A 227,134-nucleotide genomic window follows, 5' to 3' on the forward strand; every position below is an offset into this window, starting at 1 on the left:
TCACCAGTATGAAGAAGGCAATATCTTTACTGTCTGTAAGAACTATATCTTCTAGTCTTACACCATATAGTTCTTACCAGTTTGCCAAGCAAGCTGACCTAGATTTTGAAACAAACAGGATCTAAAAACAGAGTATTTGCTAAAATAAGTGTTGCACAGAGACCTCTGCAGTCAGCAATACTATAAATCTGATAAGGGGGACATTCTGCTGTGAAAACATGGCATTTCAGTTATGTGCCATACTTTAGCTCAACACATCTAACGTAAGAACAAATATTCTCTTTATTTCAGTGTGGTAAAGTGAATAAGGTCCCCAAATACACCAATAATCTTGTGAAATTTGTATTTAAAACTTACCAGAATATATAAAGTAAAATCTTGGCTCCACTGAAATTCACAGCAATGTTGCCTTCGACATCAAAAAAGCAGTTTTCATCCAAAGAATTTATTTCTACAGACAGATCCTGGAAGCTGTGCCTAAAAGCCAGAACCAGCCTCTGGGTTCTGTCTTTTTAGACATGGGCTCTAATTTCTTCAGTCCCCTTTTTTCCCTAATCTCTATGTTGAAAACTTCTGAACCTGAGTACTTCATTTTTCCTTTGCTTCATCTTCAGGTTTGGCCTTCGGGCATTTCTGTCACAGTAGAAGCCATGACTTACCCCAAAATGCTTAACAGTGGCCAGCAGGAGTAGGGAAGTGATTGTGCCCCTGTGCTCGGCACTGGAGAGGCCACACCTTGAATGCTGTGCTCAGTTTTGGGCCCCTCACTACAAGGAGGACATTGAGGTGCTGGAGTGTGTCTAGAGAAGGGCAATGAAGCTGGTGAAGGGCCTGGAGAGCAGGTCTTATGAGGAGCGGCTGAGGGAGCTGGGGTTGTTTAGCCTGGAGAAGAGGAGGCTGAGGGGAGACCTTACCGCTCTCTACAACTACCTAAAAGGAGGTTGTAGCAAGGTGGGTGTTGGTCTCTTCTCCCAGGTCACTAGCATTAGAATGAGAGGAAATGGCCTCAAGCTGCATCAGGCAAGGTTTAGATTGGATATTAGGAAAAGTTTCTTTACTGGAAGAGTGGTCAGGCATTGGAACAGGCTGCCCAGAGAGGTGGTGGAGTCGCCATCCCTGGAGGTATTTAAAAGATGTGTAGACGTGGCACTTCAGGGCATGGTTTAGGAGACATGGTAGTGTTGGGTTGACGGTTGGACTTGATGATCCTAGAGGTCTTTTCCAACCTTAATGATTCTATGATTAACACTGAAGTCAACAAAAGCTTTATTGATTGGTTCTGTGTGATGAGGTATTCTTGCCTCTAATCAGAGGCAATGGCTGTACACAGAGCCATGGCCTGCATAACTGGTATCCATGGAAGAATCAATGTCTCAACTTAGAGAAACTCACAGGGCAGCTGATTCCTCCTGTCTTCTCAAAAGACTCACTTTCATTTACAAACTATTCCCATTCCTTGATCAGAAAACCCTTCTGACAGTAGGGCTTGACAATAACAAACATTTAAATGTTCACATCTCACATCACCAATTGAAATAGTGGGCAATTGTAACCCAGAGCTGAAATACAGAACTATGCTAGGTCTGTTTCTTTTCCAAACTAAAGGAATGGCGTCCTTTATTGCCATTAGGCAGAAATTTTATTTCTCATTCCATGGCCACTATACTCTTATTTTTCCAGTGGCTTAGAAGCCTACTTAAAAAAAAATAATACTAACTGCACAAGAACTTTAGTTTGCACAAATTAGTGTGGCTCCACTGAATTTATTGGAGGATGAACAACATGACCCAGCAGAAAATTTGTCCTGGCTGTTTCTCGATGTTATTCATTTGCATTTAGCTGAGTATTAACAAGATTATGGCTGATATTTGTTCTTGCTGTCCCTCAGACTCAATTCCTTGCTGTGAGAAATATCTGATGTGCACTGGTGGTTTTAAATGAAAGTGTCCACAGTAACTACAGGTATAATGAAGCCTATATCAGAGGCTCTCTGCTGATACAACTACAGCACGTCTGACCCCTGCTGCCAAATTGGTTGGTTTTGTTTTGTTTTTTTCTTTTAAACTACAGCGTCTGCTATATTCAGAGTAACCAAAAAAAATAATGACATAGCAACAATGTTTACGCCTTACCTGCTGCCTAAGACTTTAATTTTTTCCCTGCATTATGATACAGCTTTCCTCTAGGGAATTCAGCCAAGCTGACTGTACGGCCAGTTATAGCTAGTAACAGGATCAGCAGGATTTAGCCCAGTGTTTGTTTCTAACAGATACAGAGAACAGCAATGCAACAGGCTGAGCTAAAGTATGCAAGAAATTCAATCTATGTCAGTTCTTTGACCACCATCACAATTTTGCTGCAATGCCTACTAGCTGAATGATGTCATATTAATCTAGCAGTAATTTAAAATAAGAACTTCTTTCCATCAACTCATACCACCATTCAGGAAAAAGAATAGCTCAGACCTGTAGTCTGGCCAAACTGCTGCCAAATTCAAATTACTTCATACTAGCTGGGGTCTGACCCAAGAGCTAAACTGCATTTTCAGAAATTTCAGATTAAAATGTCACAGAAAATGTCACACAGCCTCTAAAGGGTGCAGGGAAAGACCTGTGTAAAAGATACATCCTTGCGTTACTCCACTCACATATTCATGCATACACAGAGACACTCTAAGCACAAACAGTGCCTGTAAACAAAGTAACATGCCACTGAGCCGCCCAGACTGTGAACAAGTAATAAAGGATTCAGGTGAGGCCCAGATAAACCTACTCTCACATTTGCCGGTAGATTTTAGGAAGTATTCCTCACAGAAAAGCACAGGGCAAAAAAACGCACTGTCACAACAAGATTCAAACAAACAAACAAGCAAGCAAACAAATCCCCAAACCCAAACTAACCAAACAACCAACCAAAAACAAACCAACCAGAAAAACCAAAAAACAGATTTACTCCTTGTTTCAGAGTCAGTCTTCCTGATGTGAACCTACAGCCCTACCTCCCCCAAGAGGACAGACATCCGGTTCTCCGGTTCTTTGCAACTCTTCCCGATTTTCCCAGGTGGAATTACAGACTGTGCTGTGATCAGACCTGTGTGGAATAGCAATCCTGACAACTATCTTGCTGTCACCAACCCAGCTGCCTGGGAACATTGTAAGCATTGCAGAGAGGATATTCAAGGGCCTAGCACCATTCAAAAGGGAACACGTTCCAGTAAATTGCACCTGGAGAGGAGTGGTGGCATCTTTAACCCTCTGCCAGAATGAAGAAGCTGTGATGATGACAAAGATTAAGCCCTGACTTCTGGGTGCTGCGGTCCTATTCAGCAGTTTTGGGGATTAATTTTTCTTGAATGTTGATCCAGGGCAGTAGTTCATCTTTTTTGAGAGTTTTGAGATTTCCCACATATATTTCAAGTCTTGACATATTATGAACAGACCAGTAGATGGTAGCTAGAGATAACAACTTGCTGAAGCCAACCCAGGAAATGTAGAGGGCCCAGAAGGTTAGGACAAGGGCAACAGTGTTATGGGAGAAAAAGCAGATTCAGAAGATGACCAAAATTCCAACAAGTGTGAGGAATAAAGGCAAAAGAGGGAGCAGAGATTCCTACTTGTGGAGGAGAGGTGCCTCTTGGCTACTTTTTGTTTCCTAGGCAATACAATGACATTTTCTAGGAGAGCAAGGGTCTGAGTCTATTCAATCAGTAGAAAGATTTCAATAAGTATCAGACAGGATGTTACTAGCAGGCAGAAATAAAGATCTTACTGATTTTAAACATAAACCAGTTTTTAAAATTACGTGTTCCCTGGGAGATAGCAATTCCACATTCTGTTTAGGGACATAATTGCTTCAGCTGGTAAAGTTTCAGAAAGCAATATCTTTTATTTTTGCAAGTGTCTTCTTGACAATCTATCATTTTAACGAATGCAATTAGGATGACAGAAGGTTGAATATTTTCTAGGTTTAGTTTCAAAACAAGTTCTAAGTAGGCCATGTGAATCACACTGTCTGCCAAAAGGTCAAGTTAGTATGATTTAATCAAATGTGTCCAGTGGGGACAGTTTGCAGGAGTCACATACAAACACTTCAGACTCAGCACATCAATAGGCTTATTCAAAAATATGCATCCTCTTTTCAGCACATAAAAAAAGTCAAGAAAATAACATTAATTTTAAAAGAATTAAATATGGCTTGTTACATAGTGTTACTGGCCAATTAATTAATAAAACATGTAAGTCTACCCCATGCATCTACATCAGCAAGCTGATCCTGACAAATGGCCAGAACCAACAACAAATGAAGATGCATTACAGTGCGCATTATCAGAGTTAATATATAGTCATTTATTTTAAGATATTTTAAAGAATCTGTTTTCTTTTAGTATAATATACATACTATAGTTTTCTCATTAGGTATTTCAAAAGTGTGGAAGATAAAATAAATGAAGGTTCAATATATACCAAAAAATATCATTTTTTTAATACTTTTCCCTCATGGATAGTAAAATTAATGCTTTGCAAACATGCTAATTTAGAAGAACCAATTATCTGAATGTGTTTCACAAATTATACCTTTAATTTATGGTATGATATACCAGCTGCAGTGCTCATTTAGTTTCTATAAGGAAAATTTTCTAAGCAGCATCAATATGCACTATGCTTTATAGTCACATGTAAGTCTTTCTTACCATAATTATTTTGGCATTACAATTACACAAATCATGTAGCTGCACTTCCCAATTCCTTACCTACTATCAAATTAGCTACTTACCTAAAACAAGCAAAGCTGCTGATCCTGGCATTACAGGTAACCAAAAAAATATTTTTTTACACTTTCCCTGTTGATGGCAAAAGCTGCCACACTGTCTCATTTATCTCCTTCAGTTAAAAAAAAAAAAACAAAAACAACCAAAAAGCAAACAACAACAAAAACACAAAAACCCACACAACAACAACAAACAACAACAAAAAATTCAAAAATCCCCCTACCTTCAAGTAACCAACATAAAGCCATATCCTGAAGTTCACATTCAAGGTCATTTTTTCACATAAGAGTTGAAAGAGACAGAAGGCTGTCACAAAACTGCAATTTTCTAGCAAGGTCAAAGCATTTATTTTCCTTCACCATGTGGATTTGCTGTAGATATTCCAAAAATCAGTAGCTAAAGTAACCTTAAAATGAAGGACCTTTTCATTAAGTGTAATCTAAGCAAAGTACTAATGAATACGCTCTAGATGATAACCGCAACATTTATCAATAAATGGGGAATGTAGTAAATCAATGGATTATCATTCAGGATGTCTCAACACAACAGACTCATTCTGAGGCACCACAAGAATATTCTCACGCAGAAAGACCCTTTCCTACGAAGCAATACCAAGCACTAAATTTCTTCATAGAAGTTAATATAGTTCAGTTCTAGGATTTTGACTTTGAACCAAGTGGCATCTCTGTGTGTTTGCTATGTTCAATCTCTCCTGAAACTCATTGCAGCATGTCCCGTTTTGAGGTCAATACAGTCATACCACCACTGATTTAAAAAGAAATGTGATTAAATCCTTGAGGCTTGTTTCAGAGGCTGGATCCAAGTAATACATTCTTTACATCACTTAAAAGATCGATTTGGGGAACGCTTTAACAACTCTCAGTACAGCTAGTGCTTTTTTAATAATTAAGAAGCTCAGCGTCCAATTCAGTGCTAGTGCGAGGGCAACTATTCTGAAGACTATGTACATAATTCCTGCATTCAGTTCCATATATTTCTTCATTGCACATTTAAAATTAAGTTTCCCTGCAAGGAGCTAAAGGACATGTTACACACACACAAACAAGTGAAATTGTAATTCATATCAGATCTGGGAAAGAAAAATTTATCTGTGAGGATTTTCTGACCTTGACATCAGCATGAGTTGGCAACTGAGAAAACATATTTATGATTTTCTTTTATATATTCACTAAACTGTTTTGATTCAGAAATTCTGCAGAAGATCTGACATCTAATTATCGTATATAAAAAATAAATGTAATGTAAATGTAATGAAGACATCTATTTTATTCAACAGAGTAAAAACAGAACTGAAAATACATTAAAAACAAATAGCAACAAATGTGTCCCACAGATGAGTCTCAGCACAATCTGTAAACCTAAAACTGCCTCTTGTATATATTTGTTTTTCTGGCAGTTCTGTTTCAGATTTATATGGAGAGAATAGCTTACCAAAGCTTAGAGGTCTGTTGGCAGGCACAAAGAAACCTTTCTGTATTCACCCTATCAGGAGAATATCAGTAACTGTGGTTTATAAGGTTCTCATCATTACATAGCATTAAAAAAAAAAAAAGGAGGAGTTCACTGCCTATCACAGAATCACAGAATGGTAGGCGTTGGAAGGGACCTCTGGAGATCATCTCATCCAACCCCTGTGCTTGAGCAGGGACACCTGCTATGCTTGCAATAAGCAAAAATAAATTCTTTGTAGAATTTATATACTGCTATCAGGAGAGGTATTTCAAGGTAGTGCAATAAAATATTCCTGGGATAAAAGCAGGTGCCATCAGCTACACAATCAGATACTAAACACAGCATATTTTGCAACACTGACCTCCCCCAACTGGTAGACGATTAGAACCCAGTGGAGAGACACAAAAGGAACTGGTTGCACTAGTACACGCGCATGTCCTGAACTCTTGGTAGCACTGGCTGTGAAATAACATTGCCCAGCACAAAAAAAAAAGTGACATAACACCTGCCATTCTAAATCCACATCTTTTTTAGCTTTGCTGTTAACTGAGTGGGTAGATTTGCATCTATTTTTACCCCTTCCCTTCCCTACACACACCTATGCCCACACACTTCAGCAGATTCTGGGTTTCTGCCCTGTGAACCACAGACTATGGGGACATTCATTTTACTTCATTTTTGCATGGGTGGGAGGAAGCAGGCCATTTAGTTATGCAATAACCCTGCTTGTGACGAAAAATGAAGTTTTGTCTCATTGATTTCATTGGCTACACACTGCACAGGTTTCTTCATACCTGGGAACTCCCAGGGGCAAATAAAGTAGCCCTAGCTCAGCATGACATTGCTGCTAACAACCATATGGGCTAAGGTCATGGACTTGCATCTCAAGAGGCATGTTTGGTTATTTTTTTCCCCCTAGATATGCAACATGATTTACAAAAGCAGTAAACAGCATCCTCGGCTGTTTGCAAGACTGTTCCCAGAGTATTTGGTTGGTTTTTAAGCAGTTTAAACTACTAGGGAAATCTCTGACTTTATACATATATATATACACACACAGATATATATATATATATATATATATATTAAAAATATATTTGTTTATATAAAGCTTCCTTGATCTTACAGTTGCTCTGGCCTGTACTTCATCTTCAAAACACAATTATTTGCACTGAACCCAATGACATCTGTCATATGTTTATTACTAAATACAGCTGGCAGTGGCTGCAGGATTGGAAGGTAAAATGGAATAGTATTTTCAACAAGCAATCCATACACAACCCACAGATGCTTCACAAAGCTTTCTTCAATGGGAGAACTGCTGACTATCAGAGTTTCTTTGACCAGCTTAAGTAGACAGATTACAGATAATTTTCAAGTGTGTAGACTTGACCTTTGTGCCTCTTTGATTAATTTACAACATGACTTCAGACTGCTTATTTAGCCTTACAAGATCTAGCTTGCTGGTAGACAAGTCCTATGACACTTTTGTGCTCAAGACTAGAGGACCTAAAACTGCTCCTAAACTCAAAGACTAATAAAGAAACACAAAAAAACCCCAAAATTTCACAAACTGAAATTTTCCTGAAACTCTCCTGCATTACTCACCTGACATTATACATCAATTTATTTCATTAGAAGCTTTAAAATGTCATAATGGGTGGGACTACAGAAGAGAACAACTACCAACAGAAGCAACACAGCATTCTGCAGAACCTGGTTAAATCAGGCTGTAACTCATAGTGCTGATAGCAGCAATAATCAAACATGCACAGAGTGTCTGTAAACCTGTGTACAAGTATATTGGATTCAATTTTCAACAGTTCTGCTGTACATTTGTTCTGGACAAATATCTGGACAAATCTGGACAAATAGGAAAGTTTGAAACATGGATTCATTGAAATATTTTTTTCAGAACAACCTTGTCTTAAAATTGTTCTAGCTCCCTAGAATTTTACATTTATTTAGTGCTTTGCACAGACCATAGATAATTAATTCAATTTTATTCAGGAAGAAAATCATTATAGTCTCAGTCACTATTTTCCAGAGCAACCTGATATGAAGAACATTGTAATTATTAGGATCTGAAGGGAGCTCAGGCACATTATTTCTGAAAATAATCAGGGTTTTGCATACCTAAGTAATTATTTCATTTGTTTAGCGACATTTGCATGTCACTCTGCCTTGCAGCATTATTGCATAATTTAGAATATTATGAGCTTTGTAGTTAATTGTTTCCAACTCAATTGACGATGTCTTTTGGAAGATTGACTGTTCCACCGATTCAAAAAATTATCTCCCCTTCATCGCTATCAGCACCTGCCAGGTAAACTGATAGACTAGGTCAAACAGACAGACAACTACCAGTCACCTATCTTGTTTGAATATTAAGAAAAATTAAACTTGGGAGTTTGGGTGGTGCAGGTTTTGATGGTTTGGGGTTGGTTTTTTTAAATGCCAAAGACCGTCAATGAAGTTTACGTGTTATTTCTTTCAACAGCTGCACTTTCTGAAAGTTTTGAAAGATATTTTTGAAAAAGAAGGAATTACAACAGCTTGCTATTTGGAAGAGTTAAATGGCAAATGGTCAGGAACGTCTGTTTAGGCAACACAAGAATTTATCTCCTTTCAAGTATATTTTACTTCTTATTTTTCCACTGCACTAACAGTTTACTATAGGCTTTTGTTCTATGAAGCAGACTGAGAGATATTTGACAGGATTCTCTTTTGTCATCACAGATGTAATTAAAAACACAAATGTAGAAGCAATTTTTGCAGGCAGATTCCAGTTTCATATCAAAACAAAAACAAGCACTGCATTTCCAAGGCTATATCATCCATCACATAGGCAGGATAAAGCAAGGCAGGATAAAATTATATATACCACACTTTTTATACAAAAGAACAGTGCATCCTACCAAGAAAAACCAAAAACAAGAATGCTTTCAAAGTACAGTCTGTCCTTTGTCAGCACATCAATAAACATGAACAGCAACAACTTTATGCTAGATCTGGCAACAGGGCGGAACCATGTGCTGCGTGTGTTAAAAGAGCTGTAACAGTCTCTGTTCAAGGCATATTATTAGGAAATCTTAGCTCTCAATAAGGCTAACAAAGAACAATGCAGTGCAACTACTAAGTGTTATGTTCCAAAAAATACTCCTATCGTCAGAATGCTTGTAAAGTTACTGAAGAGTGACAGCACAATATTTTGATCTATTTTTCCTTATAGTTACTCTGGGAGGCAGGAAACACTATTGTATCTATTTCTAAGCAACTAGAAATAGAATGGGCAACTAGGTGGATGACTAAGGGCCTGACCTGCAAAGATGTAGAGGTGACTAAAGGCTGCTAAACCATCTAAGCAGTTCAGGTATCTTTTTACCATACCTAATGGTTTTGGGTTTATTTCTTTTTGGTAAATGGTTCTGCGTTTTTCTGTTATGTGACTGGAAGGGAAGATTTATAAGTCTCTGTTGCTGAGCTTTTTCTGCCTGGGTGATCCATTGTATCCATTTATTACTGAGGAAATGACATTATGTGACCGTCCTGAACCCTTCTGATGTCTGCCAGGTTGCAGGCAGTGTGGTTCTGCCGTTAAAATAGATGGGATATTCAGAGTGTCTGCCTGACTGACATTCTCCATGAACACAGGAGCTGTGCACATATGGTTACACCTGCAGTTTAGCAGACAGGAGAAAGACGAGGTGAGGAATAAGTCATGCAAATCTTCTTGCTTTCCTAGAAATTTTTAGATGCAGGAAAGCATACAGAAGGAGCTGATACTAGAGCAGTGGTTGCTACAGATCAGCTCCACTGCATTTAGGAAGGATTCCCTGACCCTCAACTCTGAAATCCTTCTCCGTATCAAGCTAAGCTATTTAGGGTTGGCAGCAGAAACAGCATTTAGTCCTCTGCTCTCCCTTAGCTTTTCTTAAAGGCCTTGAGCCAAACTCCTCTCTAATCTAACTACTATGACATAGTGGAGATGAGTGGAATCTTTATATTTAGCATTAGCAGGCAGATTGCAAACCAGATGGACCTACTTTGCTATAGTACTGCATATCCTTAACAATAAACAGACTCCATGGTTTCTCCTGAAGAATACAGCAACCACTAAAGACAGGCAGGAAATTTGGGTCAGATCTGTGAAGGAATATAGGTGCCACCTTGCTGATGATTCCTGTCCAAGTGTTAGAGTGTCTGGCCATTCATGGGACACACTAGGAAAGCTAGGAGTTCCTGCGGGACATCCAGGAGGGCTGTAAAGAGTGTGCCTCTGACTGGTGCAGCTGAACCACAGTATTCAGGATTTGGATTCAGCCAAGCTATGGTATGTAAGATGTCAGGATGCCTACCACCCACAGCTGGCCTTTTGCCTTCAGTGTGTAGCACCGTCTTGGCCATTTCATGGCATGCAAAGCTGCACTAATGGTGAGCAGCAGCTCTTGCAATGTTTGTGATTAAACAAAGAAAAAGATCCACTCCGAACATTTCAATACAAAGATCTTCCACTCAAAATGTTATTTAGGTAAATAATAAAAAGACCTGGAATCTTTATCTGACAATCTGCATGGTTTACCTGCATATCAGAAGATATCTTTCTAGATCAGAGTCCTAGATTTTGCGATGTGTGCAGCACCATGGATTCCACTGGAGCTGCCCCATGAACGTATGGGAATCCATCCTGTCTCTGCACATAGTGCATGGAACAGACCTTCTCTGGGTATCAACATTAATAAAATAAGCCTCCTAATTATCAGAAAGAAAGACCTGTCTGAAGGAAAAGAAAAAGGAAAAAGTCTATTTGACAGAGAAGCGTATCACTGTTCTTCTGGCTAAATCTGCACTACGCAGATAAGGGAGTTACACTTCACTAAGCACATGCATAAACAGAGTTGAGGATTTTCACATTATAAGGCACACCAATTCTAATAACTTGGCACAAGTGAGCATCTGTTATCAGAAAAAACCAGCCCATTTATTTACCCATAAGTTTCTGGTTTCAATAAGCCTCATCCAAATTACATGCAAGACAATATTGGACCAAAATTATACAAAAATGCCAGTGTATACAGAGGAGTATTAATAACATTAATACACATAGTACCACAGAATTTAAGGTAAAAAGTATTCCCGTCCCTTAGGAATCCAAACCATCTCTATACTAATGGGAAGTTTTAATCTACGTTTTTTTCCCCCTCCATATGCACTGAAAAAATTCAGCACTAAAAAGACTGTCTATAAGCTACTCCAAACTATCTTTCTTAATGGATTTTAATCAAAAGGATCAAAAGGATCCCTCAGTTGCAAATTGTTGCCCAGAGATTAACCCCTGAATTACCGGTCAGAATAATGCCACAAACCAATGAAAAGTACCATTCTCCTGTGTTTAAAGTGCTAACCTGAGAGCCAGGACTTTTAAATTCTATTCCTGACACTGTTACTGTCTTAAAGCTCAGTCATTATTAAGCCACTAAATTTCACCACTCTACTGTATTTATATTTGTTCAGCAGTTTCAAAGTCTGCTTTGAAATACCTTCCAGAAACAAAATACATATTTGATTACCAACTGCAACACACATTTCTCTCCTTGCTCTAATTTCAGCCTACAGTTATAAAACAGGGGTACTAATCCCTCCTTACCAGTCTCAGGGTTATGGAGGTTAATTTATTAAAGCCCATGAGATTGTCTGAGATAGCCAGATAGAAAGCCTGGAAAAATACATATGTACTAGATCCGCAGGAATACTTTAACTAAAATACAGTAGAAATACATAACTGAATAAAGCTAATCAAAAAACTACTTATCAGTAAACTGGTACAACAGCCAAAGAACATTTATGTAAGTTTTAGTTTTACAGAAAAAAATTGCATCGGTATTTACTTGTGCATATACAATGATAGTTATTTTCTTAATAATTTATTTTCTTAATAATTTGGCAGTCATTTTGATGAATTTCTTTGTTCAATTTTAAAGTCATTCCCTCCTAACTATGCCAATTTGAAATAACTGAGAACACCGACTTTACTTTTCAGTATTCAGCACAAAGTTTATTGCAATTTACAAAGCAATTAAAGGCTTTTGCCTACAAGAGCCAACACTGATTTTGAAGGTATTGGCAGGGTGTTCATAAATATAGAAAGGTTATTGTAATACCTGTCTGTATAAAAGGATAAGAGAAGGACGGGGAAGATTTAGGTTTCTCACTCTCATTGAAATTTATGATTGCTAGGTAGCTAGTTATATCACAATACCTCAAACACATAGCAGAAGAACAGTCATAAAATAATAAGTGTCCTCTAATCTGATGCTCCTTCGTTAAGCAGACGCACCACAAAAACACAGTAGGAAGAAGGCTGCAGGTACAGAAGTGATACACTGAAATACTCACATTCTTTAAAAAAGAATTGAGGAGTATATGTGATAGATCTTGCTGAAAAAAATTAATCCATTGTTAGTTCATGTGTTGAATACAAAGTCAGCTGTGTTGTGGACAGAATCAATTCCCACCCTTCTTTCAATATGTTTTTAATCTACTGGCATTTGACTGATTTAAATAGCAACAGTAATTCAGCGTCAGCCTACCCTTCCACACACAGCTGAGTTTTGAGTATACTACCTGATACACAGAGATGTACTTTAACTGATCTAGAACACCTCCAGGAAAAATAGGGGACTCTCGTAAGTCCTTTTTACTGGTCTCGGCCCCCTGCTGAAGCCCTCAGCAGATGTGCAGTGACTGCTCAACCCCAGGAAAGCTTTGTGTTGAGCAGGGTGAGGATGAAGCACTGCATGGAGGCAGGAGGATTGGGTTCAGCTCCAGTCCAGACATGGTCCCAGGGCAGCAGTGGGCGCTGCCAGCCAAGGCTTGCTTTCAATTTCCTGTCAGGTCTACAGGGGAGCTCCTCTACACTAGAGCCACTTCTTGCTTCTATTTGTGTTCAGGAAATATCCCTTTGGGCTTCTCTTTAAAAAATGTTTACAGAACTAATTAAGTCGAAATCACTACTGACCTTTCAACACTAATTATTTCTGACAGTGTTCTAGAATAATTAAAATTGGAAAAATGGTGCTATTAAAGGAAAGAGCTGTAGTGTGCTGGAATGCTGTTCCTGCCACAGCTGCCTCTCCTACCCCGCAAGGCCTTTCTCATCCAGGAATCCCTGTACAGTGCAAAGTCACTGCAGTGGTCTCCATTCCTGCTGCCTTCTCAGTGCTCAGTCCAAGAAAAGAATCCAGAACGTCCCTTTGCTCTGCTGACCACCTTACTGACTGCAAGGAAAAGTAAGTTTGTTCCAACTCGCACCAAGGACTAGCTGATCTTGCAACATGGGCATCAGAGAATTAGATTTACTCTTAATGTTGGAAAACAAGTTATTCCAGCAGCATCCCCGCCCCCATCAACAAAAGTATCCAGTCCACAGTACAGCCACATCAAGGAAATTAGTTCTAAAGCAGAGAAACTGAACAAAGCAGTGAAGCCTCATTTTTGTAATTATGTGCAGCAATTACACAGGAACCAAAATTTCTTTATGTCAGTAGATTGAGTAAAAGCCAAAAGGCTCACTTATTCATTACTACTTCCCAGTCATTTCATACTTTGTTGAACAACTTGAAAGCCTTGAGAGAACAAACAACTGGCAATTTTGCTTTGAAAGGTTATGCCCAAAGGGAACTGGTGGCTGAGGTAAGAACTTTACTTTCTGAAAAATATACATTCTGTGAACTGCAATTAGAGCTGTGGGAATAATTGATTTGTCAGCCCACCGGCCGAAAGAAAAGAAGGGAAAAGAATTCATTTTAGGTTGTCAAAATTGCCTCTCTGTTAGAGCACATCAGAGCAGAAATGACCACAGTCAGGGACAGCAGCTCTGTTTATACAGGTGGTCACTCCTAGACCTGCAGTGCTACCCTCACAGAAATGTTCTCCATATGTTAAGCTAGGTGCCAGCAAGTGCGTTGTTTCACTCTGCTGACAGGTATTTGTAACCAAACCGAAGTCAAATTTGTTTTATGCTCAATTACCAGCAGTTCCTCAAACAATGGCAATGCACTGCAAACTGTATGTCCTAAGTCTTCAGTCACTCTTATTCCCTATGCTTCCCCCCTGCATTGTCTGATGGGGGAGAAGATATTACTTGATGCAGACGATCTGAAGAGAGTGATTACATGTACAAATCAAACAACTGCACCTCTCTCAGAAAATAATTTTTTTAAAAAAGCCTATGACATGAAAATTCCAGATTTCATATAAAAAGAAGAGATGCAAATGACAATGACTTCTAAATCTTGAAATATTATCACACTGCTCACAATGTAAGCAGTTTCTTTCAAATATTTAAATGTTAAACACAGCTACAAGTCACAGAATACTTTTCTCAGCACATAATATGAAGGAGGGACCCTCTTAGAATACTAACAAAATAAATACAAAAGTCTTGGCCTTCCCTCATCTCAACACTCCTATTATCACTATTTATGTAAACAGCAGACTATATGATTTTATAGACACTCCATACTGAATAATACTGATAATATAGACTACTAAAGCATAGACTTTCTATACCACTTAAATGTAACAAAGATCACAAAACACACGGTTCTGAAGGGCACTGGAAATAGGAGCTCTGGCTACCCTTCAGCCTTCCATAAAAGTCTCTGTCTCTCTGCATCTTTAGACACTACCAGACACAGGAGATCTTCTGGATTAGACTACTTATAGTTTAAACGGTGCTTTACAGAATTGCAGAGGGAAGGAACCTGTGAACAAGTTTGTTCATCTACTGTGTAAGAAATACTAGGGTCCTGCTTAACTGCAGAGGCGCAATCCCTAATGTGCTGTATCAATAGCAGGTGTATCAGCACTCACAACACACATTTCAAGGCAGAAAATTTGGTTATTTTTCCAGATCAGCTGATAGCTTGGGGTAGAAAAAAGAAAAACCAACCAACCACACCCTGTGGAATAATCGCTGGAGGCGACTTAGAAATTAAACCTATGTTATTAGAAAAGCATTGAAGGAGCTGTCAGGGTGAAGTGCAGCTGATATATGAGGAATCCATTCCACGGAAGTTCCCTAGTAACCACAGATGTCGGCAATGCCAGGAGAACTTGGCGTACTCACTCTAAGAGGAGTTGTCCGGAGGGTGGAGCGGTGTGGAGGCATCACGGCCAGGCTCTGTGATGAATGGGAACTCGAGGTACCATGGAGCTGGTACGCTGCATATTTGCTACCCTGGGCCAACACTCCATCATACTTTTGACAAAACACTGTCCTTTTGGTGAACTTTGCTCATTAGAATATCATTATAACACCAAAACACACCTCCATCCCAAAAGTTACCCGCCTCTAAGGTGCGACCACCCCTCACTGGGCATGCGCTTTGAGTTTCTTCTAGTCTATGCTTTTAAAAGTAAAGCAAGGAAATTCTACACCAATCAAATAAAGGTATATATGACTAGAGTCACTCAAGCTCCACCTGAAAGATAAGATATAGTATAAAATGTGTGAAGAGAAAGAGGGTGCTGGGGAAGATACCATCGCATACCACTCTGACTTCTGCGGCCAGTCGATAGGCTGAGCCTCCTTCCCCCCCACTGGGATGCCCTTGGGTAAAATTGGAAACTTTATAGAGTCATTTTAAATCCCTAATGTATTAGATTTGCATTGCTTCATATTAGAGTTGCTTCATATTTGTTTTGCATACTTGTTGCCTAGCAGTGTACTCATATCTTTGACATTTGTGTGTCTTGTAACCAGCAATCTTATCACCAGTGATCCAAAGAACCTGTGTATCTGTTGCTTTAATAAACTGTACTATTCGTTAATCTAGCCGTGACAGTCCTCATTGAACGCGACCGGCCGGGGCATCTGGCAAATTAGTTACTAACAACAAATATTCTGATGAGTGGTTACTTCTACAACCCTTAGAAAATAAACCATTGCCCAAGTCTGAGACTAAGACTGGACTTAGCCGCACCTACAAAGCAAGAGGGTCCTGTCTGAACCTCGTGACTCAACGGTAGGGTCTCTCCCTAGCCACTCCTCAGACTCCTACCATTAACACAACACCACCTCACAAAAACAAACAATCACCAGCAGGCTTCTCATAAAACCAAACAAAACACTTACACAAAATATCTTAGCATAATGTACCGTTAAGCACTCTTTATGTTCTTTTTATCCTCCAAAAGGATTAAAAGCTGGTAATGGATTTTGTGAGGTTGGGCTGATTGTTACCAGGGTCACTGGCCGAAGTAAAAATGTTCAAACTCGTCTTAAAGAAAGGCAGGTAATTTATCCTCATCCCACAGACACCTGATACTCAAAACAGCCTGAACTTAGACATAGAAAATATAGGTCTATCATCTAAATGCATTTTCCCAATAGCTCTAGACAATAAAGCAGATTGATTATTGAATATCATGGCTGAAGTTGTATGGTCCTATTAAAAGAAAGGATGCCCATGTTGCAGAAATAATTTAAAGATTTTTTTTTCTTTTCTAATAAGGACTTGGGGGCTCACCCAGACTGATAACAGAGGGGCTGGTAATGAGCTATGAAATGACAAAAAATAGAAATAAGACAAAATGGGAACATCCTGAGACAAACGTAAGGGTTTGCCCCAAAAGTATTAATTTAATCATAGACTTTTCTGAATTCATTCTATGTTTCATTTATTTTTCTTTATCTTGTGGAAGCAAAAGACTTTACAAATAGCATCCTATCTAGAAAAGACTCAGTAAAGATTTCTAGTACAGACTTATTGGTAGAAAAGTGACTCATTCTTCTTACAGTAACAGATGTGAAGGTACTTATTAATTGGCTATGAGACAAAAACACAATAAAAAAAACCCTCTTCATTGGGATCTTTATGCAAACATGTACATTTGTAAGTCTAATTTTAGATTCTTAATTACATCAGGCCCATGAATATAAACAAGTTCAACAGTGTTCTGAGTCTCACAGCCATTATATACCCAAAAGCAACTCATCAAATTGCCTGTTTTTATTAATTCTTAGTAAAATATACTAAGTTATGCAACAGCACTGAGATACACAATGTATCTGAACACAGCCAATGTCCACTGAATCCTACTGTTCAAACAAAGATTGGTGCAGTTTGGATTAAAAGAGGGAATGGCATCTAAAATTTTGCATGAACTCTTCTTGCAGCAGCAAGGTAATATGTTCTCTAATCAGGCTGGAAGGACCACATTAACCACACACAGTAGTTTCATATCATCATAGCAGGCTGCAGTGAATTTGATCCAAACAAGGATGAAGAGTTCTGATCTAGAGGGGCTAAGTTCCCTGCCCACAACTCAGTACAACAGATCTAGCTATTATTTTGGCCCTCGGGTTTTAACAGTATTTGTGCTGATGTCCCTCCCTTCATAGGAGAGAACACACCTCCTCATCCAAGGACTCTTTGGTTTTAGCACAAGGACTTTGGAGACTACCCACAGAGCTACAGACTGGGTAATTTTTTTATGTAACAGGAAATCTTCAGCAAGGTGCTGTGACCATCAGGTGAACTAGGTTCCCACCTAATGGTAAACAAAAAAAACCAACAGTGAACCTATCTGAGGAGTCTAGACTAATAGTACTGCTAGGAATCATTAAAGATATGGAAAAGCCCTCCTAAAATATGAATTAAAGGCATTGATTTTTAAGAGACATTAGAGAATGCTGGGGAAATCCAACTGATGTTCACCTGCACCAGTACTATCTGTGAAAGGCAAGAACGAAGCCCATTAGTACAATGTGAAATATGCAGATTTATTCACAGAAATACATGACTGCTGCCACATTGAACCTAACCTATACAGGACTATAACTTCAAATGAGTGGCTGAATATATACCATACCTGCAAATGACATTGATTCATGCAAGTCCATAATCATATGGTAACTATGAGCAAAAACACAGTGTGTTTTGAATTGCGAAGATCTTTTACCTTCTTCTACCTTACAATATTCATCCATTAGCATGGAAGTGTGCAGGGAATTCAAGATATTATTTGTTCATCTCCACTAGTATAAAAATAAATAAATCAATCAGACTTGCCTTAGCCAACTCTTAAATACTAAAGTCACTGAGGTTAGAAATTAAATGCAGCTGGGTTCTGACTAACTTTATTTGGTTTTAGTTCAAGCTCATGGTGACCAAAAGATTGAACACAGCAGGTGGCTTTCCATTTTGTTTCACAGAAAGGCAACAATATTTTAAGATGAGGATGCAGACTGGCTAAAATCATTAAGATATTCCTCAGGGGAAAAGATATCAATTGTTTGGAAAGTTCAGTAAATTTAAAATGGCTAATTAAAATTTAAAAAGCTACATCTTAGAATCTCATAAAGGAGCCTGAGAAGGTCTTATTTTTTGTCATCTGGTCCATCATCCCCTTGCTGTTCAGCAAACACCCAGGTTCCTGAGAAGACCATGACTAAAACATTTTAAAACATGCATATGATTGTTTTGCACTTCACTATTCATTTGCTTTCTTCTGATTTCTCCCACCTTTCCTCTTACAACAGCAGCTGCCCTCTGGTCTACTGTTTGGGTTTCTTGCCTCTCACTCTAGCAAGGAAGGCTGAACGTATGCAAGGAGGCATCAATATAAAAGCACATAGACATAACTCACACAGTGTGTGAAAATATAAAATGAGCATCACTATAACATAATTTTAATTCACTTCAAGTTTCTTCTTTTGCTTCTACTTCTTGCTGTTAATGCAGCAAGTTTATTCCATTTTATTATTTTTTTATTAGAAGCAGATATCTGCCTCAAAACTTTCCTCTGTGTCAACATATGTATCATTGAACAGCATAGTTATTTTTTCTGATTCTTTAGTTCTACTGTTTAAATCCCAGTAAAATCCAAAGCCTGCCACTGGATAGAAGAGCATCCAAGAAAATTTACAGGACCTGTAGCCTTATGTGAGCACTACTGAAAACTGTGGACTCTTTTTGGTCTGTGTCTTCCTTTACCCAAATATCTATTCCTGTAAAAGTCCTTGAAACCCTGCCTTTAAATACTGCATTAGGGCTTCTAAAATATTTGAAGTAGCTTTGGTTTGCCCATGAGATATCTCTTCTCTTTTCCTCCCTCCACTGGTGCATAATACAGGTATAATTCATTCTTTGTACTTGTCTTTCCACTGACAGAGAATGTTATTCTGAAAAGACTTAATCTGATCAGTATTTGAGCAGGATGAGGGGAACAGTGAAGAGTTGCATAACTCACAGTGGGAACACTGTTCCACAATTAAAGACCAAGCTTGTTCATCTATAAAAAAGCATTAAAAGTTTGATCTGTGTTGTACCATACAAACATCTTAAGTTCGAAACTTATAAAATTTTGGCTCCTCAAGTTTTCACCTGTTTTTCTGCTGCTGGTTTGTTTTTTTATTTGTTTTGCCATATTATCTCAGACACCGCAAGTGTTTCAGCCTCTGGCACTCCGAAGAATAGATTATTTCCTTTGTAAAATTACAGCTTCTGTAAGTAGTTACTTACTAGCAGAGTTACCTGGCAGTTAAAGGAGAAGGTTTGCCGAGGAGATGGCTGCTCAAAGTTGGAGCTGTCTGACCGCATTATAGGAGACAATCATCAAATAACACAGGTTTTCAATAGACTTCACAATGTGGTAAGTAATTTGTGGACATTTGATCAAGCTTTTATAGAAAATACTCAGTAAGATACACTTTTACTGTTGTGATATAGACTACTGTACCCCATTCAATCAGTTTTTCATACTGCTAATCTACAGGGTAATTCAATGCGAGCCAAACATGGCAATTTTATACCAAAACCCTGACCTATGTTACCCTAGAAAGCTGAAAAAAAATCAAGAGTACCAAGAAACATTTGCCTCATTGTCGAGTACTCCCTTTATACACTAACAGTCAATTGCTTACTAAGGTAAGAAAACACTGCTGATCTTCAAACAGCATTACATTTGTTCATAGGTTAGAAATTAAACATTAAATGTGTCTGAACTGTCATTCGGTTACATAAACATAGGTACTTATGAGTAGAATGCTCTTGCACCCTTTAATTACTGCAAACTCTTGAGTGTATTTGTAGAACAAAGTCAAGGGAGATACAGCAATCAAACATTCCATTATTACACAGAAATCAGTAGCCTTAAGAGTAAAGAAAAAAATTATATAGCATTGCTACAGGAATTTTAACAGGTCCCGCTTGTGGGATAATTGCTGGAGGTGACTTAGAAATCAAACCTATATGTTTAAAAGGTACAGCATTGAAGAAGCTGTCAGGGTGAAGTGCAGCTGATATATTGTGGGGTTTGAATTTGCAAGTAACTTAGCACTGTTTGACACGTCCTTGAACTGAAGCAATGTGGCAGTAAAAAACAGCGACAGGAGAGTGGGAATGCCAAGGAAGATTTAAGTAAGCAAAAACAAATGAAGTAGCGCAAATAGAACAGCCTATCAGAACGTAGCATAAGGCGCGTGCTTAGAGCTAGCTGACGGATAACAGAAAGTGTTTGTGCGCGTGATCGCGTGGGGAATGTGTCAAAAAGATATATAAGCAGTGAAAAGCTGACAATAAAGGTCTTCTGCAGAACTTCTGTCAGGAGTTGGTGACATTCATCCCTGCAAATGGTGACCCCCGATGTGGTAGAGCACCGCTGAGGAGCAGCGTCCACAGGGACCCCAGCCGGACGCATCAAGCTGACGGCAGGACTGCAGCTTTAATCCCGGGACATCACCTTAATATTACAGGTGAGGGCTGGGGCAGTAAGCATGGGAGCTAATCTGCCTGTTGAAGAAGAGGCGATTGTTAAGTTACTGATTCAGTTATTGAGCAAGCGAGGCATTAAATACGATAAAGTTATTACTGAAATTCCTGCAAAAGCATGGGGCTCCATCAACAGTCTCAGCAGTGTTTGATGTTAAAACATGGGAAGGAGCGGGGACAACAGTATGGGAGGCGCCCCCTGGGGGGATTGATACTGCAAGGAGGTGATGACCACCTGGCAGCTGGTGTTGGAAACATTAAAGTCCTGGCAAGCGCAGAAAAGGGTGCAAACCATAGCTGCGCAGACGGTGACCGGAGGCGAGGACAAGGGCGGTGGGGCTCCCTGTAGGGAGTCCCCGCCAGAAAATGACTTAGATTTAGACGTGGACATGGAGCTGTTGCCGTCATCCCTGTTAAAGCCGATGGCTCCGCCATCCATACCGCCTGTGACAGCTGTTTTACAGCCGCCAACATCCTTTGACCCCCGGGACCGATGGAAACAACTGCAACGAGATGCAATAAACGAGGAAGGGACGGCAGGACTAGTCTTTCCAGTATTGATCAGAGACAGAGGACCCAATGTGTGGGGCCCTTTTCAATGGGGTCTAATAAAAGAATTAAGAGAAACAGTAACTACATACGGGCTTGCAGCTCCATTTTCCCAATCTCTGCTTGAAAAAGTGATGACAGGGCAGTTATTGTGTCCCTATGATTTACGAACAATAGCAGCTACGATATTAACCCCAATGCAGAAGTTGTTGTGGGAGCAAAAGTGAAGGAAACTTTGTGAACAAACTGCCCTTCAAAATTTAGAGTGACGGCAAGGAGACCCTCTCTTAGGGGCAGGCATACTGCAGTTAATGGACACGGATCCCATAGCAGACCCGCGCCTACAGGCACAGTTGGATGAGAATATACTCCGACAGTCTGCCACTCTCGCTCTTCAAGCTATGTTAGAAATCCCAGAAGCCGGAAAGCTGTCTCTGTCATTTACTCCAGTCCAACAGCAGCCAACCGAACCCTATATGCAGTTTGTGGATCGCTTGCGGGATGCATTAGACAAGCAGGTAGACAACAGAGAAGCAAAAGAAGCACTGCTGTTGAAATTAGTGGTAGAAAATGCAAATACCAATTGTAAAAAGATATTACAAACGTTGCCAATCAATACTAACCTGGTACAAATGATCGAGGCTTGCAACCGTGTAGGTTCTATTGCTCATCAAACAGAGTCCTTAGCATCGGCCTTTGCAGCAGCTTTAACAATGACTAGGGACACGAAGAAGTGGTGCTACCGCTGTGGAAGCCCAGACCACTTAGTTATTGAGCGCCCTCAACAAAGACAAGGAGGGGGAGCCCCTAGCGCGCCCGCCGCGCCATCCACGCTTTGCCCAAGGTGTGGTAAAGGACGCCATTGGGTGAGCCAGTGCAGATCCAAATATAACGCTGATCGACAGCCCCTGCCAGCACGGCAGGGAAACAGGAGGCAGAGCACGGGGCGAGGTCACGCAATGACACAAGCTCCCTCGTCGCAAAGACCAAGGCGGGGCCCCCGATGGGAAAAGCGTCACACGTGATGGTTGCACAATCTCCAACTCCACCTGGAATGCAACCACCCCCTTACCACCGTGGGCGCCTTCTCCGCCAGCACCTGAGGGAGTGCCGGACTGGATGTCACCACAGTAGACGACTTGACTCTCCGGGCACAGACGTACATCACGCTCCATTGAACGTGAAGGGGCCATTTGGGGGAGGGTGCAGTGCACTGTTGCTAGGTCATTCCAGTACCACCACGACAGGCCTGTTTGTCCTCCCCGGAGTAATTGATGCTGATTGTAGTGGCCAAATACAAGCTATGGTTTGGTCACCAGCCCCACCGCTGTCAGTTCCGAAAGGAACCTGGATTGCGCAATTAATACTTTTTCCAGCAATAGTACCGACAGACAGTGAAACAAGCCGCGGCTCTGCTGGGTTTGGATCCACAGGGCAACTGGCTGTTTTTTGGACGTCAGATATCACGCGACGTTGTCCAACCATAGATGTAACCCTGTGGAATCCTACCGAGCAGCCACAGACGAGCCAATGCACAATGCTAGTAGATACAGGCGCAGATGTTACAGTTATCACGCCATCGAGTCGCGACCGCCACTCCGCCTCAAATGGACAAGAGAGACCCCCGTACGGGTGGATCAATGGCCGCTTACCCAGGAAAAGGTCGGAGCCCTACAGAAGCTGGTCCAGCACCAGCTTGCACAAGGACACATGGTACCAACAAACAGTCCATGGAATTCCCCAGTATCAAAAAGAAATGAAAAAGAAATCAAAAAGAAAAGAGGAAAATGGAGATTGTTCATGATTTACAGCAAATAAACGCAGTCATAGAGGATATGGGCTCGTTACAACCTGGCCTACCATCACCTACAATGATTCCATCCAACTGGAATATAATCATTGTCGATCTGAAGGACTGCTTTTGTACCATCCTGCTGCACCCAGACGATGCTCCAAAATTTGCTTTTTCAGTGCCAAAACTTAATAAGGGGGAGCCAATGGATCGATATCACTGGGCTGTACTCCCTCAGGGAATGAAAAACTCCCCAACAATGTGTCAGTCATATGTTGCAAAGGCAATTCAGCCAGTTAGACAATGTTATCCAAATATTTACATGTACCATTACATGGACGATCTATTGTTAGCGGGGCCAACTCATACTGTGCTCAAAGAGGCCCTTCAGGCCTTAAAGCAAGCACTGCAGGATGCAGGACTTCAGATAGCCCCTGAAAATATACAGACAGAACCTCCGTGGAGGTATTTAGGATGGAAAATTTTGGAACAAACTATCCAGCCTCAAAACGTGGGAATAACCGCCAATATTCGGACCTTAAATGATGTACAGAAACTATTAGGTAATATTGATTGGATTCGAACTCAATGCAGCGTTGATGACGCCACTCTTACTCCCCTGTTTGACCTCTTGAAGGGAGACACCGATATAAACGCACCACGAAGTTGGACACCAGAGGCACAACAAGCACTACAGATAATCAGCGACAAACTGTCGAATCAACAATGCCATCGTCACAGCGAAGACATCCCGCTCACATTGTTTGTCTGTAACCAAGAGGAGCAGCCTCTTGCTATAATTGGACAGTGGGATCCACGACGTAACGACCCTCTCGTTATTCTAGAATGGGTCCTTTTACCCCACCAACCTACCAAGACCATTGCCACACGAATAGAAATGTTTGCCAACCTTATTAAAAAGGGACGGGAGAGAACAGTAGAGCTTGCAGGGGAAGAACCAACACTTACTGTGTTACCTATCGTAAAACTTATCTGACTTGGAGTATTCAACATAGTCTTGAACTACAGTTAGCCTTAGCGGGCTTTAGTGGAAAGCTAGATACCCATCTTCCCTCACACAAGATGTTTACCTTTTATTATAATGTTAAAATAGAAAATCAACCATTGTATCAAAGACAGCCGGTCGATGGCCGTACGGTATTTACCGATGGATCAGGGAAGTCAGGCAAAGCAGTGGTAATGTGGGAAGAGAAAGGAGTCTGGAAGCATGAAGTCAAGATGCTCCACGGCTCACCACAAATAGTGGAGCTGCACGCAGTCATAATGGCCTTCCGATTCTGGCCTACCGCCCCTCTTAATATCGTTTCTGACTCCCAATACGTGGTGGGCATGGTTCAACGAATAGAAAGAGCTCATCTTAAACATATAACAAAGCAAACCCTATTTTTAAAATTTAAAGAACTTCTTTTTTTAATCGAACAGCGGAAACACCCCTATTGTATAATTCATATTCGAAGTCACACGCAATTACCGCGTTTTCTTACACATGGTAATGCCCGTGCTGACATTTTAACTAATGTAACCCTTGCTGCTCCCATACCGAATGTATTGCCGCAAGCACGACTCTCTCATGATTTTTTCCACCAATCAGCAAAGGCTTTAGCGAAACAATTCTTTATCACCATTGCTGATGCCAAGTTAATTGTGCAAACTTGCCCAGACCGTCAAGCCTGTGTGTCTACCCACCTTAGCGGTGAACCCTCCAGGTTTACATTCCCTCCACCTGTGGCAAACAGATGTCTCTCACATTCCTGAGTTTGGACGACTTAAATATGTTCACGTATCCGTTGATACGTTCTCTCATGCAATATGGGCAACGGCCGCCACTGGCGAAACTAGCAGGCATGTACAGGCCCATTTCCGAGCCGCTTCTGCTGCACTCAGAATCCCAAGTGAAGTTAAGACTGACAATGGCCCAGCCTACAGCAGTAGCTCACTTAAAACCCTTTTTCACAAATGGGGTATTCGCCATGTTACTGGCATTCCCCACTCCCCTACCGGTCAAGCTATAGTAGAACGAGCACACCGCACAAACAACTGCTCCAAAACCAAAAAGGGGGAGATAGCCAAGAAACCCCACACAACCAATTAGCAAACATATTATACGTGATGAACCATTTGTCACTACCATTCCAAAATGATACCCCACCTACAGTAAAACACTATAAATCCTTAAGCAAAGCCCTAACGTCTATTGAACATCCAGAACAGCCCGTAGTAATGACAAAAAATCTAAGCACGGGCCTGTGGGAAGGCCCTCATCCGCTAATAACCTGGGGGAGAGGGCATGCTTGTCTCTCCACAGGTTGCGGTCCCCAGGGGATTCCAGCAAAAGGAGTGAGGCTTGCAGCCTCATCACCTTCCTCGCCATCATCAGCCTCTGCCATTCGTGGGTCTCCGTCCAACCACGAAAAAACATCTGGGTTACCCTCGCAAACTTAACGGGACAGGAGTCGATATGCCTGTCCTCAGCCAGCGCGGATAACCCCTTTACAACATGTCTTGTGGGGACTCATAGTTGACTGGATGGGGAATCACAGGATGGTTCAAGGAAATAGTAAAAACGGCTATAGTATTTCTAATAATATTCCTAATTTTGCTTTTAATTTTGCCATTCTTTTGTCAGTGCTTGCAGCGATTAAGAGAGAGAATAGTAAAAAATGTCTGGCTAATACAAAATAAAAATGGGGGAGATGTGGGGGATGAATTTGCAAGTAACTTAGCACTGTTTGACACGTCCTTGAACTGAAGCAATGTGGCAGTAAAAAACAGCGACAGGAATGTGGGAAATGCCAAGAAGAATTTAAGTAAGCAAAAACAAATGAAGTAGCGCAAATAGAACAGCCTATCACAATGTAGCATAAGGCGAGTGCTTAGAGCTAGCTGACGAATAACAGAAAGTGTTTGTGCGCGTGATCGCGTGGGGAATGTGTCAAAAAGATATATAAGCAGATATGAAAAAGATATGAAAAGCAGACAATAAAGGTCTTCTGCAGAACATCTGTCAGGAGTCTGTGACATTCATCCCCTCAATATATGAGGAATCCATTCCACGGAAGTTCCCTAGTAACCACAGATGTCGGCAATGCCAGGAGAACTTGGCGTACTCACTCTAAGAGGAGTTGTCCGGAGGGTGGAGCGGTGTGGAGGCATCACGGCCAGGCTCTGTGATGAATGGGAACTCGAGGTACCATGGAGCTGGTACGCTGCATATTTGCTACCCTGGGCCAACACTCCATCATACTTTTGACAAAACGCTGCCCTTTTGGTGAACTTTGCTCATTAGAATATCATTATAACACCAAAACACACCTCCATCCCAAAAGTTACCCGCCTCTAAGGTGCGACCACCCCTCACTGGGCATGCACTTTGAGTTTCTTCTAGTCTATGCTTTTAAAAGTAAAGCAAGGAAATTCTACACCAATCAAATAAAGGTATATATGACTAGAGTCACTCAAGCTCCACCTGAAAGATAAGAAATGTGTAAAATGTGTGAAGAGAAAGAGGGTGCTGGGGAAGATACCATCGCATACCACTCTGACTTCTGCGGCCAGTCGATGGGCTGAGCCTCTCTTCCCCCTCCCCCGCACTGGGACACCTTTGGGTAAGATCAAAACATCTGGTTATACCATCTGTTTCCCCAGGAAAACTTAGAAACCTCTCTATAGCTTCACTTTAAATCTCCAATGCTTCATATTTGCTTAATGCATTTGTAGCCTAGCAGTGTTACTCATCTTCTTAGTATTCGTGTGTGTCTGGGAACCAGCAATCTTATCAGCAGTAATCCAAAGAACCTGTGTATCTGTTGCTTTAATAAATTGTACTATTCGTTAATCTAGCCGTGACAGTCCTCATTGAACGCGACCGGCCGGGGCATCTGGCAAATTAGTTACTAACAACAAATACCCTGATGAGTGGTTACTTCTACCTTAGAGAATAAAACCGTTGCACAATTCTGAGACTAAGACTGGACTTAGCCACACCTACACTCCTCTCTGAGAAGGAGTTTAGAAAGCAAAAGGGTCCTGTCTGAACGTCGTGACTCAATGGTAGGGTGTCTCCGTACCCACTCCTCAGACTCTTAGCACTAACACAACACCACTTTCTTTGCAACTGATATATTTCCCTGACATATTTTACTACAATTTTGTTTGTTTGTTTTCTTCATATTTTAAATTCTGATCTGAAGTAGCTCAAATAAGATGAATGTCCCTGGCAGCAAGCTCCTGTAGCTTGGAAAAATAGTAAAATACAGGAGTTCTGGATTCATTTGTTCCAATATTTCTCAGTACAGTGACTTGTATATCCAAGTTAAGCCCTTAATCCTGGCAGGCATTCCAAGGAACACACACACTTGCAACACCTCATTTGATCTGATGAGTCTTATTCCTTCCAGAAAAAATTGCTACAAATCTGTGTCACGTGAAAGAGCGGAAAGAGAGAAAAGCTAGTGCAATGAAACCCTGTGGGGCATCCTCAAAAGTTCTAAAAGTATCTAAACAATACAAGATAACAAAACACATAATATGCCATGCTGGAATGGGACAGTGTCAGCTGTGAGCTGGCAGGGACAAGACCAAAAGTCAAACACAAGAACAAAGGTTTCTACTCAGACAACTTTTTCACCTCTCCAAGAAAGCTGAAAGCCACTATAGCTTTCGCTGTCCTTTTGCATAGCTGAAGCAGAAACAAAATTTTGACTGATATTAAACTTTTTCAAAGTTCAGATCTATGGTTCTGGTTCAGACCTATCTGCTATTATACCACAGAATCCCAGGTTGGAAGGGACCTCAGGGATCATCTAGTCCAACCTTTCTAGGAAGAGCACAGGCTAGACAAGGCGGCCCAGCACCCTGCCCAGCCAAATCTTGAAAGTGTCCAATGTGGCCGAGTCAACCACTTCCCTGGGGAGATTATTCCAATGGTTCACTGTCCTCACTGTGAAAAATTTCACTCTCATGTCCAATCGGAATCTCCCCAAGAACAACTTGTATCTATTGAATATGGATATCTGCTTACAAGTAATTACTGTGATATGAAGAGGAAAACATCAACTATACTGAAGTGATAGGATTTCCTTCTTTAATCTTTGAGAGTACTGAGGCAAGAACAACTCCATCCTGCAGTGCCTCCAGGTATGACAATCTCCTAGCTAAATCTTCTAAACTTGTCACAGTCAGCACTCATCTCACATCCTCCTGATGATAATTTCCTCTGATTTCTATCTATTAAATATTTTAACACTTTTAGTGAAATAAGTGAAAAGTCAAGAGTTAAAAATTAATTAAAAGGTGCTAAAACCAAATTAAAGATTATCAGTTCATAAAAACTTTGCTGATTTATCTTCAGCCTGAATTAGGCTTTTAGTTTTATTTACAATATTATTTTACTTGATCCACTTACTTCACTTTTGACACAGAAGAGCGTATTATCAGAAAATTTCACAAAGATTATTGAACAGAAATTATATAATGCAGCAATAGCCTTATTTATTCATTCCAGAGACCCTTAGAAAGTGAAAAATTATGCTGAGCTGGTCATGTGTCCCACATTGATACTATTCAAATGCTTCTTGCTGCCTGAAAATACATTAGGAGTATGTGGTTGAACACTTGTAAGCATCACCTGTCATCCCAGGCAGCCATTCTGCCAGTGAGAAAAGTACTTCAGCCCTTCAGGAGTATGGAACGAGATTTTTTGAGATGTAAAGTATCTTACAAACTGTTTTAATGCACTTAAACAGGACAATAAGTACGATTGAAACATATGCATATATAAACGTCCTTAGTAACAATGCCTTAGCTCTGTATTTTTACCTCAGGTTCTGCCTGGTAAACTCTGAAAGATGATTTGCACAAGTAGTTCACTATTAGAACAGTTAAAAACCTATTTTCTTCTTCTATTTGTATGTGCTGACATCCCATCTTATTTTGAGGACCAAAAAACTTGACCATTTGCCCAAACCATTACCACCAAAACGTACACATAATTAATTAAGCCCTTGGTTATTTGAGAGTTGGTTTGTAAGGATACGGTTCAACATTAAAGTAGGTCTACAATGTGGCATACAATCTAAACTGTGATGACTTACCTTACTTAGGCCTGAGTTTCACTTCTGATCTCTCTTGACTGGAGCATAGCACATGTATTTTAAGGACACCTGCAATACCCATTTAACAGACTCAGTTACCAGAACAGAGAATTAACATGGTCCTAGAATTTTCTAAAAGTCTTCTGAATTGTGAATTACATTTTACAGAAATTCAAAGTAACATACATAAAATATAGAGTAAAATTCTGCTTTTATCACAATTGCTATACTGAATAGCCCTAGGTGGGAGAGGTTAGCACCTTCCCAGGAAGAATGGCTGAGTTGGTACACATTGCTGTCTCTTCAGCCCTTTGCTGAGCACAGTGAAAAGAGGAGGCAAAATGTCATTTCTCTGTTCAGAGCAACAGCAGCAGGACTGGGCAACAAATAGCTCTCCCTAGGCATGAGCTAGGATGAATTTGGGCAGCAGCATTGGGTTGCTCAACCCCACTCAGCAATTCTTCACCTGGCAGCACAACTGATTTTTTCCTGCCTCAAGGATAGTCTGCAGAACAGGCTCTGATTGGGAGAGGCAGGAGGCCTGGAAAGAACCCTTGTATTCCAGGGAGCAAATAACACTTTTGGAAGATAGGCAAGGGCAGCAGGGGCAGAAAGTGTCTCTCATCTTCTTTCTCTCCCTTTCCTTTCCCAAGTCTAATCTCTCCACTGCTGTCATTTTTGTCCCTCTTTTGAAGAAGCAGCACATCCAAGATCCAGCTCCTGCAAAAAACTTATACCCTTTCCTTCTCTCCTATCCTCTGCCCCTCCTTACACCTGCCATTTCTCCTATGCCTGTGCCTTCCTGACTGTATGAATTAGAGAACAGGTTAGGGTCTTGGAGCACCTGCAGGGAAGTTCCTACCATACACCTTCTTTGCTTTTCTTGCCCTGTTCAGTTAGATTTAAGGTGAAGCCTATTTAATACTATCATCACTTTCTTGTTCATGTATCTGTAGGCTAGCTGTACACTGGTAAACACTATGCAGCTTAAACTCTGTAACTACCTTCCTCTGGTTACTATATTAAATAATACTTCCTGGAGCTCATCTTCAATGTATTTTTAACAGCAGAATTCATCAACAGACAAATATTGCATCCTCTGGGTGTCACAGACAGTGTGTGCCAAGAGATGAACGCAACAATGATTTTCCACCTATAGATAAATTAATAATGTTTGCTTCCAAAGCAGATAAAAATATCAAAACATTTACATGCCAGTCTCTCCCTCAAAGCATACAGGGACAGACAGGTTTCTAAAAGTTGTGAAAGTTGTCTTTGAGATGCCAAATTTTGGCCTTCAGAGAAAACATCAGACCAAATACCTTTTCTGTAGATAATCTTGTATGAAGATGAGCTAATTACTCCCTCCGACACTACCTGGGCTTTTATCTGCCATTCTCCTGTCTTACTGTAACTAGTTGTGGTTTGGTTTTTGTTCAGGAAATGAAAAAGTATACTCAAATTGCAAACCATATCCTTCCCTTCAACTCAGGGACAACTTTGAATGTTGATAATGGGAGGAATTTTTTTTCTGCATGCTCACTATTTCTATACAATGATTACCGCCTTCTACCCAGGCTATCTGCAGCTACAAGTGTCATTCAGCTACTTAAATCTAGGTTGCCCTAATCCTACAAATCCCCTGTAAATTAGAAGTTCAGGCAGCTGAGTTACCCCATTTGACCCTGCAATTAGCATGTGAGAAAGCAGAGGTCTAATTAACACTAGAATAATCACTCAGTCCTAGGCATGTTCATTAACAAACTCAGCCTGTTCAGGATCTAGGGTAGCACTTTGTAAGACCTGCAACATTCTTGTACTCCATCAGGAAAAAAGTTAAAGCAAAACCCAAGGGTTTGTGGGTTTTTTTATTTTCTCCATACAGTGTACATGGCATTAGCTAAAAGCATCAGTGTGTGTGTACAGAAAAGCTGCTAACATTACAGAGAAGTAAAAGGATGTCTGGAAAAACTGGCACCATTTAATGCCATCTCTTACAGCAGATGTGATACTAGATGCCAAGGTAGCATAAACATCAGACCTGCTTGCTGTAGCTTTAGAAGATTAATACCACAAGAGGTTACTGTTTATCTCACACACGCAGGAAAAAAAAAGGGGATCTCTGTGACTTGCCTTAACTTTACAACTTCAGTTTAATTTTTCACTATCATTTTATGTGTAATAAAAGCTAAGAAGAATGTAGGTGTGCTGGTTTCAGACACCTGAAACCACTTTTCCTAGAAGAGATCACTTGACTCAGTGACAGTTGCGGTGCTGCCATCAGTATGCCAAATGTACTGTGTATCTTCTTAAAATAGAAGCAGCTCCTGCAGCCCTGGCCTAGCAGGCAGTATCTCGGTTGTTTGGAACTGATTTATCTGATCGGGTGTCAAAAGCTGAAAAACAGACCTAAGTTTCTTCCCCAGCTAACTGGGATGACAGCATTACCCATTCCCTCCCCTAGCCAAAACAATGAGGTATCAGTGGAGAAACATGATTCAGACCACCAGAACTTACTAGGTCCAAAGCACAGAAACAACATCTTTATAACTGGAAATTACAAAGTCCTAATGAGGAGCAGAACAGTTCCCAGGCAATACACATATTTGCAGTATTAGAAAGCCAAATGCAAATTGTACTATGTAAGGGTAACTGTATCAACCCATTTCTTTCTCCGGTACCCCCTGTGTGATTTCTGAGTCAGAACACAACAAAGTTAATTGTTTAAAAAAAAAAAAAGAAAAGAAAAAAAGCCATGCACAAGGATTCTGCCACAGTCACATGGAAGCACAATCCTTCTGTTCCAAACAGGGGATAGCCTCTGCTGGAGAGAAGAGTATTATTCAATAAAACTGCATTTCAACTTATGTAATTGACCTAGTGGCAGAAGAAAGGCAAGTCAAAAACATGGGGGAAAATAAAAAAAGAAAGATAAATCAATGGCATGTATTCTTTGACTATCTGAAATGCCTATTCTTTTAAGATTGTGCAGAAATAAATAGGAACGCACTGGTGCCCTAACATGCCTCTGTTCTGGAGTTCTATCAGTCCTTTTCTCCTGCAGCTTTTATTAATTGGCTGATTTACAGTTATATAGAGTACTGGTTTAGTTCTACAAGTGAAAAAAAAAAAAAAGGGAGGTAACTGTAATTCCTAGTCATTTATTGCTGTTGCTTTAAATGTTCATTAATGTAACAATCCAGAGAAAACAGCCATAAATGCATGTGTGGATTTTTGTTTTGTTTTGTTTTCAGACATACTTCTCTCTAAAACTAAAGGAATCCTTCAGTGATAGTGGGAGAGAGAAGGTGGTAAATGTCTTCCTAATAACTCTCAATAATCTCAGATAGACAAACAGGGAGGAAAATGAAGCAACATAAAGGCGTCACAAGTGAAGTAAAAGCCGCCAAGCTCTCCACCAGCACAGCTCATTCGGATGACTGCTTTCTCTTCAACTGGTAGCCAGCAATGAGAGTATTAAGTAGCAAGGGAAAATAGTAAGAAGAAATAAAGTATCAGAAAGACTCTGAAGCAAGGAAGGGCCTTTGATAAGATAGGTATATTCATACATTAAATTAACTTTATCACCCAAGGTCAGGCTAAACGTGTAGGTCGCTCATTGCAACTGGTAAGCAGACCGTATTCTAACACGAACCCCAGAACGGCTGGCAGTTTTCCCCACAGCGATAACAGTCTCTACACATCCCTGTTAGCTTTCCTCTTACTCTGAAATTCTCCATTCTCACCTTCCACATCAGCAGGTACAGAGTACTTCAGCTATATTATCCACTGACTTTGGTGGTGTGTGCAATCATGTTTTTTGCACATTTACTAAGATACACTCTGCAACCCTTTAGAAGTGATCTCTCTTCCACTGTTGAAATAGTAGATCACAGCATCTGAAAAGGCTGGCAAAGAAAGGGCTTCTGAGTTCTTACTCCGTTTATGCACACCATTTCCCCTTCCCAGCTAGAGGTGCCAGCAGACAGGCTTAATTCAACTCCCCTAATTGCACTGGCAGCTCAGTTAAATTCACTGACTTAAGCTGGAGCAAAATTAAGAGAATACTGGATAATTCAAAGCTTAGAATTCTTTTTTTCTTCAAACCTGTACAATGAATCTGCTCAACCTAACTCATAAACATACCTTGGAATTTGCTGCTTTGTCTATTATGCATGCAAGAAAGGTGTTCGTGTTGAAGCTAAAGACCTTTTAAGATTATCCTTCTAAAATATTTATCAGTACAACTCTATGGAGATTCAAAGACATGCATATTACCATGTAGGTTTAAGATCAATTTCTGTGAAATTAGTTTGGGAAAATTATAGCTTATTAATATGAATAGTGAATTTGACTCATGTTCAGTCAGCTGCAAAATTCTAATCTTCATTTAACATGAACACACTCTGATGATTTCTCCACTAGGGAGCAAATTCAGGGCATTTCCCAAAGAGCTTTAACTGATGAGGTGAAGGATAAATGTTTGAAATAGGTAAAGAAAAAAAAGAGAAGAAGAAAAAAGGAAAAAAAGAGAAGGAAAGTAAAAGCTTTCTTTTTTGCCAAATGCTGATGTTTTCAGCAAGATATTAAATTCTTCCAAGACATAAATGATAAGCAATTAGGGCAATTCTTGTGTCCTTCTGGTGCCTACATAGCACTTATAAAACGAGAAATAGTTCTGTGACATAAAACAGAGCCCTTCTACTTCACCAGAAGGAATAGGAAAGGAGAAAACAAAACACCCCAAAGTGCTCTTCGGGGGCTGCGCCTCCCTTGCATGAACTCCAGTTACGTACTCAGTGCATTTTAAGGCAAATGACTGCAGGTCACAACCAGACACGTGGAAAACAATTCCAGAACATGGGAAACAGGCAGCAGAAGTTAAAAAGTAGTAAATGGACGTTCACTTAAATACTGTGTTAATAAAAACTTGTTAAGATTAATAAAATTATTAGTAATTAGATTATTGTTAATAACATTGCCTTAGTCAAACCCTACATTTCCTATATTTTCCAGATAAATCTACTGTTGACAGTCATTAAAGTTTGACCATGAGTACAAGGAGAAACCCTATGGACTTCCTTACTTCAGCTATTACATACAGCTTTCAAATTAACGCACATGCCTTTTTTACTCATTTTACCACTTGTATAAAATAACCAAGTATTTTGAGACAGCAAGATCTGCTTTTCCCAAGGAACAAATGCATTTCAGGGCTATAACGCCAGACTCATATTTGAAGTACAACATACCAGCATACAATTATTTTGAATAACAAATAAAGCACACAGTACAGAACAAGAGAGGTACAACTGCAAAAGAATATGCTTAGTCTAACTTGGGTAACCCAGCACAGCAACTTTGCAGCCTAAATTACAGAACAAGCAGCCACACCAGAGTACTGAAGAGCCCTCCCAGCCTCATATAGCACCACCGAACCACACACGTGCTGCCCACTACCAGTCATTGGCAAAGGCATCTGAAACAGCCACCTTTGGGCTAGCCTTTTGGCCATTTTTTCTTTGCACCTCCAGCTGCAGAACAGCACTTTCCCCCACGCTGGAGAGCTGCTGGAGCACAACCTGAATGGGCCCATGTGCGAGCTGGCTGCAGCTTGCAGCTCTACAGGGCTAAGACATGTTGTTTTGCTTAAACCTCACTGCTCAGACATATCCCAGCACTGACAGTGCTGCTGCAGATACTAAGTGTTTTGATAGACTGGCTTTAGAAAATGCTTATTGTCAGCTGTGCTGCCAGAGTGCTGGGGGGAGTGAAGCAGAGGGAGAGTAATTTAACTCAAAATGCTGACTCTAGCTACAGTCCTGCCTTGCCCGCCTTCTTTTCTTCCTTGTTTACATTAGCAAACAAAAATAAGATTTTTTTGTGTGCGTAAGTCTTTGCTCAGCCACACTTTTCAGAGAAAAAGAAATAAATCTGTTCTTCATCTACCAAATCCACTAGCTGATGAGAAATATGCTAATGATATACTATGGCCTGCTGTGAAGATGGACAGCAGGATTCACCTTCACCCACACATGCATTTGGTAACGGATGGATCCTTCTCCCATTTTTTTCCTTTATTTATTACGAACCAGCGACAAGCCCACGTTTCTCCCTCTAGCCCAACTGGGAAGGCTTACGGCCTTTGACTCATAACCAGAAGTAGTAGAGAATCCCATCTGGTTTTTCTCCAGCTTTCAGAAAATATATTAAAAAGACTTTCTGCTTTTCCTCCTCCATAAATTTGTAGAGTCAGTGTTACATCACTTTTCCCCACTCTCATCAAATAAATAGGAATGCAGTTGGCTTTCTTCCAGAAAGCTCTTTCCTTGAAACATTTTGTGGTTTTGACCCTTTGGAGAAAGGAATTATTTAAGATATAGTATTCTAAAATTACTAGAGCTTTCTCATCTTGTGCCTGTTCTAATTCTAATCTCATATTCAAACGTGTAAGGTATTCTTAGATTATATGTACACAAAAACTACAATTTGGATATTTCCATGTCTCAACATGCTGGCCATAGGAAATGGTGAAATTTGTTCATCTTGCACCAGACAAGATTCTCCTACTCTTGTAGGAAGTAAATAGTTTTTCTTTAGCTATGGGAACATGCCTGCATGTTCTTGTCTTGAATCAAAAGGAATGCATGAATAGGAATAACAGGGTTTGCATATTTCAGTTGTTTGTAGCTGTAAAAATAGAAATTAATAAAGGCCATGATTTGCAAAAATCAGCTTAACATTAGTTTAATGAAGCGTATAGGGTCCCAGGCTAATGTCATTCTTCTCTTCAGTTATAACCAAAAGAAATCTGAATGTATACTTCAAAATCCATTAATGTTTGTCTCTCTCACACATACATGCATCCTGCAACCAGAACCTAAGAACTTCTCTGTTGGTCCCAGCCTTGTCATATACTAAGAAATATTACTTTAGTTGTTATTTCTGTAAACTATCACTGCACCTACATAGAACTCTTTTCTATAGACATTACTTGTTATATCTTTGGAAAAATACCACAGATACTTCCTTGTAAGAATTTCTCTTTCAAGCAAATTTATCTTTGATAAAGGAAATCTTGTAAAAAGAATTTTGGCCCTTTTCCTTCATATCACATTTGATTCTGAAATCCTAATCTGTTTTTCATTATGGTAACATTACTGGAGTTTTTTCCCTTGCCCAAATGAGACTCAACTCAAATCACAGAAAAAGAAACCCCAAAACCAAAATCAACCAAAAAAACTAAACTAGAAGAGGCTTCCGGGCAACTAAGGGTTTTGCTTTCCACCTTTACATAGTGCGTTACTTCAAAAAGGGGCGAACTCTGTTCTTAGCTCTATGAGAGCATGGAAGAAGAGACAAGCCCTGAGGTGACTTTCAGTACAACACAGTATAATGTCCATAACCTGGCTTTAGAACAAGGTATATCTAGATTGCAGATCTCAATACATTATCTTTCATATCACTGACTGCAGATGTAAACAATGTAATTTAACAGAACTAACAATTTTTCTTAAGTAAAATACTGCCAAAATTTACTTGCCACAAAAGAATTCTGAAATCACAGCCTCTTAATTAAAAGTCATTAGCAGTATGCCTAAGCACTAAGTTGAGGAACTTTTCCCTTTGTTTCTCCTACTAACTGAATAGGCACCCAGTAATCAAAGAGTGTTTCCGAAAGTTTTCCTAATGAGTAGGGCCTGAAGAGCCTCCATGTGCAAACTGTGATGACCAGAAGAGAGCTAAGGTGGAAGCCTCAACACAGAATAGTTCAGCTGTCATATGGAGGAGCAGTGAAAGCTCTGGACATGGATGCTGTAACAGACAAAAAACTTCAGAACTTTTTTTCCCAGTTACTTTTTCCTCAGATGCAGATTTCAATTTCTTTCAAGAAACACTTTACGGAATTTTATCTGAATATTTTTTCTAAATATTTATTTATTAGCCAAATCCACATATTAGAGTTTTCCAATATTTAATGTAAAATAAACCCTGAAAATTATTTGCTTCTTTTTAATCCCTTTGACATAGTGTTTTTGAAGGGAAGTGCATTACTGAGGACTGTAGTAGAACCTCTTCTTAAGATCTATGTCTGGCTGGTCACCCAGGGACAGCACTTTGCATTATCTGTCTAGATCTATCTACTAAGGTCTATCCAGTGAGAGGGATTTTCTGAGATGAACTAGTCTTCCCAAAACAAAAGACGTATATGAAATAGTTTCTCCATTCTCAAAAGCTAATTAAGAGGGTTAGACCTTCACATTCGTGCATGAAATTGTCCAACAACTTGTAAACCAACTCTCTGTACAAAACCCACTGAGCAATGGAAATTGTTGCAGGGCAGAAATCACCTGTACCTTGTGAGAAATATGAAATTAAAATTTACTGTTCAAGTAAAAAAAATCATTAGATGTTCATGACAGAGGCATAAATTAGCTAAATCTGTCCATATTTCCCTTTGTTTGTAGTAAATGTAGATTACATACATACTCCAGTACACAATGCGATTCTCGAATAATTTCCATAACACTTAAATTGTCAATAAGTCCTATTTCATTTGATCCAGGGAACTGGAAAGTCTGCTTTGAAAAGATTTTAAATGATAAAGACTGCCAAAAATCATCAGCCTTATCAGAGTTATTAAAAAAAAAAAAAGGAATCCCAAGAAAACTAATATATAAAGGCTTTGTTCTCCCTTTCACTACATAACATACACTGTCACTTTGCAATAAATAGTTAAAAAGGATTTAAAACGCATCTGTTTTTTCCACAGACTAAGAAGATAGCTGAAAGGCAGTGTAGAAGCTGGCCTCCCTACATGTCAGCTTTCCTCACAACATATGCAGAACATCCCTGCAGCAACAGGACGACTGTAATGAAAGCTGAATGCCAACCTTCTAGCTAAAAACAAATCTTGCTGGGAAATTAGCTATAAGGGACACCACAATTACTATGGCTGTCTTTGTTTATCACACGACATTCTATTAATTTGTTACAGAATAGCTACATTACTGAAGCAGAATTTAAAAGTATGTGTTTATTTACCTGCAAAGACAAGAAAGACATGTATTAAAATCTTTTCTTTTAATGGAGAGACAATTGATAGCTTGGAATATGTCACCCAACAGCACTTTTTATTTAGAGGAGAGCCTTTCAAATTATAATTACATAGTATCTTGCATGCATTTTTTTACCTTAGTATGTGCAGGGCAAAGGTAGCAGAGAGAGCAATATTTTAGGCTTGCAAATACCAGCCCACGTTCAGGTATAAGGAAATTACCTTAAAATGTTTCTCAGAAACACACATCATCTTAACCCCCCAGCAGAAAAAGACAGGATATCTTCTGAGCTGCAGTCCTTCAGTTATGCAGCATAAAATGTCAAGCTGAACATAGAACATATTTATATCTTATTTGACACCAAGGCTGGGAGCCTTGTGGAGAAGCTGTGGGTCTGTACCATCTCAGCATCAGTCCATGAACTCCCTAAGTGTTATGATGAGTGCTTAGAGATAATGCAAATAGAACAAAATAATAACCCATCATTCTGTTCTTTGGAAACAGAATTGTACATTTTTCACTTTTGCATTCCTGTTTAGAATTGCAAAGAAAATAATAGCAAGCTATTCAGACCTGATACGCTGAGTTCTAGCTTTCCATGTAAGGAACAAACCAGCCTTCTCCTGCATCCCTTATTTCTGTAAGTTTATAAACTGTCCCATTCTAAGCTGTGAGCTTCACAGTAAGTATACAAACAGTTCCATGAGAACTACTTCTTTTTCTTTGGTGGCAGCTAAAAATCTCTCAGGATTATCTGATGTATTACAAACATGGCAAGATGCTTGTTCTGCAAACAGTTTTCCTGATTCTTAACAGAGTTTACTAAGAAACTTCTCCAGCTAACAAAGAAATACTCTTAGGTCTGTAAGCCAGCCAAGAGTGACTGTGAACCATGCTGCTAAGAGAATGATAATGTCATTCAAAGCCAGGCATTCTTGTCTGGTCTAATATTATTCCATTTCATGCTTTTTGAGCTTGGTACACAATGTTTCTTTCTGTAAAATTTATTGCACTATTCATTTGAAAACATTAAAAATATAGTGAAAGCTGCAGCACAGTTTATTAGGAAAATATATTAAAATAAAATGGTCTAATATTTTTATACATAAATGACACATACCTTTGAATTTAACCATGCACTTGTTAAACAAACAAGAAAAATTTCCCTTATGATGTAGGTTTGGGCCTTTAATTTTGCTCTAAAATTACTATTACTAAGTTCAAGAATATACAGGAAATCTGATTTTTTTCTTTGTCAAGGAAAAATCTTCTGTTAGATAAGAAATTTGGGCAGCTTAAATTAAATTGAAGGGCTATTTTCACTTTCCTGTACAAGAGGAAAATCTTCTGGATTCAGTTCTGATCATACACCAATTTCATGTTGGCTAAATTCAAACAAAGCCTACAAACTAAAGTTATCACCGGGTTTCTGGTGAAGAATTATGTTAACAGCTAGGTTTCACCTAAATTACTCATTTGCTTATACTTATGGGTTAGCTTACAAGTAACCATAAAGATTTAACCATGCATGGAACAAATTTAAAATAAGACATATTCCTAAGATACAGCATCAAAGCTAAGAAAACAAATATATGGTCATTTATTACACCTACATTTATTATTGTAGATGAAGATTTTGACTTGTTCTGTTGCTGTGATGTTATCACATTCAGTCACATGCCTGCACCTTACAAATAATCCATTCCTTTTGCAAAGGTTCCTTTTTAATTACTGAGAAATTCAGCCAGTTAGTCTTGACAAGTTGCTTTCTAGTCTGTTCTCAGAATAAGGACACCCAATAAAACAAGGGGAGTTCCTCAGAAAATAAATAATAAACAGCAAGCTGGATTTAGCTGTCAAGTTAGTGACTTTGAAGAAAATAAAATTTTCTAAAAGTGAATCTAATGTCCTTGTAAGAGGCTTAACAAATGCTAAGAGGCAGAGTAGGAAAGAAAAGGTTACCCATCAGCCAATGAACAGTAGAATTAAATGTAACTACAATTTTACTGTTACAGACAGGAAAAGGATTTTCTCTGTGTTATTTCCTCCATTTTGTAAAAGCATTTCAGAAGTAAATATTTTAAGCATTCTACACAGCATTCACAATTCTTGCTTTTCATCCTGGGCTCTGTATTAAAGAAAAATTATGCAGACAGAGAACTGCAATTAACTGCAGGGTTTGTGTAGACTTCATTTCATCAAACACCAACAGTAAAAAATAAAACCCCCTCACCCCCACCAAAAAACCTCAAAGACTTACAGAGCTTTGCAAAATATTTATCTCCTACCGAATGACTTTATACATTTTAAAAGTTACTGTTCACCACAGAGCATTTTCAGAAAAAAAAAATCAAAAATTACGTGCAAATCTTCCTGTAACTAACAACAGCTCAGCAGAGATTTCCACACTTTGTTTGTGGATGTTGGGACAGAAGTTGGGTTGGTTTTGTTTGGTGTTTTTTGCAGAAGCCAAAGTACCAGGTTGAGGAAGGTGGGTGGAAGCTGTGGAATAGTCTTTCCATCTAACACCTCTGTATGACAGAGGAAAAACCACAGGGCTCTTTTCTGCTTTCCACAATGGTTTCCATTCCTGCCTTTTACCTGTACAATGGACAGCACAAATGGCGGAGCCATGCTCCACAGTGGACGTTCCATAACTATCTGGGATGCTTAAGAAGCTTTTCTTTCACTGTACTGTACCATGGTGCTTGAGACCATAACACAGCCACCGAGGAAAGATCAGGGCACTCTGCAGAGCTTCATCCACCAAGGTACTCTTTGGGAAACAGAAAGCTTGCAAAGCCATGCGAGCCCTCTCCCACTGTAACCCACCACACACAATACAAGCTTAAGACAAAAAAGTAAACAACTCTGCCTCTTTTAGAAAATATATACATCAGTTTAGAGGAAGTAGCTTCCATGGATGTTGTCAGGAAGCATCAAAAGGAATAAAGGCACCAGAGCAGATCCAGCTATGTCTTGCTGAGAATTATATATACTTCAGAGAGAGGTATGACTTAATGGGACTGGCCAGAAGAGCAACAGAAGGCAACACAGGGTAAGTCAGGACGCGTTAGATTTTTCAGCATGTGGTCTAAAGGCTTCTCTGAGCATCTGAGCCTGAGTACATCTCTGGCAGCCTCTAGAAAGAATCAGTTCCTATTAACCCTGTCAAATAGGAAAAAGAATAGAACTGAGTAAATACTAAAACCATTAAGAGTGGTTTAATATATTATCTGGGCCTTGTATGAGGTGTAAGTCAGGAGCTACAGCTTCTACCTCACATGCTGCTCTCTCTTCCCTTCCCACACTACTTTTTAAAGCACAGATGCTTTCCCAGCAGTGTGTTGTTCTGCTGCCAGTTCCTTTGTCTTTCTCGCACTGCCACCAACTGTACTCTTCTGGGGGTAGCTTTTCCTGCTTCTAGCAAGATGTATTTCACAAGTCACAAATTAAAGCACTGCAACAAGTTTGCCGACATGTACAGAAAAATTGTGTTTGCTAGAGCACGAACAGAAAGGAGGAAGAGACTTGTGGCCACCAGACATATACAGCTAGAAACTGGACAAGTGCTAAAAATTAATTTTTAAAAAACAGTTATTTGAGAGTTTTAGAAGCAATTTAATATAGATTGTCTTAACATAGAAGTGAAGACACTACCGTGGGTCAGGGCATAAATTCTACTTCACGTCTCTCTGCAAACCAGCGGAATCTCTAAGCTGGGTATGGCAGGCCTTACTATAACAATTTGGAACATGCGAAAGTTACATACAAAACCCCTGTTCAGTGTAGGGAATAGATGGTATTTTCAGATAATTTTATCTTTTAGAAAATGTAATGTCTGCCTCTACTAGGGAAGATGGCCACATTTCACTTGAAGTATTTTGCTGTCTTCCAGAAATGCATGGCAAAATGTTTAAAACACCCCAGATTCCTGTAAAAGGGAACTATTCTTTCAAGTGTCCAAGTTACTTCTAGAATGGGAAGTTTGACATGTTACCACCTAAAATGTTAACAGTAAATGAATCTCTATCTAGAATATTTTAAAACTACTCAGTTTATTGAATTTAAGTCTAAATAAGACACTGTGTTCACATTGATTCACGGAAAATAATAACTTGGTACATATATTTTGGAATCTCTGTTAACTCTCCAAAGCGTATTGCAAAGTTATCCCAGATTCCTTATTAGGAAATTTAAGTGAAGTAGCATTACTTTTTCTGTGAAGATCACTCTCCATCCGCATGTTCTATAATGCTATTTTCCATATGATATAATACATTTGCCATTCATAAATATTCAAACGTCCAGAATAACATTCCAAGGCTAAAGCCAAAAGAAAACAAAACCAAAAACATTCAATTCATTATAATTCCTCTTAGTTCATAATACATTTAAAAACAAGAGAACAAAAGAGAGGATAAACACAGCTAGTTCTACAATAATGTTATTAGGTTAAGCACGTAATAATTAACAATACATTGTGATTTTATGTTCTACAGTGATTTATTGTTGTTAGAGAAGTAACTGAAGGAGCTTTGTTAATATAATTGCAAACAGACATCCAGTGCTATAGATAAGCATTTGTTTTACTGCATGAGATAAGTCAACCTAAGTGAGTACACTCAGGGTTGCTGAGAGCTGTTTGGGGCTCAGCCATGAACCAAAAACAAGTGCATATGCACGTACTAATTTCTTCAGGCCCCCTACTATTCACAGATTCAATAATTGGCTCAGTTAATCTTTATGGCACTGAGAGAATCTCCTTGAATATAATTTTGTGCAGATTATATCTGTTCCTTTTAGATTCAGTAATACAGATTTTTTTGCTCTTGATACTAAGAACTTGAGGTTATAGACACATTCCATGCATTTCCTAATGCTACATCCTGAATATCATCAGTAGTGCTAAAGCATGCAGAAATATTTGGAGAGCTGTTATTTGGTCTAAATCCTGGGACATAGCCATTCTTAAAGCTGGAATTCTTAAATGTCTCCCACATCTCCCTAATCTTTGGAAGTACCATTTTCCTGAGCAAATTCTGACAGCCCCCAATACTGACAGCCCGTTTCAGTTTTGGTAGAAGTAGAGATCTTGCTCCTGGTTTTGACCATGGATTAGATGGTTCTATTACATTGCTGATACTCCTTTGACAGTTGAGACAAGATATGACATTTTCCCCGTAGTTTTAATCCTCAGCATGTTGTATGCAACACACTGGCGCTATTGTTTTGGTACAGGCAGCATGGCCTTTATAGGTGAGGTTTCATAAGTTATATTATGCAGGTAACTTCTTCTTTATGATAAACATTGATGAAGTTGTCTAGTCTTCCGAGTCTGAACAGCACTGTCCCCTCTCTCTTCCAGTTTGCTTTTCTACTTCATTTCTATATGTGCATGTGACACTATTTTTTTTTACAATTTAAGTATCTAGAAGGAAGACATCTGCTACATATCTGAGTTAAATGAGACCCACTTCTTGCTAGACTCTTTCTTCCTTTAATACTATTTCAGACAAATCCAGTGACAGCACATTTAATCAAACACAGAGCTTCCTCATATAGCTTGGATTTCTTTCTGGTTTGTGTTTTGTTTTTTTTTTCCTTTTAGAAAATGTCACTTGCATTATCCATATCTGATGTGTACCTTTTCTCCAACTGCATTTTGAGTTTTCTTGATGACAGTGCAACAGACATCAGTGGTACTACATAGATTTATGTAAAGCTTAGCTGAATGATAGGAGTGAAGAGTATTCCCTAAAATTAGACTGACTGTTTCCATAGAAACAAGGGAGCACAAACAGAATTGTAATAACTTGACTTTATAAAGTCAAAAGAAAGGGCATTTTTATGTTTTGTCAACAAAAGCACAGAAGCTAGCAGTTTACTATTTATGGGATTTCACCTTTAGGCATAATTCTGAACCTTACTTTGTTCAGACAAAATGAGTTGCTGGTTTGGGGTCAGGGAGGCTCACACTGATATGAAAGGTAGAGGGTACCACTGTTAATGCATAGTTTGCTCTCCCAAATAACACAAATAAGAGTTTAAATACAGAAACCTGGTTTGAGGACAGGTAGGCTAATGTTCTAACAGAATTTAATGTTAATCCTCAGAAAAGAAAAAAAAAAAAAGAAGAAAAAGAAAAAAGGAAAAATTCCTGATTTTAAAATTGCCAGCAGTGGAAGATCAACCTCAACCCACACATTGTTACACTGACACATTATCTTCTTTATTAAAGGACAAAAAAAAAAAAAAATAAGGTGTTCAGAGAAAGTTTAGGAGTGGTTTGCTAAACTAAAATACTTGCTTTTATGAAACCACTCTAGTCTTCTGCCCCCATTAGATGAACATCCCTCTGTTGAGATTCTCCTGGAATTATTGCCCCAGGATTTGATATGGTGCTCCAGGAATGAAGACACCACTGCTAATCATAAATTATAACCTCTGTTCCTATTAGAAAGGCCCTCTGTTTCTACAGCTAATGATCACATTAGTCCTGTTCATCACTGCAACCCACCAAGGGCTTCAGTCCTGGACACATGACTTCACATTGTCCAATTGCTCACTTTTGTGTACATGCAAGCTGTAACAATTATTGTCCACTTTGAAAATAAAAACAATGCCAAATGTCACAGCCTGCAAGGACCAACAAGGCAGCTCCCTGACAGTGATTGCCACTTGACAATTATCCAGGGTTTAATCCATTCTCTACGTACCAGGTGAATTTTATATCATTCCAATTTCATAGTCAAAATGCTGAATCTTATCAGGTCATATTTTCTATAAAAACAATTTTATCAACTGCATTGCCTGCATCAGCTAAACTTGTAACCCAGTCAGAAGAGACAGATCCTTTCAAACTAACTGTTTCCTGGTTTTTTAGCAAGAAAATTATTTCTTCTTTTACTATAACCTTCATTTAATACTTTATTATTGAATCCTATATCAACTATTCAAAAACTATACAAGGGACCAATGACTGATTGTTCCTCTCTACCTTCAGACACCGCACAAATACACAGCTTTAGCTTTCTTCACTTCTAGGCAATTCTTCCAGGGTTCTGAAATCAGCTAAACAGTTCAATAGTCAGTAGGCTGCACAGCTCCTCAGGCAGCCCTCTTAAAACTTTTTTATGTGAGTTTGTTAGTGAACTCTAGCTCACTCTGTGATGCGAATTCTGGGACTTTTAGTAGCTATATGGATGAAATATCATCTTTCTATTTTAGCCCCACATAAGGAATAAAAATAATCAACACACCTTCCTTTAGAATAGGCTGAAAGCATAGCTGGAATACTTTTTGTTCTGCATATACTTAGATTCCATATCATCCTTTGCTCTTTGGCCATATATTTATTCTCATGACATTTGGCATTTCTAATCAATTGTCTATATTTCTGAGACTTTAATTAAAGTCTTCATTAACTGCTTTCTCCTTCTTTCCATTTACCATACATTCTTTTATATTTTTATAGCTGCCTTTGCTCTTTCTGTAAGTGAAATTACTCAGCTGCAAGCTAGTGGGTTATGGAGCATCTAATAAAATATTCTGATTTTGCAATTATCTTTCACATCTGGTTAATTTCATTTCCTGCAAATTCACTTCTATCCCTATTAAAATATTATCTTTGTGTGCCCTTCTGTGATGTGTATTCATGCACTATAACTCATGTGAGTTGCTGATTTGGATTCCTGTGGACAAAAAGGAATAAACTCAATAAAAATTATCTGAGTAAAAGCTAATTTTCCTTCACAGCTCATTCTCTGTCAAAAATGAGGTAAAATAATTTTTGCAATGTTTGAGGCACTCCATAGCACATATTTGAAGGATACTACAATTTCAGCAGCATAAGAATACTACCACCCGTCTCTCAATTGACTTTCCCCAGATTACAGCTTTTTATTCTTCAGCACATATTAGAAAGGCACTTGATAAGCTCATTATTCTAACTTCATATGTGATTTGATAACCTTGTAACAATATCAAAGAATACTTCATCAATTTGCATATAAAGTCATAGGTGTTCAAGATTGAATGACTTGGATAAAGTTGATTTAGCATTTATGCAACTGCCACTCCTTCCACCTCTACCCCTTACAATCTCTTCTAATTTTATAACCACATAATATTATAGTCATACTGTCTCCACCAAATACCAGTAATACCAAAAGTAAAGCTTACGCTTATAAATAATGAATGTTAGTAGTTCTTAGCATCAACATATAGGCAAAAGAAAACTTCTCTCTTGGTGCCATTTCTCAACTTCAATTTTGGAAAAACACCTCTTTTGCATACATAGAACTGAGCTAATAGTCAGGTCTTGGAAGAACACAAAATTTGACAGAATGCAGTCCGGAACTTGACCCCAGAAAGAATAACCATTATTACCTTGACTTGTTAAAGAAAGATGTGGTCTGGGGCAACAGGGATTTTATTACTTCAAGTAACGGGCTGTACCTAGGCAAAGGGGCTGCATATCTCCTTTATCTCTAGGACCTGACATCAGCGTGGAAACAGACTGATGGGAAGCACCAACATCAAGAACTCATGACAGATTTGCTTTTAACCCCACTGTATTTGGATTTTACACCAAAGAAGTGAAAAACATTCCTGATTGGGCAGCTATTAAATATTTTTCTTTAAAATTCTAGAGGATCCCCAAATGAAGGACACTAGCTTTATTCTACCGAAGTGGAATGAACTTGGTTATAGTATTGGAAGGATACTAACAAAAAACAAACCATAAAAAGAATAAAGAAAATTCCCCCAAAATTCCCTTGGGTCCTCTTTCCCAGACAGTATGATTGTAAAACTTGTTCATGATTTCTTAACAACTTATAAACTACATAATAAAAAAGTATTTTCTGCACAACATTTTTATTTTATCACAATTCACATCCCCATAGCAGATACACATAACAACAGTGCACAAGACTGGCTGGTCTTTGGGGAGTCCATTTATCTTTTGGTCGTTCTATAAGTCTAACCTATCACACCAGAGTATATGACTCAAAGAAGTATAGAAAGCTGAGCAACAAATTGATTCTTACAGAATCTCAAAAATACTTCAGCTCAAATAATCTAAGAATACTCTTAATTGTGTTTTGAAAATCGGCCACAGTGACAAAAATACTTAACTAACAAAGAATAAGGATTTCGGTTAAAAAAAGGCAAATAGAAAGAGAATAAGGATTTAGATTAAAAAAAGGCAAATAGAAAGAGAGACCAACCAAATGACCAGGGTAACATATCATGTAGTCATAATACTCACTAGCTTATTGTACTTCACATCTTCAGAGTACTTTACCAACTCAAATTTTCACATTACTCCTGCCTGACAGTAATGCATTCATTAAGGTAATTTATGGAATCAGAAAGCAGAGGAATCAAGGGATTTTTGAAGATCATACAAAAAATAGAGCAGTAGAGCCAGTATTAGGACAAACACATTCTCGCAGACTTGCCAAACCAATTTAATAGCAGCGGCTTTCAGTTCTCATACTTGGAAGGGGATGGGTAAAAGCTAGCTGTTAGCTAATATTTGCTAGCTAACTACAGGGCACAGTGAGGGTGCTGGAAACTACCATGTTGAAAACTTCAGTATATAGGATCATTAGAAATAATTTACTCTAAAATTCCCTTGTTTCTTCTTTCCCTTACCAGGATCTAGTCTCATTTCACATTCAGCAAAGTAGAACTGCCCCGTGGCCCACATCTTTCTCTCTTGTTTTCAGCAGTTTGGATATTGTTGATTATGCAAATTCCAGCCTCTCACTATTATGTCTGCTTCTGTGCTGGACCATGCTCTGGATGTGGGATCTTCACGTCAAAGAGGTTTTAGTAGCATCTAGTGGTCTGCTACACACATATAGTCTGGAGCAAGTGACACAAAAGATAGATCCTGTGCTGTGGAATAATCGCTGGAGGTGACTTAGAAATTAAACCTATGTTATTAGAAAAGGTACAGCATTGAAGGAGCTGTCAGGGTGAAGTGCAGCTGATATATGAGGAATCCATTCCACGGAAGTTCCCTAGTAACCACAGATGTCGGCAATGCCAGGAGAACTTGGCGTACTCACTCTAAGAGGAGTTGTCCGGAGGGTGGAGCGGTGTGGAGGCATCACGGCCAGGCTCTGTGATGAATGGGAACTCGAGGTACCATGGAGCTGGTACGCTGCATATTTGCTACCCTGGGCCAACACTCCATCATACTTTTGACAAAACGCTGTCCTTTTGGTGAACTTTGCTCATTAGAATATCATTATAACACCAAAACACACCTCCATCCCAAAAGTTACCCGCCTCTAAGGTGCGACCACCCCTCACTGGGCATGCGCTTTGAGTTTCTTCTAGTCTAAGCTTTTAAAAGTAAAGCAAGGAAATTCTACACCAATCAAATAAAGGTATATATGACTAGAGTCACTCAAGCTCCACCTGAAAGATAAGAAATGTGTAAAATGTGTGAAGAGAAAGAGGGTGCTGGGGAAGATACCATCGCATACCACTCTGACTTCTGCGGCCAGTCGATGGGCTGAGCCTCTCTTCCCCCTCCCCCGCACTGGGACACCTTTGGGTAAGATCAAAACATCTGGTTATACCATCTGTTTCCCCAGGAAAACTTAGAAACCTCTCTATAGCTTCACTTTAAATCTCCAATGCTTCATATTTGCTTAATGCATTTGTAGCCTAGCAGTGTTACTCATCTTCTTAGTATTCGTGTGTGTCTGGGAACCAGCAATCTTATCACCAGTGATCCAAAGAACCTGTGTATCTGTTGCTTTAATAAATTGTACTATTCGTTAATCTAGCCGTGACAGTCCTCATTGAACGCGACCGGCCGGGGCATCTGGCAAATTAGTTACTAACAACAAATACCCTGATGAGTGGTTACTTCTACAGCCCTTAGAAAATAAACCATTGACCAGGTCTGAGACTAAGACTGGACTTAGCCGCACCTACACTCCTCTCTGAGAAGGAGTTTAGAAAGCAAGGGGGTCCTGTCTGAACCTCAACAGTAGGGTGTCTCCGTAGCCACTCCTCAGACTCTTACCATTAACGCAACATGTGCATAAGGGACAATATATATGGAAGAATAAATGAAGTAGCCATAGGTCATATGCCAAGAGGAATAAACTAGAGTGGAGCAACCAAAATAAGACAATAGCCAACAATACGACCAGGGAATCCTAACTAATTCAGCCTTTCTTTTTCAGAACAACTCTGAAAGCTACTATATGATTTTTTGAGAGAGGACACCTGAATACAGAAAGACAGAAATATTCAGGAACAGAATGCATTATTGAAAAGTTTATTTTGGATGAGTTACTAACAAGACATCAAATGCTTCTTTTTTTGGATGTACACACACACTTGCATTCAGACATGTACACACAAGTGCTACTCCCACCATCTTCTCTCTCCTGCAACACAAAAAGTCTTCCTTTGACCTAAGAGGGAAGCACAAGCTTTGCCTTTTCACTGTCTTCCCACTGCATTTCATCGTTCATGTCTTTTCCACCTGGATTAAAAACTTCTTCCATCAACACATTTCCATGTTACATGGAATGTGTTTCCCAGGATGTATTTGGAACAAAGATGGTTTTATAACAAAGAGCATTTATTGTAACATGAGAAGGAGCAAGTTTTGTAAGAGCCGCCACATTACATTAACTAAGTTTTGTATTTTTCAAGGCATAAATATTTGATGTTCCATCACACTAACAATGGCCTGATTGATCCAATGGACTTTCTCACAGAACAATTCTTCAAATATATAATGCTTTAATACTGAGTGCTGACAGTAAGCACAGTATGGAGAAAAGCAACATTAGAGAGACCATCTGAATAAAGGGAGCTGTACTGGTGAATAAATGTAATGATTCAAAATGAAATATTCTTAGTTATACAAAAGCATTCTTAGGGATGCAGGAACACTACTGGACTTTCTACATGCATGAGCCTGTGGTGCTTTATATGCCTTCCATGTTAATCAGATTGTTCCACAAAAGTCAGTATGCTTCATGTAGAAAGGTCAATTGTATTGAATCCTAGGCAGGTAGACTGGCATAAATCCATTGAAGTAATCCAAAATATTGCAGCTAATTCTTAGACTGCTTCATGATTTGTTTATTCTTAACTGGGGAGATAAATTACTCTGTAAATTGATCCAAAAACATATTGACAGCTGGTGGTACTGATACAAGTATTTGTACAGTAGCTACTCTGTGTAAGGTTCCATCTGCTGTGACATCTCCACTTTAAGTTTATGTAACTAAATTTCACAGCTTTATAAACACAACCTGTACATTTAATTCCTTTATGTATTTCCCTGCAGAATACCCCAATATTCCAATAAACTAACATCCTTTGAATGAGCACTTCTAAGGCATACTTTCTGTTAGGACTGTCTTTTCACTTTCCCACTGTAACTGGCTCAGTATTTTATGGTTTTTCAATGCTATTTTCATTGGCAAGGATTATACTCTGACATGGATCAGGAAAGGACCCAAAAAGAAGAAAACCTGCAAAACTTAACCTGTGAAAAGGGAGAATTTAACATAGGTCTGCTAATATAGAGAGAGAATACTGAAATGCAAAGCAGATGCCCATTCTTCTTTCATTGCAACTTGTAACAGCAAGGAATATAGCATTCAAATTGGTTAACTGAGGTGGTCTTCAGAAAAAGCCACAGTTCAAGAGGCAAGTTTAGAGTTATTTTTCCAGATCTTTCACAACTCACAGGATGTGGCCTTGGACATAGTTTACTTGTGTGTATGTTAAGAAAGTATCTAATGTCAGAGCAAAACTGCAATCTGCCTGTAATAGGGCTTTATATGCCTTCCTCTCTATATCTGGTGTTTGTAACTCTCCTGACACACAACATTGCCATGGGAGGTCAAGCATACTTCCACCCTGCAGGCTCCTACAAGACTAGTAATATCACAAAACATTTTCTAGGCTCACACAACACAAACAGGATAAGAAATATGACCTAAGCAAACATACATATCTGTGAACGTCACTATTAAGAAGAAAAGAAAAAGATTTCTAATGAATCCATAAGGTTTTCACTCCTGTTAGTATACATAACTTTTCATAGGTAAAAGTACATTTCAGAGAAAAAAATAAAAGGAAGATGTGAAGCTATATAAATACAACTAAAAGATGAGGATTACTATTATCTGTAACAAACTATTAATAGACTTTGAATTCAGGATTTAGGCTATGAAATCTGAGATTCCCTTACTTTTTTCTCTGTGTCCTTGTGAACCTGCTGGCACAGCCTATTATATCAAGAACTGTGTATTACAGAGCTCCCAACTATCCCTCCCTCTTCAGGGCACCAAGACAATAGATCAGGCAGCAGTGGAATTAGAAATGATGCAGGGATGCTCTTTTACAAATGTAGATGTTAATTTGCCATTCCATTTTGTGGTCTGCAGGGAAACAGGAGAACTGAATGTGACAGAACATTGCAGAAGGGTGGTTCTGCTTTGCATTATTATAAAGGAAGAGAAGTGGATAATACTGATGCTCTACAACTGTAGGCATGTTTTTCCACAAATAAGCTGTAAACAGCAAGTAGTCAAATGTATTTAGGCTTCATTTCAGGGTGGGGGAAAAGCAGAAGGAAACACATAGTTACAGAAGTAGATATACTCTTATGTCCAACATTGACCCTGCCATTAATATACCTACTTACAGATTTCTCCTAACAGATCAGGTTTGCTGCATCTTGCAGAACATCAGCCCTTCCACCTACACATTCTGACAATGTAATAAAATGAACAGATGGGTGAGAGTCTCAAATTAGTAGGAAGGTTTCTCCTGCAGTTGTTCTTATTAAAATTTCCTGCAAAACCAGACTTCTACTTAGCAAAGTTTTGACATTTGTTTTCCATTTGCATCAAAACAAAAGGCTCCTCCACAGCACTCATCTGCAATACAGAAAATGCTCTTGAGTTCCAAGTACCAAGTGAAAACTGCAAATACTAGAGCAATGCAGAGACTATTCAGGGACAGGGAAGATGGAGTAATGCTAGAATTCCACGCTAGAATTTAAAAGATCCTTTTCATAAAAGCTTTGCCAAAACACATCCATTGCCATAGAAAGGTTTCTTTCTATAAACTTGTATTTACTTGGGGGGAAATGTACTGAAAAATTCACAAAGCGATTACCTGCCTTATGACAGTAATCTGGAAAGTCCAGGGCTTACAGATTCTCTTTAACTAGGATTGTATACTATGGGAAAATAGAGACAAATGTCAAAGCATAAACTAGGATGCCAACACATCGTGTTTATTAGAACTTGGCTGTTAAACGCAAGACCTTCTGCCTCTGTGCAGGGACAGTTCCTGTTCTGGGGACAGACCACTGCAAAAAAGAAAAGCATATTTTATGCTCTCCCTGTAGGAGCTTTCTTGGTTTGGGAGTTTGTAATTTTTTGGGTTTGGTCTAGGGGTTTTTTTGGGGGTGGGTAACTGGTTGGGTTTGGTTTTTAACATGGAAGTAATTCCAACTGGAAGCCTAATCATCCTTGTGTACTGAAACCAGAAATTTCAAAACACAGGCTGGTGATATTATCAGTCTAACCTGAAAGAGAAAGTTATTGTGATAAGGGTGAATAAAATAGAAAACAAAAAACTTTCTTTTCCAGATTTTATGCAGGCATAAGCAGCTGTCACCTATATTGCTTTCAGAGGCAAATTTAGCATCATCTCTTTAGCAATAAAGTTTAAGTTTGCAGTCTTATATCCTTGGTTTCCAGGGGGCAAATTAAGGAGTTAAACTAATTTCAGGAGGTTGGAAAGTACGAACTGCTATATTCCATAATCTAAATACTCACAAATAGCAAGGAACGTGCCACCCAGTGTTAAGATAGTTATGCTTCAGTGTTCCTCACGCACAGAAACCCCTTAACACCACCTAATTACAGTGAAGAAGCAACAACTAAGCCAAACCAGAATTATTATCTCCACCTTCCTTACATGCAAGAGAAACTAAATGATTTACCAGTTAGTTGTGCTGTTGTTTACGATTCAGGCAATGCAACATGACACAAAAATTAATTATGCTAGCACCACAGGCTCATTCGCAATGTTCATTTGCTGTGCACATTTCCCTTTATACTTCATGAGATGCATGGCAGCCTTGCACAGGCAAAATGAAAAATGGATTAGCAAGAAAAACCCATCCTACAGCCTTGCTGCAGGTAACAATACAGAGCAATCAGACACTATCAATTTTCTTCCCTCCACCTCTTCCTTTTCTCCCACCCGTAAGCCACAGACATTGTTCCCTGGCAATGCCCAAGCGCCCTCAGAACTGACTAAGCTCAGTCAGGATAAAGCAGTAATGATCTCACACGCAGAAACCCTTGGGTGCTCATTCCTCTACACTGTCCTTCACCCCAAAAGACTTGCCTGAGCCTGCTTGCAGCACTGTTGTGATTTGCTAAGCAACTTGCAGAAAAGCCACTAACTCTCTAACATGGCTTGTAACAAAAAGGGCTTGACCAGAGTCTCTGAAATTGAATTAATCCCATCCCCTGGTATAAGCCCCAATGAGCTTGGAAGGAACACAGGAAAAGTCAAGATGTCAGCACAGTACCTCTGCATGTTTAGGCTTAAAGCCACCCTATGGACCTCAGCAAAACTATTCACCAGTTGGAAGTGAAAAGATTTAAATGTTTTCTTCAGATAGAACAGAGGTCCCCAGTACTTTACAACTAGCATTAAGAAACAGACTGACTAGCATAGTCCAAACCCCACAGGGCTCCAAGCTGCTGAAAATGTTGAGCTTTTTGGGTTTTTTTTTTGTTGTTGTTGTTGTTGTTGTTTTATGATTTTTAATGCAAGGACAGAAGCTTCTAAGTGCCAGTTTGCTCATCCCAGAGCTGGAATTACTTCACTTCCTCTTTTGCTGAATTATTTTGGAACAGTCTGTGATACTGATATTTTTTTCCCCCTCAGTCACATCACAGAGCCTGTGTAACACTGTTAAATAACAGAACTCAAATACTTTAAAGCAATTAAAACAATGCCGGAGGACAAAGCCAGAATTTAATCACTGGCCTCCTTGAGTTTGCCAGGCACCTGGCCCAGAAGGGGCTGAAGCAGTACATACAGACGGGGCAGGGCCCTCTAAGTTTCAAGGATTTGTTTATATGTGATTTTTATAGACAATATTAATTTCAGAGCTTATTGGAGGTAGAAACTAAAATTAAATTCTTAAATTAATATTATAAATTAACAGTAGCGTAGCCATGTATCTCATTTGGACAGCATTAACACACATTTTCATCAATGCATAAATTCAACTCTGTCCACAAGTTGAACAAATTGAGGGAGGTTCTGGGGTGAGGAGCACCAAAAGTTGGCAGAGGATCCCTTCTATCTCCCTTCAATGCCTCTCTTCCCATGGTAGACTTGTCTTTAACATTGGAGGACTCCCTCTGTAGAAGAATTACAAAGGAGAAAAGTCAGATGACAGAAAAGACAACGTATATTCTACAAACTGCAAGAAAGACATTGACGTGCTGCAGGATGTCCAAAGAAGGGCAATGAAGCTGGTGAAGGGTCTAGAGCACAAGTCTTATGAGGAGTCTTATGAGGGAACTGGGGTTGTTGAGCCTGGAGAAGAGGAGGCTGAGGGGAGACCTTATCGCTCTCTACAGCTACCTGAAAGGAGGTTGTAGCGAGGTGGGTGTTGGTCTCTTCTCCCAGGACACATCTGATAGGACAAGAGGAAATGGCCTCAAGTTGCACCAGGGGAGGTTTAGATTGGATATTAGGAAAAATTTATTCACCAAAAGGGCTGCCAAGCACTGGACCAGGCTGCCCAGGAAAGTGGTTTAGTCGCCTTCCCTGGAGGTATTTAAAAGACATGTAGATGCGGTGCTTAGGGACATGGTTTAGTGGTGGGCTTGGCAGTGCTAGGTTAACAGTTGGACTTGATCTTTAAGGTCTTTTCCAACCTAAATGAGCCTATGATTATTTTCCTCATGCATTCCACCCCTCATACATCTGCTAACATAAAACCTCTGTTTTAGCTCTGCCTTTACTCATATACATGTCAGATAGCATCTTGCCTCATGGAGATCTGTGTGGAATTCATTACTGCCCTATAAAAATAAGAAGAGTTTAGTCAGGTCTCTTAATATATGCATTTAGAAATACATTCAAGTGTTATCCAATTCCTATTGTGTAACCTTTAAATTTGCACTGTTACAAGAAATATTTTGGTTTGGGGAGCTTTTATTTCATTACAATTATTTTACGTAAATTTGGCAAGTCACTTGTCAATATTTATTCATAAACCAAGGCTTAAACTGTTAATTCTTTATCACAAACACTTTTAATGACATAATCTGTAGACTAACAGTTTCACATTTACTGCTTTAACTAAAGGGTGAAGAAAACAGCAGTTAAGTGATAAACCATGCACACAAAAGCTCTACGATATTTTATTTCACAATACTTCATGATCAGCCATAGACAAAGCATAAGCCCAGCTTGTTCAACAATATAAAAAACATCCTGCAGCTTCAGGTTCCACTAAAAAGCTAAGGAAGAAAAGAGTCAAAATGTTCCAAAATGGAAAACCATAAAATCACCAGAGGAGCAAAAAGTTGTAATTTCAAGCTTTTGAGAGGATACTACAGAGAAGCAATTTTCTAGAATTTTCAGCTTGCAAAATTTTTAATTACTTGTTCAGTCAGTGGCATTTGTTTTAATTTTCTCCCTTTGAGGACTTGTTGCTAGTCCTACTGCAGTCAGTAACAGCACTGCTAATGACCTGAGTGAGTAAGGTTTCAGAGCTGAACTGCAGTTATAGTCAGAAAATAATGCCTAATGCAGAAGCACATTAAATTACATTATCAAGTTTATGCTTATTGCCTCTTGATGAATTTCATATCACATTTGCTCTGTTTACAACTCAAGTATTCTTCTCACAGCTAGCTACAGGAGAAATAAAAGACAAGAGTTCAAGAATGATGCCACTCTTGAAAAAATAATAATAAAAAATATATATATATTGCAATCAGCCCTTGCAGAGAGTCATGTGTATCAAAGCAGCACATTGTCACACCTTCCCTACCAGGACACCTACCACATAAGCAGCGTGCACTCAGTAGGATGCCTAACCAAGAAAGCAGTGTTGTCTGCACGTCAAACTTGGTGAAACTTTGCCCAGAGACTCAACCTACAGGACCAAGACTACTAGAGAGTCCAACAGCAAACAGAGCACAAAAGGAGGTTACTTAGTCCCTCTATTGGTATAATCAAACTTTTAATGCCTAAAAACTATTTTAAAATAATATATATCTAAATTATAGATATAAATTACATAAGTATATATATGTTAAAAAATAAACTAACTGAAATGTTAGTTTAACACTCAAAGCACAGTTTCCCAGCCACCACATTTAATTTTTTTGCTGCACACGAGCCAGCGGTGTGCTCAGGTGGCCAAGAAGGCCAACAGCATCCTGGCTTGTAGCAGGGATAGCGTGGCCAGCATGAGCAGGGAAGTGATTGTGCCCCTGTACTTGGCTTTGGTGAAGCTGCACCTCAATTACTGTGTTCAGTTTTGGGCCCCTCACTACAAGGAGGATATTGAGGTGCTGGAGCGTGTCCAGAGAAGGGCAACAAAGCTGGTGAAGGGCCTGGAGAGCAGGTCTTATGAGGAGCGGCTGAGGGAGCTGGGGTTGTTTAGTCTGGAGAAGAGGAGGCTGAGGGGAGACCTTATCGCTCTCTACAACTACCTGAAAGGAGGTTGTAGCGAGGCGGGGGTTGGACTCTTCTCCCTAGTAGCAAGCAATAGGACAAGAGGAAATGGCCTCAAGCTGCGCCAGGGGAAGTTTAGGTTGGATATTAGGAAAAACTTCTTCACCCAAAGGGTTGTCAAACATTGGAACAGGCTGCCCAGGGAGGTAGTTGAGTCTCCATCCCTGGAGGTATTTAAAAGAAGGGTAGACGTGGTGCTTGAGGATATGGTTTAGTGGTGGACTTGGCAGTGATAGCGGTTGGACTCAATGATCTTAAGCGTCTTTTCCAACCTTAACAATCCTATGACACTGTGATTCTATGACTGTCTGCAAATAGCACACTGTGCTGCAGAGGCAAATCTTCACCAGAATAAACTCTCAGCAACATCACATAGCTCCTCCCAGGCCAGTTTGTTAGCAAAGTATGTGCTGTGGAAATAGGTTCCTAGGAAAATAAGTAAATATTTAGTACATCACATTATTAATAATATTATTACAATATCATTTAGATTAATAGATAATTGATCTTATAAATTCTTTCCTCCTTCACTGGAAATATAACTGCATATATAAGAACTCCGAAAAACTCTAAGGCTTTCAGCCAATGTAGGAAGTCTTTCTGTCATATCTTCCTCATTTAAGGAGTGGATACCAATAAGCTGTATCCATTAGAAATCAATATAAAGGTTTTCTGCTGCATTCCATGTTATCTATATGGGTAAGCACTCAGCTCTGTGGGAAGCAAAGTGCCTACCCAGAAAGCCACAGGCAAGATGAGTCTTCTGCCTTTTTTAGTGAGAAAAGGTTAATGGGAGCATTCAGTTGTCAGGTAGCAAAATCTATTTAGAAATGTTCATTCTGGCTTATGGCTGAATAATTCAAAATATGCCAGTATTGTATGACCAGCATGCTCTATTGTCTCAGCTTTTGCCACTGGTCTTGAGCCCAAATTCTCCAGAATTTGGTTGTGTTTGGCAACAAAGCTGTTTCAGTGAATGCTTGAGTCTGTGGGACTATACATTTTCACTATATTAGTCACATCGTGCAACTGCTTCTTTAAAAGATTTTGTTTCCCCTTGGCCAAAAAAAAAATTTCTGCAGGATATTAGTATAGTATATTATATTTTATTTAAAATTTATTTAAAATTTTCAAAGGGAGGAAAGGTAAATGGCACTACAAAATATTGACAATGACGGATATCCAAATAGCTGGGCAATATTGGCTACAATCCTGTGGGGTGATGAGCATGTTAAAATTCCTTTAACTGAGAGCTCTGAATGACTTAAAAGTGTATGGATTTACACAGATTACTTAAAAAAAAAAAATCCTTTCCAGCCTTAAATTAACATGAGCACACAATGTATTCAAAAGTATTATACTTGGGCAGCCACTAGAATACAATCTCAGAGTCCAAGCAAAAAAGTTAGGCAACCAAAAGTCACAACTCTTAATTCTATTATCATGGAGGAGGAAAACCAAGTTTGCATATTAAATACAAATACCTTTTGTGTTGTTTGTGTTCTTCAGCACTTTAGACTGTAATGAGAGTGTTTCTAATGTTTCTGCTCTTTTTCTACTTTGCAGGGAAACAATTCCCAGTCTAATGTTTGTGTATGATAGCAATAAGCTGGCCCTGGCCATGACTGTGTGACTACATCCCCAGGAGAGAGGCAACACAGGTGGCTGCAGAACAGAAACTGCATAAAGAAGGGTGAAGTCAGGACACAAACACAGGTTCAGCACATTAGTATTACTTGAACAGCTTCTGCTTCACTTTCTGAGTCCTCTTTGACAGACCTGGGGCTAAAAGTCTGTCTCCATGCACTGAGTTTCTGCCTATTCCACATGGGCTGTGGAGCTCTGAGGGGGAAATGGAAAGAATAAAATATTAATGGTCACAGCTACTCTGGAACAATACAGGGAGCCAAACTGCAGCCACACTTCAATTGAAAAATGGTGAAAATTATACTTTCCTGTCCTCATACTGGGGAAGTCTGAACTGTTCCTTTCAAGTTTGTATTAAACTCAAACCAATGAAAGCAAAAAGTTCTGCTCTTTTAGAAGAGCTGTCTTAAACTACTGTGGGCTGATTAGCCCCATACTTGCTGCAGCAGCCCTCCCACCCCACAGACAGGAGAGGGCATGGAAGCTCTCCCTTGCAGGACACACTTCCCACTTCTCTCCTGTCCACCTTCAACACTGCTCAGGAGCACCAGTGTTTGGCTGCTCCCTGTTGAAGCCGTGCTTAGCAAGTGAAGCCAATCTGCAGACTCGCTGAAGTCAAAACCAAACGTATATGAACCATATGTATAGGAAATCAAAATCTGCATCTGCCAGGTAGAAAAAGGCAGAATTCCTTATAACAATATTTTTTAGGGCACAAACTACAGAGACATTTTTTAATGTCACATTGGGACTATTTTGCAGAAGACAGTATCTCTTTTTTCCCCTTGGACTTCCGATGTGGATTAACCTTTCTCATGTACTCTTCTTCATTAGCAGTTAACAACAGAAAAACTTAACAAAACATGAGAAATTGAAAAAATGGAAGGCTTGGGGTTTTTTAATGTTGGTAAACATATAATGAGTTTTCTGTGGTTTCCGACATTTTAGGTCTAGCCTCTGTGATAAAACAAGTAAAAGTAACGTAGTGTATTTTCTGGTTCCAGCAGGGAGACTCTGAAATGGTCTTTCACTGCAGTTATTTGCAGAAGTGCCCACAAGTGCTTCATCCAATTACAGACATAACCCAAACAACCCAACATGGCTTGTCTGGCAATCAGGTATTTGCAGTCAATCTCTAGATGCGCGTATACACACAGAGGCACTTCACAAGTAATCAGTCTGGTAATCAAATACTGTTGTTATACAATAAATTTGACTAATGGGCACAGGGGACTTGATGGTTTTGTTGCTGCTGCTGCTGCTACTAGACAAATCTTATTAGCAAAGAAAAGCTAAGGCTGCTTTTCCTCTACTTCAGTAACTTGCGATAATGGTGGCATTAGGATCCCTGTTCTGTGCATATTATTTTTAAGCTGTGTGTGCATACACTTCACGAGCACAATCAGGCTCGTCAAATCTACTATTCTAAGCATCTCCATCTTCTTTCTCAGCTGAATTATTTATGCAGCCAATATTAAGTAAAGTACTCTTTACATATAAATGTTTCATATCAACTTAATAAAAAGTTCCCAGTTCTCTCACTCAGTACTGGCCTAGGTAGCCTGCCTAATTTCTGTCTTCAGAGGTTTCTTTTATGAGCAATCTAACCACACTGAACCTGTTACAATGAACAGTTCATTGAAGTGGTATGTGATTTCCTGCCCCCAATTGCATTTTGGTGACCGAATTGTGAATCTTCGTCATAAGCTGGATTAAATGAGGCTCTTGCTGCATGAGATGAACAGTGTTCCTTCCCTCAAGTTGAGTTAATGAAGTGTGGAAATAAAAGACCTGTGCCAAACCCTCCACTTCAAATGGACCTCTTCCATACTATTAGCTGACATAAACTCTCAGCCCACATCAAGCAGCAGGCTATGCTGTCATGGAAAGGATTTTGATTAGTTAAGGTTTGTGAATAAAGTGTGGGTGGGTGGGTGATTTTTCCACTGGATGGTTTTAGATGTTCCAAAACCTGGAAAGATAGCTATTTGTTTTTTTCCTGTGGTGAAGAAACTGAAACTGGCATGTTGAAAACACATTGCATTTACCAGTTTACGATGGCATTTTAGATAAATTTGGTACTATTATGCTGTTCAGTGGATACACCATCTGGGTACTACTGTTAATTCTTTTTTGGAGATAATGATTCAAGGGTAGGATATAGCACCATCCTAAGCTTCCATTTAGAACAACGAAATGTCAGTGGAATTAATTGTCAAATGCTATAATAAATGGGGTTCCAATTTTGTGGCAGTACCTGTCAGGTGTTTGGGAGTAAGCAAAGTTAGCGCTGAACCAAGAAAGAGTCACCTATTCATATATGCAATATTCTGTTACTAAACTTGAAACTTTCACTAACAGAGTAGAGCTATGTTCCACCTCTTGTCCATTTTTTTGCCAGTAAACTCAGTCTGAAATCCATACCAAGTACGACAAGTAACTATATACTAATAAAGTAATAACTAAAACACTATTTTCTTTTTTCTAGAAACTTATTAATTGTGCCCCTAAAACTGTTTAACTTACTTATGCATTTCTTTGACCCAAAAGACATTGCATGTTTCTTTTCAGACTTTACTGCTGGCCTCTTTAAATATTGTGCCTGATACTTAGCAAAATCTGTCCTTCATCTTGAAGTTACTGTCTCCTTTGGGGGAACATTAATGCATACCTTACTTTAAGCACAGACTGCAGAGGGACTATTCTAGTGTTTTAAGTACTTTTAGAGTAGCTTTCTCTCATTTATATTGTCTATATGGCCAAAGCTTCAAGACCCATTATTTACCTCCTACTGTGAATTGGACTGTACCTTGCCTATTACTATATATGAATATATTCTCAGTGGATTTAACCCTGCCTGTGTCTCTCCAGTAGTACTCTGCCTCCACATTACTACTTATGTGGCAGCTTGTCGACTGGCTATAGCTAAGTATATTCTGCATTGCACTGCAAAAGGAGAGAAAAATGAAAAAGGGAACTCACTTGCACAGTTTTGCACATACTTGATTTAAAAAAGTGTTGATTATAGCCAAGAAAGCAATTCAGAAATGTATCTAATTAATTGTACCTCCCTTTTCTTTCTCCTCTCAAATATTTGAAAGTAGATTGCATATTTCATAAACACGTTATTTAAATGTCACCAATGAGGGCAAGATTTCTAAAGACAAAAAGGAGGAAAAGAGACAACTAAGATGAAAGAAGTATTTAATGAAAAATACCCTAGTGAGCATCCACCATTCCCTGCTAAAGCTAGCCCATAGGATACAGAGGAAGAAATGCAATTCTTTGTAAAATGTGCTCCTCAAGTTCTGCAGTGAAGTTAGCCTTGAGAAAGGAAGTGAAGCAAAAGCAACAGAGAGTTGAAAGGAAGGAGCAGTTAGCCTCTGTGCAGCCAGAGGCTACAAAAATCAATGGCATTCACTCATGGGGATGCTTCTTGCCTCAATCTGAGCATCACCCCAACACTTACCTATAACTGATCAGACAAAAGACAATTTACAGGAAGAGATATGAAACTAACAGATCTTGGAAGTGGTGGCAACTTCAGTGAGGAATATGTTAGCAGGGGTACAGGAAACAGTGGGTTGGGAGAAGAACAAAACATACAAGTACTCACTTCAGGTACAAACCAGCATGAGAATCGCCACACAAATAAAATTTTTGCTGGCACTCCTCTGAAAGAACAGCGTGTGTTACTTTCCTGTTGAAATAACTTCTCTTCTTTTCCTCTCAACACTTATTTTGAAAAGAATATTGTTACAATCTCAAATTCTAACTGGAAGTTTAAAAACATTCCAATATTACTGTGATATTTGCTTTGAAAAATCTAACTACAACAACTTTAAAATTAGCAGGGGAAAACTTTGGTAGTTATCAGAAGCAAGGGGAGATTTCTTACTATGTACTAGTGCCTTAAAATTTGTGTTTCCTCTACATGCAATACAAGAAAAAGGCCCAATTTCTTAAAAAAACTCAACAAAAACCCACACCAAAACAAAAAGAAAACGAAACAAAAAACCACACACCAAACAAAACAAAAACCCCCTACCAAAACCAAAACTGATCCTACTCACTAGAAGCAATTTGAATTATTACATAATGTTATTAACAGACAAGTTCTGAATGAAGGATAAGAATGAAATTATGTCAGTTCGCTGGGCATATCCAAAGAAGAAATATGTACAATATACTTACTAAAAGTGTTTTCTTAAACATAGTATAAGATATTTTTTTTAATGGCACATAAGCTGAAAACACTGAAGAAAATTGGATAACACCTGACTTTCCACCACATGGAGAGGATGGAACTATTTGTTCTCTTTTGAATACAAGAAGTAGGGTACAAAGCAAGTTAGTAGCAACAAACTTCAAAACAAACAAAAGAGGTGATTCTTCACTAAAGGGATAGTTGATAACCTTAAGAAAATGGAAAACGTGACATATAGAAGAAAACACCAGAAAAGCAAAAACTCTGAAAATTGAATGAGAAGCTATCAAGGCCAGTCAGAGATTTTAAAGAAATCTAGGAGGGTCCTAGATTTTCTGAAAGAAAGCAATTTAGAAAAGTCCCACAATGACCTTCAAGAAAAATAAGCTACCACTGGGTAAGGAGGAACATCCCCTGGCAGATGAATAATTTGCTAAAGGATAGGAGGAAAATGATAAGAATAAGAAATTCTCTTGCTGATGCTAAATTTTTAAAGGTAATAAAGACCATAACAAACCCAGAAGGATTCCAGAAAGACCTGACAATGCTGAATGAGCGAGTAATTAAACGGCAGATAAATTCATCAACAATAAATGAAAAAACATGCATGGGGAAAACATAAGTACAAAATGACATGCTCCAAATTATCTCTTCCTACTCAAAAAGTAATCTCACATCTCTGATATTGCTCAAAAAATAACAGTTACTTTGATAAAAATATCATTTCAATGCCCAGTGGTCGAAATGCAAATAAGATGCTAGAAATTGTTAGGAAAAGAACAAAGCACAAAACATGAAACACCATTATGCTTTTATACAAATCCTTTGGGTGCCCACATTTTGAATCTTGAGTGGAATTTTAGTAACCTCATCTCATAATACACATGGCAGAAAAGGGCAACAAAGGGGTTGCCCCGATTAGGGGTACAAAATTATCTTCTAAAAATAGAGATTAAATAGAGAAGGACTCTTCAGAGTTGAAACCTGACAATAAAGATGGAGTATGCTCATTTCATGCATCTCTATCAATGTGATGAAGATGAATAGGAAGTGATTATTGACTGTTTCTCAGAACTTCTAAATTAGCCGAGTCATGTTATTTAGTACTACTCTTAAAAGCATAAAAGAATAAATAATTTTACATACTTTATTGATTATTTTGCCAGAGGACACTGGGGTGATCAGAAACATAAGCAAGTTCAAAAATGAATTAAACAATTTTATGGACAAAAGCTCTATTGATGGACATCAACACTATTCATGCAGCCTTCAATTTTGGTTGTGCTTTGAGTGCAGATTTCCATAGGATAAGTGAGTGGGTCACTCTACACCTGTCCTGCTTTTACATCTATTAACTACTTCCATAGTTAAAGGCAAAAGATGACTAAACAGACTTTTGGTCTGAATCAGTAAAATTGCTCCTGTAGTTTTCTTTAACATTCTTGAAGTACTATTACACTCAAAAAATAACCCCTTCCTAGGAAAAGAGGGAAGATTAATATTTTAGTGTATTAATGTTTTCCTTGCTGTGTTTCTTACTTGCAGTGGGGTCTTAGAGGTAGTGGCTTTTAATTAGGCAACATCACAACCTTTTAGTCATATGCTATCCATTTTTAAGATTAGTCTACTGCATGCCCCAACACACTAAGGGGAATTGGCAAATTTGCCAGTGAGGTGGGACTCACAATTTAGACTATACCAGTGGAAGTTGATGCTACCCCTTTATTAAACTAACCCTCCAACTCTGAAGAGTAACAAAGAACTGCAGTCATATCATTATTACTACCAAATATGAGGCTGAAACATAATATTCACATGCTAGGGAGTCTTTCCAGCCAAACCTGTGCCTGCCAAACCCTTACTGACAACTTTTGTCCACTGACTGCTATTTATCACATGGAAAATAAATGTTAATTCCTAACCAGCATTTCCTCTCTAACTGAATGTTTGCTGATCTTCATATGATTTCTATTTTCAGATTACAAAAGCCAGTGCAAAACCTTTCTAGCAGAACACTCCAGAAAACACCAACTGCAGAGGACTCATTCATTTTGTCTAGATATGTACCAGAGTAGAGGCAGGCATGACAGGTAGCCAGGCAGCCTTCCCTCTCCCAGCCGCCTCTATCTCCCCTGTCATCTATCTACATATGGGCTCATCATGTCTGCACAGGGAACTAGGAACAAACGGAACAATTTGCGTTTAGTTCTTCCTCACATAATATCTTTAACTCTCAGCATTAATTCCTCCTTATCCCTCCACTCCCAAGATCCAGAGTGGCAGTTTTACTGAAGAGCAATGGCAAGCTTCTGTTTGGTTCCCATCCCCCACCCCACCCTCCATCAGGTTTAATTAGGATCCTAATTTTTGTATGGATATACTGGATTCTGTGTGAGAGAAATGTAAGTAACCAGAGGTTATTCCACAATTCTGGTCACTTATTTTAGTTGCATTGATGCATTTTAATGAATCTAAGTTAAGGTTTGAAAATTCTGGCTCAAACATTTTCCTTTTAATATACACATCATTTCTCATTTCGAATCCAGTGAGAGCACTCTAAAGAAAGATATAGCCCCACATCAGCCTGCTACTATGTTCATCACCCTTTAGAGTGCAGTAGAAAAATATAGTAGTGTCATATCTAGAAACTGAGTTGCTTGATTTATTCCTCCTTTTTATTTTCTCAGAGTTTTTTGATTTATGTCCTCATCATCTTACATTTGTTCCTGCTAATGATGTGCTCTCAAGCTATTTCCCATTACATACTTACTCCCCTTATTGTTTTCAATATTGAACTAGAGTGACTTAATTCCACCTACACCGCACAATTTCTCCAAGGACCCATCTTTGTTATGATCAAACCTACCAGTATGTACTCGGTTTTAGCTCTAGGAAGTTAGCATTATACAAACTTAAGAACAAACTAAAGAGTAAGGAAGATATTAAGACATTATGCAAGTTCTTTGGAGAAAAGATAAAAAATGCCCTTTGGAGAAAAGAAAAATAGCAGTTACCACTGTGGTTCATACTCTTGAATGGGAAAGTGCTGCAGCTTTCAATTGCTTCTTTACACAGCTGATGAGCACCAGTCCCCTTCATCCCACACCAGAGCCTGTAACGTACAATGTTTGTAAAGATCCTAAAAAGTTGCTGCAAGCCAGCAATGACTGTCTTCTCCTTATTATGGGATACAGGCATATAAGAGATACACAACCCAGCCATGCTGACTCTGCACCATCTTAGGGCCCTCTTATGCCCATGGAATTCACCACCGCCACCACAACAGGGCAGCATAAAAAGGCTAGCACCCAGGAGAGCCTCTGGTAACTCTTTCAAAGTTTCCTTTTAAATACATAGCTTTTAAGAGAAGCATCCACGGTTATTGTGCCAGAGCAGTACCTCTTACGAAAGCAGCTATCATTGGGTCAATGCCAAGAAAACATTTAAAATGGGAAAGAAACAACATGCAACAAGGTAATTCAACATATTCTGCTACTGACCAAGCCATTTCCTCTCCAAACCATTTTCAGAGAATGGTTTGTGGCCTACTTAAACTTCTGAAGTATGCCTCTGAACATCCTGACAGTTCTCGTGAACTCACCCTCTAAATCAAAGCCTCTCAAACACCTGGCAATGTTGGGTCCAGATCACGAAGGTACTTTGTAACAGACCTTGCCAAGGTCACAAACATGTAACCAAACAAAACATTTTCGGGGGCACTACCATATCCTTTGCCCTCCGGTCAGACAGGTATTGATAAAGAGCTTTGCAGTGGCAGAGCTATGCAGGACACACACAGCTCCTCCTGCACCGCTTCTGGCGGAGCAGCAGCAGTTTCACATGGACTCTGACTGCAGTGGCATCTGACCAACAACTCCTGAGAGCACAGAGGGGAAGCAGAAAAAGGCACAGAGAACAAGTGAGTTCTCCTAAGGTTGCTTAGACTACTCAGGATCCAAGTAACAAGGGGTGGATCCTCAGCCCTGTGTTAACAGCCTGTCTCCTGTGCTTTCCTATTTCTGTTTCCTTCCTCAAAACTGTTAACCTGTTTTTTTCATGAGTAATTTCAATAGTTGTCTCCACTGACATATTCTGGATCTATTCAAATGTAAATGAGAACAGAATTTTCACTTTACTCCCAGTTTGGTGGTTGGTGTTTTTGGTTTGGTTTAATTATTGAAAATTTAGGGCATTGTGAAAGTCACCTTGAAGTGACTCAGTCATGTATAGCCCAGACAACAATCTGCTGAGAATAAACATAATGTAAACCCAGTTACACCTGAAACAGAAACACAGTGTTTTAAATGACATATGGCTACTCCACAGAACATAGTGCAGAACTTGAAAAGGTTAGAACCTGGGCAACTGACTCTGTGCATCAAACATACAGATTGCTGTGGTTGTTCCATTTATTTGGGTGTTTTTTAAAAACAAGAATGAAACAAGGTTGATGCCAGTAATACATAGTTTTATAACCAGGACTGGTGAGCCATTTACAAGGTATGAAGAGAGATACTGCATTTTAACTTCAGAGAACGGTATGTTTAAAAAAACCACAAACATCTTTGTTGGATCAAGCTGCTATAGTTTACAGCAAGTGCAGAATCACATAAAGTGAATATCAAAACTCTCAATAGCAGTTTTTCTTCTGAATTCAATCCACACCACTAAATTTACTGTGGCTCTGCTTTCTCTGTTCACGTTGGCTTTTATCTAAATGATAAGCCTTGCCTATGTGCCATGGATAAGTATAGCATAGTGTCAGGGAAATGACAGAAGCATCCTAAGTTCTGCCAGACAAATCACAGTAGATGGGACGTTATTTTTTCTTTGGTTATTTGACAGCGCCATCTGTAACTCCTGCCAATTTTCATCTGTTACTCAGGGCAACTGCTTTCCTTTTATTGACAGGAAAAGAAGGGTGTGAAAGAGCTAGCCATCATAAAGTTAACACTTAGGACACCCATTTTTGTGCAACTCTTAAAACACTCCTACCCGCAACACGGAAGAGAGACAAAATGCCAAACATAAAATATATGAGGGAGTCAACAGACTGACAAACATAACTGCAAATTCAGAAAAAGATTTGTGCTCAATTTTTTGCAGTTCAGGGAAGCGTTACAATTATACACAACCTGCTTTGTTCTTAAGGGCTAGAACGGGCACTTCAGTGCACACCAGTATTGGAACCACCAGGCTCATGTGGCTGGATGCACATGATTAGTACAGAAGCACCCTATTGTGTTACATATGACTGAAGTCATTTCTCCCTTATATTTGGAAAAATAACACCCCAACTTCCTCTATGCCATCTGGCCCACGTTGAGGAACAAGGCTACTGCAGCCCAGTAAACTGGAGAAACTTACAATAGGAAAGAAATAGATGTGTATGCCTTAGTACAGATCATTGCGAGAGAGACTAGCTGGTGAGTTCAAGTTCCTCAAATATTGCATGAGAAGGAAAGAACACAAGGAATCTTCTACAACAGTAGCATTGTCAAGGTATAATAGATAGTCTTCTCTACTAATACTAGAAGTGCCAAAAGGTGGACTTAGTCTCAGAATTATTAAACACGTTAATAAGGTTTATGTTGTGTGTGCAAGATCATTGTAGCAGGGTCTGAAGCATCAAAGTGTTCCAGACATATGTAGTCAAGTGAGGCATTTGTACCTGACATTTCCTGTGATACCAATTAAATCAAAACAGCCTTTTGTTTACAAGGTTATTCTACCATTTGACTTAGATTCCTACATGCCAATGTCTTTTGCAACTTTTCCACCTCCCTCTGCTCAACTAAGATATTAGTCCTCAATATAAAATTATGCAAAGAATTCAGAGCAGCAGTACCCTTTGTCTCAATGGTGGTAATATAGGACACAGGGAACCCATAAGCTTCTCTCTAAGAGTGGCTCTACAACTAGCTTTCTGCATGAATTGGAGTACATTTTTCAAACTGGATGCTTAAAGGTACATGTCTAGGACTAGTATTAGCTGCACATGCTTAACAAGTCTAAGAGGGGACTTTAGTACCTAAAAACTGTTTAGTCCTGCCTTCCAAGGACATCCATAGGAGACTGGATACTTTTTAAAAATAAAACTGAGGAACAACAATCTAAATTTGAGAGTGTGTTTACGTTTAAGCATGCATGTTTGAACCACTCAGCCTTAATTCTTTTTTTTTCTGCAAGCTTTTTTTTTTGGACTAGTCAAAAGAAAAAAGCATAAACCTTTGTCATGCAAGCTATAACGGATGGTATCCCTTTGGATTCTCTCACTCTCCACAGCCGAGAAAAATTTAGAGGAATATCACTCTGCTGCAGAAATTAATCACAAAAACTCAGGTGCCTTCATGGAAAAGGTGGGCTTTAACATTCTTATGAATTAAAATCTGTACTTAAATAAAAGATATTTTTTAAAATCTCACACAAACTGCCAGAATAAGTTCTTAGGTGATCCTACAGAGCCTGACATAGTCCTTCTTGAGCTGGGAATAACAGACAAAATACTGCAGGAAATCTAACTGTTGCTTTCTGTCCTAATGTCAAAGATGTAATCACTCTTGTCAGAAATGTTATTGTACCATACAGTAGAATTTGAGAGTATTAAAATACCAGAGCAGAGATTTGATATTAAAGACATTGCTCATGAAATTACTTGCTGCACATTTACAAAATCTGGAAGCCCTGCGGGCTTGTCCCTTTAAAATGATACATCTGATTCTGACAGAAAGAAATTTAAAGAAATTATGTACAGACTAATTTCCTCATAATAGCAGAAACACGAGTCATGCTCAAAAACAAAAATTGAAGTACTATAACCTTTGAGGATTATATTGAACATGCTGATAAATGAAGTGTAAATAGGTGAAATTCCCTGTACGAAAAAATAAATACAGGTATTACGGAAGTCACAGAAAATTCTGCACAGGCAACTCTCTAGTGTATTAATATTTTCATTTAAATTAACTTGTAGCATCTTGTTTCTTTGAAGCAGTAACAAGAACTGTGTAAATTCTCCTGAAGCCATCAGGCACAGAGAGATACTAGGATGCACTTGTAAGTGTAGTTAAACCAGAAGTCAATATGTAAATTAAATCAACTAAATTAGGAAAAAAATGGAACTTTTAGTATGGAGAAGCAAGTGATTCTTAATGATGACTCAGCAGCAGCTATGGGCTAAACATATCACTTTTTGAAGCAGTTGTTAAAAAAAAAAACAAACCAGGATAGCATAGCAAGCTGGGAGAAGCTTAGTGGCTCACCTCCATCTTCACTGCATTCTTGGAATGAAAGATTGGAATAGAAAGATTGAGAGAAGCATCATAAAACACGGGTCCTCCTCCTCAAGTCACACAAGCCAGCTTCCATACCAGCAGCTTACATCTGCTTCTAGAGAAGAAGCATTAAACATATTCTCTTAGTCTCGTCACACTATCACTCCAAAGAAGAGAAGTAGACATTTGAATTAATCTCTCCAAGCCTGCTTGTCTGATACTTTAAAACACTGCCTCCATTTAGTGTCAGAGTGCTTTTTATGCACTTAGCGTTAGTGGCCTTTCTGACAAAGGACAAAGTTGACCACATCTGGTCAAAGAAGCAAAAACATGGGATGCCTGACTTCCCTGAAGAGTTCTGCACCCAGATTCCTTCCCATCCTGCCAGGATGGCCCAAGACCATTGCTTCAGCCTGTTGGTAAGAGATATTTTTTTCCCCACTCCTTTTCTATTCTTCTAATAGTACTTCCCCTTAAATATATGAAAACCTTTTTAGACCAGTAAAGCATGAAAAGTTGGGCTAATTTTTTGACCTGTTTCTTTTGTGCAGCTGATCCCATTTCTCTAGCACATGCCAAAATCTGATTCTCATATGATAAAGCAACAAGATGTGTCTTAATCTTACCATCATGCATTGCATAAAGCTAGCGAGCTTTGTATTGAAGCTATTCCTTCCATTATGTTAGACATCACACATCCATATCACTGTCGCTATTTCCACAACCCAAAGCTGTCCAACCTCTGGTAAATAATGTTGCAGGTTTTTTGCTGGACAAACCTTGTATTAGTGACATATTCCCACACTTTGATCCATCACTAGGGGCTCTGCCAAACCAGTTCCTTGCTAAAGGACACAAGTTATCTTCAGTCTATCTGACTTCCATTCCACTTGCTTGTTGAAGATCACCCTGCATACCTAGCAAGTGAATGCTCAGAACTGAATACACAAGTGTGACAAACATTGTCTGACATGCTGCCTGAAAATAAGTAACAAACTGGAAGGAATATATTTAGGTAATTGTGGAATATAATTAGCTTGTTCCATGAAAAGTGTGGGCTACATCAAAATAAAGAAATTGTGTTTTTACCTAGACAGAGTTTAAATGGCAGGTATTCTTAGAGCAGCTGTCTGGGAACATTTCAGCTGAGATGTACTCTGAACACTGAGACGGGTCTATCATTTACAGTAATGAAAAGTCATAAATGTCTCTATTAAAGAGTTCTTATTTCCTGCATAAAGAGGAATAAGGCACTGAGGGGTCTCGTAGGTAAATGCAAAAGGAGTAGGTAAGCTATTTTTTCATAAAATAGTTCCAGACCAAACACTGAGCAAGAAGTCAGTTCTGAAATCCCTAACTGACATCGATGCAAATGCTAGCTTGAGGGCATGCCTTGGATAAGTGTAGTATTGCTCTTTGTATGGAACACAACAGATTCAACTATGGCAGAAGCAGCAACAAAATTGCATTAAAAAAAAAATAAAGGCAATCATGTAACTTTGTGCCAAAACCTCCCATTAAGAAAAAATTCACAAAAAACCACAAACCCAAAACAGAACTACTTTGTCCTTAAGATTACTTCCTCTGCTAAGACTCTAACACATTTAAGAACAGTATCCTAAGAGAAGACAATACTTTATAAATTAGAAAAATCCCAACATTCTACAGCAGCACTTGCCACAAACACTGAGGCTGGTGGCTGATGAGCCTGAGGAACTTACTAGAGTATGACCGGTACCAGGTAAGTTCTGCCTCTACAGGTAAGACTTCCAGTAAATGTATTCGTTGATGAGGGGGCCAATATGAGAGATAAAATCCCCCTTAAGCTTAAAGGGAATGAAGTCCACAACATTTTTGGATCACGCTCAGACTTTTCAGATCTAGCTTTAAGTCATCACCTCATTATTGCTACCTGCCAGGTTATTTTTCTGCATCTCTGGTGTAATCTTGAGTAGAAAAGCAGAACTTTTACCTGGTAGTGATATTGGTAATCTACCTTCCCAGCCCTTGCAATTACCTGAGAGAAGTTTTATAGAAGCTGCAATCATCAGTGGGTGTTCTTTACTCTCGGGTGTACTTTATAGCTTTAAGTCCCTTAGCTGTGTGCCATGTTACCCTGTTTGTTGACTCTGCAGTCATATTGACTGCAGACAAGCTTGTCACAGCTGCTTCCTTGCCAGTACATAACTGCCCACTATCTGCAAGTTTTATACAACAGAAGAAAAAAGCAAAGAGTTAATATTTCCTTAATGAAAGGCATTTTAGTGCTCTTTCTGTCATTACGTTCAGCCATGTTCCTTTAGTCACATTAAAAACCCACAGATTTTAAGCCATGTTACACATTTTTGCCCTTCACTGTTTACAAAAGAAACACTCATGGCTCACCACAAGGCCAGGGACAGGGCCAGGCAGGCTGGGGGCCTGGTCACCTCCCTGAGGAGGCTGAGGGCAGGCAGGGGCCAGTGCTGCAGGGGTGCCAGGGCTGTGAAGCCCCTGGGTCCCAGTGGTTGCTGCTGTTACATCTTTAGCCATCATTTGCCCAGTACAGTCTCCACACAACCTGTCTTCTACTGCCACAGGTCAACAGATGCAGAATGGAAACCCTTCCAACACAGAGGTACTTTTGCAACAAATTTTGAATATCAGACAAGTGTCAGCCTCAAGACATACAGTAAAGACTTAACCTGGTAACACGTCCATTTCCCATGCCTTCTCTGCATGTTTTTTTTTTTTAATAGAACAATTTTGTTTATGAACCTACAAACAAACTCTGTCATGACTATGCCATGTTCTGATGAAGGTGCTCTTTCCAGCCTGGACAATCACAGGTGATTTTTCTCCTTCAAAGAAGGGCATAGTCCCTTAGTCTTGCACACTGTACATACCCAAAGGGATCACACACGTGCCTTTTTGTATGCAGGGGTGGACATGGCCCCAAAGTGAAGGGGAAGCCGCTGTCCCAGAGAATTGGGAATACTGGATCCCTTTTGAGATCCCTGAGGCAAAGCCATTGGACAAAGCAGGGAATATGCAGTTTACAGCCCCACCACTAAGAAGGAGGCTCATGGCTTTGCAAATTAACCTGACACTTGCTATGTACATGTACTCACAAACAGTTGCTTGTCATGTGTCTTTACTAACAAGGGTAGGAAATTCTGGGAGGAGGGTGTGGGGCATGGAGGGAAAGGACATGGAAATATTTAAGCTCTGTTTTATGGCCCTGCTCACATAAAAATAAGTAATTTTTTTAAAAAAACTGATGATAATTAGATCAGATATATTTTGAATAGTTATTCCTACTAGAAACTGCTGAGAAAGTAAACTGACACATACATATTTCTGCAAAAATTCTAAATAGGACAGTTTAGTTTTTTCCTGTTAATAAGCACATTGTACCTTATGTCCATTTATTTTAGAACTTATTTAACATAACAGATCTATCACTGACTGCAAACCATGGGTTTCTTCCACTGGATCCAAAAGCTTTTTTAGCACTTAGTCCATCTTTAGCACTGCAGAGCTCCTACCAGCAGGAGGCTCTGAAACAAATAATTTTAATTAAATCCCTTTTTAAAACACCTTTCATAGTTCATCCATGCCAGGAAAATGCTTCCCACTAAGTCAGCCATCAGACTGCTGTGCAAGCAAGGTGAACATCCTAAGCATGTTTCACACACCTTAATGTTGGGGTGGGGGTACTTTTGTTTGCCAAAAGCAGGCCTTGACTTTTGCAGTAATGCCACATCCCAACTCTTAAGACATAACCAGGCAAGCAGTAAGGGGAGTTTAGCACTGGGCTTGAGATGAACAGTGGTATAAATTCTGACTTTAGGTGACATGATCCCAGATAGAGCTTTGCACTGGTGACTCATGTGGCCCCATGCTCTTGATCATCCTGAAAAGCACCACACTACAATGACAGTTAAGAGCTGAACACTGCTGAAGCAATTTTAAAGTGTTTGTTAATTCAGGTGCCACAGTAATATTAAAAAAATTACAACATGTGCTAGCACTGTCAGAGCTGGGCAGCTTCAAGAGTCCTCAGCAAAAAACCTACTGGCAACTTCCATCCTACTCCTCCTACTGCCTCACTGGTTGGGTAGGCCAGCTTGCTATAGCTGAGACTCACTCAGCTCTCAGGCTCTCATCAGTTTAGCTTAAAAAAAATAATCATATTATTCACTGTAATATTTTGTTTTGAAGAGATATGCAGCTGTTTTCAGTCTGCCTGTTTATAAGGAACTTATTGTTGGCTCTAGCAGATGCTTGTTCTGATTCTGTAATTTTACACACCCGAAAAGACTATGAAAACTTCAGCCTGGTCAAGGATTAAGAATGTGGTCCCAGAAAAAAATATCTAAATATCTAAAAATACCAAGTTAATTTCTGACCAAGCACTAATACCAGGTAACAGTAACTGGGCTGCAAGCAACTGAAACATGAAATCTATCCATTTCAACATTTCCCTGGAAATGTTCCATAAAGCTGGAGGACCCTGGAGCTCAGCTTGAGAGGATTGGATCTCTTTAAACACAACATAAATAGCAAAACATATACTGTGTGTGAGGGTGTTCTGAGGAGGCAGCCAGTTATCTAAGGATTAAGCTTTGAATTGTCATTTGATAGATTAGAATTCTGCACTGTGCTTGTTTTGGCTGGGGTAGAGTTAATTCTCTTCACAGTAGCTAGCATGGGGCTATATTTTGGATTTGTACTAAAACCAGTGCTCATAACACTGGGATGTTTTCATTCCGGCTGAGCAGGGCTTACACAGAGTCAAGGCCTTTTCTGCCTCTCACCCCACTCCATCAGCGAGGGGCTGGGGGTGAACAAGGGGTTGGGAGGAGACACAGCTGGGACAGCTGACCCCAACTGACCAAAGGGATGTCCCACACCATATGGCATCATGCTTAGTATATAAAGCTGGGGGAAGAAGGAAGGGAGGAATGTTCAGCGTGATGGCGTTTGTCTTCCCAAGTAACCACTAAGCATGATGGAGCCCTGCTTTCCTGGAGACGGCTGAACACCTGCCTTCCCATGGGCAGTAGTGACTGAATTCCTTGTTTTGCTTTGCTTGCACGCATGGCTTTTTCTTTACCTATTAAACTGTCTTTATCTCACCCACTGGTTTTCTCACTTTTACTCTTCTGATTATCTCCCCCCATCCCACCAGGGGGAAGTGAGTGAGCAGCTCTGTGGGGCTTAGTTGCCAGCTGGGATTAAATCACAACTGCACCAATAGAGGCAAGCCTTTATTGGAGAGAACACAAAAACAAGGGACCTTTGTTTGCTAAAATATCTTTGTTTCCTTCACATCTGATCTTGCAATCCTGAAGCCATACTTCAGTCATTTAATGCAAGCAAGATTGTTCTATTTCTATAAAAGGTGAACAACACATACAGCTGAACTGCTAAAAATCAGAGGTCTTAAAAACTACCAGTAATTCAGAAGTGCAGAGCAAGGCTGGAAGCATGATATTGATGGACTTGTTTAATAAACACTTCTGTGAAATGTCAAGGCCGCATTGCTTATTTTCTATTCTGCTTCAAGTTTTGTGCTATTTGGTTTGTTCCTGAAAGGCTCAGCTTCTGACATGAGGCATCAGTTGAGAACCTTAACTTTCATTAAAAACAAAAAACACTGTCATATTCATGACAGAGAAAAAGTAAACTTCAAAGAAAAAAAAATAGAGGTGAACATAAGAAAAAAAATAACCCACTTTTTAGTCTCCTAGTTGTTTACACAATCTTGTATATTTAGGTGAGGTTTTTTAGTCCTTGAAGTAGCTGAAATTTGTACTTGGCAATTCTATTGCAGATCCTTTCTAAAAGAACTAGTATGAATACAATTCAATTCACTTGTTAGTGTGGATGACCCATATCTCAAAAATTGGAGAGATCCGTTCCACTTCAAGAGTTTTTGTTATTTCGCACTGCTCTTCACATTACAAACACAGCAGAATCCAAGAGTTACGCAAAGGAAGGTTCATAGAGTAGCTTAACTCGCCAAAAACAACAGCTTGCCACTAAAAACAAACAAAACAAGACTCTATATGCAGTCACATACTGGTTATTTTTATCTTGTTGGTCATGAGATTGTTAGCAAACAAACCTTGCTTTCTTTCAACAAACAGTTTGATATACAGTCATATGTACAGAGAAATCTGTGTCCTTAAACACCCCCAAAAAGATGGAACATAACATTATTCACTTTCTAATGCCAAAATTCTTTAATATAAGCAAATCAGTAAGTAAAAGTAAGCAAATAAGACCTCAGAATAAATTAGATGTTTATTAAGAATTATTTGTAGTACTGTACCCCACAACATTCTCAAGCAATGCTCAGACCTATGCAGCAAACTGCAAAGTCACAGACATTCCCATAAGTAGAGACAATTTTAACAGGGGAAAAAAAAACAGGGCAGCTTGGGAATAGTTGAAACAGGCTATTCATGCAGCTGAAAAACTTTGGGAAACCCCATGAGCTAAATCATAACAGGAATGTAAATTAAAATAATCAGAGCAAACACTGTTGCCTGCAGGTAACATTACAGTGTCTAGCGTTATGTGTAACTGTTTTAATGGAAGTATCAGGCAATTTTAGAACTTTGTCACATTTCAAGAAATGGAGCTGAAGATTTCCCACATTATCTGTCCCACACTGGCAATTTTTACTGGGGCTTTTTTGAGGACACTGTATCAGAAGTACTTCAGTCATTTGTAAAAATTAGCATTAGTAGAAGCTTGTTTTTTGCCCCTATTTAAAAAAATTCACTACACAACTATCTTTTTAAGCAGCTTGCTATGCATGAGAGTTACTTGTCATCAGGAAGACATTTTTCACCATTAAGCAGCTCCAGCCTAGGCTGTTGAGGCAGTAGGGACAGAAATGAGGCAAGCAGAAACACTCTCTCGCTCCTGGGTTTCAATGCTTCTGTTCCTCTCGCCCAGGCAATATGGCAAGGAAAGCAGACTGGCAGGTGGGACAAGAGCCAGGATGAGAGAGTGGAAGGAAGCATGGACCGAATCAAGGAAGCTGCGGCTAGAAGACTGAAAGCACAAAGTAATTTTTTTTTGTTGTTTCTACTGTCTTTGACTGTTAAGTTTGTAATCTTACTGTCCTCCTACATAGCTTTTGTGTTATGAAGTCAAATGTTTTACCAGATTTCTTTTCTTGGTCTACATTTATCTGTGCATTGTCCAACTTAAAGGACAAAACAACCATTTAATTTTTGCATTGTGAATGCGCACAAAACTGCACATATGTGGGAATCTGCATCTCCAGCATCCGGGGGCGGGGGGAGATCAGGTTTGTGTCCATACTCAATCCAACTTTTCAATATAGAGTAACAACTTACAACCAATTCTAGTTCAAGAGGAGAACTAAGTATTCCTAATAGTAGTCCTTTTTGTATGTAAACATCTTTTATGGCATAGCTGCGTTGTTAACAAGTGTATAATAGCTTCCTGTGATCTGGGACAAAAGATCATACGGGCATAAGTGCAATGAAGAATTAAATGGTATTTCTGCAATGAAATCCTTTTTAGACCTTGGCATTGCTAACCCATTGGAAATGCACACGCACCCCAGATATCTATTTAACTAACATGAGTGACATTCATGATGCTGAAGCAGATTCTTAACCCCAGCTATAACTAGATTTAGCCTACAATATAAAGCCATTTTCTCTTCTGCTCACAGGACTAGCTTTAAAGTGGTCTGTGCCAACACAAGTAACTATGATACAAATATAATGTAAAATTGGTTTTGGCACAGCTCCTTGACTCATTTATCTCAGGACCAGTGAACTCTGCAGAGCCACTCTTCGCTACTACGCCTAACTCACTGCAACTTTTTGGGTGCCACATCGTATAACTTGACCCTCTCCGTCTTTATGCATTTGGAAGGAAAACTCAGTGCATCAAAAACAGTGAGTCAATGCAATTACATAAATGACTAACAGTACTATATATACACACTTGATACATCATCCCATCCCCTCACCCCCAAAAAAATGAGAAACCAAAAAGCCCACACGCACATACTTTTTTCTTGACTAGGATTTGCTATCTTTTGCCTCATTCATTCTTCCCTTTGGGTATGATATCGGCCTAAATAAAAGGATAATGACCCTGGATATGAAAATCCAGTACCTTCTTGCTGTTTTACAAATAATCCAATAAATCCTCTGTATACTTAAGTTTTCTTTCTGACATTTCTGTTTACACTAGCAGCAGTAGCTGTTGCTTTCTTTCAGCCACATCATCATCCCAGGCACCAGGCCATCTTAAGCACCTGGGAACTGCTGCTAAGTACTGGTATGGTACTATGTATCACCTAATGCTTCTAGGAAGCAGCCTTTTTTCATTAACATTTAGCACTCCCATTTTCAAAAAATCAGAGGGTCAGGGTTCTTCTATAAGTTTATACTTGCATTTCTGCAGCTTGTATAGCCAATATGGTCTGATAAATTACTATTCAAATTCACAGGCAGTAACCTGGGAAGTCAGTGGAGTAAAATTAGAAGAAAAACCTGTAGTTACTTAATCACTTGGATCCCAGCCTTGCACAAACATATGCATTCCAAACAGCCGTTGTTCTGACTTCAATGATGCTGGCTTTGACACAGCTAATTATCACCAAAACGTGCCCAATCAGGGCCTCTGCTACATCACTAGTGAAGGTCTGAACGACAGAGCAATTAAAACGCTTGTAGCCATCTTATGCTAAAACTAGTCATGTGAACACAATAGCTGCTGCATGCTTTGTGTCCCAATTATGTTACAATTAGGACAGTGGCTACACATCTGTCAATTATTAGGTATTTTTCACATAAACTCTCTGCAGGAAGATCACTGGATAAAATCCTTTGGGAGATGCCTGTTCAGTCTAATCACAGGATAAAGCAAGATATGTGAGTGTAACTGAACTGTGAAGTCACTGTGCTCATCCCTCATGCCCATCACTGAGAGATGAAAACAGGCAGTTTGCCTGCCTCAAGCAACGCCATACTCCTGCAAGAACAGTCTGCAGATTTGCTCCTTTCAGTCCTATGGACACGGCAGGCAGCTGACCGTTCTAGGTCATCTCTCCTGAATGAAATGTTAATATATTTAAAAAGCTAATTAGTTGAACTGACCCATCTTGTTTTCTCAGCTCTTTAGTCTGGCTTCAGAAATCCCATAATAGGATTTACTCTTCTGCAGCAGTTTGCATAGGAGCCCTGTAAATTCTGTCCAGAGGGCTTTTACTACAGGAAAATAAGCTGGTATATGATTTCACTGCAGTGCATTTCAAATACAGCAACAGCACAGAGTATCCAGGTTCAGCATTGATTTGCATGAGGTCATACGAACATCATTATTATTCCTATAAAAAGCACATGTGTTGTAACAAATTCAAGCTGCATTGCAGGAACATGACGAAAGAGGGAGAGCATAGAACTGTCTCACCAGCTTCCTCACCAACTGAACAAAAAAAGACAGCAGCCAAGTTAGACAAAGTAAGCAAGAGGCCTATATTTGGCAGCTCATCTCTACATGCAGCTCCGTTTCAGAGCAGCAAACGAAGTGCCTCTGGTAGCACATTTTAATCCACAACCTTCATGCAGTTACAGAGGAATTTGCTAGACTCTGCACATGGCTGAAATTTTCCATTTTCTATTTCAAACACTGAGGTTTTTCCTAAGGTGAAACATGTGTAATAGCTATTAAAAAACAAAACAACAAAAAAGTACACCCACCCCCCCAGCCCCGCAAAGACAATCTTGGTGACCTTTCCTTTGCCAATCTCCAGTGGTACCAGGCTTTAGAACAGGAACCTGAAATTTCAAAGAATAGTATGTTTGTCACATGCTCTATGTTGTTCCAAATTTGCACAAATACTAAACCTTTGAAAAACGTCATGTAAATGAACCCTGACCCTGCTGGAAAGCGGCAAGGGGGACAGTGGGAAGTACTGTGGGCAGTTCTGGTCTCCTCTAAAAAAGCAGGGCTAGACAAAATTCACAGAGAGAAAACAAGGTTGTAAAAAAGATAGGGAATGCCTGTCATAAATGTCCAAGACTTTGAAATCTGGAAAAGCAAGCAACAAACACATGAGGTAGATCTTCAAAATTATGAATGGCATAGCTAGTACGGTGAGGTGGCCCATTTACCATCTCTTTCGGCGCAAGAACCAAGTGGCCTCAAATGAAGCTAGCAAGAAAGAAACTCAAAACAAAAAGCGTTGTTTTTTCACACAAAAGTAGTAGAGCTGTGGATCTCCTTGCCATATGACAGTGAAAGTTTATACAGATTAAAGAGAAACTGGACAAATTCATGGAAGAGATCTGTCAGCAGTTACTGACTACACTGACACCCTGTAACCCCATGATGTTTTTGTATTAAAAATACTGTGAGCTAGGGACAGGACTACAGGATGTGGGTCATAGACGTTTGTCCTGTTCTTATGTTCTATCCTAGACATTTGCTTTTGAATTCTGTTGGAGGCAGAACCTTGGGCTATAGTTTTTATTATTAAAAAAAAATTTATATTTCAGAAAAATCTCTTTATACAGTTATTTCCATGCTGTTATCTCTCAAGTCATTGAGAGCCATAAAGAACAAGCAATGTGTCTATTTCTGAAGTCCCAGAGATTTAAAGAAGGCCCAAAGTGAACAGGTGCCAGAGGGCATCAAATGGAGTCCTGGTTTGTATCATCTTATATTTTTTATTCTTCCCAAAGGCTGGTCTGTCCTGACTTTGCTCCTTGCATACATACCCAGTCCCAAGAACAATAAGTGGGAAAGCAGCGTGGCATGGGGTTTGCCCGCTTACATCCAGAACGGTCACTTATAACAAGGGGGAAAGTCACTCTGCCTAACTTTCAACTGTTATGTAAAGGAGGCAACTTGCTCAACAAAGCAAGGAAAAAGAGGCTTCAGTAGGCTCTCCCAGACAGTGATTCAGAGTTCAACACCTACTCAAAAATCCTCTGAAGGTGTTTCCATCTCTCCTAGGCAGACTAGGAGACCAGCTAGCAAACAGAGAGATCCAAGCAAAAAAGCTAAATTTAAGCAGATAAATACCTCCTCTTGCACAGAGTGGAAATAAAGACTGAGTCTAAGGAGAGAACTATCAAATAAATTGCTAGTGATTGCTTTTAGAATGCCCAGGATTGACGGTATTTTATCATGTCATCACATCTAATAAATAGAAAATGCAATTGAGTCACTCAGTGGGCAATTTGAATTGATTTTTCATTTCTCTTTGATGCTTAAAATTCCATCTTATGTTACCAGCAGAGAGGGTTGGGCTGTGACAGTGGTAATAAATAATCTAGTAGTGTATATTTTTGCCTACAATATCATGAAAGTAGCAAGTCGTGATAACCCCTACCAGCAATAAGGACTAAAGATGAGACGTTCACGCAAAGGCTTTTGCAGCATTACTGACATCATGAGGCTGCCACTCTGTAGAAATCAGATGGCATTTTTCAGCATAATAGAGCAACCCTCCTTCAGCAAAATGCTGGGTTTAGCTGAACTACTCTGCAGCTCTGGAAAGGCTGGAGGGGCTCATTTACACAGGGGTTAATGGACTGAATCCTGCACTTGTATTCACAAAATCTAAGCCTCCATGCAGATATTCTTCCAGTTTTACTATCATTCAGCAACCTTTGCCTTCTGTCCTTCTGACCAAACACGAACTGCGTGGATTAGCTGCTTTCACAGCAGTACAAACTACTTCAGCTAACAGTTACCTAACTTTCAGAAGCGTAACAGCTCTTATATCACAATCCGGGAAGATACTTCACACAACTCCATTCAATTCCTCTTCTAGAAGTCCTTGAATTAATGTAGGTTCATAATTATCCAAGTATACACTTAGTTGTTTTCAGATCAGTGCTTTTACTATGTTTTTTTTCAATCTCTCTCCATTAGGCTCAATTTAATTGTTTCTAGCTGAAATAACCTAAGATAAACACTCTTCTGACTACTATGACAATAGACAGTTCAAATCATAGGATAAATGCAACAGAATCTACCTGTTAGGAACACAAAAGTAAGATAGTAGCTTGAACTTGATAGTTAGATAAGTTAAGTTATGCCTATTTGTCTCCTGCTGTTTTAATTCAGCGAGTACTCTGTGCTTCTGAATTGTCGTACAAAGGCATCTTAAACTGCTATAATGCTGAAGTGCACTGCCTATCCCATGCTCTAAAGCACGGGAATAGAATACCTGCAGTGGTTATGGAAATGTCTGGCAGTGAGGATTTTTAAGAGTACATTGGACAAACTACTGCTGACAGTTGCTTAAGTTAGTTGACGTTGCTTTCAGAAAAGGGGATTATCTTTCGTGGATTTTCCCAGACCTCTTTTGTAGAATTTCATGGAATAGCAGTATTTAAACCACAGTACAAATTTATAAAACAGCAGATACTTTGGGATTTGGTGTGACCTTACGGCCTTCTGAAGTTCCTTCCAGCCTGAACTCTCCCTTGATCCTCTGTATAGCTATGTCGATTGCTCCATATCAGACTGTTCTCTTCTGTACGCCACTGTGATTTTAGAGGTCAAAGCACTAAATACAGAAAACAATTGAGGAGACTGGTAACATACATGCCTACATATAGACATGGTTGTCCTATCATATATTTCATACCCTTAATCTTGGTGTATATATACACATCCCCCATCTGTTTCTCTCTATATTGTGCTCTGCTTATACTCCCCCTCTATTTCTCTCATCTGTTCTCTTTTCCTCTCGAAAGCAACACATTCTAAGAATTTCAGTGGATTCTTCTATGTGTTTAGAATTTGTCCAAAATATTCTATCATTTGGAAAGATCTCCAGATCTAACTGCGCTGTATGTACAGATGAACATTCAGGACAACTAAAAAAAATTGTTTTAATTTTCATTTGCAGTAAAAGTAACAACTTGGCTGCTACAGCAATAACTTCTATGTAACTAACTTTGTGAGGCAGTAAATACTTTTCCCTATATATAATGGATTATGAGTATGTAATACATTGAGTTGGCTCTAAAATTTCAACACAGAAATAAAGAAAAAAAAAAAAAAACAAAGAAATGATCACCTTAGAAAAAATGCAACATTCTTGAGTTCAATATTCAGTGTTACTAGCTTCATAATCTGACTAGTATAAATGAGCTTTTGATAAATGGTGTAATTTACATGTACTTATAGCATGTTATAAACCCACACAGTAGTTTTGTTTCTTCCTCTAGAATCTGCTTCTTAGCAAGTGTTTTCTGACAAGAAAAACAGCTTTAAGACTCCATCAGAACAAGAACATTTGGAGGTTGCTTCTGGCGACAGACAAAATTTAGCTCTGCACAAATCACCATTAAAACTGTAAAGCTAGTCCTTTCCCACCACCCCACCCCCCAGATCTTAAGGGCTACATAGCTAATATCCCCAAAGACTAAAGTTAATTGTATTCTTCCCTCATTAATATTATTTCTGGGTTTTTACTCCTTAGGTTAAGAAGGATTTGGACATACTGAGAACTGAGATGTGAAAACCATGCTAAACACCATACTCCAAACAAAACAGAACTCAGTCAAGTTTTAGAGGTTCGTGTGACACCTGCCCTTGTTCCTACAAGCCAGGGAGGAGTTCCCTCTGAATCACATGGCATCAGTAGCCTTTGCATTCCAATCACAAATCAACCAAGTCTGAACAATACAAACCTTAGTTCAGTCTTATGTTTATTTCCTGCTGTATTCCTTTAAATCAACCAGAAATAAGGAATGAAAGCAGAGCTTGCTTTTATATTCATTAAATAAAAAATAATAAAACCCAAACCAAAATACAACAAAAAAACAAGCCCCCCAAAAAGCCATAACCACCTCGCACCCAGCAAAAACCCACACCACAAACACGCAAGCCAAATTATCAAGCCAAAATTCCAGCATTGCACACACACAGCTGAGCCCTCAGCTGAGCCTGATCCCACTAGCATCCAAGACATGTATGTCAACACTATTTTTTTGTTCAGTGAAGGCAGGATCTAGGCACCTCTGTAGTTGTGTGGTGTTACATGCATGTAAATTATTCAAAACTGAAACCAAAGTTACTGAATAAAGAATTTTTACATGCAAAAGCTCTGCTACTGCCATTTTCCTGTACAATTTTAAAGAAATATGCCAAAACAATTATTTTTGAGAGTCCACTTGTAAGAATGAATAAAAGCCAATTAATAAAGACTTCTAACGTGAGTGTCTTGACAAGCTTTAAATTACTTCATTAAGCAGAACAGCACATTTTTTCAGGGTTATTTCATAAAAGGAAATGAATTCTCAGTTTAAACTCATGGCCACATTTGAAAGGAAAAAGAACTGTATTTTTAGGTGAAAACAGCAAAAAGAATTTTTAAGAACCAACTGAATTAGAAACACAAACCATGAAGCAACTGGTTCCACGGCTTTAGTAAGTGAATTAGACATCTGCATGTATTCCTGGATAATTCCACATGTAGAGATATACTAATCCTTTAGAAAACCTTTCCTGATATCAGGATAACCATACTGACCAGGCTTGCAGACATCCTGCCCAAATACTAGTCACTGGGAAACTCCATCTCACCTGACAGTTCTGAGAATTATGACCATATCACCTGAGTCTTTAAAAGCATTTGTACAATGTGTTGAAAGAATAAAAAATAGGGTTGTTCCTAGAGAAATCATAATTAAGTATAAATGTTCATATTCTACCATGAGGAACATGATTTTAAAACTATATTATGATAGGACCATTCCTGATGAAACACTGTTTAAAAGCCATAAACTTACACCTAGAATATAACAGGGAATTTCCGCCCCCCCCCGGTGGTTGTCCTTTTGGTGAAAAAAAATGAAACATGCTTTAACCAATATCTCATCCTTTAACATCATATCAAAGGCGAAGGTCACACCCTTGTGTGCACAAATATGTAGTGAAAGCCCCTCATCTCAAGGATTTCCAAACTTTTGATACTTAACATCTGACACAGAAGAGTTTAGGCCACACACAAAACATTTTGATGTTCCACTGAGAAACAAGATCAATAAACTACAACCAAACTGAAAATATTTGCTCCAACAAGCATGCTAAAGTCATTGCATAAGTGTTGGATTTGAAGACAATTACACACAATATCAGATAGTATATATACAGGTATACATCCAAATATTAATATTTTATCCAGAAATTTACATATATAGTAATGTGTGACATTCAGATTAGGCCCACATATTAATGTGTATTTTTTAATGGTGTTTGAAGGAACTGGAATGATACCCATTTCCCTACTCCCACCCCACCCACCCCTCCCCTCAAGTGCTTAAATGCAGTCTATGAAGTGTAAATAGTATGGGTATCCCAAGAATTTCATAAAGCAGCCTCATATATCCAATTAGGCAGTATTTACTTATAGGACTCAAACTGTGCTAGGGAAATTCAAGAGAGTTCTGCCATTGGTGCTGGAGAGAGCAAGTCTGGATGTTAAAGTGGATTCAACAACAGAAAAATAATCCTAGTAAGCACAGGGCCTGGTAATGTTACCTTGTGTTCAGCTTTCTATAAAAAGTAGGGGAATAGTTGCATGGATTTCGGCTTGGAAGAGTAACAATAAAGAAATTTGAGCATGTACCATGAAGCAGTGTATAAATGCATGCTCCCAAGGTCTGCTCCAAATATCCTGTAGTATGTATATATAAAGCTCAACCAAAAAGGTATCTATTCAGTGTGGCATAAAATAAGAAAGTAAATAATTCAGAGAAGCAACACACGATTTAATTACCATTAGGGTGGCCTTTCCCTAAGGTTTAAGAACCTGTAATTGAGAGTCACAGGAAAAAGCCATCAAAGTAGGTCTAATTTTATCAAGCTTTAATAGAATTACTGAACTATTAACTCTGTTTAACAAAGCTAGTTTTGTATGGCTCTACTGTTATTCCATTTTGACTTTTTAAATTTTGTAATAGAAGTAAAACGCAAGGCCTACATTCAGGAAATTATTTAAACATACCTTAGTTGTAACAATGGACTACCCTTAATGGTATCTATAGATGCTTTATAGTATCTTCCTGACTGATTAGATGCTTAAAAAAAAATTAAATTTAAAAGAAAAAAAAAAAAAAAGGCACTAAATTTGAAACTTGAAGCCCAGGTACCAATCTGAGCCTACTCCCATTTGGACAATCAAAGGGCTCTACTGCTGCTGGACTAGAGGTTAAAACCTCTAGTTTTAACTGCTGCTTGGTGGATATTCAGGTTGTCTGAATTGCATCCAGAAATATGCTGAGCTATTAACTTGACAGATGTCAGAGAGTTTCATGAGTGAAATTTCTGGTATGTTTGGCAGGAAATTTTAAGTTTAAAGTTGTCTATAAATTTTAGGAATCTGAAACTAGGTGGTACACTCCAATTTGAACAGAAACTTAAGAAACTGCCATTGACTTCAGTGAGAGGAGGAGAGTACCTTCAATGTGAGCGATCAGAGAATCAGAATACACTCAGCCTTTCAGCCTTTCAGCATTCAGATCATTAGTCACACCGCATTTATTACAATCCTATCTAGGCTTCTTGTATTTCCCTCTCTAACCAGTAACCAATATTGAATTGAAATTTGGGTCCCTGGAAAGGTGCAGTGAAATAGTCCACTCATTTCTGAAGCATAAATATTTTGGCAAGCCAAAAAGCTGCAAAAGTCAAATAGAAGCTCTGTCCTATTGTGTATGCCAGCTCTCTGGAAGGAGTTATGAATGGCACTAATAATTAAAAGAAGCAAACTGGCATTGTATTAGTGCTCTGCCCCTATCCAGCCACCCTCAGCAACCGATGCATTTGGAAAGACTGTACAGATGCCTCAGAGCTGGAAGTTGAAATGTTAGTGCAAAATTTTCAGACAACACCATCACAATTTAAAACTCAAAAATTATACATGATAATTAATATTAGGAGCTTTACAAGAAACTTTGGCTTTGGCCAAAATATCCCCAGCAGTGGGCATGGTCACTAAGCACAAAAAGTCCAAAATCAGTATTAGCCCATCTACGTACACACACCCAAACCCAGAACATACCTGCTATGTGGATGGGTTTAAAGTGCAATGAGAAGTCAATGCAAAAAGGAGCATGTCTGCTATCTCTTTTCTGAGGACATCTCAAGAGCACTCAGGGAGAAAGATGTAGACTGGATTAATTACATTGGTAAACTCCTCTTTCCTAGGGCAAATGCAGAGAGCAAAAGGATTTGCTGGCATGCAAGTGTAGCTGAGCACATAAGGAATAAATTAAAAAATTGGATAAAATTACATTTCTCATGCATGGACTGTGTTCTTTTACAGATACAGAGCATGTACACATACAGAGAGCAGTTTTATGGTGCAGGAGATGCAACCAGAAGAGAGAAGGGGTGCAATTTATGAAGAAGGAGAAAAACAGTAATCCTGCAGAGAACCGAAATTAGGCTGCTGTGCCTATGAAATGGCTCACATAGAATAAATTCCAATTCTGAAAGTTATAATTGAAGTCCAGCTTCACTGCAAAAAGTAGTGGAGCTGGCACCGTATTTTCCATGCTTTTAGATGATCAGAAGAGCAAGTATGACAGAATGGCAAAGAACAATCTGTGGAGAGAAAGATGAGACCATTTTTAAGATTACTGAATTATCAGTTACTGACAGCTAAACTCCTAAATATCCCACTGCAGCAGTATGACAGTCACTATGGGGAGTGTGGATAATGCTGACTGCTTTTGAAAAATCTTGCCCACAGAAAATGTAATACAGGAAATGTAGGAAAAGTCATCTGGCATGTCAGTAAAAGCCAAAGCTACATGTGACAAATACTCAGTGCAAAATGTGACTGTGGTAGAATTCTGTGGGATTTTAGCGGATCTTCACACAACTCTTCCAAGCCATTAAAACTGGAATAACCTGGACCTTTGCAGTGGTTCTTAAGTTTTAAGTTGTCATAATTTTCAAATGTATTATGCAGTAACCTGTTGCAAACTTCATCAAGTAGCAACCCTGCAACATTTTAAGTTTAAACTAATTCTTAAGGAATAACAAAACTTCTTTCTGATTTTAATAGACTTAAAATTAGATGTGCATAACAGATAGATGAATTTGTAAAACTATCATAATTTGCAGCCTTTGTTTCTGTTAATTCTGCAAAATACCTTTCCCTAGATACAATATTTTCCTTTCAAAACCAAATGCCTACTTATTAATGTCTTTTTCTTTTTTATTTTAAGCAAGCTGAACTCTAACCCTTCCTATTCCAAAATAAAACAAATAACTAGCCATTGCTTATCTAATTGAAAATAAATACAGCTCAGCTTTCGAAAATGGAAAGGTTAGTGACAGGCAACATGAAATCTAATCCTTATAAGAAATCTTTATCAGTATAATAAAACATTTCCATTTTTGTCAGACCTTTTGCCATATTGTTTTGTATTTAACCCTCAGAATATAAACATGCTAAAATAAATTTCTTAATAATAATCTCCATATTATCTGTAGCTCCTTAAACAGAGCTGGTCTCCATTTTTTCAGACTGAACGCTTATTCTTACCTGAGCATGCATCTTGATTGTCACTGAATTACTGTGGGCTGATTAAAGTTTAATGACATGGCTACTCTGGTGATGAGTCTCTAGAGACTACCACTTACTGACAGACCCTTCTAAGTTTCAAAGACAGCAGGAGTGCTAAAAGTATATAAAAAGCAGTAGGTGTACAGTGCAAATTAGAAGCACTGCCTTCTCTAAAGACTTGTGGTGCAGCAAGCACAGTCTAAGCCTGTTATGTTATTCACACGCTGCTCAGGAGGCTGTTGGCCACAGAGCTCTAAAAAAGAAAAGAAAAAAAAAACAAAACAAACCCACCCCAACCCAGCAACCACAACCACAACAAACTCATAACAAAAAACCCACACAACCACCACCTAATGAAGTTAGATTACACCGATCTTGATTATTAATAGCTAGAATTTCTTGAGAAGACTTCTAAGATCTTTGTCTTTGAGAACTCCATTTCATCAATTTGAAAAGCTTCTTTCTCACATAAGCAATTTCAGTTCTACTACAGAAATCACTAAAGTGCAATAAAAAGGAACATTTACAATGGCTTTCTCCAGTTATTTGCCTTGTTTGCTCATACTAGAGCAAACTAGTGACAAACTAGCTTCTACAAGATTGTGACAGATCCCCTTTTATGGCAACTGAAAACACTAACCAGGATCTGCTAATGCAGACTCACCACATTTTCACATTTGCATCAGAGAGGATATCAACAGTATTGGCTTTACTGTATTCTTAAAACACTAGAAAAGAAAGTGAATTCTTGAATATATATGTAAATTAGAGTAATCTAAATTAATAACTTATAAATATCAGTTAAACCTCAGAAATTAGTTTTCTGTTGGAAGCAATTAAACATTATGCTCGTTTTCAAAGAATTATTCATTCCATACTAAAGATGAAAATTCATTCTGGACAACAACCAAAAAGCCCTAGCTCTTGCACAACAAAATTTCATACAAAGCATATTTTCTTACCGCTAAGCAACAGCCATTTTGCCAGTTCTGTAATAGTTTCTTCATAGTTAGGGTCAAAGATCCTATTACCTGGTCACAGCACTTTAGCATTGCATTGGTGCAACACTGGGCAGAATCTAATCCAGTGCATTAAGATAGTTTTAGAGATGCTTCCAAGATGCAATAATTACTTTGCATGGACAACCAATCCAACAAGCAGCTACTAGGAGTCAGTGAAAAATTGGTAACAATATATTCAGCAAGTAAGAAGACTTCACCCATAAGCCAAAGGATGAATTTTGCTATTTTTAAAATTAGTGCTTCACTTAAAAAAAAAAAAAAAAAAAAGGCTAAATATTAGCCATTAATCCCACAGTTGTCATTCCTAAAGTAGGAGGGCCTGCATGAAGACATTCTCTCTTGGTAACCTGTTGGAAGTGAGGGCTAGATAAGGCGTGTCATGCTTCCAACTGGAATTTCTTAGTGCGGGCAATAGAAATGCAACCCTTCCAGTGAGATCCAGACATACTGCTCATGCACCATGAACGTAGTCTGGGCATACACCATACATCTAATGTTGTCACCCATTAAACATACTCTGCATGTAGTGATCAACTGTGTAGCACATTTTCCATAAACTATATGTTTCCACAGCATGTGCACTGTAAGAAAACCTGGGGTTTCCAGTGGGTAGCAGCCATGGGGAAGCTACCTGACACAGAGAAATACGAGACAAATGATGAATCCACTCAAAAAAAAGTCAGCAACCTGGCTAAAGTCCAGGGCAAAATCAGTGCACATACATCTAGAAGAGAGATCAAAAGCCCTGACAATTCTCTGCGGAAACAAACTGCCTGTTAGACTAGTTTCATGTTCACCTCCTGGCCTGATCTATTTACACACTTTTCACACTTCTCTGACAAAGGACTTGGAAGAAGTTGTTCACTCAGCTACATACCTAGAGGATGAAGCTCGTCAAACAAGTGTAATCCTTAAACATATTATAGTCTGCTAATTAGAACACTAATCCAAAAATTAAATACCTGGGTCTAAATCCCTCTGAAGGTTCATAGCAGTCTGCCAGGGGGATGCTCTAGTCATCCCAGACAGCCTGAGATGGCAAAGTCCATCTTCCCTGCTGAAGCTATGCCACTGTATGGAAGAGATTTTGAGAGTCAGTGGGGTACAAAAATACCAGAAAGGAAGCAAAACTCACCTGGGAAAGTACAGGCTTGGCTCCATTCCATACTCCCAAGCTAATTATGTATTTTATTTTAAAAATTTCTTTATTTATATATTGTCTCTTTAGGCCTACAATCATGAGTCTATGAGGCCAAGTGATGAATTTTCAATTCAATTTCATTTCAATTTTCAAGATATAAATAGTTCAGTGCTACAAAAATATATGTACAGAAACACCCTAAAGCCAAAACAACCCATAAATGCTTAGAGCTTTGCAGAGTAGTTTTCTCTATCAAATCATATACTTTGCAAATGACATTTTACTACACCACAAAAAGGTGAACTCTAGTTTACAGGACAAAATGCTACATTTACTCCCATGTCATAATTTTCACCAGAGTATCATAGTGTTATATTTTAAAATAGTATCAGCATTATATTTGTATAATCTAATAATTTATTTAGTATTATTCTTTAAAATAATAAAATAATATTTGTTTATTATTTAATAATTTATCTTTTATTACTCTTTAACACAGATCCTTTTGCCAGAATGAAAAGTTAATTACATTACTTATATAGACCAATTTTTAATATAATACTTACACGGCATGAGCCTGATCCTTCCTTCAGGTTAGTTTGCCATATATTAACTCAATATCCAAGCCCAAATCATCATTTATAGCAGCATGAGAGGATAATCTCATAGGAAAGGTCATTCAAGTGTGATTCCTTCTTTTATTATGCTAATATAGTTGAGGTTTTGTTTTGTTATTTCCAAACAAACAAAATCCATTACCAATTTTCTCACTTTTAATACAGAAAACAGGACTGGAAAGAAACTAAAAAGTCATCCGGTCCATATTGTAACATCATTGTAATGCCAACCTCATTCCTTATGGCTCCACAGCCACTCCCAAGAACATCCTGTGATAGAAAAGTCACAGATCCCACAATAATTTGTTCCAGCGATTGCCTGCCCTTAAACTTCCAGTCCTTCACCTAAGCCAAATTTCTTAAGGCTCCTAGAATCCCTAAATACTGTCATCTGCCAGGACAGCAGACCTTGATAATACCTTAACACAACCACAAATAAAGCAAATTCAGAGGGAAACAAGAAAACAAAAACAAGCAAACCAAATGCACACACAAAAAAAACCCCACAAACAAACAAAAAAAAACCCCAACAACAACAAACCAAACTATCACCAAACTAGGACTCATTAAATATTTACTGCAGATTTACTCATTCCTGGGAACGCCTAGCCATGCCAGAAATCTTCTGATTTTGTCCTGTTGTGCATCTTATTCCTTTGTCCCCCACAAATTCTCAACATTTAATGTGATCAAGACTCCTGTCAAAGAATTACAACTAGCATTCTAAAAACACTCTGAATTTATTGCAGTCTTTCAGTTTCAAAAGTTTCTGCAGACAAAAATCATTATTTACCCTTTCCCTTTGTATCCTTCTCTTCCTCGTTACCAGGACAGTGGGGAAGGGGGGAAGGCATTTCAAAATTTTTCATGAAAAGAGAAACTTTATTTCACCCATCCCTCTTCCAATTCAATTCAAGTGAAGTAGCATTGAGCATCCACATGAATCATGCACTTATTTCTCAAATGTACCATTCCTTGGTGCACTTTCAATTATATTTTTAAATAAAACAGCTCTTTTGCTCCAGCTAATTCTGCATTTAGCAATTAGAAGTCAGATACATAGCTGAAGTACGTGTGCCATGCTTAATTTTTGTTTCCTATGTCAAAATGTAAGTAATGAAACACTGAAGTGCAAATTCACTGACAGAAGTCAAAAAGCATAAATTCAAAAGCAGAGTTTTGTGAAATGAAACGCCTGCTTCCACATACGGTTATGAGATCCTAATTTTGATTTTTTTTTCCTCATAAAAAAGAAATTTTTTCCAGACCTTATCAAGCTCTAAACACTCCCCACTTCTCCCTGAATCTAGATAAACTCTGTGTTCCTTCAGAGGTATAAATTAAATTGCCTTTGCTGTCTTGAAACCTTCCCAAAATGTACCTTATTGTTAAAGTTACACACCTGTCTTACTCCTAGGTCACCCTACAAGCAAATTTGCATTCAAAAGTGTTTAAGCTCTTGCAAGTTTAGCCTTTGATGCAATCCTGGTTCTCACAGATATCTCAAAAATTTATCCTGTAACTGGCAATGTCACAAGCTTCCTAAGAAAATACAGAGGATTAGAGGTGCAAGGACTGTGTTATTTAAATTTCATCAGAAAACAGAGTAGGTCTGAACTACATTAAAGGGGCTGTGCAGAGAGGCTTTCATACCTGTGGCTCAACTGTACCAGTTACAGTGGAAACATGCATTTCAGTTTAACAACCGGTATTTATGATTCTGGAAATACCATTAGCTACTATGGTGATGCAAATTGATTTCTTAGTAATTTTGAAACAAACTTTTAACTCCATAGGATTTTGTACATGACTGTAGGAATCTATTTACAATCTCCCCTCCTGCAGCTATTTAAACAACTGTACATGGTAATTTAGCAGCAGAAAGTATCAAAACCAAGAAAGGTCAGTGTTTTTGCATTTAAGTCCTTTTGGCTTGCACAAAGGTTGCTAGCTTTTTGTTATTCTCTTTGAGAGTTCAGCCAGAGATGTCCAAAATGAGATTAAAGGACAGTGTACAGTCAAGAAGTTGCTTGGGTTTTTTTTACTGGTAGTACATGTCCTGCTCTTTTCATACACCTGCATTTCATTGTCAGTATATCCTGTCATTTCTTCAAATAGATTGCATAAGCAATTTCTCACATTGCATCTCATGAATATATAATCCACCCAAAAAATTAACACACAGCAGTTGGTGTATGCTTACATGAAAAATCTACCAGAAAAACTAAACCATTTTCCTTCACGTTTTAATTGTATGTTCTCACCACCTATGAGATTTTAATGCCTCAACAGCCATCCTAGGAAGTACAGAACACTATAGCTACAGAGAACCCTATCAAATCAGACTTTATGCATTATCAGTTGCATCAGTCTTTGAATTTCCTTTTTCAGCCTCTTTTTCTGCCCTCTCCCAATTTTTGCTTTCTGCTTGCCTGTCCCATGAGGAAAAAATGATAGTTCATAATCATAGCTGCTCTGAGGCTTTTTCAGTATGTCTTTTGACTTGACTTCTTCTAGGAACATACAAAATATAATTCCTATTTAAAAACTAACTGCTTCCAGCACCTGAAAATTTCACCCAAGAGAACAGGAAAAAATATGAAGCCTGAGAGAAATACTGTGTTAGAGGATTGCAGCTAGAATTAAGATAAAACTTCCAAAAATAGTTTAGTAATGAAAAATTCCAGTGATATTCAGGAAGACTCAGAATTCCAGATACCATTTTCAATAATTATTCAGAAGAATTTAAAAATTCTGTATGTATTCTCAAAACAAAGCTGACCCATATAGTCAGTCTTTTAAGTAAGTACGAGCACTTTGAACGACCTCTGGAGTTGTAGGAAGGGACAATAGTGAGCACACAGCAGTTGTACAAGATATTCTCACAGCTTATGCGACATTATGTTTAGAGGCTGAGAACAGGCCAAAAGCATTTTTTCGTCTTTATCTGAAAACCCAGGACAGCATAGATGAACTCAAATAGTATATTTGTGAATGTGTCTCCTTCTGTCTACTGTATACGCATCATCACCTTTAGACGCCTAAAAGATTTCAGTTAATGCTACAGACAATTGCTCATTGCCTACCAGCTGGTTATTATTACCAGCTTCTAGCCCAATTTTGAATAAAAATGAGTGCATTAGTTTTGAACTAAGAGGACCTAAATGGCTTAGTTTGAGTTTACGGCAAACACCAGCTTCTTTCCCTGTCGAATATTACGGTTGAGATCAGCTGAAACACTCAATTATAAGAGCTCTCTAGTCAACACTGGTTTGTTAACTGAGGGTGCTTTAATCACAGCCCCCAAATACCCACCTCAAAGGGAAACGGACTTCGACCGACAGAACAAGATTTTGTAATTAGATCACCAAAACTGTAACAAGAAAAAAAAAAAAAAGGTATCAAACAAGTAGTTCTTTGTCCAAAACATATTAACATATTCTAGCTAAGTACCTAATATTGAGTGCAAACAGTTTAACCAATGTAACTCCACAAGCAAAACGCACCTGATATTTTGAGTAAAAAAATGTGTGCCTCTATGGTGTCAGAACACAAGCAATACATTGAACAACTACATAAAGCTACATAAAGAGATTTATGCAACCTCATCAGTAACCTGATAGCACATGAAGTAGTAACTTATGTATGATAATCAACTGCACAGTAATACAGTGAGCCGTAATATCCTCTTCAGTAAACAAACATCCAGTAGACAAACATAAACCATGTTAGATGATTTCTATTTTTAAAAACTTTTCAAATTAGTGACACAAAACCCATGCAGTGTCCCCTTTACATTCATTGGGAAAGGAAGTTACCTTAGTTGCAAAGGAATAGCTACACATCCATCAAGACAGTAATCTGTGTGCGCACACCAACTGCACAGCAAACACAGACAAGGAAGATAGAGATGCACCAAAAATACCGTTTGATTAACACCAGTGCCCAAAGACCTCTGTTAGGATTAGGACCTGGTTGTCCTAACTGGATGAAATTTTTATTATGTAAGGGAGATAGTCCCTGTATTAGGGACATTTGACAATATTATATTTATTCTGGAAATATTGTCTCTATCATGAAAATGCTAAGATGTGAGCTTTTTTGATCCTGCTTTTGTAAACATGCATGCATGCTAAGATTTCCACCTCCATATTTCTAATTAGGAGACTTTTGTAAAAAGCAGCTCACAGGACAAGCAAAGGGAAGTGAAAAGCAAAACACTGTTTTCCACAGTTCCCTACAACATTGACTTATTCCTGAAAATACCATCCAGTTACAGAATCAGTATAGACCGGATAGATTTCCTGGGACAAACCAAGTCATTCATAAGCACAGTTTTTGAGGACAGTTTTTTACTGTAAGTGAACAAAATTTCAAAGCCACAGAAGCTCAGAATCACTTAGGATCAAAACGGACCTCTTGAGATCACTTAGACCAACCCCCCTACTCAACAGGGTCACCTACAGCAGGTTGCCCAAGACCACATCCAGAGGGGTTTGGAATATCTCTAAGAATGGCTAGAGCCTCTGCCTTTTCAGGAACGATTGACATATTTTCTCACGTGACAGCAGCTCTGCACGGTACTATTGTTTCAGTTCCTGTCAGCTCAGACTAACAACTCTGCAGCAATTTACTCTATTCTGCCTATCTTCCCAACAGAAGGGCTGATTAATTATTTTTATGTAGCCCCTTGGATTTTTATAAAAGTCTAAACCAGCAAAATCTTAAGGCAAACAACTGGAATAGTCTGGATCCTTAAAATATAAGAATATTGTATTCTCTGGCCGTGACTTTCTGTTATACAGTATGGGAACAGTGTCCTAGGCTGACATGTAAAAGACAGACTGAGCTAACTGAAATGCCACCGTATTCTCTTCCTGTTGCCAATTCATATCTAAAAGCTGAAAGAAAAGTACACTCCCAGTGACAGCTCTGAAATAAGTCAATGTGTGACAGTAATCAGTTCTCTTCTGTCAAGTCAGGTTCCAGGAAAAAAAATACGTTTTTCAGGCTATGTGCCAACATTGTCAAGGAATAAGAAGAATGGCACAATACTTGGCTATTTCACTCAGAAACAGAGGCTATAGGCTTTCAGTGAAGAGGATAGCCGGACACCTGAAACAAGGAAGTTTCTGGTAGATTCTGAAGAAATCAAGTCATGAGTGCTGGCTCTAAGAGAGGCTCAGAAATGGTGAGAAGGAGCAATAGAAGAGCCCATGTCCGTACAAGACAGGTTTTTGCAGGATGATGAAGCCAGACAATCAAGAGTGACTAATGCAAAAAAGAGAGAAGGAATCAAATCACAAGATGAGAATCAGAGAGCTTCACATCAACTATAAGGATGTGATAAAAATCAAAGCAAGATCCAATGCATGTGTAATTTCAATGCTATCTGCTGGAGTAAGGGACAGATGAGTGGCAGCGTCTATGATGGAAAAATGATGGTTCAGAGTCATATCACGTCAGGGAACAAAGACCAAATGTAAAGGCAAGACCAAGCAACAAATATCCCCACCTCTAACGAGAGAAAAACATCTCCTTTTTCTGTCACAGAGCTCTTCCCTCTGACAACTCACAAGAGCAAACAATCTGAAATTAGAGAGTAGAAAACCTGTTATAAACTTCTGGAGTACAAACATCACTGACAGAAAATGGTCATTTCCGTTCTCTGAGCTGTCCCTAGCTGGAGGTCTTTCTGTCCTTTTCCTTCACAACACAAGCAAAGCATCTCAAAAATACTAAGCAGCTGTTCTGAAACCCAGAAACAGGAATATGAAAACCATATCTATGAAGTTAAAGGACGTAGAGCAGAACAGTTAAAAGGGCAAAAGTAAAGGGAGTAAAAGTAAGGGAGAAAACAGAAAAGATTGAGAGAAAAGAATTGCACACTGCTAGGGAAAAGGAGGGTAATAGAAGAGTTAAGGATGGGACACGGTGTCAGACAGTCAGACAAAACATCTGTAGGCAAGTAATTTCTGACTCTCTTCTCCAAAATCTATTACAAAGATAAGTAAAATATAACATCACAGGGATAAGCTAATATTAAGCGCTTTACCCTTGGTGGTGACAAGGTTTAAGTAACTACCACACATAAAACCATGAAACTAAACAGGGGATACACAGAATAAGACAGGCTGAGATGCTCAGGGTGTGTTCAAGGGAAGGCATCACAGAGGTTAGATGAGAAATTTGAGCATATTAATGACTGAAGTAGATGGCCATTTTATGTGCCTGGTAGTGTCTGCATATGCTATGTCTTTGTGTGTCAACAGAGCCAGGCACAGCCCTATGAGCACTTGTACTCTTTAATCATTAGTGTTTTGTGTTCTGGGAAGAAAAAAAAAAACGTCTGGATGAGGTCACACTGCTTTAAAAACTAAGGGAGTTTAGACGTGAGCCTTGTCCTACTCTGTGCCCACAGGGCCAGCGAACAGGCCATGACTAGCTTTAATTACTAGCCTAAATGCAACCTAAGAGATGCCTAATTATAGTCACATGTGGACTCAATCTGAGGTAACAGTAAATATCTGGGGCAGAAGCAGTGCTTAAACATTGACAGAAAAAGGATAAGATAATGACAGCAAAGGAGGAGCAGACAAGCTATTGAATGAGGAAGAATGTGTGGAAGATTAGAAACTTGGTGGCAACAGCACTGAATTTATCAGCGTGTGCCACGACAAGGAAGAAAATATACTTAAAATACAGAACTGGAGATCTGATGCAAACAAAGCCATATACAAACAACTTAGAGAAGATAGGCAAAATTAAAGTAACTGATCAAGTGGAAGCTGATAAGAAAAATATTAAGCACTACTTGGATAGGGCAATGGTGTCTACTACAGAAGAGCTGATGAGAAACATAGTCAACCGGCTTGAGGGACACAACAGACCTGGGAGTCTGAGTGGCCCCAAAACATGGAACATGCGTGGAGAACTGAGGAGGAAAGGGTATTACAGCCTGTTTCCAGGAATGAAGGGGTGCAAGAGCATTGGAAGAGTGTGAGAAAGGTATGGCACAGTGCTGAGGGAGTCATGTCAAAGGGCCTGACATTCAAGTGTTAAACAGAGCGTGTAATGTTTCTTGCAGAAAACCACTTGCAACGTTAACCTGGGCTTGCATTTAAGCAGGTGAAGTCCCTGGTTTGTCTGGCTCTGGATTTCAGGAGTTTCCACTCACTCAGAGCCTGGAAAGACGCCTCAGGTCTCTATGCTGTTAGATGGGCTGGCTTTAGGCCAGCGTATTTCAAGTGCTCCCCTAAGAGGCTACTGTCTCTTTTAGTTTTCTCAGCTTCTCCACTTTCCATTTAAAACCCAACACTTCCTGTTACTCTGACTCCCGTTTACCCTTAACCACCATGATGTAGCTATGAGCCTTGCCATCTCTCATTTGTCACTTCACAAGTTGACAGATGACTGTGACAACATCAGGCATAATCCATATCCTTAGCACCAAGTATTAAGAGGTATTTAAAAATTAACATGAAACTTTCTTCTTTTTGTTATGGAAAAGACACCAAGAACTTCAGGTAGCCTTTCTTAAGAATGAAAACCATTGGTTCAGTAGTTACATGATACTATGCCTCTAGCTGCAAAGTTGGTTTAAGAAATTTCTGCACTGTAAATTGGAACAGAGAACAAAACCTGACTTAATATATAAAATAATTCCCTCCACATGCCCCAGGCCCTTCCAAAACTCACTAAACTTCATTATTTCATAATATTCTGTCAAATAAAGGAATAGAAAGGTGTAGAAAAACCACAGAGATGGCGCATTTAAAGGACAGAAACACTGAATCTTTGTTGCAGAAGAAAAAGATGGTTGTCGAAGGGTGGATTTAGTTGCCCTTGCTACCTGTCCTTCCTCATTGTCTTTGAATTCACTCAGCAAACCTCTGAACACAGCAATGAGTAAAAAGCAGGGCTCAGCATACATCAGTCAAGCTTCTACCAGTATCTGTGGATAAGTTCTTGCCATGGTTTTACTGCTGAATTCCTCAACCAAGCAGTGTTTGCTATGTAACTAACAGAAGAAATATACTTGCACTTAACTGGACAGACCCTTGGCTCTGACCTAGGTCATAACTGTACTGAAAACAAATCTCAGCAAAAGGGGGATCTTGCCAGCAACTACAAGGTGAGACAGTTGTCTCCAGCCCTGCAAATTTCACACCTGAGCCAAAGGACTCCTACTGAACCCAGGAAGCCCTGCACACACTCTAGCTCAGGGTTCACAAATAACTTACGTTTGCACTGTGCATCACCTGTGACTCAGATGCTTTTAATCTCACCTCTCCATGACTAGAGACTGATTCTAATAATTTGTACGGCAGAAATTCAGACGTGGGTGCACAAACATGCCAAAGCCAAGCCACAGGACATTTAGTATGTTCTTGAAAATAAAAAAAAGAGAGAAAAAGAGACTGCTGTAAGTAATCATGTAAATCAGTCTAAAGGAGCTCAAAACAAGACATTAATTGTAGCTAAGTAAGCAGGCTCCTTTTCTAAATTCTCTAGTCTCACATCTAAGAAAGAAAGAAACCCTCGTCATTTAAATCACATGGTTTACGGGGCTGGGGCTCTAAGAACATCATGACATTCATAATGAGGAGTCAGCAACGATCGCCTGTTTGTTGCTGGAGTCACCCAACACCTCGTCGTCGCGTCCCAGTCCCCGCACCGCAAACAGAGCGCAACACCAGCAACTTCTCCAGGCGTCCTGCGCTCGGTGCAGCCCTTACACCTCTTCAGCGAAGCAGCAGCAACGCCGACCAGCCGCCCCCCGTCATGTCCCGGCCGGGCACCCGCTGCCCACCAGCGCTTTGCAGGTGCGAAGAGTCCCAGGGACGGCGCTGCCGTGCCTGAGGTGCCGCTTTCGGACTCGCGGCAGCCCCGGGCGTGGACGGAGGGCAGGGAAGGGGGACACGCCGACCGCTGCCCCGGGGACGCGCAGCCCTCGGCCCGCCGCCGCCGCGGGGCCCGGCCGTGAGGGAGGGACGGGGGAGGCGGGTAGGGGAGGAGTGAGACAGAGGGCAGGGCCGGGAGGCGCCGCAGCGCGCCGGGGCCGCGATCTTGCTGCCCCGACACCCCCGGAGCGGAAGGTCCCGCCGCCGCCATGGCCATGGCCGGCCACCCTCCGCCCGCCGCCGCCGGGCCCGGCCGCCCCCCGCCCGCCGCTCCCAGGTAGGGCCCGCGCCCGCGCCCCTCCCCGCGCGCCGCCGCCTGCGCGTGTGGGGCTGCGCCGCGTCGCGACGGGCTGCCACCGCCTGAGGCGAGTGACGGCTCCTGGTGCCGCCTGCCCGGTGAGGAGCGGCTGCTGCCCGTCCCTGCCCGGTGAGGAGCGGCGCTGGGCGCCCGCGGGTCCCCGCCGCCTGCCCGCTGAGGAGCGGCTGCCGCCCATTCGTGCCCCGTGAGGAGAGGCGCTGGGCGCCCGCGGGTCCCCGCCGCCTGCCCGCTGAGGAGCGGCTGCCGCCCGTCCCTGCCCGGTGAGTAACGGCCCTGGACGCCCGCCGGTCCCTGCCGGCGAGGAGCTGCGCTGGGTGCCCTCCGCCCCACTTCCGAGGAACCCCCCCACCCCCCGCCTCCCCGGGCTTACCACGGCACGGGCAGAGGCGTCCCCCGCCTGAGGGCGGTCACGGAGGAGCGGGGACACCGCGCTTCGCTCCTGCGGTACCCGAGAGGGAGCGCGGGCGGCCCCGCGGAGCCGCTGCCGGCGGGTGCGGCCGGGCCGGGGCTTGCCAGCGGAGGGAGCAGCCGAAATGGGCACCGCGAATTCGTTTTCAGCTGCAGAGGGGCTGGGGAGGTGCTGCTACCTGCCCGGAGGTGGGCAACCACCGTGGCTTTACTCCTACACAAAAAGCAGAAATTAAAGGGCTTTTCTTAAAATGGAAAAAAAAAAAATCGAATCTAATTTTGCTGTAACAGCTGGTTTTCAAGCCATAGCATCTTAAGGGAGCCAGCAAGTTAATTAGTGCTTAATGAAATACCTTTAGGATATTGTGCTTAAATCACTTTAATGCACATACACTACCTAGTAAATCAGATTCTTTCACAATGAAAGAATAACCTAAAAATTACGATACTTTATTGTCCCAGCTCCACCAAACATGTATTTATAGCACTTTCGAACAACGGATTAGAGCAAAGCTTCCTTCTCGATGGAAATTGATGCACAGAGAGGAGCAGTGTACCAGAGATGCAAGATATGGTTAAGAGTAATTTTCAACAATCACAAGTAAATTGCATTTTGATGATAGCAGGCAGACAAAGGTATTATAGAAATTTTACCATTTAAGTTTGATACAGACTAGCAGAGACAAAAAAGCATATGTTGCAAGTTATTACAATTCGTTTTGGTTTAGTTGCTTCCAGTGCAGTGTCCCAATGAGGTGAGTGGTGAAAATGATAGAAATAAAGTTTGGCGAAAACACAGCCTTAAAAGGAAGGTAGTGAAACGATATACAACTACCTGAATACTCAAGAGGAATTGGTTGGGGAGGGAAGGAGGGACGACAGCACTTAAGTGTGTGATAATTACTTGCAGGAGAAATTGCTTTTATTTACTTGAAGGAGACAAAAAGCTTTAAAGCAACCCCTCAGAGAGAACTGACTGAAGTGTTTCATATCAATAAACATTTACCTACCAAAGCTTAATAATGTTTTTGCACTTTGATCTCAATTGTCTGACCTAGAAATAGCCCTGATTTTTTCCTTGGCGTTTCGGGGTGAAATGAGTAGGTTTTACCTTTTTTTGTTAATCACAGCTAGCAACTCTGTGTGCAGCTTTTACACACTGAATACCAAGGTGATTGTACAAGTTTTAGTATTTTATGGGAAACAACAATCTGAAAGTGAAAGTAGGAACTCAGACTTTAAGACCAGAGATGTTTTTAGATTATCTGATCTGACATCCTATGTTTCACACTCTACAGGAAAAATGAGGTAGAATGCAATCTTGACCCCAGTAACCTGCGTCAGGATAAAACAGGTATTCCAAAGAGATATTAAGAATTAGACAAGCTGCTGCTTTGCTTATTTATAGTCTTGCTTTCATTGTTACACATTTACCTCATAGGCATACCACCAACTTCCAACTCCTCACAATTGTTGGTAGGCCTTTCATCCCTATAAAACTGAGGAAACCAGCCCTACTTCACTCCAGAGCTCTGCCATCTGGTCATCTCTTCACCCCAGCTAGGCCTAGTACCCAGAAAACACTGTCTGCTTCTGTAGCAAGGCCAAGGCTTATCTTGCTCCTGGGAGCAACATATCTCTTCTTCCTGAAGAGTACAAGATTCTCTTCCTGTAGCGTAAGTCAGTCAGTCTTCCTTGCACTAAGAACTACAGTTCTATTTTTCATCTCTTTTATCTCCTGCAGCTGGTATGCTGACAGCTGCTTGTTATTTATTAATCAAGGTAACCCTTTCTTTGCTGAACAGCTATGTTAGCATCATACTTTCTGTCTGTGAATAAGGGTCAGAAGACTCCAGGAAAGAAGGTGGCCAGAATAGTAATATATTCAGGCCATTCCTGTCTTTACCAGGAAACCTTGGGAAAAAAGTACACCATGGGTGGATAACTTGTCCTCATACACCTTCAGTTCATCATGCCCACCACACGGTATCTGGGCAACTTTAACTGGGAACTAGTTACAGCAGCTGTTGAGAGATAGAAATGATGAATCTTAACATTTGGGAGTTAGCTTTGCAGGCCTTACCAAATAAAGTTTTCACTCTCCAACTGTTATAAATCAAATAGTATTTTGCATTTTCCCTACAGAATAACTTTCAGGCATTGGCCTGTTTCTGTGGCTATTCACGCCTAATCTTACCTACACCCAACTTCCTAAACCAAGGCCGCAGCTCTGACCACCTTCCTGACTCTTCTATCACACACTACAACCACTACCTGAGTTCAGCATAAACTCAGGGTGGACATAAATTCCTGCTCAATACCTTCCCTTGCTTTGGCTTCTGTATCTGAAGGCAAAAACATAAGCCCTGGGTCTGGATGCCTGCAGCCACGGTGGAGCACAACAGAGCAGGCTAGTGGCCTTTGAGCGTCCACTGATAAATTAACGTTTCTGGTAGTAGCTTCTTGCAGTGACCGCTTATCCTGGGGATCAGATGAGCAGCTGCAGAGAACTGCACAGGACTGGTAGCTGTCAATTCTTCAAGCAGCTAAAAAACATTTTTGGTGCACATCGCAGTTGGAAAGCTGGAACTGTGGTCTATAATGATTTATTGAGTTTTTATGGTGGAGAAACAAAAACACATTAAGACCTTAAACATACCAGCTTGCACTTTGCCTCTCCAGGTGAGACACAGGAAGAAAAATACTTGAATTTTTTATATATGAGCCAGGAACTTCTGTACTTCTGTTCCCTGTGTAAACCAGTGACTATCTGCGATGCTGTTGCACAGCTGCCTAAGGAGATACGACCACCCCTTTCAGTAAAACTGCAGTTTCTCTGCTCAAACTTATGAAACTAAACCTACAGACATATGCAATTTTTGGTAGTCTTAGCTGACAAATAAGAGTCTGTTCAGACACGTCTTCTGGACTAGCATGTGCTTTCAACGCAACTTTTGTGTGAATACTAGGAAGAAAAGGAGGGATAAGTGTTCTTCAATTCAGAATTAGAAGCAGCACTGGGGCTTAGAAGCAATATTAGTCTGAACAGTAATTCAAAACAATTAAAATACATATCCACCCAACAGACATGAGAAGTAGCAGGTTTTATATTTTAAACAGTGAAAAGACAAGCCCAAAGAATGTCCACCTATTTCTGAGAAATTTACTCTCCAGGTAGTACAAAAAGTTTTGTATCACCAACGATGAAATGAAATATCTTTGCTACATCTCAATAATACCTGCCATGGCAGAAATCTTAGGCACATAGAGCACAGAGAATGGCTAAGAAAAGCCTTTCTAGTTTAATAGGATCCTGTTGAAAACCAAGCATTTTTACATTTCATGAATATGCTAGGGCTGACCACAGATGCAATGAGGTAAGTTAAGATATTCAAAGCTAAGAAGAGATCCAAAAGCTGTGGCTGTATCAGACCTTTCTTACAGACAGAGGCATGTGGCATGCACTCTTTGCCATTGGTAACTTACACAGTAATGCTAATGTCACAGGCTTCAGCTGACAGCTGCTCTTGTGGTCCAGCAAGGAAGCCCAGATCTTGTATAACAGAGAAAACAGACTTAGTGGATTTGTATTAAGATGCTTTTAGGAATGAGTGAAATAAATAAAACTTTGATCTTTTAGGGAGACAAAATTGCAGGCAAAAACCCAAATTATGAAGGTCAGCAGTCATGGGACGAACCTAGAGGTAAGAGTTTCTTGGAAAAAATAATTAACAAAAAAAAATAGAACTCCAACAAAAAAAATCCCAAAACCAGACAAGCAGTGTTTAAACCAACAGGAATCAGTACTAAGAATTTATTTTGAACAATTGTCAGTGATGAGTGGAATGAAATAAGTGAAGACAACTACTCAGGGGTAACAGGAGGTATTTGGTGAGACTGACCACATAGCTTACATATCTGTTCTCCATGTTTTTCCACTTCTGAGTAAAAGAGAAACAATTGTACTACAAATCTGATTTAAGTAAAAGAGGGCAAATTAAGAAATCCCCCGAAAAAGAGTGTAATGTCAGAACTTTCATTATCAGGACAACTGTATGCATTAGAACAGTAGCTGGTGTCATATATGAGGATGAAATTTGTTATACTGCACTTGCGTAGAACCAGTACTGCAGCCTAACCAGAGGGACCAGTTTAATACTTGCTGGGTATGTGTTTCATTTGCAAATTAGCAGATGAATTTACCAGATGTTTTGAGTGGAGCAGCCAGAAAATTTATCTAATGCAATGGGATCATTCTGGATATTCACTACCTTCTTACAATATCAGTTTGATTGTCTGTGGGAATTCTTGAAATGACATGCTGCATCCTCCTGTCTTCATGGGGAATTACTTTAAACAGTTCATTAACCTGGCTAACCTATGTTGTCAAACATAAGCAACAATTCTCAGTGATGTTTTCCTTCACTGAGGTCAGGGGAGAAAAAATTTGGCTAAAACCAGAAGGAACTTAAATTATCAAAGGTCATAAGTCTGTGGATGAGGACTCTGATCCCTTGAGTAGTGGGACTGAGGGTGATAGGAGGAGGGAGACTTGCAGAAGTAGTAAATAAATGAACTATATAATTTCTGTGCTTTGTTTCACTAACCCAGTGCACACTATAGTGAATAACCTATTGCTTATTTCCAGACTTGCATCTCCACTTCTTCCTTTATTTTACCAGTCTCATCTGTTTTGACTTCTTTAATCCAGGCTACCCTAGCCTCTCACATGAACTTCACACTTCTTTTCCTGAAAACACCCATTAATCTCCTCTTTCAGTTCCTGCTTTACTCCCATACATCACTTCTCCCCTTTCTGACGGCAGTACCTGTAATAGCGTCAGTCACTCTGTTCACAGATCTGCCTGTATGTACCAACCCTTCTTCATCATTCAGTCCTCTCCTTCAATGTCCTTCCACCAGGATTGACTTGAGAAACCCTAAAAAGTATCAGTTACAGTTTGATTTGTCCATAATTTGTTGCTCTTCTGTTCATTTTGTGTATGATTTAGGCTATGACCTCTTTCCAGTAATCATTGTAAGCACACTTACTAGGTTAGCAGGTTTTGCCATCTTCTTCCTCAGCCCTATGTTAATTATTTTACTCTTTCTTGTAACATGTAGTTTGCTAGGCTACACCCTGAGCAGTAGGGAGGGAGGCATTGTTAGGCTGGTGGGACCCTTTATCTGCACTGTGGGTAAGGAACTGTAGCACCAAAACCTGCTTCAGGTCACTCCCTCATGCAGCTGTCATTCCCGAATGACATGGGTCTGTGAATATTGTAAATTAGTGCACCCTCTGAAGAACTGTATTTAAGCTGTGATTGGCACCTGAACAGCTGGAAGTCAGAAGAGTAAGTCCCATATTCAGACAGCAGAGTGGCTTGTGTGCTAGAGGTGCTGAGGAGCAGGAACAGGCTGAGAGAGCTCAATCTGGTGAGGATTCCAACCTGGGATCACTGGGACCCCAGCAGTGGTCCCTCCAGGTACACTGCTGTATATTGCATTAGTTCAAGCTCAGCTGGAATGCTACAGCTGCCTCTCAGAGGTGGTATTCAGTAATTTAACAATGGGGAAAGAGCTTTAACATGAAGGACTAGGAACCCAAGCACTAATAGCCAAGTAGCTTTGAGCATTCCCCCAGAAGTGGAAAAGGCAGTTTTAGTTTTCTCTCAGAAGAAGAAAAATTAATTAAACTTCTACATCAAAACAATAGGTTTAATTACCAACTCACTGGACAAAATGCAGCAGCATCTTCCCCTCTCCCTGGATGTTGTACATGCTCCTGGCAGGTGCTGGCTGCACTCCCTGGGGAGAAGCAGGAAGGGAAAGCCTGCCTAGCACTGGTAGGGACAATGCACTTCGAAATACTTTACATATATCAGGAGCTCAGTGTCAGAAACTTGGGGGGGGGGGGGGTTGTTTCCCGATTTTTTAACCATCTCTTTGCTTATCAGTGGATTGGATAGCGCTTCAGACTGCATGTACAGTACACCTGCTCTTTCTCCTGCTTCACTGAAAATGGGAAAAAATTATACTGGATATTTCTGTTTTTCTTGTAATAACAAGTACAAATTTAGTATGCACAGATTAATACTATGATTGCTAGGATTTATTTGGTGCCCAGTACGACTTTGAAACCTTTTTTAGTCTTCTCAACCTTGGATTATTTTCATTAATCTCTTTAGTTCCCCTCATTAATTTTCTTCACTTCAAGACTTGCTTGATTATTCTTAAATATCGGGCTGCTGGCAATGCCCATAACACATAATAGGTAGTCAGTGGATTTTTATCAAAGCTATGTTTTCTCTTGGTTGTGGCATCACAATTTATTATATATCTAATTACTCTTGACTGCTATGTAAGAAAGTTTCCTTTCTAAATCGTGATTAAATTTAATTTATAGCTGAAAGAAAAAGGACTTTTATAAAAATTCTAACACAGAACCTGATGCTGCAGTGCACATTTCCCAGCTAGTGAAATTCAGAACTGGTCAACAAGTCCTGTGTAACCCTAAGTGGTCACTTTTAAGACTGGGACCTAACCTCTATGCACCATTCTGAGCTGGCTCAATGCACTTGCAATAACCAGCTTCTGAGTATTACAGGAGGTTTTTGTTTTCTGGAAAAGTTTTGATTCATTATATGAATTGCTGAAAAAAACATAATTCATTGAATTAAGACATCTTTCTGTTACAGTTGAAACTTTTTAAACAGAAAGATGCACAAAGTTTAGGATACCTAAACTTGGATAATAGTTTAACTTTGATGACTGGCTTTCCCAAAGATGCACCAGACACCCATGTGGCAGGATATTGTTTAGAATTAGTTATTTAGTGGCAACTATGTAAATGGTTAGATTTTTAGGGTTTTTTTTCTTGCATGGAGGTTAATTTTCTTGTTGGAGTGACAGCACAGGGTGTATGGGCTAGGTAAGTCCAGAAAGCTTATAGCCATTCAGCCCACAGACGGAACTGTTGTAAAAGTAAGAGTGTTCAGCAGGCCGGGAAGGCTGCAGTGCTTGTCTGTGCAGTAATCTTAAGTTATTTGGGTTCTGTAGTTTCACTTTAGCGAAGGCTCAGTTTACTTAGAACGTGCCATAAGACCAGACTTATATTTTCTTTCAGCAATGAAAAACGTAGATGGTCCTCATGTAGTAGTCCTATGAGATCGCATAGTCATCAGAATTTCATATACCAGGCACAGCCCATCTCCACCAGAAGTGGAGCTGTTCATTACATGCAGTGGCTCTTCACAATATTAAAGGGAGAAAGAAAACGTTGTCTCTTAGTTTTCAGAACTGTGTTTAAATTAGGTCCAAATCCTTTTCCCCCCAAGATTAATTTATTACTGTCTATGCTGTTTCAATTTGGAAAGGGAAGAGGTCAAATCAGCAGGGTAACAGTTCAACAACATGCTTATAGGTTGTTCCTCTTCTATGTTGTCAAGGCAATGTCTTCCTTCTCAGTGAAAAACGTGTATTACCATTGTAGACATCCAATAAAAATTAACAGCTCATTTATTTTTACAAGGAAAGGATTTAAACACTGTAATATTGAAATGAAAAACCCATCATCCTTGAACAAATTCTGGAATAAGACCCTCCCCTCAACTAGAAAAAAATAATTGTTTCTTGAATACATAAAAATACAGAAGTAATACCACAGCTATTAGAGATCTTAGTTAAATGGTCATATTGTACCTGCCAACAAATTCAATCCTAAGCATAATATATGCCATAAATTCAATGACATCTAATAGTCACATTATCCATATTCTTAAGAGTAAGTAGCATATATGAACTGTATCAGTGGTTTGCATGATGTAATTTAATGTTAGTAGAGTTACCAAACACAAAGTTTTCATACTTTTAAAAGTACAGCCATATTTCTAAGATTATGGAAAATCAATACTGTACATTATGGAACAGTGCATCTGAGTATGAGAGAGAGGTGTCTTTGGGTACTACCATCAGTAACAGATTTTTATTTCATACAATTAAAATTAAGTCATAGGTAAGGACATACTTGCTGAGTGCAACAGATGATTTTTCTGATTCAGAAGGCATAGCTTTTAAGGTATTGTGTATTAGAAAAATTATTGAGTAACTACTGAAAAAAACAGAGATGGACCATAAACAAATAAAACAAATGCAAATAATCATACAAATCCAGTAATTAAAAGCAACAAAAAAGACGCCATAGAACCAGGTTTACTTTGGCATGGATTACTTTTCAACACACAGAACTAGACCTCTCTATATTATACTGTATCTTTCTCCAGCTGAAGTTGTTACAGTGATTCCCCCACTAATGAAACGATAATTTTGCAAAAGCTGGATTTAAGTGTGTGCTGGTTTTGGCAGGAGTAGAGTTAATTCTCTTCACAGTAGCTAGTATGGGGCTATATTTTGGATTTTTCCCAAAAATAATGTTGATAACACAGGGATGTTTTCTATCCGGCTGAGCAGGGCTTACACAGAGTCACGGCCTTTTCTACCTCTCACCCCACCCCACCAGCGAGTGGGCTGGGGGTGCACAAGGAGCTGGGAGGGGACGCAGCCAGGACAGCTGACCCCAACTGAACAAAGGGATATTCCACACCATATGATGTCATGCTCAGCAATTAAATCTGGGGGGAGATGGAAAGGAGGGACATTTAGAGATGGCATTTGTCTTCCCAAATAATCACTAAGCATGATGGAGCCCTGCTTTCCTGGAGATGGCTGAACACCTGCCAGCCCATAGGCAGTAGTGATTGAATTCCTTGTTTTGCTTTGCTTGCATACATGGCTTTTTCTTTACCTATTAAACTGTCTTTATCTCCACCCACTGGTTTTCTCACTTTTACTCTTCCAATTCTCTCTCCCATCCCACCAGGGGGGAGTGGGCGAGTGGCTGGGTCAGGCTTAGTTGCTATTTGGAGCTTAGTTGCAGCTGGGCTCAAACCACGACAAAGTGCATACCTCTTTTTTGTTCCTTTGAACCAAAATAACTTAGACTTTGCAGTGCTGATCAGAGTAAAACTTAAACACACACAAAGACATGAAACAAGAGGCAACCTTTGTCTTAATGAAGTTAATAGGAAGAGCATGGCTGCTGCTGGGCTTTGCTGAAGCAGGGTAACCTCCCTGTCCCAGAGATAGTAAGCACCTTCAGCTTCCTTTGTATTGTGAGTTATTATCATTTGGCCGTTTTAGATGCATTACAAAATACAAAAATTTCATGCTGCCATATTATTTTTATTTTTAAAAAAGAAGCCTGGACAAGCTAATGGTTGTAATACAGACGGTCAATTTTTATGTCCATCATATACAATCCAACTACGTGGTCAGCTTCACTGAAGTTATTGTAGGATCATTCCTAGACTGTGTGGAAAGTGAACTTGACTGTATCTCAACTAACTACTAGAAACACTTCTATCTGCAAGAACTGAGCATGAAAAAGAGCAAGTAGCCTCAAAGAGCAATTTAATCTCCCTCAGATTCTCTGCAACCAAATCTCCTCTTGATTTCTGAGTGGGTAACTGAAAACCCATGTCTACACATAGTCTGGTCTATACTTTTGCATTAGGTGTAAATGCAAGAATACTAAATTAGCAAGTACTCACATAAGCACACTACAAGTGATGATAAGGTTATCTGAGAGCTTAACCTGAGCTCAGTCAGTGGTGCAGATAATCCTGCTGGACCTTGTGCATCCCAGTGAGAACAAGTCAAGTATTTCAAGCCCAGTTATCGCAACAGTTTCATAGTTACTCTGAAGTCCATTAGGAAGCAGTGGCTGAAGAAGCTCTGCAGTTTATCTATATCGTACCACCAAGTAAAAAAATCAGATTAATTAATAACTCATTGATCTGATTCACCTTCAGACTCTCAGAGGTAATCTCCTATGTTCTTTATATATAGTTAGAAAGGCAGTAGATTTAGGGAATGGAAAGAAGAAGGGTTCATCTTGCCAAAAAAACCTCAATCATAATTTCTTGGACTGAAATCTCACGTTCTCCTTATGCTGGTATAAGCTAGAAAAAAACAGAGAATGTTGCCTTTATACCTACCACTCAATCCTGTAAATCACATTACTGTCCGTGAAAAAAAAGTTTCACAAATTCAAGCAAGCTAAACCAAAAAGAATGTAGTATCTTGATATAATTATACAAAAACATGTTTTCTCATATTAGGAGCAACTTCATTTTGTTCACATCTCTGACAATGTTATACTTTATTAAAAAACTCATGCTTTTAAACAAACGGATTTTGAGGCCTTGTTTTCTATAAGCTATCATAGATCGCTATTTATTGATGTATTAACTTAGCATCAAAATTTATAAGACTTGTGTTCCTTTGGGATATTAGTAGCAAATCAGAATTGTTCAGGAATATTTCAGGCATGTAAATTGTGTTAAAATAAGATTTGTTGTGAATAAGCAATGACAGAATGTATTCTTTGGCATTAAAATAACTTCAGAATGTACCCTGACATTTTAACTACATAGTTTATGAATATAACTGCAGGCGGTCATAGAAACAATACTGGATTAGAGAGAATAGGAAATTTCTGTAAATATTTTAGATGACACTTATTTTTAGACTACTGTTTTACTTTTCTGGTATCATTACTTAAGGTAAAAACATATTGGTTTCTAAACATTATTATAATCCTAAACAACATTTTGAAAGATTTCGTAGGTATTTAAACCAATTTGGCTTTCTTTCAAATAAAAAGGGCTGGAAACCAGAATGGAGTTGAAGAAATAATATACCTACTAGATAGGTACTTTTGAAAGTACTTTAGATGCTGTTAAAGTAAAATATTTACCATAATCAAATTGAGTTTTGTAGGGACCAACATCACACCTACATAGAGTAGTTTTGACGAAGTGTTTTTTGAATATATAGATGTGTTGGTGAAGCTGCCTATCCAAGGAAATGAATGACAATAGACTATGAATTGCCTTAATTTTTAGAGCTGTAGAAATGGTCTTACAATTGGGTAATGTTATTTCTGAGAACTGAGGCAGAAGGGCACTCTCCATGGAAGAATATCAACCAAAGCTTCCAGCTTTGCTCACAGCAGCAAAGTCTTGTTTCTCTCGGGGGTAGGCAGAAGGGAGGAATTCAAGCAGGTGGGTTCTGTTCTACCAAACTGAAGATCAAAACATCTTTGTTGGCTTACCAAAATATCTGCAAGCCACCATTATTTTGAGGATGAGGGTAATCTGACCTTAAAAGACCTTCATTATTTAGAACAACCACACAGGCTAGCACGGTTATTTGAGGTAGGAAGGATCATTCTGCAGTAGCACTGTACCTGTGTTGTAAGAGGCTTGGCATACCCTCAATTCAGCTAGTTGTATGCCACACAGATTCCTGATAATAGGATCACCTCACCCTATTCTTCATCCCTCTACTCTGACTTGCATCTCAGAAATGCCCCTCAAAAAAAAAAAAAAAAGAAAAAAAAGGAAAAGAAAAAAGAGGTTGTCATGTTTTACTGATTAGTTATATGGCTTACTGGTGGCTGGGGAGTCTTCAGGCATTTGGAATAAATATTTTATTGTAATTTCGTTTAGTATTCAGAAACATTAACTTCTGTGATATGGAAGACTGCATCTTCAACTACACTATGCTGAAGTCAATTCTAGGAGCTCATGATTTGTAATAAAGAACACTCTGCAGCATGATATTATGGCCTCTTGGCTGGTCATACATATACTTCTTTTTTACCAAGACCTCAAGTTGTTCCATAATTCAGATTCTGTGTTTAAAAATTTGGTTATCTAGTATCACCAGTCCCTTTTCACTAACAGCTTTGCCCTTTACCTTTTCTAAAGTAGCTGAAAGTGATTCTGCAACAGCAGGAATTTCCCAAGCTTCTCCCTTAAATATCTGGAGACAAGTCAGCCTTTTGTTAATCTCAGTTTTCCAAAGCCAGATTTGTTATTTCTGAGGAGAGCTGGTGCAAAGAATTTCAGAAAGTCTTCTGAACATTAAAAACAGGCCATTCAAAACATGAAAGCGATGTTCACCTTCCTATCACACACGTAATTCTGAGTACCTACCACATTTCAGTTAAACTTTTACAGTCTATGTGATTTGTAATCAAAAAAGGAAAACACTGGAACAGCCAGCAAGTTTTGATTAGCTATTACCATTTTCTGTTCAAATAAATTCATGACATATGCAATTTACTTTTAAGTTACAAACATCTGTCACATTTCTCTTCCTTTCAGAAATACTTAGTATCTGTCTTTAATTTAATTAATGAAAAGCTTTCATAGAGTAGATTTGAGATCTTTAAAAGGTTCCTTAAGAAAAGTTGTCAGTGAAATATTGATTGTATGTGCTGTGCTTTGATGCCTGTTTTGTCAGTATTTGACTCTTGTTGCTCTAATACTCAGAATCAGAAATGCATTGCATGGGTTGATGGCAAAAGCTGGCTGAGAAGCTTGACTGTGAAGTTTGGCTGTATAATATAAACAAGATGCCAAAAAATACTTAATGAGTTAAGCCAAGATTAACATCCTCCATATGAAATCACCGTTTTCCTCCTATGTTGTGTTCCGCTGTTTGTCCTGAAATGCCCACTTGACAGTTTGTGCATAGCAAAAGGATGAGAGGAGCAGTCAGAGAACATAAGTTGTTAGATACACGAAACGTTTAAAACAGACTTTTAAAAATTACCCGGTGGTTTCTGGCATGAAAGCTTAATTTGCAACATCTTTGACTTCATCTTGAAGAATGCTGAGAATTTCCATTTCTAGGCGAAATCTGTGGGAGCTGCTTGCACATTTGTTATGTATTTCATTTGGAGCAAATTTCACCAGATTCCAGCTGTGTCACAGTGTTTTTTCCCATTATCTTTAAAAGTAAGATCAGACAACATCACACGCTTGGGGTATTACACTGTGCTGTACTAACAACATAATCTATATTAAGAATAGGCATTGCCATCAAATGTGCAGTAATAATATAAGTTGCTTAATAAATACACAGTCATGAACATTCTTGTCTGATAGGAAAAACAAGTCCTCTCTACAGCACAAGGACAAGTGCTGTTTTACAGTATACCTACATATGCTAAGTAAATAGGAATTTTTTGTGGGACATCTTTTTAAGAATATTTCTGATTTTATATTGCTTCTTGCTGACTTAGTAGGCTTAAATAGCAGCAAGCCTATTGCTTTGCTGTAGAGGAAGTGGAACTGCCCTATTATGTTGTTTCTGTAGTCCTGGATGTGCCTGGATATAGTGAATTCAGTCTATATCTCTCTAAAATAATCTTCCTGATCAGCACTGCCCACTTAAGTTACGTACATACAGACTAATTAGTTTGAAGAATCTTTCCTTTAACAAGATCTCTTACCTTTCCTGCAGTCAAACCCTCAACAGTGCCTTAGTTTCCCACCTAGCTGGCACTGCAGAGCTGAGTATAGATTCCTTGCTTTTAGAGCAGAAAAGCAGTTTTGGCTCTCTTTCAGTCCATCTCCATAAGGTGCAATCCTTTAGCCTTCCCTGAATTTAAGGGTCTGTTGCTTAATCTTTCCTAGGTTCAGTCCTTCTTCCTCATCAGACCTTGTCTGGTCCCTAGTTGTTGATCCAGAGCTTCTTTTATACGTTCTAAAAATCCTTCAAATCAGGAACTCTGCAAAAATTATTGTTACCAATATGTTAAAACATATCATTCTAGGCATTTTCTTTCATTGCCTTATGCACCCTACCAGGAAGAGATCTCATGGCGTTCCTTGTGCTTTTTCTGTAGTCTCTTCTGACTAAGGTCCAAGCCTGTCCTTTCCAGGAGGTTTCCTTAGTAAGTTGCCCTTCTACCAGCAGAACACAGGTCTACCGGGAATTGTCCTAAAGTCGTGTCAAATCCAGGGATAGGTGGGGGAAAAAGGCAGGATGCCTATTACCTGTATGCAAAAGCCCAGTTTCTATTGCGTTTTCTCTCTGTGAGTAGACTACTGAAATAAAGTTAACCATCAAAAAAAAAAAACAACTCTAACCCAGTCATTTGTCATTGAGCTCCTGATTGCCAGCTCTTTGATTCAATTGTCACCTTCTTAATCTGAGAAGACCCTGCCATCACTACTGAATGTGAAGTTTGTCAGACTTCTACATAAAACCTTGTTATTTTTCCTTTAAGAATTCGATCAGTAAATAAAGGAAGGCAGACATATTTCTAAGTAGATCATATAAAATTTAGTTTGGTTTACATTTATTCTTCAGTAAAACTTGGCTGTTCTTTTATAATATTTTAAAATCGTGATTTGAAAGAAGGCTGATCATTGCTAATACTTGCAGAGCCTTCCTGATTTGTTTGCCTTTTTTTTAATTTGGAGCAGAATAAAGGACATTCAGGGCTCTGTGAACATGGAAGGAAAAGGATTTTTATTGTGTGGTGTACTGTGGTATGGTTATCTTTTCTCTGCTCCTGTTTTTCATTAGCATGTAGCTAAAGACCTGGCCTTTTTGCATCTATATCACTGATAAAAATGAAATGTAAATCAAGGTTACCCAATAGACATTATAAAATGAGCAATCTGAATATAAACCACTTAAACTTTTGCTCTTTTCATTGTGCTGATCTGTAAAACTAGTAACCCAGTCCTGTACCTGTTAGGCTGCATAGACACTCAGGTCTGATAATGATGGAAGTATTCAGTATTTTCAATTCCCAGTGAAGTCAACAGCAGCCAAGGGAGACTGAAACAAGTCTATGAATACCTTAACAAGATCAGACCCTGATATTGCTAGTGATTATATTCTGCACATGGGTTCCAAATCCATAACAAAATCAGAAAGACATTTGTTTGAGGTATTTATAGTCTGTTTGACTAACCATCTGTGCTCTGATTGAAGTATACACATGGTCCAGACTGAATAAAACCCAATTCTATGGATTAAAATAGTAACTTTGACAGTGTTACATCTAAAGATTTTACTGCTAGTGACTTTGTTGACCTGTTTTTATGTAAAGATAAATTTTAAACTGTAAAAACTGAAAGGTAGCATGAGGAAAGAGTGTGACTAGTCCATCCACTTCAAAAGGGTTTGAAGTTAAGGGATGCTGTTTGAATGCTGCATGCCTTTAAAAACTGCTGCTTGTGTAGGGTCTGGATTATGCTAGCTGCCTTCCTCAGTTATTGAGTAGCTTTTGGGTTTATTTGCAAGTGTAAAGGTACTAAAGCTAAAATATGCTAAAGTATTTTGCCATGCTTTCACTTGTCTTATATTTCTATTTCAAAATTATATTAATTAATTTTTTTGTTGTTCATGGTATTCAGTACAAATATTAGCAAAACATTAGAAATGTAGCCGACTATAGCTTGGAGTTAATTCTACTGGGAAACCTCACTGTGTTCAGTCAGTTCACTTTCTTCATCAAGATTATCTTTTTCATGGATCAGTATGTTCTGTATGTTCAAAATGCTGAGATTAGGAATCATAATGAAAAGATGAAAAGCACTAGGCTATATTAGGATTTGTTAAAAAACATATATATAATGGGCACTATTTATTGAAGTTGCTCCTTAGGAACAATTATTGAACAGCAAGGTTTTGGAAGTTGGTTATGCTTGTTCAGGATGGTAGGAAATTGAAGTTTCTGATATTGTTTCACAAGATTAATTTTCTTTAGTGATAACCTGGGGAATTCTTTAAATTACCTCTTCTTAGTTGATGTAGCACCATCTGCCACATCTGCAAAGAAGATAATTATTTTTAGGAGCAGCTGTGGTTTTTTGATTAAGTCTTGAGTCATCAAGGTCTGTATTTTTTAATTATTCAATGTAGGAAAATAGAAGCAATTGCTTTTCTTTTTGGTCAATAAGAAAAGATGGATCGTTATTACAGTTAGTGCCATAAAACCTCATAGCTATTTAGTACAGTCCTCTAATTTCCAAGAAATTTGTTTGCATTCTTTTTGAGAGCATTTAGCTTTGTAGGAAAGAAGTATCAGTCGTAATTCATGAATCAGTAGCACAGTACCAGGTGGCAAATAAGTGGCTATGGAGACTCTTCTGTTAATGGAAATATTAAAGTGAAAATGGCATACTTCTTAACACTGGGTCATAGGTCCAGGTTCTCAGCTTTAGTTTCAAAAGCTGAATTGTAAATTAGGATCTCTCACACCAAAGGAAAAATCCCCAAATGACCCATCCTTTAACAGAGATTCCTTGTAATGCCTGTGGCCTTCTGTGATAGCTCTAAATCAGATGAGCACATCTAAGTCAGATGAACATTCTCCATCACATAATAAACAAGTGGAGCCAAGCAAAGGTGAGAATTAGGACCTGAAACCTTCAAGAGCTTGCTTTATCTTGTCGCAGAAAGACTCCAATCTGTGCCAGATGTCTTGAAAGACTAGTAGCGTGTGTAAACTCTTAATGTGAAGTAACAAATACAGTACAAGAATGCAGTGCTATCATTTGGTGATGAGATGGCTACATCTCTGCAGCAGTTTCTTTCAGCTTCCTGCTGCTGAGGATCTAATGAGAGCAGGCTGCTTCTCAAAGACAGAATAGTTTTTACCTGGGGAGCTAATGAAAAGTAGCTTTATCTTACTGGCTTCGCTACAGAGTGAAGGTGGCAGAGGTATATGGCCTGAGGAGGATTTCTTAAGAAATCACATACGTATTGAAAATTAAAGCTTAGAAAGGGTGCCCACAGGCTAAAGATAGAGAAAAGGAGACTTTGATCTAACTGAAAGATGAGATAATTGAAAAAGAAATGTTGAAAAGCCAAACCCATGTTCCATGTTGAAAGAAAGACCCGTGAATCTGAAGGTATTTAGACAGAAGAACCTTATACACTGCACCTCCCTGAGTTATGGAAGGCTCAGGTTTGTGACATTGGATGCCCAACCTGAAGAAGCTCGGCCAGGTGCTCATTTTTCCATCGGCTAGTATATACTGCTACGTAACTACTTTGCATGATACCTAGAAGCGTTCATGTAGCTGGCCATGAGTGGTGGCCAAGGAGCGAGGGTGTGTGTTTCTCTGTACTTCTTTTAGAAATTGCATACCCATAAACCCACTGAGGAGAAGTCTGTGGATTCTAAAACTTTTCCCAAATGTAGCTCTTATAATTTAACATTTCTTTGTTAAAATTATTGCATTTTTCGGTGATGTGAACCCTGACTGCATAAACTTTTTTGCAAACAGTGGGAGCCTGGAGTTCATATCGCTAGCACAACATTAGAGTTGAACTGCAATGCAGCATGAGAATAAGGGTTCTGCTCTACAATTACAGCACAGAAACATGAACCCTAAACAAAAAGAAGCTCTGAAAGTGTTAGAGATACTTACAAATGCATTGTCCTTCATCCTATGAAACACAGTTGTTGATTTTACCTGTGCTCTGAATAATCAGCTGGACATGAACTACAGCTCTGAGGATTGGGACAGCTGATGAGAATTCAGGTTTACCAGGTTTCAGTAACACCAAAGGCAGTTGTTGTTGCCTGTCTGAACTTCATTCTGAGATGGAACCTTTCCTCATTCAAAACATTTCATGGCATTCTACATTTATTTCACTCATCACATACTTTTAACAAGCTTTTCTATATTTACAAATGAAAAGTGGGTTTATTTTGGAAAGAACACAGATTTAAAAGGATTAAGAAGATTTTTGCTCTTTTTGCTTTCCACATGACTAGGAAGACAGCTTTACTTCTATATGGAACATGTAGTGTGCTACCCCTTAGTGGAGTATCATCCAGAGATAGCACAAATTTGTTAATACTCCGGAACATGACTCTTCAACTATATTTTCCAGCAATGCTTTAATGTACTATTCCATTTGAACTGTTTAATTAAGGTCCCCAAAGGCCTTCAGTTAGCCCCCACACTATCATCTTTATTGCTTTTAGACTCACTAACACTTTATACACTGGAATTTCAGTTCCCTGCACACAGTGTAAGAGCAAATAGTCATTATCAGCATATCAGTTCCCTGTAGGGCAAAGCAGTGGCAAAGCCACCCAGTCTTCCTCTCAGTGAAGAGCAGGAAAAAACAATGGGCCTTGTACATCAACCTGCATGTCAGAGCTTCTGCTGGGAGTACTGAGTTGCACCTAGTACAGAGGCTGCACCTAAATGTGGACTTATCAAGGAGGGTACTTATACAATATTTGACCCTCTGAATATGAGGTTCTTATTTTTAATGAAGATATAAAACCACAATTACTTCATATATTTAATGTCCCTCACTCTGTTAAAGAACTCAATATAAGGCCTATAAAATGCTATTTTGCTTTGTCAAATGTGAAATTACTGCCCAGAAAAGTTACCGTTTATCTATATAATCTGAGCAATCGAGTGGAATTTTGTAAACAGACAAAAGTCTCCTAGATACAAATGATGGTGGTATCTTAGAGAGTATTAAGCAGAATAACACTTTTCAAGTGAAGTCAGTTAACCTACGGGTCTCACTTGTGCGTCTGTGTTCAATCCTCCCATGCAATTCATGAAGCTCTCCCCCTGTTAGCAATTAATAAGTGCTGAGTTAGTTGTATGTTTTTCATTCACTCTTCTAATTCCAGCACATACAGACACTTTTTTTTTGTAATAATTACAGAATAACACCACACACATCACCAAATTCTTATTGACAAAGTTACTTATCAATGGGAGTGGATATATTCATAACTGGCCCTATGCAGTATCAAGTAAAATGTACACAAATGAACCCTTGAGAGAAAGGTAGTCTCACTGATGTTTGCCTGTGGATTTGGACAAAAAGTGAAAGTAGCCTTCTCTTAACATATTGGCTTAAGCTCCAGTGAAGGTGACTTATGAAAATGCATTTTAGTTTTTAATTGAGCATACCAGGAAATTGCACATGGTCTGTTATCCTGTTAGAACTGGTGAAAGGTTATTAGTTAAGCCATGTTAACCTGATCACTTCTTACGGTTTATCACATGTTCCACATCTTCTCATAGATGAATTGCAATAAATTAAAAGCACTTTAAAGACCCAAATTGGGAAGCAGAACTTGGTTGTGTCAGACACTCTTTCCCTAGTACATTTCTGGAGAAATAGCCCTTTAGCACTTTGAGGTCTTTAACTGTGATCACATCATGTCCAGAGAGAGAAGCTTCACTAAGCTTGTGACAATTTCATTATTATATGGAGGGAGATCTTACAAGACTGGCCTGAACTATTCCAAAAGAAAAGTGTGAGGGGTGGTACCAGCTGTGCATGCAAATAACTTGCCTGGGGGAGCTTGTTTTCATGGCTTTGTATTTCACATCTGCACAGTCACAAAGTAAATTAGTTCTGTTGTGTAAAATTGACTCACAAAACAGAGTATGTGCATGACTTCCCTTTGCTTTAAACCTACAATCTATCAAAGCTGTTCCACCTAGATTACAGAATTCAACCATTCCTCTTGTGTTTTTTACTTTTTAATCACTACCCCTTTACTTCTATCCAGGCAGGTAAAAATGCAGCAAACATTGCTTTTCTCCACCAAGCTGAATTAGTGCATTAAGTATTTAATTTGCTGCTCCAAGATGGCCACTTATGTAAACAACCTAGTACCACTATTTACAGTGTCATTCAAGACAGTGAGATGTCGTTATAGGTAGCTATATGCTATCCTCTAGTCTTTAAAAGACATTGGTCTGCTATTTTATATCCAAAGTATGTAGCTCAGGAGAGTCTTCCAAAAAGGGAAAATTAAGGTAATAAATAGACTAGTAACGCCAGCAAGGAGAGTATAGACAGCTTCTTGTAATCTAAGTTACATCTCTTTAATGAACTGTATTTTGGTATCATTTGAGTTATCTATGTAGTTGAGTCACTGGAAAGGTTTTTGGGGGTCTGTTTCTTTTTTGTTCTTCAGCAGCTTTGAATCTCCACTGATGCATGAAGTCCCAGAGCACCAAGGCAGCAGCACAGACAGTTCGGCAAGCAGTTTGGGAAGCTCTGTCACAGCATGTAAGAAGGTAACTTCTAAGTTTATGTTATATTCAAAGGCTGATATATCCCACATTATAGCTTTGCTTTTTAGCTTTTGTCTTTATTGGGGATACCTAAAAAAGAAAAGGACTGATACAGCAAAATAAATCTGGGTGCTGTTATGGTCTCATGCAATTTTGTCTGCCTGGTCTAATCTTGCCCGGTCCCAAAATATATTAAACATATATGGGAGACAAACTCCCCCTGAACATTTCTATTTTCCCTCATTGTCCAACAATATGAAATAAAAGCAGTGCATAGCATGAATACCTTCAGGACTGCTCTTTAATAGGTGGCAAGTTTCTGGGTCCCAGACTGAGGGGTCCAGAGCTTTGCTTCTCTCAGGTCAATATAATGGAGGGTCCTTCCATGAAACAGGTTTTCTGCCTTCACTAGTATCTGACTTGAAGGGTTTCAGCAACCTGGGAGGTAGTATAGATTTGAGCATTGCTGGTTTTGTTGCCTCAAAATGTGTTTACATGTAGTTATTTACTTTAGAGAATGGGGTGAGGGGAGCAGGGCCTGTGTGTGTATGTATGCCATTAGGAGGAGTCAGATATGACTAACATTATTTTATGCATGTACGTAATTTCAGTACAACTGAGAATACACAAGTGAAGACCATGAATGCTTCCTTTTATTCCTCCTCCCCAGGGCCAGATTATGGCAGTACAATCCGAAGGAAAGGGGAACTACCAAATACCTGTTGAGAGGAGGGCAGACCATCTTTAATCTCTCACTTTGCAATAACCTTCAGAGCTCTGCTATCTCCCACAGGCATAATTCTAGAGCTGATAAGAAAGCATTTGTTCTAATACACAAATGTTATCAAACTTCACAGTTCATTCAGTTTTCCCATAATTCTTTCTTTATTTATTTTCTTTCTTCTTACTTTTTATTTTCTTCTTTCTTTTCCGCTAGTAATAATGCTTTCCGTTGGGGTTTTTTTTTTTCTTTTCAAAACAACAACAATAGATATTTATATATGTAAGCAGAGAGAGAGAAAGATAAAACATGTAGAATATAAATATTTGTTTTTCTCATCCTGAAAACCACACTGTGGGTGTGGAGGGTGAGTATTGTCTGTCTACAGGAATTTTGCTAAATGTAAAATCATTGATATTAAAAAAAACTCAATAGACTGATGTGTATGCTGCAACTGGTCTTCTCCAGCTCACCCCAACATGGCTAAAAGGCAAAGTGCAAATATTTCATTTGATCAAAGGGTTTGCTTATTTACAAAAGAATACCTGCTTTTTAAAAAATGCTGCTGACTATAATTGGGATCTTCATATAAGTGGAAAAAGGCAGAAAATCCATTGTGAGAGAGAACATCTTAAATTTTCATTTAATCTCAGAGTTGTCTATTTTATGGAAGACTGAAGGACAGTGGCAAAGCACTGAGAAGTGCCCCCACTGTGTTTACAGATGTTCCCAACTTAGTAACTTTCAGAAGGACCGCTCTGTTTTAAAGGCTAGCCTTTACCACATGATTTAGAGCTGCTTCACCTGTCTGATCCCTTAACACTTGAACTTTTCTTTTTAACACAAGTTGATTATATGATTGTCGGCACACTAAAAGAAGTGATTCACTTCTACCAACACTTCTGACAAACAGTAGGATATTTTGGGCTTCTGTACAACATAGCCACAGAACGTGTTACCATTCTTTTTTGTCTGTGGAAAAGGATAAAGAATTACCAAAAATAGGCCATTACCTTCTCTTTAGCCTCTGTTCTTACAGTGATTTTTAAGTTAGATGTATAATTGGTGGTGGAGTGAAACACTATGGGTTCCTGCCGCAAGAGAGCAGTTTAAACAGTTGATTTGTAAGGTTGAGTAATTGTATTTGGCATGAATGGCTCCTGTCAGGAACCATATGAGATGTGGCCTCTTACCACACAGACCAATCTGAACAAATGCAGAAGATGTACCCCTTGATATCTCATTCTGTCCCACTTTCATATCTTTTTTGATGAGTAGTAATTAACCAAAGCAATTAAGATGATCAGCCATGAAGACGCAGATGTTTCATTTGTGGAGCAGAGCCTTTTTAATGTTGTCTCGGTTATAGATATTTACTGTATTTTAATGTCTTATGATCTAAATCAGGGAGCAGGAAGCTGTTACACTAAACTCATATGCAATATTTTCCTCTGGGAAAGAGTGACTTTTCTAATCCACACTCTGCTAGAGGCTGATTTAGTTCATTGATTCACAGCACACTGAGTAATGCTGACGGCTGAGTCTCTAGATGAGAGTGGAAAACTTTTTTTTTAGAACCATGAATTACTGCTGATTTCACATTTAGTGCATGATGCAAATTCATCCTGAATTATTTTCCGAGTGTGATGATCCTGCTCTGAACCAGATATACAGCAGTATAGTGTGTGCAGCTGTTACACATAAGTATGGTCAATGAATCAAGTTCTGCTTTCAATTGTTCCGTTGCAAATCAGAAGCAACCTCGCTGAATTCAGCAAAATTGCTAACGATGTATGTCGGTGGGATTGACCCAGAACTTGTCTCAATTAGATAAGAAGGAAGAGAAGTACAAGACAGGTGGAGGAAGTTTTGGCAAGTGATACTGTTTGCCTTAGAAGTGCAGGCTATATAAAAGAAGGATGCTTACTGACAGTTGAAGTAGTACAGGTTTAGGCTTCTTATCCTTTGGTACAGACCAGCTCAGTATATTTTGAAAATACGCTTAAATGCAAAAATGGCAATCGGAATGTACGGGTAGAGTTACATCTCTGAGGAATACCAGTTCTCACTTTGCATTTGATTAATTAGCCCTGTTAATTTAGGCCAGCCCCTTCAAGTTTATACACTTTTGATCATTGCAGTCATACATTATTTTACTATAAGGACTTTAGTATATTCTTTTAGAAGCATGAATATCCCAGCAAATTTTAATACATATGCAAAATCCCACTTGATGTAAACACATACACCTTGCCTAGTTAACAGGGAGAATGCCTTACAATAGCGAGCTGCTGTAAGAAGTATTATATTCACTCTTACTGTGTGTTTGACAGTGATAATATTGCTGTCTGTTACCAAAGAAATATACTCAAAATTTCACATGGCTCCTACATATGCATTTTTGCATAGCAGGTGTGTATTACCCTAGGGTGATCAGCATTGCAGGGTGGCCCAAATTATCCTTCCTCCAAAGAAGTACTAATGGGAATGTTCTGAGCAATAACATGTCTGTAACAGTCCTGATGCAGAAACTTGCATTTCATAAGGTAGAGTTTAAACTCATCCAAAGTTTATCCCTCATTCCTGCCACTGCTTACTCAAATGTCACCTTCCATCTCCTGAACATCATTCAGATATGTGTACAACCAGACCATATACAAGGAGGCCTCTCCCACACGTTCCTGCATGCCTCCCTTTCCCACAGCACTGTCTTTTCTGAGTAATTTCCAGAGGCTTTCCAGATTACTTTGGGCCAACCTGTATTCCTTAGATTGCTGACCTCCGCCAGCTTCTGCTGCGTGGACTCAAGTATATCTGGTTTTGTTTTTCTAACCTGTCTTCTTCAAATCCAAAGTGCTAAAAAGTATTTCCTCCAACACCAGTAGTAAAAATGTTATGTCTGTTGCACCCTTCTTCACATTTCTGGCTGCATTCTCAAGTGCATGTGCAGAACTACTTATGCACACATGAGAGCAGAATCTGGCCCAGCGAAAACATCATCCTACTAATGTCGTTCATCTCCTTGAGGTTACTTAAAAATCACATGCTGTCCAAGACTTCCATGTAACAATTTCTACCCTTGACTTTATTATGAAAGCTGCCTAGAAAAATTAAATGTACTATAAAGCCTTGCAACTCATAAAGCATCCTGCAGTGACCCAAGCTTGGCAACTATGACCTTACCTGACCAAAACATTAATTCAGGAGAGTTATTTCTTCTGTTGGTGTTTTTCGTCTTCTGAAAGAAAGACAGAGCTACCAAGGATCATTTAACATCCCACTAGGTGAACTTTGGACTGCCCATCTCATTTCATGGGTTCATCATCTACAATATACATCTGCTATGATCTAGCTGTTCTGAAATGTTGAGTGTGCACACCAAGTCCTTATGAGACAAAGAGTAGTAGTGCCAAGGATTTCTGAAGCTTGTTTCTGCATGATAATTTCTGCCTATTCAGGTCTCTCAGAAACTGTTTGAGATTTGGGAAAGAAAGATCTAAAGTCATTAAGGCTGAAGACAAATTTACTGTGATTTTTAAGGAAATGAAACAAGACTGCTTGTTACAGCAAAAGCTATTTGAGCTAGAGAGAACTGTTTCCTATGTATGCAAAATTATGTCTTAGCAGGTAATTAGAACTTCAACCCCTGAGGATCTAGAATCAGATGAAATCTGAAATATTTTTGTATGTCGATACATATGTGTGTGTGGGCATGTACGTATACGTTCAATTCTTCATGTCTTCATAAAAGCCTCAGAGGATGGTACTTTTTGGAAAAGAAAAAAATGCTTGATTCTAGATTTTACCAATCAGTTTATAATGGTTCAGTATTTCCATACTTGAACACATTTCTTTAAAAAAAACCAACCAAACAAAACCAAAAAACAGATTATAACATTTACAGGAAATTGTTTCTATGGGATATAAAATATATTATTTTCCCCATCTAGTCTCATAGTTAGTTATGGTGGCAGGAATATTCTTGTGCTGGGACAGGAGGTTATAAAATATTTTGAGTGCAGAGTCATTCGACTGGTAAACAAGATTAGCTAGCAGCCCCCAAGAAGAGACTGATATTGATGTGAAGTGTTCATGAGCCTTTGTCATTCTCAGAACAAAGTCTTTAGGCACGGTGCTTTTTCTGAATATTTTGTGAACCCTAAATTTGTATTCAGAAGCTCTTGGAAGAAATCCCATAGCAGGGCTGGAGTGCTGAGAAACAACCACCACAAAGGGGCAAAGCCTTTGTGGAATGTACCGAAGAAGGGCACTGAAGCAGGCCAAACTTAAGGACTGTGGTGTTCCCCATTAACTCCTCATCCATCTTCTGCTGACTTTTATTCAGAAATCAATATAGAATAATACAGGAAGTGCAGTATTAACTATCCTACTGGCTTTCTGCCAGAAAGAAAAAAATCAGAGAGGGTGTTAGTCTGTGGGTAGTAAAAAGTTTACTTCTGGATTGGCCATGAGTATTAGAAAATTGTGTCAACTGCCCAGATCAGCTTTACACAGTCATTCATCCTCCCTGAGAAATGAAGAAGTCTCACAAGTTCTTCTCACTTCTCTTCCTAAGGAAGGGATCTAGATCAAGTGATCCTGAAGTAGGACAAAGGTGTGTCAATGCAAAACATGCAGTGAGGTAAAGTACTGTGGATAGATTTTTTCCCAGGTAGAGCAAAAAAATTTATATTTTAAAATATCATTATTAAAATAAAAGGTCAAAGAGCTAGAGTACAGCCTATTTCCATGTAGTGCAAGAATTGTGAGAAATACAAATAAAACATACATCCATTTCACAAGCATACTTCTTAACATTGCTGCCTTTGAAAGACGATAAGCCATATAAGATGTTTTATAAGTAGCACCATTTTTGCAGCTACTCTTTTCCTGTTGTTACCTAGTTGTTTTAAAAATACTAGGAGTCCCTCTTTTTCATGAAAGAATGTTAGTACAGAGGCAGCAAGTAAGGAATTCAGTTTAATCTAAGCATCAGTCTTGCAAAACTGGCTTTGCCTCTTCATAGCCTACAGATATCTGTAGACGAGTTTTGTTTTTGTTTGAGCAGAGCTTGTAGCCTAAGTTGTAAGACTGAGTCAACACAGAGAGATTAAACACAAAGTTTTGGTCTCAGGGTACTGTGTGAGCTCAGTACTCATTACAGCGGGTTTTAAGTACTTTAGCTTCTCAGAAAGCAGAAAAAATGTGTTTAAGAAGAAAGAGTTTGTAGCCTAGGTAATCCCAGAAATGAGGCTGCTGGCAGAATGAATAGTACTGATCTAGCATGGAGAGAGATACAGTAAATCATAAAGGCTGCAAGTTTATGTACCCTAGTATAATTAAATAATTAGTTTTCCCAACATCTATGTTTATCACTTAAACACAGAAGAAAACTCCTAGCAATATTTTCCAATTAAAATGTTGGGTTTAGGCCTTTCCTTCAAGTATCTCCCAAAAGCTTTCAGTTCTGAAAGAAAATAGGCTAATACTTTAGGGGATATATAATTCACTTGATTTAAGGTGCATTAACAGGACAGATCCAAAAGGAACAGGGGTCCCAGTCTTGCCCCCGAAAAATTTTGTAGGCAAGATTTCCTTTGAGTTCCAACAGAGTTCAGGCCCCCAAAGCACAGTAGGACTGAGTAAATTTTTTAATTATTTTAACTATTTTTAACTATTTTAACAGATTCTCTGCAGCAACAGTCTGCTAGAATCAACAGACTACTGGCTGCAGAATCAGAGGACACCATGCCAAATTGGCTTTCTGGAAGACAAGTCAGAAAGCAACTGTGCCTCAGTAAGTACTCACTCATCTCTGGGGAAAAGTCCATTGAGGGTTTTCGGGGTAGGGTATGGGGCCAACCACAATATATACTAAATTTTAAAAAGTCAAGGACTAACTGATACTGAAATTATAGCAGTCTATCTATAGTTTCTGTAATTTCCAGCTTTCTGTTAAAAGCAAACATACAAAGCAAAAATGCATACGGATTTCTATACAGAGCACGTTAACAAAAATACCTGCAGAGGTTCCCCCACATTCAGCCTTCAGAGTTTGTAGCCCTCTGTATTTTCTAATGTTTGTAATCCGCAGCTGACAAGAGAGAATAATAAGCCAAAAAGAAAATTATTCCAAACCATAAATTTTTAAGTGGCAGGTTGGAAAGAGCAGATGTTTAAAAGGCTGCTCAGAGTTCTTGAAGGCATAGAGATACAATTAAAGAGAAAACTCTTTCCATATTAGATGAGGAGAAGCTGCTAAAGAACTTAAACAGATTTATTTTACATTTGAAATGAAATTTAAATCTTGCTATTGTGGGTTATAACACAATTAAGAACAGCTTTTGGTTAAAACCATACATGAAAAAATAAGAGTTGTTATGTTTCTCTACACACTATTTATATGAAACTGGATGAGAGTACATTGCTCTGACTGTAATAGTTTTATTTGATGCAAGGACTCAGGAGAGCAGATCCTTACTTGAATCCCATTTGATTGCTACTCCCTGGCCCCAGTAAGCCAACCAAGGGCTTTAGAAAAGAGCAGTTTTATCTCAGGCAAAAGGTTTCCAGCACTGCTTGTGCTGCACACAACCTAAAGATCAGCTGAGGGCTCTCATGGAGTCTGCTGGGATTCCCTCAAGGACATGGACATTTCAGCTCTAGCTGATGAACCCAGATGCCTGCTGTGAAGAAACTGAATCTCCAACCCATGATGGCGATGACTGGAGGCTTTGTGTCTTGCCTGTGGGTAAGGCAGCATTCTTGAGAAAAGCAGGAGTGATACAACAGTGTAATTGCAGCAGTTAAAAGTTAGGAATATGGTCAAAGGTTATAGGGCTCAATTCACTGTCATGCTGTCCACTGGGCTATTTTTTTCCACGAGACACAGTGAGCAAAATACACAACCTAATCAGAGTGTGCTAGGATGCAACCATACAAGGTATAATCGCCTCTTTGTCAAAGACAAACAAGACAAAGGTATTTCCTAAGAAAACAGCTTGTTACTATAGTGTGATGGTGTAGTTCTGCTTGTAGGCAGAGAGTGGGCAAGGGTGCTCTGTGAGGCTTCCAGGATGCAGAACTGCCCCACAGTTCTTAAGCCATTCTAAATTACAAGACACTGAATGACCCCTTTCTTATGTGGGAGCAATATTAGGATATGCTTTGAAACAAGGTCTGTCAAGTCGAGTCATCTTGCTGCATTGCCTACTCCTTGCATAGTGTACATATACAACAGCCAGCTTTCCCTGTATCACTTTCTGAACACAGTGCCAGCTCTACACACGCAAAAAGTTTCACAATTTTCGAAGCAAAATTGTAGTACCTAGTTGATTCTGTAATTTGCATTTGTCACTATAGAAGAAAAGAGGTTACACTGAAGAATTTTCTATTAATGAGACTGAAGTGGAATGTACAATAATATATTGAGTGAAATTAAAATATCATGTATAGAGAGTGTGAATTTAGAAGCTAAGTTAAATATTATTTTGGAACATTACTGCTCACATCAAGAGAAAAGGTATTTGGTGGCCAGGAAGCTTAGTTCTTGATCTGTCCCTGGAAGTTGTGGTTTTGAGTTACTGTTAAATAGTTACTCATAAACTTATGAGTGGAACTGAAGTTTTGTTCATATTCGTGGTTAATATATTCTGAGTGGTAGTACGGTACAGAATTTTAATTTGGGTGCCTAAAAAGTTGCACAACTAGTGTAAATACAAGCAGTAAACTAGAAAAATTTGACATTAATCATCAAACTTGAAATGTGGATCAGAATTGCTCTCCCCACCTTCAATACATGGGGTGTTTCATTTGGCTGCGCACAGTATATGACCAAACCAGGGAACAGGGAATACTTAACCACTGTGCAAAGACTAAGCATTAGTTCAGTATCATGCTCAGGACCTGCAAAGCTTTTCATTCTGATCCCTTTCCAATGACTGATACTAAATGAGCGGAAACTGCAGGAATGAGGGAAGAAGGAGGATATGAACATGGAATAGTTTCTCCAGTTTCTCAATTAGTAAGCAAACCAGACTGCCCTTAGTAGAAAATATGTTCTCTTTCATGTGGAAGATCTTATAAATTGCTGTTGCCAATGGTGCCAGAGATGTTTTAATCAAACTGCCTCTGAAAGTTGTCATTAGGTTTGCAGAAGGAAAAAAGAAATCTCAAATGTACTATATCATTAACAGTTTCTTTTCCCAAAGATAGCTGGTAATACATTTAGCTATAGTGTTCAGTTTTCATTTGGAAGAGTTCATGTTTACTTCTAAGGGGTCTAATCTTACTGTAGCTATAAATGCAACAAGACCATATGAACACAGCTTTCATAAATGTTACATTCATTATGTTCAACTACAGATTAGTGCAGTTAGTACAAGTAAAAAAAGACTCATGGTGTCCTACATATGCTTACCAAGTATACTAACATTGATTTATTAAAACACTAAATATTAACTCGATTAGAACAGACTACTTTTTGAAGGAGATAAATTTTTTTTTAAGCAGACAGGCATTTTGGTATGTGTAATAGTCCATTCATTTCCAATGAATGAAAATGTAGCCATTATGATATGACTATAATAAATTGTGTTCCGGGAACAGTGTTTCATATTTGCTTAAGTTGGAATTCTCCTGAGCTCTGAAAATTGTTATTTCAAATTCTGATGCCCCACCATAATAGAAGAAGTGCTAGTCTGTCCATATTTAATCCAGCGTTTCTGGTTATCTGCAAGGATGAACAATAGAAATCATAGGGAGAAATAACAGTGGAATGTGGTGTCTGATCTCCATTTTTATGCCAATTAGCAGTATGTTGATGAGTTGTCTGTGAAAAGAGGTGTTATATGTACAATGAGCGAGTATGATGCGAACAGAGTTTGAAAGATTGTTGTGTCCTAACTTTCCTTTTCTACTTTTTGTACATACTATTTTTGTCCAATTCTCTGTGTTTACATTTAGGAAATGAGATTAGATACACTGGTGTAGGGGAATAGACAGGGATCGGCGACCGGAAGATTACGGGATGTGACGGAAAGATAGACTCCTCCCCATAGGAGTGGCAGGAACAGGAAGCGCAAGAGCTATATAAGCGTGTGACGCAGCTAAATAGACGGACATTTTGTATCCATCATATTGGTGTCTGTGCATCACTGTCCCCAGGGTGGGTAGAGCCCTGTGTCCCGGAGGTATGCGGCCCAAGATAAGTTCTCCCGTAGAAGCGTACAGCTACACACTGGGATTGAGTCCAGGGGGACAGGGCTAACTGTCTTAGGTTATTAGAGCTTTCTAGGGAGACTTCCCACAGAGGTTAGTCAGGAAGGGGCAGATGAAAGAGATTTCTGTGTGCTTGAAGTGAAGGCACAGTGGGAGAAAGAGAAGGTAAAGCCTAGGTAGTAGCACTGTTTATTTTCATGTCTGTATTGGAATAAAACATCCTACCAGCTCACCTTAAATTGTCCCTGAGCTGAAGCATGCTACCCTCCCTATTTCAGATGAGCTTATCTGATTTTGCCACGCTGCTGCTCAAGAAGATTACACTCCCTCAGTGAACAACAACTACTACACCGATGTTATGAGTGGTTTTTTGCTCTTCAGAGAATATTTGAGTAATTGTTAAATGTTAAATTAAACTTAGTTCAATTAACAATGACACTGTTTAGCAGCAGTTTACTGCAGCAGATTAGAATACATATGTGCTGGTTTTGGCTGGAATAGAGTTAATTTTCTTCATAAGTTCATGCTAATATCATAATTAGATAGTATAAATTTTAAATATAATTTAATTATGGAAGTCTTGTTTTGTTTGTTTCCAGGGAATGAGAACTTAATAAAAAATACACCTAAGAGAATAAAATACATGGATTCATGAGACATAATGATTCATAAGCTGCACATAGTGACTTGTAAATGTAATTAGAATATCTGTAATGTGACATTCTTATTAACCCATTGAGAGATCTCATAAAATAAATGTAGTGTCACATAAATATATATACCTTTATCCACTCCATTATTGCCAACTGTCTTTCTCTGGACCCACATCAGATGTTCTCTGCTTTGGACAAGCTTTTAAGCAAACCGTATTTGAAAAGAAAAAACTGATAGATACATTGTCCCTAGTTTCCCGCCAAAGATCTAGATTATTTACTTAAGAGCACTGAACATTTGTGGTTGGCTTACGTTAGTACAAGTTAAGAAATTTAAATTCTTCCTTAATTAGAAGATTTATAATTTCTTCTAGCACTGGACTCTCTTAAAGTGCAAAGTTTTAATCTTGCACACAGAAAAGTTGTTTATGATTTTTCTCAGTAGTTCCCAAGATTTGAAATATTCTTTTCATGGCGAGGACAAGGGGGAATGGACACAAATTGCTCTTGGGGAGATTCCGATTGGACATGAGAGGGAAATTTTTCACAGTAAGAACAGTGAACCATTGGAATAATCTCCCCAGGGAAGTGGTTGACTTGGCCACGTTGGACACTTTCAAGATTTGGCTGGACAGGGTGCTGGGCCGTCTTGTCTAGACTGCGCTCTTCCCAGAAAGGTTGGACTAGATGATCCCTGAGGTCCCTTCCAACCTGGAATTCTGTAAATCTGTGATTCTGTGATTCAGTGCCAGTGCAGTAAGCATCAACATGATTAAGGTGGTATTGCCTCGCTGCTGAAGATGTATCTTAAATGTCTTTTAGGAATTCTTAACAAAAAGAGTTATTTAGAAAAAAGTAGGATACAAAAGAAAACAAAAAAAATATGGTATTATAGTCCTGGAAGACATTTGGCATTCATTTACCTCAAGATGCATAAATCATACCAGTGAATTTTCCAGAAATTCTCTGGACTTTCACATTCTAGACCAACAACAGACAGAAAAGCCATTAGAAATATTTGCACTGAAAAAAGATTTTATCTCAAAACAGACCCAGACTCCAATAATCTCCCCACAAAATGTGACATCATGCCTTCTCCCTCTTCACGTGATCATCTTGCCCAAACATGGAGGGATGGAAGTAAGGCTTCCTGCTCCACACAGCCTAACAGGGAACCATTGATCTATGAAAATACACCCTTCCCAAGAAGTGTGCCTCCATGTGAGGCGTAATGGGATTTCCAGACTGGCAGAAATGCTGCAAACTTTATGTCAGGTATCCTGGAGAAGTAGAAACACAAACTTTACACCATTAAATGGCAGTGATAGACATGGAAGATGGAAAATGTCTGCTTTTCAATTAAAAGAAAGCAATAAAAAACTGCTCATTTCTACTTTAGCATAACAAGATACCACTTTTTAAAGAATCAGGATGTGTCAAGGGCTCTAGAGCTCATTTTTAAATCATTTTATGTCTCTCTATAGCTGACAAAAAATCTGGCTTTGCAGGCAGATGGGTGAGAGAACAGTTTCAATAAAGAGTTTAGAGATTTAAAACATTCTTGAAATAGTCCAGCAACTTTTCTGCTTGCAAGTACTCCTACTCTGTAACAACATAAATGCTCACACCAGAATACTCCATACAAGTATGCATATAATGTAGGCTATATGCATAGACATGCACAGTTGTATATTGGTTAGATCCAGCCCAAGGGAGCAGCAGGAACACATGGCCAGAGTAGAGGGAAGGGTAAGGACAGCAGCCCAAACTTCGGTCAAATTCAGTCTTCTTAAGGTACCCTCTCATTTAATTGGTGGATGTTTTTGTCTGACCCTGTGCCATTTGCACTTTTTCTCCAAGTGCTCTGATGAGTTCTGGTGGTAGCACAAAGGAGAGTTGAGGACAATGTAACTAGGGAAGTGGGCATGGTGGAGCCAGTAACCAGCAACTGGGTGGGCTTATGCCACGTGGAATAACCCTGATCTGTCTGCAGCGCAGGAGGAGGAGGAGTTGCAGCCTTGTTAGCTGGTTAGCTGAGTACAGGAGAACATACTCTGTTTAGGAGACAGACATTAGCATCTCAAGGAAAGGAAGCAATGCTTATATTAGTGAAGGGTTGCAAGGCTGTTGCTTTGGTGAGAAATAAAACAGATTGTTAAGAAAGCAAACAGGTGATGCAATTATGGGTCACGTGTCTACGATCTCTCTGTTTACTGAGGTATTGAAGAATGTAATTTTGCCATATCAGCAGCTGGATTTTCAGAACTGGCTGCTTACCTTCCTACTGCATAGCTTCGCTGTGCTAAGCAGGTACCTAAGCGTTGTCATTGCAGTTTAGCCATCAAGCTTTTAAACTGATTTAGGAAGAGGTTAAGGATACCATCACCCACTAATCTGAGCTGGTCAAATCAGGGCTTCTGTGGTCTCACCTCCTCCTCATCCAGCCCATACTTTGTCTTTTTTACTGCCCTCACACTCGTACAAACATGCAGGAGGTCAGTTCAGAGAGAAAAGTAACTGTGAAATAAAGAAATTCGTTTTTCTGGCCAATTCTTCCTTGAATCATCTCACCATATTGTCAAGTGCCAGTGCTCACTCAAGTGATGGAACAGAAACATCCAGGAAATGGCTCCCGCAAATTAATTCAAACTATATGATAACATATGCAGAAAGGCAAAGTCTGTGACAAGGTATATTTTGAGGGGAAAAAAAGAGAGCAGCTTTCAGTTCAATTAAAGTAGATTAAGAGTGGTTTTCATTCATTTCTTCACCCAAGTCTTTTTAAAGATTTGATGCTACATATCTTTAGACATTTAGATACAGATATACAGATTTGTATTTCACATCAGTCTTTGATACTTGAATTACTTCCAGGTAACTTACTAACAATAGTGCAGACACTGGGTCAGGGGGTTGAAATCTAAGCACTGGGACATTTGGTATCTCTTCATCAGGGCCCCTATCTGCATTATGTTCTCCAGAGTCTCCAAAGAATGAAGAGACGCCCTTACTGAACAGTGGCAATCTAGTCTTACAGGAGTTCAGAAAGGAGGATGTTTCTTCCCAGGATTGGTAGCAGTCAACAAGGCTCTTTATACAGCCAGCAGTCAACAAGGCTCTTTATACAGCCAAGTCTGGAAGTGCAATCTTGAATCCCAAAGGAGTTCTTTGTTTGTTGGATTTTATTTTTTTTAAAATCAAAACCACTTGTGTGTTCCTGAATAGTGACCATACCTAGCTGAAACAACTGTTTTGTTTTATTGTGTTTGAATGAAGATTTACATTTCCTAGTAAACACAGCAAAGCCCTATTTGTCTGCATAAAATAGATAGACCTACACACTAAGATGTTTGCCCTCCCTCGTGAGGTTGCATGCACACCCTCAGCAGTAAGTCATAGAGACAGAGGATTACAAAAGTGTTTAGTTTATCTTTCACTCAGTAATTTACTCAGCCATCTTCAAGAACAGCATTGCCTCTTTCAGAAATCAAAATCCATCCATTGCTTTCCAGATCTAAGCCATAATTACTAGAGGTATTTTTAGTTTTAAGTCCCATCTTCCTATTCAGCCTGAAGATACCTTAATTATATCCTGACAACAAGCAGGAATCAACAGCTGCAGGCTAAATTGTGGCATTGAGTCTTCGTCCTTTCTCAGGCATGTGTGGGTGTTCATGCTGCTGTGGTAAGGAATTGTACCTTCCAGAGAGCCCCTCTCTTGCTTGCACAGAGAAGTAAGGAACCGTCCTCTTCGCTGATTATTCTCTGCCTTATGGAGCCCAGTGCAGGCAGACTGAGAACTAGCTTAAGAGACCACTGAAATGATTATTTGTATAATCTGTAAAATATGGTTCTCTTTTTGCTCTTGTACATACTTGGCTCTGAAAAATATATCTTCACATATGAGCTAATGTTAAGGCAGAAATTAAATATGCCCTTAAAGGGTTGTATTTCCACATTTTCAGTTCACACGTGTTTTATAGAGCAGACAAAACCTGCCTCATGAATTTTGGGGTGGGGAAGGTTGACAGTAGATTTTCTTCTCTTTCCTTGTGACTTCAGACTTGGATGCTCTTTAATCTTCTGTCTAGATCTGCTGTCTTCTTTCCTGCCCTCTATGATACTCGCATACAGGAGTGTTTTCCTATCTGTAGTTAAAAGAACCAGATGCTTACCCTTACTCTGACAAAGCTATAAATAAACACTGGGAGGATCAAGCATGGTATGGCAGCTGTATCCCCTTCAGCATTTCACACTGGCATATTCTCAGTGCCTTCATGGTCTGCTTTATCAAGAAATAGGATTCTTGTGTTACCTCCAGAGTGGACATCTGTAATGGCTTGCTGCTGTTATAACCACAGGCTCCCTCCAACATGAATTGCAGCGTGAGGCTTACAGAAATTTGTTAAACGTTAAATATACAGGGCTCTGGAGAAAGCAGATGGTGCATGTGGCATAAATATTTATTGGCATATTTTCTTTAAGTCCTAAGCGACAATTAATCACATCAAACCCAAAGGAATAAGCCTTAATGGGAAGAAAATATTCACAGCTGTTTTTGAAGCAACGGATTATGAAGAGATGACTCGGGATGATTCATTAGTGCAGTCCAGCCATTCAAATAGGGATAGTCTCTGAAATATCAAGACCCAGAAATCCACCAAGTCATTTGAGATATGCACCTTCTGAAGAGTAATTGGGGCTAAATTTCAGGTACATTACTGCTTAAAAATGCTGGAGGGAGAGCAGTACAACACTCCTTCTGATGCCATACGTGTACCTAAAAAAGAATTGTAGCTGCGCTGGGGAGACACAAGTGTGTCACGTCAGGACCTTATTTAGGTGAACTCGAGTGACTCACAGAAGACAGTATATATTGGGTTGTCTGTTTTTGGAAACACTCCATTAGGGCTTGCAAGGAGAGTGGTTGGAAACCTCATCTGCGTGTTAGATAGCAGTTGTGCAGCTCATGGGAAAGATTTTTACATAGAATCTGAAAGGAGTAATGTGATTTTTTGTGTCTGTTCTAATGAATATACAGGGCAAGAAGGGGAAAAAGACTTCCACCACTCACAGCTAGAGAATGAAATTGTCACCCTCTAACCCTGTGAAGGACTATACAACAGAAGGAAGGCCCAGACTTGGCTTCAAGTTGATGTTGCCCCTGTTGAAGTTCTGGGCAGAGAAACTATCAGCAGGGTGCCACGGTCCTACTTTGACAGCAATGGATTTTTTGATGGTTTGTGGTACCCTGATCTCACTTTGGTGAGATAAGGACGATACAACTGTATAGCTGAGGGATACCTGTCATGAAGCTTTTTGAGTTATTTAGATTACAGTGCGGAAGTTGTGCCTGAGGTTCTTCATACTCTGGGGTTATAACTTGTAAATTCTCTCACCTGTATAATACAGCTGCCTCATGCTTCTATTCATGCACATCCTTTTGCAAGCAGCTACGTGGCATATCTAGTACTTCCAAACTAATGTTTTTATTTCTACACTTCACAGCTGGTTCCTCTGCCAGAATAATTTTGGCAAGCATGGAAATTAATGCGAGACAAACATTGCATCCAAATGTTAATGGATAATTAGCTCTGTCTTCCAGAAGATGATTTTTTTATTCTGAGTCACTATCAGGCTATTCCAAACACCTCATACAAGACATATTCCAACTCAAGATCCTCTTTAACCATTTAAATATAAAGGATCAGACTCTGCCATGTGTGGAGGAGAGAGCTACTTCTCTTATACCATTCCCAGTCTCCTATCTACCAAAAAGCTGAGTTACACATATTAGTTATAACTGTTAATGACTCCAAAAAGAAGTGGTGAGAGCCAGTGGCAGGGAAAATAAGTCACCAAAATTTAGTCAGTGTGGGAAAGGAAATTGTAATCTAAAAGCAAATAACTGCAACATAAAAGCAACAACTGATAATTTCCAGTTTCCGTATTTCTTATGAAATATCTCAGATCACTACAAAAAGGAGATGTCAATCCTTATAACCCATACTTCTTCAGTAAGTATTTATCTCTGTGCTGAGGGAAGGGAAACACTTAGGAATTAACTGATTACGTTCTTCCATCCCATGACAGCACACCAGTTCAACAGCAAGTCAGGAAACAAAATCCTGCATGCTTCCCAAAGCTACTCAGAGGTGGAGCAATGTGAGGCTAAATAATAGCAATGACAAAAAACCCAAAACAAAACAAAAAAAGAAAGGTGGGAGAACACTCTATAGAATATTATCTGATACTCAACAAATTTCAGGTAGCAGTTTGTGAACAGCTGGGATCTCTCTCTCTCTCCCAGAAACTGTAGGAAAGTGTCTTTTCCTTTACATGCTTTATAATGTAGGTGTCACAAGCCTCACTGCTCTGCATGAAGGCATTTTAAAGAAGCAGAGTATAAAACCAGAAGGAAGCTGAATGAAGATCACACATTAGGCACTATGAACTGTATGCACAAGAAAGCCGCATGCGCGCACTCCCACTTCAGATAATCCTTGTTTCCTCTTCATTGGGGCGTGTGTGACCGCACAGTTATATCTTTAAATAGCTGAGAAATTTGTGAGTGGGCCTGACTGAGTGCAAAGACCATCTGCCCCCGCGCAGCTTGTCTAATTGCCTCAGTTCAGTTCAGTCTGCTGCTGGCTGCAGCAGTAGAGCTTCCGTTAAGAAAATTAGCAGTTGTTTATTACACAGATAAACACACATGCCCAATGACAGTGTAAGCGAGACCCTCAAGAACATAATAGGGTAGGAAGTTCTTCTGCGTAGCTTTGTGCTCTTAGTATTCAGAGCATGAAATCTATCTTTGACTGTATGTTGCACCTAATTGCAGTTGAGTGTTTTGCCATAGGTGTTTTCATGTCCAGAACTCAGGACCTTGTATAGACAAAGTGTATGATCATGTGCCCTTTGAACTGAAAGGTCCACTACAGCTGTTCATACAATATCCATTTTACCATCACAGTGTTAGCATACAGCTTTTTTTTTCTTAGCTACACTAAGAAAAAGTTACCAGGGGTAAGGAAAATGAGGGATGGGGGTTTCTGTTTTGTAAAGGCATTTACCTTCTCAAAGTATCAGCATAAGTTAGAGAATAATCAGGAACTACACCACATAGTGTTACTGAGATTACCTAAACCACCACTGCTGATAGTATTGCAGAAAATTGGCTTAGGCTGAGGTTTCTAGCTCCTTTTCCAGAAAGATCCAGTCCACTCCTCAACTGGATGCCAGGATTTCTCATCTCTTTGCTCTTCTGCAAAGGAACTGGGAGCTACAAAAACCCTGACATTAATCATCACTGTAGGAGCTTCCAGACCCCTTTCTGTAATATGAGCACAAATTAGGGATGATGCCACAGAAAGCATGTCAGGGAGCCTTACAGTCCTGTTTGCGCCACTGCTCTGGACCTACAGGTGTAAGAAAGCCATGAAAAAAGCAGATGATGTCCTGGTAGAAGTTTGCCTAGGGGAAGAAGTTCAGACCAGGAAATCTTTTTAATTTCCAGCTTCATCATTTCAGATATGAGAAATTGAAAGCCAGGAGATTATTGCTTTATTTAAGGCGTTTGTTCTAAACCCCTCAGAATCGTTACTAAGATATTTTTTCTCCAGCCACGTATACAAAGAAGTATGTGGAATGAACAACTCATTTTTTTTAAGATGCAAAGCTTAAAAATGGTAATGATAAAGCTGATAATCCAGCTGACTCATGGACAGAAAGATCTTTATTTCTGTTTGCTGCTATTTAACTTAGTAGAAAAACATCCGTGATTTCAACAGTTGTGTGGTCTGGCTCTGGGAATACAGAGCTTGTGAGAATGGGTGAATGCACAGAAGTAGAGGTACTTCTGCCTGACATGCAGAGATTAGGGATGGTTTTTATAGTTCTGATGCAGTGGCAACCTCCTCCAGATTCCAGCAAAAGATGTTTAACTGAGATATTCCATTCTCTTTTTAACGGATAGTATGCAAATGTAGGTAGTCATATTTTTCTAAGTAATTTTTGTAAGCATTTGGGAAGAATCAGTAGCAAAACCACCAAAATGAGGTCTCCCAGTTAGAATAATTTTACGTATTATGAACAGTTTAAAGAATTCCCTAGAGCTTGCTTCTTAAATGGGGTATTTGGGTAAGATAAGTCCTTTCAGATACGCACCCCCCCATGTCCTTTTTTTTTTCCTTCTTCCCCGTGAAAGGTGCTTGAAGAACTCTGTTTGAAGAGATTATTTATCTTTACTATCTCATACTGGATTCTGGAAATCAATAGACCAGACTTTGACTGGGGCAAGACCTAAATCTGTCAAAAACTACATGTAATTCGGCACAACATTGTCCCAAAGCAGCTGTGGATTTGCGTGTGTAAAAATAGTTTGACAAACTAGTTGAATTAGGTTTAAATTGGTTTGATTAAATACTTTTTTAAGAATCAAGAGAATACCTAGGATTACAGCTTCAGTATAGAAGCATAATTATGGTTTCTGGTTGCCTGTTTACCAACAGAAATAATTTCATTGCTCTCAGTTGAAAGCAATGAAAGAGCAAATTCAAGTTGAGGGGAGAGCAAATAAAGAAGAAGTCGGGAAAAAGGAAATTTCAAAGTTCAGTTAAGGCTTGCTTTCTAATTATGCAGTGGCATTTAGGGTTTTGAGAGTGTATATTTAAGATGTCAAATTAACTGACTTGAAGAATCTTTTTAATGTTACTGAACAACACATACTGCAAGCATGGTAGGCATGGTGATTCATGATTTCATTTGCAAAAAATTTGTGGGATCTGAGATGGTGGTAACGTAGAAGACACTTTTTTCTTTTTTTATGGATGCTAACACAAAGCAGTCCTCTAAAAAGAGGCAGAGAGAAACAGAGGGCAGCACCAAAGTAAATCCCTTCTTATGCTAAAGCAGATGGACCTACAGCCCACTCCGTTCAGGGACACATTTGGCAACAGAGCCTCCCCTGATGGCTCTGAAGAGCTTTTATAGAAGGACAGAGGAGTCCAGTGTCTTGACAGAGCCAAGTCAACCAATCTCCCACAGAAACAGACTCCATCAGCAGAAGTTGAGCATTGGGGTTCAGCTTTTTTCAAGCCAAATTTTAAGCCCTGATTGTCTGTGGGAGGCACGTGAGAAGAACAAAGAAAGCTGGAGGGCAGGTAGCTTTGGTAAGGAGACAGACTGTGTTGCCACCAGTGCTGACAGTGGGAGGAGGAGGAGCTGGTGCTTCTGCCCCACCAGTGGTGTTCTTGTAACTCCTGTGCAGTTTGCAGGATCTGGTATCTGATGTGCTTCACATGCCACACAAAGCTACCATTTTGCGTGCTAGGCATTAGGTCTTCATTTCCATAGCTTATGAGTACATGTGATCAAGGCCTCCATGTCACCATCAGAGGTCACTGTTGAACCTGCTGGATAATATCTATCCTGTCTGACAATAGGCCAGAGGTCCTGGAGGTAAAAGCTCCTGCAGGTTTCATGAATATAGATGAAACTGGGAGATTGTAAGAGCACCAGCTGAGCGTGAACTCAAACCTTGCTTATACAACAGAGAAACAAGACAAAGCCATGCCGTCATAAACACTCTACTGAAGGAAAAGTGGCAGTCAGACCTTACATCTCAGGATGCTGAAAAGTTAACCTTGAAATGTTAATACATAGGTAAGCAGGCTTTTCTAATCCCAGGACTCACATAGCCAATCAGAAAATCAGCTGTTTTCCAGAGCACTTCATAAGCACAAGAACATGTAATATTTCTTCTTTTTCAAGTAATCTTGCTGCTTCAGAGCTCTACCTATTTATAACCTGTCTAACAGCTGGGGCAGAGCTGCCCTAGAATTTGTAAAGCACACAGGAGCAGACAGATGCTATGCCAGTCTCCTTCAGCAGAAAGAGAGGTCAGTCCCTAAAGATTTGGTTTAAAAAGGCAACCATATGTTACCTTTATTATAGAACTTTAGTCAGAAATTATGAAAAGCGAGATTGGTGAGGTACAGCAGGAACAAACCCCACAGTGGAAGACTGAGCTGGTGAAGTTGGGCAATTAGCCTTTTGTTTGAAGCATACTCTTAAGAAGGGACACACAAAGCAGAGGGCATCACTGCTGTTCTGGGCTAATATCAATTCTGACAAGCCTGGCACTGACATTTCTGTTTTTCTGCTTTCATGTTACTGTTTTCCTAGTATTTTGTGTCTTATCTTCATTAGCCTTTATGTAACTCAACTAACGTAGGTTAGTAGATTTAAGGCTGTATTTATAGACTGTGAATTGCTGAATTTAGAGGCTTTGCCATGTGATGTGAACTCAGTGTTTAGAACAGGGTACATTATCTTCTGAATTGCAGTGGAAGCCACTGGCTAGTTGCTAAGGGTTTGTTTTATGTGGAAAAAGTCTCTAAAGAACAAACTGGTTCAGTCACAGAATAAGTGGATTTTTTTATTTGGACTTTAACTTAATCCAGAGATTTCTACAGGGTGACTTTTTAGGCATTGACAATAAATTGAATGGAACTAAGAATACTGTTACCAAACCATATCCATTATAAAGGTGTAATTTCTGTTGCTTGTAACATTGGTCGCTGTAGGTGGATCTTTTGTGTGCTGAATGCAAATACAGTTAAGGGAAGGATGAAGCATTCCTTTTCAGAGGGGACAAAACCTGATGGTCTTGGTTTAAAAATTTAATCTTATGACCCAGGGCTTGGTGGGAAGAAGGAAGTGCATTATCCTGATCAGTTAGATTTTATAAACCTGCTTTTTATCCTTAATGTGTATATTGATGCATATTTATCAAACAACTGAGCTCAGTCAAAACCCATCATCAGACCTCTCTGTTTCCTTCCTTAGTTCCCGCCTCGTTTTCTCAAAAGCAGAGAAAATTTACAGAATGATGTGCTCTTACTACAGAAGGATCTCGCTAACCAGTGAAGCAAAGGGGGCCTGTTTTTAATCTAGAGACAATAGTGTCACATCCACTGGATCCAGTCCTGAAATCCTTTCCGCAGAAGGATTTGAGCAGAGATTTATCAGGAGACATGTTTCAGGAGGTGTGACAACCATGGAGCTGCTGATTTTGTCTGCTGCCCTGCAAAGTACCACCTCCCTATTCCTTCTTCCCCCAGTGTAGCCCAGAATGGAGGCACCTAAGCCCAGGGGACAGCAATACATAGCAGACCTGCCCCACTGTGTGAAAGATAGTATAAAATAACAGTATGAAAATGAGTCTAAAATATTGGGTTCAGACAATGAAATTAGACATGGTCTAAACTATTACACACACTAACATTGTACTACATTAATTATGCACATAACGTTATAACATTATTGACTACAAAAGGGGGAAAAACCATATTGGGTCTCATAATGAAGTGGAAAGTATTACTGAGTAGCAGAGGCAAGCAAGAAAGAGCTAGCTCACTCAATTTAAAAAAAAACAAACCTAGTACACTTTTCCAGATATTGCTGTTTTAGCTTCTGATCTAACAGATTATATCTAGTTGTATAACGCACAACTTGTTCTTTCTATCCAGCTGATGGATATGCCTTGGTAATACCTGCTCATTTGTACACCCTAGAGACCTGGGGCAGGTGGAACTAGAGTCCAATCGTTGTCTCATAGTCACTGCTATGGAACATTTTCACTTGACGTCTTTGTTTAGCAAAATAATTTGCATTTTTAAGTTAGGCTTAGCAGCATTTACTTCCCATCTTTCACAAGTACTGAAAATGCCCATAGAGCACCACAGAACTGTTTGGCATGCACAGATAAGCAGAAGGTATCTAAGTACTTACAACTTCTTAATCTCCTTTTTTTGCTTCTACATGACATACAAGTGTCTTCAGGAAAAATAATTGATTTTCATAGTAGTTTAGAGCAACACTGTACCAAATGAGGCTATCTAGGTGTGTTGGAAAAATAGTAGGCAAATATTCAACTGTCCCAGAAATCTGAACATTCATTTAGTAATGCACCATCAGTGTTTTCTCCATATATCCAACATCATTATAATTCTCTCCTTCAGTTGCTTATAAGAATAAGCAATGCATCTGTTTGGTTTATGTAGACTACAAGCAGTTACATTTCTTGGCTTACCAAGACTGGCCTGGGCAGAGACTGCCAAGACAATCACCATTTAGGTCTGCAGGGAGTCAGTCTTTCACCTCAGTTTCATTGTCAAATAGCTCATTTTTCCAAACAATTAAATATTTTATGTGCTTTGGTGCAGTTACTTAGCGGAGTCTGGCCTGTAGTTAACCACAACAATTAAAACTTCATGGCATTTTTACAACTGAAATTTCCCATAATTTCTGTTAAATCTTTTCCCTAGAAGTGCCTAAAATTTGGAAGTACTGTTTTATCTTTGTCCTTCCGGAGCAGCCAGACTGTGCTGGTATTTGAGTAGCAGGCATTAGCATGCCCTGCTGAGCAGGAGATCAAAGGATGCAGGAAAACGGGAAGGAGCAGAACTGGCTTCTTTGCAACCCACAAACTGGTCTCAGGTTCATACTTCTTATTTTGCTCAGAAACAAATCCTCCTTGAAAATAACATCCCCTCCAATGGTCTGATGGACCCATAATTTTTCCATACCAACAATCTTCAAATACGGGAAATGGAAAAAGACAAGATTAACTTGAACAAAGATAAACGATGGTATCAGTTTTGGTTTATTGATTTATATTTATCATTGTTTTATTCAGACTGGCCTTGAAATCAGATCTTTTGGCTTTGTTAACTGTCACAGTTATATTATCTAGTCCTCTGAGATTCTACTTGACATTTAAATGGATACAAAAAGAAAGAAAATAAATAAGCATAAGGACTAGCAAAATAAAAAAGACTAATGGAGGCACATAAGGTTTTACAGAAATGTACATTAACTTTGTAGTCTTGCACAAGCAGTAATACTTTCTATTCCTTCTGCAGCAAGAACTACTTTTGACCCCAGTCTGTAAATTAAAATGGTGACAGAGAAACATAAAATTCTTAATGGTAACAAAGAGACAAGTAAAGGGTAGAAATATTAAGCTGGATATTGATTTTGGCCTTGATGGATGCAGTCATTTCTGTGAAGTGGTTTACAGCCAACGTGCATATTCATTAGGGCAGTCACTGAGTCATCGATAACAAGATTCCCATCCAACGCAATGAATTTGCCCAAGACCTTAAATTTGTGAAGCTGCAATGTGGGGAGACGTCTACTCTCCAAAGCCTGAATCTCACTGAAAACCTGATAGCAGCTTTTCAGCACGTGAATCAGAATTATATTGTACAAATTGTACTGAGAGGTGCAGACATGTTGGCCTCAGGCGTCAGTTATGAAAGTTTTCTTTTGGTAAATAGTTGTGGTGAAATGACAAAAGCCACAAGTTTCCAAAAAAATTCACACAAGTCCCACCAAACCTAGATGCTAAAAAAAATCCTAGGATCTCCAAAATTATGAGGTAAGTTGTTCTAAAGTGTCACATGAGATTACCCTTTAGCTAATAATTAAACAGTTATTTAGACATCATCATTTTACAGCTATTTTGTTTGTCTTTCTAAAAAGAAAAATAAATGATACTTGAAACTCTATTGGGACTATAAGACTCAAGAAGTTGCAAGTTAAAGAACAGAGAGGTCAATAATTAGGGGTCCTTACAGTCTCTATATATACACCCACACATATATATATCACAAGAAGTCCGAGAGTTTTTATTTAGCCTTCACATTAGCATAAATAATTCAAGTGAAAATAAACGCTAAATTCTTTTGGGGAGCTTTGCAGATCAGCATTTTGATAACCATCAAAGAAATGATCTTGTCATACAGACAGAAAAAAAACCAGATGGCTGCATTGCTAGAATCTGCTGGAAAAGGCATTTTATGCCATCCTAATATAAGTCAAAAGCATGTGAATATTGCCTGTCATTTTCAAAGGGACAAAGCTCACAGAAAATTTTTGGACAAAATATGGCTCATTGCCACTCCTTTGATACTTCCTGTGGGTTACAGTTTGCTTTGTCTCAGATGCACAGAACAAAACAATATTTTTTCCTAGGGCTTTCATTGACTTCAGCCCCTAAGGGAGCATGACATGCAGCTGTACATTCTATGAAATAGACACCATTTCAGTGAGTGATGCTTTGGAGTAGCTATATTTGGTTATTGTGCTGTGGGGAAATTACGGTGATCTAAACTATCTTTCTAAAGCCAGGAGACTCTGACTTTGGTCTAATAAAAGTTTAGAGCAACTGTATTGTTTTTCTACTTTTGCACAGATGAAATTAGGATGAGAATAGGGCTCAGAATTCCAAAGCTGCCATCCTATCACAAAATTATTGCTGAGAGCAGAAAAGAATGAGGTCAGACACTGCATTAAATCCTTAAAAACAACTGTCATAGCAATCACAGTTGCTGTAAAATTTCACAACCCTCATCACGAACTGTACCTTCACAATTCTACATTTTAAAAAGTGATGAAGTGTTCAGTAGTGTAATAGAGTATATGAAACAATACAAATCCTGAGAACAAACAATACCTGCCCAAAATACAGCAGGGAAACAACATGGAAAAAAGCACCAAGCCTTTTATTTCTCAAAGGATAATGCTAAATAATCGGAACATCACTGCATTAGTGTAAGATGCATGTTACTCACATTGGGCACAAGGAGCAAGGGAAAATACAAACAAGCACAGTCAGAATCATATTAATTTAAAAGTCATATTGTGAGTGTTTCATACCTGCATTACCCAAACAGGATGGAGAGGAAACAGCCAACTGCCCTGACACACAGCTGCCTTCCAGCTCCCACCACTTGACTACTGTCAGCAACAGATGCTAACATTTAAAGTGAACAGAATAACTACTCAGTGTCATCGGGGAAAGCTTGAAGTCCAAGGGACAGCACAGTTTGAACTTGCCTTTCCTGCTGTGGAGATACAGTCACTGCTTCAGTTCTTTGCCCTTGAGGACTGCATTCTCATCAGTGCTTTAGCTGGTTTTATATGCAAAACTACTGTCAGTTGTGGGCTCAGCAGTCACTCAGCCTTCCTAGGCCGCATGGTTGCAATCCCGCACATCCTCAGGCTTAAGCATTTAAGCTATGTTTTACTTTGCACCCAGGAACTGCCTTCTCAGAATTATTTTCTCCTGCAATCTCTCCTGGGGCTAATTATCTTTTTCACTTCTGTTTGTAGGAAATTAAACATTAGTGTTATGGACAGATTGCAGTGCAGTCCCAAACCAGTTATTTCCTCTCACTCTGTCTTGGGCTGTCTGAGTTGGCACCTTGCATGTTTAAGTAGACTTAGTGTTGTGACAGAAGACAGGAAAGAGGATCGAGAAAGCAGAGCAGCACAGACCTGGGACGTAAAGACCCTATAAGCTCAGTTTCCAGACAACATTTACATACTGACATACCAACCACAACAGCACAGAACACAGTGAGTTCTGCACAATTCCCCTGCAAATCCAAATGCATACATAGAAGCTTACCCTATGGTGAGGTATATGGCACCAAACCCAGCCTGTTAGTGACACCTAGGCCAAAGCTGATGAGGATCAGCCATATGGATGCAGTGGCAGAGTGACAGGGATGAAGTGTTTGTGCCACCTGAATGTCGTCCTGCCACCATTTTGGCATTTTGATACTGTCTTTAACTGCATGGTCATAATCCACCAGTGGACATAGTTTAGAAACGAAGAAACCATGTTTAAAGGCATGCTTTAGGTTACAGTCATAAACTCAGATGTTACACGGTTCTCTGCTTCTTCATAATTCTGCACCTTTTTGCAGTCTTCCTGTTCACTGAAGCAGGCAGAGATCCTGTGTTGCATAAATGTGGGCATATGAGGCAGAGTTAAGGTTGCACAAGCCACCTGTAGACAGTTCTAATTTTCAAGTCTTGTCTCTTCATTTTAAATTTCTTTCTTTTAAAATAGATATTGAAATTTATTTGGGAGAATGGTGTATAATGTATATGTATTTGGATTTTATGGAGGGAAAAAATAAACCCCTCTTGCAGCACTTTAAACAAATGTTGATCAGAGTCCTTTACAGCGCAGAACACAAGGCTATGGCTCTCACTTCACTTACTAGAGTAACTATATCAGTTAAGTGCAAGGGACAGCTATTATCCCAGTGAGAGGGAGGAATATAGTGGATTTTCAGTTCAACCTCTTCCCTAAGAAGAAGATGGAAGAACTCATGCTTCATGTGAGAAAAGGAACCAAGTATCTCATGTTGTTTCTCTTCTCAAAAGCTGCTAACAGCTCCTAGCCACTACAGCCCTGTGCAAGAAGCTACTACTGTTGTGGCAGGATGAGCCCAGCCTTCAAACATCTCTGCTGAATTAGCATTTTGACACAGAAAAGGATTGGAAAGCACATAGATTTTCTTTTAATTAAAAAATAATAGTTTAATTAAAAAACCCACAAGCTAGGGCTTGTTTTAATCTCACCAAAAGCTATGAGATATTTCATAGGACAAAGAAAAAGCCTTTCCTTGCTGTCAGGCATTGATGCAGATGACAGAAAGAGACATTAGCACTTCCTAAAACACACAGAAAAAAGTAGCTTGGCGATCTCTTATCTGGGGAAAACAGTATAGAATTGAAATAGACTTCACCCTAGAACAGACACTTAGGAAAAATACACGGTTTATTTTTAAATTACTGTTGTTAGTACTACACCTCTGAGACAGTGTTTCTTTCTTACCATCGGTGTGCTTTTTTTATCTAGGGAATATTAAAATGCCGCTAATACCAACCTTGGTTAATACAAGCTGAAATGAAATCAATAAGGAAAATATAGACAATAATGCATTTCTTTGCTTGTCATTCAGCTGTTTGTCAGCATCAGTACTCAGAAAAACAAATGAAATGGCTTTACTCTTCCAAAGTGAGAACAGTGTTACGCTTTTAGCTATTCCCTGAGGCCATCTGTCAATCAGTAAAATATATTGTGTGTGTAGTACATTATACCCTTAAGTGCTTTATGAACAAATTCTTTCTTAACACGTAGTTCTTTTAAGAAGTAATAGTCTTAATCTGCAGACAGTGGACACTGAGGTGTCTGCATAGTTTCTACACTGACTTAAGAGTAGATTTCAGCACTTAAAATTGTTGATCTAGAGAATTTACTCCATACGGCTCTTACCAGTCACAGAAATTATAATGCAAAATAGGGAAGGAAAAAAAATAAAGGAAAAAAAAGTTTCTGCATTTGCTTTTTATATGATCCTGGAAAGTAAAGACAGTGCTTCTTCAGGATCAAAGCTCAGCAAGTTAGTGATTCTAATCTGCCTGGTACTGTTCTAGTAGAAATGCTTGGAAAGTTCTATGAAGAGGAGTCTTAGAGGGTCAGACCCCAAGCATGTTATTCATGTACAAGAATCTGAATAGTAAAAGGGTTGCTATTTACAATGTGACTGTGTATTAAATGGTTTCTGGATATGTAGCATACTGCTTTCTGCCAGTATTGAGACTCTAGGTTTGAATGCAGTGGTACATGTTCCCCAAAAGAAACGTATTGCTCTCACTTGAGCAAATAGGATTTCTACACTAGAAACACTACAGCACAAAAAGTAGGTATTAGCATCTAACTGGGAAGTTGTGGGTGACTATCTCACTACGTAAAGCCAGAACTCAGGTGTTGGGTTTTTTGGTTTTATATTATGTAACACCACTTAATTTTTGTTGTTTTCTTCCCCCAAAATAAATATTTCCTAAGCCAGAAAAAAAGGCAATATCTTGACATTCCCGCATGGTTTCCAGACAGTAGCTCACTATGAGTGGAGAGCAGACACATTTTGGAAGTGAAAAGATGTTTGTGGGTAGACAAGGATGTGAGGTGTAAAGGGGTGTATATGAAAGGACTGACATTTAAAGATACTATGATTAGGACAAGGTTAGGTTCTAGTCAAACTAAACTAAAATATGTTAACCTGCATCTGATCCAAAGGAAAAAAGGCAAAATTGAATTGAGGTTAACAAATGCTGACCTAACTTTGACTTTCTTCATAACCTATGCAATATTTCCCTCCTACAGATTATGAATTATTCTGTAGTGTTGCTTTGCCTTGTTTTGATAGAGGTGTCTCTGATAATTACTAGAAGTTCATCATGCAATGCAAGCTAGTGAGAGCTTAAATTTTTTATTACGTGAGCAGAAAACAGAGATTTTTCAGATGAATCATTTTCTCTCTGAGCACCTCTGGTGAAGTATCTCCAAGGAAAATATTCTCACAGTGAACTTCCAGGAAGGCAGCAGTAGTACGGAGCCTGCCAGGATGGAGCTACCGAGTTAATTTACGATTACAGTAGCCATCCAGTCCCACCTCCTGCTCAAAGCAGGGCTAATGTCAAAGCAAACAGCAAAACGGAAGAAGTAAATTAATTCTTCAGTGTCCTTCACAAATGCAAAACTATTTTTGTGTAAAATGATTATTTTTTTGGCTTCTTGGAAGCCTGTAGGAGGGTAGTCAGTGTCACTGGTAAGAGTGCCAGTGTCTTACACAGCAAAGACATATACCATTGTACCAACATGTAGGTAGCAAATGACAAAACATGGTTTACCAGAGTCTCGAGTGTTCAGCTGGAATGTACGCACAGACACGACTGCTCCTATGCAGCTTTTTCACAAAGCTTTCACACTTTACCTCACCGGCAAGGGGCTTGGAAACAAAGCTTACTGAGGTAACAGCCCTACCCTTCAGTATGGTAGTGAAAGTGCTTGAGAGGACTAGAAACTGGACCCATACCTTCCAGCACTCCCTACCCTGGTTGCCAAAATAATGGTCACCTAAGTGAACACACCTCCCTGCACCTGCAGACTCATAACCACATATCACTGTGGGCACTGGGCAAGTACACATGTGAATCAAGAGCGTCATTTCCTAACGCTTTGTAACAACCACCTATTGCTGATACATAAAATGCCTACATGTAAAAATCCCGGTGGAAAGTAAAACAAATTTTTGTCTGCATAATTAACTGTAACATGTTTGGGACATTACATGACAACCACATTATATTGCTGGAGGGCATTTTTAATACTTTATAGCTTAGAAATTTTTATAACTATTTCTTAAAAGTTTAGTCAGCCATAAAATGCAGATGACAGTGGTATATCCTGATTGTTGACACTGTGAGGCAGAGAAATATTTTTCCTAAAATTGTGAAAATATTGGAAAATACATTTTTAAGTTCATATAAAGATGCCATTAAGCTATTTAAATAAAGGGCAAAAAGCTTTCTTTTTCAATGGTCTTTTTCGGTTTACAATGGGAGGTCTGGCTGGATCTTTCCATCTGCTGTGCTGGCTGTTACTGCAGATGGTCATAATCTGTGCACATGGTACGTGCATGTATAAACTGAAATCAGTGTTGTCTTGGGGTAAAAGCAGGCACACAACAGGAGCTCGGATGCCTAACACAAGAATATTAGTGAAGAGGATAATTTAGGATATTTTATTTTTCTAGGGGAAATTTACATAGAATTAGGGAAAAATGCATTTTCTGTTTGCTGGAAAATAAAAAAAAATAAATCACTCAGCACTTAGAGGATATATTCTGGATCTGCAATTTATTTGGAATCAGGTGTTGGGTTCAGCTCAGCCCTGAATCTGTGCCAGGTTTTGATTTAAATCAAGACAACACCAAATTCTTACAAACTTCTGAAGAGATATCTGCAGTGCTCAGAAGTAGGACAGTCAGCCTAGCTTTGGAGTCCCTGCTTTTAACTTGGAAATAAAACTGGAGGAGGGATTTTCTTATTTCTGAAAATTAGCAAATGGCCTTCAAATAAAAGTCTTCAGAAATTAAATTGTCTTTAGGTCTGAAGTTTCTTTTTAAGTCAATCTCACTACCATTAAATGGTTGCTGAAACTGATAATGATCAAAGAAGGTGCAAAAGACCTTGTTGTTAAAAGTAGTACTTTCCAGAGAATCATATGTAAACTTACTAGATAGTAAACTGTTCTGCCACCTATTGCAGTGCCTGGTTAGCACTGCTGAAAACTACTGCTTCCGTATTGGCTCGTGAACCAAAGTTAAAAAAAAAAAATATTTCCATAAAGTCTCAAGTTTCTACTTAGGAAGTTTGGAAAGTTAAGAAAAATACTACAATATTTACATGATGCAGAGAAAACTGTAAAAGCAACTCACAATTTGTACATATATCAATACTTGCACTTATGAAACATTTAGCTACAAGTGCCCAAAAATAAGAAATCATCAGAAAAACAAATGTGAAGAGTTTACCTGATATACAAATGCATTTTTAACATTTCCTCTACCTTTTCTAATGTCCTCTGTATTACAGTTTATTGGCAACATTTGCCCATTCGTCAGACAAGCTTAGTTGTCAGAGCAGATAAAGTCATGACTCTTACTTTTGTCCCTTTTTTCTCCTTTCTTAATATCTACTCTCCTATTCTCTTTGGTAACTTTCAACCTTTCTTTTACTAGGAAAAGGCTTCACATATTCAGCTAAAATGCTGGAAAAGGAACATATATCGACTTTAAAAGGGTTGCTGCCATTGTAATATGATCTTATAAGCGACTGTTTCTCTCTTATTACAGGTTTGTTTTGTGAATTTAGATGCAAACAGAGATGATTGCAGTGATGAGCAAGTGAAACAGGTAACAGTTTAGATCTTAATAACATGCACAGCGGGTCTAGTCAGGTATATTAGGACTCTCCAATACAAACCCAGATCAAAATTCTATGGACTGATCAAAGCCAGCCCCAGATTTTTAACCCATACAGAGAGCAGTGCATCAGGAATCTCAAATTATCTCAACACCAGGCCATATTTTATAGCTTTTCTTACTCCCATCCCAGAAATACCTGACAGATTATTGCAGCCTGTGAATTCACAGCAGTTATCATGTGAGTAGACTCCTTACTCAGCCTTGATTTGATCAGAGAAGTGAACACGGATATGTTATACATACAATTTTTCAATTTGACATAATACAACATAAAAATAATTTCCAATGTCTCTCTTTCCCACTGCCAAAAAGGCTTTGAGAACCTTCTACTCGTTTAGATTTTGTTCACCTGACCAGTCTTACTTAGTCAAACTCCAGATAGTTTGATTCTGTGGTCTTGAGGAAGGGGTCTAGCTAAAATGGAACTAAAAGTGCATTTTACTTGCTGAACGAAGTTTGGAGGATGGAAAAAAGGGATTTAGAGGAAACAGAAAAAAAGAAAATAATCTTGGTTATTTTACAAACATTAAGACAAACTACATCATGATATGCTATTTGAAACAGATACCATTCCCTCAAAAAACCCTCAAATCTGAGGAAGTCGCGTCTTAAAGATATGGCCTGGTGTGGGTTTTGCATTCACATCTTCCTTTATCAGTTCATTTTCATCATCCTGGCTTGGTGCCTATGATTGACACAGCAATATGGCAGCAATATGTGGTAAGTGAACAAAGGTAGGATCTCCTGACAATATCCAGGGAGTTCCTCAGCAAAGCATTACAGTTACTTTGCTGAAACCACTTTTATCTCATGGGAGAACAAACAATGCTGGGACCTCGTTGCCTCCTGCAAGTCATTCATTATCAGGAACTGTTTTTCTATGCTGTTTTCTGCGTCCTGGATCTGTGAAAATTCAGATGTCAAAAACAAATACAGCTACTTGCAAGAAAATTATTTTTCTGTTGCATCAGCAGGTTGACTGTGCAGAACAGCTTGAGAGGTCTAACTTCACTGAATCAACAGAAGCACTGGTTGTTTTCTAATATTGTTATTTTTTATATATATGTGTTTATTGTTGTTTACAGTGTTTATTAAGGAACAAAAGCTATAGCAAGTCATAAGGAAATTCCAGAAGTTTCTCACTCAATCTTAGAGCTAGATATCTGTATAAGCCAACTTAAACTATCTTTATGCAGCCACCCTTTACAAAGCCTGGAGATTAGAATACTCCATCACAAGCACAAATCACCTTTGAATGCAGCTGCATGATTTTTACCTGCCAGCCCTACAGAAGTGGTGCATTCACCACCCATGCACTTTGCATAGCCCTAAGATCTTGCTTCGCAGCAGAGCCCAGCCAGCTCCTCAGAGTGCTGCACCCCAACATGCCCACAGCTTGCACTCCCTGCCTGGCGTATGATGGGACTGGTAATGGAGAGATGTTTGGCCGCATTTTAGAAAGGTAGTTTCTGGTGCAGAGTCAACACATTTATGAGCCATGAATTGAGAGATGATACTTCTCTTTTAGTTTTCAGTGTAGGTAATAAAAATTAACTGCTAGCACAGTGAATACACACTGTGTATTCTTCTCTAAGAGGAAACTCGCTCATCACAATTTTTTGTGTATAATATGCAGTTTGTGTAAATTAACTTTGAGCGGGGCGGGTTTTTATAGAACACACTGATACTGTGAAAGCCTTTCATAGAGTTGTAAAGATGTTAGCATAGCTGTTATTCATATGAAGTATATAACTAATAGGTACTGTTAGGATTTTGCATTACCCTTTGAACCTTGGAATGGGTTAAATTGGGGATTTTTGGTGTAAAATAATCATCTTTCCAGACTTTTTTATTCTGAACAAAACGTAAGGAACTGAAGTCAAAGATATAGAAATGCCATTATTTCCTAAGAAATCCGACAAAAATGTGGCAATTTAGGCAGTAGAAAAATAGACACATGCAGAGAAATGTGTGTGATAACAGAAAGGTTATAATTTGAAAAAAAGAAAAGGATGAGAACTTTTTTGTGCTATACTGAAATGTCAAACTGAATTGAAGCACTCAATTTAGTTATGTCAAATATAAATACTTAGCCTCATCTGAAGATCAGGCTACAGAAAAGTGAATTGTTCCCCAAAATTGAATTAGATTTGCCAAGACAGAAAGCATTATTATATCTAATTCAGTACTAATAACAGTACTGCCAGCTTATTATTTTGAAGATGAAAAGGAAGAAGTGAAGTAGCATTGAACTGCATAGTAACTAAACCATACGGCTGGGTGCCCGAGATCTGCATTCCCTTAATGGCTTTGCTATTTGGTGGGCTGTGTTAGTGCATAAAATGGAGGTGGTATTTACTACCTCTGTAAGTGGTCATCCTTGATTCCCTGTTCATAAAGCAAGCACACTGAGATCCTTGGCAGAAAAGAGTTGCAAGCACTGTTAGAGTAGGTATTGTCCTTTTGGTCTGACCTTCGTACATGAACGAGCACAGATTTCTCCTGCACATCACTGGGGACTCCTAGTAGTATCGCAATACAAATATCCATGTTACATAGCATCATTGGTGTTATGACTATTACCACTTTCGGCTCTAGCAAATACAGAACAGGTAGAAAATTACTGGATAATTTCAACTGAAAGGTCACGAAGGTGTCCAGTGGAACAGCAAAGAAATGTATATTTTATCTGTGTATTAAATACTTCCGTTACTCCAGGTTTAGTATTGCATCAGTTTGACCAGCAATTTCCAGCTAACTTGCTTGTCATATGCCTGGACGAAAACTGGAAGATTTGCGCTGTTCTCATTACCATACTTACTGAGTCTTTTCTCATTTAGACAATAACAGACACAGTGTTCCCAGTCTCTTAGGAACTCACTCATAATAGGAGGGCCAAACATTTAGATGCCCAAATACAATCAAGCTGTTTAGCACATGACAACGTACAGGATGACAGATTGTCCTGCAGGACAGTTGTGCAGGGGTTTATACTGTCACTGTTGTCTTGCCTGGTGGCTCAAAAGAAAGAATGCATTTTAATACTGCCAGTTTTATTTTAATTAACTCAGAGTAGTAAGTTCAAGTGAGCTTTCTAAAGGGATGCCTATAAGCGATATTTCATTTTGATATTTATTAATATAACTGTGCAACTCAGACTTCATTACCTGAGAGCAAAATCTATCTTTCGTACTGCAGAGGTTGATCAGCGTCTCTCCAAATCTCCCCAAACTCATCAGTTCAATGAACGTACAACCACCAAAGGAAAATGAAATAGTCCTGCTGAGTGGATTAGCATCAGGAAACCTTCAGGCCGATTATGAAGTTCCCCAGGTAGGAATCAAACTCATCTTTAAGATCATGTCACACCTGCGAAGGATGGAATTTGGAAAAAATGGAAAAAGGGAAGCTGAAAGCAAAGACCTTGCACCAGTTTAAGAGATGAATGGGAGTCTGCAATCATAAAAAACAATCTGTCTAACAAAAGTCTGTTAAGTGTGTGTGATAGGGGGAGTGACACAAAGATAGGCGAGAGATCCTGCTATTCCCTCTAGATCCTGTGGATGTCTGGGTTACAGCTGATAATGCTTTAAGCCATATTAGCAGTTGATCCTTCAGGGAAGGCAGGCATTGGTGGCAGAGATGATTCATAAGCCCAGATTCCAAGAGTAGCAGGAGTTAGAAGGGCAGCACAGAGCCAGGAAAGGAAAGATGTAACACTTTTTCTGTGCACATAGCTAGATCAAGGCACAGCTCCTACAGACTCCCTTTCAAATGAAGTCTTGCTACTTCCCTCTTTTGTTCCCAATCCATCTTCTCCCACAAATGCACCTCGGAAAAGAGCTGAGAAGCTACAGTAAGCCTGAACGTGACATGGAAAATACCAAGCTACATTAACAATATCAGAGCTGATTCCTCAATTAGCTTCTGTCAACTTCAGAAGTAATTAATGCATTAATTAGAACTTAACATTTAAAGGAGCTAAAGGCAAAGTTATCATGCTAACTCCTTCACTCCCATTACTGCCAATGAAATGTTCCTGATCTGCGATCTGGAGACCAAGAATTCCTCTTGCTGACACCACACAGAGAAAGGCAGCACATGATAACATTTGCTTAAAGGCATTTTAATACATAAGTTCCAGAAGCTTAACTGCTTATTGTAATAAAAAGCTTTTCCTTCCTTTCCATTTTTATCATACTTTATGCCTGTGATGTGCATGTAAAGAAAGAGAATGAAAAATATTTCCCTATTTTTTGGCCTGATTCTGATCTCAGTTGGCCAAGCATGAATTGGGAACAACTTCATGAAAACTGCTGTTGTCCTGGAGTACAAAACTGTCTCAGCAAAATTAAAACATGAACAGGTATCTCCAGTTTTATCTGCTGTAGAAAAAAAAAAAAAAGCAGAATTTTATTTTCCACAGAAATTAACATGTCTACAAAAGTCTTCATGGAGCAGGCCCTGGAACAGCTGTATTGCAAAGATCATTGAATTTTATGTTATACCAATAAAACTGATCTTTAAAGAGAGAAATTGCCTGGTTATCAAGCTTTCTTGCCACTTGTGACTAATTTAGAACGATTTAAAAAAATAAGAGCACAAGCCTGTGGTGGGAGCAGTGGAGCTCCAAACACCACTTCCCTGGGGGGAGCCACTGCAATACACAGAAGGGTATTTTGGAGCCCAAAGAAAATAACCTGAGTACCCAAGTCATCCCCATCTCTGAAAGACTGCAGCCATTGAGACTGGTAGCCTTCTCAGAGAGAGTGCAGGCAAGAGACAAATGAGAACTAACCTAAATTGCTGTCTTGTAAGATGAATAAAGCTTTGTGTTGAGACTGGGTGAGATGTATTGGCCAGATAAACAAATGCTATCTTCATCTTTACATTTGTTTGGCTTTCCAGAGGAATTCATTTGTAAGGAGACTCACATAGTTTTCATACAAGGATTTTTATTCTGCTCCCTCTCAGCCCTTTTCACAAGTACAACCCTGCAAACTGCGGACTGGAGAAACAGCAGGGGAATATTTTATCTAAGGCTGCATCTGTTTTTAATAACATTTTTCACAGTACAGTGTATGCTCAAGTCTGATTCAGCAACAAATTCTTAGCAGCTACTTCAAAAACAAAATCTATCTTTTCTGTTTTACTTTTAACACATTAATTTACCTGGTTTTCTGTTCAGACACATTTTTAGGTGGAAAGGAAGAACAGGCTAATAAAACATGCTATTCCAACAATATTCCAACAAAATAATCATCCCACTCCCTTTATTACTAGATATTTGCTTTACATTCACACTCAAAACCAAAAGATCTAGGATGGGGTTACATTATGCTAGATACTGTGCAAATGCACAGCGGGTCCAGGACATCTTTTACACAGCTTAAAATATACCACCTCGATCCAGTGTTGGTTCCACTCAAGCTGGCTCCTTCCTCAGGGGGCTGGAGTTAAAGCACAAGATCACAAGCTGCAAAAGCTTGGCTTTGCTTCAGAGTACATCCATAGCACAAACATAGTCCCATGCAGAGATATCGACTTAGCTCTGTGGTTGTATAAATATCCAACAGTTTCAATACCAATAAAATGAGGATAGCAAGAGTTCCTTTCTCTCAGTTTCTGTCTAACTTTCAACTTAATTGTACAGCTTCTCTGGGCAAGATAGTTTTAGATAAAAGCTCAGCACAGTGCGAAGTGGAGTCCCACTTCCAGTGGGAGTTTATACTGGTCTGAAATAATGGGACTTTGGGCAAATAAGGAATGAGAGGAAGAAGAGCAACGAAACAAAATAAAACGCTATTTTAAAACAGTCTGTAGGAGAATCTAAAGGCGACCTGCTCTTAACAATCTCACCAGCCAGTACAGGTCTGCCTTCAAACAAGCGTTGCAACAGAAATTATCCTGAAAGGGAATTAATGCCCACAAACGATTCCCTCAAGGCACAGGTAATACCAGGTGCTGTGAGGCCATTAATAGTAGTATGTCAGATGACTAACTCTGACATGGCTAAAATTGAATAAATCTCTGTCATTAAAACAAGTTGCTTGAAAACAAACAACTTGGTATTTTCAACAAAATAAAGATGCCCCTGTGATACAGCTGGGTTCTCTACTAAAACACTTGTATAACAAAAGTGTCAGTCCAAGTGGTCTTATTTTGGCATATATGTAACTGCACACTGTGTTACAAACATCTAAATGACAAATTGTATTGCATCTTTGCAACAGAACATCCCTGAGATATTTATAGAGAGGGAAGCTTAACATTTTTATTTTTTTAATTAAATAACTATTTGAGATTCTTTTCCCCTCTAGTGTCCTTGGCTGGCAGATGTCTGCTTGGTTCAGTGTGCGAGGGGGGACAGGAAAAACAGCGCAAGCTGCATCATTTTTGAAATAAACAAGTTTCTGATTGGACTTGAGCTCGTTCAGGAGAGACAGCTGCAGATAGAAGCTCATGTCTTAAAGCCCGAGGATGACACAAACTGCTCAGTGTCCTCAATAGAAGAAGATTTCCTCACAGCATCTGAGCACCTCGAGGATGACAACGAGGCTGATGAATATAAAACTGGTAAAAGCGACAGGACTGAGCATAATTCTGCTATCGTTCGTACTGCAAAACAGCTATGGCAATGCTCACAGAAATTGTAGTTGATGTTAATACATGCATATATTTGTTTGTAATTTAGAAAATGGACAGCCATTCATACTTTTAAATTGTTGTTCGAAGACAAGGATACATAGTTGTGCAGTAGCTTTACAGAGCAGTAATGCATAAACAGTTGTGCAGCTGTCTTTAAAGTTACAGGGTACTCTGCAAAAACTAATTTCTTCTTTTTGTTTTAATAGGTCATGAAAAATTAAGTGTTTCAGAAACATCTTCAGATGTCAAAAAAAATAAGGGAAAGGGATTTGAAAATCTCCACTACAAAAAAGCCAGGTTACCATTCATTCTTGAAGGGAACGGCATTAATAAAGATAATGCAGCTACTAGAGTCTCTGAAGCTGTGAATGTTGTGGCTGAAGATGGCATCTTACAACCTGAAGATAAATCAGACCAGGAAATGTTGTTGCAAAAGGAATTAGCTGGAAGAGCTACTTCATCCTTTAGTACTACTAATTTGACTAGTGAGGTTGAAAATTCCTCCTCAGTGCATGTGTTAGAAGATGTATCTTTAACCAAAATGGCTAAAGAGGAGCTGGGGCCTCTGTATGACCCAACAGTGAAACACAACAGTAAGACAGACGGAGAGGATTGTGCAGGTATCAGGAAAACTGGTCCTCCCTCGCAAAATGAGCGGGCAACTACAGGTCAGTATGCCACAAATTTAGCAGAATCTGTTCTGCAAGATGCGTTCATTAGGCTGTCACAGTCTCAACCCACTTTTAGTGAGGAGGCTGCTGTCAGCATCTCTGTAGGAAGCTCCTGCAAGTCAGAAGATGTATCTGTTCCCCGATCGTGGAATGAACTTCCAAAGATCGTCATAGTGCAAAGTCCAGACAGTTCTGAGAATGTTTCTGAGTGGCCAGGGTCTGCCTTCCCCAACCTGTGCCACTGGACTGAATCAGAAAGTTCTGCTGAAGTTTCAGATTACTTAGAGGAAGAACATTCAAATGGACATGGCCAGAGTGCACTGGAAGTGGCTCTGGCTTGTGCAGCCACTGTTGTTGGAACCATTTCCAGTCCCCAGGCTGCAGAAAAGTTCAGATGGGATCAAGAAGCCACAGACTCTAAAAGTGGAGCGGTTGGTAATGAAGAGCTACACACAGCATCTTCACAGCTACTTGATGACAGTGCTGGCACAGAATATTCATTTCCATCTGCACTGTGTGGCATGACTCAAGTAGCAAGTGCTGTAGCCGTCTGTGGTCTGGGTGAAACGAAGGAAGAGAAGTACCCTGCAGCATCGAGTGGACTTATGTCTGCTGCTCAGACTTCTGCAGCCATTACTCTTCATTGCAGCATAGCTATAGGAAGCAGCATGGAGAAACTGAATAATAGCATTGCAGAGGCACTTCTCAAAGAGGCATCAATAATTTTGACAAAACCCAACACATACAAAAATGTAGGGCATTTTATGGAATCCATAAATGGAAAAATTATTGAAACAGCAGCAAGGCCACGGATTCCACACACTGATGAAGTAATCAGGGATGAACTTGCACAAAACTTATCCAATATTATTCTACGACATTCTGTTGAAGAGGTTAGGAAGAAGAGACAGCTACACCCCCATTCAGAAAATGGCTCAAGTACGCAAGACATTTTCATGGAGACTGCAAATGAGTTGCTTTTTAATGTAATATATTTCACTTGCAAGAAGATGAATGACTTAAGACAAGTTGAAGAGTGTTCTCCTCTCTTTTCTGAGGGCACAAAAGCAGAGAAAGTAACAAGAGCAGAAGGATGGTCAACACAGGCAACAGCACGTGAAACTTCACACAGCCCCCTTGATCACTCTGCTGTTAAGCCATTTGGTACATCCTACAGCACTAGTGCTAGCAAAGATCTTGGAAGTGTTGCAAACACTAGGAAAAGTAATATGAAAGATGTAAATAGCAAGGAAAGTGCCACACTGAATTCAGAACCAACAGGTAGAGCTACAGGGCATAACACACTTGTTGCAAAAACATCTCCCAAGAAAAGATACCTGAAAAGAACTGCACGAGACTGTTACAAATCCCCAAATCAGAGTAACAATCATCAGAAGAAGAAAGACTACAGATCATTTTCAGACAGAGAAATTACCGTTGCAAACAATGAATGCAGGCATGGTGTTCAAGAACAGCTGTCTTCCAGTGCCACCATGAATGCAGAAAACCAGGCCAAGCATAAGTGTGATGCTGTGCTAAATAATGGCGTTCAGGTTAGCTTATCTCTGTTAGGAAATCATGTCTTGCTTCCTTCTCAGCCTGTCCTACAGGTGAAACATTCAAGGGACAAATATTGTATAACAGATTTTGCAGAAGAATTGGCAGAAACAGTTGTCTCTATGGCAACAGAAATAGCTGCCATTTGTCTTGAAAATTCGAATGGAAAGCAACCCTGGTTCTGTGCGTGGAAGAGAGGCAATGAATATCTGATGACCCAGAGTTTATCATGCAAAACCATGAAAAGGAAAAAGGAAACCCATGCTAATGGTTCAGTTGTTCGGAAGCATAGGGCACCTAGACTTAGTGAGATCAAAAGAAAAACTGATGAGCATCCTGAGCTAAAGGAAAGATTGATGAATCGGGTAGTAGATGAATCTATAAACCTTGAGGATACACCAGATTCAGTCAATGTCTTTGCAAATGAAGTGGCTGCCAAGATCATGAACCTCACTGAACTCTCCATGGTTGATAGCATCTGGCAAGGTCCAAACCACCCCAGGAACAGGTTGCATTGTGAAAGATGGAGCCGAGCCAAGGCCTCAAGCTGCGAGAGCATACCAGAAGAGGACTCAGATTCCAAAGCCTCTCTCAATACCCTAGGCCTAATAAACACCTTTGGTCAACCTGTGAGCCAGACAAGTTCTGTCTCAAAGCAGTCTAGTTGCGAAAGCATTACAGATGAATTTTCAAGATTTATGGTGAACCAGATGGAAAATGAAGGAAGAGGTTTTGATTTATTACTGGATTATTATGCAGGAAAAAATGCAAACAACATCTTAACTTCTGCTTTGCAACAGGTAGCCAAGAAAACTGGACATCTTAATGTAAGACCAAGTTGCCCATCCAAACAGTCCAGCACAGAAAGCATAACAGAAGAATTTTATAGGTATATGCTAAGAGAAATAGAAAAGGAAAATAAAGATAATTTATCTTCCCCTAGGAATTCGAAGGACTGGTGTGACAGTTTGCTACCACCCTCTCTACGATCACCTTTTTGCTTTAGGCAATCGTCAGTGCCTGACAGCAGATCATCAGGCTCTAGGCTAACAGTTAATGTCCCAATTAAAGCAAATTCATTAGATGGATTTGCCCACCATCACCAAGATTCCTTAAGCATACAGCCAGTCAGTACCGTGGCTTCTTCAGGTCTTTGCAAGTCTGACTCATGCCTTTACCAACGATGCAAGACTGACCAGATAACAGATATGTTGATTCACGAGACGTGGGCAAGTTCTATTGAATCTTTAATGCGCAAGAACAAAATCATAGCAGATGAGGCGGAGGCTGCAGAGGCAGACCAGTTTCACAGTGATTCCCCACCACATGTGGAACAATATGCAAACAGACTGGCTGCAAATATTGTTGAAAGTGGGAAAAATTTAATTGTTGTCCAGCAGGATTCCTTTGATTATACAAGCCAAGAACATGTGCTGGAAAGCAAACATCCCCAAAGCACAACTCAGATTCAATCAAAACCCAAAAGGGATGGAGTAAATTTGGATGAGAAAAAAGAGCATGTGAAGAGCCCTGGATGTCTCCCTGCAGGTCAGCACAGGGAAGTGCCTTTAATTCAGATAGAAACTGATCAACGAGATGAGCCAGATAAAGAATCAGAGTCCTTAACTTCATGTGGCCCTTCTGGAAAGCAGCAGCAAAGCAAGGAAAAGCCCCCAGAAGCTTTTGATGGGAAACACATGGTTTCCAGTTCTCTCCCAAGTAGGTAAGTGACAAACCAGCAAATCAGCACATTGCTTTGGTATTTGTTTTTATTTCCTAGTAAAAATTATTTTGATAAAGGAAGAAGAAGAGAAGCACCTTTGCAGAAATAAACCAGGTTAAGTTCTAACTACAGATTTCTAATGGCATAAAATCACCCAATCATATATCACAGTGCTGATTTCTGGAACAAACTTACATTGAACGTGATACTGTGGTTCTGAGATTCAAAATCTAATACTGCACAGTCAAGTAAGTTTTCCCTCTAGAGATATTTGTGTCGTCCACAGTCAAGACAGGAAATATGGACAAACTTTGAACTTTCATTTAGCGATAGCCAATATCTCAATTAAAAAAAAATAAAAATCAGTGTTAGCATAAAATAGAAGACAGCAGAATTTGACCTGCAGTTCTCTGCTATGCTTGTGCCTATAACTAATGCTTTGTGTACATGGAAACAAGACCAGACTTCCCAGAGCTTGAAGTTCAGCTTTGTCTTTACAGTCTGGAGCTACAATGAATAAGAATTCTTTAGTGGAAGAAATAAAATAGTAATTAAAAGCACCTCTCACCTCACTTGGTTCAAGAGCTCTCTGGTAGAATTTAGATAAAGGAATAAAATTTAATTCTGTTTTAATCTAATTTCATGGAGGTTTTATACCACATCTTGCCACCCTCTCCTTACAACTGTACTCCTTTTGTTGAGAAATGGGCAACTTGCTTTATTTAAGGCAAAGTGTAAGCCTAGTATGAGAGTGCAGTGCAAATGTAGAGGATTGCTGTGGATGCTATGAGGTTAAGAGCAAGGCTCCCTCTCAAGGCATTGCCTATTTTTAACTATACTACTTCATAGTATCTGTTACTTTAATGGTATCTAAACTGCCAATCACTTGGAGCATTGCAGCACCCCATTATCTCAGAGTGGTAGAAAGAGTGCAGGTGCTACTCTTAGAAACCATTTTGTAGCTCATTTTATTCTAGGTAATGCTCTGTTTTGGCTTTTGACAAAGCTCTGCTTGAAGTGAGAAAACATGTACTTTCCTGTGTGTGGTAGCAATTAGGTGGATAATTATCATAGTGTCACTATTCTTTCATACTGACTCTCCCCCACTAACCTTCCTCTTCCTTCAAACACAACCTGTTTTTAATAAGATACATTTAGAAATCTACCTATTTGGAATCTTGACTTTCTGAAAATGAAGTTATTTTCACACAGTGTATGAGCCCTTTAATAACAACTTTTATCTCCCTTTCATGCAGAGCTCCCAAAGTGGCTATGCGAGGTTTAAAGCAATAGGATTGGTAGGGCAGAATTAGTAACCAGAGACTACACCCACATGAGGATTTTGGTGCAGCGATGCAGTGTGTTTCTGAATCAGCCTGCCTCCATTTCCATGCATCATGCAATGCAGATTTCTTTCAAAGGAATCTCAACGAGAAGGTGCACAAGTGTGTACCAGATGTGCTTGTACTCCTACTGGGAAGGCAAAGCTTCCAGTGGTTCTTCACATGGATTCAAACCACTTGTGGCATGGCTGTCTGGACCAAGACTAGGCTGAAGTAAAAACCTAAAAATACCTATAATGTAGATATGAAAGTGACAGCACCAATTGCTTTGATCCACTCCTACTGCATGAAATTACTTGATAGTGTAGATACAGGCACATAGGACTCCAGGCAAAATATCAAGCAGACATACAGTCAATTAGGAGGAAGAAAAAAAAAAAAAAAAAAAGAAATAAAGAAAAAAAAAGCCATGCAGGCCTGGGGAAGAGGTCTTCAGCAAGGGAGGAGTTGTTTCTTGTACGTAGGCAGTGCAACAGACCCAGTCCTGTGACAGATACACAGAAAGTGTTCCAACTGACTGTTCAGAAGTAAGGAACTGTCAGTTCAGAGCATCGCTAGCCTGAGATGTAATTGCATAATGAATCAAAACCCCAAATGCCAAGTAACGATGCCCACAAAAATCTCCTGTGTTTTAGACCAGGTATTAGGTGCTACTTGTCCTGTATTAAAAATCTGAATAACACCACTACCCTGCAACCTGGCTGCTCAGTGCATTCACGTTACCACAGATGATGAGTTTTATACCTGAGGGGTTGGGGATGACAGGCGTAGTTATTAGACAGATGTTGACTGCCTGGCAGAGCAGAGGCCCTCAGGCAAACAAACCCCTTTCTCCCTGTACTCCTGTCTCTCTAGCATCCAGCATTAATGCAGCAACTACTCAGTTGTCCTGGGAGTGAGAGCATGGCAGGAGGAAACATCCACAATGATATTGTCTCAGTATATTTTTAATCAAGTTAATTACTTGGGAGCAATAGAATTTTGGGGGTTATCTCTTGCTCTAAGAGAAGACAGAGCACCTCAGCCATAAATATAGATAAAAGTCTGAAGGCAAGAACTTCTTCAGATGGATGCTGCAGAGGGTTTGCCAGTATACATTACATTGTTTTAATCACAAGGTTGCAGGTCCAGACCATCCAGCATATATAACAAAACTACAGTTTTGCTTTAATTGTTATTCTGGTGCTGCAGTGATATAATTAATTCTTTCTCACATACAAAAAGAGGGGGCTCTGGATTATTATATACTTTTCTGCCTGCATATCAAAAGTCCCATGGTAAGTCTTGCAAAGTCCAGTTTGGGTCTGAAAAGCTGCTATAAATATCATTCCTGTTTTTTGTTTGTGTGTGCATTTGTGGGAGTGTGTGTGTACATATATACATGTGTCATAAATATGCCTCTGTGTATGGCATCTATCAAGTATGCGGAATTATAAAGCATTTTTCCCTTAACCCTGTATTTTCTAAACTCAGTCTGGGCTCCAATTTCAGTCTGATTTCTGACCACCTACTGCACACTTACCTAGAAAAAGAATACTTTGTCCTTCCCAACCTAAGCAACAAACATCCTAAGAAACACAGAAGGCTAAGAGTCATTAATGATTCACAACCCACAATACTTTCCTACCCTGGCAAGAAACTTATTCACCCATTAGTATGACAGGGATTTAGTGCTGATACATATTTCCAGGAAATGCTGTCATTCTGTACTAACATATACAACATATTTCAACCACCGATTGACTGAAGTGCATTAAGCAGAGACCCTATGCAGTGAGCGACTCTTTGTACTAGTTAAACCTTTTCTATGTGTATTTCAGTATAAGGCTTACTTTGTTGTGCGTTTGTTAATATCAGTCATAAGATCCTTTTTTAAGAGCATCTCAGACCATATGTTCAGCTGGATTTTGTGTATAAAATATAAGCTTGTCCATTCTCCTGCATCTGAATAATTTTGCACCTTGGTTGACTTTAAAGAGCAGCATTGCCTGAAGATTGGTGGCACCAGTTTGTTTGCCTGTATTGCAATATCAATGTGCCTTCCTTATCACCCTACCAGCAACAGTCCTCAGAACAGACCAGATGCTGAAATCATAGGAGAGACAAAAACAGCTGAAGAATTTCCAAACCATCTCAGCAGCAGTGAAGAAAGCACTGGCAGCTGGTCCCAGCTAGCTAACGATGAGGACAATCCTGACGACACAAGTAGCTACTTACAACTCAGCGAGCGATCCCTGAGGTACCCATATTGTCTGTTCTCAGAATACAATATAGTCTAATCAACCAAGCCAATGTTTTGACGACCGTGCCTCAGGAATGAGGGTCAACAGCTTGAGATTTATTCAGAATACTGTAAAGAAAGCCTAATGACAGAGTTCATCTCTTCATTAAAAAAAAAAAAAAAAAGGAAAAAAATTAGCCACATTCTGATTCTCAGAGAGATCTTTTTATTATTGGCGAGCAGCTAGATTCAGACAGAGAAAAAACTTCCTGGCACCACTCAAGTGCCTCAGTCCTACAGTGAAAGGGCCATCAGACAAGCTAATTGGTATGGCCTTTCCTTTATTTGCTACTATTTCCATAATGTTTATTTTGGCATCTCCTTAGTCAAGATTGATGAGACTGCTGTTCCCACTGAGTATCTGTGCCTTGAGAACAGAGACAGAGCCCTGATCCGCTTAGGGTGGCACAGGGGAGCAGATCAACAGAGGATGACCGAGTTCCCTGAGTAGGCATAAATTCTAGAGCTCCCATTAAAACGTGCTGCTCTTTGTTCCTATTCAAGTCAGGATGTGTTTAAAGATGTTACCTAGCCCTTAGAGTTCATGTACAGTGATGTTAGTTTGCCCTCAGCCCTTTCACAAATTCAAATTGAGCAAATTTTTTTCTTCACATGCTCTTAGATTAGGTTTTAAAATATTGCCAAGTAATTACATATTTCTCTTGGGTATTAAGACAACAAGGAGGGAAGACAGTATTGTAATGAAGCAGGGAAGAGAATGAGGCTCCGTCAGAGAGCACTGTTGGCTAGTTGAAAAAATTCCAAACAAAACCCCTCAGTGTGAGTGAACATTCATCCCATTATTATAGTATCAACCTTTAACAAAGTCCTTGGTCTGAGAGCGCTAATGTATCATGCCTTTTGGTTCCGCATTGAAACAGAAATTGCTACAGCAAGTCTGAATGCATGGCGTGCTGACACTGACTTAGAAATACCTGATGAGGAAGGGAACTGTCTAGTCAATCCTTCTAATGTAAGGAAAAATACTATTAGTTGCTTTTCCAATAAAAATTAAGTGGTTCAGGTTGACTCACCACACAGAACTTGTTTGGGCTAATTTACTTGCAGCCAGCAAATTCACAACCTGTTCATCAGACTATTACAATATCTGCATAAACATTCACTGTCAAATTTATAATGATGTTATAAAGTGAACTGGTCCTATTTTTTCCAAATATTCTCAGAGGTAATACATCATTCTTGCGAAGAAGCCAAAGAGAATACTTCTGTGTGTTACTGGTCCCAGTGAGCACTGGCTTTAATTAAAATCTCGGTCTTTCAGAGTAGTCAGAGACATAAGGGGCCGTCACTGTACCTGTGGGTTCCATCAGATCCCCAACAGTATTTGGGGTATGATATAATACACTGAAACTGCTGCTGGTTACAGGCATGGAGTCACCCAGCAGGTAAGTAGTTATGATGGGCAACCAAAGACCTTGCTATAATTCACAACATTCAGAGGTATCTGAATCTCTGCAGGCTTTTTCCAGGACATCTCTGTACATGATAATCCTTTTCAAGGACTCATGCAGACTGGTTATTTTTTTTGTTTGAGGCTAAATGTTCATTGCATAAGCCATTCACAAGATGATAGTCCACTTTTTTTCTCCAGTTTACAGCATCACTTGATACATGTTCTATCTAGAACTATTTTAATAAAACCCTCATTATTCTGAGCAGATCAGTGTGCTTCATTCTGGGAACTACTTGCTGAGCACAACTGATTTTGTGGAACTCTGCATAACGGGGCAGCCTTCTCACTTTGTTTGTACATAAATAAATTTTTAAAATATGTATGGAGACGTGTTCAGTGCAGCTTGGCACTAATATTTAAACTTTTGCTTTGTCAGCAATGGCAACAGCAGTACAACTAGCAGTCTTGGCATTATGGACCTGGAAATTTATCAGGAGAACGTGCCATCTTCTCCTATGATTAAGTAAGTAGTCACTGAAGTGAGACTTGATGTTTAGTCTAATTTTAACTACAAATCATTTACACCATCTAAAATGTGCCAAGCCCTGCTTTGCACCTGCTGCTGAGCCTGCCATTAGTTTCAGAAAAAAGCACGTGCCATTGTCTGTGCAGAGTGACAGCCCTACGCAGTGAAAGATTACAGGAAAGTCCACCCACCAACTGCTCTGCCTAAAGACAGTTTTCTGCGGTATCAGTTTCCCATTGTGTGAACTTTCTTCTCTGAATAACTTCAAATATTATCAAATCTTTACTGCGATAGCAAGTAAGGTCAAGCAAATAAGGATCAAGTAAAGTCAAAGGAAAAAAATATGATAGCATTCTTTCCAAGAATAACAATAATTTGGCCCACAGTACATCTTACCTATTGTTTCTGGGCATGTTCCTGCTGAGCATGCAATAAAACTATCAAGAGGCGTGCAAGTACCTGCGCCTAAAGATTCTGGTACCCTGAAACCTGATATAACCTGCCAGCTGGTGAGTGTCACGATGCAGCAGGGCATGGCCACTGCAGAAGCGTAGGACTGTACATCATGCATTGAACATGGGAACGTTGTGAAGTTGCTGACATCAGAAAATCTTCATAGCTCATTACCAGGCTATAACTACAAATGTCCCGCTTTCAAGAGGCTCTTTTTTTGGAAGAAATCTGGGCATTCATATTTCTGTAGTTACATGCATTCTCTCTCAGATGCTGATTCAGAGACTAACCTGGTTAAAACATTCTCATCTTCACAGTAGGCAGTGATACCTCCTACCCTCATTCCTAAAGATGGCTCCCCTCCCTTATTTTTCCAAGAACCAAAGAGATTAATTTCTGACTCCCCTTGTTAGCTTTCAGGGGCTACTCTCAGGTGTTAGCCAACAGGCATGAGAAGTTTGTACTTCTACAAATCCAAGTCAAGGCACAGAATACATCATCTGTTCAAACAGAAAACTGGAAAAGAAATCTGATGGGAAGGAAGTTATTAAGCACCTGTGATTCTAAGTCATGACAAACCATATGTTGCATGCTGCCATTTTATTCTTTCCTCTCATATCTTGCAGTAACCACTGCATAAGTATATATAATCTTGGTTCTTTGAAGCCTTGGGGGAGATTCTGAAATCCTGTGAATGAGGGTGGTAAGAATAGCGTGCTCCCATGCTAGAAACAAAATCTTACAGTTGCAGCTTTCCCCCAACTCAGGACAGAATGAGACAGTTTGGAAATGTGTACTGTAAGTGCAGTCCCTTCAGCAGCGATGAAATTAATGCAATAGCTGTGAGATCAATAGTGAATTTGCAGTCTCCTGCCACATGTACACAAGCACAGAAGCTGAAGCAGCAACCACGTGCCAGGATTTCGTTTCCTGTACTTTAACAAAAAAAAACAAACAAAAAAAAGATGGTACACAAGAAATTAAGATCTTTAGAAATTTTTGCAAGGTGTAAACGAAGTTTGTTTATCCAAACAACTAATATGTTTAAAACCAGCAGTAGTTGAAGTCATTGCTAGCTGATTATATTTAACTATGAAAGATTAAACTAGAAAGTGAGACTGGAAAAGATTCAGCCAAGGAGCATAGCACTGCAAAACACAGGCATTGGGCGTTCAGTATTTCCCCCCAGGTTATGAGACTTGCTGTGTCTTACCATAACGTCATTTGCTTGTCATTATGTAAACCATAAAGATACACATATCCTGGTGAAATGTAATACAGAGCGCAACCAGTACAAGTACTTTACCCGTTACAGGAATAATGCTGCAATTCCCATAGCTTTTCCTGCCTTACAGATAAATAATTGAAATATATTCCACATTTTATTATTTCATCCTATGTAACTTTTTTCTTGCAGTTTTCTAGGTCTAACATTGAGGGAGAAGTTTATCCATCATGAAGCAGTGTTATAGACTGTTCCTAAATATCACTAATAAACTTTGTTGTTGTTTGTTTCTAAGTGAATTAGTAGAAGAAAAGGTTTTCCTTAAAGACCAGACAGAAAATACAGAGGGTAAGTTGAACCATATCAATTAAAGCATACAATTCAAAGGTAACGTAAGTAACTGCACAGTAACTGTTGGGATTATTTTTTCCAGAAAGTACTTCTGGGCTTTCAGTGGGAACAGCCAATTGTCAAAAGGACCTACTGGTGATAAACTTTGATCTGGAACCAGAGTGCCCTGATGTGGAGCTGCGAGCCACCCTGCAGTGGATAGCTGCTTCTGAACTTGGAATTCCAACCATCTATTTTAAGAAATCTCAGGAAAACAGAATTGAAAAGGTAAAATCTACAGAATTTGGCAAACTATTAATTCACTTTAATCACAGCACCTGTTATGATTTATTGAATTTACCAAGCTTAAAAGCTGATGCAGAAACATCTTCATTACAGCAAAATGACAATGCTACTGTATATTACAGAAAGGGAGGACAGAATTAAGTGTGTCAGAATGTAAGGTATGTGAAAGAAGACATTAGTAGTATGTCCGTGGCATAAAAAATAGCGTTGCTGTGAGACCTTCTCCAAAGCCTCTAACATGCTTTGATGGATCTGTTCACTTTTTCATATCAATGATGCATTAAGTGTCAATACCTAAGGCAGAATTAAGAGAAAGAGCCCTTTATGTGGCTGCATTTGAAGAGTCGCAGGTGGTTTACATGGAGTTTAATATGTAGCTTAAAAATAAAAATCACTTGAGTGTAGGCATCACACATACAAAGGTCTGCTGCTTGGTGACAGCAAGAGCTGACTATGACACAAGTACAACTTATAAGTTGTACTTAAGATTTTCAGATTTAAAACACCTTAGTCCTTACGCAGGTTCTGCCTTGCCTGCAACACTGATTAGGGCAGCCTCAGGCAGGTCTGAACTTGTGCATGGCTGTTATAAATTGCTACAGCTGGGGATACAGCAGGGTACCACAGGGGCCTGAGTGCTCCTCCCACATTTATGCAAGACCTACCATGGCCAAACGTGCTGGCTTTATAGTCCCTTTGTGCTGGCAGAAAGAGATTGCTACTCACCAAGGAACAGGCCCACTGCTCAAATGTACGGAAGAGACTAACCACAAAATAAAGATAACCTATATTAGCTCATGTTAAGTGTCTCACGCACCAAGACTGCAAGGCTTCTGCACCAGAGCTGATTGCAAGTTCAGAGGATAGGCATGATGGACCTATCTGTGCAGGCATATCCTTACGTTATTACTACCCTGAGAGACATTTTTAGTGCAGGCAGTGACCAACCAGTGCTTCCAGTGGAGCCATATTTGCAATCACACATCTGTTACTTGGAAAATTAAACTGACTGGAATATTTTGCATCGCTGAAATTATGAAGCACCTCACCTGGCTCAGCAATAAAAAAAGAGCTGTGTGTGCCAGTACTGTTTTGCTCCTGTTCAGGTGTAGCTTAGCCTTTGCCAACTGCCATTTTGAAAGGAGAAATCTATTTCCAGAGAGAGGCAGACACAGACTACCAGAACTGAGAAACCTTCAGCAACACTGAAGTCCAAAGTGGGCACAAGAAGGGCAGGCTGTTTCTATTCCTGAATGATTAGTTAGTGCTCCACTGTAGACAACACCAAATGCTGCGTACAACATTTCAGGAATAACCAAAGCAGCCCCTTTTCCAAGGTCAGCAAGGAAGGCTCAAACCTTAAGGCTTACAAAAAGTGTCACAGTATTCAAACCAATTAATGAAAAAAGTGTTACAAATCAGTATTTTGGTCTTTTAAAATAATGTCTATGGGAAGATCATTTTGAGTAGCAGAGATATTGTTTGATTTTCTTGAGTACATGCATTTAGGAATCATAAACATAATTTAAAATGCATTCAGCAGCAACAGTCCAAATTGCATCTAATTAAAGAAGCAGCTGTCAGCTTTACCCATGTGCTTTGGCAAACAGTTAATTCAATTGCAAAAATACACTAGAGAATAATGAAGCACATCCTGCCTACAACAGAGCTCTTGGAAATCGCGTGCCTATTAAATATCATTAAAATACATATTAAAAGTTTAGGCTTCAGTATGTAAATAGCAAACAGCTACACTAACTAGACACACACAACATTTTCTTCTGTGGTTTAAAACTGGAAACGTGGAAGGAGCAAGCTAATTAGATATTGATTGTGAAATTCAAAGAAATGAAAAGCTTTGATTTTCATTTATTTGCTTCAGAAAAAATGGAACCAGATGTATGACACTGTGAAGCCCATTATTAAGTACAAAGTGGACAAAATTCAGGACTTTTAACAGCTGCTTAAGGACATATATTTAACCTCTGGTTTAGCTGGAAGTTAAAAAAAAAATCAAATATAGATTCTGTGATTCAACCACAATTGTGGCAAATGTCTTCATGTGACATAAGTTTACCCAGAATTCTTTCTCACCAGTACTATGTGCACATTTAAAATACCGTGGGTTGTATATGTGGAAATACAGAAGATTACATAGAGATTAAAATTTAGCTAATGGTAATGAAGAGGGATTTGTTTTCTTTAAAATGGATAGTTACGCTTCCATTACTTTGACAGCAAGTTGTCGATAACAAGGGAAGTTGTGATCCTTTATCAAGCTAACTTTCACTGTTCTTACTTCTATTGCAATAAATAGTTGATGAGAGCAGCTAATTTAGAAAATGTCACGAGATCCAACCAGTCTTTGGGAAGCTTTGGAACTTCAGAAATGAAGTTTTATAAATCAAAACAACCTTTATGTTGCTGCATGGTGAATTGTAGCCACTCCCTCATACAGCAGTGCATTTACAAAGGCTGGTCTTAGAGCAGTTTGGGTGTATTCATTTAACCAAATCCTAAGCGTGTTTCGTTTTGGTTTTTTATTTAGTTTTTAGATGTTGTACAATTAGTTCAACGGAAGTCCTGGAAAGTGGGGGATATCTTTCATGCCGTGGTGCAGTACTGCAAGCTCAGTGAGGAAGGCAGAGAGATGACACCAAGCCTGTTTGACTGGCTTCTTGAATTGGGTTAAGAAAGTTCAGCTGTTCAGCATTTTTGTTTCGTTCCAGTTTAAATAAGTAGTGGTTTGTGTAACACTCCGATTTCCGAACATCACTGAGTAAAACAAGCAAAGATATACAAACTCTACAGAAACAGCACACGTCCATTCCACAGCCGAACAAGGAGCAACGTGAAACCAAGGTGTATTTTATCTTTCTGTATCACGAGGGACGCTTGACAATTGTGCTATAGATGCATTGTACTAGGAGGGGACGGATTTTTAGCCTTCTGAATTAATGGACTACACAGTAAAGACTTAATTATTTAATATGTTCCATTTTCATTTATTAAATCGATCAGCTAAAATGGGATATTACACTAACATGCAGTTTTACAACACCCATGTTTGTACAGCTTAACTATTAGAACCAGAGCGTTCCAGGATTCCAGGATGCCTAGGAGACACCCGTGTCCCTAGATAAAGGTTTGGGATTTTTGTTTTGTTAAATCCCCATAGTCTGCTAAGGGGTAAAGACTTTTGAACACTTAAGAATTTTGCAGTTAGACAACACAAAAAGCTGCTGAAAACACATTTTAGTTTCTTCCCGTGTGATTATTTCTCTTCCATAGCTGTTCCTCATTCCTGTCTTCTTCTCAAGGAAATAAAATGGAGACTCTCAGTTATTACCCTTAAAAACCTCATCCCTCTTCACTCGGAGGCAGTGCAGCTCAGCATAGCTACACCTGGTATATCCCTGAACACAGCTCCGCGAGTCAGGGCATCAGGTTTCTGAGTCCTGTCCCACCACAGACCAGCCGCGTGACCTTGGGAGAGTCATTTCACCTCTGTGCCTCAGTGTCCCTACCTGCTAAGAGGGAGTAATGATAGTACATTTGTTACCTACGGTGCTTCTGTTTAAGGCACTACGTAACATGCTACGTCTCGGTTAAAAGCAGGAGAAAAATACTATTTTAATTTTAGCTTAATCAAACAAATTCTTAATAAGGTGAAGAAAGTATTATCTCATCATTAAAATCTTAATTTTTGTAACTTACAGGAAAGCAAAATGTTTATTAAAATTTCAGCAGACATACCTGTTCATTTTGGGTATAAGAGCTTGGACTATATGTGACAGTTCACACTACTATAACATTTATATAATTGTTTGATAAGATATACTATTCTATCGTCTCGTTGAAATGATCTGTTAGGATCGTGCATTTAATGATGCACTTGACTCTGCCAAAGAGATTGGTTTTGAATTTAAAGGTAAATATAACTTATCACATCGCAGCTCTTCTGCAATTTGTTTCTTTGAAAATATTTATTTCATCTCTCCCTACCAAACACTGTAATAGAAAACCTGCCTGCTTTTCCCCAATAAAATATTTAAGAGATGTTTTATTTTCCATATAACAGTATATGCTTCTGTAATATTTCTTGGGAAAAAAACCAAACCTATCCTTTTGCACTAAATATTTTTGAAAATTTTGAAGTAGTTTTACATTATCTATGAAAAAGAGCCATATTCTCAACGTTATCTTTAAAACCATTCCTACACTTGCATGATTGCATCACTCATTTGTTACAAAATACAAATTCTAAGGTGGAACATTAAACAGCACGAGTAATGCTACACCTACTCTGCAGCATACGCAAAACAGCGAAGGTCACTTTGCTGTTGAGATAAAGGTCAGTTTGTTGCATACGCTGAGCGTAACTGTGCCGTCACTGAGCCTGCTCCGCAGAACTGCTGAACATCCCTGACTCCCGCCAACGTGAGCGGGAACTCTGAACGCTCAGCACTTCTGAGGCTGAAAGTTCATAGAAAGTACCGAGTATTATAGACTTAAAGTGCTTTGAGCTGATAAACGGGAAAGTGTATTTATTTTTAAACCAAATACAGTTAGTTGTCAGTATACAATTTTTTGCTGTGATAGAATAAATGTTTACTTATCCTACAAAGCACAAATATCATGAGAGTTGTAACAGTGTGATGCAGTTTCTCTGTACAGTAGTTCTTAATGTTGCAACTGATTCAGAAATAAATTTGTGTCATAATGTGTGTCCTCTTCGCCTTCCTAAAAAGTGCACAAATGCGCTATGGGTTTTTTTGACCTATTAATATTTGCCTGCTGTCCCTGAGCTTCTCAAAGCTCTGCTTCTGGGTGAAAAGTCTGTCCCGCAGCCCTGACCAAAACAAGTCAGAGCAAGCTCCGGGTCTTACCTTGGGAGCAAAGCTATGGCTTTACTCAGGTTCCACAACCCATTCAGGTGATCCGAGGCTAATCACAACATTCTTGGTTTCACAGTAAAATAAGGAGACACAACACGTTCATTGCTGAGAATTAACCCCAGAATAACTCCCAACGTACCAAATGTCGATTCGTGCTCACTCCAGCTGCTTTCGGTACCTGCAGGGGTGGGCAGGGGGGCAGGGAGGCAGAAGTTCAGGACTTTCTTCCGCTTGTTTAAGTTCGCACAGGTATTTACTACCCTACTGCCTAGGTGTAATGGTATTTCTACTGCTAAACAAAAAAGGAGACCAAAACTTAGCTCGCTAAAAATCAGAACAGGACTTTTCCACCATTAAAAAAGGCTGAAAAACTTTGAAGTCAACTTTAATTGCGCATAAATGACAACTCACAGTACATACAATTTTAGGTAAAAATCTCAGAGTAAATTACATGCAGTTCAGCCTTTCTGTACGCCAGAGCATGATGCAGGTTGTTAGTGTCACGAGGGTGTGGAGAGGGTGGCTGCTCGCTATCCTTCGCAGCGCAAAAGCACAAATGAAACCCGATTCAAAGCAAACAAAAAGAAGTGAGACTTTATCAAATGAGAGCATGCAAAACTTGTACTTAGGTTCAGGTGGGAGCTGGATAAGCACCTGAAGGAGACGCAGCACGGTTTAATAAATAAGCCAAACCCTCTGAGCCTCAGGACGTGCCCTGGCCACCAGAGACCACCCGTGGGGGCAGCAGGCATTTGCTGCAGCACCGGCCCCAGCTAGGGCTGCCCCGCTCACCTCCTCACTCGGCGAGAGGGCTTCAGGGAAAGGTGCCTCCGCCCTGGCGTTGACTCCACCACCCACTGAGGAGGATTTGGCCCGTGGGCACATTAATTCAAACACAGGAGAATTACCAATTGAAAAATAAATACTTTAAACCTTCATTTCTGGTTTTTGTTGAGGGTGCTTTTAATGTTGGGATCATTAGACGTTGAAAAAATAATTATCGTCCTCCATTTTGTGATAATGCTGAAGATTTTCATCGTGTCTTCAAGGAAAATTAACCATTTTATTGTGGTCTGTGATAAAATGGTCACCTGTTTACAGCTATCCTGTTAAATTCAGCAGGTAACTTTTCTGGAGAGACCGATTTTACTGTTTCTCTTACTCAGTTTCATGCAGAGCTGCATGACAGACGAGCATAGGAACACCACCATGAATCCTGTACTCTGGCTTTCCCAGTGTCAGGGGCAAAAACCCAGCACACCACTGAAAAAAAGAGCCCATTGAGCTACTTAATAAATAAAACAGATTCCAGCTGAGAAGAAAAGCACATCCGTACTAGCCAATTTAAGAATTTTAATTCAAGACAGAGCCATTCCTAAGTCTTCGCTAAGTATGTGCAAACTCATAACGCCACTACAATTTTTCAAGCCCACCCCAAAGCCAGTCATCACAAGGAACAGGCCTTCAGAAAGCAGCTTGCAGCTGTGCAGCATTTAGCAGGACAGTTAAATTAAACAGCTGTTAAATTAAACAATTTGCAGTGAAGACAGGTCTGTTGATGGATGCTGTGCCCTCCTCCCAGCTTCAGCTGAAAATTAGACAGTAAAGTGCAGCAAATGGGAAAATATAACCAAGCAGGGTATATTTCATATCCGTTCACTAACTACTCAGGAAATGCAAGTGATCACACAGAAGGAGCCAAAAAAGAAATTCTCACAAAAATGGCACTTTTAAAAAATGAGTTGGTACAACTATTATTATTTGAATCTCAAGAGGTACAAAAAGCATACATCATGAGCATACATCGTACGGAAATCCTCATCCTTCTCTTGTAAAGCATATGTTCTGCCCTGGGGAAGTCACGCGAATCAAGCTAAGGGTTTCTTTCCCAGAAAAATAAACTCCTATCTTCACGGTGGTATATACTGGAAGGATTCAGAGGTCTAAAGGACAGAAACAATACAGCAGACCTGATTTCCACCGTGACAGTCCCTACTGAGTCTCCTGAGGTAATCCTTCTCAATAACGTCACAGTAAATCATGTTTGCCAGCATTTCAGGGTAATGTTGAAAGCCACATCCCACTCCAACCACCCAGTGACTGCACTGGCGGTTTGGAGAGTGCAAGGTATGCAGGAGCCAGACGTTTTGATATGATTAAAAAGGCATCAGACAATAGCATTAGAGTACACACACGTGCGCGCTATTTTGGTTGCAGGGACTGAAGTGGAATTAGAGAAAGGGACCAAGATGCTACCAGAAACACAGAATGGCTTCAAGATAATACATCTATACAATGCACTCCTAACGTATATCTCTATAATTTTTTAAATCTACGTATGGGTAAACCAAGGTGCAGAGCGCCTAACATCAAAGTGTTCATATGATGGCATCAAGAGTACTGCTGAAGTTCTTATGAGGCACCAAGTCAGCACGCTTTTCAGCAGTGCTGTAAGTCACACCAGATGGGGAAGTATTTCACATATGAGCAGGAAAGCTGGATAACTTAGCCTGAAAAGCAGTGGTAGTCACTCAGGGAATCTAGAGAGAGGCAGAAAGGGAGCCCAGATGGCCTCCCAGTCCAACACTTAGCCTATGAAACCTCAGCTCATTCACAATCTTGCATAAAAATAGAACAAGAGCTCAAAGCCAAAAGCTGCTACAGGTGTTTGATTCACTGAATCTCCAGCCTAGTACAAGAGAAAAAACATAGAGGAAAAGGCAACAGAAAATAACCCAACCTCAAAAATTAAGCACAAAAAAGAAATCTACTTCCTAATCGCAGTCCAAAGAATTATTTTACTTTGTGATAGCTACACAGCAAGTCAGTTTTTAACTATGTAACCATATTTGTACACACTTCATTACACTAATTTTCCTCCATTTTTGTCAGCCAGAAAGCCCCCATATCACACCTCTAAGTACAAGTGCAAAGTGATCTAGGGACATGGGGCAATTCTAAAGTAACACAGAACTGCATTGCCCTTCCTGCCCCTTTCAATTCCACATTACCGAGTTACTCTTCTGGAATCATAAGTCTTTGCACAAGACAATGGGAAACACCTCAAGCATTACTGTAACATTAGGATCAGTCACTCTGCCTGCTACTAAAGGTTTCATTTTAAATGATCTGCTGCACACTGCTGAGTTCTCCCACAACATGACACTACTTGAAACCACCGGGATATTTGCCAAGTGATGACAGGCACTTTTGTTTCTTCATTTACACACACGGATGCTGGCAAGCACGCTGAGATAGTCAGAACATATCAGCGTTAGTAACTTCCTATTAAATTTAACAACATTTAGAAGTCCATAACCACCCAGAGATATACAACATAAGCAAAATACCTCCAAGTTCATTCCTGCTGCATACTTCCCTTCTTCCTTTTGTCTCCCAGTCACCACATGTACTTTGTTCAATCCTACCCTCTTTGCCTCTTTATCCTTCTTCCACGGCTGCTGGAAGAGACCCATCAGCTCTGCTCCACCACTACTGCCCTGCAAAGAGCAACTGCAGTTTCAGGTGCTCTGCTAGGAGGTGGGAGAGCTATGCACAGGTGAAGCCTGTTGGCAATTGCTAGCAGGAGGTAAACCTGGGTTAGAGTTCATTGTATGGTCGTAAATAACTTGCAGGACTTCCTCATCCACTTCTCAGTTTATGTCATGATCCTTGGCTCGAAATCTTTAGTGTGTAGGGTTTCTTCATGCTGGCCATAATCTCTAGGCCAGGATTCAGATTTGGAGTCACCACCCACATTATTTTTTTTTTTACCTCAGACGAAAACAGAAGAATGAGGGCTAAGGAGAAAGGAATGGAAGAAATGGAAAGATGGAAAGTATGAAAGGGGGGTGAGTGGGAGTTTACAACATGCATGTGATAGTTAATAGCAATGCAGTCCACAAACGGTTGCTGGATTTCCCCAGAAACAGTGAGTGGGACATTGTATTACAAGCAGTGAAACTGGCATTTTAACTCAATACTTCATTACACAACAAAAAAATTAATACAGAATTACTAAGACCATGTGCATAACAATACCCCTTTCACACTCGAGAGTACCATAATGCTATTTTTTATTAAAAGGGCTACAACGAAAAAATGACACACAAAGAAACGGAGCCATCCTACTGGATTCATTCACACTAATCACAATTTCTCTCAGGTGACTGAGATATCCAAGCCATACTCTTCTCAGCAGTATCCAGTGAAGAGCCAACATGCACAAATTGAAATACATGAAAACATTAAATTTAAAAATAAGAAAAATAAAACCAAACATACGGGTTTTTTACTGTGAGAATGATCAAGCACTGAGCAGGTTGCCCAGAGAAACTGTAGAGTCTCCATCCTTGGAGGTGTTCAAAACCAGATGCACATGGTCTGGGGCAGCCTGCTTTGTTGACGGTGCTTTGATCTGGGGCATTGTACTAGAGGATCTCAGGAGGCCCCTTCCAGCTGCTACTGTTTTGTAATTCTACAATTCAATAACTACCAGACATCAGCAACGTGAAACATCAAAATCTAGGTAACTTCTCTACTTCAGCAAAGCCGAAGCTGAACAAAGAGGGTAAGAGAAAACCGATCTGAAAGATTGAGTTTATTGACTGAAACTCATGAGGGAGGCATATACCAGACTGGATCCTTCCTCATCTTCAGTCAGTGCCATATTCGACAGGTGTTATCCTTGCTCCCTATTAATAAAAACACATTGTGAGGCAATCATTTAGCTGTATTGCAGAACTTAGCCATTGTTGTTAACACGCATATCAACAATCTACCCGGAATGCTGAGGAGCCAGAGGAATATTTTTCTGTGCATGACTAGGAAGAGGCAGCAGGACCAACAGCAATATTTTTAGTAGTTCACGCAAAAGATTGAAGTGATTACAAATACTCTGTTCATGTTTTCCACTCCCATGAGTTTTCATCTGAAGTGAATGAAATCTGAACAGAATGCAGTGCCAAATAGACAAAAGGTGTGCTCCCATCTAAAAAGATTTGCATTTTGCTCATCCAGACCTCCCTCACTGCAACACATTGTGAGAAAATGGATCAGTCACTGCTCTGGGGCTAGTACGTGCCCCTAGGCCAGACGGTAGGGTATGCCCATGCCTTTATACAAATGTGTTCATGGCCACATTCACTTAAGCCTCAGTCCCAAAGTGAGTTTGTAGCTGTTTTGATTACATTTCAAGTCTCTGCTGGTACCTGCATTTGGGATATGGCCCCAGGACACCTTTTCTACCATAACAAAGATTTAAAATGTCTTTCAAAAAAAGAAAAAAAATTTTAATATATTAGTTACCTGTAATTATTTTATCGCCTTTGTAATTGAAAGCGCAGGAGAATATCTCATCGGTGTGACCCTCTAATATCTGAAGGCAGTGTCCAGTAGCAGCATCCCAGAGTCGAGCTGTTTTATCAGAGCTGGCTGTTAGTAAACGATTGCCTCTAGGGTTGAAACATATCTTTAAAAAATATAGAAAATAGTTATATTACTTAGCAAGTTGATATGCCTAGAAAAAGAAGCATACCTAGTGATGAAAAGGTGAAAACAGAAAGCAGCAACTCTTGCATTCAGTTTTTCAGCTAAAATTGAGGATAGAACTCCACTAGAGTCACCCTGGCAAAATTCTGTGGCTGAAAACTTTGTGTCTCTACAAAGGTCCTTACTACAGGACCAAGACTTCAGAACATTGTGATCCAAAAAATCACAATTGCTCTACAACTGTAACAACTTTTAAATGTTATCATCATTCCAATGTAAAATGTATACCTATTTTCTAGAGTTGTACATTAAATAACATAAGCCTGTAGTTTCAAAACTTCCACTGAAGGCAACTCATTTTTTAGTATGTCTTCATATTTGTTAAACGTTCATTGCCACAATTGCAGGCATTTCCAAATAACCAGATATGTTTTTATAGCACTACCCGGTCAATACCAGGTTTATTGTATAATGCAAAATTGCTTAATTACTGGGGGGAAAATGCCTGTTCTCCAGAAATCACATTTCCAAGTAATAAACTTCCCAAATGATCACAGCTACACAGAACAACTGCAGAAATAGACTGACTTTTCAACATGCTCCCGGATGAGCAGATTATCACTTCCAACAAAGAAACCATGCCAGCACTAAGGACCCTGATGGAAGCTGTCCCTAACCCGCCCACATGTCAGCATGTATTCCAAGTGCATTCCTCAGTGCACCTACGCTGAGTGTGAAATACTGCACTGAGTATATTAAGTGAGGAAAGACTAGCTCTTCGGAACTTAATATTCTCTCAGTGGAGTGATTATAATAGCCAAATCAATACAATGGAAGCACATGAGTTTTACTCAGAACCATCCTAGTTTCAAAATACTAATGTTTCAGTTTCAAAATACATCAAACAAAAGCAGCATGGACTTAGTGTACTAAGTCCATGGACTAGCCTGGAAGCTAGTGAAAACCAGCCATTTGAAAGAATAATGAAAAGTTGCAAGCATTAAATAACAAAGTTTGAAAAATATGTACAGTTGTGGAAGTAACTAAATGTATTTGGAACTGAACTTTAGCATTCAAAACTGAGACAGACAAGACTCTCAGCGAAGTAGATGAGCACACTCCTCATGACCGAGTGATTTTTGAAACAAGCTTTATACTTCCAAGTCCTTTATGCACTTTTGAAAATAAGACTCTCCATTTATTTTGCCACAGAAGTATGTTTTTTCAGTTCCATTCCATAAATTAGGTGTGCAGAGAAATGAAAAGAGTGAAGAGGAGCAGATCTGGTAGAAGCAAGGAATAAGGACAATGGTAAAAACCTCAGAGGCAATAGCCTTGAGATGTCATCAAGAGACTAAAAAACTTGTGCTTATTCTGTCAGAGAATCTAGGGACTCCAACAGCGTAATAACACAGGTACAATTTAGGACAGCTCAGACACAAGCTCTGTTAAATATGACCAAAGTGAGAGAACATTCGGACAGCATCACCCTCTCTGCTCTCTGCCGAGTGATTGTGGAGACCCAACCTATATAATGTTTCAGAAAAAGGAAAGAGGTATGGAAAAACAATAATTTCAATATTAAATAAGCCAGGTATCCATCCCTGGGAGGGATGGACTTCTTAAGTAGCTTGCTAACTGCCACAATTCTAAGGAAACAAATATTAAATGACATAACAATATGGAGAGATGGCTCTTGGTGAAACCGATAGGAGTGGCACACCCAGTAACAATCATTGACTGACAGCTTTTAGTTGAAAGGAATCTTATTTTAGTAAAGATAAGTTCTTAGCCAGACCTCTCAATCTTAAATATGAATAATTTCACCACCACATTCTTTAACAGTATTCCTGTGTCACGGAATAACTGGTGGATTGGATGTCACCTGTAATCAAGTAAGAAAAGGTGCAAACCACAGACAACTTACCTTTGAAATTTCACCTCCATGCCCTTCTAGCTTTGCAATGCACTTTTTTGTTTCTGCATGATAGACTCTTGCTGATCCTGTTATAGTAAATTAGGAGCCATTTGTGATTGTTATGTTTAAGCATGCGCTTCAATAAGAACATTTTAATAAGGTTGGGAGGGCCTCATCCATCCTCAGGTTTGATTTCAAGAGAAATAGAAGACAATCTTAACACAGTATCCTCCAAGAATGAAGTATGTCAAAAAGGATCTGTAATCTGTTTGGAAAAGGTTGACTTCTTAATAGTTTCTGCTGGAAAACTTCTAAAATGTGAATACATGTCCACATAGAACATGGACCACTGAAGTCTGTAATTTCGGAATGGATGTACAATATATTCAGAAAGCTTTCACTATATTTCTGGTATTCATTCTATTTAATAAACTATTAATTATATTTAATAAGCTGTTGATTACATTTCAGTAAACTTTTTACATTGTCTTATGTCTTAATTTAGCAGCTACAGCAAATCAGATCCAAAGAGTGCCCCCATCCAGGCTGGTATCCTGTTTCTGAAAGAGCAAATCAAAATGCTTAATTATGTAAAAATAATACTTATTGTCATTATGCGCTATAATATCACACTGTGCAGGTAAATACAAAAAATTGTTTATTGCCATTCCTGAAAAAAATAATAAGCATGCAAAACTGCTGCATACCAATAACAAAACAAAATTGCTTCTTTTGGTACCTCTTTATTGTGTCTCCTCTTGCTGTGCATTTGGAAAGCCCAGTAGCAAATCCACCTCTAAAATTCCAACTACCTTTTGTATTTATACCTAAATTTGAGCCACCCAAATCAAACTTCACTCAAAAGCTACTTACCTAAACATTTAAAATACATTTCCAGCCACAAGTGAATTATTACCCCTACAAGTTTGAAGTTAAAGGGGAAAGACGTTGAGTTTATTAAAGTGTGAAAAATAAGAAAATTTTCACTGGGGAAAACTTTCTAAGTTTAATGCTAAACTTTCTACAATGCAACCAACGTTGCTTGATCTATACTTTTGAGTCATGATACTTTGCTTTCATCAAGCTACGTTCAAAGCAAAAGCAAAGGAAAAAGTTGGTCTATGCCACCACTGCAATTCTTACAGCAGTCGTCCCAGTCACGTCACTTACCATCAGCAGAGGCAGTTGCAACACGCTGGCCAGCATAATCGAAGCAGACATCCAATATTTCATCACTGTGACCTGTTAAAGTTGCTATATGTGTCCCAGTCATAGCATTCCACAGCTGCATTAGACAAATAAGGATAATTTTTTTTTTTTGCTTATTTTGACTAATTAACTTGACAGGTATCTAGTTGATCAATACAGCAACATGTATAGGCCCTTTCTGCTGTCTGACTGAAGGTATTACTATGAAACCTGGATATAAATCAATGAAAAGTCACTGCTTAGTCAGTTTAAAGAAGTCCTATATATTTTTTATTTCAGTGCATTGATTAAACAAGCCTTAAAATATATATATTGTTATTTAACTGGACTTCACCAAAATGAATAATCTTATGGGTTTTACATTTAATTGAAAATTTGTTAATGAATTAGATGTACTAGTTTAAAATAATGCTCCTCCATTTACAAAAGATATATTTTTATATATCAAGTATCTGTATTCAGTACATACTCAACTTTCTTACCATACATGTTTTGTCCATTGATCCAGTGACAATGAGAGAACAGTCCCAGTTGAACTGTGCACTGCTGATCTCTCCTCGGTGGCCTATTAAAATATGTAACATCCTACAAAAAAAGAGCATTTACATTTTTAGTGTCTATTTTGATATATGCGTATAAATTATAAGTAAGTTTATAAAATGGTATACTTAAGGTGTCAAGCCTTCGTTTTATCCATTTAAGCAATTAAATGGAGTGGTACAGCTCATTTAGGATTCTAGTACTAAATCAATTCCAATTTTTATCATCGAGACAAAGAGGCAGTAAGGAATAAAATGCAAAAGTCCTCCGTTCTCTTTCAAAAATATTTTAGTGAATGTATTTCCAGTGAAACGTGATAACTTCCCAGTCCCAGTGACAGATTTCTTGTATTCATCTACATACAAAGCACATACAGCAAGTTTTTCCATATCACTCTCCCATTATCCTAGTTCAATGAACTGTAACAGTACATCTTTAAAGCTCCATATAATCTAAACCTTTTATGAAATCCACTCTAGATCAAATGGAACTTAATCAGGTACTTAATGTTAGCATGTTCCCAAGTAACCGGCAAATGATGGCCAAACCAAAATATGATTTCTAATCCTCATTAATCCTAAACTTCTTACTGTACAAAGACTGACAATATTAATACCATTAAATTCTTCAGCTTCAGCTGAATAGAGAGGGTACAATTAGCCATTATTGCTTCCTATGAATTAATGGCCTATAAAGCAATGAACCCTAAAAAAAGATTAATTTTTATACATATATATTAAAGGATTGGTAAATTAGGTTACTATCACAATGCTAATATCACTGTACCATTAATAGAAAGCTGCTTTAACTAATGGATAAACTAATGACTAGAAAAAACAACTAAATTAGTTTAAGTAACTGAATTTTTTTTATTCATTGCATAAGATATATAAGGGTAGCTAAATTAATTTATATGCTAAATGAACAGCAAAGCAAATCTCCTGAGAAATTGAATTTTCTATTTGTTTATGATAACAAAAACAATTATACCCATGTCATTTTACAGAATTATTCCTTTTACTTTCTAAAAATATGAGGTCTGCACTGTTTTAATTGTGTAGACCTTTTTCAAGTAAAACCAAAATCATCAAGCAGAAAACAACAATGGAAAACTTCTTAACTTTGTGAACATATTATTTGGCCATCAAGGCTGCTGTTATTGTAATACCTGATACCCAAAATCCCTAAAAATGAAAAAAGTTGTAATTTAAAATTTTAAAGCTTTAATTTCCAAATCTCAAAAAGGTAGTCCAGGCTTCAAGCTTCAATGTAAATATCCAACCAATAAGCAGAATAAGTAGCAACATGTGGAACATCTCACAGAAACCACAATCTGTCAGATACACAATTAGAAAGAAAACAGGCTTGTGAAATGTAAAATTTAAATTTTTTTAAATTATTTTTAAAAAACCCAGCTTCAGTCATGATAATACTTCTTCAGCCCTCAGTTTCCAGTGCAATTTAATATATGGATGCTCTAATATTTGCACCATAATTGCAAATACGAAGAAACTGACTGTCTTTCAGCATACTGGTGTCTAGCACTCCTGACCCCAGGAGTTGTTGATTTGTCAAATGAAGCTGTTGATTTGTCAAATGAAGCTCTTTAGACACCTTCAGCTGAACTATAGCTGACTGTATCTGCTATTGAGAAATTATTGATGAAATAGAGACCCGCATTACAAAAGCATGTCATCGTCGTCCCCCCCTTTTATTTTTAATTTTTACATTTTACTAAGAAAATCTTGAAGCTTCTTGAGATTTCTTGTCCCTGCATCAACTTCCTTCAATATAATTCTGGATACCTACCCAGAATAAAACTGAGGAACACAGGTACTCATCAGAGGCAGCCAGTAAAATTAGAAGTTCAATTTCAAACTCAAATTTGGAAGGCAGTTTCTCATTTCCTATGGTGGAAGACAGGCACACACAACCTCACCTACAAGATTTTTGCAAATCTACTGAACCTGTATACAGAAGAGTATGATTTGCTCACAGTCTTTCTGACTGCAACTTTTCATTATTACTAAATGTATACATGCCCAACTGCCATCTGAAAGGCTGAATGCTGGCCCTGGCACAATTATATTGCCCACTAGCTGATTACCAGGGCTGCCAGTGTTTAAATGAGGATTTTCTCCTTCATATTCCAGTTCCTGGTATTGACCCTGTGTCAGGGACTAGAAACTTGTCTCAACATTGTTGGCAGGCAAGTTTCTCTACCAAAGCCTGATCACTGCGGCAGCTGAGCAGAACAGTTTAATCGCCAAGGCCGACCCGGCAGGAATGTGCGCCCCGTTATCTCGGAGTACTCGTCCTCCGCGCATACGCCCGGGCCCAAGGCCGACTGGCAACATATGGGGGGGCTCGGACCCTCTAGAACTTTCAAGCACCTTCTAGCGACAGTACTGGGCATTCGCCCCACCGCAGAGTGGGAGGCAGGGGTGTGCAGAACAGTTACTGACTATGCCAGAGAACAACCTTATAAAAGGGGAAACCAGCAGAGACGATGTGGGGGGGGGTGTTGTGGAACATCTCCCCCTCCACCGGCTTCAAAGATGCATCGGACTGCCACAGATCCGTGGTGACAGCTATTGCAACAGTCCCACTCTCTCCCACACTCCCCCTCATTCCCTTTTCACCTTATTTTTCCCCTCTTTCTTTGCTTTTCTCTCCTGTATCTATTTCTGCCAAATAAAGCAACTAGGCACTTGACTCCATTATGAGCGTTAATTCTGTTTCTGAGAATGTAAAAGGAACCTACTCACGATAACACATTGGAGTTAATCAGAAGTTAAGCCCAGCCACCCCCAACCTCCCAGAATTAACTGAGGTTGGTTGGAAAAGCAAGGGGGTTTAACCTCTGCCACTGTTCAACCCAACAGTGGATCGTGACACCCTGATATGAAGTCCACACTCATTTCTTAGAAAAAAGAGAACGCAACATGAAAATCCCAAGATTTTGACTTCACTGCAGGCTCAGACAAGGAGCTAGACAGAAGCAGCTTTAAAACAAAAAATATTTGCAAGACCACCAGGCTGAATGAAGTTGAATCAGAGATCCAATTTGTTGAATGAGTGCCTCCTAAGTATTTACATGCCAAACATTAAACTGCTGGTGTCGAATAAGCTCAAAGCTTGCAGGATCAAGCCTTAAATGATGTACTACGTGTGCATTATTTTTAAATCACGTGATTACTCTCATTTTGAAGCTATACACATTGTTTATTACCCCGAGATATCACTATACATGCACTTCCCTTTCATATATTACAGAGATACTGCCCTTGCTCTCACAAAAAGAAAAAAGACATAACTTCTGAAAACATAATAGAATCGTTATCTTTGTCAATAATCAGGGCAATCATTTTATTATTCTACTTATACCGAGTTTCCAGTTGAAAAAACAAGTGGATTGGTCAGGATAATACAACAAATTCATTATTATTTTTTGGCATCATTATCACAACATTTTGTTGTCTGCAGTCAGAGGGGCCAAATTTTCTCCTCTTCATAAATTTATACTGATGTAAACGTGAGAAGGAAAAGAGACCTTCCATGGTTTATAATGGCAATGTGACCGGACTAACTTTCAATGACGTAACATATACTTTCTTTCTACTTAAACAGCCTGTTCCACCTAGAAATTCTAGACACCTTCCAAACCATGAGTTTCCATGCTGATAAAATATTTTCCTGTTTGGAGAATTCATCAGCATCAAACACAGGATCTGTCCATTCTTTCTGCTTCCTCAGTACTAATAAGATGGAAATTTAGAATAAAAAATATGTACCAAAGCATTTTTTGAGACATTCCTTTTCAGAAGAACAAAGGGAACAGGAGTAACAAATGATAAGGTGAAGAAACACACATTCTAAATTAAGTAAAAAAGACAAGGTCTGTAATTTGCAGCTCAATATTGTCTCTTTGATTTGCCATTAAAACACGCAATGTAAAATGATATTTATTAGTACTTTAGTACCTGCCAGTGCCAACATCCCACACTGCCACCGTATGATCAAAAGAGCCAGTGATAATCCTATCTCCAGTGGTGTTGAAAGACAATGCAATAATTTCTGCTGAATGCCCCTGAGAGAATTTTTAAAAAGGAGTATGAGAAAGCAAATTATGACTTTTCCATTAACATCATTCAATATGTAGCTTTATTTCAGCAGCACAATCCTTCTATAACCCTTCAATATATTATGTACTGTCTCATCCAGTATATCACAATTTTGACAGAAAGATCTACTGGACTGTGGAATAGCCAATATCCCAACTGCAAAAAATCAGGTGTATGGCTTAAGCAGTGAGAAGTTGTCCAGTGATGTCATCCATGCATATTTTCCGTATTTCATTTAAACAGAATCTCATTTGTTCACCAATACACACTGAAATCAGATGATTCATTTACAGTAAACTACAGCACAGCTTGTCGTTGGTGTTGGTGGAGAGGCTTGGACAAACAAATGTAAGCATTCTTATAAGCTAAAGGTTCACACATTCCACTGCTCTTTGCTCTGCTCAGGGCTCTGAGGAAAAGAAAGTCAAGGAGAAAATGTCTTCCCAACTCTAGAGGCCACATACACCAAAGGAAACTTACGCACCTGTTATCTAGGATTTATGCAAGAGAAATGCATTGAAACAGCACAGGCCAATCTGAACCTGTGGAATCCCAGCAAGGCACGTAGAGCAAAGAGACATCACAATCTAGAGGTAATTGGATGGCTTTCCTCTGCTGATGTTTACAGGAAGGAGATCGACACATATATAGTGTCTGACATTAATGTTCTGAGTTACTTTACGTTAATGAAAAGGAGGCCATAATTTACAGTATAGCACTATTTTAATGAGCAATGGAAGGCATTCTGATCTATAGCAGATTACTGAAAACAGAAAATCTGTCTTTTGATAAACAGGACTTCTTATAAAACACCATACTTTATCATTCCCTTCAAGGCTTTTTAATCTGTTTTGTAACTGCAGTCACTGTGGGACCTATCTGGTAACACAAACTCTGCAAGTTTTGAAACTGTTGTAACAGTTATTTATCTCAGTTAGAAACCTAGGAAAACAAGGAACACCTCTGAAAACATAAGGAAGGCAAACATACTCTTAGAGTGACTATTTCTTCTCCTTTCTCTATATCCCATAATTTGGCGGTGGTGTCCATGCTTCCGGTTGCCACCAATGTGCTCTGAAGATTAAATGATAAACACACCTGTAGCAAGAAATGTTGGATAGAAAAAGTGGGAAAGGAGAGCATTTATACACATTTTCTCAAAAACAATGGGTCAGGATTAATATCTTTAATCAAGACAAAAGTCTGACTTAATATTTTATGGCATATGGAAAAATTGCAGGGTTCCTCCAACAGTTCACTAGAAGAGCAACAAATCCTTATCACACAGCTCTGGATGACTACTCAAATCAAATGGACTAAATGGCTGCTTTGCAACAGCAATGCATTAAAAAGACTTACTGGAAGATTTCCTATATTGTTTTCTGAGCCTGGATTAAAATTCACTATTCAGCTGCTTCATTTTGTGTCACAGGAAGAAATTATTTAGTTCACAAAGTTTTAATCAAAATCAAGACTGAAGCAGTTTGTTAATTTATTAACAGTGCATAACTGGCGGTGAACTATATATTCAGTATCAGTATCTGTAATACAATAAACTTACGCAATCTTAATAAACAGCTACAAATTTCTAAACCTCCTCCTGTAACTCCAAGATGTTTTAATCATACACATGCTTTCACGCTCTTGCATGCACGCTCATCCCCTCTCACAAGACAAGTGGGTTACAAAGCACACCCCGCTTTCCTCAGCATACGCGTTCCCCTACTTGCACACACCTCCCCTAGGAGACATCAGTGTGCTCTAGCTTTAGTTGAACCCATGCCCCTTCCTACAATCTGCTGATCCACACACCAGACAGAAGGCATCCGAATTCACACACGCACATTTTTTTGGGGGGTGGGGAGGGGGAAGAGGGGGCCTTTTTCTGGAACACCGTACTGCAATCCACTAGCCAGTGCCACCATTTTCTCACACTAGTTACAGGCCTTGCAATCTACAAATTAAATTCCAATTGTTTCCAGAAACAATTTCCAGAAATGCTTTATTAAATAATGACTGTATAGCTATTTTTGTTAAAAAATATATTCTGCATTGAAATTTTGAGTTTCAGTGAATTTGCCCATATCTTTTAAATCAGGATGCTGTGCATCAAGACATTTGCTATTGCTAATAGGGCTCCTAGTACATTGGACAAGAAACCAACCATTTTTAAGCTTAAACTGTTTTTGTTTCACATATCTTTGACATTTCAGCATCCTACATATTCCCAGTTAACACTCTTAAAATGTCAGAAATTCATTCTTCTATGGCTCCAATTGGTCCTGTATGCAAAGTACAGACCTCAGCGTGAAAGACAGCAATACAAGCAATGATGTTCTTGTGGATTTAGTTCTACAGATATGAGAGACAATGCAAGATATCTAGAAAAAGATGGGATATATAAACAAAGAAATAAATGGTGCAATAAATCAAAAATTCCAATTGTTATGTTTTTTTTCAAAAATGTTTTAACATTTAGTAAACAAGGGAAATTGGAACAAACTAAAAATCAAAATATCTTTTCAAACTGTATACAATGTTTTATACTATTTGTTGAGAACTGTCAGACTATCTTTTCTTGCAGTGCAGAAATGTTCACAATGTCTGAATGTGTGAATAGATGCAGCAGAATATCTGGCCCTTCCAGTGTTAGCTCACAGGGACCTGGAACGCACAGCCATCAGTGACAGGTCTGTGGAAGCACAAAGGAATAAGAAATGTCCAACAGTACTCACTATTTCTGCACTATGTCCTCTGAAAGTATGATAACATTTTCCTGTTTCCGTACTCCACAGTTTGCAGGTTTTATCAAAAGATCCAGTGGCAATCTTGTCACTAAATGGAAAAAGCCCTGTCATTTTTATGCAGAAAAAAAACTTCTGACTTCAAAGACAGTGGAATGCACAGAAACAATACCCAGTGGTCAAAGCTTGTATGCATTTTTGTGCATTCTGCCGCACTAGAGGATCCTGGAGCAGGATTTTACAAACAGAAGTTACGTTAAGGGAAAAAAATTGGCAGACATAATTAGTTTCTAAAACAGCCACTGTGCCTATATATTAGCACAGAAGTGTTCATAACTGATGACTAACCTACATTAGGGATGAGATTAAGTGCTGTACTTCCAGAGATATTTAAAAGTTATGTCATTTCATCAGACAGCATCTGTTTATCACAGTTCTTTTTTTTATAAGCAGTTTTCTCAAATTTCAGAGGTCAAACTCTACTCCCACTGAAGTCAGTGGAAGGATTGTGACCAACTGCAGTTAAAGCAAGACTGAAGTGAGTTACCTAGAAAATGTAGCAAAGGATACTGTATTGAAACCTAAAGATTAGCAGAAAAAAAAAGAAGTTCTTTTTTTACTGAACTTTTAAATTAAGAGTAGCTCAAGGTTCTCATCAGATTTTTCTCACTATGTATTGCTTTTCCACTTTGATGTTATAGTCTAGTTATTGATCTTTGCACAGATTTTTGTCATGCATTAGCTTCCTCAAAGCATATAAAAGAGTTTCATTAACTGCTTTTTTAAGGTAAAGAATAATATCAGAATATAAGACACTGATATAGCGGGTTCTAGGTTGGATAAAGTCTTTTCATTTAGAGGGAAATGACAATGCTCCGAATTGCATAAGAACAAGTCTTTAACATTTATTTCCTGATGTTAACTCTGTATTGCTTAACTGATAAATAGGACATGTGACAGTGAAAGAAGTAATATGATTAAGTATAAAAATAGGGATTGGTTTCTCTTATTTTGCAGAGAAGCAAAATGTTTTACTGACACATGACAGCTTCCTCAGGAAGCAAATGACAATGAAACTTCAGTAGCTAACATGTAATGCCCTTCACCTAACAGGTGGCAATTCTAACCTAGGACAAACAGTTACTGCAGAAAACCAAATGCACAGATTCATATTTGACATTCATACAGCGGCACCTCGTGGATTTCATAAAAATTACTCAACAGCTCTGATACCTCTAAAGCATGTCCTAAATAATAACTAAAGGGTAATGCCAAATGGAGAAATCCACTTTTGTTATGACATAAACGTTCCTTCTCCTTAACCGAAACAACACAAGCCGTCATAAGTACCTGTATCTCACATCATATACAATTACATGGAGGCAGTAAAGAATTATTAACATTCAGAACACAGTCTCCTCATGTAGATATTATTGAAATAAATCTGTTTCAATATATTAAACTGACTCATATGTATTTTTCTAGACACTGAAGACCTAATGAAATTTCTGCTTTGAATTTCTAAATTTCATTTTTAAAAATTACAGCAGAAAACATGCTTGAATGAACTACTTATACAAATAATATATAGTATCATCCTATGGTGATTAGCTATAGTTGAACTTTACAAATTCAGAATTTTAACTCTTTCAATTTGAGATAGTCTATTTTATGTTAAATTTTGAGTAACAGTTCTGGATTTGCAAAATAACATCAGAAGCAATTAAAATACATCTCAGAGAAAATATATTTACCCATAGGGATTATTGAAAGCTATTGCATAGACAACATTTCCGTGTCCCTCCATCGTGTGTAGCTCTTCTCCTGATGCAGTATCCCATACTTTGCAGGTTCTGTCATAGCTTCCAGTGATAAAGCTAAAGCAAAGAGAAATTAATTTCTGAATATGGTAAATATCTTACTGGTCCTAGTATACAGTGAAATAAGTTATTTCCACAGATACAGTTGCACTTCTCAGACCCAAAAATATCTTCTTTCTTTCAAAAATATAGATTTATGACCACAGAGGTTCTTTTTCTTTTTATTGAAATATTACTCATAAAAGAAACCTTGTTTCTAATCTTTAATGTATTTCAACTAAAAAGCAAGATGCTGCTTTCTAGACATGAAGGAAAAAATGATTAGACATATTCCCAAAGTGAAATCAACTAACATGAAATTCCACTACAGTAAAAGTCCCAAATGAATTTATGTCAAAGACTCATTTAGCTTTTAGCAATATTGACCTTATTGCCATAAAGGTGCTTCTTTCTGGAATATGGTCATTGTCAACAAACTATCACCTTGGAAGAAAAAAATTGCATAAATTGAATTTCACCCGCTACTTTTTTGCATCTCCCATTGGCTCTCCCACAGAGGCCTGAAATCCAGTTCCTAGTCATGCTTGAAGCTGCTTCTAAGGAGCACAGCTGAATTCTTTTTGCAGCAAGATAAGAGCACTGAAATTCCCTTCCAATTTAATTTACAAATACAAAACTTCAATTAGTGATTATGTATTTTGACTTTGAAAACAACTTACCGGGAACCAGCTTTGTTAAACGCTACGTTAGTCAGTGGCAATATATGTGCTCTAAGTACCTGAAAGAGAAGTGGGGGAGGGAGAATAAAACATTTGATGCAGTTAAAAGAAAAACAACCAAAACAAACGATTGTTCAACATTTTCAATAGGTTAATATTTTCTCCTCCTGTCAGACTAGCAGTTACAGCTACAATACATTAATCCCTAACTAAAAAGTCACCCATGCCTCAGCAGTTTATCACTGCAGATACTATATAGACTTGATTTCAAATTTATATTTTACTTGAATGAATCCATGTCTGCTTTTTTTCCACGTTCTCTGAGACCAGCAAAGTAACCCTGGACCAGAGCTGAAAGGGCAAAAACAAATGAGTGGGGAGACCATGTCTGGTGTGATCACTGACAAAATAAATCCCAACTATATATTGAGCCTTATATAGTGCATTAAGAGATCCAGCTGAATTGAGTATTTTGAGTCTTTTAGGCAATGGGACGCTTTCAACTAGTATATGATTTTGTTTTAAAAACCAGGAAGAATAGAAATAAGTTACATGTACGTTCTATGAGGTCATGACAAAAAAAGGCAATAGGAATGGGCAATCAAGATGTGGAAATGACCAAAATATTTTGCTTTTTGTAAAATAGCCACAGTATACAACTATCTGCATATGAGAAGGGATAATTATGGAAATTTATGGAAGTTTGATCCATTACTCTTTTAGGACTCCACGCAGGCAGTTCTGAACAAGAAACATGTTTAACAATTATGGAAAAAAGGGAGGAAAACAAGATCGATTTATGTTCGATTTCAGATCATGGGACTAACTCTGTTCTTCCTATGCCCAGTGCTGCAGTTGCTTCATCCACAGAACTCTTAAGCCAGCAAGATACAATAATCAAACCCTTAGGCAATATTAAAAAATATGTACCTTGTTTCTGCAAAATCTGCTACAGCAGTCCCTACGATAAAAATCTGCAAATCACTACAGCATATCATTGCTATGTAATAGTTTAAAACATGAGAACTTGTTATAAAAGCTTGCTTCTCTGCAGGGTAGCTAACACAACACCATCACCACAAATACTGGAAATAACAAAAAGATGGGTTTATACACTCATTTAAGATTATGCTGCAGTGCAACAGTAAAAAACACATGGACCATTGTTTGGGAAAAAAAATTCTCACTCCCACCCACCTCTTGTATTTCATCAGTATCTCAGAAGCACCTGATACTCATGTTTCATTTACAAGCATTGAATGGAACTAAAATATAAAAAAGTTCTTTTTACACACTTCTAACTACTCTTGAGTGAAGGAAACAAGCCAGCACTGATTGGATTTGCTTTCTTCTAGTATTTCCAAACACAGAAGCTCAAACATGGCACTATACCCAACAAAGAATAAATACATTATTTATACTGAAATTTGGACAAGCCTTTGATGATTTGGCAGTCTCTGTGATGAACAGACAATTTTTAAAGCTTGTCAAAAGCAAGGCATTATCTCAGTTGAGAGCATACCTTAAAACAGAACAGAAACTTTTTAGATTTAAGACACCTTATTACATAGCTCTGTTTTCAAGGTTAAATACATAGATCTTTGCAGAGTTCATGCAGATTTATACTGTTGGTCAAAAGAACCCAAGATACACCTAGCAACATGTAAGGATTTTTTTTAGCCAAACAAACCAACACAAAACTTCTCCCTTTTCTCTCTAAATTTAAGGTTACAACCAGTAGCATAGCACTGACCAGCAATTTTTAACAGCTACACATTGCCATCTGCTGACACAATAAAGATACAACAAACGTTGCACATTGCAACATGCAATCTCTGGAAGAAATTTGATTTTTATTTCCACAGTTACATACAATTAAACCTTTTCTCTTCTGACAGACTGAATCCTGGATTTTAAGTCCTGAAAGGTCTCTCTAATAATTGTACTTAAAAAGCTTACTCATTTAAAATAAATTTACAAGGTGTTGTTCATAAGCTGAAGACCAAACTATCAATTTTCAAACATAACAGTAATGGCAGAAAGTGATGACAACAAGTATTAATGTATGTAGCCGAATACCTAAAATAAATACAATTTTCACAAAATTAAGAACAAGCAGACAAGGGTATGACAACATTTTGAGCCTTTCCTAGCAGCTAATATACTTGGGATCTCTTCAGAGGTTTTGTTTGAACTTAAATATGGGTGTTGCTGGACCTAGCGTCTTATTTGACAAATAAGAGATTTCTCTCTATCAAAAACACACCCTTGTACATAAGCCTGCACAAACAGTGTCTAGGACAGTTATACCTCCCGTCCTTTGGGGGGAATTCCTGGCAGAGATAACCAGGGCAGACTCAGTCACTCTGAACAGTGCAGAGGTGATCAAAAAGACCCAAGAAATGGGTCATAAAGTCCAAATTTTGCTCTCAGGCATAATAAGCAGCAGTAAAAACATACTCGCAACGTTACAACTGAAACCCAAAAAAATCCCCAAAATTATTTTAAAGATGCCTCTGACCTTAAAAAGGTAGAACTTGTGATCCTCTTTTTCCCCTAGCTTCTCTTGCAATCTTCGTACTAAGTGTATGACGTGTTCCTTGCATGAAGCTGTGATGAGAGGTTCTCCTTTTTGAATTTCTTCTACTAAGGCTACAGCATCTGTGCTAATTATGAGAAAAAAACAAAACACAACAAAAACCCCAAAAACCCAAACCCACCAGATTTCATCCTCTGGCAATAATCATGATTATAAAAGCAAAAATATTATTTACTTGTAGAGAAACTGAAGTAATTAAATGATATGTGTTTATCTCATTCTGTAACATCTTAAAGAAATATGGATAAAGCTTTTTTTGTTTCTCTGCTTCCTTCCCTCTCTTACTAAATTTGCTCAGTAAAATTTAACTTTTAAAAATTTTAGCTTGGCAAGAACTTTACCTTCTTAAAGGCTTTCCACAGAGGGTCAGATATGGGAAACGTGTATCCAAAACCATTAGTTTTGGAATAAATATCTAAAGTAAAGTGGAATTTCATAAATTCCTAATGAATTGCCCATGAAGTAGCAACACAATAAATTACATATAAAAATGTTAAAATTATCTCTGTCTGTGGCTTCACAAATCTATGCTTGTTCCTCTAATTCTCAGTTATGATAATAACTTCTAAAACATAGTCCACAATCTATTGGTGTCCATGGAGCCCCCAGGAAGTGGTTCACAGCTAGTCTGTGGAATTGGATCATCTTTTCATATCATCAGATACACTGTCAATTCCTGGCCATACATAAGAAACTGAGGGTTGATAATACCCGGCAGTCAAAGCACCAACATACACTTAAAACTAGTCCTAGCAAGAAAGCCTAGCATTTCTGTTAGTATGTAAATCATTGCAGTCTAAGGGGGATTTTCTATATCAGTTCTCTAAATGGGAACCACTAACATCCCCATAAATTAGTATCCTCTCATTGTTTATACTCCTGTTAAGTAATACCAGACAACTTATTTTGTTCACAAAGTGGCTCATTAGTTTTTATTCAGAGTACTGAGCTGGATATTTCCAGGTAGACAAAAATAAATCATTTATAAATTTGGATTTTTCATCTTGCATGTGCAGCCTACATTGTGTACTAACTTTGGCCCACATGCAAAGACTCTTCCATATCGATGTCAATATTAGGACTATCATATTACTTCATGCCTTTCTGCATAATAAACTTCATGGATTTTGGCAGCTTTATTTAATGGTGACATTTCTTTCCTCTTTCTGAAGTTCTTCCTACCTATCAGAGCTGGCTGAATAGAGCATGTAGGCTAACTACTATGACCTAAACCATATTAAGTCTCTCAGCTTTCTTTTAATTTTTAATTTTGGGTGCCTAAAGAAAGACATTAGCTGGAGGAAAGCAGAAGAAATCGTTTGAGAGCTGTATAAATCCTGATAAACTTTCCATGGTGTTTGATGCCAGACAAAAAGTTCTGTGAAAAAATCTACTAGATATGGTATGCAAATTCATAAAGTGTTCCATATTTTCATGTGTACAAATAACTGATGAGAGGGAACGAAGTACAGAGAACCTGACTTTTCTTAGTACTGCCCACTGAGGGGACAAGCATCATGGAGCACAAATGAAAAAAAAAAGGTGAAATAATTTTTTTTTTTTTTCTGTGATGGTGCAAAGAGAGGTTGTGGAGTCTCCATCTGGGAGATATTCAGAATCCAACTACACACGGTCCTGGTCAACCTGCTCTAGCTGACCCTGCTGCAGGTGGATTCAAGAAGTCACATCCAACCTAAATGATTCTCTGATTCTGTGACATATCATTATATTCTGTCACTGAATGCACAAAAAAGCCAGTCAAATAACCTCTCAAGGACTGGTGCATAAATTACAAGTAGCAGTGTTAAAGCTAATTCAGCATAGTAACTTGTCAACATTCTCCTATTCCTCACAAGGAAGACATAAGGGAGTTTCAGACTGGTGCCTTCCAAATGTCTGAAAACCAGAGCCGGATGTGATTGAAGATTGTCCTCCACATAGCATGTCTCACTTGCTTCCTGATGAAGTGACCTCTGCCTTCTATCTTACCTAAAAATATCCTATCAAACTTAAATCTAAACTTGAAATACATCATATTTTTTATTCTTCAGTTAGGTCTTTCCCTGGTTTTTACATATATCAAGCTCCTGCAATGTCTTTCATCATCTGTAGGAGACTAGGAAATCAGATGACGCACTCTTATTTGTTCTTTCAAAGGACCCAACTGCTATTAGTTTTGCAACAAAAGAAACCAGGAACCCTTCCATTACTTGCAACAGAAGCAGATACTTATTTCCACGACACAAACATATGGGAGGGAATCACTTACTTGCCTATCTTGCACCACCTTACCCATGGTTGTTATGAGGATAATTAATTAACAGGAGAGATTTGAAATGATGTCTAGCTGTTATTGTCAGTGATTTCAACAGAGGTTATTTAAACCACAGTAACTAGGGGCTGAGTTAGACCCATTTTTGAAATCATTCTGAAGACTAGAAATGTTATTACAGGATTTAAGAACTAACTGTCTTTCATCATGACATTAACATTCATAACATCGTTAAGCACTGTACATTTCTGCTGGCTTTGTACAGGCACCTTGACAATCATAACTATAAGTAAAAAGAAGCTTAACCTCTAAACAGAGAAGCGTGACAGTAATAGTCAGCTGGAATGCAATATTCTGTATTTAAAAGTGTAGGAGAACAATTTGACTATGTTATTTTCTTTTCTGTGTATTTTAGTGAACAAAGACATAGCTGACCTCAGTTATGTTTAAAACAATCAGATAGAGTTGTATTTGAGCATTCTATAAAACAGCCAAGTGCTGTTATCTGCAATATCATACTTACTCAGTTGTGAGATTAAGTAGATCTATAGATCTGGTCTTTGGCTCACCACCATGTACATATTCCAGAATAATTCCTTTTTAAAAAAAAAAACAAAACACACACACAACAAAGAGGTCTTAATTAGATGTCAGGGATTTTTTAACATGTACTGCAGACTGCAATGCTTCCACTTTTATTGCTCCACTGACTTCAGCAGACCTATTTCCAGTTCTTGAAACTAGGAGGGTGGCTGTTCTTGCTGAAAGTTAGCAGGGTGATGAACAACTCCGATGTGTTTATATAATAAAAGATATTAAACATTATTATTTATAAGCCACTTTCTATTCTGGAAATGAACAAGCTCTGTTTTCCCCAACAACTTTTTGCATGATTTCATAATCTCTATTTTCAAAGAAGCTGCCCTGAAGATATTTGCTGTAGTTTGGTGTTCCAAGAAGCCTGGAAAACACTTTTTACAAAACCAGTTATATTTATTTCAGTGTTTGCAAAGGCCTGTGTGCAGTAATGTATAGAAAATCATAACACATTCCATTTCTAGGTATGCTCTGGCACCTCTACACCTTCTACTGAGTTTAAGTATTAAAACGTTTAACCACATTGCTTCCTGTTTTGAAACAGTTGTTAAAGGGTTCTGCTGCTCCTTAGTTTTCTGTGGGAAAGGATAATTTACATTAATTTTTATGTCATTTTGCATTTTACCCAGACTGGGAGAAAAATATTTAACTGGAAGAAAGATCTGTTATTACAATCCACCTCCTGAGCTGGCCGTCTCCATCTGGTTTCACCTGTGCAAATTCATTAAGTCTCCTGGCTGAGTTCACAATAAATGATGAAGGCTGCTTAGAATAGCTTTTCAGGGCACGGTTCTGCTCAGAAGTCAAGAAATGGAGAAAGGAAAAATAAGAAATGCAGCAATTTTTTGCTAAATAGGCCTTTTGATAACGCATACAGATTTTTTTTTTTGTGCCAACCACTGCCACTTTTAACTTTTAAACTCCTTACTGCAACGCAAATAAGACTGGCTTGATTTCGCAACAATAAGTCATTAATTACAGATCGGCGGTGAGCTGGAAGTCTCTCAACCGACCGCGGTGCCAAAATACCCGCACCTGAAGCCAGTGCAGCTGCAGGTGCGCGATCCAGCGGCGAGGTGAGGGAAACCTCAGTGACAGGAGACCGCGCACACACACCCCGCCTCCCCGGCACAGGCGGCCGCAGTCCCCACGCGCGGCCCCAGCCCCGCCGTGCCGGCACAGCCCCTCGCAGGGCAGGGCACCGGCCCAGCCCCCCCGCGCCCCGCTCCGCGCCCCGCTCCGCACCCGGCGGGTAGTAGCGCAGCAGCAGCCGCCTCAGCCTCATCCTCCGCCGCCGCCGCCGCCTGCCCTAGGCTGCGGCCCGCTGCCATAGCAACGCCCAAACAGCACCTGCGCGCATGCGCCGCGCCGCGCTGCTGGGCGGGAAGGGCCGCTGGGGAGGGCCGGTGCGGCGGCCGGCGGGCACGGCTGAGGGTCTGGCGAGGCCTCAGGCCGAGGCGGCTGCGTCAGGCGTGGCGGTGCCTCTGCAAGTCCCCCGGCCCGGCTTGTATCATCCGCACAGCTGGAGCGGCACGGAGGCCTGTGTGGAGGGCTGACTGCCGGCCCGGGTGGCTGCACAGCCCGGGCAGGACGAGGACACGGCTGCCCGGGCGAGGCCTACACCTCAGCTGTACAGCCATGTCCGCGTCCTGCTCCCGTGAGGGAGCAGGGCACCGTCAGCTGATACAGCAGCGTGGCATGGTTTTATTTCCTCCTGTCACTTCTTTTCTATGAAATAATAATGTTCAAGGCTAACTGCTGTTGTTTTATTCCAACAGAACTATCCATTATAACAGCAAGATGTTACCAGAGCCAGCTAGGAGCACATCACCATTCGTACAAGCTTAGGTTTGCTTTCTCCCAGATGCATATATTATAATTATCCCTGCTGAATTTTATCTACCCTTTATTGTCCTTTCACTTAGTACTGCAAGGCTTCTCTGAAGTTTTACAGTCAGCTTGTCTTGACTACCCTGAAAGCCATGAGCTAGAACTGCTCATGCTATAATTCATACAGAGCTGCAAGGGCTTCTAATTTTTGCCATAGAAAGGAAAGTACCAGATCTTCAAAGGCTAGAGTGCACTAAAAAAAATGATAAAATATAGAGTGCTAAAGAGCCACAAGTAACAGCATAACAAATATATGAAAGCTATCTGAAAAGCAAATAGTCACTTGATTACTAAGGAAAGCAGGCAAAGATTTTTTTTAAAAAAAAGCTTAATCGGCTTAATTTTTTAAAGAGAAACTCAGGACAGATAATGTGAGTATGAAAATACTGGTTCATCAAAGACAAAATAAAAAATATATTTTAAAAAAGATAACCAACATGGAACCATGAAAAGATAATGTATTAATAGAACAAAAAAATTTTAATCAAGCCTTATGCAGAAATGACTGTAGAGCATCAATAGGGGGAAGCAGCAAACACTTTCATTTAGCAAATCTCCTCATCTCCCACATTGTTGACAACGGGTCAAGAGAAGGCACTCCCAGTCAGTGTCTAACAATACGTGACTTTTCTAAAAACACCCATATGGCTCCCTACAGCTTCACTTTGAAGACAGTCCTTTGGTTTTTTGAAAGCCAGGAAGTAAAATACAATGGCCAAGTCCAGATTTACTTTGGTACATGACTGGGGGACAAAGTGGTCTCTGGGTTTTTCATTCCCATTTGTTTGTTTAAGCCTTTTGTCTTATTTGTATGTGGAAAGTCTTGAGGTAGATAAGAAATATTTTTACTGAAAAACAAATAATCTGAACAGCATTCCAGCTGAATTGACTTACTTGGACCAACCCTATTCAAAAATAACTTTTTGAACAACCCCTAGTCTTGGCAGTCTCCAGTTTCTTAACAGCTTTTTGTATTTGTTTAGCATAATATCTATCCACCTAGATTATCATTTCAGAATATAAATATTTTTCTGTTCTTTTAAATTATGTGAACAACGAACATGACATGGACACTGCTTCCTATGTTAACACCTTCTTTGTTCTTCATAAACACACATTCATGCGGCCTCTCTGGTGCATTCAGTATTACTCAACACCAACTAGAAGTGCTACATTTAATTTGTTTAGTCAAAATTAGAGGTTTGATTCTCTCTACAGCATAAATGAGGAGTATCTGCAGTTCAGCTATAAATTATGTCGTAAGCATCTCTCCAATTCTGTACTTCAAGGTTGTATTTGCATTGTTGAATCAATTATTGCGATATTCTTGAGCAATTTTTTTTTCAAGATTTTGCAGCTTTGTTTTGTTTGCTTTTTATGAGACACAGAAAGGGAAAATGCAGCCCCAGTCTAAACAGGGGAGAGGAAAGTAGAAAGGCTGCAGGGCTCCATGACGTCAGTACCCAGCGGTTCAGCACATTCTCTCCTGACTTTCTTGCTGTAAATCCCCATCTGAATACACATGCCTCACAGCTTGTCATCACCTGGGATTAAGAGACAATAATGACACTGGAAGATGGTAAGTCAAATCAGGCCTCAACTCTCGCATCCTTTCCTTGCTTCTGTAAGCAGAAGATTCAGGAGCAGTGGAGTCATGACAGAAGTCAGTCCCTCTTCGCTCTGTGCCTGCTATCCGGACTGCCCCAAAGAGGCACTGGCATAATGGCCTTGTTTGCTGTGTTCCTATATAGTAACTAGAAAAAAACATTGCTGACCACCTGGCAGGGATAAAGACCTAACATTATGCTGAGATGAAGTTGTTCCCAGAGTGCCACCCAGGACAGGCCTGTCTGCAAAATAAGTATACAGTAACTAACAGTATGTCTTTCTGACAAAACAGAGCCAGAGTTGTAGCACTGGTAGGCTTACCCAAGGAGACATTAGGCAGCAAAGGTAAAAACTGTAGTGAGAGAATGAAGGGAAGGACTTAAACACAGCTAATTACTTGAGGACTAGTTAAGCAGGGGCTCTGATGATACAGCAGACAGCTGAAGTCCATACCACTAAACCTTGACTGTTAAGCAGAAATGCAGTTCTTTTTCCAGTTCAGGAAATGGGCAACCAGTGTATACTTTTGGAAGGAAAATTTTTAGACTGCTGGGGCAAAATTGTTGCCCTGATACTTTTCAGCATCCAAAGAGTACACACAGCCGCTAAGCTGTGAAAGGCCAGCTTCAAAGACTCTGCATGCACACCATAGAGAATTCAAAAATATCTACACTAGAAAGAAAAATTAAATGCTGGGACGTTCATCCAGGTTCTGCATCAATTTTGATCTCTGGATTAGATAATCAGCTTTTATGTTCAGAGATCAAAAGTATTGTTGTTATCAGCCTGAAAAGATAACATACATTAGTTGCTCCCTGTACATTTTTGCTTTTGTCAGCAGTTCGAAGTAGTGGCAGAAAGTTAAGATACTATAAAACTCAGTCAAAAGCGTTTGAAAGGCCGCAGTATACACTTATCTAGAGTGCTGGAGACAACTGCATTGGAAAGTATGAAGTAAAATTAATACAGTTATACTGAAGAGCTTCCTTTTGAGAACCCTGGGTGGTTCTTGCCGTTACAGGTTCTGCAAATCTCTTTGCTTGAGCCAAAGAACCATCTTAAGAAGGATAACAAGAATAAAGTGTTTCTGACTCAAACTCACCATTGCTTGCAGAGAAGAGTGGGTTTTAGGCTTCCTGATTTAAAGTTGTATCATGACCCACTTGTTCTGAAGTAGGTCAGTCTGTGGTATGCTGAACTAAATCAGAAAGGCCAGCCCAAGAGTAGTCTGAGTTAAGGGAAAGATGTAGAAAGCCACTTCCTATTTCTGTTATGTTAGTAATGGGTGCAGTGGATTTTTACTAAGGGGAGTTTTGCATGCTGTCCTTTCTCATAATTGTCAGGTCTGTCAGATGCAGAAGGACTGAGCTTTGATATTTCCTTGTTTCTGCATGGTGAATTAAATTGGTTTAGGTAATTTTTTTCAAGGTTGTTTTATTCTGGCATAGATAACCTGCTTCCTCTTGCCCAAACAGACACCGCTTAATGCGTACACTTTGTTGTGCATTGTTAGAGCTCCTTCTCACTTCTGCTCTGTTATTTCCAATGCTAATCATGACATTACTGCCATGAAAAATGTGAAAACTATATTATTTGTGTAAGGAACATGATCTGGGAGTTTTCTGTTTGCTAGATGTGCTGGTTTGGCTGGGATAGAGTTAATTTTCTTCACAGTAGCAAGTCTGGTGCTCTGTTTGGGATTTGTGCTGGAAACAGTGTTGATAACACAGGGGTGTTTTAGTTCCAGCCGAGCAGGGCTTACACAGAGTCAGGGCCTTTTCCGCCTCTCACCCTACCCCACCAGTGAGGGGCTGGGGGTGCACATGGGGTTGGGAGGGGACACAGCCGGGACAGCTGACCCCAACTGACCCACAGTATGTCCCACACCATATGGCATCACGCTCAGCATATAGAGCTGGGGGAAGAAGAAGGAAGGGGGGGACATTCAGGGTAATGGCATTTGTCTTCCCAAGTAACTGTTACACATGATGGAGCCCTGCTTTCCTGGAGATGGCCGAGCACCTGCCTGCCGGTGGGAGGCAGTGAATTAATTCCATGTTTTGCTTTGCTTGTGTACACAGCTTTTGCTTTACCTCTTAAACTGTCTTTATCTCCACCCACGAGTTTTCTCTTTTACTCTTCTGATTTTCTCCCCCACCCCAGCGAGGGGAGTGAGCGAGCGGTTGTGTGGGGCTTAGTTACTGGCTGGAATTAAACCACAACACTAGGTAAGAGCTATGCTGGGAGAAAGAGCTGACAGCGTTATAGAACAGACAAAGTACTCTCTTTCCCAAAGATTGTTTTTCATCTTTGCATGGCTCTTTTCATCAACTTAAAGTTATCTAAAAAAAAAAACCTAGTTGCTATTTGTGTAGAAAGTGTGTCACCTGTAAGTTTCTGTTCACATGAATAGGTGCATGTGTTGGTTACCTACAGTGAGATAATTAGAAGCACCAGAAAGGACCAGCAGTTCTCTTCTTTGCTCTTTTCTTCCATCTTTCATTTCTGACCAACTCCTTACATATCCCATGCAGTCAGGCAAATTCCATACGCTCTTACTTGTTTCAGTCAAATTTTCACTTAGCTGAAAAAAGTTTTTCCTTGCTGTCCACTTTCTAAGGGACAGCCTTTCCTCTTAACTTTGCCAAGCTGGTGGGCAACCTGACAATAAAAAAAACCTCAATGCAAAAGAACCAAAAAAAAAAATTTACCTTACTCTCTCTGAGAAGAACTCAGAAATGCCTTTAATCTTTCTTTCCATGGTCCAGACTGTAGGGGGCTGAAGACCTTTTGGTTAATGAGAGCTCTGAGTCATCCAGGCAAGACAGGAAAGCTGATGGTATCAGTTAATTGCGTAAGTATTCTGCGATCAGATTGTCTGAGCTGCAAGGTGAAAGCCAGCGAGTTATCCAGCTGTGTCTAGTGAGGGGAGTTGAGGAGCACTTCTACATATACATAACCCACAATTGAGTCAAACCACTTTGAGTCGGGAGGAAGCAAAAAGCTCCTGACGAATAACAGGATTTCTAGTAAGTCTACAACAGAATTGAAAAAGACAAGTAGTGAAAGTCATTTGTTTTAGAAAACAGAGCTTCATTAAAGTGAAACGTGTTCATCTCACCATGGTTTTTAGTAAAAAAGTCAAAATCACTCATTTGGGCATTTCTATTTCATTTTTATAATGCCAAAATTCATTAAGCATTTCACATAAACCATCATGTTTTCTACATAGCTATATGCCTTCGCTAAGTGTGGTAGTCTTATTGCATTGTCTCCAGGTTTCTTGTTTTCTAAGTTTCTTTACTGTCATTTTGATATACTTCACATGGATGTGCAAAACAATATATATGTATATCATCCATTCGTTGTAATTAGCATTAATACAGCACTACCCACTCCAATAATAATATTAACAGTTGGGAAGGAACAAAATTTAAGAGAACCTGAGATCCAGACCTTTTATCCACAGACTAGATACCCATACAAAGGCAACTCCCACTTACATCAGTCACCTCTTCTGTGAGTCGGGTAGCTCGCTCTCCTTGGACTTTTGTATACCTTTGCTGGCACTGTTCGCCTAGGAAAACCAGCCATGTGCAGTCCCTCTTTTCCTCGCTTTTGTATGTGCAGCTGCAAGGCTGTGATGGTAGGTAAGATCCCTCTGGAATAGGATATGCATTTTAAGTGTATCCAGCACAGTTCTGCCTGCGGACACTCTACAGAGCATATCTGGTTTTCCAGGGGATCTCAACCCAGACTATCGATTGTCTCCTTGACACAAAGTGAGTGTCCAAAAAAAAAAACAATTTATAGACTTTTCCATTTAAAGTTAGGGAGTAGCAAAATTTTAGGAACACGGAAATATAGATGTAGATGCAAATGCTTACAAATAAATTTGTTACTTTATTTTGGGAGTATAACTGAATTAATATAGCAAAACTATAGAAATGATGTTGTACATTTAATAAAAACAACAATAGTATTTTAGCCTCTACTTTTCCTTCAATGTATTTGCTTTTTAAGCATATAGTATTTGAAATTTCATCTGATGTTATTTCGTTACATATGTGTTTAGGATTGCATAATCTTTGAATAATGCTATAAATTCAAGATAGCTGAAAGACTATTAAACAAGTGCCTGGTTTTATTTATGGTAGTAGCCACATGAGCAATACACTATGGTTAATATATAATAGCAGCCACAGCACCATTCCTGTTGTATATAGTATTTAAACATTCTAATGCCAGCAACTCTTGGTGAGCCTTGACTGGAACCTATCTGCAATTGATAATGCAGAAGGAATAAACACAGCAGTTTAAAAACCTTTAACAGAGTTAGGACTGCAACGCCGGCCAGTTAAGCCTGACACCTCCCAGAATAGAACCACCACAAAATCACACGAACATAGATAACAATGTTGCATTTATATACAGTCATACAACTATAATCGCATAGTAAAGTTAACGTACACAATGCACTGGTTTTAGTCTGAATAAAAATTTCCTTTATGATTCATATTTTGGCAGAGGATGTTGCCTGTCACCTGGTATTTGGAATAAAACTGCCAGGGCATAACACAGCTGAGAGCTTAGCATACAGAAGGCTTGTTACAATTGAGCATCTGTACTGTTCTGATGTTTATCCAGCTGGGTGTATGCCATTAAAATCAAATGACAGTGTCACAAGCCCGATGCCCTTCTTGGTTCATGAATTCCCCAATTCACTTCCTAACAAAATTACAGCTGAACGATGCATTCCAGTTCATCAGGAGTCAAGTTCAGTTTCATGTGGGTTCACTGGTATTGGTAATTGAAAATAACTGACCAGTTGTCAACACCCCTATGAAAGAGCTAGAAGTGTCATAGTCACTAAGCACAGCCAGTAGTGCTTGGTTTTCGGATATACTCGAAAATATGCGCACCATACCACAGGCTAAGAAGGGCCTTTGCCCATTTGTCTCTTGGATTTGCACGTGCTTTATAACCCCCATTTGTGTGGATGGTGGAAAAAACAATAGATGAGGAACAAAAATAAAACAAAACAGTCTTCAACCAATAGTTAGGAGCTACCATCAACTGACCCGTAATTCAGCAAATAACTTGTTAGTATTTGCCCAGCAGATGAAATGTGGCAGGTTTTGTATTTTAACAGCAAAATTAAGTCAGCAGAAGGTTTTCTATTCCTTACAAAAGTCCATGCAACGCTAAGTTATTTTGTTGCTTTGTGCTGGAGTGGGAGAAAAAAATTAAGAAGTGAGTAAATCACGTTGTGATTCCATGTATGAAGAGAAAGTTTTCTGTCAAAGACCCCAAGCTATTGAAATGCTTCAGTGTCCTGAATGGGAATGGTGTGAGATTGCCTTAGGAAAAAAAAGAAGGAAAAAAAAAAAGAAGGAAAAATAAAAATTTAAAAACAAGCAAACAAACCCACAGAAAGAATATGTATAAATAGGATTCAATAGTAATACTCCAGCAGGCACAGGAATCACTGAGGACTGGTCTCAGTACAGTGAGAACAGAAGTCTTTGGAACTGAAATATGAAGTTGTGCGGAGACTTTGAAGGGAAAGTTCTCACACCCATTATCCAAATTATATCCAAGGTTAACAAAAAGCCTCATTGACATTTTGCAAGAAAAAAGAATTTTTTTAAAAAAAAATTGTATAAATGGAAGGGGAAAAGTCCCCAAATGAGCATCTAATACTGCATCTCAAATTATTCAACAAAATTGCACACGCTGAATTAGGAGCTGTGGGCCAAAGATATAGAGGAAAAAGAAACTTACCTGCACAAATGCAGAACAGCCCCACCAAAGTAATCAGCATTCAGGTTTTCCTAGAGATGGTCTAGATTTTCAGACCTGTCAGAACTTTTAACTGGCCACTCAAAGTTATGTACAAAAATGTGCCTCTGATCTGATGATTTTGGAGATACAAATAGGTATCATAAATGAGCACTGTATCCTCAGGATGCATGGAGGGACATGCTATTTTTATATGGAATTTCCTACCAATAACATAACAACCTTATCATCTATGTTATTAAGCACAGAAACCAATTTTCAAGGGTTTTTTTTCCTCCAGTGAGGTTGGTTATAAAGAAATAGTAAACCAGAGTATGAGGAACTAAAAAAAAAAAAAAATCCCACAAGTCATAGCTCTGTGGGTGAAGCATCTGGGGTTTTGTGGCAATAGAGCCAGAGCTGACAAAAGGAAGGGCAAGTTACAAAAGCAGTACAAAACTTTTAACAGGCTCAACCCGGGAGTACAGCGAGCCACCCGCAGAATTTCACACATCAGTTTTCACTTTCTTACTTTGTTCCTCTGCTTTGAACTCGCTAGCTTGGACTCCAGGATTTTCTGCACCAAGTTGATATGCAGCTCTGGTTCCTAACATCTCCACCAAAGCCTACCAGTTCCCGAAGTAAGCTTGGGGAACCTCACCTTCTGATGCTTTTCACACAAATCCATTCATTGTGTCTGTGCCATTTTGTTGGTGCCCGATTTAGCCTGCAGGCTGTTTGAGCCCAAACTGGAGCCCACACTAATGCTAGCAGGTGTAAGGCAGAGCTCTGCCCAAAAGTTAGGGGAATGCCCAGGGAATATACTGGGTAATTACTCTTCCCTGGAGGTTGACAGTTCCGTACATTGTATCCTTAATATCAGAGACATGGAATCCACCTGCTAGAAATCAAAGCCAATTAATCTTGCTCCTTCAGAGCTACACCCATGGAGGATTGCCAGTTCCCATATTTGCAGAGCCACAAGCAGATTGCTTAAGTTCTAGCAAGTTTTTAAACCAGAAGATGACAGCCTTACAGTCATGAATACCATTTTAAAAACCCAATGCCTCTCAGCTTCTCTCTCAAGGGCACAAAAAATGCTTTACATTTAAGTTTAAATTAAATTAAAATTAATGTTTCTATCTCTAGGACTAAAAGGTACCAAAAGCCAAGGCGTAGATTTATCTGTAAGAGTCTGGTGCTGACAATAAGAGGACTACACCTACACAGCTTGCTTAGTCACATCCCTGAAGACTGTGTGGGCCATCTAGTAGAACCTAAAAAGCTAAGTGGCCTTCTCTAATCAACCTGCACCCATGTCCTACCTATTCCGTGAAGTCCCATTACTTTTCTCAGGCATCATTTGTGCTGCAGGAGTGTCTGCAGACCTCCATCAGACCTCCTTCCTAGATCCTGCATCAGGAAAACCTCATTATGCTAGAAGTCATAGGATGCTATAGGAAACATAAAGGGGAGGAAGGCACTGCAAATTCCTCCCCTAGAGAAAGCCCTTTAGGTTGAGAGAAGACTATGTTATCACAAGCCTTCCCAGTGGATGAGCTGGAAGCTTGCCCTGTAACAATATATGTAAGGTTTCTGCTGAATAAATAGAAATACTGGTAAGAAAAATTCTCTCAAGTCTGATTAAGATGAAATTGAGCTAAGAACAGGTCTTCGTGTTAAGCAAAACTTCACGTATAGCAGCTGTTTGGGGTGAGGAAGGAATTGTATCCGATGGAGGTCATAGCTACCCAGAGGGCAAACAAAGCGAGCAAGGTGGAAAGTGGCTTTAACAGGTGTGAATACCCTTGTATAACTGTTGCAGCTGGAGTCTCATAAGCAAAGGAATTCAATTCAAGGGGAATTCACCTTTTTCAATTACAAAAATAAACGTATTACACAGGTTTTAACATTTATTTTTTTAAACTCCAGTTTCCATTTTTTTCCACAAGCAGACTTTGTTTAACAATAGTTCAAGAAGTATTATAATACTAACTAGAGATAAAAGGAAATATTTTGGCACAGGACAGTGCTAAAGAAATAACAAAATAAACAGAATAAATAACCCACTTTACACATGCTGAACAAAACAAAAATAACATGCAATAAACTTAATAAAATTCATAGTCTGTACAACTGCTTAAGGCAGTCCTTACTAAATAGTAATCTTATGTCATATTAGTAACATACAAATATTAGTAAAATTAGAAACTAACAAAATGCTTAATTCAAGCAACACAGCGATGCAATATGAATCAACTCAAGAAGTTCAATGGTTCCAAAGAAGCCAGAGACAGTGGTGAGTGAGCACACAACAGTGTACAAGACGACGATCTCAACTGAGAGATTGAACCTAATGGTTCTTCAGCCACATCTGTGTTTAGTTCCCTTCTAGAAACCATATCACATTGACATCTTCTTGAGCTTATGACTGTTAAAAGAACGAGAGAACACACATAAACAATGATGTCAGACACCGGTCAATTATAGATTTTTCTCTCCCAAGATATAGCGCCTCTTGAGAGAGTAGCTCACGTAGGGGACATGACTGTCCCCAAGAAGACTCTAAAAAGGAGTAGCCCTGTCTGACAGGAGATGGAAAGACAAATGTGTTCAGCATTGCCATCACAAGTGTCATTCAGGAGGTTTAAGAAATGGGCTTTCATACATGCTCTGTTTTTATCAGCCTAGTAGTATTTAGATTTTTAGATTCCTACCTCAGGAAAAGAAGATGCTTCTTCACCCAGCCTTCCCTAGGATTTACACAGGCATTCAGCCCACTGTAGGTGTGGAAACTGGAAAAGAAATAGTGATAGAGAGATCAGTAAATCATGAGAAATCCCTGCTAGTAAATACTGTGAAGATGCATTTGGTCAAAAACGTGCATCATATAATAGACAATAGCAGCTGCTTTTGTAAATGCCAGCTAGATATGGGGTGCTCCACAACCCCTCCAATACTATACAACAAAAAAAAAAAAAAAGAAACACCGAATGAAGTTTAAATGTAATCGCTGCTTCAGTCTCAGGGATCATTTTTTGCACCATGAAGATGTGTTCAATTTATTGGAACTACTGAGACAAAGAACTTTGTTGAATGCCAGAAATAATTTGTGAGACTAAGGAGAGGGTGACAGAAGAACATTTAGGATGGCTAAAACCTTGCGGGGGGAAAATCTGAGCTCTGTGAATTAAGAAATCTCTTGTTGCTTATGTGTCTGTTAATGGGTTTTGGCAAGGGAACACCCTTTGTTGGCTAGAGTGGCCCTCAGCTGGAGAGGAAGCATGTCTTTGTTTGCACAGCTGATTCCTAAACAGTCAGATTTATTATTTACACTGTATGGCTGTCCTATGAGTTAGTAGTCCTTATTAACTACAGGTTGTGTATTTTGTTTGCAGGTATTATATACAATTTGTTCAGTTAATGTTTTGGAAAAGCAAGAAAAAACTCATGATGTTCAAATCATTGTTTCTGCCCAAACAGATATCCTAAGGTTAATACGTGTGAGAAAAACCAGAGGATCTTCTGAAAAGTAACTTACATGATCGCGTTGATATCGCAGACTTCACTGGAGAGCTGTTCAGTATAACCCTTTAGGGCCCACCGAGGCAGACGCACTTTGGTGTAAGACAGGCAGCAATCCTGGTTGCTTTGTGCTGGTATGAAGGAAAACGACAAAGTAAATAAAACCCATTTGGACCATGCTGCCTAGGGTACTCGCTCTTCAGCCCCCTGACTATCCAGCTCCCTGTCGACAGAAGAGGGTTAGGCAGCATACTTTGCTGGAACAACCCCCTTCCACCTCACCCTCACCCTGCTGCCAGCTGCACACCCCAGCGTGGCTGGCGCGCTGCGGAGCGACACTGAGAACCAGTTCCTGGGGCTAAATGCCTGCGCTCACTCACCTTCGGAGGTGCTGCACAGGAGCAGCGCCAGGAGCCCCAAGAGGGAAACCAGGACCAAGCTCTTGCTGCTAAAGCCAGCCATTTCCACTCCACGCAGCAGCTGTGCTCCAGTGAGTGCTCGGGTGCTGCCTGCTTTTGTCCTGCCAGCCTTGCCGCACCTCCACCTGCTTATAAAGGGGTGGCAGGAGCCGCGGGAATTCACACGCGGGCGGGTTCCACTGTCATCAGCGGGTTTCCCCACGGCAAATTCCATCATGCCCAGTTCAGCCCCAGCACACCTTCCTGGTGCTATAACTGGAGATAACAGCGTGCTGGGGAAATTTTTTTTTTTTAAGTAGGTTAGAAGATTCAGCCAAAAAGAAAAGGAAATAAAAGGCTGTGAGGTAATGGTTCTGTGGGTGAAGCATGTGTATTTTTAGGGGTAGGAGTGTGGGTTGTGAAATGAAGAAAGTCAAATGTAGGTGACTCTCGATGTTACCTAGAGAAACTACGTATCTGGTGTGCTCTAGTTCGATAAGCCAAACTTGGGGTAGAGGCAGGTGGGCATAACCCAGCCAGATTCATTTAAGGATGGCACGCTCACAGGAGCCGGGTAGCTATCTGCAGTGATACCAAAGCACTGCATTAATATTTACTGGTTGGCCAACACAGTAACATGAGGCTTTCCAGATGACTGCTTTCTGAGCTCTAGGTTATAGTATTGGTGGGGACAAGTGAGCAACATTGAGTATTCATGAAAATGGGTTTTTTTAGAGCTTCTTTACCATATATCCACTGCCATCATTTTCTGCCTGTTTCTTACACATCTGAACTATCTCATCTGAAACTGTTAGCTTAAGAGCAACTTGAAATGGGGTCTGTATTTTCTACTGAATCTGTACTGTCCAGAATGCATCAATGCTCATTCATAAGCAATCGCTGTGTCTGGTTACTTTCCCATGCCAAACTGTACCCGAGTATTGTGACTCCTGAACTTTCAACTAAAACACACACCATCTTAAAAGTGTCTTGCACGGCTTGGGGGAAACCCCTGTAGAGAGGCTCTGTCATCGCTGCAAGTACACTGAGCTGCTACTGAAGGCTGTTACTTTCCAATGCCTTATAGTGACCTGTATGAGATGAATGTAATGGCTGCAGGCCATGTCCTGTTCAGCTGGTGTACACAGGAGCTGCTGCCCACTCCAGGTGGTTATAGAGTAACCTGAGCTTTAAGTAGCTTCTCTTAAGGTAGAGCTCAGGGACACAGTTATCGTCAGTTTATAATTTACATACCTTCTGTTCTTCACAGTCTACCAGTACCTCTCACAAAGGGTCCATTCCTATTATTTCTTCCTAGAAATGTAAAAATATTGAACTCTAGAACAGATTATTATTCAGATAAATTAAATTTCTCTATATAATAGCCAGAATTTAGAGAAGCTCATATGGCTGGGGTACATATAAGCAGCCTCGCAGCATGCATGGCATCACATATGTTGGAGGTGTTTCTCCTCAGAGCCACTGCTATTGGCCAAGGGAAGAAGCAATAAAGATCCCATGCCCTGATGTACACTGCTTTTTGTAACTTTATGGATCATAGTGAAATGCCATAAAAATACATAAAGATAACAGCTCTGTGCAGCTATTTCTGAACTGTTTTAAGGACTGTCAGCTTTAGGCAATGCTGTGAAATAGCTAACTAGAATGATAACACCTGAAATGATAGAAGTTTGGCTTGATAGATTTTCCTTTCCATAAAGATAGGAGCAGTTAAACATAAATCACTTATAACTATTTCTAGATTGACAGGTATCAAGAAGCATCAGGCTGGCAATAAGCAATTCTCTATCTTCCCCACCAGCACCAGTTTTTTCGGTTTGTTTTTTTTTTTTTTTTTTAAACTGGCTGTCCAGTAACAACATGGAATTTTTTATTTTCTTATTATTTTTTAAGCAGGAGTTCACACCATCCAGTCTCTGTCAAGCAATTGCCTTTAAGAAGATAGGAAAATTAGGCATTGGGTTATCAACACTCATTCCTTCATTTCCACCCTCCCATCCCTCCATTGCCACTGTACTTGCCCTGGTGAGGCCGCACCTCAAATACTGCGTGGAGTTTTGAGCCCCTCAGTACAAGAGGGACATTGAGGTGCTGGAGCGTGTCCAAAGAAGGGCAACGAAGCTGGTGAAGAGTCTGGAGAACAAGTCTTACAAGATGCAGCTGAGGAAGCTGGGGTTGTTTAGTCTGGAGAAGAGGAGGCTGAGGGGAGACCTTCTCGCTCTCTACAACTACCTGAAAGGAGGTTGTAGCGAGGCAGGGGTCAGTCTCTTCTCCCTAGTAACTAACGATAGGATGAGAGGAAATGGTCTCAAACTACATCAGGGGAGGTTTAGATTGGATATTAGGAAAGATTTCTTTACTGAAAGAGTGGTCAGGCACTGGAACAGGCTGCCCAGAGAGGTGGTGGAGTCACCATCCCTGGGGGTGCTCAAAAAATGTGTAGACATGGTACTTCAGGGCATGGTTTGGAGGCCTGGGGGTGTTGGGTTGTCAGTTGGACTTGATGATCTCAGAGGTCTTTTCCAACCTTAATGATTCTATGATTCCACGATTCTATGATTTCACTCTAGTGTCGATACTAGGAAAGTCTCCAGCTACTTTAGAAAGAGAACTTCTTAAGATTGCCAAGACGCTAACTGTATCTTCTTATCCATCAATCAGTATCAAGACCATGAAAAGCACTAGGCAAACAATTTTAAAAATTGCTAACAAAGCCTTCTAAAGAAAAAGAGATCAGTTTGTCTCCTGTCTTGCTAATGTGCTTGTTACTCCCTAAGTTTAGCTCTCCCCCATTAGTTTGGAGACTTGAGACATGACTGATTAGGACGATTATAATGTTTATTGATTAAGCAGCACATGTTTTTTAAAAAAAGCTAATACCCTAATTGGGTAATAAAAAGACCACTATTATTAGCAATATTACTTCACAATTATATCACTTCAAATAATACTAAGTTACAATTCTGTTGATTACTATTAGTATTGATACCATGGTTACATTAATATATGTTAAATTATTCTAGAGAAAATTGAAAAATCACTAGTAGGTGATATTAAATCGCAGTTCTGCTGCCTTTGTCTCCTGCACTGAGTATTAAGGTAAAAGTCTATCCTCCCTTATGAGTTTATCCCTTCTTACTCCCCCCTCCTGCACTATCTTTTGGATATAGACCTGATGGAGAATCTGGTGGGTTGTCCACAGGGGTTGCCCCCAGCATCCTTGGGAGCTTGGGCCCACAGGCCAGCTTCACCACTGCCTGGGGGCACAGCACTCCCCCTGTCACAAAACCTTCCCATCTCTTGCTCTTCTTCATTTTGTATCCTACTCCCCATTTTTTCCTTTTCTTGAACCTATCTTTCCACCACCCCTGCATCTCCTTTCCTCTGCCCAAATTCCCCCCAAATAAACAACTCACCCCTAATTCCTTTTCCTCAGTGATCCCAAATCTGACACCCATACCCAACTTTAGTGTTCCTTATGCCATTTCCTAGGCAATTACAGCTTAACATGTGATACTGTTACCTAGATGGGGGTGGCCTTGCACCTCAAGTCTCCCATCTGACTCTACAGCTCTGTTTCTTCTCCATTCAGTTTCTGGGACAGAATCTTCTCACCCGAGGAGCTTTGACACCTCTACGTAGTCCTAACTAAGCACAAGTGGTTTGGATACCAGAGCAATGACATCACCCAGTTAGTGCTCACCCCACACTTCTGCCCTCAGGCAGTTTTCATTGCACCTCTGGTTCCCACCGGAGGCCATGGCCGGTGTTGTGCTTCGTTTCACAGTGGGACGGGGCTCTTGCTCCTGGTACTGATTTTATCTCATGGTTTGTTTGATGTAGGAAATTGGGTTAAGAATTAGATTTAGAACAAAAGCCATTTGTACTTAGTGTGTACAAAGTACCTTCAGTTTATTTGCACAAAGTAGTTAAAAAAAAATCAAAAAAGGTTTAATGCAAATGGCTGAAGAAAGTTGCCTGCTGGTTCCTGATATGACTAATAACCATATCATATCAGTCTTTATATTTCAAAGTCCATAATGTAAACAGAAGGCAAAAAATATAAAAACAAGGAGGTTCAAGGGAAGCGATGGCTCCCCGCAGATGAGAGGATGGCAGCTGTTGACCACCCTTACCCAATGAGATGTTCGTCCTGGTTCCCCTTAGCACTTCTGTGGCCAGATGGGGCTGTATGGACTGGACAGGGGACTGCAACACAGGTGAATGACTGGGCTCCAGGGCTCCAGGTGGTGACCAGCACCTCAGTGTCTGTTCGTGGGCCAGTTATGGGTGGTCACTGCTGGGCCAATACCTTGTGTTTAGTGTCCTAATACTGATGCAGTTAGGAGGCTGCGCATGGAGTGGGGTCAGCGAGGGGGCTGCCAGGTTGAGGAATGCCATTATTTCCCTGTGCTGGGGCTCACGAGGCTGTGTGGGGAGGGCTGTGCCCAGAGTCTCCTCAGAGGGGCACGGCTGGAGCATAAGAGGCAGCAGCCACAAGTTGTGGAAAGGGAAATTCAGCCATAGTGGAAAAACCCTCTTCACAGGGAGGAGGGTGGAGCACTGGGAAAGGCTGCCCAACAGGGGATATGAAAGCCCAGTTTAAATACCCTTGAAGACACTCAAGCAGATGTGGCCATGCCCTGAGCATGATCTTAGTGCCAGTGCTATAGAGCCGTTCAGTTAGAGCTGTGAAGGGAGAGGAGATGCATCAGGGAAAACTGAGCCTTTTCCAAGGCAATATTGAGAAACCATTAGTTCTGAGAAGTATGGGTTTGTTAAAGAGGATTGCTGGGGCGTCAGACTGCCCTCAGACACCAACTGCAAAGCTGCAGCCTCTCTGTCGCCTTTCACTGGTCACCTGGCTGCTGTCGCCTGGTAATACGCTTCCTCTCTTTTATCCCAAAGGGCTTTTACTCACAGAAATACCTGCTGAAAATCTCAAGTGCTGAAAGGGCTTAATAGTTCAACCTTGACAAACACCCCTGTACCAGTAGAAAAATGGGCATTATATCTGGGGGATGGGATTGTTCCATCGCTCTCCCCATTGAGGAACAGCACAGAAGCAGACTGTCTGGTTTCCAGGTACATGTGGAGTTGTATCAATAAAGCTATGTCTGTTTTCCTGCAAAATCTTGCATATGAGAAGCCATATGCACGTGGGAAATTCAGAACTGTACACGATTTGGAAAACAGTTTGAAATGCTTTAAAACTGTGGCCCCACAATGTTAATCTGTTTTGACTATGCAGCTCTGCTATCCCAAAACAGTTATACAGGCATATAACTGCAAGGCGTAAAACACTCCGTTAACTTCTGAACACAGACAGAGAAGGAATTTTATAATCATTAACTATTTGAGTGACAGACTAACAGACTACAGCTTACAGTCACTTTATGGGTTTAGGTCTAATATTAAACATGGAAGATTTAAAAAAAACCCAAACCATCTCTTACCTACCCTGCTGTTAGACGCTGTCCAGAATATCGTTACCTATCTCCTACAATAAGACAAGAAACATATTGACAGTTTTTACTTGGCTGGCAGCAATTTACCAAAATTTCCATTTTTATTCATCCTCGCAATTACTGCCCTTGTCCAAACTGCTAAAACAAAGAATTATAGCAATACAGCTGATCAACCAGGAAGGACAGGACCAAATGGGAAATTCCCTCCTGTAATTTCCAATGTTTTAGGACGCCTTTGACAGAGCAAAGGGCAGAAGGCACTAGTTCAGAAGGAACAGGGCCAAATGTGGGGATTTAGTCACTGCCTAATCCCTCATGATGAAATGCATAATAAATCCCAAGCACAAAAGTTCCACAGGGAACTTGCTCAGTATTTCTGGAGCTTTCGAAGCTGTGATGCAATACACTGATTTCACACAGTTCAACATTTGCATGACTGCCAAAAATCCTTATCTGACGGAAGAAACCAATTTTCACTAATTATATGCTGCACTTCATAAGGAACAGATCTAGAAATAGCAATGAATGACATTGGTTTGATGCAATTATGAACAAATTATATGCCTGTTGGGAGAAATTAACCTCTGATCTATCGGAAGTGTAGGTTATGAGAAGACTGGTGCATCTGCCGTGAACATCCCAGCGTCCATCCTAGCACTGCTTGTTGCTTGCTGCCACATACATGCAGGAGCCGAATATCTGGTGTTCTGAGGACAGATTTCTCTCTTTCAAAATTAGCCCTACTCTGTCTATAGACCCTTATGGTAGCCAACAACCTTTTCACAGAAACTAACTTCTCAAAGTTGAAGGCAAAACCTATAGCTGGAAAGAAGGATGAAAATAATAGTTAAAAGGAGAACCGATTAAAAGCTGCCTACCAAGCTGAGCGCTAGGTTACATTAGGTTTGCTTTATTACAGCTCTTTCTCTCTTCCAACCGTAATTCGTATGTGTCTTTAGGCATAATAAACACAAGAAAAGAAACGTTTTGACTAATGTTTCTGACCATTAAAGAAGTTGAGAAGTGCCAGTTTTCTGCATAACTTCTAGAAAGGTGGGGAAGAAGGGAAGGAATCACTTGAGAGGATACAACATATATCTCCTGCAAGGGGCTGAGACCACCAAGTGTCATCTGCAGACAAAAAGGAACCTGCTTACAAAAAGAAGTAGTAATGTGATTTACTGTGGTCTAACATCCTGGAAACTTCACCAAAAAAAGTTGTCAGCAACCTTTTAGCACTAGAGTCATCCTACAACCCCTATGAAACAAAGCCTAAAGCTTCTGGTTTTCTACAGCCCCCACCTCACCACCTCTACACATGTTGGTCAGTGCTTTTCTGCTGCTGTGGTGTGGCTGAGAGTTTCACAGAGATGTACAGATCCCAAAGCAGATCTGGAAAAGGAAAGTGGCTGGGGCCAAAATTCACAGCCTGAACATCAAGGTACCTTCCGCTACTAACAAACAAGGGTTTGCACTTAAAAGATATTTCATTCTGAAAGAGGAGAAAATTATACTATTCCTTGGCAGTTATGAAATATATATGTGACATTTTCCAGATTTTGATAATTAGTAGACAAAAAATAGAGCTGGGAAAAAATCTGGCACTTAAAAATTTAATTAGAAATACAGTTTTAGTTTCAATTGAAACATGGTGAATAGTTTTATCTAAAAATTAGAAGAGAATCATTTAGAAAATGTGAACCTTCTTTTTTTCTCGTGTTCTATTTGCTTCCTGAAGTTGACCTAAAAGAAATAAAACAAACCCTAAAAAGAAAAGAGAAGAAAGAAGAACTACATGACATGAAGTGGTAAAGTTTTAAGTTGACCAAGAGAACTCATTTACTGAAGGTTTTACCAAGTCACACTGGGCATACGGAGCACTTGGTCACTCTGGACTACTTAGTACATGATTAGCACAGGTGGCATTTTGTCATGTGTTACTGGAAGACTAGCTTAAAAGTATGCAGTAACACCTGCTTATTTTGGATTGCAAAGTGAAAAACAAATAAGTTCATTTTTAATAGATAGTAGTTAATACTATTGAGTGACTCTATCACGAACATTGGCAGAGTAGCAATGGACACAGGCCTTCTCAAGGCAAGTGCTGCAATCACTGTACCTTTTCAGCACTATGCAGTTACATTATAGGTACTTTCCTGTGGGGAGATTTAAACCACGATTGCCCAAACCAGCCGACTCAGACTTCCCTCTGCTCAAGAGTCCTGCTCTTTTTCCAAGGAAACCACAGCCTTCCACCCCAACTCTTACAGGTTTTTTTGCATAACACAACTGAGATACTGCTTTTCTTATTCTCCTATACCCTTAAAATACCTTTTCTGGACCTTAGTCCTCACATACGGATTTTTGCAAGAGGCATTTGGGGGCCCTAACAAGGGCAGTCTTGCCCTAGCTCCCATTAAGGAAACACCTGCCAGGGTAATTTTTCCTCTGTTTCTACAAGGTTCCCCTTGGCTGCTTCAAGCATATCTTTCTTGTCCTCATTTTCAAAGTCCTTCTCACCTTACTGCTGGCCAGCCCACTGGACAACTCCAGCCGGTTCCAGCAGTGCCTTGTTGGTTAGGCCATTGGCTGGGGCTTTAAGGAAGGCACTGTCCCCAGCCACGCAGGACTGCTCAAAGGCTTCAGGGGCTCCTGTAGACAAGGGCTTGTTCTGCAAGAACCAGAGCCAGAAAAGCTGACAGGGTGTTTTAACACAAGATGTTTTAAGCCAAGCAATCTGGGCTTGACAGAGTTGGCTATTCCAAAGTGAACTGTGTTTTACAAGAACATTTTTGCCTCGAGATACTAGGCTTAGCCTTCCTCAGATCAGAGGACGGTCCTCATTTTCTTCATGTTTGTGCACAACCTAGTGCACCAAGGGACCAGGGAACCAGGGCCAGAACTTCAGGATGCAACACATACACTATAACTGCTGCCTTTGAAAGGATTAACAAGAAGATGAAGGCACATGGAGAAAATCTAGGATTATGTAAAAAAGATTATTCTTCATGAAAGGGAAAAAACCAACACACTCTTGGCAGGGGGTTGAGGGGAAACCAACAAACAAAAAAACCCCAGTCCCTAGTACACGGCAAAAGTGTTTAGTGACTCTATTATCCAAACTCTTCTAAGCTGCAAGAAATCAAGGTATTGGAAGAATCCAGGATGTTTTGAGAACAAGAATTCTTACTTTCAAGCAAACACTAGCAGCATGATGCATTTATTTTGAGCCTCTCAAATGTCATTAGAGATTTAGCGTTACATGAAGCATCCAGCTAGTTATGTGCACTTGTCAAAATGTGACAAATGTTCTTCCAGCAGGACTTTACGCTACCTGGGCTGTTGCAATGATTCAAAGTCTCTCACGGTGTCTGTAATGCGATGCACACTGAGGGGAAAAAAAAAAAAAAAGGTAGAGCGGAGGTGCTAAGCTGAAACTTCCTACACACACGAGTTGTGCAAATGCAAATTTGCATCTCTGAAATGAAATGTCCGTCCGTGACGACAGGGCAAAATCTGCCACTAGTAGGAGGTTTGTAGGATAAGCGGACAAGGGAACACGCCTTGGAAAGTGATCTTTCAACATGGAAACTTACTTAGAAATCCTTTCAGGCTTTTCCTCTCACCTCTCTTTGGCAATCCACGGTAAGTCACCATTAGTCACTAAAAGTATTAATCCATTTAAATGAGTTCTCTTTGACCTATATATCATTTCCTTTTTGTTACTTAACTGGAGATGAAGAACATATACAATTAAAGAAAGGCTAAAGCACAAGCTAAGAGTGCATATTGAATTAGATTGTATAGCATCATTACAAAAAATACAAAGGCAAAGTCACCACGTCCAATCATCAGGTAGCAAACTTGGAGCTATTGGAGGTTTTTTTGGTGCTGAGATATGCATACTACACTCATCTATCCGTGACTGCAATGCCCTCCAAAGTCTAAAGGTGAAGCTTAACAGATTCTTTTATTCTCTTCCTCATCTCCTAAAAGCATGATTTTTATTCATTTTTTATTATAGTGTTGAACAATAATTGCACTGAATTAAAAAGATGAGTTTTTCATTTCTAAAAAAAAAAATCAACGAGAGTTGTCACAAGCTCTATGTCCAGAGACTACTTGCTTCATGGACTTTGGCTGGCTCATTGGTCATGTGGAGCTCATAGCTGTCATGGGAGTGATCTGTGGTTGGCACTGATGAGAAAACAGGCCACAACTTTTAGAACATTTGGTACTTTATGAAAGCAATTGTTTCATTCTTACATGTAACATGTAGCTCATATCAAGTAAGTATTAAGCAAAATGTTCTTACTAGCCACAGAAAATAGATGTGTTTTTCTCAACCACAGTTTGCAGAAGCAAAGAGCTCAAAGCCAACTTGCGAACAACAGTGACAACAATAAAGTGATGGTGAAAGATAGCTTTTCAGTCACAACAAAAATTCAACCACTTCTTGATCACCAGGATCATTTATCCTCCACTTCATCCAGAAAGAGCAAACTGCTCTTCTTCCTTTAAACACTGGTGGCTTCTATGCCATTAGAAGAGCTCACAGACATACTGTGTGTGAGGCAGAGGGAAACCAGAGCCCAGTACACCCACTCGCAGCTGTGGACCTACAGCAACCACCACAAAATTTTAAAGAAAAGGAAAATCCCCAGAGAATCCCACTGACAAAGTAATAGTTCCTGTCCTCTGCTGATGATCTGGAAGGAAAACGTAAGGAAAACAAAAGGAACTACTTATGGTATAACATATTATTCCATAAGCTTTTCTACCCTGCTGTAACATTCATTGACTGCAACAGGAAGACTTTCTCCAACCTTTACTAAACTTTGGATTGCACTATTTTTGGATTTCAGTTCTTTGAAGACAGTATTTTGCTATTGGTACAATTGCAACAGAAATAAAACTGGCTGTTAGGGCTGAAATACACCCCAATGCCAAGAGAGAGACCATACATAAGATATCGTTTGTCTGCTTAATCCTGGAAATTTTATCATCTATTCAATTTACTTGCTTGATTTTGTTGTTGATGTTGTTCAAAACAAACTTTGAACCGTAAAAAAACAAGGTTGAAAAATGTTAAAATTTTCCAGCATTCTTAGACCTCTAAATCAAAGAGGAAGATACTTGAAAGCTCACAAACAGTTTCAGTTTGAACAATGGATTTTGGAGCAAAAAAGTATCAGCAGATACCTTCACATGCTGGACTGTTCTCTAGCTCGGCTCTGGGGCTCCTCTGGACCACGCTGATTTACACCCCTCAGATGGGAGACCAGAGTGTACTTTGTGCCAGTCAGAGGGAGAAAGTAAAAGGAGGATCTCGCTCAACTAACAAACCCAGTCCTTAGACAATGTGAAACACCTTTATCTGGAAGCCTACTAAAGCTTCTGACAGATTTTCATAAGAGACATGGAGCAAATCAGAGCGCTGCAATGCAGTTCACTGCATGTAACTAGGGATGCCATACATCCCTGTGAAGTCTTGGCAATGCTCCCAAAGGGACAACCAGAGTAAATTGGGTGCTACTTCCCCAGCCACTCACAGCTATGGAGGTGTTGACCCATCACCTATGTTTAATTCAACAATGAAACTGTAACCAAAAAGAGGAGAAAATCCATCCAGTGACTTCTATTGCAGAAAGCTAAAGATACCGACGTTAACTTTCTCTGGCCGATAACAGGAGATTAAGAGGGTAAAGTACTCCTTTCAAACCAGCACTGGCCCAAAGTTAGCAGTGTATAACAGGGGACATTAACCCTGCAAGCAAAGTAGGTTCAGCCAGTCTTCATAAGCTCATCAAAAAACCCCTACCTGCTCCATGCTGTGTTGGTAGCACATTATAGCAAGAACTCCAGGTCTTACTTATGCAAGCATCCAAGTGTGCCACAACTAAAATGTTGCCTGTAAGAAAAAAGAATTAACTCCCCCAAAGTGTGCCAGAGTGGTGATTAATGACACAGCCATTAGTCCCAGATCCTACACTGCTACCAGCAGCCACTACCACCCTGCACTGTGCAAATGGTAATGTGCACTCTAGTGACATGAATAAGAAGAGTGACTGGATAAAAAGGAAGGGCATTAGCCTTACGTAGGTAGCAGTGTAGTGAAAAATAAGGTTATGTCATTACTTTTTAGTAAAGAAGTACTCATAAGCCTACATTTAAACTAAGTACCTGAAACAGTTTTGTTGAATGTATTTTCTTATATACCCTTTGAAGTAATGCACTTAGTACTTTCTAGCTAAATACTCTAAACTAGATTTTGCATAAGCATTGAAGTGTCTCAGATGAAAAGCATTTGAGCCCAGCATGCGAATGGCTCCATACCCTGGGAACCCTGCGTGAGATTCAGCTGGGAGGTGAGTTATAGAAACCCTCACCCCTGCACGGGGGGTTCAGGCTCAGACTGCAAAGAGCAGCTCCTTCCCAAAATGGGTACGTAGTGCATGAGAAAAGATTAAGATCTGCTCATCCATAAATCAAGAAGTGAACTGGCCCTGCAAATACTCCTGGGTCTGAGGAATCCAGCAAAGAGGCAGTTTAATCTTCATAACTGCCATTGCAACCTTTCTGTGTGTCGGCTATATTTGACCACCAATTGAGAAAAATCTCCCGTATTGGCCACAGGAAATCTTCTGCGCTATCACTCTTTCTTTAAGGGAGTACAGTACACATTCTTCAGAAAGTATAAGCCTTCAGTTTGATTTGCAAAGTCTCTTCTCCTAAGTTAGGCAGGTGTCAAGAAACAGATGTGATTTGGGAGCTGAAAGTCAGTGCTCAAGTCAGCACCCAACCAGACAGTTTGAGAGAGAGATGTACCTCACACAGCCAAGGTGAGGCTCTCAGCCTTGGTGCCATCCTGTGAAACACCAGAGATAATACCAGGATCAAGCCCAAGGGGGAGCAGAGGCAGGAGAAGGTACCAGGGTGACAGAGGTTTGCAGTCTTGTTCTCTTACTGCCTTTCCTTCCCCTTCTCTCCTCAGAATTTTCCTGCCTCCTTGACACATTGGAGACCACATTGCATTAACTCTTTAAGATACACTACTACTATAAAAATCATCTTTTCTCCAGGTCTTACAGAGTCTTCCCTTTACCACCTGAACAGATGCCCTCCACGCAGAACAACACTTTTGCTTCCAACCAGACTACATTAAAACTCAGCATAAAGAACACGGTCCCCTTCAAACCCAGCGACTAAGCTCTGCTGCAGTTAACTTATGACATAGAGCTCAAGTTGACAAAAAACTTGCATAAGCCCATCATAGTTTTACTGTCTTCCATTTAGCATTCAGATGGGAATCAGTGAAAAGGATGAAATTTTAGGTACAAAAGAGATGGACTAAGAAATGTAGAAGGAACATCTAATTGAGGATAAAAGAGGATCTGAAAGCAGAAGCAGCAAACATCAATAACTGGAAGTTACTTAAATCATTCTTTCTCATTATTACATTAAAGGAAACATGTAGTTTGGCTTTTTTTTTTTTTTCCAGTCCAAGGAATTTGTGTTGGATTCTTACCTCAGTTAAGTCAATGCAAACCCAGAGTAATGCTATTCACTTCAACAGAAGTTCTCTGCATTTTAGCAAGAGTCCTTGAGAATAGACTCGAATGCAGGTATACACAGTCTCCTCTCATGGGCTGTCATCTCCCATAGCTATAGGTTCAATTAAATTGCAATGAAGTAGAAGAAAAATAGCTCTGGAATCAGTGTCAGACAGTGCCTGACGGCTGGGAAAGTGCCAAAAGGAACTTCTACATCCCTTTCTTGCATTAGTTTGACATACATCACAAAAGCTCACAGGAGTATACAGCAGTGTCCCAGGCAGGATTAGATGGATTCATGGACAACAGGTCAACAAACAAATGATAAAGGCAGTAAGCAGGGGTGCCTGTCTATCATCACTAATCCCATAACTTTGAGTGCTGAGGAATAGGAAGCAAAAAAGCTGTAAAACATGGCCAAGGCAAAACAGTGGCCTAGCTGGGCAACTCATCTGACCCAGCAGGGAATTTTGTATGTTTTGCTTATTCACACATATCGCCCTATTCTAAAGTTACTCTACCATTTTCCTGTATATGAACTAAGAAGCTACCTTCCTCTGAAATTATTGGATAATTCACTGTTATTTACAATTTTATGATTTTCTTAGTGTATTGGTCACATGGCTAAGTAATTACTGTGTCCTTCATTCCAGACCTGTATGTTGTAGGATTGGGGTGGGTGTGAATCTAAATTCTTAGCTACATACTTTTTGTGCAAATCTGTACATTTCAAATAACATCCTTCACTGTTTTGAGTCCTGCAGGATCTTCTGAAGATGACTATAGGGCCATCTCCATCTT

At 39.3% G+C, this 227,134-nt stretch overlaps 3 protein-coding genes across 6 annotated transcripts; 1 reads left to right on the forward strand and 2 right to left on the reverse strand.

The window, feature by feature from the left end:
• Window positions 1–100,226: 100,226 nt before the first annotated feature.
• SPHKAP (SPHK1 interactor, AKAP domain containing) lies at window positions 100,227–175,886 on the forward strand. 4 transcript variants are annotated; one of them, XM_064457733.1, is made up of 12 exons: window positions 100,227–100,642; window positions 121,297–121,396; window positions 127,801–127,911; window positions 152,551–152,610; window positions 155,881–156,015; window positions 159,003–159,258; window positions 159,537–163,281; window positions 166,684–166,863; window positions 168,756–168,842; window positions 170,819–170,871; window positions 170,957–171,141; window positions 173,708–175,886. In XM_064457733.1, exons 1-12 carry the CDS (start codon window positions 100,407–100,409, stop codon window positions 173,849–173,851), a joined length of 5,292 nt encoding a protein of 1,763 aa, XP_064313803.1. In that variant the 5' UTR covers window positions 100,227–100,406; the 3' UTR covers window positions 173,852–175,886. The 4 variants fall into 4 exon arrangements, with proteins under 4 accessions (XP_064313803.1, XP_064313804.1, XP_064313805.1 ...); XM_064457734.1 differs by lacking the exon at window positions 100,227–100,642 and adding an exon at window positions 100,850–100,997 and having other exon boundaries at window positions 121,294–121,396; XM_064457735.1 differs by lacking the exon at window positions 100,227–100,642 and adding an exon at window positions 100,850–100,997.
• A 4,230-nt stretch (window positions 175,887–180,116) lies between these two features.
• DAW1 (dynein assembly factor with WD repeats 1) lies at window positions 180,117–201,374 on the reverse strand. The gene is made up of 13 exons (XM_064455882.1): window positions 201,119–201,374; window positions 200,016–200,088; window positions 197,143–197,287; window positions 194,622–194,680; window positions 193,837–193,959; window positions 192,074–192,173; window positions 190,329–190,436; window positions 189,198–189,304; window positions 185,157–185,259; window positions 184,636–184,750; window positions 183,475–183,551; window positions 181,365–181,527; window positions 180,117–180,751 (listed from the first exon to the last, which is right to left on the reverse strand). The coding sequence occupies exons 1-13, from the start codon at window positions 201,372–201,374 to the stop codon at window positions 180,717–180,719; spliced, it is 1,464 nt and encodes a 487-aa protein (XP_064311952.1). The 3' UTR covers window positions 180,117–180,716.
• A 9,909-nt stretch (window positions 201,375–211,283) lies between these two features.
• On the reverse strand, window positions 211,284–214,600 carry CCL20 (C-C motif chemokine ligand 20). The gene is made up of 4 exons (XM_009513939.2): window positions 213,274–214,600; window positions 212,910–213,024; window positions 212,086–212,163; window positions 211,284–211,799 (listed from the first exon to the last, which is right to left on the reverse strand). Exons 1-4 carry the CDS (start codon window positions 213,527–213,529, stop codon window positions 211,772–211,774), a joined length of 477 nt encoding a protein of 158 aa, XP_009512234.2. The 5' UTR covers window positions 213,530–214,600; the 3' UTR covers window positions 211,284–211,771.
• Window positions 214,601–227,134: the final 12,534 nt, after the last annotated feature.

Source organism: Phalacrocorax carbo, chromosome 7 (genome assembly GCF_963921805.1).
Source record: "Phalacrocorax carbo chromosome 7, bPhaCar2.1, whole genome shotgun sequence".
Taxonomy (NCBI): domain Eukaryota; kingdom Metazoa; phylum Chordata; class Aves; order Suliformes; family Phalacrocoracidae; genus Phalacrocorax; species Phalacrocorax carbo.

What these genes read in the sequence shown, in the direction of transcription:
- SPHKAP (XM_064457733.1), top strand. Translation starts at nt 100,407, where the DNA reads ATGACATTCATAATGAGGAGTCAGCAACGATCGCCTGTTTGTTGCTGG. An exon ending in GGCTGATGAATATAAAACTG is followed by an intron (nt 159,259 to 159,536) that starts GTAAAAGCGACA and finishes TTGTTTTAATAG; the next exon opens with GTCATGAAAAATTAAGTGTT. An exon ending in AGGAAAACAGAATTGAAAAG is followed by an intron (nt 171,142 to 173,707) that starts GTAAAATCTACA and finishes TTTTTTATTTAG; the next exon opens with TTTTTAGATGTTGTACAATT.
- DAW1 (XM_064455882.1), bottom strand. Translation starts at nt 201,374, where the DNA reads ATGAGGCTGAGGCGGCTGCTGCTGCGCTACTACCCGCCGGGTGCGGAG. An exon ending in TGCACTGGCTTCAGGTGCGG is followed by an intron (nt 200,089 to 201,118) that starts GTATTTTGGCAC and finishes TTTTTTAAAAAG; the next exon opens with GAATTATTCTGGAATATGTA. An exon ending in CTACTTAATCTCACAACTGA is followed by an intron (nt 197,288 to 200,015) that starts GTAAGTATGATA and finishes TCTCATAATTAG; the next exon opens with CACAGATGCTGTAGCCTTAG.
- CCL20 (XM_009513939.2), bottom strand. Translation starts at nt 213,529, where the DNA reads ATGATGGAATTTGCCGTGGGGAAACCCGCTGATGACAGTGGAACCCGC. An exon ending in CCTGTGCAGCACCTCCGAAG is followed by an intron (nt 213,025 to 213,273) that starts GTGAGTGAGCGC and finishes CCTTCATACCAG; the next exon opens with CACAAAGCAACCAGGATTGC. An exon ending in TGCGATATCAACGCGATCAT is followed by an intron (nt 212,164 to 212,909) that starts GTAAGTTACTTT and finishes TTTCTTTTCCAG; the next exon opens with TTTCCACACCTACAGTGGGC.